General features: G+C 40.4%; 5 protein-coding genes and 2 long non-coding RNA genes across 11 annotated transcripts in view; 5 read left to right on the top strand and 2 right to left on the bottom strand.

Moving 5' to 3' along the window:
- The first annotated feature begins 31,384 nt into the window (after nt 1-31,384).
- On the top strand, nt 31,385-163,869 carry nos1apa (nitric oxide synthase 1 (neuronal) adaptor protein a). The gene is made up of 10 exons (XM_053683487.1): nt 31,385-32,047; nt 32,297-32,368; nt 83,688-83,780; nt 88,652-88,710; nt 121,707-121,815; nt 130,649-130,790; nt 135,897-136,054; nt 152,593-152,754; nt 160,943-161,108; nt 163,317-163,869. Exons 1-10 carry the CDS (start codon nt 31,943-31,945, stop codon nt 163,763-163,765), a joined length of 1,515 nt encoding a protein of 504 aa, XP_053539462.1. The 5' UTR covers nt 31,385-31,942; the 3' UTR covers nt 163,766-163,869.
- Nucleotides 163,870-174,755: 10,886 nt separating this feature from the next.
- LOC128634004 (uncharacterized protein C1orf226 homolog) lies at nt 174,756-185,198 on the top strand. The gene is made up of 2 exons (XM_053683488.1): nt 174,756-178,800; nt 181,172-185,198. The coding sequence occupies exons 1-2, from the start codon at nt 178,373-178,375 to the stop codon at nt 181,749-181,751; spliced, it is 1,008 nt and encodes a 335-aa protein (XP_053539463.1). The 5' UTR covers nt 174,756-178,372; the 3' UTR covers nt 181,752-185,198.
- Nucleotides 185,199-205,676: 20,478 nt separating this feature from the next.
- uhmk1 (U2AF homology motif (UHM) kinase 1) lies at nt 205,677-223,053 on the bottom strand. The gene is made up of 8 exons (XM_017479790.3): nt 222,342-223,053; nt 221,323-221,615; nt 219,318-219,509; nt 218,782-218,876; nt 218,614-218,690; nt 217,371-217,469; nt 216,426-216,514; nt 205,677-216,332 (listed from the first exon to the last, which is right to left on the bottom strand). The coding sequence occupies exons 1-8, from the start codon at nt 222,622-222,624 to the stop codon at nt 216,186-216,188; spliced, it is 1,275 nt and encodes a 424-aa protein (XP_017335279.1). The 5' UTR covers nt 222,625-223,053; the 3' UTR covers nt 205,677-216,185.
- LOC124628637 (uncharacterized) lies at nt 210,429-222,530 on the top strand. The gene is made up of 2 exons (XR_006983230.2): nt 210,429-210,563; nt 221,971-222,530. It is a non-coding gene; the product is annotated as an uncharacterized LOC124628637 (long non-coding RNA).
- A 2,291-nt stretch (nt 223,054-225,344) lies between the features above and the next one.
- Nucleotides 225,345-248,218, top strand: uap1 (UDP-N-acetylglucosamine pyrophosphorylase 1). Of its 2 annotated transcripts, XM_017479788.3 has the most exons (11): nt 225,346-225,509; nt 228,516-228,808; nt 229,840-230,044; nt 232,654-232,829; nt 234,814-234,986; nt 242,579-242,772; nt 243,195-243,335; nt 243,675-243,863; nt 245,455-245,496; nt 246,662-246,728; nt 247,447-248,218. In XM_017479788.3, the coding sequence occupies exons 2-11, from the start codon at nt 228,532-228,534 to the stop codon at nt 247,537-247,539; spliced, it is 1,557 nt and encodes a 518-aa protein (XP_017335277.1). In that variant the 5' UTR covers nt 225,346-225,509; nt 228,516-228,531; the 3' UTR covers nt 247,540-248,218. The 2 variants fall into 2 exon arrangements, with proteins under 2 accessions (XP_017335278.1, XP_017335277.1); XM_017479789.3 differs by lacking the exon at nt 245,455-245,496 and having other exon boundaries at nt 225,345-225,509.
- Nucleotides 245,033-245,184, bottom strand: LOC128634003 (uncharacterized). The gene is made up of 2 exons (XR_008397170.1): nt 245,125-245,184; nt 245,033-245,063 (listed from the first exon to the last, which is right to left on the bottom strand). It is a non-coding gene; the product is annotated as an uncharacterized LOC128634003 (long non-coding RNA).
- Nucleotides 248,219-252,598: 4,380 nt separating the features above from the next.
- Nucleotides 252,599-265,411, top strand: part of ddr2a (discoidin domain receptor tyrosine kinase 2a) — a 46,219-nt gene continuing 33,406 nt past the window's right edge. Inside the window, exons 1-2 of one of the 4 annotated variants that reach the window (XM_017480474.3) lie at nt 252,599-252,942; nt 262,858-262,973. The gene's annotated coding sequence lies outside the window, so the exon portion shown is untranslated. Of the gene's footprint in view, nt 252,943-257,381; nt 257,483-262,857; nt 262,974-265,411 lie in introns of all 4 variants that reach the window. The other 3 variants (XM_047158418.2, XM_017480475.3, XM_017480473.3) reach the window with 3 other exon arrangements.

Raw genomic sequence — 265,411 nt, 5'->3', positions numbered from 1 at the left:
TCCTTAATAACCTTTCAAAGCTGGCTTAGTCATTAGGGCAGAATCTGACTCCAGTGATTCTCAGAGAAAAACGGTGATGGCCACAATATTGTTCCTTGTATGTGGCCTCAGGGAGGGTTAACCTAAGAGCCATTATTTTAGCTCTATGGCACCAGGGTATTGTGTCATTATTAGAGAACCAACATTACCTCAGGGCAGTGTCCACTGACAATAAATAGGCCGAGTTTTGCTATGAATCAACCTACAGTACGTGGTGACTCACACGTTACCCTTCCACCCTTTCTCTTCTCTCCTGCTCAATGAGAAAGGGTGCTGTTGAATGCTAAAACAAATGGGCGGAGATTCAGAAAAGCCCTCATTCCTAATGTGACCTGGACACGGACTTCTAGAGCTTACAATTTTATTTGAGAACACGGTGTCTTTATTGCTACTTTCTCCGACCAGTGTTGATTCTGAGCAAATGAATAGTTGAGACGGTAGGATCACAAAAAATCATGTTTAATCACTGACGTGCGTTGTCATTTCCTTATGTCTTTCACAGCACACATGCAATAAGCAATTTACTATTTTTATATTGTATAAGCGGGTCCAAACAGTTACTTGCATAATTTTATTATTAAATATCCAAGATCCATGATAAAATCATGACCTGTATTTTTAGAGTTTATCTATCACTCGTTTTTTATCCCAGAGAGAACATTATAATACTAAGGTCACAAAATGATGTATGTCAGATTTAAATCATGATCATTTATAACGGGCTAATTTGGTTCTTTCGGCCACATCTGGAAACTGGATCAGCAGCAGGATGGACTTGTTTGAGATAACTGCACACTGTTATTTGGACTGGAAAGGGCAAATCTATCGAGACTCGAAACATTTATCAGTGAGATGGCTAATGCAAATGGTATGAAAGCCTGAAGACACTATTACACGCTTTCTTTCTTTTTCTTCCACACGAGGTAGTAAGGTACACACAGTTCTAGTTAATGTGGCTCCAGGATACTGAATCAGAGTCAAGATATCACCAAAGATTGCACAATTATTTTAAATAGCACATTTGGTTTATTTTTGCTCAGAAATTGTGTGAAAGACCTATTTTAGTATGCAGAGTCCAGTATTCACTTTCAATAGACCTAGGAAAAACATATTTTGCAGTTGTCCTCCTGAAATAATGCTATAGATGGAAATTGCAATGTATGTCACAGCCCCAAGCATTTGACATTGACACCATAATGGATACTTACTAAACAAATTATGCTGCTTGTTTAAATCGCTTTTTCCACACAAGAGCACAAATTTAATTAATTTCGGAACTCAAAATAGCAATTCCATGACGATCTTATTAATCTTATTTATCACACAATATACACACCAGCAACTTTAATAGGAACTCCTGTACACCTGCTGATTCATGCAATTATTTAATCAGCCAATCATGTGGCAGCAGGGCAATGCATACAATCATTCAGATGCTTGTCAAAAGTTGTGTTGAATGTCCACATTAAACATCAGAAAGGTGGGGAAAATGTGATCTTTGTAATTTTCACAAACAACAGTCATTCAGAATACTGGTGAATGTTGGTGGAAAAAACATCCACCAAGCAGCTGTTCGGCGAGCAAAAATAAATACTTTGCTGATGAGAGATGTCAAAGGAAAATGGCCAGACTGGTTCGAGCTGTCAGGAAGGTTTCACTAAAACAAATAACCACTCCATTCAAACGTGTTGAGCAGAAAAGCATCTCAGAACACATAACACTTTGAAACTTTAATCACACCACATGAAAATGAGGCTAATGTAGGCACAGGCTCATGCAAACTAAGCAGATGACATGATGAGGTGTTCCTAATAAAGTGGGCAGCGAGAATATATTTATAGAAATGTGTGATTTAGTGGATATACAGTGCTTCTAATTGTGCAATCTCAATCATGTTTATGTTGATAGCTGCTCCTGAGCAGGTTTGAGTTTACAGACTTGTTGTCTTGGTAACAAGTGCGACAACAGCTTTGAACAACGGACAAATCCAGGATCAGACGGAGAACTAACACATATATGGGATGAGAGAGAAAAAACATTCATGTTATTTTTACAATCGCTATGAATATTCTTTAATTATCAGCTGGTTTCACCTCATACAGCTTTAGAAGCTTTACTCGCACAGCTGAGCTAAATATAAGCTTCTACCAAATCAGCTTTAACACATTTCACCTGTCGTGCATCTGTCACCAGAGTTCAGCTTTTCTGCACTCATAATTAAACAGTGTGGGAGCAGAGAGTGGGAGGAGGTGGCAATGAAACTCCTGTGTCACATGTCACATGTAGACACGGTCGGAGTTCATCCACTCATCACCTTATCATCAATCAAATGATCAGGGAAGAAACACAGCATGTAGTCCCTGATCTGTAACTGATAAGACATTCAGGCATGGTTTGCTTTGCACTTAGGATTCATTTTAAAGCATCAACACTTAGCATCGATAACGCCAGGTTTTATACGCTGAGCAGGGATGCAGCCCTTTTCCATTACACAGGAAAAATGGTCAATGCCTAAAATAGTATTTTGACCAATTCCTGTTCAGTAGGGGTATAAAGCAACGTCACCAACTGTAAATGTTTAGGGCTCCAAATATCTGGATCTTAATCTGAATGTGGATTTAAACCTGGAGTGGCCGTGGCCAAGGTGTGTGAATTCTGTATGTCACAGTTCCTCAACTTCAGTTACATCACTGCAGCTCATAATTGGGCTCAGTCAGAGATGTGTGCAGAACTGTTTTATTAATCCCACTCGCAGAGTTAGTATTTTTGTTTGTGCAAGCCTTTAATATTTTTGAACAGATTTAGTTGGTGCTACTGCCCAAATTATGAACAAACTAGTAGTCTAATTTAAACCACCATGGCCCTAACCATGCAGGTATTATGGATCAATAATTGAACACTGCAAAAGCATCATAAATGAATCCTTTCACATCAATCAACTTGGTCTTTGTACAGCAAGCTTCATTATCTGACAGTATGAAAGTAAAAACCTCCTCTGAGAGCAACCAGATGCAATGAGAACCTTTCTACAACAATAAAGCGAGCAAAAAACCAATTCTGCACCACATATTCATATCTGTATTTGTATCTGTTTAGAACACATTTGTTCATTTGTAATAATGTATTCATGGTCGGTAACATCCCAACTGCTCAGTTTTGAACTGTATGTCTTTTTACAGTTTCTAAAAAAAAAAGTGCACTAAAGAGCACTTTTCCTTGTTACTGGGGTGGTATCCTCAGTCGTGCATCATTTGTACCTTTTTGCGTGGATCTTTTACCTGGAATAAAGTATCACCTCAAAACCTAGTTATAACTAGAAATAACAATTATGTAATGAATTCCTTGATGAGGTATCCTGCATTCACATTACCATGTAATAGATACATGCTAAAGAGTTCCTTGAGGGTACCACCCTAGCAATACTGAAAGGAACCGTTTTTTTCTAAATGTGTACACTCCCGGCCAAAAATAAATAAATGGCAAAATACTGAGCTTTTAATGGTCTCAACAATAAATCATTGGTCATGAAATTAGCGAGAATTAAACAAAGGTCTCAAGAGTGCATTCGGTTAATTCTTGCTAATTTTCTGATCAATGATTTGTTGTTGAGACCAATTGTGCCTTCGTCAGTGGATGTTCGTCGACGTCCATTTCAGTGTTCCGCAACACTTCCAGACTTTTTTAATTTGTTAATACGTTTGGCAACAGTGTCGCGTGTGATGTTCTTGCCATGTTTCCCGTTAAAGTCCATCGCAACCTTGCGACAGCTTCCCGATCCAGGCATGAGAATGATTTCAATACGTTCTTCATTCCTCTAAGGCGTCCTATCTATCTTAATGGATATAGTGTGAATACTTTTGGGAAACCCTATAGATAGTCAGCTAATGTGATAGGATATATTCAGCTAATAATAGACAACAACCTAATGTTTCAAAGTTCTAATAGCAGAATTAGAAATTAATTTGAAATGAAAGCAGACATATTAAAATTTTAACCAAATGGAAATATTTCTGTAATGCCAAATGGAAAGATTGCATAATAGTGTTCTAATGTGTTTACAGATATTAACACTGAACTCCATAAATCATTCTGCCATTACTTTGTTTGAGCCATTAATATCCCATCATGAACCAATGAACTTTAGCTTTCAAGCTTTTAACATTTCCGTTCAGCCGCCAGGCCATAAAATCAGCCTGTCTTGCTTTGATCTGAGGTAAATGCTAATACTTCGAATACCTTTTTCCTCATACACATGGAGATGTTTAAATGCTGGAACTGAGCCTGGTACAAAATGGCAGGCAAAATGACGTAAACCCGTAGAATGGAGCCATTTTGGAAGATTGCACTCTTATGCAACGGACTGGATCAGAGAGAAAGAGAATGAGGTATTGCTGCTACAATGATTTCTCTGATGTCCTACGTTGGCTCCTTGGTTACATTTTGGTTAAATTTTGTTGTGCAATAATCCAAACCAAAAATAGAGTAACCTCTTCAAGCACGAGGTCTTCAAACACAGCTCACTGTGCGTAGTGAATTTAAATTGGATTAATGCAAGTAACATATAGCTGTACATATTGCCAGTGCCTTATTTCACATACTATGCAAAATGAAATTAATTGAAGTATAACCTGCTGTTTCATCCATCCATCCATTATCTATACCACTTATCCTTCTTCAGGGTCAGGGGGAACCCGGAGCCTATCCCAGGAAGCATCGGGCACAATGCAGGGTACACCCTGGACAGGGTGCCAATCCATCGCAGGGCACAATCACATACACATTCATATTCTACGGATACTTTGGACATGCCAATCAGCCTACAATGCATGTCTTTGGACTGGGGAAGGAAACCGGAGTACCCGGAGGAAACCCCCGCAGCACAAAATGCAAATGCACACACAGGGCCACAGGACTTGAACCCCCGACCCTGGAGGTGTGAGGCAAACATGCTAACCACTAAGCCACCATGTGCCCCTGCTGGTTCATGTGTACAATAAAAAGATTAAACCTCTGAATTCTGGGAGCATCCTGAGGACTTTACTGATGTGATGCAATCCTGAGGATCATCATCACTCACAGCTTAGCCAGTGGAAGAGATTTTTCTTACATCATCGCTAAACTTTGAAATAGTGTTCAAAAGAACATTAGGGAGCCTCTATAGTAAAAATGCATTTTAAAATTCAAAGAACAAAACATACCCTATTCTTTAACATGCCCTACTGTATTTCATGTCCAATTCTTAAATCTTGTTTCTTTAATGTGTCTTCTCATAAAAAGCTTGGTTTGACATTCTAATCTCATGAGATGAATTCAAAAAGTAGGAGATTTTCTTAACTCCAAATGATAAATGCCAGATAAATAAAAAGCAGTAAAATCTAAAACATGTGGTAACTGATTTGGTTCTGTTGGTCAAAAATTCAAGATCTAGTGATTCCAACAATTAAATGTGACAGTACATATTTATCTAATACATGAATACTTGGTTTATGTTCATAAAATAAATCTGTGTTATGATCATAGGGGGCTTGGTGGTTTGAGAACCCATGATTTAACATGATCTCCAGTGTCATCATGTCATATGGTTTAAAACAAAAGACTCCCTTTTATAGTAGATTATATCGTGTCATAGCAAATTAGCCATTGATATAAGATGTGCAGGGAAGTTTGTGTCACAGCGCCCATTATTTATGTTCATACTGTAATTACAGCTGTTTGTATTAAAGTTGTATAAGAGTCACTGCTGTGGTGACTAGCGTCACGCTTGGAGGGTCACATGAGAACTGCTGCAGGGAATAAACATAATGCGTGGTTTGAAAAAAAATTGGTATTAAATACACTTTTGTTCATCATAGGATGACTAAAAACAAACACAGTACATAAATTATGTATCTAATAGGAAATTACAATATTTCATGGACTATTTATCTGCACAATAAGTGGAAAAAAAAAGTTTCATCTAACATCTTAAATGTTATTCATTTTATCCATTTCTGAAAAGGTACTATGTGGAACTATATAGAACTCTATAACACAAGAGTTCCCAATCAGAAAAGGTTTAAGAAGAACCTCTTTAGAAAGCTACAATGATTAGCTCACACCTCCAGGGTCAGGGGTTCAGTTCCCGCAGTGCTGTTGTGTATGCGGAGTTTGCATGTTCTCCCCATGCTGCAGGAATTTCCTCCGGGTATTCCTGTTTCCTTCCCCAGTCCAAAGACATGCATGCTAGGCTGATTGGCATGTCCAAAGTGTCCGTAGTGTATGAATGGGTGTGTGAGTGTGTATGTGATTGTGCCCTGAGATGGATTGGCATCCTGTCCAGGGTGTACCCCGCCTTGTGCCCGATGCTCCCTGGGATAGGCTCCAGGTTCCCCGCGTCCTTGAAGTATAAGCTGTATAGAGCATGGATGGATGGATGGATGGAACTCTTATTGTCTAAGAGTGTCTAAAGTGTCTGAACAATTTCTATGCATTTAATACATTGTATGCAAATTTAAAATCACGTGCAAAAGTTTTAGGCACATGCAAAGAAATGCTGTAGAGCAAAGATGTCTTCAAAAATAATTAAATTAAATGTTTCTACATTTTAAAAAATACAGTAAAGAACAGTAGTAAATGAAACAAAGCCAATATTTGGTGTGATAAAAAAAATAATAAATTTAAGTAGTCTCCGGTAGAATTAGTGCAGTTTTATAAGGAAATGAGCTGTAAGTTTTATTGACCATCTTGCAGAACCAATCACGGTTCTTCTGGAGACTGTCGCACTCGCTTCTTATTTTTGCAGCAAAATCCAGCTGCCCTCATTGTGGTTTTTTTTTTATCTGAAAAGTGTCTCTTACGTAATATGCTGCTTTCTTTACCAACAAACAAACGTTTTTCTGTAACGTTTAATTTTGTACTGGAAAACTAATGTTTGGGAATCTAAAATGTTTTTGTACTGACTCGATAATGTAGTAGTCATAACATAAAAAAAAAATCTATAACAAAGCTTGTACTAAAAAAAGGGTGCCTAAAACTTTTGCACAGTATTATATGTGTTGGTTCAATCAGAATATTTAAAGGTTAGGTTTCTCAACAGTCCTAGGGAAGGAGCCACTGATATCTATTAGAGATTCACAAGCAAGCTTCTGAAAATGTGGTGACACACATTATCACATGTGCAATATTTGTACGTGTGTGTGTGTGTGTGTGTGTGTGTGTGTCTGTCTGTCTGTCTGTCTGTCTGTCTTTCGTCAAATCTCCCTCCTACTGTTTATCCCAGAAGATAACAGAATTTGACGCAGGGATTTTCCATTTGGTCATTGTGTTAGAATGACATAAATGGAAGATTATTGGCGACAGTGGCAGCATATTTATGGCATTACATCAATCTCCAGATAATATAGCCAACACCCCTTTGTAAATTCCAGCATTATACTAGTTTAGACTGTCAACCTGTGAACTTTGTATATTCTACCTTTATTGATTCTTACGCTCTATGCTGTCCTTTAAAATGTATATTCCTGCTTTATGCTAGTTTAGTTCTTAGTCGAGTCATTGCTTTATTCTAACTTTTAAACTGTTTATTCCAGCTTTAGATTAACAATAAAAAATAATAAAATGAAAAATAATAGGGAAAGAACAGCAGCAGCAGGCCTACATTACTATTCATTTTCACACTATCCAGAATTTACAGCAGATCATAGTGTAGCAACCACCATTGTACAGCGTGCAAACATCTCATGTTGCAGTGCTGTGAAAAAGTGATTGCCCCCATCCTGACTTCTTCTGTTTTTGTGTATATCTCATACTAAACTTTAGATCTTCAAACAAAATACAACATAAAACAAAGGCAACCTGTGTAAACGCACAATACGGTTTTTATTTATTTATTTAATTGAAGAAAAGAAAAAAAAAGTTCTACAACACATATCACCAATGTGAAAAACTAATTGCCCCCTTAAACTTCTGGTTGTGCCACCTTTAGCAGCAATAACTGCAACCAAGTGCTTCCGAAAACTGGAGATCAGTCTTTCACTTACTTTTAAGACTAGGACTTACTTCTATGCTTTGGATCATTGTCTTGCTGCATTATACCTATAAAATCCCTTTATGACTGTTCCACTAAAAAAGATTCAAATAACATTTTTACACAATATATTATAAATCTTGATCTACTTTCCTTTTACTGTAAACTCCACCAGGCTACTTCACCATAAAATAAACGATATATAAACTATGTATATAAGCTTCATGTTCATCTGTCCTTCATATACGTTAACATTTTCAGCTTTGTTGTATATACAGCTATAGATGTCCGATATCAGAAAGTTCTCTGTAAATACCAGATAATTGTTCCCTTTAGCTGCCTGTACAGAATAGGGGTGCCATTTTCTTTGGAAGCATGCCTTTTCTCCTTTTTTTTGGTCATGAAAGGAGAAAGGGAAGATATTGTACTTTTCAGTTATATGATTATAAAGGATAATCATTAAGTCTTAATTAGTAATCTGTGTTACTTTGTATTGTAAATTTAATTGTGTCAGCACATACAGTATATTTCAGAATATTATGTATGTGTTTATAATGTGTGGCGGTCTGGGAAAATGCTTCACAAGGTGAAATATCATTTTTACAGATGATATCTAATAACAAACTGAATTGATTAGGCTTGTGTCTGTTACTCTACAGCACGTAGCTATCCAACAACCTGATCACAGCATGATGTCTGAGGTAATCACACTTAGCTAGCAAGGTTATAGACATCTCTGTTTTTAGCATTGTGTTTGTTAAACTGGCTTCTTACACAACATGACCTTTGAACGGTGACAGCTAAGACCAGGTTAAAAAGCTTTCAACAGAATTTTGGTGAAATACATTTATGTTTCTTAATGGTGAGCTGTCAAAATTACAGTCCCCTCTGAAAGTATTGGAACAGCAAGGTTAATTATTTTGTTTTTGCTATACACTGAAGATATGTGGGTTTAAGACCAAAAGATGAATATGAGCCAATAGATCATAATTTCAACTTTCATTTCATGATATTTACATTGAGATCTGTTTTAAAAAACCCAACCATTTTCAATTGATTGGTATATGTGACTGAGAGGTGTTTCTTGTAACCCAGGCGTGCTCTGTTATATTGATTATTTAAACAATTAATACTGCTGAATGTCCACGCTTGGTTTGAGTCCTGAGTTTTGCCCATGAAGACTGCAGTTGCTGTTAAACAGGATAAACCAACATATAGACCCGAGAGCTGTCTATGGGAGAAAAGCAAGCCGTTCTGAAGCTGATAAAAGAGGAAAAATCTCTCAGAGCCATTGCACAAACATTGAGCATAGCCAATACAACAATTTTGAATGTCCTGAAGAAGAAAGAAACCACTGGTGTACTAACAACCAGACATGGAACAGGTCAGCCAAGGAAAACAACAACGGTTGATGACAGAAGCATTGTGAGAGCTGTGAAGAAAAACCCCAAAACAACAGTCACATGTGGCATCACCAACAACCTTCACATGGCAGGGGTGAAGGTACAGAATCACAATCTACCATACACCAGTCCAGAAGACAGAAATACAGAGGCCATACCCCAAGATGCAAACCACTCATCAGCAGTAAGATTCAAAGGCCCAGATGTAATTCGCAAAGAAATACAGAGACGAGTCCAAAAAGTTCTGGAAGCAAGATTAACTTCTATCAAAGTGATGGAAAGGCCAAAGTGTGGAGACAGAAAGGATCTGATCATGATCCAAAACATACAAGCTCATCAGGTGGAGGCTTGGACCTGCATGGCTGCTTCTGGACCAGGCTCGCTAACCGTTACTCATGGCAGTAGCAGCAGAATGAATTCAGAAGTCTACAGAAACATTCTGTCTGCAAATTTACAGAGAAATGCATCCAATCTAATTGGGAGGAACTTTCATCATACAGAAAGCCAATGACTTAAAACACATTGCCAACTCAACAAAGGACTTCATCGGGAGGGAAAAGTGGAAAGTTTAAGACTGGTCAAGTCAATCAGCAGACCTTCACCCAGTTGAGCAGCATTTCACCTCCTGAAGAGGAGACTGAAGAGAGAACCTTTCAGTTATTGAAAGCAAGGGATATGCAACCAAATATTAAGTGCTAAAGTAAACTTAAATTTACTTTAAGACTATCTATAGTTTTGCTCGCCTACAAATTGGATGGTCTGCCACCAAAAGTGTCATGTTCTAAGTTGTTTAACACATCTAGATGTAAATATCAGGAAATGAAAGCTGAAATTCTGATCTTTTATCACATATTGTTTTTGTTTTTGTTTTTTTAATCTCAAACCCTAAAGTCTTAAGTGTATAGCAAAAAAACAAAAGAACTGGCCTTGCTGTTCCAATACTTATAGAAAGGACTGTATGTTATTGCCAGAAAATTCCAATGATGGCCAATATTTGCCAACACCTGATTTTTTTATTTATTTTTTTTAGTCAGATTTGGCAAGAATTCAGCCATCAAATGGATTTTCCCAGATGTTCACACGTGTGTCTAAACTTATATTTAGAACCTGATCTTCAGAGTGCTAACTCTAACATTAAAGTCTGTAATGCTTCAAACTAATTGAGCCATGTGTGAGACCATGTGGGAAAATTAACAGTTATACGTAATAAGGCTCTGCCAAAACAAACTTTGGTTACTCCTGATAGACTGCAATATAGCAGCAGCTATTAAATGTGATGATGAGCGATACGTGAGCTGTGTGGAACGGGGTAAGTTGTACATAAAAGAGGAAGTCATAAAAGCCAAGTCGGTGAAGAGATGCTGTATGAAAATAGCTGAGTTGAAGTAGTACTTAGATAATCAATATAATTAAGTTGGTGCAGTACTTACAGTCAGAAAGAATAGTGCTTAACATTTTGCTATCAACAGTTGGGAACAGGAGATACTTTGTACACACTGAGTAGCAGGTGTTACTCAGGGGCTTGGGCTTATCAGCAGACAGTCTTTCTGTCTCAGTCTGAAAAAACACACCGGAGAGAGAGAGCTCGATTAATCAAGGGTTGTCAGGGCCATAATGTTCAGTGATTGCCTTCCGCCTGTCTAGCGACAACAAGTCTTTTAGTCTCCTGTGTGTTTATTGTGTTTATTGTGTGTGTGTGTGTGTGTGTGTGTGTGTGTGTGTGTGTGTGTGTGTGTGTGTGTGTGTGTGTGTGTGTGTGTGTGTGTGTGCGCGTGCCATCTTTAAAATTTAACTTAATAACCAAAATGTCACTGAGTTCAAACGCCAAGTAATGCAGGACCATCCGTCAGTGTCAGACCTAAATTACATTTTTTTTTATTCTAATATCATTTTAATGACTGCAGGTACACACACATAGTAGTTCATATTTCTGAGCTCCATGACATTTTGACTGAAAGCGAAAGCACACGTTTCAAGCGCACGCATTTCCAAAACGTAGTATAATAGTGGTTCTATTTTGGACGCTACAAATTTCCTCATGAGGGCAAAACATTAGACTCCGTTGCTTGTGTGCAAACATATCCCAGTATATGCACAGCACCTCCCAGAAATTCTACAGTCATATTTACAATTGTATGCTATTACAGCACACTAACATCATGCTAAGAGCTGATAAAGAAAATCCTCTTAGGATGCCATTACTATTCAAGTTCAAAGGTCGTGACTCAGCGTAATATCTGTGCTATAAAGTCAGCAGGTGCCAAGCGCTGCTTTCTCTGTCTGACATAGATCTTGACTTATTGCTTTATTGCCTAATTTGTTCGTTTAAGCCAAGGACAAATTTGTAATAACTTCGTGGCTGAACATTGTTTTCCTTTTGTAGAGACAGTACATTGAAGCCAGTTGCATTACACTGCTTATACTGATCAGCACATCTTGTGTAACTGCACTTTTTATAAAGCCGAAATTCTCTGGAGAGGTTTCAATGAAGCAAAGACCAACACAAGCTGTCGAAAACAATAGTGTGTGTGTGTGTGTGTGTGTGTGTGTGTGTGTGTGTGTGTGTGTGTGTGTGTGTGTGTGTGTGTGTGAGTCTGGAGCTACGTGCTTTCATGTGCTGAAGAGAGATTCATATCTGGCCAGGCGGTGCTTTAAGACTCATTGCCTCCTTTCATGTTATATCTGGTGTGTGTGTGTGTGTGTGTGTGTGTGTCTGTGTAGGTGGGTGTGTTTGTGGGTGTGTGGGCGCATGTGTCTGCAAGTTATCTAAGCTCTACACTTGTCAATAAAAATATGAGATGAACAAACCCAGAGCTGGTGGGTTAGTGCTTTCTGTCTCTGGTCATTATATTCCAGCATGTGGATTAACTTTGTTTTCACCTACCAAACATTTCTAAATAATCTTTATACCATAGCGCTGTTGAATTCCTGATTGTGATTGGTCAGAAGATGTTGATTCATTTTCTCTAGCAGCGCAGGGACTTGCATGGCAGGCGCTCAACATAATATAAGACTATTTAAAGATAAATAAAAAGATGTGCTATCATTGATATGGTGAAGTTTTACTATACTGTTTACATTTTGGAAGGAGTCTCCAGTCTCAGTGGCTTGTACGCGCTGTTTCTTTAGGTTTGTCACCATGGAAAGGTCTAGACTCTAGAGGACTTTTTTAGGTTTCTCTGCAACATAACATGTTGTGGTTTCTTTTTGTCTCTTTAACTTGAAAATAGACAAAAATAAGAGGCTGATAAGGGAATGACTGTGTGTAGCTGCTATGACATGTGATTAAAAGAACTAACCTGTTTCATGAACATTAAATGTACAGTGCAGTCCACTAATATTGGCACCCTTGGTAAATATGAGCAAAGACAGTTGTGAAAAATTGTCTTTATTGTTTAACCTTTTTATCTTTGGTAAAAAAAAAAATTTAAAAAATCACAAAAATACTCTGCTCTCGTAGATAACAAACAATTGCAAACACAGAACAGGTTTATCAAACCTTAAAATAGATTCTTAATAGAATGTAGGAAAGTCCATTGAATGACAGACAGAAAACAGTCAACAGATTACGAATTGTTGTGACAACTAAGTGAGGTTGTAACCAGTCACTTTCTTTCCATCACTGCTCAGTATAGAGGATAGTATACATTGAACGCCCTAAGAAGTTTACCGTACTCAATTGATTGTGTAAACTCTCGACTCTACTGAGTAATGGGGACTCCTAAAACTTGTATATTTAAGTTCACTTAACTCGGTGCTCATGTAGACTGCACTTAAATCGTTAACTTCACGTTCATATAGTGTACTTTATAGTTTAACGAATGGGAATCGAGCTCGGGTCACAGTTGTAAGAGCACCGCATGCTAGCCACTAGTCCACCAGGGAACCAATAATTAAGTTCACTTTACTTGGTGTTCATTTCAAGTGTACTTAAATACCGGGTGTCCCAAACATCTCTAAACATAGGGGAAATGAACACTTTTTAGCAAAAAGTAACTTTACTTACAAAACATCCTCTACATGATTGACATTTCTTTGTAAACACACACAAAGTTGTGTCTCCTACTCATTATGAACTCTTGAATTTCAATACACTGGTAATTGGTGGTAATTTGCAATTATCTACCAATCAGTGCATTAGTTCACTTGCTGCCAGGCCGAACTCCTTGCATGGCCAATCACATCACAGAAAGACTGAGAGTGAGCTATTTTAATAAATCATGATTTTGAGTTCATAACACTTGAAATCTTAAGTTTCTATATGTTGTATGTAAATAATTTTTTTATTAATGGGTCCAAAACTCAACATTTTAAGTTTAGTTATGATTACTTGATTGTTTAAGTAAAGACAGGGTTTATAGTATAGTTTAGTATAGTTTAGTATAGTATAGCATTGTATAGTATAGTGTTGTATAGTGTTATATAGTATAGTATAGTGTTGCATAGTATAGTGTTGTGTAGTTTAGTGTTATATAGTATAGTATAGTATAGTATAGTGTTGTATAGTATTGTATAGTGTTGTACAGTATAGTACAGAATAGTATAGTATAGTACAGTACAGTATAGTATAGTGTTGCATAGTTCAGTGTGGTATAGTATAGTATAGAATAGTGCTGTACAGTAAAGTATAGTATAGTTTAGTATAGTGTTGTATAGTGTTATATAGTATTGTGTTGTATAGTATAGTACAGTATAGTACAGTGTTGTGTAGTTTAGTGCTGTATAGTATAGTATAGTGTTGTACAGTATAGTTTAGTGTTGTATAGTATAGTATAGTATTGAGGTCTGATACTACAATAACTTTAGCACTGAAGTTAGACACTAGATATGAAATGCACTGATAATTTGAAGGGAAAATTGACATTTCATCTATGCTATCCACCACATTGCTTATGATCATATTTTAATACCGAATCAAGAAGGAAAGCCAAATTCTTATATTAACCTATTAAAGTGTTAGTCTGTTTTCAAAAGTATTTTTAATTCTTCATCTTTCTGTTGATTCCTGCCTTTATTTCATACTAATGTGCCCATTAAACAGCTACTTCACATAAAGTAATTGGCATGTAATAAAGAAACACATTTCCAGCAAGACAAATTGGGCCCTCCATTTATTCAGGCTCCATTTATGTGTTTATTTTTTATTTCACTAAATGGCTAGTACACAGTGCAGTCCATTCTGATGATGAACCCTAGTTCAGCTGTAAGGTAAAACACACTCACACAAACTGATAAAAAAAAAAAACATGTGCAATGCTTGATATGGTGAAGGAGATAATTACTTAGCATTTTTGGATGGAGTCTCCAGTGTCGGAGCTTTGTAACAGTCAGAGGTAAAGCTGCACCTTTACGATTTCTGACATAAGGAAGTCTTCAGGATGGAAAACTTTGCACTTTGTCACTTTTCGTTTGTCTTAATGATTTCTTGCAAATTATTAAATGTCTTAATTTATTTGTAAATGGTTACAGGAAATAATTTGTATTGTAGAAGCAAAATATGGCTTATTGTTATTTAATAAAGAAAACAAATGTTAGCATTGGCAAATTGCTATGGTATAAAAAGAATAAAACACTTCTGTATGTGCTGTTTTTTGGAAAATAATAATAGTAGCACTGCTTTGCACTAAGATGTTTATAGTTGTAAAGAATCACTTGCCTGCTTGTAAAATGTCATAAAATTGTCCTATATCAAGGAGGGAACTCTGGACTTCATTTCCCAGCAGCCACTGCATCATACTACATCATTGTCACATGATTACCTGCACCTGTATCACGTTTTTTGTTTAACGAGCACTCCTATATATAGCCACTGTTTGTACTGCTTCCTCGACTTGCGTATTGTCTAACGATGGTCTTTCTATGCTTTTGTCCACGCTTCCGTGTTTAGTTTTTGCCACAGTATTTTGCCTTGTGTTATTGTGTCTTTGTTTTGTTGTTTGTTCGTTTATTAAATGTTTGAAGATCTGCGCTTGCTTCCGTATCCACCTTTGTCACGTGACAAAAATCATGAAGGTAAATAAGTCATAAAATGAAAGTCAACCGGTTTCATGTCCTTTCCTTTTCTACAGATTTATTGTAAATATTAAACATATAGATAGAATGCAGGAAAGCCAGTCAAACAAGTTACAGACACAAAACAGTTAACACATTACAAATTGTTGTGACAACTAAGCAAGGTTGTAATCGGTCACGTTCCAATGTTTCTTCCCGTCACTTTCTTTCCATCATTCTCAGTATAGAGGACTATGTCAAAGGGTAAATTCCCATGTCATGTAATGTCAAATATTTTCTTACCAGATGTTCCTGTCAAATTTGTCAAATATAGTTAATTCTTATATAAACCTAATTCTAAATGGTTTTACATCAGTCAATCATGATGAACCATGGCAGAATAAAGTGAGCCTGATATCATAAACAGAAAAGTTGTAACCCTTTTGTTTAAAAAAAACAAAACAACATTAAAATTATACTTTTGTTTTCTGTCATTTTGTGTAATTTGCACTTGGAACTTGTATTTGTTATTGGATTTAAGTGTGTGCTTATCTGTCTGCTTTTAGTTTCTCCTTCAAATGCATTTTGGGAACCATGATAGAATAAAAAAAAAAAAATGTAATCCACCCCTTTCATGTTCATTACACCCACGATTGTATTTGTTCTCAGTTACTGCAGATGACAAGTTAGGGATGTGTCAGTGAAGCAAGCTGAACATTACCACTCCAAATGGAGATCAAATCTATGTCACAATTTTTAGGGCACATTTAAACAATATAAATAATAGAACAGTCAGAAGTTGGGCTTTTTAATGGCCTAATTAATTCATCAAATTTCCCAGTAATGGCACTAAGGTGCCCATTAAAGAGCTGCTTCACTTCAATTACATGACCCCAAATAAAGAAAAACATTAACATCCACGTTACATTTAGATGTTCATATTTCACAAAATGACTAGTGCACAATGCAGTTCATTCTGACGTGATGAACCATAAACAGCAAGAAGGAACACTCATGGCAGCCATTTGTAGTGTCATTCCATACAAAGTGATAAAGCCTATTGTATTTACTCCACAATCTCCACAAAAGTTCTTTTTGTTCCCGTCATTTAATTCAAAAAGTGGAACTTTCATATATTCTAGATTCATTACGCATGAAGTGAAATATTTCAAGCCTTTTTAATCTTGATGATTATGGCTTACAGCTCATGGAAATCAAAAATACAGTATCTCAAAATTTTAGAATAAAGAAGTTATAATACAGAAATGTCAACCTTCTGAAAAGTATGTTCATTTATGCACTTGGTTGGGGCTTTAATCCTTTTGTATGAATTACTGCATTGATGCGGCGTGGCATGGAGACAATCAGCCTGTGGAACTGTTGTTCTGGAAGCCCAGGTTGCTTTGATAGCAGCCTTCAGCTCGTCTGTATTCTTGGGTCTGGTGTCATAGATTCTCTATGGGGTTCGGGTCAGGCGAGTCGGCTGGCCAATCAAGCACAGTAATACCATGGTCAGCAAACCAGTTACTAGTAGTTTTGGCACTCTGCGCTAGTGCAGAGTCCTGCTGGAAAAGGAAATCAGCATCTCCATAAAGATCGTCAGCAGATGGAAGCATGAAGTGATCTAAAATCTCCTGGTAGACGCTGCATCGACTCTTGAGAAAACACAGTGGACCAACACCAGTAGATGACATGGCTCTCAAATCATCACTGACTGTGGAAACTTCACACTGGACTTGGATTCTATTCCTCTCCACTCTTCCTCCAGACTCTGGGACCTTGATTTCCAAATGAAATGCAAAATTGACATTCATCTTCCCCATGATTGTGGTTGTGTACTGAACCAGACTGAGAGATTAAAGCCTCAGGAAACCTTTGCCGGTGTTTTGAGTTAATTTGCTGATTAGAGCTCCTCTCAGATCAAAACTTCTGTATTATAAATTCTTATATTTTGAGATACTGGATTTTTGATTTCCATGAGCTGTAAGCCGTAATCATCAAGATTAAAACAAAAAAAAGCTTGAAATATTTCACTTTATGTGTACTGAATCTAGAATATAACATTTAGATGCACCTGTGTGTGTGTGTGTGTGTGTGTGTGTGTGTGTGTGTGTGTGTGTGTGTGTGTGTGTATATATATATATATATATATATATATATATATATATATATATATATATATATATATAAAGTGAGTACACCCCTCACATTTTTGTAAATATTTGATTATATCTTTTCATGTGACAACACTGGAGAAATGACACTTTGCTACAATGTAAAGTAGTGAGTGTACAGCTTGTGTAACAGTGTAAATTTGCTGTCCCCTCAAAATAACTCAACACACAGCCATTAATGTCTAAAACGCTGGCAACAAAAGTGAAAAAGTGACACCCCTAAATGAAAATGTCCAAATTGGGCCCAATTAGCCATTTTCCCTACCCAGTGTAATGTGACTTGTTAGTCTTTAGCAGTGTTAGCAACTTTGGACATGCCAATCAGCCTACCATGTATGTCTTTGGACTGGGGGAGGAAACCAGAGTACCCGGAGAAAACCCCCACAGCATGGGGAGAACCTGCAAACCCTGCACACACACAGGGCCACAGTAGGAATCGAACCCCCAACCCTGGAGGTGTGAGGCAAACGTGCTAAGGATAAGCTAGTATAATCCACTAGTTCATTAATACCACTGAAAGACAAAACACAAAATGGCACAGTTAGTTAAAAAATATATTGTACAAACAACTTAATCTTTTAGTTAGCTGTCTATTCCTTCCCTCATTGATTCATTCATTTTACTTCCATTTTTCCTACAGGGGGTCACCATAGAAACAAGATGAGAAGGTTAGACTAGACTTAACTATATCTTTGTCTGAGGTCTCTCCTGCAATTATGCATCATGTGAAATGTTACGTAACCTGAGATTCAGCAAAGTGCACAGTCTATTCACCACAACAAGATCACACTCCATCATGAAGCACGTCATGGACATCCAATGTTAGTGTGGTTGACATGAAGGCAAGCTCTAATTCTAACCTTCATAAGTTTTCACAAGTATGTGTTTTTTCTGTTGTTGTTGTTGTTTTTTTTTTTTTAATCCAAACTTACTTGCGAGTGGGTCAGAATTCAATCAAAGCTGTTCAAGGACTCAACAGACAACGCTAACAGACACCCACGCACTGACCAGAAGCAAGTGAAAACCTTATAATATGTGCAGAATGAAAGAGAGAGCAATACCTAAACATAGTGCCTACATTACAGTAAGTGCTAACACATAACAGCTTCAGGTGTCTCACTTCATCATGCACTACATAGCCAAAAGTGCATGGATGCCTGATTAGTGTTAAAATTTAATCATATGGTGAAAAAAAAGAAAAGAAAAAGAAAGCCTAGATAGACACACACGGGTTATTCTACAATTGGTGGTGGCAATTCTTAACTGTCCCCTTGTTATAATTTTCCTTTGAAATCAAAGTAAACATGAATCTAAACTTTATAAAAAATGTGTCCACCCATTTCAGGAAAAAAATAAAATCATTTCAACAAGGTTTCTTTTTAGTCGGTCCTGTTAATGGCCACATTTTCCTCTTAAATGAGTAGCCAGGATGACCGTTATTTAGCATTCAATTAGCAAATGCAATGAAGCATGGTTAAAACACCCATGCTAATAGTTTGTTGACAATAAGTACATTTTAATGGTTTATGTGAAATTGATTTATTTATATATATATATATATATATATATATATATATATATATATATATATATATATATATATATATATATATATATATATATATATAATTTGTCTATAATTTGGGTGAAAGGGTTGTACATTCAAAGTGACCAACCAGAAAAACTTGTTTAAAAGAGAATTAGCTAAGATTTGTCAATCAGTCAAGATTAGATTTCAGTTAAGTAGGTTGGTTCCAAAAAAAAATTGAATCATTTTTTCACTCCTTGAGCCTGTGCCACTTTCCTTTCTATGCACACAGAGAACCTGGCTCGAAGAGTTCAGCTAGAGTTAGCATGCTAAAGAGTCAGCATTAGCAAGGATGGCCATGATATCACTTTCGAGCTCAAGTTTTCATCCGCGTTCAAAACCAAAATATAATGCTGTCAACAAATTAAGTTTGGCTGATGCTGATTTCTGAGAATGGTCATGAGTGCCTTCGCCGTCCTGTTTTGCTTTGTAAGAATAAAAATGAAGTATCTACTTGATTTATGTAAAGTCAAACAATTCAAAGTTTCATATGGATTGTGTTTACAGACCTGTCTAGTAGCAACGTAGCTAATTCTGTGTCCAGCTGCAAAAGTGCTGCAAATGCTTAGTCAGATCTTAGACCATGTTTCTCATCATTAAGTTCTTTCAAAGCACAGCATGGTCTTTTTGCTCATGGGAAAATTATCTGGCTACACTGGGCGCTTGCCAATTTCAGGGCATCATTTTTTTTTTTCTTTTTGAACAGACTGAAATGAGGGTGGCGTGAATGGACATGTGGTGGAGTGTCTATTAAATGACTGACAAGATGCCCATCCAAACCCAAACACGCTCTCTGGACCATAAAGCAGTTTTCCAAATGGGTTTTCTTCCTGAGCAATACTTAAGAAATTATTTTCCAGGTTATTTTTAAAGTAAGACAAAAAATTTCTAGAAGTAACAAAATCTAACTATTTGACCGTAAATGTAACACTGTGGAGTGTGCACTGAGGAGAAGGTCTGGCTTTCAGTAGGACCTACTTTTACTAGGGATGTTCATTTGAATGGGTGCTAGGCAATATTTCCAGAATCAGGAATAAGAAAGGATGTGGAAACAGTGACTAAACCTAAGCAAAGTACAGTGCAGTGCGTCCAAAAAAAAAAAACACTATAGCTTTAATGCTAGCACAACAGTCAGTTTAAACGCTTCACTGAAGACACTAGCCAGACTAAAATGACATTCTTTATGTGCTGAGAGAACGCCACAGCGTAATGTCGCCAAGAGTTTATCGTTTTGTCGATGATGTAAAGACTATTTGCTTCAAAAGCAGAGAAATTTTCAGGAGAGGATACAGACTATGGTCATAAAGACTATGGCTTCTGTGCAATTAAATAGTAGGACTGAGCAGCACATTGGAGCTTTGAGCTGCCTTGATGGGCTTGCGATTGACTTTATGCTTTGTCTCTGAATTACAAGTAGAGCTTGTCAATACGTATAGGACAGTCTACATGAGTGTAATAGTTTTTGTGTCATGGAGAAGAACAGTTTACATGAAGCCTTGAGTCTTTGACTTTTATTAGATGGGTGCAACAGTCCACCAATCTTTCTCTAGCCCTGAGGAACGAGGGAAGAATACACAGGCTGACATCAATAGAGCCATATATGAGGCCAAATCCCTGAAGGTCAAGAGTAATTAACCTGAGACCATGGGTCACTGTTGAGTACAAATGACTGATGATACACGTAGACACAGAGAGGTGACGAATCAGGATTACATCATCACCCGATAGCGGTCTTGTTTAGTGTCTAGTTTAGGTGGCGTATCATTTCTGATAATCTAGGAGTTGATGTAACTAATAAAAGTGACAAGTCATTGTGTCTTTAATCATCATTCTAATCATTATCCATGCATTTATTCCTGGCAATTCATACAATATTTTATCCGATGAGACACTGTGGGGAAGTACTTAGTGGTTTATTGGACTATGCTTTTGAATATTTGCTATATGCTTAGGTCATCTGAACATTATTTGGACTTGAGTGACACCCTGTGGTGAAGCAGAGAAATGCAACCTTTTTCTATGCATATGCTCAAAATGCATGCTAATATACAACTACTTATATACTATGTATACCGCTCATGCTAAACACGGTGTGCTTCTCATTTCTTATTTGTGCATCCATATTTCCTTTCCTTGCATCTTAGCTCCACCCCCTTAGGATGCGAGAGAAGGATGCAAGGATGAGTTGTGAGGAGAAAGGCGCTCTGTCAAGCGTCACTTCAAAGCGACGTCAATTAATGACGACTGAGCTCAGTTGGATTACCTGACTGCACTTCAGGGATCTGCCATTATGCTTATTTTTTATGTGCTGTTATGTTGTTGGAGCTTAGTTAATAACATTCTTAATAAAGAAAAATGCACTGACACTATGTGAAATGTCTGGGTTACTCATCAATGAGTTAATAAACAATACATAAATTATTTTTGTGGAGCTTTGCATATCCAAACATGTAAGGCTCAATTAATTCCAATAGTCATTGTAAGCATATTATTATGTAATTATATTTCACACAAAACTCTGTCGCATCTTCAAAGGATTTTTGTTTAAGAATGCGGCCGGTGTAAAAGGAGGAGGGGAATTTATATGTGTGTCAGGTTTTTCGACAAGAAACACTTCCTCACAGGATACACCTGTGTGTCCTCGCTCCTCGCCTCCTCATGGCTCAATTAGAGAATTGATATGTCTTTCAAGATGGTTGACGTCGATCGAATTCCTGGTCACGGGCTGGAAGATGGAGGAGCAAGGAAACGAGGAATTTGAGTATTGAGAAACACCCCATGTCTGAATGTGTAAACAGTATTCGAATGTAAAACTTGGGCTGTAATTTCCAAATACGCATTCAGAGTTGTCTTTGTGGTGTAGTGCGTACCACAATGCAACACTCCCGTGACATTTTTATTATAAAAGCTCTGAACTTGAGGTGTACCAAGCAAGAGCAGCGGAACCTACAGGCATTTCATCTAAACGCTGCAGCGAACCTTAGCTAATATACCTGTAGCTAAATGTCTGATTCTTCTGCTACATTTTTGTTGGTCAATAACAAATTAGAGTCTTTAATGATAATACGTTACCTCCGAATGTCTCTTTAATTCTTAACCAACTGTGATGAAACAAAATGAACCATTTTTGTTAGATGTACCACTATATTTGCTTTGAAGTACTGTTCCAAAAATAATGCTTAAGCATTTTTTCAGTTGTCCTTGTAGTCTTTCTCCACAACCTCAATAAATAGTTTTTGGCATGAAAAGTCGAAAAAATGCGAACACATTTTGGATTTCAGTTTTCAGGATTTCTGCAACGCTGTGCTTTTTTTTTTTTTAAATGAAGCATTCTGGGGTAATTCTGCATACACACGTGCGTTTGAGTGACAGTTTGGTGGGAACTTGACACGGCTTATCACACTGAACACCATCACAGTGAAGCATGGTGGTCTTAGTATCAAGTTCTGGGAATGCTTTTCATCAGCAGGGACTGGGAAATTGGTCAGGAATGAGTGCGAGACGGTTTGAACCGAACGCTGGGCATTTCTGGAAGAAAACTGTTGTAGTCTGCAAGAGCCTTGAGACTGGTCAGAGGTTCACTTTCCAAGAAGACAACGACCCTAAGCATGCAACCAAAATGCAATGTGGTTGAGAATGGGTAAGGAGAATGGGCAAAAATATCAGGATCCAGATGTGCAACATATCCCAGAAGACTTGCAGCTGTAATTCCAGTCTGAGGTTGTTCTAGCAAGTTTTGACCAAGGGAAGTGAATACTTGTGTAACCAACAAATGTCCATCCATCCATCCATCTTCTATACCGCTTATCCTTTTCAGGGTAACGGGGAACCTGGAGCCAATCCCAGGAAGCATCGGGCACAAGGCGGGGTACACCCTGGACAGGGTGCCAATCCATCGCTGGATACACAATCACATACATATTCCTACACTGTGGACATGCCAATCAGCCTATGTCTTTGGACTGGGGGAGGAAACCGGAGTACCCGGAGGAAACCCCCGCAGCACGGGGAGAACATGCTAACACCGCACACACAGGGCCACGATGGGAATCGAACCCCCGACCCTCGAGGTGTAAGGCAAACGTGCTAACCACTACGCCGCTAATATTATTATTATTTTTTTTAATTCACAGTTTCAAATGTTAGACATATTTTGTAAAGCAAGCAATAAAAAAAACCTCACTTCCAGGTTGTAACACAACATATTGTTGAAAATTTCACTGAGGCACTGCAAGTGTAAAGGTTTGTATACCCTTGAGATGAAATAAAGGTAAATTAACTATATAATAAAAAATAATATTTGATACTTTAAGTATGCCAGTCTCAAAACAGCCCAAGTGTTGTTTGATGTTAATTTGCATGACCTCAAATGCAAGCCATTATCCATTAACCACTGAAGTGATTTGGAACATGGCCCACACATGCACTTTATTAAGGTCAAGGTTAAAGTGTATTGTTGCATGCTGTTCTGTTGAATGAAACAGATGTACGTGCTGTTTGTTTGTTTTTGTTTTTTTCATGATATGAAGATGTGTTTAACTACCAGGTGATTTCGAGGTGAATGAATTGGCTGAGCAGTTCTGTGGATCATCTGAGAGATGACAGGGTTCTGGCTGCTTGGGAAGATGTTTGTCATTTGTGTGTGTTTGTATTTTGGAAATGTTGTTTTAAGTGTGTTTAAAGTGTTCTTCCTTTTACTTCCTTCTATCTGGGTTAAAGAAAAGGAAGTACATTGGAGATGTGAGACAAAATGATACAGTTATTAAGACCATTTGAATGTTAAATGTTTCTTCTGCTTTATTACTGCTCTGTTTTCCCCCCAAAATATCTTCCTCATTGTCACGTTATACAGAAAAACAGATCTGTGGTTTGTTACATAAATAGCAATCCACACAATGTGGTTGTCTGTTTTTGAGCTTCTGTTGGCCCTTGAATCTATGCCACGTTTATTACTGGGCATTTTAGACCCCTTGTACATCACTGCCCCTTTGTGGCTATCGTTTGCATTGCATCATCCCTTGTACTGAGTTTGTTGAGAGACAAGTAATTAGGTCAATATCATTAAGTCAATACATTTTGCAGGATTTTCCTGGTCTGGTGTTTATTTTGTAGCTTAAGCTGTAACTCCATGATCGTACTATGATGAGGTTCTATCTGGGTGAATTGCTGGTATGAGGCATTTTGACATTCCAGCTATTAAAACTGTAAAGTACTGTTATCTACGTAAATCTACACATTAATGGTACTTAAGGTTACATTATTGAAATGGGCACAATTAGATAAACAAGGAAGACATTTCGAATCAAGACCACATCATTATATATGCTTTTTAATAACATTTCATTCTCAGTGGTTAAAGACTCTGGGTTGCTGCTTAGAAGGTCAGGGGTGCAAGCCCCAACACCACCAAGCTGCCACTGTTGGACCCTTGAACAAAGCCCTTAACACTCTCTGCTTTATCATGGCTGACCCTGTGATCTGACCCCAACTTCCTAACAAGTTGGGATATGTGAAGAGGAGAATTTTCACTGTACTGTAATGTATATGTGGCAATTAATGCTTCTTCTTCATTAGAATATACAATACATGTTTCTGTGCAACCATACAAACATGACTAGCTGACTTTCAGTCTATGATTACACTGGAAAGTTCAGTTTATTAATCATATCTCATGTAGCTTTAGTGCAGTGATATCTGATGTTAGCTACAATACACATTTTCTGTTGCACTAAGGTCTGTATATACATATATATACATACACACACACACACACACACACACACACACACACACACACACATATATATATATATATATATATATATATATATATATATATATATATATGTATATATGTGTGTGTGTGTGTGTGTGTGTAAAACATATATTATATGTGTTATAATATATGTGAATATAGTGTCCTCCAGTGACAGATATGGATAACTCATTTTTGACTAAAATGCCCAATAAAACCTTATCATTCTGCAATTACAATGTATCGGGCAATATAATAAAAAATAATTACTGAAAAGCTATTAGGACCAAAAGCTACCAGTGATAAAAAAAATACACAACATAAGCCACACCCATTCTAATGTAACGATCCATAGTGCCCCACATTCCAGTATAAACTTCATGATTAATTCAGTTTAAATAGTGTATCAGCTGGACTGGAGCTTACAAGCAGGATTTTAAGATTGCCCAAAACTCCCAAGTGAATTCTAGTATGTTTTCCTGACCTACTGCCCTGCATTCGACTCACAACACAAGCTAGTGAAAAGCCGCTGTTTTTTTTTTTCATGTAATAATTGTTAAGCATGGAAGCATAATAATTCATGTGTCTCATTTTCAGAGGGGCCTTGCATGTTAACACATACAAATCAAATCAAATGAAAATAAATATTAACTTATATAAAATAAGATAATTGTACTAGCAGTCAGCAGGTGCAGAATTGTATCTCTCACTCTCTAAACTATACACCTTTTTTTTTTTTAAATTTGCAACAAATGTTCATTTGCTACTATTAGGGTTGAGAATAAATATTTTCTTTAAAAGAAACAATTACAAATACAAAGAATAAGAACAAAAAGATGAGTAACAGGAAGAACATTGATAACAGGAACAATAATAACTAGAATAAAATACCAACAGCAAGAACAATGATACCAACAATAAAAACAATAATACCAATGACAAGAACAATACCAATGACTAACACAATAACAATGATTAGAACAATAACAATAATTAGAACACCAACAAGAACAATGATACCAACAATAAAAACAATAATACCAATGACAAGAACAATACCAATGACTAACACAATAACAATGATTAGAACAATAACAATAATTAGAACACCAACAAGAACAATGATACCAACAATAAAAACAATAATACCAATGACAAGAACAATACCAATGACTAACACAATAACAATGATTAGAACAATAACAATAATTAGAACACCAACAAGAACAATGATACCAACAATAAAAACAATAATAGCAAAACAAGACCAAGAATAACACCAAAAACAAGAACAATACAGACAAGAACAATAATACCAACAAGAACAATACCAACAATAATACCAACAACTAGAACAATACCATCAATAGTACCAACAAAAACAATAATACCACCAACATGAACAATAATACCAACAATAATATCAACAATAATACCAACAAGAACAATAATACCAACAATAATACCAACAAGAACAATAATACCAACAATAATACCAACAAAAACAATAATACCACCAACATGAACAATAATACCAACAATAATACCAACAAGAACAATAATACCAACAATAATACCAACAAAAACAATAATACCACCAACAAGAACAATAATACCAACAATAATACCAAAAAAATGAATAACACCAAAAACAAGAACAATAATAGCGACAAGGGTAGCAATAATAATAATTGTTATTATAATTATTTTTGTTATTATTAGTATTGTTGTTATTATTATTATAATTATTATTATTGTTGTTGTTGTTGTTGTTACTATTATTATTATTATTATTATTATTATTATTATCATCATTATTATTATTATTATTATTATTACTATTATTATTATTATTATTATTATTATTACAACCAATAAGAATGAGAAGAAAAATGCTTGGACAAATCAATTAAGAATACCATAATGACCATTATTAAAATTAATAAAAGAATGTAGTTTGTCACCACTTGGCGATTTGCAGTCACTTGTAACATATTTTGGCATGATTGCTTTTACTTATTTTAATAGTGTATAAATGTTGGAATTAGATTACTTATTACCTCAGAACATTTACATATACAGAATGAAACTACGAGAATCTTTCATTTCTTACACTCTTCGTTTGTGTTGTCAGTGGAAATAGAATTACGGCTGTAGGTGTTAACATGGTACATTTGTTTGTACAGGAGCTCGTGACTTCACCATGGTGACCCTTCCGCTTGACCTGGCGGCTCCAAAGTGCTCAGTCAGTGATGTGTTAAAGATAAGCATTTGATCTCCTCCTCTTCCCTGCTCTGGAGAAGCAGCTTAGCTATTACAGTATTTCCATTGCATTTTTTCCCCATGTGTGGTTTGTCAGCATGTTTGAGGTGAGTGTACACTTGACAGGTTTGCAGTTTGTGTAACTGGTAGATTTACAATTCACACACACTGACTACATGACCTGTGCTTTAAACATTCACATATCAAAGTCCTCTTTTATAGCTGACATACCGCAAATTGGCTTTCAACTTAATATGACTTACCTCTATGACCACTATAACTGTAATGGAGTCTATTTAGCATTGTATTTCTCTTCATTTTCTCTACTTTGTTCCATCTTTATGATGTGTACTACTGTATATATACCGCATATTTCAATCACTGTTCATTTCGGATCATACTTTGTACAATGTTAAAAATTTGTCTCTAGCCTTAATGAGTCCCGATATTAAGTTGTAACAAAATAGTATATGGAAAGTTTTCTTGAAAAATTAACCCCTTAAACTCCCAGTGCTTATCAGCAAGTCCATTCCTCATGCTTGTTATTACGAGCCTTTCCCATTAGTTTTACTGTACTGACTGACTAATTCATATTTATTGAATAAATATCTCCTTCAGGTATATTATATATATACTGAATATGTAATATTCAATCCATTTCTCAAATCTTGTCAAAATTGACAAATATATGTCGAACGATTGGTAAATCATTTAAATGTGTTCAAATATGGTCAACATTTTGACTCCTAACAGTTAAATTGACAGAAATCCATAATAGTCATAGCACTCATTTTGTCCAGCTATTTGATGTAGGCTGCTCAGTCAACACTATGAGATCGTATGTCAACACGAAGAAATAAGGAATCAAAATAACAAGATATTAACTAGGAATTATGACATAAAGTCAAAATACTGTTATACAAAGTAGAAATAAGAACATAATACATTGTAATAATGAGATTACTCAAAATAATGACATAATTTTGAAATAACGAGATAAGTCAAAATAACAGGATATTAAGTTAATATAATGGCATATTATCTTGAAATTATAAGATAGTACATTGAATGAATGGAATAATATCTTGAAAATGAAAAAAAAACAAAACAGTAAGTCAGAAAACAAGATTTTGAGTTAAAATAAGGACATATCTTGAAATAAGTTATTAATTCATTGATATTGAAATAGGGCCCTGTGTGTGCGGAGTTTGCATGTTCTCCCCGTGCTGCGGGGGTTTCCTCCGGGTACTCCGGTTTCCTCCCCCAGTCCAAAGACATGCATGGTAGGCTGATTGGCGTGTCTAAAGTGTCCGTAGTGTGTGAATGGGTGTGTGAATGTATTTGTGATTGTGCCCTGCGATGGACTGGCACCCTGTCCAGGGTGTACCCCGCCTTGTGCCCCATGCTCCCTGGGATAGGCTCAAGGTTCCCCGTGACCCTGAAGAAGGAGTAAGCGGTAGAAGATGGATGGATGGATGGATGGATGGATGGATGGATGGATGGATGGATGATATTGAAATATTAAGTTAAAAAAACAACATATCTTGAAATAACAAGCAAAGTCATGGTAATTAGATATTAAGTGGAAAATAACATATAACTCAAAATAATGATATATCTTGAAATAAGAACATAAATCAAGCCATCAACAAGGCGTTAATTTAAAGTAATTGTATATATTGTATCTATCTATCTATCTATATATATATATATATATATATATATATATATATATATATATATATATATATATATATATATATTGAATCATTGCTGTAAAATATTGAAACAATCAGTTAAGTCAAAATAACCAGATCTTAATATTTTAATAATAATAATAATAATAATAATAATAATAATAATAATAATCTTGAAATCACATGTCTAGTTGAAACAATGAAATATTAAGTGTAAATTGACATGTCATGAAGTAAGGAGATAACACAAAGTAATGAGATAATATCCTGAAATAAGTTCATAAATCACAAGATATTAAATTAGAATAACAATTTCAATATCTTGAAATAACGGGTTATTTTTAAATAATAAGATGAAGTCAAAATATATCTTGTAGTAATGCGGTAATAAAGCAGAGTAATGACATACTATCTTGAGAATACGAGTTTATAAATCAGAATAATAAGACACAATCATATATTAAGATACTGTATATTAAGATATTCAGTTAAAATATTGTCATTGCATCATGAAATAAGGAGATATTAAATCAAACTAACAATACAACTTGAAATAAGGCATTAGGTCAAAATGAGATATTAGATAGAAATTCAGTCTTGCACTAACAAGATGACTGGAAGTATCTTGAAATAACGAGATATAAAATTTAAATGGTGACATCATATTTTGAAATAAAGAGTCAAAATTATTAGATATGAATACAAAATAAGAACATAGTGCTTCAGCTTTTTCCAGCATCTTGTGATTCAGGGCTTCTGTACACAATAATTACTGTGTAAACAATTCTTAAGTATCCCTGAGTTTTCGTGTGCTACCAACACGTTCCCTTCACTGTTTTCCTCAATGCATAATAAACTGTTTAAACAAAAGCAGGGAGATTTTTTTTCTTCCTTCGGCTCCACTGAGATGGGCTGAAGCTGTGTTCCAATGGCAGCAGGTGGGATTCCCCAAACCTAAATGATGCTGAGAGAGAGAGAGAGAGTATGTGTGAGAGAGAAACACACCGATACCAAGAAAGAGATGCACATAGTGTGTGAGCAAGAGATACACACAGAGAGGGAGTGTGTGAGAGAGAGATTGTGCGTGTGAGAGGGAGAGAGGGGAAGAGAGAGAAACCGATACAGAGAAAGAGATGCACATAGTGCATGAGAGAGAGAAGGAGAGAGAGATACAGAGAAGGAGTGTGTGTGTGTGTGTGTGTGTGTGTGTGTGTGTGTGTGTGTGTGTGTGTGGAGAGCAAGAGAGATAGAGGAAGATACAGTGTATTTGTGAGCGCAAGGGAAATAGAGAGAGATAAACAGAGTGAGAGCCTGTGTGAGAGAGAAATAGAGAAACAGAGTGAGAGAGAGAAATAGAGATAAACAGAGTGAGAGAGAGAAATAGAGGGATACACGAGGGAGTGTGTGTGTGTGAGTGAGAGAGAAATAGAGGGATACATGAGGGAGAGTGTGTGTGTGTGAGAGAGAGAGAGAAATAGAGGGATACACAAGGGAGTGTGTGTGTGTGTGAGAGAGAGAGAGAGAAATAGAGGGATACACGAGGGAGAGAGTGTGTGTGTGTGTGTGAGAGAGAGAGAGAGAAATAGAGGGATAAACAGAGTGAGTGTGTGTGTGAGAGAGAAATAGAGGGATACATGGAGGGAGTGTGTGTGTGAGAGAGAGAGAAATAGAGAAACAGAGTGAGAGAGAAATAGAGGGATACACGGAGGGAGTGTGTGTGTGTGAGAGAGAAATAGAGAAACAGAGTGAGAGAGAGAAATAGAGGGATACACGAGGGAGTGTGTGTGTGAGAGAGAGAAATAGAGAAACAGAGTGAGAGAGAGAAATAGAGGGATACACGAGGGAGTGTGTGTGTGTGAGTGAGAGAGAAATAGAGGGATACACGGAGGGAGTGTGTGTGTGAGAGAGAGAAATAGAGAAACAGAGTGAGAGAGAGAAATAGAGGGATACACGAGGGAGTGTGTGTGTTTGAGTGAGAGAGAAATAGAGGGATACATGAGGGAGAGTGTGTGTGTGTGTGTGAGAGAGAAATAGAGAAACAGAGTGAGAGAGAGAAATAGGGAGATAAACAGAGTGAGTGTGTGTGAGAGAGAAATAGAGGGATATGCAGAGGGAGAGTGTGTGTGTGTGAGAGAGAGAGAAATGGAGAAACAGAGTGAGAGAGAGAAATAGAGAGATAAACAGAGTGTGTGTGTGTGTGTGTGAGAGAGAGAGAGGGAAAAATAGAGGGATACATGGAGAGAGAGAAATAGAGAAACAGAGTGAGAGTGCGTGCGAGAGAGAGATGCACCGAGTGTGTATAGTGAGTGAGAGAGGGAGAGAGAGGGAGGGAGTGTGTGTAAGAGAAAGTGTGTGTGTGTGTGTGTGTGTGAGAGAGAGAGAGAGAGAGAGAGAGAGAGAGAGAGAGAGAGAGGGAGTGTGCGTGCGAGAGAGTGAGAGAGAGAGAGAGAGTGCGAGAGAGAGAGAGGGAGGGAGTGTGTGTGCGAGAGAGAAAGAGAGAAAAAGAGAGAGAGAGGGGGGGGGAGAGAGTGTACGTGTGAGAGAGAAATACACAGTGTGTGCGTGTAAGAGAGAGATACATAGTGTGAGTGGTGAGAGAGAGAGAGAGAGAGAGCGAGAGCTTGCACTACTATGGCGCTCGCGCAGATTTGGCGGTGGGAAAGCGCGAGCACAATATTGGCACCGCTCTCGCGCCAGGTTTGTCAGGAACACGACAGCGGAAAGTCTTCTCTGTTTTTACTTTAAACCGGAAATAAGCGACAGCCGGTGAGACGTTGCAAGGCAAGAAGGGAAGGAAGGAAGCCGCTGAGTTCGGAGAAGGAACAGGAGAAAGAGGGATCGGTTACAAAGTTGCACTGACTGACGGTATAAAAAAAAAAAAAAAAAAAAAAAAAAAGCGTTGACACGATAATGGCAGAAAGAAACGCTACGGAGCGCGCGAGCTGAACCGTGCGCCTTTTCACGCGACCGCCTCGCGCTTTCGCTCGGTTTATTTCTTTACCGGTTCGGGTTTGTTCAACGCGCGACCATGCCTGCGAAGACCAAGTACAATTTAGTGGACGACGGACACGACTTGCGGATTCCTCTACACAACGAGGAGGCATTCCAGCACGGGATTCATTTCGAGGCGAAGGTGAGACTCGATGTTTGTTTGGAGCTTTAACAAACTTACCTTCTGTTTATTAACTTTATCAACTTGACACAAACAGGACCCGTTCTGTTCACGAGAAAACGGCACGAGAAGTTTTTCCAAGCCACTTGTTTTGTCTCCAACTAACGTCTCAATAAACAGAAATGTTTGTTTGTTTGTTTGTTTGTTTGTTTTTAATACGTTACATTGAATCATAAAGGTAAGTGTTTGTGTTTTGTTTTGTTTTGGCAGTACATTGGGAGCCTGGATGTCGCGCGACCCAACAGCCGTGTGGAAATAGTAGCTGCCATGAGACGGATCCGGGTAAGTTTCCAGCCTGGTGGAGGCATTTCCTGTTAATGGAGCCTCATCTCTGGAATATTACAGTGTCGAATGATTTATCAGACAAATCAGACAAATCCTAGACACCTTTCTCTCAAAACAAAACAAATCAGCTGGACAACTGAAAGCAACACAAGGTGCAGTGAGACCTGGCATGCTTGCTAGAGCTCAGTGTATGAAGACTGATTCATTGTTTATTAACTCCTCCTGCATGCATTCATTCATTCATTCATTCATTTGCCAAAACAGCTTCTCAATCAGTCCAAGCAAAGAGCTGTAACAGGATCGGACGATCGTTGTCCTGTACTCATCCCGGGACTCTTGCGCATACTGAACATCCTCTCAACGCACTTAGTACTAATCCCTCTCTCCAGAGCTTTCTGCACTCACGGCTCATTTTCCGCTCTTGTGGACGGTCCCATGGACCAAAAAAAAACAACAACCCCAACACAGTTCTCACTAATGCTTCAGTTAATAATCTGCAAATTTCTACCAAAAGAACTGCTGCTGTCATCGTCCAACTCATCCCAGGACTCTTATTCGCAATCTGCCAACATACTTAGTACTGTTTCCTTTTACTCTTCTACAGTAATGATTTATAATCAGCTGATTTAGAAGAGTGGGCACACGGTGGCTTAGTGGTTAGCACGTTCGCCTCACGGTCAGGGTTCGATTCCCACCGTGGCCCTGTGTGTGCAGAGTTTGCATGTTCTCCCCGTGCTGCAGGGGTTTCCTCTGGGTACTCCGGTTTCCTCCCCTAGTCCCCCATGATAGGCTGATTGGCGTGTCTAAAGTGTCCGTAGTGTATGGGTATGTGATTGTGCCCTGCGATGGATTGGCACCCCGTCCAGGGTGTACCCCGCCTTGTGCCCCATGCTCCCTGGGATAGGCTCCAGGTTTCCCCGTTACCCTGAGAAGGATAAGCGGTATAGAAAATGGATGGATGATTTAGAAGAGCGTTTCCCTTTTTGAGTCTGGTTCGTCTTTCTTCCTGATGTTTTCTCAGGGCGTTTTTTCCTGGATCAACGGGGGGATTTCAATGTTCAGAAAGTTTCCTGTGAAGCTGCTTTATGATGATGTCTGTTGTATTGTGTCAGAAACGTTGCCCTAATCCTAACGCCGCTTTCACATTAAAGGCACAAATACACTTCACGTTCACTACACGGACGTGTATACAAGAGCTGCTGCAAGAGTGGCACTGTTCACGTACGTACTAGCTTGCGTATTTTATGTGCATCTGGAGGATCGAAAGCGGGGGCCACTAGATGGCAGCGTCAAAGCTAAAACATCTGTCCGGTTTCCAAGTCAACCTGTTTAATTTGCACTTTAGAATTGAGTGCACTGCTATGGTAAACAGACTGAAACGCTCAGTTTCTCTTTAAAATCGTTTGCAGTCGGCGTGATTGTTGTCACGATCCCAAGTCAGAAACCCTCGACGTACATTCAGAAATATTTGCTGAGCTATCAGTAGGTTTTTAAACGTTAAAAAAAAAAAAAAAAAATGAGACGTGACGTTTGTGTTTAGTCAGTTGAAAATGCTTCGTATGGTGCTATATTGCTTCCACTATTTGTGTCGGTGTTGCAGCACATGTGCGTGTCGCGCTAATTTCTGTAGCACACCAATTGAGCACAGGATACGAAAGGCGGCCATCTTGCGTAGACTTTGGTTAACAGCAATTATAAATCAGCCTTTAGTTGCTGTGGTTGTGCACTGTCCAGCATTTAGTTCCGATGAGACATAGTTGTATAGCTTTGTAGGTGACCGCCCACTGTACTAGCTATCTGTACTAGTTATGTACACCAGAGGCAGCAGTGATCTTTGCTACTGCCTTCTCAAAGTCTTTGTAGATGTTTAATGTGAAATTCCATCCATCCATTTTCCATACTGCTTATCCTACACAGGGTCGTGGGGAGCAGGGGGACACCCTGGACTCTGGTGCCAACCCATCTCAGGGCACAATCGCACACACTATGGACAATTTGGACACGCCAATCAGCCTTCAGCGCATGTCTTTGGACTGGAGGAGGAAACTGGAGTACCCAGAGGAAACCCCCGAAGCACAGGGAGAACATGCAAACTCTAGTCAGACAAGGCAGATATCCTGAACACTAAGCCACTCCCTTCTCCACATGAAAAATTCGATGCCTTGTTTAAACAGTAAATGGGAACTAATTTGCAGAGAGGAACTAAAGTAGTGAGTGCGGAACTGAAGAGTCGACCACAAGCAGCATGTCTTGAGAACTTTCCACGAGGCAATTGTTTGGTTTTCCCACATCGTACCTAATTTGCATTGAATTGAGGAAATCTCAAAACAGCTGTCACTTGTCACGCTGTAGCGTTGTCATTCGCTGCTGAGACTGTAATCATGCATTATGGGACGTCGGGAGCACATTTAATCTTCTCTTCCATCATCTCGGACATGTCCACAACATGACCGAGCTCCCTAATTAGTACATTATATACCGAATAAGCCGTCGTATCAGACACGATTTCACCAATTCACCACAGCCGAGCGTGTGATATTTGAAAGGAAAACAGAAAGAGCCGTGACTAAGCCCAGTGGGGGGAAACAAAAATTCCCAGCGCTTATAAACTTGAGCTTACTCATCAGCTGAGTAACCGGGTAAAGTGTGTAGTGCCAGATGCTGGACGGAGAGTCGATGGTGTAGAGAATAACCTGTTGGACTGGTGCTGTCATTTTGAAATCCTTTCCTGCAGTGCAGTGCATGCTGTTTCTGCCAGTCTGTATCCTCATCCAAGCTGCTGCTATGAATTATTCATACAAATCTGAACGAGTGGACGTTTCATTTGAGCGACATTGTAAGTAAAGGTATGAATGATCACCAAGCTGCTAATATTAACCTCTAAACCGTTGAAGCGGGTTTATATCGACGACCTGATGAAGCGAGTTGCCTGATTAAGCTTTTGATTCCTCTTTGAGTGGATCAGTTTGTTGTAATTGATTCACTACGTGTGTATTCTCAATATATCACTACACTTTATACATCGTTCTCCTCTGTTGTGGCTGTTGTGCTGTAGCACATCCGTTTTCCAAGTCCACATTACTCTCAAAAACAATGACCCACGATGTAGATGTAGTTAATCTTTTGCTAAGTGTTTCAGTTGTGAGCAATGGAAGTGTTCTTTGTTTTTGCACCCCCATATGAGTCTCTCTCTCTCTCTCTCTCTCTCTCTCTCTCTCTCTCTCTCTTCCCAGAGTCACCATTCTAACTTTAAAAGCAACATCTTTACAGTAAAGCATTGTTCGACGGGGAGGTGTCAGGAATTCTGTGGCTGTAAAAGCTTTGTTTTTGCAGTGGCGTGGTTTCCATCACACCAGCACACATCGGGTGCAAATGATCCTATTAACCTTTTCAGCGTGTTGGACCCCCTGCCATGCAGTGGCAGCTGCTGGAGAAGGGCCAGGCGTATGTAGCACGCATTTAAAGAGGGCGAGTGTTTTTCCTCCGTGTTCCGCCGAGAGAAAGTTGTAAAAGCTCCAAATTAGGACACCTCTTAGACAGATGGTAATTGGTCAGCTCAAATGGCTTGGTAATACTGTGGGGGAGACGGGTTCTATGTAGAACCGAGGATATTGAGGATATTGAAAGATATAACAGGTTTTTTTTTTTTTTTTTTTTGCAACCTTAAGGAATTTTTGGGTTGTGTGGTGGTCTGGGAAAACCCTTCACACGGTGACCTTCTCTACGCGTATACTTCTGAAGATGTCGTGTTTTGTCCGGTTTTCGGGACGAAAATGTTTCTAGCAACACGATCAAAGTGTGACGTTCACCGAGTGAGTTAATCAGATGTATCTAGCAAGCTTTTAGGCCCTGTTCACATAACGTGCATCCCGGGTGAGACGTATATCCGTTCACACCTGGCATTACGAATGCATCTGCAGTGACCACTTGTGATTAGGGTTCATGCATCATTTCCGCTAGAGAAAGGCTGTCACACACAGTTATTATATCCCTTTTCCGCTGCATTTATTTTCAGGCAGAAATGTCCTGCGAATCCTATCTCATGTACCTGTATGGACTATTTCAAACATTTGAATCACGTGATCTGCTAATAAAACTTACAAATGAATGAGAGATGAGACAACATATGAAGCAATGAAAAGCAGATAAAGCTGCTTTAGTATCTCCGACTTTAGTGGTTAGCACGTTCGCCTCACACCTCCAGGGTCAGGGGTTCGATTCCCACCGTGGCCCTGTGTGTGCGGAGTTTGCGTGTTCTCCCCGTGTCGCGGGGGTCCAAAGACATGCATTGTAGGCTGATTGGCGTGTCCAAAGTGTCCGTAGTGAATGAACGTGTGTGTCAGTGTGTACGCGGCACCCCGTCCAGTGTGTGCCTTGTGCCCGATGCTCCCTGGGATCGGCTCCAGGTTCCCCGTGACCCTGAAAAGGATAAGCGGTATAGAAGATGGATGGATGGACTTTTCTGTCCAGGACACATTGAACCGCATTTACATTCATACTACCTCCAAATATGGTCATTCACATTACATTTCTATCATTTGGCAGATGCCCAGAGCGACTTACATTTATCTCATTTGTACAACTCGGCAGTAGAGGGTTAACCATAGCTATCTTAGCCATCTTTAGGCATGTCTGTTTTTATCACCACTTGCTAGATGTTAAAATGGCTTCTTACCCAGTTTGATCTTTGCTGAACTCATAGCCACGATTAAAAAGTAAATAAAACCTTTCCAGATTAATTTAGTTGGATACCTTTATGTTTTTCTAAAGCTTGAGGGAGTCAGCGTTCTAAGCTGTAAACCAAAATTGAGGCGGAAGTCAGTTTTTCATTTTGGCTTTCCGGAGCACTATCTGATGCGTTTTCCCAGACCACTACACACATCTCAAAATAATTATATAGATTCCTAAAGGGACTGGTTTACTGTTTACGATTTATGGAGCCCATGACTTGACTTCTTAAGTACACGTCTATTAAAATATATTGTGTAATGTCTAGTAGGCTTTGACTGATGCTCTTTGTAGAACATTTTGTGGCATCGATATAAAAAAAAATAAAAAATTCTAAAGAGGTTCTGCGTGAAGCTTTCTTCTAGAAAATGTAAGATTCTTCTGGAAAATCTGTGTTGCAAAGTACATGTAATATTTCATATAGTTGCTTATAGTACTATAGTACAAGAAGCTTTGGGCCAAGGGTTTTTCAGCTGGCACACCGAAGTCCGGATGCAGACTCAACAAAATATTACTGAGGATGAAACAGGGTGCTGAAAATATACTGTAGAAGAAGCGATCAATGAGTAGAAAAAAAAACTGGCTGTAGTTCAGTGCCGTAGTGACATGAATCTTTACAGCTTCTGTAGCACATCTTCAGTTGTGGTCAATCATATGCATTTATCTAAATGATTTAGCTGAAGGCAGCTTGTTGACAGAGGAAAGAGGTTTCACAGATGTGTGACCTGGTGTAATTAGTGAACTAATGAACGGGTTGTTCAAAAAAAGAGAGGAAGATATGTTCAAGTTCAGAATCTGGATGTAGTCAAAAGTGATGGTGTGAAGCACCAGTTCGAAGACGAAGCACACGTGCTTCAAACTGATGCTTCGTACGATAACAATCACCGATGGTTGTTTTATCTTAGCTCTTTATCCAGAGCTTTGTAACCAAGGAATTTGATTTAATACAGGTAGACCTTTACAGATTTAAGAGAAATAGGTGAAACTTGGCTGTACTTGCTGAATAGTATTTGTCGTCTCAAAACTGGACTATCGCAATGTACTTCTCCTGGGCCTCCCAGCCAGCTCCATCAAACCCCTTCAGATGATTCAGAATGAAGCAGCATGCCTCGTCTTCACCCAGCCCAGAAGAACCCATGTCACACCCCTTTTCATCTCCCTCCACTGGTTTCAAGGCCTTCATGCTCACGTACAAGACCTCGTCTGGAACAGCACCTCCCTACTTCAACACTCTCCTTGAGGGTTATGTTCCCTCACGAAACCTGCGATTAGTTAACAATCAACGCCTGGTAGTGCCTACTCAGCGAGGCACAAAGTCCCTTTCCAGAAGCTTCAAATTCAGCATCCTTCAATGGTGGAATGAACTTCCAACCTCAATCCGGACAGCAGAGTCTGTCACTATCTTCAAAGAACGGCTGAAGACCCACCTCTTCCATGAACACTTAACTAAACCCTAACTTGCCCCCCCCCCCCCCCATTACTTGCCTGTTCACACCTGGACGTTTTTTTCATTTAATGGTCCCTTTAACGCCTCATGTCTAAATCAACAGACTTGATTCAATCAATAGCCTTGCTGTTTTTACAGTGTAGTGTGCCCATCACTTTACTGCAGACCCACGTGTACCACAGGTTGAGCGCCCTCTGCTGGCCTCACTAATACCACTTTCAGCAGCAACCTTACTTTTCCTCAGACGGTCTCCGATCCAGGTGCTGGCCAGACTCAACCCTGCTTAGCTTCAGTGTAAAACCAAGCCAGAACTGCAGGGTGATATGGCTTTGGCGAAAAAATGACGTAAAAACCACGACTTGTTGGCGCTCGAGCACAAAACTCTTGCCAAGCACACATCGATACCTGAAGAAGACGACAATACTATACAAAATAGCATTTTGTTGCTTTGACCCTTCCCTGCAAATGTTTCACATCTCTGCTCAACGATAATCCGCTGATTGATAGTCCGTTGTATTTATTGTATACCTTGCATATATATCATATTCAACACTTCATCAATTTGCAGGAACATTAACATTTTTGGGCACAACAAGAGTTGCCTTATATCCAGAACCGGAAAGTTGTGCAGCGCCACCTTGTGTACACTTTTCAAAACGCGCCATCTACTGTCAGGGCGCTGCTCTTTGCATAGGAAGGATTCTTTCTTTTATTCAATTTTATATAATATCTTGGACTTGTAGTGTTAAACTGAAGCAGCTGGTGTAGCCTCAGAATGAACTTTCCATCTAGACGGGCCTTGTGTGTTGAGACTGTACGTGGAGAATTTCATTTAAAAAACTGCCGGCAGAGCAGACTATAAAAATCAACATGATTACAGAAGCAAAGCAAAAAAAACCCCAAAAAACCATGCATTTGTCTTGTTCTCTGGTTCATTTCTCTTTGCAGAAGCTCAATGAGCTGAGATCCTTTATGGCTTAAAGGATTCATTTCTTGCTAATCTAACATTGCTTTGTTAATTGCCACCAATTTTCTGAAACCGTTGAAGAGATAACGGGGAAGAATACACTAATTGGGTAAATTTCAATGAGCTCTCTGATCAGAAATCTTTTCCCCCATAATAATGTCAGCAGGCAGTAGAATGAGAGGAACACAGATACCCATCATGCATAATTAAATATTGGATCTGAAAGCCTAAATGCCCTGCAGATATCTCTGTATAGGAAACGTGTATAAGTCTGTTGGGAAATTAGAGCCTTGAAGAGAAACAATGACTGGCTGTTTTCATTACACCGCCTTGCTGGTTACATCACGCCATCTTACCGGATTGCCTACATGGGCAGCTACTATCATACTAAACAAGTAAAGTTTTTGTTTTTCTCAGTGTATTGATTAGAACCCAACCTGGTAGATGAAATGGATGTGTAAGGAATCAAACCCTACAGGTTGTGCTGGATTAGGGAAATAACCAGTGACGGGGTGGTGTGACGCATCACTGGCCGCCCAGTGAGATCCGCGCCGAAGTTACATAAAACCACGTCGTGGTGGCGCCGAAGCACAAAACGTACGTCTTGCCACCCACACGTCGATACCCGAAGAAGAAGATGCAAGCAAGAAGAAAGAGGAATGTTGAGCTGCTGGTGTCTTTGGTGTCTGAACACCAATAACTTTATGATAAACGCCACAGCGGCTTCAAAAATATCGCTAAGCGGGAGTTGTTGTGGCAAGGAGTTGCCGATCAAATAGGATTCGATGGTGAGTTTCATTTGAATTTTTAAAAAGAAAAAAATTTCTGTAGATAGGCTTGTAGCTTTTTTTTTCGCAAACTTTTAACCGTCTCAAAAAAAAAAGCGCGTCGAAAAACGGAGCGTTTAACACGCTGAAAAAAAACGTCCCGGTGTGAACAGGCCTTTAGGTTGTCTAACTCCTTCACTACTTTGTTACTTAGGCTTATCTTTTACACTTTTATACCTATGTTATACCTCCCTCCTGTACTTTTTCTTTCCTTGGATCTTTTTTTCTGAGAGCTGAGCATTAAGCATAGCACCGAAACTGCATGGTTTTGACATGCACCATTGTTCTTGGATCCTTTGGAATTCCTGTGTCTGGGATTGTTCATTTTTTGATGGTAAAGAAAACATTCACCCTCCGCCGAGGATTATTAACATCATGTTTATTTACTTGTCTGCTTTGAATAGAGTTGTTTTTTTTATTTTATTTGCAATGATTGCTTTTTCTCACTTTCTTTATCTACTACCGTGGGTGATCGAATATCATAAATATGTCCACAGAGCCAATATTTTTATCATCGTCACTTCAAGTACAAGTTGAAGTGTACTGAAAACCTGTTGGCTGTGGAATCCTTTGTTATAACCACATTCTACTGTTAACGCTAATATGTTTGTAACTTTATCATACACAATGGCTGTCTAGTGCACGCTAGATCATGGCATTGATGACCAGATGGTAAGCAAACAACTATGTTTTTTTGGTTAAGTAGCAATACGTACCGCCATGCTAATTATTTTTTATTTATGTATTTATTCATTCAATTTGGAACTCTCTCTTTCCCCAGATTTGTCCCCAGGGATCAATAAAGTCAGTCTATCCATCCAGTAAATGGCGTACTTATATAGCGCTTTACACCGTGTCTCATTCGGCCATTCACACACACACTCACACACCAGCGGTAGCAGAGCTGCCATGCAAAGCGCTAACTTGCCATCGGGAGCAACTTGGGGTTCAGTGTCTTTCCCAAGGACGCTTCGGAATGTGGAGTCACGTGGGCCGGAAATCGAACCGCCAACCCTACGATTAGTGGACAACCCGCTCTACCACCTGAGTCACAGCCGCCCATAACAACAACACGATCAATACTGACAATCAGTGCGTTTACATGGACAACAATAATCTGATATTAACCCGATTAAGACGATACTCTGATTTAGAAACTAGCATGTAAACAGCGAATATTGATGACCTTTATCCGACTAAAGTCATACTCGAAGTAAACACAAATCGAATTAAGACTTGTGGAGTATTCCTGTTTTACTCGCATTATATACCTTAATCACATTATTAACGTCGTGTGGGAGTTTTCACCGCGTTTTGCGACAGGACACGTACACACACGGCAGCGCTCAACCGTGTCACAGCAAACAAGAGACCACGGCTGCGTCCGAAACCGCGTACTTACCTAATATATAGTAGGTGAGATGCATGTATTTTGGCTACTATATAGTAGGTACGCGGTTTGGGACGCAGCCCACGGCTTCAAGCGGTCGTCTATTTGCAGGTATAGCATGACAAATAATTAACCGCACTTGAAGCGTTTGTAAAAATTAAAAATAAAAACACCCAAAACTGTACACGGTATCATAACGAAGACGAACTGTTTGTCGATACGTGAAATTCTGGAGGGACGTCGGACGGCGTGGCGCGGTGACGTAATGACGTGTGCTGTTAATCGATCTATGTTCTGTAACACGTAAAACAGGAACATGAAAGGAGTATTCTGAAAATAACTCACGTAAACACCTTAATCAGAATATTGTCTTATTCAGAATAAGGTCAATAATAAGATTACTGCTGTTCATGTAAACGTAGTCAGTGAGATTTGTGGAAAAATCATTCCCAAAAAGAACAATTCAATGTTTTTTTGCTTGTGTTTTGTTTGTTTCCGTTTGATCGATACCACACTAGTGTCAAACTGATATTTTTAGACTAGGTTATCATACCGTGAACATTTCAAACTAGTCCTGCCATCTCTATTGACTGTACTTCATCAACGGAAGCTCGGAAGAATGTGCATTCAATGACCAGCGTCTCAAATTACCGTTCATTGTTCTCTTTCTATCCGAGTCAGTTTCAGACCCTAAATCTTAGCACCACTGTTAGCCATGACTGACTCACCTCATGAGATGAGATCAGCAGTGTGAAAAGACCTCGCAAGGGGATGAGTCAGAACTGCCACAAAAGTCTGAAACACTTTTTTTTTTCTTTCTTTCTTCCTTTCTTTCTTTCTTTTTTTTTTTTTTTAAATATAAACTAGCTGTGCTATTTTAACTGCATGTCTACAAGTGATTCCTGTGGCAAGACTCGGTCCATATGTGGTGAACCGGAGAACGTGTTCACATCCAGAAACGTGGAATTAAACATTTCAGCAGAAATTGACCTCAATTTCACTCCCAGCATGGGGTCATCTGTTTTAGTTCTGGGAATTGCAAGGCATCTGATGAACCAATTGAATTTCACTTTAAAGTGCCACAGTGTGATTGTGAAGCAGTTATTTTTGCGTCTTGATTTAATTTCAACAGTATAATTTTCCTCCAGTGTGATTCATATAAAATATCATGTAGAATTCTTGTTTTTTTCCCCCCACAGAAATCTGTTATGTTAAATGTTTTTTTTAAGTTCAAATGAACCTATCCATATACCTGTGCATCATATATGTGGACCATGATATAGATCAGACTTCACTAAGCAAAGTAAATGAAGATGCTAGTAGGCTACATCGAGTGGACACTTAGATAAGTCAGATATGTGTGGTATAAATATTATAACCACCCTATTTTTACCTAAAGTCTGTTTCTAAAATATATTCTATTTCACTCTTTATTCCATTTCATCCTGTTCCCATGGACTCTGTTCCATTGTATCCCAATGTATTCAATTCCTGTTAAAAAGCATATGGACTCTTCTAAGCCCCCCTCTCTTGAGGAGAGTTTGGTATGTTCTGAAACTTTCTGTGAAACTGGGATTACATTACATTACATTACATTTATGGCATTTGGTAGACGCCCTTATCCAGAGCGACTTATCTCATTTATACAACTGAGCAGCTGAGGGTTAAAGGCCTTGCTCAAGGGCCCAACAGTGGCAGCTTGGCAGTGCTGGGATTTGAATTCCTGATCTTCTGATCAGTAACCCAGAGCCTTTAACCACTAGACCACCACTACCCAGGTAACTGTGTAAATAACTGTTTCAGAGGAGGAAACTGCTGGAATTGGTGTGTCTGTGTTGGAGATGTGTCTATCTGTAGATTAGTTTAGTTTAGTAACTTCCAGTTTCGTTTCGTCCGTCGTACACACACACACGCACGCACACACTTATACCTCTTTGCACAATAAAGAACCTTAAATGGAACTATCAGAGTGTGACGTCACTGCTCTGACCGGACAAGACCGTAGCCTTTCAACAAATCCGAAACAGCGGTATATTTGAGACAAGTTCCATCCTATTTCATTCCGTTCTATTCCATACTATTTCACTCTGGAGCAGTGTAGTGAATCTGGAATGGAGTGAAATGGAATCCGGGTGAATATATTAATATATACTAGAATGGGAGTTTTGCCTCGGATACTAACGAGCTCTGTTGGATTCCTCATCCGCTCGTCGTGTGTGGAGTGAAAGCGTTTTTTTTTTGGTTTTTTTTTTTTTCTTTTTCCTCTGAGCTCTCAGGTTAATGTGTAGCTCCGTTCCCGGATTTAACTCCCGAGAGAAAACGCTGAAGCTTTGTCCATGAATTAGGAGAAGTGTCACTGAATGCAGTGAAGACTGTGGAAATGAGGAATGTCATGCTCATGTGTAATGAGTGTATTTCTCCATATCTGACCTGGTATTTACCTTTACTTCTCGCCTCAGAGAGGATTTTTAGGATTTGGGAGGCTGGAATTTTCTCTTTCTTTCTTTGCTTTAGCGGCTCCATTGGTTTACATATTCTGTCTTTTTTTTTCCCCGTTGCTCTGTCTGTCTTTTTTTCCCTTCCTCTGTCTGTTTCTTTCCTGTTTCCCTCTTTCACCCTGCTCCTTCACTCTCTTCTCTGCACATGTACACGTGTACGTATACACACACAAGCGCGCACACACACACACACACACGCACATGCACACACATCTTCTCATTTATTCTTACTGTGAACTGAATAACAAAGCCAAGGGATAGTCCAGCCACTTCCCCGCTTAGCCATAGTAACTGAGATCTCCCAGCTCCTAAATGTGATTAGCCTAAGTTCTCAGTTTTCTCACGTCGGTCAGCTGTTGAAAAGTCTCACTCAGTGCATGGGCTCTGTTTCCAGCTTATCCCTCCATGAAGACTAGGTTTTAATCTGATTCTCCATTTTAATTAATGTCTGCAGTCCTTAGAATTAAAGCTCACTCCCTGTGATCTTGTTTCTCCCGTGGGATCATTAAATAACCCAGAGATAAATATCCAGGAAGCAGACCCTGCGGCCCACACACATTTTCTCCTTAACGTTAATAATCAATCAGCCCTGACCAATTGGAAAGAAAAAAAAAAACAAAACCTAACGTTACTTTCCAGTCTGGTGAAACTGGGTGTCTGCTTCGATACCACAGCGCTTTTGAATTCTCAATTCTGATTGGTCAGAAGAAGGCGGTGATTCATTTTCTGTAACAGTAGTTCCAGCCGTCTTTCAAACGATGGGTTATATTAGTCTTCTTGTTCCTATAGTAACACCTCATTCACTGGCACTTCTATGGTGAATACTACGCATAATCGAAGCGTATTAATAAATGTGTCGTTACTTAACAAAGGAAATCCCGTGCTCTTTCATATGGTGCAGGTTTCTTTTAGGAGATATTGATTTATCACGGGAGGAAGGAGTCACAAGTGTCAGTGCTTTGTAATGGTCAGTATGTTGTAGGTTTTTTTGCCACAGGAACGTTTTTATGCTTTTCACTTTCTGTTTTTGTTAGCACGTTCGCCTCACACCTCCAGGGTCGGGGGTTCGATTCCCACCGTAGCCCTGTGTGTGCGGAGTTCTCCCCGTGTTGCGGGGGTTTCCTCCGGGTACTCCGGTTTCCTCCCCCAGTCCAAAGACATGCATGGTAGGCTGATTGGCGTGTCTAAAGTGTCCATAATGTATGAATGTGTATGTGATTGTGTGTCCTGCGATGGATTGGCACCCTGTCCAGGGTTTACCCCACCTTGTGCCCGATGCTCCCTGGGATAGGCTCCAGGTTTCCCAGTGACCCTGAAAAGGATAAAGCGGTATAGAAGATGGATGGATGGATGGATGGATGGACTTTCTCTTTTTACCATGACAAATTGCTTTATTATTATTATTATTATTATTATTATTATTATTATTAACTTTATGAAAGAGAAAAAAAAAGAGGCTGGTGAGGGAATGACTGTGTATATTTGCTATAATTTAAGTGATAACAGAACTGACTTGTCTCATGGACAGTCCACAACATTGTAGGTAGCTACAGACTGATTTTAAAAAAAGCATGAGATGTCATTCGTTATGTGCAGGAAAATAATCCACTTCATATGACTGCTTTGCATCAACCTGCATTTCATGACCACGTTGATGATTTTTCTATTACAGCACGCCCCAAGTGTTTTATTCCTCACGTATCACGCCTGGGATTTCTTCATCTGCTTCCTCCTGCAGTCTGTCCGATTCCGTTTCTGTCTGTTTAAACGAACATGAGCTGATTTGTCTTTCTGCTCTTTATTAATGTTTCAAGCTGTTTGAAGGCCATGGGCCTCAATGTCAATTTCCTCTTCTTCTCATAAGACCTTTATCTGACTTTCTCATTTTCTGTCCACGCTTGAAACTAAACTAGCGTCTGATTAGTTTCGGGATGACATTTTCATACCACATCATTACTATGATTTAAACCTGCTGTCTAATTTTCTCTTCCTTCTTTTTTTTCCAGTGCACTCTTATTATAAGTGAGGCATTTATTCTATATTTCTCATCACCTATTAATCTACGAATGAATAAATGCATAAATCAGTGTCAGAAGGTCCAGCTATCGAGATACATTTTTAATCTTGCCGTTGGGTTTGATGCAGGTGGGAAAAACCGAGGCAGCAAAAGCTAGTCACGTGCACCAATGGCGGTGCTTGTTGTGTAACGTCAATCGGTTGTACACCTGAATGAATGAAATTGATGCCATGTTTGATTACTTTCCTATAACAGCATGCTCCGTTGTTTTATTACTTATATGAATAAGTATTTTCTGTGCACGTTTGTACTGTGAGAAATTCAGCTGCTAGTATTAATTAATTAATTTGATTATTTTGTTCCAGTGCTTGCTGTTTATTTTTTATTTTATTTTTTTCTTTTTTATAAAAAGTTTTGGAGAGCAAGATTCATCATCCTGTAGTGGCCAGAAAGAGCTGTCGTGTGATTCAGAGTTACAGTGATGTTCCCAGAGCTGTGATTTATATCTGCAGCAAGGTCTTCTTTTCTCCCGCTCACGGCCAGACTCGGGCTCTGTTTGCTACATGGAACGAGCCGTTAGGACTCTGCACTGTTATTTTGCCAACGCTATAAAGCCATCAGCTGTCTAGAACTGTAGTTAGCATCACTATGTTCATCCCGGCGTTCCTGTAGAATGCGCTCTGCAGCGTTTTTATCGTACCATAGCTCCGTCGACTCCTCACGTCTGATCAGCCGCTTCACTTTCGACGACAGCAGCTCTGAACGCTGCAGATGTGAATGGAGTCTGAATGAAAAGCCGAATCAAATGTGCTGCTATTTAACAAAGAAAAAACTTTCCGTAGATACGTTCCGTGTTTATGGAAGGAGTCTCCAGTTGCAGCACTTTAACTGTCAGTACGGTTTCTGAAACTCTGAGGTGGTGTGCACTTTTCGTTGTCCTGGTAACGTGAAAAGCCGCTGTGTTTCTCTGCTACAGCGCGGAACGAATGATTGCTAGAAAATGGCCTTCCAGCTGAAGGCTTGTAACGATTTAAACACACTAAAGTGGATGTCAACCAGTCAGTGTGATGTTTTATAACTAGTTCAGCATGCAGACGTGGTATTTCAGGCGCAATTTATAACAATATTTGACCCATCAGTGCTTCGCTTTGAAATGCACGTTTGCTGTTGAGTTCTAGCAGAGCTTTACCTGACTAGATGCAATTAATTTTCATTTCTGTATTTATTTATTTATTTTTCCCAAATAATTGCTATGCTGGACTTCTGTGTTTTGCCGTTTTCTTATGTGTTTTTATATATCAGACCGAGCCTGTTCATAAATACACAGTTTTTTTTTTAAATCTAGATTTAAAGGTACTGGTCATTTTGGTTCTAAAATTGACGAACACTTAGCACGGCAAATTCGGTTGTTAATAAATAATATTCAAAAGCCAACCGTGGGTTTTGTTGTTGTTGTTTTCGTATTTGCTGAAGTGTGACATCAGACATTTTTCACGTAATTTCGGTTAGTTTCCCAGTGCAGTGATTTTGCAGAGTTGCTTCTTCGGTTAGGAATTTGATGCACACCGGTCTGCTTTGATGCACGCTTCTTATTGCTTCTCATTAAGCTTGTCGATTGTACAGTGCATGTTTATTAGACAGCGGCTAGAATGCTATAATAGTGTACCGATTTCTGATCATTTCTGATGTTTCTCCATGCGATCATTCTCTGCTGCTGGCAACCACAGTGCGTTCAAATGTTATCAGAGCAGAAAAGTCCTATTTCGAAAATGAAAAGAACTTGATCTCGGTGTTAGAAGCGCTCAGATCATTCCATGTCATTTCGGTTCGGGCAGTTCACACCACTAGTGATCTGAATTGGGATGTTTTTTTGTCCGGTCAAATGGACCCAACTAAAGAAAGTGTTTTCCAAGTCCGCTGTAAGCAGGGTAGATTTGTAAGAGTGTGTAAACTACCTTTCACAGCTTCCCAGAGCGTTTTCTTTTTTTCTTTTTTTACATCTCTGCGCTTCCCATTAAACATTTAATATCACGTTGTTTTCTAAACTTTAATTGATATCGAGAGACGTGCTTCTGTAGATACACAACGAGAGAAGCTAAGTCATACATCTTATGTCGGAGGAATATCCGGCGTAAAGGATTTTCTCTGCATCTGAATGATTCAGTCTTGTCTTGACCGAGTGCTTTATTTATTTATTTAATCCTTTGAATGCCTGAAGCAAATTTTGCTCTACAACGATGCCCGAAGAGAATTGGCTCGTTTTTGAAAAGCAAGAGCCCTGTTCCGAAGTTTCGCCTCCGAAGTTTCGCCGTGCCACTGCTGGCGGTGTAAAAACTGAGCCGGCGAAGCCACGCACTTCAAATCAAGCAGCCATGTCAAGTGCGAGTCCCCAAGAGAGTTCAAGCATAGCTATTACTCAGGAAAGAGCTGTAATACAGCCATTACGTCTGTCTTTGAGCTGCCCTGGGGTCTGCAGGAAATAACACGAGAGTTAGGGTTTGGGTACAAATTGATTTTTTTCGTTTCATGGTGCTGCACATGAGAAGTACCGACACACGCGCTTAAGCCACCAGCTTGTTTTAGGGAAGGGCGTGAGTGTGACTGAGCCGTGTGCGAGTCTGTCAGGGCTCCCGCAGACTTGAATAATGTTTAAGGATGACTGTTATCATCATGTCAATGTTGTTTTGCAAAGAACAGGAAGATTGGTTTTCTCTGATTCATACCATGTATGTTTTTGTGGTTTAAATGAAATGTAAGATAATATTGTGGTCGTTATGCATGAGAGAGAGAGGTTTCGGTATCAGTTAGTGATGCTGAAGGAGAATGAAAGTTGCCAGATGAAACCGAAATTTAGGACTGATCTAAAAAAAAAAAAAACGGAAAAAAACCCAAGTGGGGGTTAATGACTCGGTGGTTAAGGCTTTGAGCTATTGATCAAAAGGCTGTTCGCGCAAATCTCAGCACCTTGACACAGTTGAGTCCTTGAGCAAGAAGACTTAACTCACGACTGCTCACTTGTATCCCGTATCAGTTGTCACAATTAGAATTGATAGCAGATGTCACTTTGGATAAAAGTGCCAGTCTAATAAATGCAGGATCTCCTTGCATAAATTTTTAAATAATTTTGCTTTAAAAATAGCTGAGAACGGATTCTTAAAAAACAAATTAATTCATGCTTCATTTGAAAGCGAATGTTTTTTTTCTGCCAAATTTCTAGGCATTTTTACTTTCTCAGACTGAAATTGTTGGTGGCAGGAATTTTAGTGCATCTCTAAGTTTCAGTATATTTCTCTCCATAGTCTACCAAATCACATACGTTGACAAGAAAATGGAGGAAAACGAGAGATCTGTTATATTATCCGACGCTAAATGAAACGGATCTGTTTATACAAATGGCAAGCACCATTAACGTGACATTTTGGTCAAAACTTGGAAGGAAGCTGGTATTGAAACCACTGAAACAGCTCAGGATTAACCCGATAAGCTTAACGCTTATTACTTGGGATTATAATTCAGTAATAACAAGGAATTATTCCGTGACGGCAGAGATTCTAACAGGACGGCGCATGTATTTATGTATGAGCGTGAGGAACCACCACTTCACATATCATCTGTATCGTATATCATACAATAAAGTGTCTAGAGTCCCTAATCAACAGCAGTAGAACTGTTTTAGCAGCACCTTCAGTGCAATCCCATCATTCACAAACCTACCGCTGCTGCTTTAACCTGCCTGAGCCATGTTTCGGGTGCGCAAGGAACAATAGATCCAAGTTTAAACAGAAATTTGTAAGTCTGCGAGATATCGCTGTAGGTTGAAATTTGGATTGACAGGCCTAGCTGACAGCATGTGGCTCTTGGCCCGTGTGCCAGCTTTGCTTTGGGAATATGTTACCATGACCCTCTGTGAGCGCTCACGTTCTTCAGGAGGACTGCTAGGCATTGATTAAAAAGCTGCGTCGGCTCGTAGGAGCTGACAGCAGTGATCTGTGTCTACACCGCAATATCCCAGACTGTCAATCCATACGCCATGCTGACCAGCTCTCAAACACAGTGGAAGCTTCAATAATAAACTAATCCTGAATATCCTTTGTGGATTCTTTTTAAAAATTTGACATTAAAGTTTTCGAAGTACTATAAGATGAGAGAAACTTGATTGATCCCGAAGGAGATTCGGAAATACTCAAACCGGTCTTGCTGATGGTCTTGTTCCTGCTTTATATCACGTTCATCATCTTGGTCTTTTCTCCCTGCATCCCATGATAGTTGTTTTCCTTACAGAATATCATCTTCATTCATCCTCGTTGGATTCTTCCTTCTTTTCTAGTGCCGCTTGACCTCGCTGGCTCGCTCATACCCTTGAGACTCGGAGACAGGAACTGCTCTACAGATCTACATGCACATACAGCAGATAGTAAAAGAACATCTCATGAATCTTTCGCCTTCAAGTGAACAGCATGTTCATCTGTTTTTCTTTTACCACAAGCAGCAAGAGTTAAAAAAACAACCCAGCAACATTTCCACAGCTGCATTAGAGGTATGCATGAGACTATGTGCAATCAATTATGATGGTACACCTGTAAAAATATTGCACTGACTCGTATATTAACCTGGAGTTGAGGATAACGTGGGAAGTCGTCGGAAACAGCGTTGTGCATTCAGCCACTGTACAATATCGCTTGATGAAAAAGCACACTAGCTTTATATTAAAGCCCTCAAGCAAGCACTCATATGGTTAGAAGCATGTTTTGAATTAATAATCTCCAGACATGGGCTCGGTACTGCTCTAGATATACAGACGTATATTTTTTGAAACACAAAAAGCGTGAACTGCGCCGCAGTAATTGCCGTTATTAATATATTTTAGACCCGTTTTATACTGAAAGGAGTTTTATTTGACTTTGACGCTGAAAGCCCGTTCCCGTGGTAACGTTAGAGCAGACTACGAGATGACTTGTGTTTTGTGATCAGGTTCGTTGCAGATCAGTGCGTGGGGTTGAATCATTTCGGAACTCTGACGGCATCGTACCCTCGCGCTAAACACAACGAGCCGTTGACTTTATGTGAGTCTGGCATATTTAACTTCAGTTTGTGTTTACCACAGATTGGTTTAAGTATATGCTTAGCATATTATATTAGATTATATTATTATATATAATATATTATTATAATTATATTAGAAATATAATTATTTCATGTTTCTTGAGAGGTAATAACTTTGTTTCAGTTTCCCGTATGGCTTGTGTAATAGTAGCTCTTAGCTGACATCTTTAAGAGACTTGTCAGTCACTGTGTTCTCCGTCCTTTGGAAGAAAATTACACTAGATTGTAGATTATATAGCTTTCAGCTCTTTCGGTTAAAACCCATGTTTCGTTGTTCTAACCTTGACGGACAGGCTCGTTCTGCCGTCATAATAACATTCCGGTAGGCGGTACCGTCTGATGGTTAATTGTGTACTTCAGCTGGAAATCTAGCAAATCCCAATTAGGTGGGCGTAGACATCTGATTGCTGTTTAGTCATATCATGATTGTTGTAATTTATTTGAAGTGGAGCAAGAAGCAGGGAGCTCTTTATGATCTGGATTACCGTCCGTATGGAGTTTTGCACGTTTCCCCTGTTTTCGGATGGGTTTCCTGCTCAAAAATATGGCAAAAGAGTACTCGAATTCTCCCCAGTAAAACGAACTAATAGATGTGTAAATCTGGAGCGATCTACTCTTGTGTTTTGATATTAACTGAAAGCGCCGGCGCCTTCCCATTATCTCGCATACACGAGTTCCTTTGCTTCCCGTCAAAATAAATCGAAAATGTTTTGAGTCTATTAGCATGAATTCTAACACTGTGCGTTTGACATCATTCATTCATTCGTTTTCTGTACAGCTTAAGGTACACAGGGTCGTGGGGGAGCCTGGATCCTATTCCAGGGGACTCGGGGCACTGGGGAGGGGACACTCTGGACTAGGGATGTCACGAGAACCGATACTTCGGTACCAAGTCGGTACCAGCATTCTTAAAACGTGACGGTACTTGTTTTACTGCACTATCGTTGGAAGTACCGAGTTTACAATTCTTCCGGACCTGATGGGGGAAGCAAATACGCGCAAGTGTTTTAGTCGGTCCACAAGTGGTGAAGAAGGAGAAGAACGCCTACAAGCACACGGAAAAACTACAGAGGTTTAGCTTAGCTTAACAAGTTTAGCCAGAGAAGGATGTCCTCCAGGAGAGTTTTTAATTAAATTTTTATTGTATTTTATTTTTATACCACACCGTGGTATCGACTTTGGTATCGAGTATCGTATACTTTTGGTGGTATCGGTTCCGACTACTAGATTTTTGGTATCGTGACATCCCAACTCTGGCCAGGGTGAGTGTCCATTGCATGGAGCAGTCACACACACACTCACACACTACAGACAATTTGGAAATGCCAGTCTCACTACAACTTGTGTCTTTGGATTAGGGGAGGAAACCAGAGTACCCGGAGGAAACCCCCGAAGCCTGGGGAGAACGTGCAAACTCCGCACACACAGGGATGAAAAAAGTGATGTTTGGCATCAGTTAACTATTAATAATAGGGATGCAACTGTAACATTTCCAGCCGAAAATGGTCAAAAAATGGTGGAGATGCTCACTTTCATGTCAGGTTCTGGATGGTTAAATCATTAAGCGTGAGATTTTAAAATGGTAAATAGCAGGAGGGAGAAACTTACTCACACACGTCTACTGACCAGAATAAAGCAGTTGCTAAAGATGAATAAGTGAATAAATGAATGACTGGCATTAATCTGGCATTAATCATATTCCTGCCTTTCATAATTTGATTAGAGCAGTTCACTGGAAATGATCGGCAGTATAGAGGCATTGTTTTGAGGCAGAATTCATCTGAATGGGTGAATGATTGGAGTCTAATGGAAACTAACCATCCATGGTCAATTCTTAATAGAAAACTTGACAGGCCTTGCAAAAATGTTTCATCTCTCTTCCTTCTTTTAATTGCTTCTGAGTTTTATTATTGGCTCAAATGTTAATAAGTGTCTCAGTATTTGCCAGGCACTCAAACAGACAGCAGGAATACCTACTTCACGTCACCCCACCCACACAGATTTGTAGCACTGTCCACGGTTAGCTAACTGTACCAGAAAAACACGTTGAGCGCTCTTTAGGGGCTTATCCGTGCTCACATGGAAGTGCCATTAGATCATTTGGGCGCTATAGTGCAACAGAAAGGCTGTGCTGTAGCTAAACCCCCCCAAACCATCTGCTCTTTAGGTGCACTTCTCTTTAGTGGTTAAAGAACAGGGTCAGGGGTGGGAACACTGAATCAGGACAGGAAATGGAAGGACAATGAGCCAAGCTGAAGTGTGCTGAGGGAAACTGTTTGCATGATTTTACAGTACAGGAGGATGCTTATCAGAGCAGTGAGTTAAACATCAGGCCAGGAAGGAAGGAAAGAAGGAAGGAAGGTACAGTCTAAAGAGCTCGGGGACTTCAGCTCAGTTGTCTTAACCCACATAGTAATTGTGAAAAACAATGGATTCACCTCCACTCCATGATGTAATGACCAGAGGTTGCATGCGAATACAAATTCCACAGGGACGTTTTCATTTTCAGTTGAAACACTGGTTTGTAAATGTTATTCATACTTTTCTGGTTAAGGTTAGAAATTTCGCATGCTGGAAGTCTAGTGTGGCCGCCGCTTGGCCTTGACCAGGATCAAATGCTTATATAAATAATGAAAGCAGTATCTGAAAAACAATTCTCAGACATTTGATCCCGGTATACTTCATCATTCTGTTTGATTGTGACTATCTAGCAAAAGATATGCTAAGCCCCTAAGCACCCTGCCCCCACACATGGTGATTTTGAATTGCTCTACAAAGTATTAGGCTTGAATAATGACTTCCTGCCTTCCTATCTCATCTTAGATAGGATTTTTTTTCTTACTGGCCATTCGTCCAGTTTACTAAAAATAAATTCTGACGTTTCTTTCAGGATATTTTATATATAATCGAAGTAAAGCTATTAGGTGTGACACAGCACATTTTTTTTGCTGCTGAACTACTGTTTTTGTTTCTAATTTCTAATATATTTACACATTCAAAAGCAAGCAAGCAAGCAAGGTCACTCTGAAGTCATTTGACTGCTGAGTCCCTGTCAGTTTTGTAGAACAATGTTTGCAGTCCCAGAGGCTTTAACTGGATAACGCCTTTGCAAAACACAATCCCATTACTCCTGAGAGTAATACAACATAAACCAATTAGCCACACTGTCAGCAAAATGGTTGGAACTGAAAGCAGATAATAACCACTACAAGTACCAGAAGACCGACAGAACCTCCTATGTAGAAACTGTCCCTTTTATGTGAATAGCTGAAATAGACAAAAAAAAAAAAAGGGAAAGTGTACGTTTGCATTGAAACGTGTAGAAATATTGCAGATTTCTAACAAATGAAAAGCAAACTTTTCAGTGGTCAGTGGTTAGTGCGTTCTCCTCACACCTCCAGGGTCGGGGGTTCGATTCCCGCCACTTCCCTGTGTGTGCGGAGTTTGCATGTTCTCCCCGTGCTGCTGGGGTTTCCTCCGGGTACTCCGGTTTCCTCCCCCAGTCCAAAGACACGCATGGTAGACTGATTAGCTTGTCCAAAGTGTCCGTAGTGTATGAATGGGTGTGTGAGTGTGTATGTGATTGTGCTCTGTGGTGGATTGGAACACTGTCCAGGGTGTACCCTGCCTCGTACCCGATGCTCCCTGGGTTAGGCTCCAGATTCCCTGTGACCCTGAAAAGGATAAGCGGTATAGAAGATGGATGGATGGATGGATTGTTATTGTAGATAAATTTTCTATATCACTAAGACACAATATCACAATATCATAGGAAAATATTCAACAATGTTGGTATGTTTCTGAGAAACCACTATCCTGTATAACCCTATAAGTTATAGCTTTAGACTGGAAACTCCTTCCAGAAATGTGGAACGCCCACTATACAAGTCCCTGTGGAAGCTGTTACTATAGAAACGATATGCCTTAATACAAACCTAGTCACCGCAACTACTGTCAGCGCTCCTGTTATAGAAAAACGAATCAACCAGAATGAGTAGAATAATAGAAGTGAATATAATGTAACAGTCTGGTGCAACATTTTCATATATGAATTGTTGTTTTTTTCCTATTGGCCAAACAGGCCATCTCTAAATATCTGCTTTACAATGTGGAAGATATTAACAGCGAGCATGGTCATAGTGCCCTTTGTACAAATATGCCTTTCACATGTCATTTGCTTTGGATAAAAGCATCCATCAAATGGATACCTTTAACCGTAAAAAGCATTTCTCAGCAATCTCCTAGTTATCTAGTCATTGTTCGGAAAAGCTTTCATTGCTGGGATTTCCACACTGTGTGTCTGTGTGTCTGATCAGCAGGTTTCAAGCAAGTTTAAAAGAAATTTAATTTAAAAAAATCCCGCACGTAATTTCTCTTTCCTTTCTTTGGCAGAGAACTGCTTGGGAATAAGTCGGCAACAACACCGAGTAAAAGTGTTAAAGCTTAGCTCTTCTGTCTGTATATTCAGCAGTTTTTGTAAAAAAAAAAAAAAAAGAAGCAATTATTCCGATCGAACTAAACAGAATATTTGCTGTAGTTGTAGAATTTTATTGGCAGGAGAATATTTCCTTTAGTTCATTACCTCCTTATTGGTGGACGTGGAGTCCACCATGTCCATTTCTGATATGTATATATATATATATATATATATATATATATATATATATATATATATATATATATATATATATATATATATAATATGTAAAGGAGTATACTCCAGTGGTAGGAATACAAGTCCAGTGTTACGTTGGTGTGAAATGAGGAGAACTTTGCAGACTGGCAGAGCTGTTGTTGGGATGCACTCTCAGAAATAAAGGTCACTGGGGTGTACCATCGCAGAACCTCTTTTTCTACCTTTAGTGTGTGTGTATTTTTCTTCCGACGAACTGCATGTGGTGTACATCAATGGTTCTTAAAGTCCCATTATGTACCTTTTTTTTGAATTATTTTTCAAAGGTACACCATCTTCAGGATTTTCAGGTAAATGTTCCATACTAAAGGGACAAAAGATGTTCCCTTGGTGGCACACCCCAGCAACACTTTGGTACTGAAGTTCTGACAGTGTGCTTGGAGGTTGGACTCCCTGCCGTAGAGGTACAGAGTCCACCTCCTGCACCTAGCTTTCACTTTCAGCGCTCACAGCCCACACATCAGTAGTTAGCAACATGAATTATGAATCAGGTGCAGTGCTAAGCTGATTAGCTCATGTATGACTGTATTTAACCTCTCACCTTCACTCTACAAACTGGATCAGCGAAACTGAAGCTAGCTCACGGTGGAATTTGAACAGTTACTGGGATTCAGGTCGTATGCTCAAGGCGTGACAGGATTTACGAAATGTTGAACCTGTGATTGCTAATTATCCTCCGCAAGCTTAGAACTGTTCTGCAATCTGTTGGCAATTATGATATAGAGCCACATCTGATAAACAAGTAGCAGAGTTTCCGTGGTGTGGTGGAAAATAAAATGGTCCCATTTTTAATTCTGTTATGGAGGAAAAACGCCAAGTATCAGATTTGTTTGAGTAAAGAATAAAACACTTGGGCGTGTGCTGTTATGGGGAAATGATCAATAACATGGTGGTGTGATGCGACCAAATGAAGTGTTCGTTTTTTTAAAATACTTTTTATACTACAGTTAATTTGCCAAAGATTACATTTTTTATTAAATGGTAAATGGTCTGAACTTATATAGCGCAGTTATCCAAAGCGCTTCACACTGTGTCTCTTTCACCCATTCACACACACACACTCACACACCAATGGAAGCAGAGCTGCCACGCAAGGCGCTAACTTGCCATCGAGAGCAACTTGGGGTTCAGTGTCATGCCCAAGGACACTTAGGCATGTGGAGTCATGTGGGCCGGGAATCGAACCGCCAACCCTACGATTAGTGGACAACCCGTATTGTCACTTAGGGGTGTACTTACTTTTGTTGCCAGCGGTTTAGACATTAATGTCTGTGTGTTGAGTTATTTTGAGGGGACGGCAAATTTACACTGTTACACACGCTGTACACTCACTACTTTACATTGTAGCAAAGAGTCATTTCTTCAGTGCTGTCACATGATAAGATATAATCAAATATTTACAAAAATGTGAGGGGTGCACTCACTTTTGTGAGATACTGTACGTTGTTACTTTGTTACTAAATGATAATCGACACTATATGGACAAAAGTTTGTGTGCACCTGACCATCACGCCCATATGTGGTTCTTCCCCAAACTGTTGCCACAACGTTGGATGAACACAGTTGTATAGAATGTCGTTGTACTCTATGTAGCTTTACAATTTGCCTTCACTGGAACTAAGAGGCCCAAACCTGTTCCAACATCAATGTCCCTGTCTACAAAGCGAGCTCCATGAAGACTTGGTGCGGAAGAACTCGAGTGTCCTGCACAGAGCCCTGACCTCAACCCCACTGAACACCTCCGAGATGAACTGGAACACCTACTGCACCCCAGACCTCCTCACCCAATAACATCAGTCCCTGACCTCGCTAACGCTCTTGTAGCTGAATGAACAGAAATCCCCACCAGCCACGCTCCAAAATCTAGTGAAAAGCCTTCCTGGAAGAGCAGAGCTTATTATAGCAGCTAAATCTTTTATCAAAAAGATGTTTTATCAAAAAAATGTCCTTGATTTGTCTTACAGTGTGCACTTCAGGAGTTATAGAAAATTACTTAACATCCAAACACATAAAAAACTTCACTTTCACTATTCTATTTCTTACATTTTGTTAATGTGTGTGTGTGTGTGTGTGTGGCTCATTCATAAATTGTGCTGCTGCCGTCCTGGTTTTCCATCTCTCGCGACGTTAGTCATGTAGAACATGGTGTGAAAGGGTTTATTAAACAACTCACTGTACTACTTTTCCACGCTCCACAACCATGTGTTTACGCTGTGAACTTTGGGACTACTGCTCATCTTGTTCAAGAATCTGTAACGTGAAATTGTCCCTCTGTTAAAACGATGCTTTTTTTAAAAATAATAATAATAATAATAATAATAATAAAAAGTTTAAGGGACGTCCTTGTACATCGCATCATCCATTTAACAAACAAACCGCTGTGAGTACGGTGTGGAAATCGAGCAGATTTAGTCAGTCAGGTTGTGGTAGTTAAACCACCTGTGAGGCATGAAGATTATTTGGAAATCATTTACAGCAAGTAGCTGGATTTTGTGTCCATTTCTGCGATCACGTCTAACGTAAACACTCTGGAGGTGGCAGAAGTGCCGGAATTCCTGAGTGGGGCCTAAAAGTCTCCTCATTCCTCTTGTACACCGATCTGCAAATATAGCTTCATGGGAAATGGAAAAAAAAAAAAACACCCCAGTGATTAGAATGGGCGTTTGCATGGTAACCATGGTAACTCCAAATGAATGAGCAGTAACAGTAGGAGTGAAGGAGATCTCAGCCTCTTGTGATTAGCTGTGTGTGTGTCGAGCGCGGGAGAGAGCACGCGTGCAGAGGAGCGCAGGGGATGTTTTGTTCCTGACGGTCCCTTCTGAACTTAACATCACGTCGTCCCTTGTGTGGTTTGTCCTCCAAAGCCTCCGGAGGGTTTGCTTAACGATTCGTTCGGTGTTAATTAAAAAAAAAAAAGCCCAAAGTCCCGAAGACTTTCCCACGGTGGACAGTGTTGTACAGCGGCGCATTCGGAGCCTCTTGTGTGAGCCTGGGTGCATGTTTGCATATTCTCGTCTCCTTTCTTGGCTTTTAGACACCATATCAAGTTTCTGCACACTTCAGGAGTCCTACATGCTGACTGTTTTGCTACATCACACACACACACACACACACACACACAAACACAGGATCAGTGAAAAGTGCTCCAGTTTTCTTTTGTCTGGTTGCCTGTCTGGCTTCTCCGCTGAACAGAGGAACGTCGTGTGCTTTGTTCGGGGACTGAGAACAGATGAATGGCAGTTCGAGCACATTTGGAGATGCTTCTGTCAGCCTTTTAGAAGAATTCACAGCTTATTACACTTAACATGTCATGTACCTATCCCTTATCCCTCTAATAAGTACGCTGACATGAAGCAGACGTGCGGTTAATGGTATAAAATCTGCTCGGGGCTGCAAAGAGCAGTCATTAGGGCAGGGATCTGATTGCAGTGTAGACTCTGACATGTACGCTGCTTGCTTGTTCCTTCTTGAGATGTGGGTTTGTAACAGGCGTAATTATTGTCTTTTTTTTCCTTTGGGATTTTGATTGAATATGCCAGTGACATTTTTTTAATGAGTTTGACCTTCAGATCGAATGTTTTTACTTTAGCTGTAAGTGGAATTTCCTGAAATGAATGTAAGAATCGTTAATACGAATCACCTCGGCTATTACATTTCTTTTAAAAATAGGTTACCGTCGCGGTCGTAGGTTTACATACGTTAGGTTACGTCTTCTGCATATCTGAACCCTTTCCAGCGGCGGCTATGTGATATTGAGATCCATCTCGGACAACTGGGGGACTCGTACACGTTTATTATAAAAGGTGCAAACATTCACCGGTTCTCAAGAAGGCAACACGATACATTAAGAGACGGGGGGGGTGGAAGGTTTTGATCAGGACGATCGGTGCACTGTAAAACCGGATGAGTTCATTTAACTCAGAAAATTTGAGGAAACTAATAGCTGAGTTGACATCGACAACAATAATCCACTCTTAACCCGATTAAGACGATACTCTGATTAAGAAACTAGCATGTAAACAGCGATTTTTACTGACCTTAATCTGATTAAGGTCATACTCGAATTAAGTTCTAATGGAATTAAGACGTGGAGTATTCCTGTTTTAGTCGCATTATGGACGTGTATTACAGACACGTACACACCTTAATCACATTATGAACGTCGTGTGAGTTTTCACCGCATTTTGCGACAGGACACGATCACACACGGCAGTTTTATGTTTTACGGCAAACAAGAGAGTTCGGCTGCGTCCCAAACCGCATACTTGCCTACTATAGGCCTGTATTAGGAGAAATACATGCATCTCGGCTACTATATAGACGGTAAGTACGCGGTTTGGGACGCACCCACCGCTTCAAGCAGTCGTCTATTTGCACGTACAGCATGACGAATAATTAACTGCACTTAAAGCGTTCGTAAAAAATAAAAATTAAACACCCAAAACTGTATACGGTCCCATAACGAAGACCAACTGTATGTCGATACGTGAAATTCTGGAGGGACGTCGGACGGCGTGGCGCGGTGACGTAATGACGCGGGCCGTTAATCTAATTATGTTCTAAAACACGTAACACAGGAACATGACGGGAGTATTCTAAAAGCGACTCATGTAAACACCTTAATCACATTATTATCTTACTAGGAGTAAGGTCAATAATTGGATCACTGCTGTCCATGTAAACGTAGTCAGTGTCTTTAAGCTGAATACACTTCAGTATAACAACAATTAATTTTAAATGACAAAGTTTGAGTTAAATTGTTATATCGAAGTGTATTCGGCTTAAAGAAATTGATTTATCAACTTAAAAAATTTTGAGGTAATTAGTTTCCTCAAATTTTTTGCGTTAAATGAACTTATCCGGTTTTACAGTGTGTAAATTATTATTTTGTTTAAAGATAGCCCCCCGATTTAGTACTGCCTTTCAGAAGCTACATAAGATATTTCCATGTTTCCCAGAAGACGAAATAACAATTTCCACCTGTTTTACCCGCCACCACCCCCGGGCTCTTCATGTATCGTGCTGCTTTCTCGAGACTCAGTGGAACGTTTGCACCTTATGTAATAGTGGTGTTCGAGTCCCTCCGAGTGAAAAGACGGATCTCAACATCATATAGTCTCCGTTGGAAAGGGCTCAAATATGCAGAAGACACCGGAAACGCAAAGAATGTGCAGGACCCGGAGGATTTTTCTGAAGAACAGTCGGGAGTTTCACTTCATCCAGACGAAAAGGATTTGCAAATGCTCACGTGAGCACGCCGCCCAGTTCATGGAGATAGTGCAGTATGAACGTTCACGTTAAAAATGAATCAAGAATAAACGTTCGAAAGAACGTCAAGAGCACGAGTTTTAAACAGCAGAGAAAAACACCAGCACAAAAGACTCGTGTGCGTGTGTGCGTGTGTGTGTGTGTGTGTGTGGACTGACAACAAGGTAGAACCACTGTGTAACGTTACACCTGAACAACAAAATCTCTGTTGGCCGTGTGGTTGATGCCTCCACATAGGTGCTGTACTGCAGAGCAATACAGCACCGATCATATTCCAGCACCGCAGCACAATGGCGTAATAAAGAAAAACAAAGCAAGATCAAATTGCAAAACATGTTAATCCGAACACATTTCTAACACACAGTCGGCCGGCACAGTTTAACACTGGCGCGAGGGTTTTCAGTAACGTCCGGTCCGTACAAAAACAGCGAAACGTGCTTCATCATCCCTCAACCTCGGAGGGTTGTTGTGAAGCAAAAATATCCGCCCAGTGATTCGCTAATTCCAAATTCTGATGTGGAGGCCATGATGTTGAATTAGACTTGTGCAATACTGATTTATTTATTTTTTTTGTCCGCCAAAGCTCATGAGTTTCCATTTAGAAATATCATGGCGAACGATTGAAATCTCCAGAACTGTTTTTGTTTGCGCGTGTAAATCTAGCTCCTGTCCCGGTGTCTCCACGTCATGTATCTGCTGTCCTGACGCAGGAATGTTGATCTTCCCACTCTTCCCGCCGAGAAGGACCGAGCAGACGAGTGCGAGAGAGCCGAGGGGCGTTTCTGCCACACGCTGTTTTTTTCTGCAATCATAACATGCCACTTACAGCTGTGAAAATAAAACGCCGGATCATCCGAACGCCGTTTAGATTTTAGCCGAGAAACATCGGACACGAAAACAAAGCGGCGTTCGCTCCGAAGGCTTAAACGCCGCTAACGCTTAGCGAGATTGTGATCGGTCTCGGATGAAACGGGCCGAGAATGGAAGAGGACAGAGGAAGCCATGTTTAGACTCCATCAGAAGCTTCCCTAAACCCTCCAAGATACATTTTTTTAATTATTTGTTTTTAGGACAGTATTAGGTATTTGGCTGTCTGCAGTAAATAGTGATGGGTGGAATTCCATGTTTTGTTGTCTATTAAAAGTAGTTTAATTAAAAAAAAAAAAAGTACAGTAACTGTCACAAAGCAGCTTTACAGAAATCCAGATGGAGATTTAGGTCCACAAAGAGAGAGCCAGATTTAGAGAGATAGAGAGAGAGATAGAGAGAGAGTGGGGTAGATAAATAGAGAGAGAGGTAGACAGATAGAGAGAGAGAGGGCTAGATAGATAGAGAGAGAGAGAGGGGTAGATGGATGGAGAGAGAGAGGTAGAGAGAGAGGGCTAGATAGAGAAAGAGGGGTGGATAGATAGAGTGCTAGATAGAGAGAGATATAGAGAGAGACGGGTAGATGGATGGAGAGAGAGGTAGAGAGAGGGGGTAGATAGATAGATAGAGAGAGAGAGGGCTAGATAGAGAGAGAGAGGTAGAGAGAGAGAGAGAGGGGTAGAGAGAGGTAGAGAGAGGGGGTAGATAGATAGATAGAGAGAGAGAGGGCTAGATAGAGAGAGAGAGGTAGAGAGAGATATGGAGAGAGAGGGGTAGAGAGAGATATGGAGAGAGGGGTAGATAGATAGATAGAGAGAGAGAGGGCTAGATAGAGAGAGAGAGGTAGAGAGAGATATGGAGAGAGAGAGGGGTAGAGAGAGAGAGGGGTAGAGAGAGATATGGAGAGAGAGAGGTAGAGAGAGAGAGAGAGAGAGAGGGGTAGATAGAGAGAGAGGGCTAGATAGAGAGAGAGGGGTAGAGAGAGATATAAAGAGAGAGGGGTAGATGGATGGAGAGAGAGAGAGGTAGATAGAGAGAGAGAGGGGTAGATAGAGAGAGAGAGGGGTAAATAGATAGAGAGAGAGGGGTAGATAGATGGAGAGAGAGACAGAGAGATAGGTAGAGAGAGAGAGGGGTAGAGAGAGATATGGAGAGAGAGGGGTAAATAGATATAGAGAGAGGGGTAGATAGAGAGAGAGGGGTAGATAGATGGAAAGAGAGACAGAGATAGGTAGAGAGAGAGGGGTAAATAGATAGAGAGGGGTAGATAGAGAGAGAGACAGAGATAGAGAGAGAGGGGTAGATAGACAGAGAGAGACAGAGAGATAGATAGAGAGAGAGGGGTAAATAGATGGAGAAAGAGGGATAGATAGACAGAGAGAGATAGAGATTGATAGAGAGAGAGGGGTAGATAGAGAGAGAGACAGAGATAGAGAGAGAGGGGTAGATAGACAGAGAGAGACAGAGAGATAGAGAGAGAGAGAGGGGTAAATAGATAGAGAAAGAGGGATAGATAGACAGAGAGATAGAGATAGATAGAGAGAGAGAGGTAGATAGATAGAGAGAGAGAGATAGAGATAGATAGAGAGAGAGGTAGATAGATAGAGAGAGAGAGAGATAGAGATTGATAGAGAGAGAGAGGTAGAGAGAGAGAGGGGGGGGGGTAGATACATAGAGAGGAAGAGTGAGAGGAAAAACTCCCTGAGATGAGCCAGACTCAAAAGGGAACCCGTCCTCTTCGGAGTGAGATTGGACAGTTTGCTGTTTTCATGTGACCTCTGATCTGATCTGAGGAAGATGTCTCTGTGTTCTTGGACAAGTTTGTCACTCATGTCTAGGGATGAACGATCCCTCAACACGGCTCCGTTACAGTCACATCCACTGTGCTGAAAGAGAAAATAACCTCCAAGCCGCTGACAGTAAATGCGTAGCGTGATGGATTAAACTTAAATCTACATAAACGCGTCTAGTCGAGGCAGCAGAAAACAAAACCGTGAGGCAGATGTTCAAGTGTTTTTTTATTTAATTATTATTATTATTTTTTTTACAAATAATTTTGTTGGTCTGAAAACATTTCAGTCTCGCTGAAGCCAATTCTACAGTCAGCTACACAAGACCATGCCGGGAAAAGTCTTTTATTTTATCTTATTTATTTGATTTATATTCATGGCCCATTAACACTACAAACATGCACATTTTTCTTAAATCCCACTCCCGCCTGCTGCCAGAGGAATTCCTCCCACATTTATTTTTGTTCTTCTTTAAAGCAAAATAATATTGAAATAATCCTTGAAAATATCTATAATAATAGATTACATTTTTGAAATCCTTGCACTTTGGTGCGTTGTTTTCCATCCCGACCAGCTCCGTGTGAAAGAGCTGCGGGTTGCACATCACCGTCCGATCACGCTCCGCTAGCTTAGAGTCGGATCGGCCGCGCATGCCAGCTCAAACCGGACAGTCCAGACTTGTTTTGTTATGCTATTGAGGCTGGAGTCAGACGTGGCAGAAAAACCTCCCGGGCAACGCTATGGACCTCGTACCCACCGTCTGCCGTGACTCTGTGGCTTAGTGGTTATCACGTTCGCGTCACACCTCCAGGGTCGGGGGTTTGATTCCCGCCATGTGTGTGCATGTTCTCCCCGTGCTGCGGGGGTTTCCTCCGGGTACTCCGGTTTCCTCCCCCAGTCCAAAGACACGCACGGTAGGCTGATTGGCGTGTCCAAAGTGTCCGTAGTGTACGAATGGGTGTGTGAATGTGTATGTGAGTGTGTCCTGCGATGGACTGGCACCCTGTCCAGGGTGTACCCCGCCTTGTGCCCGATGCTCCCTGCGATAGGCTCCAGATTCCCCTGTGACCCTGAAAAGGATAAGTAGTATAGAAGATGGATGGATGGATGATACACATTTATTGCACTGATTTATTTACGTTCGTCGTGAACAGTGTAGATGAGAAAGGTTCAAAGCTAGAAACGTCGTTAGTAGCCTGTGTATGGCTGTAACTGAAGCGAACTTTGACCCGTTCTTAGCCGCACAATTAAAACAGTCTAAATGTAGCGATGTCCTAAAACAGTTTTTTGCTTCAACAATGGAGAAATGATTAGTCTACTACTTTTTTTTATTTATTTATTTATTTTTACTTCTTGTTCGACTAGTAAAAACATAGCGGTCATGTGTCATGTCACAGCAAGCCAGTGACTACATTTCCCATACTGCACTGTGGTATACAGACATGCCCGCCATGGACTGCAGTTCCCAGAATACTCATTCATTCTACTCACACACACCTGCATCCAATCTCACACACAACCACAACCACAGTTTAAAAGGACGTTCAAGTATTGCGTGTTATCACCGTACCGAGCGTTTGTCCACGGTTCCTCATTTTGATTCGTGCTCTTGGATCTTGTTTCGGGTTTCTCGTTCTCGATTCTTGCCTCGCCTCGTGTATGCCTGATCGCCTGACCCATTGCCTGTTTTTAAACCACGTAATTGTCTGATGATTTGGATTTGTCTGCCTGTCTCTCTTTATTAGACGCTCTTATCTGCACTTGCGCCCGTCCTAACCTCCGTTACGTTAATAACGTGACATCGTGCATACCCCTACTATAGTCTAGATTTCGGTGGGGGGGGGGGGGGGGGCATCGTAGACCGCTACGTTATTGATATAATAGTTAGTCCTTAGAATCTGCGTGTTTTAGAAGGGAATGATCATCTCATATAGTTTCACTATGTTTCACCAAACTAGAGCGCAACACTTTAAATGTCAAGTTTCTCACCACAGCAGCAGAGCGAGCGCTCCAGCCAGTTCCCATCCCTTCATCTTTACTGACCCATCACTACAGAGATCCTGTGTCCGTTCTGTTTCAGAGAGTGACCTCCCTCCCTGAACCTGATCCTTCACCTCTACATATCTGACATGCTTTTCCAGCCTTCTCAAAGGGAGTTTGACTGCGAGCGAGAGGGAGAAAGGGAGACACTGCTCATTCCTCATTCTGATCGGCATTCTCCTCTGATTTACACCCTGATCCCTGTTACCATCTCAAGGACTGTCTAGTATTGCCTTCCTATAGATCTTTCTAGACATACTGTATATACATAACACAGCCGGAAAGCTTAACTGAAATGAAAGCAGCCTTTTAAAATCCTATTAAAAGCCTGAAACTTCGAAGCCAACCGCATTAAAAAAAAAAAAAAAAAACGACTTTATATGACAAAGTGAGCATTAGCGAGTTAATAAACGTCTTAGCCGTGAGGAAAATGTCAGCAATTCTGCAGCTTCTTGTACACATTAGATTGTAAAGGCTAACATGGGGCCGGTCCAGCTTATAAACAAAGTCTGGAAACTTCACCGATAATCCTCTACAAATATGATTGCCAAGCCTTTGTAATACAGCACGTAATGCTCTTTAAGTTCAAGAGTGAAGTAGCAACGGTATCATGCAGTCCGTGCAGGATTCCGCACCGTTATCGCGTGATTGTTGCGGCCAAAATGCTCGATTTTGCTGCAGTTTTTTTTTTCTTCTTCAAAATTCGCGATGCGACTTGCGGGGTTTTTTTTGTGCTTTTCTCGCGGAAAACGAATAGAATCGGCGAAATCGCAATCACACGAAATAGTTCTGCACGGTCTTTCGCAGTGATGTTCGTTGGTCAATTCGAACTTTTAGCCGTACTCGTGTTCGACGCACGCGGATCGGAGAGTGCTTTGGATGAACGCGCGTCGTGACGACGTCACATGACGCGTCTCGGCCCGGATCCGCGGAAAATAATTTTTCTTCTGAACTCTGTTGTGAACGAGTAACGTACTAGTCGTACGTAATGTACGATTTTTCAGATCCAGCACGAATACATGACTATATGAGCAGGCTGCACATGTGTTCCTAGATTGGATCCATATCCATAATGAGAATGGTCAAATCAGAACTCGGATGAAGGACTAGCTGGGAAGAACAGCGAGAGATATGCATTTGATCTTTTCCTTCCATCTTATCCGGCTCATAAACAGGAGAGGGTAGCTGAGCTTCAAGGCTTGTTTTTTTTTTTTTACAGTTTGTTTATTTGATCTCCACTACAATTATGGAATGTCTTAAAAATGTGTTTTTGTTCTTGGGCACGAATCAGGCATGTTAGTCACTTCGAAAACGCGCACTTTCCTAGCGGAGGTCAGTTCACACCGACAGGCACGGCTCGCTTACGAACACAAATATCGACTGTAAAGACAGAAAGATCAAACGTGAGTTGAGCATTAAGGCTTGTAATGTCGGCGTAGGCAAGTCAGTGTAGTTGTTTTCCTGTTTATTCCTACGCAGAATATTATCAAGCGTTAAAACCACCTCCTTTGCCTTTGTATGGGTGTAACGATACAACGATATCGTATCATACCGCACTAGACGAAGCTCTCGATTACTTACACCTGTGTATCAAACAAACTACATCATGAGATTAAACAAACTGCACAGGGCAGGGCGATTAATCAGTATAATATCGATATCATGATAAATGATTACGCCATACACTTTTCTGAGATATCGCTGGTATGGCGATGTATTTATTTATCTATTTATTTTTTACATTTCGAACGATTACAAATTAAATGGTACTGAATGGATGCCGTCGATTTGACGTAATCGTTTTTAACGTAATCTTCTTTGCAGGCGTTCAAGAAACGTATCGTCAAACAAAAGTTTAACGGTCTTTTGTTTGTTTTATTACCGTTTTTCAGACAGTTTGTTAGCTGAAGTCTAAATGGTGATACGCGTCGTGTAGCGTAGAAACGTATTGTAAGCATCGTGATATATTTTTGTCATATCGCCCAGCTCTAAAACTGCATCGTAAAGTATTCGTAATAAAATACCACTTATTGTACGTGAGATGTGAAACACTTAATCTTACTCAAGCCCAAAGGTAACGTCCTGTTTATCTCAAATATCGACGCCTAGCGGGGTTTAAAACCACAGTTGTCATAAGCGTACTTTTTTTTTAAACTAAAAATGTTATAATGAGCTAATAATGTAAACACGAAGAAAAAAAAATATATGCCAACTGATTCAGTCCATGCTACAGAAATCCCAGAGGTGATTGGGAAGTTCATAGCTACGGATATGAGACTTAGAAAAATATCTAGGGCTACAGAGAGCGACGTGAGTCTGACAGCGCAGCTAGCGAGCAGCAGAATGTGAAATGAAAAGCCTCTGTGCTTCAGACACGGCACCTTAGAGTCACCGCAGTTCAGTTTTGTTCCATTCTAGCGTCAGTGTTTGGTTATTAGCTACTAGGAGTCTGAATGGACTACTAAGACTCTGTGTCGTTTAATAACTTTCAGTTATTGCACTTTTAAAATGCCAGCTCTTTTAATCAGTTGAAAGTATCACAACTCGTTTGACCCCCTGATACGATGATATTTTCCAGAAGTAGAGGATTTGAGAGAGCTTCTTCTACACACACAAAAGGAAGGTTTCCCCATTGGAAACTCGGTCATTTCCATTGAGGGACAGTAATGCTGTGAGCGGCAAAAAAAAAAATTGGCAAAGGATAAGGAAACATCCACCCACATACACACAAGAAGTAAATAAACAAGCACTACGACTCAGACACCGCTGAAGGAAACTGGACTGAAGAAAGGCAGGAAGAAGGGGGGAAAATGTCAGTTCTTTCTAGTTCCCTAATGGTTTATTTTCACTAAGATTCTACAATGCTAATCATAATTGTCATCCGTCTATTTTTCCTACCGCTTGTCCTGCACAGGTGGAGATTAACTGCCTGGCCCAGGGAACCCGGGGCATAAGGCAGGGGACACCCTGGACAGTGGACAATTTGGAAATGTCAATCAGCCTACAACGCATGTCTTTGGATTGGGGGAGGAAACCGGAGTACACGGAGGAAACCCCCGAGGGCGGAGGTGGGAAGGCAAACCTCCAGCCCCGGAGGCACGAGGCGAACGTGCTAACCGCTAAGCCAATGTGCTCCCCCATAATAGTCATTGAAATTAAACAATAGTTAGTTGTACTTTAAAAACCTGTTGTAACAAAGTGCTGATGAGGAGTCTAGGTGTCTAAGCGTCATATATAGATGAAGGTTATAGAACGTTGTTATCTAAGGAACCCCATCCGTTAAGGTGGTTAAAGACCAATACGACTTTGTCCTGGATTGTAAAATGAATAAGGAGTCAGGGAAGTGAAGATAAATAATCTGGGGAAGTATGATCTCTGCACGTTATAGCACCGAATAGACTGAACAGGTGATGCCAAAGGCTCAATTCATTTCCCTTCTGTCTCACTTGGATTAAAGTTTATTAGCCAGACCACCGAGTAAGTAGAATGTCCAGTGTGGAAATGGAAAAGGCTAGTTAAGTGCATAAATACAGACTAATAATAATTACATGATAAGCTCATTTAGCTTCTTCTAATGACGTTTCTAATGTAGAACATCATGGCAAAGGGCTTTGGCCAAGACGTGGTGCTCTGTCTTCGCATCATATGTAAATATTACTCGAGGCCACCTAGCATCTATATTCTCTCTCTCTCGATATGATTAGGATTAACTGCCAGGTTGCTGTTATTTATAGCAGGAGAGTTATTTGACATGCGGCACAGTTTGATCCTGAGCTCTGGTTACTGCCTAATTGAAGTTTCGCATGTGTCCATGTGGGGTTTCCTCCGGGTTGTCCGGTTTCCTCCCGCCTCCCAAAAATATGCCAGTAGGTGGACTGAGTACTCAATCACCCCTGCGTGTGCTCATGGTGCGTTTAGTCGGGGCACGGTGGCTTAGAAGTTAGCATGTTTGCTTCGCACCTCCAGGGTAGGGGCTTTGATTCCCACCACCACCCTGTGTGCGTGGAGTTTCCTCAGGGTACTCTGGTGTCCTCCCCCAGTCCTAAGACATGTTCCTGTAATGGACTGGCCTCCCGTCCAGGGTGTCCCCCTGCCTCTTACCCCGAGTTCCCTGGGATAGTCTCCAGGCTCCCAACGACCCTGCGTAGGATAAGCGGTACGGAAAATGGATGGATGGATTTACATTTAATCATTTGGCAGATGCAGTTATCCAGAGTGACTCAGAAAATTGTGCAATCATAGTACAATTAAAGTAGTTTGTACAGTTTGTAAGGATTTCTGGCTTGAAAGTATAAAGTGGAAAGCTGCTTTATGTGGGTGTCACTTGTTCAGACAGTCTAGTCGATCAAATAAAAGAACAATTTCAAAGAACAATTAAGTGAAAAAAGCAAGTACAGCAAAAAAAAAAAAAAAAAAAAAATCGAGCAGCTATGTCTTTATAGCTTTTGAAGAAGAAATGGAGACACAGGGCTATTCTGTCTGAAACTCATTTCACCGCTGAAGCACCAGGACACTAAAGCAAAAAGATCTCACCTAACCAGATTGTTCAGATTTCAAAAAAAGGACTCTCCGGGGGCGCAGAGGTCGGTGTGTGGGTGTGCAATTGTGAACCAGATAAAGTGGTTCAGATTCCTCTGAGACCTGGAATGTGAAGGCAAGAGTTTAGAAAGTCTTGTATGGGAGTCGCATGAGAGAGCTTGTGGAGGTTAGGAAGCAGGGGAGCAGCACTCTGAATGTAGAAGACGTGTCCCAATGGGGGTGAGACAAATTGCTAGAGCTTGTACAAGAAGTTTTTTTTTTCTTTTTTTTTTTTCTTCAGTCAGAAAAGGTTGTATTCTTGTAAAGTGTCGAAATCTAGATGGACTAGTTTGGGTCCACCAAATGATCTATATGAAGTGAAAAGAAGTAATCACAACCTCTGCAGCAAACAATTTTTTATTTATTTATTTATTTTAAAAATAAAACAACCCTTTTTTTCATTAAAAGAAAGATTGTATGGGCTGTTTCAAAAGCTTCAGCTTGCATTGCTTAAAGTATCTTAAAGTATCTTGTGCCACCTGTGCTGTCACACAGCCCCAAACAGAGCACAATCGATCTACCCCCGTGCTCAACAGGTATTCTTTTCATCAAAAGATTTTCCTTTGGTGATTGAGTTTTTTTTTATTGATCACATATACAAATGCACAGTGAAATTATTTTCTTCGCATGCCCCAGCATGTTAGGAAGTTGGGGTCCGAGCACAGGGTCAGCCATGATACAGCGCCCCCTGGAGCAGACAGGGTTAAGGGCCTTGCGCAAGGGCCCAACACTGGCAGCTCAGCAGTGCTGGGGCTTGAACCCCCAACCTTCCGATCAGTAACCCAGAGCCCTAACCACCTAGCCACCACTGCCAGGTCCATTTACTTTTACCAGTCTACAGCTGGTCTGATGATTTCAGACATCGATCCTTGTGATGAGGTTGCAGGTAATCTTTGGCGCTGATGACTCTACCATGCAGATCATGTTTCTGCAAGTGCAAGCAACACACAGTAGAACACAGTAGAGCGGTGCATCACCACGCCTGTGCCAGCTAAACCTTCCTGCCGGTCCCTGCTTTCTTTTGGGGCTTTTGCTTTTCCTTTTCTGTGCCTTTCTATCAGAGAATTTTTTTTGGTCGTCCAGATCTTGCCTTGACTTTCTTAGAACCCATGTCATTTTAGACAGTGGAAATTGTGAGCTGGAAGTGCTTTGATATCCCAGCCTCTACAATCTCCCACTGGTATAAGTGAAATGAGAAAAATCAAATGAGAATCAAACAAAGTATGACATCTGCTTTCAGACTTACAGAACATCATAGAAAAGCCCTGTGGTTATTTTATCTGCAATCCAATTATATTTTATAAAAGTGTTCTCTCTTTTTTTTAATGTAGAACAAAGTCCATTTTATTCCTGACTTCATTAAGGTGAAGTAAAATAGATCGTTTTGACGAGGCGCAAAAAATCGATCCGCAAGACACGTTTTATTCAGACCCAACTTTAAAAAGTGTGATCGTTCCACTCGAGTGATATGAAGTTGTTTGCCTCTCCCGTTAGGGATTGATTGCATCAGTTGTGCTCCCTGATCGGTGTCCTGCGAATCAAAGAGATGTAGTGTATGGAGGATTTCATTGAATCAGATGAAGTCAGTTTAAGGCAAATTGCTCTTCTCTCCTTTTGTTCTGGTAGACGTCTCGGGCAGCACTCAACACGTCGCTATGGAAACACGATCCACCATTACGTCCTTAGTAGCCATGGACACAGAACAAATCTCCTGTTTCTTCTAACCAAATCCCATAACATGTGCATCACTGTAAGCCCGTCTTAAAACGAAGCGGCATATCGGATCGTTTACACTTAAGAACGGTCCAGCTTGGAGAGCTGGATGAGCGGGGGGGGGGGGGGGGGGGGGGGGATCTTGGAAGTGCTCCGTAAGTCAGAAAACTTGGACTGAAGCGGAGATTGCGCTCCGCTGTTTATTTCTCGTACGTGATCTGGGAGTCTGCCAAGCAAAACCCCGCTGCCCGTTAAAGCCCAGATGTCGTCACTGTGAGCCACGATGTCTGATGATGTGCTGACACAACGTGTGTCTGCATACCAGCCACAGAGCGTAAGCCTAGACAGCTGTACCATTAAAGTCTCGTGACTCAGACGCTGTCTGGTTTAGCCGAGTCCGTCAACACAAGTGTGTGAAACGAAAACACAACATGGAATGTTACCGTAAAATAACCAGAAAGCGTTATGTTTATGTTTACTGTCTGATATGTGGGGGAAAAAAAGCAATGTTGCCTGCATGAGACATGAGAGTGTCAGCAGTCTAGAAAACAATGCGGGGGTGGACGAAGTAGCCTGGGCACCCGGGACGAGCGGATATTGCGTTTGTGCTGTTAGTTGTTTATTTTTAATAACCCAGTCGTGATAGGTTAGTAACCCAATCTAAAAAACACCACTACTCTTTATTGACTTGACGATGCACAATGCTGTAACTATTGCGAGTGCTATACACACAGCAGTGTGATCTGACCTGGCTAACAGTTTCAGGTTTCAGAAACGGGTTCAACAATGAGAAAAAGAAAAAGAAATGGACTTTCACAGAAGTGTTCATTTAGCATCTAGATATGTTTACATGTATTGATGTCCATCAATGCTGTAACTCTGCTATGTTAGCTAGCACGTTTTAGCCAAGATAATTGTGTCCATGCGGCAAAACATGAGACATGGTAGCACATTGGTGCTTTTATTTACCCAGTAGGCTAGCTAATGAATTTATGATTTGTCCTCACCTGCAGCGCCATAAATAACCCGAGGGCGCGTTTTCAGTTTGACTCGTAGCCTTTCCTCGGTCCTCACATCTCCATGTGTGTCTCAAGAGCGGTCTGGAGTTTGTGAACACTGCCCTTAAGCTTTGGTCTTTGTTTAATCGCCACATCACAGCGAAACCTCTGAAGCTCCAGTCCCCGAATATGGAAATGTCACTACACTCAGGAATGCCATTTCTCATTTCTAACTACACTATTGTTGTATGGAGTCCATTGAAATGAGCATAATGAACCTGACATTTTCATTTTGAGACTGAATGAGATAGATATTTCAGGCTGTTCTGGATACGACAGCCTAGCCACCGGTACCAAATCTATACACACACACTAATCAGGAAATGTTGTTAGCGAATAACTTTTCAGCACCTTCTGTCTGGTTCGGTTGATATCATTTACACATCAGCACCTTGCCTGCGTAGTTAAATGGTAAATGGTCCACACTTAGATAGCGTCTTTTAACCTGAGCGGTTCTATACAGCGCTTTACACTGTTTCTCATTCAGCCATTCTCACACACTCGCACACCAACTCGGGGTTCAGTGTCTTGCCCAAGGACACTTCGGGACGTGGAGGCACGTGATTTAGTGGACAACCAGCTCTACCACCTGAGCCACAGTCGCCTTGAGATGAGTTGTATTAAATAAGATGAATAGTATGCCATGCTGAATTAACAGCGTAATTATATGTCCTGTTTAAGACAAAAATGCATTACGTTACATCGCAGCATTTAGCAGACGCCCTTATCCAGAGTGACTTACAATTATCTCATTTCTACAGTTGAGGGGTAAGGGCCTTGCTCAAGGACCCAGCAGTAGCATCTTGGCAATGCTAGGATTTGAACTCACAACCTTCTGATCAGGCGTCCAACATCTTAACCGCTGAGCTCCCACTTCCCTGCAACTCCCCGTAATGATAAATATATCATATTTTTTCAGTATTAAATGAATCACTGGCTCACTGGACTTGCCATGCAGTAACAGAGACCACATTTCCCCCGGCTGTGTAGTTTGTGCTTTTTCGTCCTGAAACGTCCTCCTGGTCTGATGCGGCTTAGCGCTTCTGTTAGCAGTCGGGTTGAGGTGACCTTGCAGATTAAGCTTTGAGTAGAATCCGAGTCACGTTCAATGCACTTCATTGTTCGGCTCGGGGAAACTCGAGCTAGGCTTTTTCTCCCAGCTGTCAGCAAATCTTTATTATTATACTTTTACAGATAATTAAAAGCCATTTGTTAATGCACAAACATTTCTCAGAGCACAGTGCGGATAAACACATGTGCCCGTTTCATTCCGCAGGGGCGTACAAATCATACATTTATTAGCTAGACAAATGAGCTAGAGAAAGCACCAGCGTGCCGCCCGGTGTCATGTTCTGGTTACCTGGAAACGCAGTGTTTCAATCCATTTATACACACATACACAAGTGGTGCTTGCAAGTTTGGGAACCCTTTAAAATTGTCTATTTTTCTGCATAAATGTGACCTAAAACATCATCAGATTTTCACACAAGTCCTAGAAGTAGATCACGAGAACCCAATTAAACAAAGGAGACAAAAATATTATATTCGGTCATCTATGTATTGCGGATAATGATCCGATATTACATATCTGTGAGTGGCAAAAGTATGCGGACCTCAAGCACCACTGTATATCTTACTGCATATCTACTTATAAATATGATTTTTTTTTTTTTTTTTTAAAGTGTTCTTACGCATAAACAAAGATATAGTTAAAATGAAATTGATGGGGGGGAGGGGGTGTTTAGACATTACAGATTAACAACATTATCACTTCATTGCAAAGCTGTTCGCGGTTACAGCGTCGAGGCGTCTATGATGAGACGTAATTCGCTTCTTCAGCATTGTGGTTTTGCAGCATTTTGGCCCAAACCTCTTTGAAAAATTCCCCAAAGTTACGTGTGTCCCACTGATAGACTCACATTTTCCAAATCCTCTATAAATAAAGTCAGGTCATGCAAGCACCTTCATGTTTGTTTGTTTGTTTGTTTGTTTTTTTGAGTTATTTTGGCTGTTTGTTTGGGGTCGTTGTCTTTATGAAACTTCCATCTTCTTCTCAGATTTAGGTTCTTCTCCACTGATATTCAATTCACCTCTAATATGTCGCTCCATGCTCTGATATATCTAATATGTCGCTCTATTCACGTTTCCTTAGATGACGCGTAATGGCCCGGTACTTTTTTTTTTTTTTTATAGAAAAACAGCCCCATAGAATGATGCTCAAATTCTATGTACTTCACGTTCTCCAAACTTGACAAACCGAATTATAGCCAAAGACTATTTTTTGCATCTTATTTTCTAATTCGTCTAAATGCATGTTTGTAAAATTAAGACCTCCATCTTTGTGATTTCCTCACAGGAGTCGTCGTTTCTGCTGCTTTCAGATCGTGCTGTATCTCGTTTCTAGTGACTCGTTTCTCGTTTCTAGCTGCTTTCTCTCTTTCCTTCCTTATCGTCAGTCTGAGAGTGTGTTGTGAAATCTTGCATGGTGCACCCGACCGGAGACGATTAGTTGTGGGTGCACGAACTTTCCACTTGCGTATTTATTTAACCGTTTGCAATGACGGGGATGTCATTGAAAAAAGCACAAAAATCTCTGATGGTTGCGTCGCAAATTTTGGAGAGGAAAAAAAACGCAGCAGAATCAAGCATCTTTGTCCGAAACATCCATCCATCCATCTTCTATACCGCTTAATCCTTTTCAGGGTCACGGGGAAACCTGGAGCCTGTCCCAGGGAGCATCGGGCACAAGGCGGGGCACAATTTGGCCGAAACAATCGCTATCAATATTGTTGTCCATGTAAACGCACTGATTATGTGATACACGGTGCAAGTTTGTTTGTTGTTTGTTTGATTCGCAGCATTTATATCTAGATTTAGATTTATATCTAATTTGATTTTTTATTGTTATGTAGACTTTAGTGTCCGAATGCTTTTTTTCAACCCCTATTAATTGTTTTTTTGTTTTTTTTAGCACATATTTGTGTGTCCTTTGTTTATGCTTATGAATCCATGTGTAAATTTGAACTGGATCTATGCTTTGGGAGTATATGAAGTAACCAAAACAAAACTCTAAAGTTTCACTAGCCGTATACTACTACGACTTAGCAGAATTCTGCTTTCTCCGTTGCCAGTCCCATTGAAAGTCCCATTATATATTTGATATTTAAAAGGTTTTATGGAAATTTAGTGGACCAAAATGAATGAAGGCACCTCATCCATGTCCCTGGGCCGTTCATTTGTGGCAGACTTTGGTATTTAACACTAATCAGCCTTTATTTCTGAATCTCGCCAATCAACTCCAATCTGACGTTTGATCTTGCTCTTGCTTCACTGTGCTAATGTATTAAATGAGCCGCCTCGAAGGGTGTCAACATGCTTCAGAATAAAATAATCAAGATGTCAATCAAGACTCTTCCCTGGTAATGTGTCCACACAGATCCTTTCCATTCACTTCTCCAGGAATTGCATTGGACTTGGTCCAGCTTAATTACTCTGTCAATTTTCCTCTCTTGTATTCACACAATTTAATAGTTATGGAGAAGTGCATGTGGGAAAGAGGCAAGCAAGCTGGTCTGAATTGGTGACCAGTTTTGAAGATAATTATATTGTGAAGATTATGCGATGATAATAAATCTCCGTCCCGTCAGTGTTTAGTGCTCATGTTTAAGGCATTAGTTTACTGATTGCAGATGATAATCTGGCATTTACCTGAGCGAGAGCCAAACATAGCAGTGGCATTTACTCTTTTTTTCTTTTTCTTTTTTTCTCTCCTTTGTGTTCTGTGTTCTGTATTCAGCTCCTGCCCCATGGAGTACTGTGCATCGTTACAGATATTTGGGAGGATAGGGACAGTCCCGAATCTCAAGATAATGCTAGCTCAGCTAACAGCAAGTACGATATGTTTTTAACCTGGGAGCTTTTTAGTCCTGTTGTTGCACTAGTACACTACATCATAAGGGACATTTTTATAACCCTGTTCACTTGCAGAGTGAAATATTAAATCTGAAACTCTCTCTCTCACACACACACACACACGTGTTGAATGAACATTTGTGATAGACAGCTTGTATTTTATTTCTCTGTCATTTCTTTGACATTTCCGCACATGCGTCTCTGAAGCGTTTATGCACTTTATTGTATGTAATTCCAGTCTCGCGTCGTCTGTGATGTGTTTGATGCTGAATTATAATCAGAGAACAAATAGTCAAGGTGGTGAAGTTTCAGATGATCTGATATTATAGGTATTTACGCCACAGCGCTGTCGAATTCTCAGTTCTGATTGGTTAAAAGGTGGTGTAGAATATTCTTGACAGTAATTCCAGTTTCAAGGACAATCACAGGTTTTTATTAGCGCACTCATGCTAACACGTAGTGCTGCGACTAACGATTATTTTCGTAATCGATTAATCGGCCGATTATTATTATTACTTTGTTGTTGTTTTTTTCTTTGATTAATCGGACACACACACACACACACGCAGTACTGTGCAAAAGTCTTAGGCACATGGAAAGAAATGCTGTCGAGAAAACATGGCTTCAAATTATGAAATTAAATGCTTCTTCTTTAAAAAAAAAAAAAAATACTATAAAGAGCAGCAAACAGTAATAAATGAAACGACGGCAATTTGTTGTGTCGACTCTTTGCTTGTTTTTTGTCTGAAGAGTGTATCTTACATAATATGCTATATGGTTTCTTTAATGACAAACATTTTTCATTTTGTGCTGGAAAACTCTCGTGTGTGTGTGTATATGTGTATGTGTATATATATATATATATATATATATATATATATATATATATATATATTATTTATGCATTATATTGTATGGATGCACAAAAAAGCACTGATAATTAAACTACAGTCCTGAATTAATAATAATTTCCCTTTCACTGCACCTTACGGTTCGTGTTACTCACTGCCGTTAGGCATATTGTTTTACTTGTGTTAACGTTGATAGTGTTTTAATGAGACATTACAGATCTTACTTGCACGACACTGTTGATCACCGCGTCTACACCGCAAGCGAGGAGCAACGCGGCCTCGTTACTAACAGATCATTTCCATTATAAAAAAGGCAAACGTCATATAGTGACAATACACTTCAGTGACACTAAACCTTTTAAGCAACTCGCACCAGTTTCCCCGGCCCCTTGCATACAGTGGAGCATTTTGGAAATAAACATACGTTTGTGCTCGTGCATCACTGTCGTGCTTCCGTGCTGCACACGCTCGGTTTTGTAAAGTTTCCAGGTTACTATCTTCTACACTACATTTATTATAAAATGCTCCCATACCTTAGAGCAGTGGTTTTCAAAGTGGGGGCCACCAGGGGGCGCCGGGGGGGCCTCAACAATTTGGTGTGAAAAATAAATACATGATTCTCACTCGCAGACAACCACACACACACACACACACACACACACACACGGTCAATTCCTAATGTAATGTTAAGATGAAAGAGGTAATTATTAATTTAAAAAAAGGGATATATATTCAGAAGTCTGTATTTTTAATGTGTTTTAAAGACGTCTTGCAAAAGGGGGCGCATCGGTCAAATGTTAATGCCATGTGGGGGGCCTTGCCCTGAAAAAGTTTGGGAACCTCTGCCTTAGAGGACTCGGGTCGTACCGTTTGTTCACGTGACGATTTCGCCTCCGTCTGAGGGAGAAAAGCTGACGCTGACAAACAGTAAACTGAAGAAATGAATTGTTGTTGACTCTGGGTATTCTGCTAATATTATTCTAATGCAGCATCACATTACACGCTTATACTTCCACTTAGTAATAAAAACGCTAGCGTTCCATTTGAGACGATACTACCCTTCTAAAATTCATACACTTGACGTTAGAGTATATAGTGCATAGTACAAGTGTAGGTGTATAGTACATCATTTGGGACACAGCTTTCGGTCTGTACTCTCCGATGCGTGTTTTCGGAACAGAAATAATGCAATGAGTAAACACACCAACGAATCGATAATGAGATTCGTTGACAAGTCTTTACATAATCGATTTTCTATCGATTGTATCAATTCGTTGTTGCATCTCTACTCAGAGATGAAAACGTTAGACGTTTTCTGTAGTGAGATGCTTTTTTGGATAACATTTTTGGAAGGAGTCTCTAGTTTCAGCACTTTAACAGCAGTTTAAATTAGAAGTAAAGTTAGAGGTAACATTGGAAAGTCTTCAGGACAGATGGTTTTAAGTTTTCTGGTTTTTCAAGAACATGACGAGCTTTTTTTTAATATATAATTTTTTTATTTTTGTCTTATAAACTTCAAGACCGGGAAAAAAAGGCTGGAGAGAGAGAGGAGTGTTCATAGCTCCTATAAACGAAACTTTTTGTTCCACTGATGTTCCAAAACATTAACTGCGACTATAAATGGATAAAAAGTAAGACGTACTGTCATTTCATAGTGTTGGTAAATAGCTGTGGTGTAAAAGGAATAAATCTTCTGCATGGTAACATTGATACGACCCACATCACACCATCATGTCACTGATCGTCTCTTTGCTTTATGCATTGAATAAATGATCGGGTATTAGAAATAAGCAAAGAAAAATGTGTCCCCATGTGGCACAATAGGAAAGCGATTGCCCAGTCATCCGGAGATTGCGAGTTTGAATCGCGACGATGCCGCAGTCATCCGTGGCCCAGGAGTCTGGGAGAGCAGACACGCGTACAGATGGCGTACACTCTCTCCCTTATAAATCACAGCCACACTAGCCAATCATGGGTGTCTGTGAGCTCGTGCATGATGAACTGGGTGGATAGAGCTTTCCTCCGAGTCACGCAGCACGAGCAGCAGTTTGAAATGGTTTGAAAAGCCTTATTTGGACTTGGAGGAAGCACTTCTCACTCCCTAGCGTATGACCGAGGAGAGCTGGCTGATAGGTGGGAATTGGCCAGGACTAAATCTTCAGTCTGGGGTGGCTGTGGCTCAGGTGGTAGAGCAGGTTATCCACCAATCGTAGGGTTGGTAGATCGATTCCCGGACCCTCTACATGCCAAAGAGTCCTTAGGAACCTTGACACTGAACCCCAAGTTGCAGGCTAGCACTGAATGTATTTGCTTTCAAACCATAATACTCAAAATGATCAAATGGAACATGTTCAAACTATTGTAATACAGTATCAGGATAAAGTGTTTTTGAAATTTATTTATTTATTTATTTATTTATTTATTTAAAGCACGTATGATGACCTTGCATGCCGTCCCCAGTCTGTCTGATATGTAGAGCTGAAATGGCTTGGGGCTCAAACACATGATCCATCATACAGCAGGCAAAAAAATTATAATAAAATTACCATCTAATATATTAATAATAGTGTTTTTATTTATAAGCACCTTTCAGGGTACCCAAGGACACTGTACAGACAGATCTCAGCACATACAATGCATAACAATAATAATAGTAGAACGATTTAAACACATGATACGATTAAAGGGATGATACGATGAACAACAACAAGAAGAACGCATGTTCTTATGACTGAGATAATAAACAGGTAAGAAAACCAAAAAGTAGAAGGCACAATAATAAAAAAATAAATATATATATATATATATATATATATATATATATATATATATATATATATATACACACACACACACATATATATATATATATATATATATATATATATATATATATATATATATTGTGTGTATGGATATACCTGTATTGGATTGTATGATATATTACCAATACATTTTACAATATGCAGATTATTGCTGGGAGATTATACAGGATTTCACATGGCAATTCAAATACATATTCAATACTTGTCTCATGCGTTTTCGTTCCTTGTTGGCTGTAGCTTCTCGTCACTAGTTATTAGATTGATTACCCGTTAACAAGTTCAGCAATGTTTGGGGGAAAACTCAGGACCGTAAATAAAATGATGTCATTAGCTGTAGCTAAACTCATACAGTTGAAATCAAATTCTGTAAATTATGCATGCATGAGCATTTTTATATCCAAGTCATCCTGATAAACAATACAGTTCTTCATTTAAATCCCTGTCTATGTTTTGCAAGCTAATCTGTTCACTGTGTTATCTGTTTGGCAGCACGGACAAGGGAAGTAGCGCTGCATTAGAGAAACATGTCTTTCAGAGAGCAGGTTATTACGGTTCGTATAGCATACAAATTGGGCTCAAAGGAAACATGTATTATGAAATACAAGACACTTTATTTTTGTCAATCGTAAAGCTACAGACTCCACGTTTTCTGACACGTTTAAATCCTCCAACATGATGGCCATCACGATAGTTGGGATCTATCTGCAGTTCCTGATACCACTGTTAATCATCCCATGCTTACGTGAAACAGGGATTTAACTTGACGGTATTTCCTGACCTGGTGAATTAGCATGTATATATGTGTTTGTTTCAGTCTCTCTGGATAAGGAGATCTTACAGAATGCTGAATTGTAATTTATTTATTTTTTATTGTTGTTCAATGAGGGAAGTTCGCGATAACCTATCAAACGGTATCCAACCTAGTTGAGCCTGCGGCTCCAAGGATGAAGTAAATGAATCAAAGTCCCCGTCACTTTAAAGCTGACAGGAATGTATGCATTAATTTAGGGCTGCACGGTTCATCGAAAAGTAATCCAAACCGAAATTCAGAACGTCTAACCGGCGTAGTTTCCCCTTGTCGGTTATTTCCTTTATTAAATCGTGTCACTATTTTCCCCTTAAAAAAAAAATACTACCGCGTGTGTAGTCACGTGACTCAACTCCATCCAGTCAACGGCATGGAAGCAACACGGAGGCGAACTCTAACACCGAGTCAACTGAGCAACAGGAGCAGCTTGTACCAAAGAAAAATGCCAATTTGTTACTACACGCCGAATGATATGGCTCCCATAGCTACAGTGGAGCGCAGTGGGTTTAAACGCCTCGTTAAAACCCTCGACAGGACATACACTGTGCCGTTGCAACCATATTTTCTCCAAACTGCGCTGGCCAACATGTACAAAACATGTCGTATAAAGATAGCTGCTGAACTGAAGTCTGCACTCTGCAGCCACATCTGATCTCCGCCCAAGCACGACGATAGTTTATATAGTTCAATAGTTTGTGTTTCCTTCAGTTATTTTAAAATCACAAAGATAAGAAATGCACGCTTTCATTAGAAACAAATATCCCACCTTTAATAGTTGAGCATTATTTACAGTAAAAACCGTTTCAGTAAACTATGAGGGCAAAATAAATAAATAAATAAATACACAGTAAAATAATCGCCCATTAATGTGTTCATTTAATCGAGATTGTGATTTTAGGTCATATCGTCCAGCCCTACGTTAATTACGCAATACTGCACGAGCAAGACTGCGGGTGTACCGAATATCGTCATGGCTGTGATATTCAGTATAACTAGACAATCGCGAGTGCGATATCGCTTTACTGTTAACAAGAATTTAATATCGAGTAAGTGACATTTCAGACAGGGTACGACCGAACTTTCTGTTTGTTTTAGCTCCGCCAGTGGAAATGGATCCGCCCTCACTTTACAACACGTTGGCTAGCTCACATCGAACTTCCTGTTAAAGGCACCTCTGGTGAAATTGGCGTCCCTTCTTCCTTTTCGTCTTCATCTGACGGGTCTTTCATATTCTAAGTCAAACGTGATATTCATGAACATGTTTTTTGCCGTCTGCTGATGTTGCTAACACTACCGTAGTAACCGTTTCAAACCAGGAAGTGGAATCTTATGTGGTGAGCACAGACGAGCGGAGCGATACACACAGTGAAAGTCAGTTTGTCAACCAATCAAATTGTGGACCGGGAATTAGTGGAACGGTTGTATAAGTATACATACAGAGTAGATATATTTCTTTGTATTTTTTTTTACTTTATTGTTGCAAACCACGTTGTTCTTCAGAGGTTCCTCAGACGCCAATGTGAAACCTCATAGAGCTCCAGATACAAAGAGGGATTTATACTGACTTTATACTAAACACATCGCTAGACACTTTTTAATGAAGGCTAGAGGCACCTTCCTTTGCATTTTAATTACCCAAATATTCAAATGTTCTCCTCACCATGGCACGTTTTTTTTTTTTTTTTTTTTTTTTTTTTTTTGCGCAACGGAGCTCATTTCATTAATATCAAATACGGAAGATTAAATGAAACGGAGGTAAAGCAGTTTCTGTTTCACTAAAGTCTAATCCGGATAATGAATATGTGTTCGTTCATGTTCTGTGAGCCAGATGGAAAGTAATTGCTTTTGTTTGGGTTTTTTTTTTTTTTTTTTTTTTTAATTTATAGACGTTTTGTCGCTCACTCCTTGTTTGTCCTCTTCTCTGTCCTGTATACAGTATGAATTTAAAGTGAAGAACATCAAGAAGAAGAAAGTCAACATTATGGTCTCTGTGGATGGAGTGAAAATCGTGCTGCGTAAAAAGAAAAAGGTGAGGCTGTTTATGTTCCAGGTCATAGAAATGTCTTTAACTATTTTGAATGTGTGATGTTTTTGGGGTTTTTTTTTTTTTTTTTTTTTTTTCGGTCATATCGTCCACATTTGTGTACGTTGTAGGAAAAGCCGAAGGAAAAGAAGAATAATTTCAGCACAGGCTGGTCAGGAGAGGACACAATCAGATGGAGTTCTCTGAATGGGTGGAGATTGGGCTAGGTTTGTGTGTGTGTGTGTGTGTGTGAGAGAGAGAGAGAGAGAGAGAGAGAGAGAGAGAGAGAGATCACCATCTGTACCATCCTCTTGTAAACAAATGCTGTTCGAGAGAACTCATTTTCCATTTAAAGGATCAACTAACAAAGCATCATTACAAAACAGCACTTTCAACAGTCGCTGGTACAGTGGTGCTTGAAAGTTTGTGAACCCTTTCGAATTGTCTATATTTCTGCATAAATATGACACCGACCATCAGTTTTTCACACAAGTCCTAAAAGTAGATAAAGATAACCCAATTAAACAAATGAGACAAAAATATTATACTAGGTCATTTATTTATTGAGGAAAAGGATGTATGTGAACCTCTAGGATTAGCAGTTTCATTTGAAGGTGAAATTAGTCAGGTGATTTCAATCATTGGGATGATAATCAGGTGTGAGTGAGCACCCTGTTTTATTTAAAGAACAGGGATCTACCAGAGTCTGATCTTCACAACACATGTTTTGGAAGTGTATCATGGCACAAACAAAGGAGATTTCTGAGGACCTCAGAAAAAGAGTTGTTGACACTCATCAGGCTGGAAAAGGTTACAAAACCATCTGTAAAGAGTTTGGACTCCACCAATCCACAGTCAGACAGATTATGTACAAATGGAGGAAAATCAAGACCATTGTTACCCTTCCCAGGAGTGGAGACCAGCAAAGATCACTCCAAGAGCAAGACGTGTAATAGTCCATGAGATCAAAAAGGAACCCGGAGTAACTTCTAAACAACCAAAGGCATCTCTCACATTGGCTAATGTTAATGTTCATGAGTCCACCATCAGGAGAACACTGAATAACAATGGTGTTCATAGCAGGGTTGCAAGGAGAAAGCCACTGCTCTCCAAAAAGAACATTGCTGCATGTCTGCAGTTTTCTAAAGATCACGTGGACAAGCCAGAAGGATATTGGAAAATGTTTTGTGGGCAGCTGAGACCAAACGGTTTTTTTTTTGTTTTTGGTTCAAATAAGAAGTGTTATGTTTGGAGAAAGGAAATCACTGCATTCCAGCATAAGAATCTTATCCCATCTGTGAAACATGCTGGTGGTAGTATCATGGTTTGGGCCTGTTTTGCTGCATCTGGACCAGGATGACTTGCCATTACTGCTGGAATAATTAATTCTGAATTATACCAGTTAATTCTGAAGGAAAATGTCAGGAAATCTGTCCATGAATTGAATCTCAAGAGAAAGTGGGTCATGCAGCAAGAAAATGATCCTAAGCACACAAGTCATTCTACCAAAGAACGGTTAAAGAAGGATAAAGTTAATGTTTTGAAATGACCAAGTCAAAGTCCTGACCTTAATCCAATAGGAATGTTATAAAAGGACCTGAAGCGAGCAGTTCATGTGAGAAAACCCAACAAAATCCCAGAGTTGAAGCTGTTCTGTACTGAGGAACAGGCTGAAATTCCTCCAAGCCGATGTGCAGGACTGATCAACAGTTACAGTAAACGTTTAGGTGCAGTTATTCCTACACAAGGCGGTTACACCAGATACTGAATGCAAAGGTTCACATACTTTTGCAACTCACAGATATGTAATATTGGATCTTTTTCCTCAATAAATTGTCCAAGTATAACATTTTTGTCACATTTGTTTAATTGGGCTCTTGTTGTCTACTTTTAGGACTTGTGTGGAAATCTGATCATGTTTTAGGTCATATTTATACAGAAATGTAGAGAATTCGAAAGGGTTCACAAACTTTCAAGCACCACTGACGATGTGTATGGATGCATAAACAGAGTAAATATGAGATCTTCTTTCTTTCTTTTTACCCCAGATTACATCTGTAGCTGCCTACTTTTTTGACAGAGCAAAGCAAGATGAGAAGTTCAGCTTTTCAGAATAATGTCGAGTGAAATCAACTGCTTTGTTTATGTGCTGTGCATATTTTATTCATGTCCAGAATGGAAAAAAAATTGCTGGGGGCTTCCGAGTGATGCAACAAAATAAGCATTCACCTTAGCCTTGGAAGATTGCGAGTTTTAATCCTGACGATGCCACAGCCATCCGTGGCCGGGAGTTTAAGAGCGCAAAACCGGCTGGACTCTGAGTGCAAGGGATAGCATACTTCCTGTCAGTCACACTAGTAGCAATCCTAGTCAGTCATGGGTGTCCGTGAGCTCATGTATGTGGAACAGGGCAGATAGCTGATCCGCCTGAGTGTGTTATGCTGCCATGTGACACAGCAGACATTGTTGTTGGCTGGCTTCCCGTGTCTCGAAGGAAGCATGTGTTTGCCTTCACACTCCCCACTTGGTAGCTGCTGTATGATCGAGGAAAAGCAGGCTAGTGGTGAGTGGGAAATGGCAAGTGTGCATATTTGGGAGAAGGGGAGGGGGGATTGCTCAGAGATTAGTGTAGTTAGCAGGTGGATGTATACACACACATATATATATATATATATATATATACACAGTTCTGCTTTTTATTATATTTTTATTCTTTATGCTGCTGTGACGTAACAATTTTCCTCACAGGATCAATAAAATCTACCCACCTACCTACCCACCCAAACTGTTGCCACCAACTTGGAAGCACACAGTTGTCTAGAACAATGGTCACCAACCCTGTTCCTGGTGATCTACTTTCCTGAAGACTTAAACTCCACCCATAATTCTCTAATCATTGCCTTATGAAGTTCTTGATCAACTAAAACAGGTGTGCTTAGATGTTGGTTGGAGATGAAACCTGCAGGAAGGTAGAGCTCAAGAAAGAGGGTTGGAGACCACTGCTCTAGAATGCCTTTGTATGCTGTAATATTACAATTTCCCTTCACTGGAACTAAGAAGCCCAAACCTGTTCCACCATGACAGTGTCCCCATGCACAAAGCGAGCTCCGTGAAAACATGTTCTGCCAAGGTTGGAGTGGAAGATCCTGCAGAGATCCCTGAACTCAATCCTTCTGAACACCTTTGGGATGAACGGGAATTTTGACTGCTCACCTGACATCAATGCATTGGCTCACTAATGCTCTTGTGACTGAATGAACACAAATCCCCACTGCCACACGTCAAAATCTAGTGGAAAGTGTTCCTACAAGACTGGAGCTTATTATAACAGCAAAGGAGGACCAACTCCATGACATGGGCACATATGGGTGTGCTGGTCGGGTGTCCACATACTTTTGATCATGTCATGTATATATGTAGTGGGCTGGGGGGGGCTTAACCATTTTGGTTTTCCAAATACCAACAGTGTGTAGGCACTTAGGAAGAGCTTGATTTTCTGAAGATTTTCACAAGTGCACTCTTCTGTACTGTATTAAAGTTCTTGTCTGTAGTAATTGGTCACATACTGCAGATGCACTGGATATAGTTCAGGTCGGACGGTACAAACGATTTCTTTTAACATTGAAGGAATTGCATTTACCATCCGTTTGGATGAAGAGAAGCCGTAGAGGCAGGATAATGTCAGAGACAGTTTTAGTTTTAGTCTCGCGACATCATGGCTCTATGCTGTGCATAATTACAAGTTGTGCCATGTAGAGCTTCTGTAGTATATTAGACTGTACTGAGGTCACCATGGAGGGAAGACATTAAATCAGAACAAATTAGGGTAAGAGTTTATTAGATGGCTTCATGTGGGTGCATGCCAGAGCCATATCTCCCTGCAGTTCTGGCCTGGTTTCCCACTGAAGTTAAGTGGGGTTGAGCCTGGTGAGTACCTGGATGGGAGACCTCCTGTGGAAAACTAAGGTTGCTGCTGGTAGTGGTATTAGTGAGCCCAGCAGGGGGCGTTTACCCTGCGGTCTGTCTGGATCCTAATACCCCAGTATAGTGATGGGGACACTATACTGTAAAAACACCACTGTTTTTCGGATGAGACGTTAAACCGAGGTCCTGCTCTCTGTGGTCGTTAAAAATCTCAGGACACTTATCCTAGAAAAGAGTAGGTGTATAACCCGTCTGTCCTGGCAAAATTCCCCCATTGGCCCTTCTCTATCATGGCCCACTAATAATACATCACTCTCCTCTCCTCTCCACTAATAGCTGGCGTGTGGTGGGCGCTCTGGTGCACTATGGCTGCCGTCGCATCATCCAAGTGGATGCCTAGAAAATGCTATATAAATCTTAGGAATTATTATTATTATTGAGCTAATGTGAGTGTTCTTGGATTATTTTAATAACCAGCTCTGGCTGGTGAAAAATATATGTTGGTGATAAGTTATATTAGCGTGTAGTTGAGTCAGTTAGATTGACCTATCTAATAAAATGATGTATTGCTTAATTCTCGTTTATTTCAAGTAATAATCACCATTAATATTCATGAGTATCACAGTATTGTTCAGAACGATGCATTTTCCGAGACAAAGCATCTTCTGAGCTTCTTATATCTGAAAATGGGGAGAAAAAAAAAATCAGTAGGTAGTTTTTTAGTTTCTAATTTGAATATAGTTTAACAGTGTCATCAGATTGAAGAGTGTCCTCCAAGTGATTGTGATCTGATGTGAAACCACTCAGTGGGAACAGCATTTTTATTCCTAAATGATCTGGAACTTGTGCCTCTGCCATCATTAATCATCTCTCTGAAGCAGTGGAGTTATTAGGCGCATTGGTGGCTGTATTAGTCATTCTCTAAAACTCATTCTTTCCTTCTTACCCTATAGAAAAAAGAATGGATGTGGGACGAGAGCAAGATGATGGTGATGCAGGACCCCATTTACAGGCAAGTTCCCAATCACTCATAAATATGCACGCAATTCACGGTTCCCGTCACAGCTGGATTTCTGCCTCTGTACAACAGCAAGGAGCAATTTCTGGTTTTTCTAGTGCTTTACCACTTACAGTTTTAGTGAAGGCTTGGAATCGACTTCAGTGCAAGGTCTTTGTTTATGCTCGACACATAACGAAAAGGATATTTTGGTTCGGGTGTGGCAGACTAAACAACTGTAACAAATAACTCACTATATATTTAGCTAGTGATCTTTACTTAATGCCTTGAAAGGGTGTAAATCGCAAGCATCATGACGAGACGATCTACCATCGATTCTTTTAGCCAGCGATTCCGTATTTGCCGATACCTCAACGAGATGCGGTTTCGATTCAATCAATTCAGGCGCCTGCAATCGACGTTAAACGACGTGTCTATCTCATACAATCAGTAACATTTCTATTAATTCACAGATGCAAACGAAATAAACAATAAGACCTTGGTGGATGTAAGCGTGAACTTCAGTAACAAATCCAAATCAGCAAGCAATCTCTTAAACATGAAACGAGCAGAGGTCAATGAGTCAGATTTCCAGAACATAGGACACACGACCTCAAAGTAAAGACAAAACGAAATGTCAAGAAAGCAGAACAAGCAAACGGAGCAAATAACACTCGGAGATGTACAAACGGAAAGGGCAAGAAACTTGCAAAGATTCGCGGTGATAAAGCAGTTTAAATACACTGATGGGGTGAAACAGGAAACAGGCTGATGGGGTGAAAGATGGGGTGAAACAGGAAACAGGCTGATGGGGTGAAACAGGAAGCTGGTGGTATAAGATGAGTTAGAGCTATAGAGTGTCGTTGATTTGGATGCGGAGTTGAATTGTAATGGATATAGACATGACACTGCATGTGACCAATAAAAAAATCTCAAGGACTTCAAAGAGATGATGCACTCAACTAATTAACTGTATTTTTTATATATAATAATAATTAGTCTAAAATAAAAGTCGATTGATTCTTTGAGTGAATTTACAACCAGAAATACATTCCAGTGTGACGATGAGTGCGTTTACATGAACAGCAATAATCTAATTATTGACCTTATTCTGAATAAGACAATATTCTGATTAAGGTGTTTACATGAGTTGCTTTTAGAATACTCCTTTCATGTTCCTGTTTTACGTGTTATAGAACGTAGTTGGATTAACGGCACACGTCATTACGTCACCGCGCCACGCCGTCCGACGTCCCTCCAGAATTTCACGTATCGACATACAGTTCATCTTCATTATGGGACCGTATACAGTTTTGGGTGTTTCAGCTCTAATTTTACAAAAACTTCAAGTGCGGTTAAATATTTGTCATGCTGTACGTGCAAATAAACGACTGCTTGAAGTCGTGGGCTGCGTCCCAAACCGCGTACTTGCCTACTATTTAGTAGCTGTAATACGTGTATCTTGCCTACAGTATAGTAGGTAATTACGTGGTTTGCTGTGAAACGGTTGAGCGCTGCCGCGTGTGTACGTGTCCTGTGGCAAAACGCGGTGAAAACTCCCACACGGCGTTAATAGTGTGATTAAGGTGTGTACATGTCTGTAATGCGACTAAAACAGGAATACTCCACGCGTCTTAATTCGATTTGTGTTTACTTCAAGTATGACTTTAGTCGGATTAAGGTCATCAATAATTGCTGTTTACATGCTAGTTTCTTAATCAGAGTATCGTCTTAATCGGGTTCATATCGGATTATTGTTGTCCATGTAAACGTGCTGTTATTGAGGTTGCATCAGATTCTCAGACAGTGGCTCTCTTTAGACTTAATGCTGCTTCTATGCTATAGGAAAAATCGAATTTAATCCAAGGTCAGAATTTCGCTTCATCCATAGTTATGTCTGAGATCTGAATGCAGATGTGCACAAATTCAGAGTTAACTCTTCACTACGTGCACGTAACTCGACTTTAAATAGGACCCATTGAGCGAGTCCAGCTGAGGGCGGAGCTTATTTCTGGGATGAATAATCTCATCCCAGCCACGACTCAGTTTCCCAGGAGGCACCTCTAACTACAAACATGGCCGCCGAGGACTACACTTCCCACACACTCTCCTTCCCCGGAGTTCTAATCACACATACCTGCATCCCATTACAAACACACTCGCACCACAGCATAAGAGAGACTTTGGAAGCGAGGAGACTTTGCGAAGTAATGTTCAGTTGACTCGTGTCTCTGCCATTCTGTAAGCCTTTTTCTCGTGCGTTTACAAAGTTACTTTTGACCAGTGTTTTTCCGTCCCCGACCTCGATTTCTGCCTAGCCTCGTTTTGTTTGTTTGCCTGATCACCTGACCCTCGCCTGTTTATCGACCAGGAACTTTGTCTTTCACCTTTGGATTATTCCGCCTGGATTCCGTCACCCGCGACTGCTTCCGTCTCCACCCACAGTACGTGACACATTGAAGCGAAAATGAAAACGGCTTGTCCCTGAACATGTCACTGATACGTCATCTGTTTCCACTAGAAGCTTCATGCATGCTTAAATTAAAGCTTGCTCATTTCCCATGCACTTGAGCGTATAATCCGTTCTGTAGATAAACCACCCTAGGTAAACACCCGACTCTCACTGGTCATAGGTGAGGATGGGATGATGATTACCACGTAGAACGGTTTTAAAATGAACACACGTTAAATCGTGATGTTTCTTAGCAATGTTAATTAAAAGTAGAGGATGATGAAACCCTCTTCATTTTGCGAGTCGAGATAACCTTGTGAGTCAAAAGCACTTTGCACAATAGGGGTGTCACTTTATCTTGTTTCTTGTGCGATATGGCCGTAACATAATGCCCTTCTCTTTAGTGTATTCGGGTTCAATTTACTCCACATCCATCACGCAGCATTCTGAATTTTTACTCCATTATGCTGCTCGGCTCATTTTCCGGTAACTGGACGAACCACTACAAATGCTACATATACAGTATAGACTTTTTTTTTTTTTAAATGCATAGGATAGGCATGGGATTACCTCATTTGATTAAAAAGCTTGGTAAATGAGCAGAGTTGCCCTCCAGTGCCACATTTTACCCTCATTTGCCAGGTGGATAGGTGTTCATGTCAAGCCCTTACAGGGATGTTTATAGTATTTCTCAAGGTGAACTGAAGCCTGTTCTGAGCTGTTAGGTATGTAGCCGAGTCAGCGCAGTGGGTGGTGTTTACACACCATGTCTGACCACGAGCTCGGATAATGAGGGATTGTGGTTGGGCTTCCGATTTTCGGATTAGCCAGAAGGAGACACGAAACTTCAGGGTGACTATGAAGGAGCAGTTTGCACACAGAGACAGATCCTTTTTTTTCCCCTGTTTCCTGGACAGATTTAGAGACTATCCCGTATTTATTAAAGCGAGAGCTATGTGGAAAGCCATCAGTATTAATCATGGTTCTCATCATGGTTTGATGGACTGTTGTAATTATAGCTAACGCAATTTTAACTGTTCTGATACCACTTTTATTGACATGGTTGTACATTTGGGCATTAGCTTTCTTGATTAAAGTGAAGCATGGTTGTGATGCAACACTTGCACATCATCTCCAGCGAGAATTCAGGGCAAGGAAACGTGAGTAATTGCAGTGTGCCACATGTGCTGTGTTACCTCTAGATTCTGCTCTCTCTCTCTCTCTCTTTCACACTCTCTCTCTCTCTCTCTCTCTCTCTCTCTCTCTCTCTCTCTCTCTCCTTGTCTCCTGACACTATGCTTTGTTCATGTCACTTCCAAATTGGAGATGTGCTATGTTATTTTCTAGGAATAGATTGAAAATAAAATGTGGCAGTTTTATTTAATGGGCAAGATATATTTGTGCAGTCATCAGTATACAGTACCTGGGCTAGTATGGCCAAAAATGGAAATCACGGTATAGTTTGTATACGTCTCAGTATGGTAGGATTGCTTCAGTTTCACAAGGACCATATTCAGTGTTCGGTTTAAGCTGTGAGTGTGTGCGCACTTCTGATGATGCTCCCATGCAGAAAATATTCAAACCTGTGCAGAACGGCAGCTAAAAACAAGGTGTATAAAGAAGTTCGTCGTTGGACCCTTTTCACACTCTTGTGTTAAAGGAGTCATATCATGATTTAAAAAATTTTTTTTAAATGTTAATTATTTTGTCTATTGGGAGTAATAGAATAGTTTAACATGCTTTAATGTTCAAACAGCGCATTATTTGTCAAATACTGCACATTATTGCAGTGCCTCTTTTCCCAGGCTGCCAGAAACGCTCCAAAGCCCCTCCTTCCAAAAAGCCCAGAGCGCTCCGATTGGCCAGCTGACCCGATGCGGTGTGATTGGCTGAAAGCCTCACGAGCAAGTCGGAAAAGTAACGCCCCTTAGCTTTAGCTTTCTCCTTAGCTTTAGCCTTAGCCTCCAAGGCTTCTAAAGCAATTCTAAGCAACATGTCGTCGGTTTTACTGTATCAGTCCAAGCCTGAGTCTGATTGAGAAGCTGTGCATGATCTAGCGGAAGCAAGTTTGCGAACACGACTTGAGCAGAACATTTGACAGTGGTAACTTTTTATTTCGTAACTCTCTCACCTTCAGATACGATGTAAATTCCGACCACTCCGGCGGGCCATCTATTCTATGTACACAGCTGCTGTGTGTGTACAGTTACTCATGCATATCTTTGGAAAGCTAGGATTCTTATGCTTCAATTGACTTCAAGATACAATCACAACAGCAGCTACAATGAATGTCTGTCGGACCACCAACGTATAAACAAACACTAACCCCTGAGTCAACTTAGCAAACTTTAGCTAGCATGTTAGCAGAGGTCTACAATCGAGCCAAAAAACAAAACTCTGCATTTGAACAGTCAGTAGCAGATACTTCATAAAATAATCAAACACACTTACAGGTTCTGATTCAGAAGCACAAGATTGTCCGAGCAAAGTGGGAATCGCACCATTTTTCAGGAGTAGGCTTTGTGTGTAGCCTGCCTTGTATTCGCCCAGGTTCAGGAAGCTGTTCTCCATAAAATGTGCTGTGCACAAGCAAACGTTTGTGTTGTACTTCTCAGGAACAGTGTTATAAATAAACAGCAACCACTGATTTTGTCAGTTTTTGGAACTCTAAACAAAGAGGTTTTGCTTTCGTACCGAAACACACAGCATCTCCATGACATGGCGACTGAACTCACCGACGCCTCGCGTGAACTCACCGACGCCTCGCGTGAACTCACCGACGCCTCGCGTGAACTCACCGACGCCTCGCGTGAACTCACCGACGCCTCGCGTGAACTCACCGACGCCTCGCGTGAACTCACCGACGCCTCGCCAGAATTCACTGAATTCACTGACACCTCGCCAGAATTCACTGACGCCTCGCCAGAATTCACTGACGCCTCGCCAGAATTCACTGACTCCTCTGGGCGGGATTATGCTGATAGTGCATGCTGTGATGTAGAGAAATTGGAACGAGGCGTTTCACGCAGCCCTGGAGGAGCCTTCTCTGTTAGATAGCATAAATCCCTTTAGGAGAAAATATGAGTTTTGGGACTTTGCAGAGCTTATACACACACAAACAGATATCTTACCCTCCCAAACAGACAGAAAACATTAAAAATCATCTTATGACCCCTTTAAACATGCAGAAGTCTAAGTAGTAGCATGTCAGAGCTTCCAGTGCGAAGCAAATACAGCTTGTAATTATTGCAGAGTCCCTAAATGCACAAATATTTCAAGCGAACATCCATACTTGAGCGTTCACTCATTTCAGATGTGCTTGCGATTAAGAAATTAGCTTTGTGATTTTCGCAAGGGGCAGTACGTGTGCCTGTAGCCAGCATTTTAAAAAATTGGGCACCTCTGTCCGTTAAATCTTGACAGCAGAGCAGCCGCAACCTGCGCAGCTCATGGGGCAGTTCTGCTCAAGTAGCTGAAGGGGCTGCCCCCCAAAAAGGCTTCGCTCGGTAAGAAATCAAATTAGATGGAGCATCAGCCATATTTATTAATGGCAGTAAAAAAAAATTTAATGACGTAAACAACAAACCTTTTAACCTTAGACATTAAAAGTTAGACTGACTATAAAACGGAGCACTGCATTATCATTAGTGGCTATAAAAAATAAACATCGCCGCCACACATGCTGCGGTAGATCAAAGGTTTTTCAACATAACAACGCAGTTTATCCAAACTTGTGTTGTTTTGCTTTGTTTTAATTACAGAACACCAGCTCATGAGACAATTACAACACAATGGGAGGGTCTAATGCTGCTTCAGTTCTATTTCCGAATGACAAGGAGCATCCTTGCTAAGAAACGCATTCGCATTTGTTTCAGTGCCGCCGTAGATCACAGACTAGTCATCGGCTTTCCCCGTAAATACACCTCCAATCGAGTGAGATGTTGTTGAAATAGGTACAGCAAGTATGACTTTGAGCTGCGGATGAAATCTTTCTCTGTTTTCTTTCATGGTTCGTCACATCACGTTCTGTCTGTTATTGGTAATATACAGTGAGGGGAAATAAATTGATAGGGAAAAAAGTATTCAGACGTCATAGCGTGCTCTATATGTAAACGCTGCAACAGCAACAACAAAAGTTCTCGTGCTCCTGGTGTCATTATAAAAGACGTTGCCATCGTTTGGGAAGACTTTGTACAACAATCATGGTGAAGGAGCTTTCTAAACTAATCCGGGAGCACATTATTAAGCAACACTCGAATGCAAGAAGCACGCAAAGAGAGTCCTCGCAAAGACCTTAAACATCCCCGTCAATGCAAATATTTCCTTAATACGGTGGGAAGTTGGAAATATGGAACCACAGCTAATCGTCTCCGGTCAGGTGCACCATGCAAGATTTCACAACACACTCTCAGACTAATGATAAGAAAGGTAAGAGAGAAGGCAGCAGTCACTCGAAAAGAGTTGCTGGACGACCTGAAAGCAGCAGGAACAACAGATATACAGAGAACATCAAGCAACGAACTGCATCGCAATCCTCTCTGTTCCTACACCGCATGTTTATTCAGTTTGCCTGGTTGTATGCACTGGAAGTATATTCTTCAATTCATTTCAGTTCAGTTTGATTTGTATAGTGCTTCTAACAATGGACGTTGTCTCAAAGGAGCTTTACAGAAACATATAAACACAGGATACAGATTTTAAGTGTGTGAATTTATCTCTATTGAGTGAGCCATTGGCGACGGTGGTGAGGAAAAGATGTTAAGAGGAAGAAACCTCGAGAGGAACCAGACTCCGAAGGGAATCCCGTCCTCATCTGGGTAACAACGGATAGTGTGAAAGTAAAGGGAAGTTCATTATGGTTTTATATGAAGTCTGTTTTCTTGAACTAGTCCACTGTTCACTAAAAGGAGACCCGAGTGCAGGTGGTAATCGCAGTCCCAAGGCCATCGCAGCAACCACAGTGAGAATGTCCATGTGGAGCTGGAGTTGATGAGAGCTCCGATCCAGAGGTAGGACATCCGAACGGATCAGGCAGGTCCGGAGAGCAGAAAGGATCAGGATCACTAGACTCTCCATAAAATCATGTCTGGTTCGGCAGAAGGAGAGAGGGAGGGATTGTTAGGTAAGACTGTGCTTTGTGTAAAAGAAAGTCTCACCTTCACCTCACCGTATTTGTTTTTTCCTGTACGAGTGTGGAAAAAAAAAGAACGAATCCTTGTTTTCCAGAGAATCATTTTACGGTATACTGGATCAACTACCGTACCGCTTACTGTTGCGCCCAGTTCTCACTCGTGTGTAGGAAACACTGAAGCAATCAACACAGGAAACGACACTCGGAACATTTAGTGAATTAGTTGCCTGCTGTTAGTAGAATGTGTGCCAGGCTTGTGTGTGATCAGTTTTGACATTTGCGTGAATTAAATGATGTTATTCGTTTGCAGAAATGACTTAATTAAGTCCCGAATAGATTGGATTTAATTACCCAACACGACACAAATGTTCTCTGCAAGATGCATTTGCTAAAGAGTATTAAGTGTATGTTCTGTAAATTCTCCAGTGTTTCGAACCTCGTCTTTGATCTCCTGCGTGTGATGATAAAAAGGAAGAATTTTGACACTTTTTCTGGTACTGAGGAACGAACAGGAAAACTTTCATGAAGTTATAGGTATCCATGAGTCGTCGTCCACCCGTCCGTCCGGCCGTCCCCCGTAGGATCCATTTCGAATGATTAGGGATGAAACTGAATGAAATACATTCTTTGGAAACCTAATGTGTTCTAAATAGATTTGAAAAAAAAATCCAGATATGAACAGGAGGTGCGCTATTATTTATTTATTTCTGTAAAGCTTGACACGGGGCATCTGGTTCAGATTAGAGGTGCGCAAAGAGACTCGGATCCCGCAGGACGCAACACAAGATTTGTGCAAGCGGGAGGTTTTTTTTTAAATTATTATTATTATTATTATTCTCATGAGGACGTGATAGGCATGTGAGGAAAGAATTCGGTTCTACTGAATCTGTCAGGGAATCTGAATCCGACACCATCGTCAATCACCCCAAGCCTGCGGGACAAGCGAGCGAGATATGAAGCTCATGGGTCAGAGAAAGATTAAATGCAGCACTGTGCGACGCGTTTACAACCTTAGTACCTGCCTGGTCAGGGTCACGGTGCTTTAAATTATGCTACTAGTTTGTTTTTACTTTGGGAAGGAGACCCCGTTCGAAATGTTCCACCAATTATGGAGTTACTGGAGTGATGTAGGTGAGGTTGAAGAACTGTCAGAAGGCACAGACCATGCTGAAAGTGCTGGCATTTCTACATAAATATTCACCCAGAGTGTTTGGACAGCACAATCATTTCAGCATATTGCGAGTAAAATCAGTCTTTTGAACAGTCTGGTCATCACACAGCACGTCTTCTGTTCCTTCAGGTGGAAGAAGCGTGGGGTGTGTGCCAATTAGCATAGAAGAGCCATAACCTTTTGACTTTTCGCGGCTTGTTAGATTGTGTGTAACACAACATGCAGCAGCCCACTAATACCCACAGAGTTGTTTCTCCTGGCTGGCTTTCTCAACGCTCATTAGTAGAAGCGCTTTACTGAGCCACTGACTGTAGAATGAGGAATGAATTACAATGCACCAGCAGGGAAGCTCAAAATGATCAATTACAGGTTTGGGGGGGTGGATGTGGTGTTTTTCGCTCCTGGGTTGTGATCCATGAAGTTTTGAAGCTCTCGTGTGGCTGTGTGGATGCTGATGGATGCTTCTTGAGAGAATATCTTCTCCCATCATGGTGTGCTGTGGAGTGGAGTGGGTTATGTGTACTTGATTTAACCTTGAAATGGAGGTCTAGGAATCATCAGTCTGCAGAGAAGCTGTTCCAGGCTTTTTTTTTGTTCAGAGAGAATAGGCAAAAGGCGAAAGTCACCTAGCTCTATCTCTGTTACAAACACATAGATAGAAGCTGCAGAGACACCTGACAGCTTAACGGCATGCCTGAACAATTCGTCTTTACTCCGGGGAGTTGTACTGAATCAAAACAACATCGAGCCTGTCACAGTGTTGCTGAAACCGGGAGAATTCACAAGTCCTGGCAGGATTACTACGGCTTTAGTAACTAGAACATATGCATCACCCTTTTCCACTTCCACGCTGCCGGTCTTAGGGTATTCCATATGTGTTTGCATTTCCCAAAAGCACAGTCCACGTCTCCCCCGTGCATGAGGGGATAATCTTGCCTCTGTTTGATTTGTCCCATGCTCATCCCGGGACTCTTATTCACATCTGCTCCTACTGAACATCCTTTTCCACCGCACTGTACGGCTCGACTCGACTCGACTCTGCTCGCTTTTGGCGGGGTTTCCACCGTGGTTAGTATCTGGTACCTGGTACTTTTTGTTAGTACCACCTCGGTCGAGGTTCCGAGCGAGCCGAGCCGATACTACCTGTGAGCCACGCACTGAGGGAGTAGGGAATTCTCCCTAACGAGTGGTTCTGTATCGTGCCTGAATAAATGTGTGTCATTTAATACATAGTTTGTGTATCGTAATGTTCTATTAGTTGAAAATTATGTACCGTTTATCTCATTGCAGCTATTCGTTCTCTGCATGTACCATAGGGAAGTGGTAGCTCAGCAGTTAAGACGTTGGACGTCTGATCGGAAGGTCGTGAGTTTAAATCCCAGCACTGCCAAGCTGCCACTGTTGGGCTCTTGAGCAAGGCCCTTAACCCTCAACTGCTCAGTTATATAAATGAGATAATTGTAAGTCACTCTGGATAAGGGCGTCCGCCAAATGCTGCCGTAAATGTAACGTAAAATTACAAGAAAGATTTCTGTGTCGGATTTCTACATCTCGCTTGTTACCGATTTCCAAACAGGCGTTTATCGCAGTCACTCCTGTCTCAGCTGAATCTAACGTAGTGATGACGAGCACTACGTAGGTGCTAGAGCGCCGTAATTTTACATCTTTAACAGGGTCCGTGTTCAGTGAACAGGAAAGGCATTTGGAATACAGTCTGACCGTGTATTTGTACAGGGTTTTGATAATACAACATTATTCCTGCGTGAAGGCGAGTGGAAGATGGCACCCACGCTGAGGCGGTAGTGGAAAAGCAAGCTCAGAAAAGTGAAGCGAGCCGAGCCGAGCCGAGTCGAGCCGTACCGTGCAGTGGAAAAGTGGCATTAGTACCGTTTAACCTTATAACATACTGCTGTAGAAGAGTAAGGATTTTTAATCCCAGAAGAGGACAGGTTCCCTTTTAAGTCTGGTTCCTCTAAAGGTTGTTTCTTCATGTTGTCTAAAGGAGTTTAAAAATTTTACCATCCAAAGATAAATCTATACAAATCACAAAAACATTGTCCAAGCCAGCAAATGCACAATGAGAGATGACATATTTATTGGTTTTGGCTACTCATTCTGAGCATGTAGTTACTAGGTGTGTAAACCTCAGGCTTCCACATGATACATCCGGTTTTGATTCTGTTTGATATGTGAGCAACATTGTTCATTTATTTGCATTTTATAGCTTTTATCCAAAGCGACATACAGTTGAGACGTCAGTAGTGGCATCTTGGTGGTTCTTGGATTTGTATTTCTGACTAGTAGTCCAATGCCTTAATCAGTGAACCACCACTAACCCCAGAATCTCACGTGGACACATGGAGAACATGCGAAACTCCACACAGACACTAACCCAAGAAAGGTTTGCGCAAGAGATCCTAGCACTGTGAGCACGTCACGTCTCATGTATAGAAGTTCTTCCTTTTTTTTTATTTATTTTTTTTTTTTTTTATGAAGGGTGCCAATAATTTTGGAGGACCCTGTCAATTGAGCCCTAAATATCTTTTGGTTAATGTATTATACCAGTAGGTTGAGTCTTGCCAAGTTTCGAGAGCTGAGCACAACCCAACTTTGCAGAAAGAATCCTTAGGTCTGAATGCAAACGCCCGATCAGAGCGTTCCCACAGAGCCTGGCCTTTTGTAGGATTTATCAGCCGCTACGGCCTCAGAGTGAAGGCCATCCGTTTCTCTTACCGTACTGTTTGCTTAAATCGAACGGGAGAATTCAAAGCTTCCTTCTAAATGCCACCACACACACATCCTGGATGGAGAAATTTTGGCTTTTCTTTAGAACCAGTTTTACAATACCTTTTATATTATAATAAAATATGAAGTGCACCCCCCCCCCCCCCCCCCCATAGGGGTGGGTCATGTATAGAAACATTTTATGATACCAATTGCCCCTTGGGGACAAGTGAAATTTTTCTTTATGAAATTATGTTTAATTAAAAGATCGTTTTGTTTAAATTCAGAGACATTTTTAATAAAAAAAAAAAAACTCCCTAGTTTCATCTATGTTCACTATGTGCTCCTGTTCCATCAGTTTCATGGTACAGGAAAAAGAGATTTGAAACATTTTAGTCTAACTACATGACTTTATATATTAAAAGTAATAAAACACGGTGTCAGCCTTTTGCTTTACTTAACGTTGACCTTTTCTCCAGCTGCCGGCTCTCTCCCGCTTGCATGCACATTGTTCTGACAAGTTCAACGTCCCGAAGTTGCTACAATTCATCTAGAGTGCAACAAAACAGCAACGAGATCAATACTGTGCTCTTAATAGATTGAATAAGTTGTAAAGAGTCGATGCTGAACACATGGCCTGTTAAAAGACATAGGACAAGCAGTTATTAGAACTAGACCTCAGCGCTTATCTTGAAAGACGTTAGAAAAGCATTTTTCCCTGTACCTTGGTTCATTAACTCTGTTAGACCAGTGGCGGTGTCCGTATTATCCTGTTATGGGATTACCCAATCAACCAATCATGTGGCAGCAGCACAGTGCACATCGTCATGCAGATACAAGTCAAGAGCTTTAGTTAATGGTCAAATCAAGCGTTAGATCTCCGTGACTTTAACTGTGGCATGGTTGGTGGTGCCAGTTGTGCCTGGTTGAGTATTTCCAAAACTGCTGATTGTCTGGGATTGTCACGCACTATCATTCAGTGAGTGGTAGTTCAGTGGGCTTACATGCCTTGTTGATGGGAGAGGTCAGAATAGAATGTCCAGGCTGGTTTGAGCTCACAAGAAGGCTATAGTAGCTCAAATAATCACTCTTTACAAGTGTGGTGAGAAGAAAAGCTAGTCGGAATGCACAACATGTGGAGCTTTATGATTTACGGCTTGGTACAGGAATCTGAGGCTGCAGTGAGCACATGTTTACCCAAACCGGCTGAACTGTTTTCCCAATCTTCAGTGAACAGATTTCCCAGCTTTGTGTGTAGACGAAATCTGCACACACCGTTCACTCCCCCAGTCTTATCTCCTGTACGATGTCGTGTATCAGATGTACGAAATGCTTCGGTTCAGATATTTATGATGTGGCGCAGAGCCTGTCCCTGGAGGATTTGTACCCTGCCCAGCCCTTCATCACCAGCGCATGGATCGTGGGCTTGTGTTCATTAAGTGTTCATGAGGGGAAGGGTGTGAAACACTGAGCAGGCTAGAACATGGGCAGTGACCACTTTGATCTCTGTGTAAATGTAGTCATTTAGGAGAGATTCTTTTTTTATGGTTGAGTGTGGTTTAATTAGCTCAGGTCAAATCCCCTCCTCTGTAGTTAGTCATGGTGACTGCATTCCCAACAGCATTTCCTCAGTATGGCTTAACCTTACAGTTCTCTTTCATGTTCTCTCTCCCTCTCTCTCTCTCTCCATCTCACTGGTAACAAACACACACGCATGCACATGCTTTAGACCCTGTATGCGCCACTGGCATCTTATATCTTGGAACACACCCAGATAATAGATGCCAGAAATAGACTTGTCTGAGATTTTATCCCTTCCTACATCCTCTGTCAAAGAATGGTGAAGAGGGTTGAGTTGTAACCGTGTAGCTGGAAAACAAGTGAGTTGGACATGAATTGGCGTTATAATGAAAATATTGACAGGTTTCTACTTTCCGTCTATTCTCCCGAGGCAAACATCTGTCTTTTTACCAAGACAACTTTTTTCACTGACATTGCGAATGCCAACCACGTGTACTTGCTGCTAACTGTTTATACCACATCGCTGCTCAATCTTCCACTCTGATGGTTCAGAAGTTGCCGATTCATTTCCTATAACAGCATGTGTATATTAACGTGCTCAGTCTGATAGGTTACTGTGCAGCGTGTATGACGGATGCACCACTTAATCAAAGCCTAATAGTAAACAAATGATTGGGGACGTTATGTAAGGAGATGTTTACTTAACATAAGGCGTCTCCAGTGTCAGCACTTTATAACAGGAAGTGGTATTATCTGCAAGAGAGGGAATAAATGAGTGTTTATAGCTATTATAACATACAGTCTCATCCGAAAGTATTGGAATGGTTGGTTGTTGTTTTTTTGTTTGGGGGTTTTGGGGAGTTTTTCTTGGCTATGGGGATCGCCCTTTTGGGTTTTGGGACTCCCAATTGGGTTAAGGTCTGCTGCTGCTGATTGACTTGGCCAATCTAAAACCTTCCACTTTTTCCCCCCCGAGTCATTCTCTTGATGCATGATAAAGTTCCTCCCGATTCGATTGGATGCATTTCTCTGTAAATTAGCAGACAAAATGAATTCATTCTGCTGTTACTGTCATGAGTTACATCATCAGTAAAGACCAGTGAGTCTGTTCCAGAAGCAGCCATTTCCAGAAAAATGGATTGTAACATAATTTATAACAATATGGTTATTATATTGTAATAATGAACAGCCCCGTGTGATATTGTAATGAAGAAACAGATCTGAACATGACAGATTGAAGATTATTATTATTATTGTTGTTGTTGTTATTCCCTATAATTCTAACCTACATGCTGCAGTGTGTACTTGTTAAATAACCACTGGACCGTTAAGTCAACAATATTTTTAACACTACTATTCAGACAGCTTGACCTTTTTTTTTATTATTGGTGATAAAATGGATAAATATCGATTATATTAGTATGGTCAGTTTTGTCCATGGCTCACTGCGTAGTCATGCTGAACATTACTGAAGTGACGAAAAGAGCTGGCTGTTTACATTTAGGAGAGCATTTCCCTTTCTCTCTCTCTCTCTGTCTCCCTTTCTCTCTCTCTCTCTCTGTCCCTCTCTCTCCCTCTCTCTCCCCTCATCTCTCTCTCTGTCTCCCTTTCTCTCTCTCTCCCTCTCTCTCTCCCTCTCTCTCCCCTCATCTCTCTCTCTGTCTCCCTTTCTCTCTCTCTCCCCCTCTCTCCCTCTCTCCCTCTCTCTCTCCCTCTCTCTCCCCTCATCTCTCTCTCTGTCTCCCTTTCTCTATCTCTCCCCCTCTCTCTCTCCCTCTCTCCCTCTCTCTCCCCTCCTCTCTCTCTCTGTCTACCTTTCTCTCTCTCTCTCTCTCCCTCTCTCTCCCCCCCTCTCTCCCCCCTCTCTCTCTCCCTCTCTCTCCCCTCCCCTCTCTCTCTCTCGCTCTCTCTCTCTCTACCCCCTCCCCCCCACCCCCCGCCCCCCTCGTGTGAATGGATTGCATGCCCCAGCAGGGTTCCCCCCCCCCCCACGGTCTACTGGCACAACGGTCCATACCAATCTCATCTTATTATAGCGTTCAGTATGTATTCAAGTCACAAACCACAAATAGCTGACCAATTCCACTTCACCGTGTATTTTTATTACTTACTGTGTCCTCTGGACTTCATGAAATTTCATTCATTTCCCAAACAACCTTTTTTTTTTAATGGAATGAATGAATAAAAAGGGGTTATGAACAATAATGCCTTCTGATAAGGACAGAGCACTAATACCTAATACCACCACTGATGTACAAACAGCATTCATCTTTATTCTATGTATGTGAGAGCGAGAGAGGGAGAGAGAGAGAGAGAGAGAGAGAGAGAGAGAGAGCGAGCACATTGTTGGAACACCTTTGGCCCCTTTTTATAACAGAAATGACAATATGCAGGCATTTTCCACAGCATAATGGGCCTAACAGGAACAGCAAAAAAAAAAAAAAGTTTCATCTGACAGCAATATTATTCTTGATCTGAAAACCAAAAGGTGCTTGTCCAAGCCATTTATTATTATAATTATTATTATTATTATTAGATGCTACATGGTGATGAGATTCATGGTGATCTTGAGGTCTTAGGCAAACTCAGCAGTGTTCATAATGTCCATCCATCCATTTTCCATACCGTTTAGTCTACACGGGGTCATGGGGGGAGAGTGGAGCCTATCCCGGGGAACTCGAGGCACAAGGCAGGGAGCACCCTGGACGGGGTGCCTACCCATCACAGGGCACACTCGCACACACACACTCACACACAACCCGGGAGGTGCGAGGCAAACATGCTAACCACTAAGCTGTCACTAATGCTTTATGCTAATTAATTACATGCAGTCTCTATTTATTAAATACTTGTGGACTTCAATGAAGAGTAAACTCCATCAAAAAGTTTTTGAAATCTCACAATCGTTGGTAAAACTTTCTATATGTTGATAACTTTATTGTAAAATTATAAACCCCAAAGATGCTATGATTGTCTTCTTCTCCACTGTCTCCTGCCATGTTTTATTGAGCTGTCTTCGGCTGTCACCTCGTATCGACGCGGTTGTACAGCTGGGTGTTAGGCTGCCTGATAGAAATGAAGCATGGTGTTGAGACAGTAGCAGGTGTGGATTGAAAGGGGAGTCATGAAGTGTGCACATCCATGACACCTGTGTGATATATATGCTGTGAAAATGAGGGGAATATCTAGGGAACCATGCCTTTTGCCAACTGAAGGTACTGGCCTTATAACTTTCAACTGCCAGGGCTAGCCAGGTATACCCAGTGTTGTTGTTTTTTTTTGTTTTGTTTTTTAATGGAAAATAAGTTATTGCACACACAGAAAGTGGACAGAAGTGGTCAGATGATGATGTAGACTTATGTGCATGTTTTGTTTTGTTTTGTTTTTTGCAGGAATTTTCATGCTCATTTGCGTATCAAAAATCTGCTGCATGAAGAAGGACAAATAGAATAGAATGGAATAGAGTTGTATCAGAATATAAAAGATTATAAAATGTTAAAAAAAAAAAAAAAAAAAATCCATATCTTTACAAATGAGTTATTTACATATTCACAAAATGCTAGAATTTCTCTCAATATTGTAAATTGAAATAATGGTAGAGATTATTGGTGAAATAGACACAAAGTAAACCGTTATTAACAGAATAACTTAATTACTTAGAACTTATAAATATCACCAAGAAGGGAATTTAAAGCAAAGAGCAAAGTACATGGGTGGGACAAACAATAGTGGGCAGTAATTGGTCACTGAGGTAAAAAAATAGTGATCAGTGATTGGTCGTTGGGAAATAGTGGTGATCAGTGACTAAATTTGCATGCACATTAAATTAAGTTTAAGGTCTATATATATATATATATATATATATATATATATATATATATATATATATATATATATATATATATATACAATTATTGACACCTCTATGAATTCATATGAGAAAAATACATTTGAAGTATATTCCCATTGATATTTTACTTTTTTTTTTCTGTATTAGTACACCTGAGTGACTAGGAACAGGAAATTGTTCAACCATGACTTCCTGTTTCACACGGGTATGAATATGAGGCAACACATAGGCCAAATTAGTCATTCATAACAATAGGTAAAACCAAGGAATATAGTCAGTCATCCATCTATTCCTATAAGAAAATAGCACACGCATTGAAAATGCCCATTTCCACCATCAGGGCAATAATTAAGAAGTCCCAGTCAACTGGAAATGTTATGGATCAAATCTCCAAGGATCACAGCTGGAGAATTGCAGAAGTTAGTTGCGTCTTGGGGTCAGAAAGTCTCCAAAACTACAATCCGAAGTCACCTACATCACCACAAGTTGTTTGGAAGGATTTCAAGAAAAAAGCCTCTACTCTCATCCAAATACAAACTCGAGCGTCTTCAGTTTGCCAGACACTACTGGAACTTCAAATGGGATCGGGTTCTATGGTCAGAAGAAACCAAAATAGACCTTTTTGGTAATAAACACCAGAGGTGGTTTTGGAGCACACAGAGAGGGTAGCCATATGGAAAAGTACCTCATGGCCATGGTTAAATATGTTGGTGGCTCTTTAATGTTTTGGGGCTGTTTTTCTGCCAGAGGACCTGGACATTTTGTTAGGATACATGACATCATGGACTCAAATATCAGCAGATATTAAATAAAAACCTGACTGCCTCTGCCAGAAAGCTTCAAAAGGGCCGTGGTTGGATCTTCCAGCAGGATGATGATCCAAAACATACATCAAAATCAACACAAAAATGGTTTACTGACCACAAAATCAAGATCCTGCCATGACCATCCCAGTCCCCTGACCTGAAACCCATATAAATCCTGTGGGGTGAACTGAAGAGGAGAGTCCACCAGCGTGGACCTCGAAATGTGAAGGATCTGGAGAGGTTCTGTATGGAGGAACGGTCTCAGATCCCTTACCATGTATTCTCCAACCTCATCAGGCATTATAGGAGAAGACTCAGAGCTGTTATCTTGGCAAAGGGACGTAGCACAAAGTATTGACTAAAAGGGTGCCAACAATTTTTGGACAAAAGGTTAAATAATAAAGACAGTTTTTCACAGCCTTCTTTGGTCATATTTACTGAGGGTGCCAATATTAGTGGAGGGCACTTTATATACCGTTCAGTGCAAGGTTGTACATTCCTAAAGGTTTTTCAACGAGTTATTCAAATAGGAAAAAGTTGCAGTATGTATTATATATTATACAGTCTACCAGAGACAAAGTAAAATGGAAAATTACAAAAAAAAAAAAAAAAGTGTTTTTCATTGTCGAAATGTTTCTTTTGTGTAATACTCTTTGCCCCCATTTACTCTGAATTGCTCATCAAGCATATTTAAAATGCGGTGTTGTATCCACTAAAGGCATAAAAAAGCTTTCGTCTGGACTAGCAAATTAGCCACAGGAGAGTGTACACTGGGGCATGGTTAATGAATTGTACCGAGCTGGCTCTGTATTCTCTGGCTCGGAATCCTCCGAGGAGCCGATGATAAAGTAGAAGCCGAGGATAGACCTTTTCCCCAAGGAATGTAATGATTTTTTTTTGCTTCCGTGTGACTGAGAAACATAAGGACGCACATCTCCAGGAATTTCAGAGAAGAACAAGCACAGCATGTGGTTTTATGATTGGGGGTTCATGATGCATCCGAGTGAAATGTAGCATATTTGTCCTTCCACCACCTCGAGCAGAAGGTACACATCAACAAAAACAGCTTGCTTTAGACTAACATTTTTATTGCTTATTTCTCCATGTTTAAATTGCGAGCCAGGATTTTGTTTGCACCGCTGCGGTCTCGGGGCAGTCGCATTCCAGAGTGCAAACGTAACAGTGAAGCATTGTGCACGTTGGACTTGGACGTCACCTGTACGTTCATCGACATGGGAAGAATTATAAAACTTCACACAGACAGTAACCTGAGACGAAACTCATTCAAACCTGTGTTAACATCATGTAGGAGGTCCACTTCTATACTTCTAACAGTATATACTGTATTGCACGGTGTACCTGATCGCCGGATGATGGTGGTAATTTTACAGATTAGCATTATCATAGGTACGACCACAATGCTCTGATGTCCAATGTTTGTTTTTCCGTGTGGTATAGCGACTATTTTTGAAAATCTGGATGAACTGTTCGCATCCAATCACATCCTCATATCTCAGTGAGGTCATGCCTTTACAATGTGACATTGTTTCAGTGGTCAAACATCGGCCATGTAAGGCATGACCTCACCGAGATATGAGGATGTGATTTGAAAGCCATATATACTAAGGGTTTTTTGGATAGTTAAACATCTACTAATAGGGAAAAGCTCTGTTTGTAGCCTTCTACATAAACCTTTCCCCTGAAAGACCAATTGAACAATCTTTCAGCATTTGGGATTTAAACTTTTATATATATATATATATATATATATTGGTTGGTTGGTTGTTTTAAGAAATGTGCTTTCAGAATTGATTTTCTGGAAAAACGTCCTCAATACCAAATCAAATACAAAAGCTTCCAGAAATTGGGGCTGCTGAAATTCACACTGTGCATGACTCACAGGAGAAAATGTGATGCTTTATTTTCAGGGCCTGTGGCTGCAGTGAATCCGGTTTACACACATGGCTGGTATATAGAGCTACGCTTATTAATACATAGGAGCTTAATGGAAGTGGCACTTGTACTGCTGGTACGAGTCACTTTTAAATAAACATCGACAAAGATGTTGTGATTGTGCAACCCGTAGTCACCCAGCAAACAGGGGACGTCCCCCGGACGTTGCGAACGCCCACTTAGGTCCGCATTTGTTCCGAGGACGTCAGAGGATATCGAGTCATAACATCACCGAATGTGTTAATTTCAGCGAAAGTCCCCGAAGAGTCCCGAATGGCCGCTGGACGTCCTGTGAACGTCCCTTCGAACATCCGTAGGACGTCAAGAGGACCCTACACATGGACGTTCGTAGAGGCCATTTAGGGGACGTCCTGGGGACCTTTTGTTTGTCAGCTGGGTATTCACTTATTCTGCAGTGCCTCTGTCGCATGGCATGTTTTATTCAGCTGTGTTGTACAGGTACAGTTAGCCCGATTTCACCTGTCAACGTTTCACCCACACGGATGTACGTTTTGTCGCTCGCTTTGTCAGTAAAAATGAAGCGCGCTGTTGTGTTGGAAGCAGATGCAGAACGCATCCGGTGTCGATTCATGCCAAGTCTTATATATATAAAGAAATAGGCTTTTTACCAACTTTTTGCTGCTTTTGATTAAAACGTTCTCATTTCACCTCAACTCGGAATTTCACTCATAAACTCAGGCTAGTTGCTGCGTTGTATTTTAAGTGGGTAATTTGCATGTTTTAATGATGTAATTTCCCTGGACAACATGGCCGCCTCCTCCTTAAGCCCGGCCTTTACCCTCTCAACTGTTCAGTTGTATAAATGAGATAACTGTAAGCCGGTCTGGATAAGAGCGTCTGCCAAATGCCGTAAATATAAATGAGTGGCTACTGGTTCTGTTCTATTAGTGTGAACTTCAAACATTCACGCAACATTGCGGACTAAACTCGCAGCCCAGCAACAACAGTCTGAGGGAGAAACTGCATTTTGTTCCAATATATACACAATATATATAGGAAGGACAATAAAAAATCCCACTTGACTTGAACAGCGGACAATAATGAGCAGCTTAGCGACAAGCTAGAGAGCGGACAATAGCGTGTAGCGTTAGCGACAAGCTAGCAGCTAACGTTGGTGATTACCTTCTCAAAACAGAAGAGCCAAACTGCTATAAACTAATTTAACAGAGGAGAAGGGGTACTGTTTACGGTGCGAGCGGCCATGTTGGTTTGACATCACTGCATACCCCAGTCCCACCTAATGAGTTACCCCACTCGTGATTACCTCACGCTTACCAGCAGCTGGTTACCAAGAGGTAATCGCAAGAGGGCATGAGCACAGGCGTACACGCTGTTGGGAGTTCTCAGACTCATCTTCCCAAAACAAAATGCTCAAAATATATTGGATGATATTTTCCTGCAGAAACCAGCAAAATATTACAGAAACTGTAAGTGAAGTTCACAGGAATATAACGTCTGGACCTGAGCTTCTTTAAGAGTGTTAAAGAAGTTCTTCACAGAAGTAGATACTGACAGCTGTTTGGTGGTGTGTGTGTGTGTGTGTTAGAGGTAGAGGAGCGTGGACATGTGAGAGGGCTTGTTAGCCATGTCAGCGGGAGAGCAGAGGCGTGAGTGTGAAGCTCTTAATTACTGATCATTTGGGCAGCTTGTGAGTATAAGTGCGAGACCCCAAGCCAGGTTTTTCTTCCTTTTTCACACTGGACACAAAGAATTAGTGACAATCACATGAGAGACAAAAGCAGTGATTACACTTCAGATTGCTTCCTGATACCAAGAGTGATGCGCTAATGTTCCGGCAGAGATCTGTGTGTGTGTGTGTGTGTGTGTGTGTGTTCAGTTTAGTTTTCTTATTGTCTCTATGGGAAATTTGGCTCGCATCATGGCTCGACTGAAAATGGACGTTTGAGACAAACAAGAAAATCAACGTTAATAACAATACAGAGGAAGTAAAAGTATCTCAATAAATCATTATCAATAAATAATGATAAATGGGACTCCAGATTATGCAAATTAAGTTAAGAGTAAAGCTCTTATGGGCATGCTGCTATAGGAATATTATCAGAGACATCATGGTTGCCTGCTTTATGTACATTGTACTTTTTATCCCTTTATAGTTACTTTTAATGTTGTGGAATGCTCATGAAATGAGCTATTTCCTGTTTTCTTTCCTCGTTAACAGTCGTTTCCTGTCCTCGTTTCTCTCTCTCTCTCTCTCTCTCTCTCTCTCTCTCTCTCTCTCTCTCCTGAAGTTAATAAGACAAAAAAAACCACACACACCAAGAAACACGAAATCGTAACCGCTTCTGTCCTGATAACCTAATGACTCTCTTACAAAGTGCCGACACTGGAGACTCCTTCCATAAACATTTCTTTTCTTTACAGAACATTTCATCAGATCAGCAATTACTATACAAACTGCTTTGTTAAAATGACATCGTCTGCTTACTGTTCATATAAACCTGAATAAAATCAAGTTTATTGCACAGTTATCGCTACATGGAGCTGTTTGTTTCTGATCTCAGCAGCTCAGATTCTTCAGGTAATGGACAAGTGGAAATGTGAAGTCGAACCGTGCGCTTTCGGAAACCGTGTGCTTTCTAATTAAAGGCATTTCAAATGAGGCTTCTGTTGTTCTGAAGACAGACTACATATGAACCCGTACTCTCCGTGGCGCGCGTGGAATCAGGTTTAAAAAGAGACGATAGCCTGCTCTACTGGTAATGGAGAAAAATCTTTTTTGTGATGTATGTTTAGAGAAAGTATTGCTCTGTGCTGTCGGTGATGTGGAAAAGTGTGAAGGGCAGGTGGAAAAGGGGCTAGTCATGAGCAGCACGGTAAGCATACAGTGCACATGGCGGGCTTTCACTGGATACATTCTTGTGGCTTTGTTGCTGTTCAGAGGCCTCTGTTGTTGTGCCAGATTCCTGGAGGTTTAAAAGGCCAGCCAGCTGCGTTCATGATTTGTGGCACTTTGTGCTGTGCTAATGAAAAGCATAAATGTTTAGGGGTTGCGTTGCTTCTGTCACTCCCCTACTGATAACCTCCCAGCAGCCCCCCCACCGAAGAATGTCCGAGTCAGAGGAGCCTGGCTTTCATTAAGTCCACTCACACAGCAAATCAAACAGCAGCAGAAGATCAAGTGGAGCCCGGAATCAAACATCTCTTTTATTAGGTTTTCGTCTGCTGGGTAAAAGTCACGACGGCCGTGCTTTTATTTGAAAAAGACACTGTGTGTGACTGGGGGGGAAATTCTCCTTCATTATCTACATTAAGTTAGCACACGTTCCACAAAGCTTTTGAAGAAGAACCAATATTCAACATGTTTTCTTTCTTTCTTTTAGGGATGCACCGAAATGAAAATTCTTGGCCGAAGCCAAAACCGAATGGCTTCGAAGCCGAAGGCCGAATACGGAACACGTTTCTTTGCGGTTTTTTGCCTTTATTTTGCCGTTTTTTTTTCACCACTGCATAAATTAAAAAGTCAAAATGTGCTTTTTACTATTTTGTCTTGGGGAAAAAAAACAATTACAAAAACTACAATTTCAAAATATTTATTTAACACTGAACATTTTTTTTTCATTCCAGCAGGCATCGGCTACCAACAAGGCACAATATAACTTTAAATAAATAAATGAGTAAAATAAAAATATTTTGATGCGGTCATCTTCGAGCCCCCCTTGAATAGCCGATGTTAGGACTGTAACTGACTGCTGAAAGAATGGAACACTCTACGACTAAAAAGTGCATTGACGAGTGCAGGAAATGGTTCTGTTGGGTTCTATAGGGCTGATTATATTGGGATATATACCGCTCGCGTCCCTGAACACCTCGCCGAGTATTAGAGTAGATATAGTATAGTTAGATACGTTGTTAATGTTATGTTCCTGGATGGATTTAGTTAGTTTAAACTATAGATTAGTTCATTTAGTCCCCGCTGGTGTTTTTCCGCTCCCAGTCCATAGCACTCGTTCATGTTTCTTGTTTTGTGTTGTGACCCTGTTTTCTGTGACCGCGCCTTTGATTCCCTTTACCTGTCTTGACTCCGTTTTTTGGATTACGATTTGGATTTGTCTGCCTGCCCTTAAATAAATGCGTCTTCACCTGCTTCCGTACCCCACTCCCTTACGTGTCGCGACGTGACCGAATACTCCGGAACAGAAACAAAACAAACGCACGTGTCCACAGTAAACATCCGAAGAGCACGTAGATCGTGCATGCGCGCGCCCCCTCATCGAGGTCGTGACATTCACGCGTCTCACTCTGGTTGCAACGGCGTTGTTCGGTCAAATTTATCCGGCCTTTTCACTTATTCGGCCGAACACCGAAAATGCTTTAGAATTTCGGTTGCCAAACATTCGGTGCATCCCTACTTTCTTTCTTTCTTTCTTTCATCAAATCATCCATTCCTTCCTTTTTGCCTTTCTTTCCTCTTTTCATCTTCCTTCCATCCTTCTTTCCTTCCCTCCTCCACCCTTTCCTGATGCCTTTCTTCTTTTGTGTCTTCCCTCCTTCTTTACCTTCCTTCCTTTCTCCCTCCCTTCCAGCCTTCCTTCCCTCCTCTATTCTTTACTGCTTCCTGCCCTCCCTCCCTCTTTATTTTCCTTTAATTTCTTCCATCCTTCCTTCCTTTTCTTTTCCCTACTTCCTTACTTTCTTCCCTTTTTCCCTCCCTCATTACTTCCCTCCGTTCTACCTTCTTACTTTTCCAGCCTTCCTTCCTTCCTTCCTTCCTTCCTTCCTTCCTTCCTCGCTCACTCACGCACTCTCTGAACTGCTGCTGTAATCATAAAGCCTGTCCTGAGCTCATCCTAGCAGTCAAATTCACCCTCTATTCATACTGAACATCCCTTAAACACACTCAGTACTGCTTATCTTTACTCTCCTACACCTGTATACTGTAATGATTTATAATCCGTCTAACTGTCCGGTGTCAGCCAGAAAAGCACGTGCCAAACGTCCACGTACATGCAGAATAGCATGTCAGTATATTAATGATGTCATTGCTATGTAAGTATCTGGTATAACGTGGGTTGTAAAGTCTACACCTCCATCCAGTTACATTAACATATATACACACAGAGCATATACAATAAATATGAAGTCTTTTTGAATTTGGCCTCACTGTGTGCTGGAGGAGCCTTTTATGTGGATCATGAAATGCGCATTTATGAATTTGTGTGTTTATGAGCTTGACGTAATGACTGCCAGCGGAATTTCTCCACGTTTTATTACATGCATTTACACAGCAGAAAGAAATTCTCTCTGATTTACCTTCGACCAAAAGAAAGAACGAGTCCGCAGTCATGGAGCGTGTGCCGATTGGAACGTATTTAGCACATTCATTCTGAAAGGAGCTTCTAGTGGTTAGACTGTTCTGATAGTTGTTTTTTTTAGTTTCTTTTTACCAGCTACAGGCATGCAGTCTTCATAAGCACCGTGGCCTCCCTCAGACGCCTCCCTGCCAGCCCAATCAACACGCATTAATCATCCTGGCGGGGTTTCAGCGCTCCAACTTGACAAACTGTCCGTCCGATATTCTGACATGGGCTGAGGTGGCTGAAACGTCAGAACTGGGTTTATTTTTATCCGGGTGGAGGGAGGACCGTCCCGGGTTCATCTCTACACACTTGCTTATAATGAGAGATTCTGATTTTTATCCCACACTGATGTTGACTTCAAAGGGGTTGATTAAGTTTCGGTAACAGCAGCTTTGACACTACTGACAGCACTTTATATTAATGCACTTCTACTACTCCAGCATGTCATCGTTTCTATGGTAACGACTTACAGGGACTTGTCTAGGGGACGCTCCATATAACGGATTTTAAGAGCACGAGGGCTTGTTGATACGGTGGAGTTTCCTCCGAGGAGACATTCGTTTAGCGTTATTGGAAAGAGTCTCCCGTGTCCGAGTCTGGTTAACATTTCTACTCTTGCCTCTACTCTTGCCTCTAGTAACATTTCTGCTCTTGCCTCTACTCTTGCCTCTAGTAACATTTCTACTCTTGCCTCTAGTAACATTTCTACTCTTGCCTCTAGTAACATTTCTACTCTTGCCTCTAGTAACATTTCTATTCTTGCCTCTAGTAACATTTCTACTCTTGCCTCTACTCTTGCCTCTAGTATCATTTCTACTCTTGCCTCTACTCTTGCCTCTAGTAACATTTCTGCTCTTGCCTCTACTCTTGCCTCTAGTAACATTTCTACTCTTGCCTCTAGTAACATTTCTACTCTTGCCTCTAGTAACATTTCTACTCTTGCCTCTAGTAACATTTCTATTCTTGCCTCTAGTAACATTTCTACTCTTGCCTCTACTCTTGCCTCTAGTATCATTTCTACTCTTGCCTCTAGTAGTAACATTTCTACTCTTGCCTCTACTCTTGCCTCTAGTAGTAACATTTCTACTCTTGCCTCTACTCTTGCCTCTAGTAACATTTCTACTCTTGCCTCTACTCTTGCCTCTAGTAACATTTCTACTCTTGCCTCTACTCTTGCCTCTAGTAACATTTCTACTCTTGCCTCTAGTAACATTTCTACTCTTGCCTCTAGTAACATTTCTACTCTTGCCTCTACTCTTGCCTCTAGTAACATTTCTACTCTTGCCTCTAGTAACATTTCTACTCTTGCCTCTAGTAACATTTCTATTCTTGCCTCTACTCTTGCCTCTAGTAACATTTCTACTCTTGCCTCTACTCTTGCCTCTAGTAACATTTCTACTCTTGCCTCTACTCTTGCCTCTAGTAACATTTCTACTCTTGCCTCTAGTAACATTTCTACTCTTGCCTCTACTCTTGCCTCTAGTAGTAACATTTCAACTCTAGATACTGGAAAACTCTAGTATTTTTAATAATTAAATACTTGAAGTATACAGAATGGCATGTTTAAAAATACATTTTATATTGATATTTAACTCTGTCAATAAAATAGTGTGTTGTTTAATTGGCATGTTTTCGTGTTTTGCTTTGTTACCAAAATTGGTCCCGAGTACCGTGGAATTTGACTGGTATTGGTACCGACTACTGAAATGTCGGTACCGTGACAACCCTATAACAAACAAACAAATACTTTTTGTTTAATAAGCTGTTTGGGGATTAACAGTCGTGGTTGTAATACAGATTCGTTTCATGGTCATTTAAAATCCATTGTGCTGTGAAATGCATCCAGTCTGATGACATATTTTCCCTGAGCACATCTTCACTAATCCATTACAGTATTCCAGTCATTTACACTTGACTTTGCTATTTCTCATTATTCCCGAAGATAATGTGATCATCATGAGGAATGTTAATGTTAGGAACGTAAGTGAGCGTGTAAAATAAATCGCAGGGGATCGGCCGAGGTGCGAGAGCTGAACGAGGAGTGTATGGTGGCATTTAGACAGCCTCTCTCTCTCTCTCTCTCTCTCTCTCTCTCTCTCTCTCCAACGATGGCATTTCTTTTTCCCTTGTCACTGAGCTGAAACTAAGCGCTAGCGTCAGGAGTCGCTGCTGCCTTTTATGAGCAAAAGTAAAACCAAACGTTAGAAATTCAGCTCGGCGATTTGTTGTGATGCGCATAAAATGTCTGCTTTGTGATCCTAAGCCCTTTGACGGTGGTTACACCAGTACTCTGAAAGATTCATGAGGCGCTGTGTGTTGTGTAACGCTTTAGGACTAGAGGAGGATTACTGCGTGTCAGATCACCTACAGAAACGCAGCAGCAGCCCACACAGATCTCTCAGCACAGCTACTAATACACAGCAAGATTTCAGCGGCTCTGTTGAAAAGGGGGGGGAAACTAAAGCAGCCCATGTTGGCAGTTTTAGTCCCTTTTATTTATTATGAATTAATAATACGTGGTTGTGATTTGCTGTGAATTTAAGTCACGCAGATCTGAAACATGTATGCTTCAGCTAAAGAACAATTTCACTTTCTCTCTGGCTCAAATCTTCATGCTCTCAAATATTTGTATTGACCTGGCAGTTCATCTTGTAGTGAAAAGTCCCAGGTTTGCCGTAATACAGTATGGAGGCTTAACTGCTTAAAATCTTTTTAAAAAATCATGTTAATTGCAATATATTAGGGCTGTTAAATTAACAACAAAATGCATTTAAAGTGTAATTAACTATATAGGAATATATTTTAGCATTTAAACGCATTAAAATATTCGCGTTTATAGTTTTCTATCACCAAAGATAGAACAAATATTAGCATTAATTTAATAAATAAACAAACAAACAAACAAACAGGCAGAAACTGTAATATTTCAGACTTTATTTACATAAAGCATTATCTTTCTTCTTCTTCCCATTATTGCCATTGTTGCCGTTCTGTGTGTGTGTGTGTGTGTGTGTGTGTGTGTGTGTGTGTTTTTTGTTTGTTTGTTTGTTTTGTTTTTTTTGTTTGTTTTTTTAAATTGATTTCCGCCCCAGTGCAGTCTAGCCGGAATCCCAGCTGTTTATGTTTACTACACGGAGTAACACACAGTTAACCTTCTAAACCCTACAGAGTGCTCTAGAGGCCCGATCGGACCCCGTTTGAGATTCAGCCACAGAAATAATATAAGCTCTTATAAGAGCCTTTTAGAAATAAAGTACTTTTAGCATACTTGCTATGGTTTTTCTTTTATTGTTGTTGTTTTATTGTTGTTGTTGTTGTTGTTGTTGTTGTTGTTTCTTTTATTGTTGTTGTTATATGTACTAAGAAAATTGGCATATAGTTAAACTATATATAAATCAATGCAGAGCAGGTTTCTTACATAAGGCAAGAAGAGCCACTGAAATAAGAAAACAAGATATTTCATGTGTGTTTTTGAATATATTATATATATGTAAATATAAATAAATATTTTATATATATGCGTATATATATATATATATATATATATATATATATATATATATATATATATATATATATATATATAAAATTATGTATATATATATATATATATATATATAATTATAAAAAAAAATTATATATATATATATATATATATTTATTTTATTTATTTTTTTTGCCTTAAAATAAGTCAAATAAAAACATTGAACTTTTAGCGAAGTGGTAAAATATTACTCTGAATATAATCAGAGAATTCTTTTTTAATACTGTGTAGTTATTTATATCACAGCGCCGTTGAAATCTCAGAGCTGATTGGTCAGAATAAATCTACAACAGCTCTGACAACATTCCTTCTGCAAGGCAAAACAGTTTAATATTCATGCACTCGTTCTAATACGTTATCGTTTCTATAGTAACAACTTACCCAGGGGACGATTACAGCAGAAGCTCTAATTAAATTGATTATTTATTTATTTATTTTTTTAATCACTCATAAGCTCACAGTATTTCTGGATGGAGTCTCCAGCTGTCCAACGAAGGTTTTCTGACATGAGGACGTCTTCAAGATGGAGAACGTTGCGCTTTACGGTTTGTCAGTAGAACGGCAATTTTTCGTATTTTTGTCTTTTTAAGTTGAGAAAGAACGAGACCAGTGAGAGAATGACTGTTTATAGCTGCTGTAAAGTAAGTGAGCACAGGAACTAACTTGTTTTGCAGATGGTCCACAACATGAAATGTAACTCTAAATGGGAAAAGTATGATGTCATTCTTTAGTAAATAAACAACAATGTATTATTTGTCAAATAACTGTGTGGTGTAAACAGAATGAAACGATGAAAATAAGCAGCTTTCAAACCACTGACTCCATCGTCGGTGTTTAAATAGGAAACCTTTTTATCCGTACCAGTACTTTAAAAGCCCAGCGCAGTTCTACAATTCCAGATTTAAATGCTTTAAAGATAATAAGAGCATATACTATAGTTTATATAATACGCATTTTCTTTCATGCAGAACAATTGCCGAAATGAATGCCACTGAGCTCAGCAGAAATCCGCTCTCAGTCCTGATAAAAGGGAGAGGAAGAAATCGTTGTTGTACAGCTGGTGTTCGTTTGATCACTGATGCACCACATCACTCCAGTGGTGCTGACGACGGAACGGAGAACACACGCCACTTCTGTTCTCTCACCAGAGCACATTTAAAATGCACATCCAGACAAAGATTTCTGAGCACAGCGCAAAGATAATTGCATGATCGTCTCTGAGTAAATTAGAGGTGAAGTGGGTCAGAGGTTAATCCTGTTTATGTTTAAGCGGGAGAGAAAACGCAAACCCAGAGATAGAAATCTCCTGAGCCGAGATCGGACTGGGAAAGGTCAGACAGGTCTAAGTCTGCAGTGACGCCATGAATAATGAGCCGTGACTCGGCGGAGTGAAAATCTGATAGTTACTTTGAGACACCCACGCAGCGTTGTATTGGAGTTTATACCTCAGTGCTCCTGGATTGGTGATACTGATATGGCAGAAGGTGTTTCTGTTACAGCAGCTCTGAACGTTGTTCCAGATCTAATACATGATCATCCGTAGTAATTCTTATTAAGGGATATTTAAGTGAGAACAAGATCTCGATAAGATAAGATATAACTTATAGCAGCACGAACGAATATAAAAGAACAGAACAGTTTCATGCATGTTCCACAACATTGTCTGTAAGTGTAAATGGGGACAGAAGTATGACTGCTGTGATAAAATACTGCTGTGGTAGGGGCGCATGGTGGCTTAGTGGTTAGCACGTTCGCCTCACACCTCCAGGGTCCCTTATTTGAGTCCCGTGCTGCGGGGGGGAACTCCGGTTTCCTCCCCCACTCCAAAGACATGGCGTGTCTAAATTGTCCGTAGTGTATGAATGTGTGTGTGAGTGTGTGTGTGATTGTGCCCTGCGATGGATTGGCACCGTCCAGGGTGTACCCCGCCTTGTGCCCCATGCTCCCTGGGATAGTCTCCAGGTTCCCCGTGACCCTGAAAAGGAGTAAGTGGTAGAAGATGGATGGACTGCTGTGGTATAAGAGGAATAAAACACTTCAAGAAGGGCTGTTATTGGAAAATCATCAGCGTCAGGGTTGTAACAGTAACGCTGTTAGCATCAGGCCACAGCACAGCACCCTGTCATTGATGATTTTCCTGTAACAGCACACCGTATCATGTTTAATTCTTTACAAAGTAGATGCCAGAGATGATGCATTATGAATTGTGAATCCATTGATGAATGTAAACCTGTTGGAAATCAGAGGTTGTGTAAAGCTGAGGTTTAAACACGACTCCTTTTTCCTCCTCCGCACTTTCATCATTTCTTATCCGCTGACACGAAGCTGTTCAACTATTCCTCCAGGCTTCACTGAAATACAAGCCTGCACATCATCAAGCACTTTTCAGCTGTCTGGCTTTATAACCGAAGAACTCGCAGCACTTTTCACATTGACTACATGCTATTCATGTGAAATGTTAGCTTGTCTTTGTAGTAGTGTAAGGCTGGAAGTTACAGTACTGCTGATGTGCAGTGTGTTGTTGTGGATTTGTATAGTGTATATCCAGGGTTATTAGTGTGGGGTCTGAAGACACCCAGGGGTCAGTGAAGTATAGCCAGAGGGTCTGTGATTTTGTTACAGTGCTGGAAACCACAACCGACCATGCAGCAATTTTTTCCCCTTTTAATTCGAGTGATATGAAGCTTGTAGGACAAACCAGTACCGTGTTTATGAACATATACAGGATCCTTTAATAACTGCCTGGTCAGGGTCCTGGTGCTTTAAATTAGGCTACTAATTTACTAATTGGGGCGGCTGTGGATCAGGTGGTAGAGCGGGTTGTCCACTAATCGTAGGGTTGGCGGTTCGATTCCTGGCCCGCGTGACTCCACATACCGAAGTGTCCTTGGGCAAGACACTGAACCCCAAGTTGCTCCCGATGGCAAGTTAGCGCCTTGCATGGCAGCTCTGCTAGCATTTGTATGTGTGAATGGGTGAATGATAACCAGTGTAAAGCGTTTTGGATAAAAGCGCTATATAAGTGCAGATCATACATTTTGCTAAATAAAACCAACTACTGTATATTAGGAAGAAAACATTGTGGGCAAGTATAAACACAAATAATATCCGTGCAAGCGGGATTTAAAAAAAAAAAATCTCCAGTTCAACCTTTAGAGAGATGTAGCTGAGGTTGAACCTGTTTTCCTGTTTTGGCCACACCCACTTCAGGTTTAAATCCGAATTGAGATACAGATGTTCAGAGCACTAAACAGATCCAGACCGTGGCACTGCATTACACCCTTAATGTCTATAAATAACGCCAACTGGATTGCATTCATTACAGTTTTAATACAAATGGGTTTTTGTTGGTGGAAAGAAATAAAAAAAAAAATAAACTCTCTGGCTCCAGAAATATTATTAAACACGTTTTTATAATGTTCCCAATGTTTAAATAGTGGGGATTAGTGTTTAGCACATTTACCTCGAACATCCAGGGTCGGGGGTTCGAATCCCACCTCCGCCCTGTGTGTGTGGAGAGTGCACGTTCTCCCCGCGCTTCGGGGGTGTCCTCCGGGTACTCCGGTTTCCTCCCGAAGTCCAGAGACAAGCGTTATAGGCTGATTGGCAAGTCCAAATTGTCTGTAGTGTGTAAGTGTGTGCGCGGTGCGATTGTTCCCTGTGATGTTTGGCACCCCGTCCTGGGTGTCCCCCACCTTGTGCCCTGAATCCCCTGAGATAGGCGCCAGACTCCCCCATGACCCTGTGTAGGATAAACGGTATGGAAGATGGATGGATGTTTTAATAGTTTGTTTATTTAAAAAAATTAATAAATAAATCTGTACTGGGGGCGTGGGAGGGGGGGGGGGGGGGGGTACTTTCCTTTTTTCATTTTTTTTTTTTTTTTAAACAGTCACTGCCTATAAAACATAGTGATCCCTGCTGTAGATATTTAGGGGTTCTGCTCTCTACTGTGAAAGGGTTGTACTGCCTGTTGTATGGTTCTATATATAGCCGGTTTCAGCCAGAGCTGTAAACTGAAGTAGACTTTTGTGCAGTTTTAATGATTGCCATTTATTCCAGTGACATTTGGAGGGAAAATAACAACTCACTCTTGTACTGCATTGAAAAAGTGCATTATAAACCAGGTGATTGATGGGCATCAGGGTGATTGTGATAAATAAAGCTTTACAGGTCTACTGAAGTGCAGAGGAGTGGCTATCATTATTCCACACACACCTTTGTGTGACTTTTGTAACGGTACACTGCAACCACCAGCCACAATAACGTGATAATGTCACTGCAAACGTCTTCGCTGATTTGTCTTTTCTTTTAGGAGGGTAACTGAAAGATTTTGTGTTAGTATACAGGTTTAAACACACCCACTCTTCTACCGCGATCGAAAGTTTACGTTCTACACTTCTGCCCGAATTTCGAGCGATCAGTATAAAAGTGGTGCGTGTTTTATCAGCACAAATTCCCCTGACTTTATAGCATTCGCAGCACGAATGCCATTCTGAATCACTTTCTTATTTTCACAGGATCTTCTACGTGTCACACGATTCGCAAGATCTGAAGATCTTCAGTTATATCGCTCGAGATGGACAGAGCAACGTGTTCAGATGCAACGTCTTCAAATCCAAGAAGAAGGTAAGTCACGTTTCAGTGCCGCTATTACACTGCGCTGCACGGTCGCAGAAACGAAGCAGTATAGTTTTTCAGTTCAGACAATAACAGAACTGTAGATTACAGTATACACATTTCAGCAAGGGTATTTTGCACAAATCTAAGAGAGGTCTGTTTTAATTCTGAGATTTTTATACATGGGTGCATCTCAGAAAAATTTGAATATTGTGGAAAAGTTCCTTTTTTCCAGAATTTAATTCAAAACGTGGAACTTTTATATAATCTCGATTGATTGCACATGAAGTGAAATATTTCGAGCCCTTTTTTGTTTTAATCTTGATGAGCACGGCTTACAGCTCACGGAAATCAAAAACCCAGCATCTCAGAATATTCGAATAAAGAATTCAGCATACAGAAATTTTGACCTGTGAAGAGGTCTAATCAGCTAATTAACTAAAAAATACCTGTAAAAGGTTTCCTGAGGCTTTAATCTCTAAGTCTGGTTCAGTACACACAACCACAATCATGGGGGAGATGACAGTAAACGTTGCATTTCATTTGGAAATCGAGGTCCCAGAGTCTGGAGGAAGAGTGGAGAGGATCAGAATCCAAGTTGCTTGAAGTCCAATGTGAAGTTTCCACAGTCAGTGATGATTTGGGAGCCATGTCATCTGCTGGTGTTTTATATATACATATATATCTACAGTGCATCCGGAAAGTATTCGCAGCGCTTCACTTTTCCCACATTTTGTCATGTTACAGCCTTATTCCCAAATGGATTAAATTCATTATTTTCCTCAAAATTCTACAAACAATACCCCATAATGACAACGTGAAAGAAGTTTGTTTGAAATCTTTGCAAATTTATTAAAAATAAAAAAACGAAAAAAGCACACGTACATAAGTATTCACAGCCTTTGCCATGACACTCAAAATTGAGCTCAGGTGCATCCTGTTTCCCCTGATCATCCTTGAGATGTTTCTACAACTCGATTGGTGGTAAATTCAGTAGATTGGACATGATTTGGAAAGGCACACACCTGTCTATATAAGGTCCCACAGTTAACAATGCGTGTCAGAGCACAAACCAAGCCATGAAGTCCAAGGAACTGTCTGTAGACCTCCGAGGCAGGATAGTATCGAGGCACAGATCCGGGGAAGGGTACAGAAACATTTCTGCAGCATTGAAGGTCCCAATGAGCACAGTGGCCTCCGTCATCCGAAAATGTAAGAAGTTTGGAAACAGCAGGACTCTCCCTAGAGCTGGCCGCCCGGCCAAACTGAGCGATCGGGGGAGAAGGGCCTTAGTCAGGGAGGTGACCAAAAACCCGATGGGTACTCTGACAAAGCTCCAGCATGTCTCTGTGGAGAGAGGAGAACCTTCCAGAAGAACAACCATCTCTGCATCACTGCACCAATCAGGGCTGTATGGTAGAATGACCATACGGAAGCCACTCCTCAGTAAAAGGCACATGACAGCCCACCTGGAGTTTGCCAAAAGGCACCTGAAGGACTCTCAGACCAACTCCAAGACAAAGATTGAACTCCTTGGCCTGAATGGCAAGCGTCATGTCTGAAGGAAACCAGGCACCAGTCATCACCTAGCCAATACCATCCCTACAGTGAAGCATGGTGGTGGCAGCATCATGCTGTGGGGATGTGTTTCAGCGGCAGGAGCTGGGACACTAGTCAGGATCAAGGAAAAGATGAATGCAGCAATGTACAGAGACATCTTTGATGAAAACCTGCTCCAGAGCACTCAGGACCTCAGACTGGGGCGAAGGTTCATCTTCCAACAGGACAACGACCCTAAGCACACAGCCAAGATAACAAAGGAGTGGCTACAGGACGACTCTGTGAATGTCCTTGAGTGTCCCAGCCAGAGCCCAGACTTGAACCCGATTGAACATCTCTGGAGAGATCTGAAAATGGCTGTGCCCCGACGCTCCCCATCCAACCTGATCTAGCTAGAGAGGTCCTGCAAAGAAGAATGGGAGAAACTGCCCCAAAAATATGTGTGCCAAGCTTGTAGCATCACACTCAAAAAGACTTGAGGCTGTAACTGGTGCCAAAGTGCTTCAACAAAGTATTGCGCAAAGGCTGTGAATACTTATGTGCTTTTTTTTGTTTGTTTTTTTTAAACAAACTTCTTTCACGTTGTCATTATGGGGTGGTGTTTGTAGAATTTTGAGGAAAATAATGAATTGAATCCATTTGGGAATAAGGCTGTATCATGACAAAATGTGGGAAAAGTGAAGCGCTGTGAATACTTTCCAGATGCACTGTAGATATATACACAATGAAGAAGTAAACTTTACTTACCAAGTCAAATTTCTTGTGTGTGTGTGTGTGTGTGTGTGTGTGTGTGTGTGTGTGTGTGTGTGTGTGTGTGTGTGTGTATGTGAGCACTCTTGGCAATAAAGCTCTTTCTGATTCTGATCAGAGTTACTGCTGCCAAAATGGTGGTTCTACAGCCTGCTGAATAATTGGTCTATTTCGCCCTTATGGCATGTGCACCTTGGCTGACTTTCCAACAAGAAAATTCCAGGGAGTAAGTTATTATTACTTGAGAAATAAATGTGCGCTAGTAGAAGGCAGTGCAAAAAAAAAAAAAAAAAAAAAAATCTTCGAGGCACGTTTAGGAAATCGGCTCTCGTTGTATTTTTGCTCATCTGCAATAGAAACAGTATTTGAAAATCCCTCTGAAATGCGAAAGTCCTCACATATCGTGAAAATACCATCCCTAGTTCATCATACACGTCTACACGAGAGAGGCTGTACTAAATCGGACTTCCTGTAAAAGTCACGGATTAGGTTGGGGCTGGCGTGTGTAGATCAGGAGACGTGTCTGCCTATTACCCGCCTCTCCCCAGAGAGCTGAGCTCCAGGAACACACTGGTTTATAGTCCACCATTAATTGGCGTGTCGTTATGAGGAGCTGTTAAAGAAGGTGACACCCTGGGGGATCAATTAAAGAGCAGAAGGCACAGAGCAGACCGTATGGATTTGAATAGACTGCAGACGGTGAGAGGAGGAAAAGATTTCTGTAGCTGATCTTTCACTGGGCCCGACCGTGTTTTTACTGGTTATCTGCATGAACAGCCGCTGTGCGCTTCAGTCACCAGGCCTGTTTGAAATGAGCTAGGTTAATTAGATGTAGATTAAGATCCCATTCTTGTTTTAAAATTTTGATTTCCGCTTCGATTTGAAGTTGAGAGCTTGTTTAAAAGCTGTTTTTAAAAAGCTTTGACCAGGTGCAGAGAAAATTAATTGCTTTTTTTTCCCCCCTCGGCATCCATTTTGTACTTGGCTCATTTTACTTTTTAGTAATTAATCTGCACTGTAGTGAACTGGAGCGGGAGCGGGTGCAGCAGGTAGCGTTGCCGCATCACAGCTCCAGAGTCCACAGTTTGATGCGGCGCTCGAGCTACTTTCCAAACGTTCTCTCCATGTTAACAGGTTCTCTGGTTTCATCTCACCTCCCAATAACATACCAGTAGTGGATTAGCAATACCAGACTGCCCCTTGGTGTGAAATAGTATGTGAACGGTTGTGTATGGTGCTCTGCGGTGGACTGGTGTCCCATCTAGAGTGTATTCCCACCTCACTCCCAGTTAAAGGGAGTGAAGATGTATGAATGTTGTGCTGATTTAACTCACTGTAACTCCTTTTTAATACAAAAGTGATATGGATACACACAGTCATAGAGCGAATATTTAAAACTACGCTGTAATGACCTTTATTTTATTTTTTTGTGCTGCTATATTCGTCAAATTACTTTTCATACAAAAGTAAAAGAAACGATAATAATTACAAAAGAATCGCCAGCATTGATTTTTAATTAGAGACGCGCCGATGTATCGGCCGATAGTTTAAAAACGTCCGATGACCAGGGCCGATTATATCCCGTCAATCAAAAGAGGGCGGGAAAACGCGTGGATTTCGTGCCGTGTGTAAAGATGTCTCTTGTGTGGAATGACGACAAAACTGCAGTTTGTAATTTCTGTGATCAAATTTTACACCGGAAGTGAGCAGCAGTGAAGCGGGAGTTTCGGCGTCGAGTTAAAAATAATTTTTTGCCACACTGCTCGAGCTGAATTAAAGCACAAGCACACCGTTGAAAGATTTAAGTAGATTGCACAGAAAAATATATTGGTAGAGTAGTGTATTTCATATCCAGTTAATGTTAATATATAAAAGGTTGATATTATATATTAGCAGTTTGATGTTCAGTGATGAAGTAGAAATGCTTTTGTTTGTGGAGAGTGAATGTGAGACTAACAGGAGGATATTTTTTTTTTTACAATTCAGTCAATGTTAATATGAATTAATAAAATTCAATAAATTAAGAAGTCTTACGTTAATCTTCAGAATTGAGTTCATGTGTTAATGTTAATGTGAGTAAAGTGTGTTCTGTTCATGAGACCAGTTACTGTGGAACAACTTGTTGAAATGGAGAGAATAAAGTTTATATTTGCATTTCTTTCAGAATTGTTGAATTAATTGGTATTTATTTAAAAGAAGGTATAAAAGGCAGAACTATCGGTATCGGCCGATATCACGCTGAAGAATCGGTTATCGGTATCGGCTGAGAAATTTAATATCGGTGCATCTCTATTAATTTTGCACTGATTTTCTTATTCAAATTGCCAAATCCAGAACATCTGCCTGATGAAACATTCATTAATAATACAAGACAAAAAAAAAATGAAGCGACAGGGAAATCACTTGCTTCCGCTGGTTTGTTTACAATCGGATTTAGAATTTCTGTAGGAAATGTAGATCTTATGTTCTGCCTGGACAGCCTTGGGGGCTGGTGGGGGATTTTCTAACATGGCTCAGGCATCATCAGCAAGCGACATAATCCAGGATTCTCTACAACTGAGTAAGGCCACAAATTGTCAGCTATAAATACACCTATGACTTGAGTTATTAGTTTGGCGCTGAGAGGCCATGGGGAAAAGCTTGTGTTTTCTCTTCGCTTTGGTGATGAGCATGCTCGAGACAGCACACCACACATGGTAACTATTCGAAAGAACACTGTTTTATTTTCCTTGTCACTGTTGTAGTTGAATAGGAAAATGTCCCAGAACAGGACACGTACGTTATCAGCTGAGACTTGAATTCTCCTATCGCTATTTCCAGAGAACATATTCAAATAGCTAACCCAAATAACATAATAACTTATTTGTTTCCCCATTTCTGCTGATTTGGCATACGCTGAATAGGTTTGCTTAGGGATGAATTCTTTTTCACATTATCCGAAGACTGGAACAGGAAAAACGAGGGTTGTGCCATCTGCCTAATTTAAATATCAGAATACCCGAAAGATTCGCACTCCGTTGTAACTCGGAAAACATTTCCTCAACCGGGAATTCTTACTCGTAAAGCTCGGGACTCGTCTCCTCGAGCCCGAGTTTAGCAAGTGAGGTCAAATCACCACGGCTGCTCAGAGCACCAACAGTAAATAAAGTAGTGTAGAGCTTCTTTCCTTTAAATCAGTTCTACTGTTTAAACAAGTATTCGCTTGTGAAATCTATAACACTGACTAAACAATCCACTGGTCTAAGGAGATAAATATACGTCACTCATCAAAGGTTGTTTTTTTGTTGTTGTTGTTTTTTTTTCACTTTATAGCCCAAATGCACGGTTGAAAATGATGTAATTCTGAGTTCTGACTTCTGAGGAAGTCGAATGCAGTATTAATGAAGGGATATTCAGTTACTCGAAAGGAAATGGTGTGGGGGAGGCCATCTTTAATGTGGTGTAATCAGATATAATTTTCCCACTGCAACTATACGGTCATGTGTCTAGATATTAAACAGCAAAAGCTTTCCTGAGATTCAGTTCAGTATTTCAGCCTGTAGCGTACTCTGACATCAGCTAACATTCAAACGTCATGAGTTCTGACTAGTCAGAGTCTAGGAGCGAAAATCGTATCGGATTAGCGGACTTCATGTGACCATGGAGGCAGTGCACTTACGCATGAGCTGATGGTGAGGCGTGTCTTACGGAGGTGCGGTACGATTCACATGTTAACGATCTACACTGAGACATTTTAATACGCACGTGATGAGACCGGAATGCAAACAGTGTCATGAAATGAAAGCTAGTTTCAGGTGTTGAGCTGAACGCTGAATAACTGAAGAAGGGAAGATTGGGGGGGTGGGGGGCATCGCTGAGCTTTGTACTGGTCTCTTCCATTTTCAAGATTTGCTGTACACAGCAGTTTAGTCCTCAGGGTTTCGACAAAGAGACTTTCTTATTAGCTGGTAATTTTCAGAGAGAGCAAGCTCACTCTCTTGGCATCGTCTCACCTCTAAATACAAAGAAATGAATTTAAAAGATAGATGAAGTCATTCTGGCATCCTGACGCATGCAGGTATACTCATTCTTCTCGTCCAGCCAAGTGAGACATTTCGGCAGCGTCTGTGGGTTCTTAAGGTGAAAACGTAGACATTTTGGAACATTCCGACTCAGAAATGGTCCATTATTTTACACGGGGCTCTGTGGAACGTGATTGTTCGTCAGAGATTGCTCTCTGGTTCGTTTCTTTCACCTGCGTCGACGTTCATCACAGTAACGCCTTTTCAGTGGCGTTCGGTGGAGTCATTACCCGTCACCAGTTGTACCTGGGCTGCAATAAGCTGCCTGGAGCTCTTCAGGGAGAGAAGTGTTCACACGGCAGTGATAACATTGGCCGTAGCGTTGGAGTCATTATGTCAAGCCATTTCTTTTGAGTTATTTCGGAAAATGAGCTTCGTTAAAGGTTGTTTTTGTGCTGCCTTTCTTGTAGGAGCGAGAGCAGCACAAAGCACGCAATGTCGGGGAAAAATGTGAAGCTTTTTAAGTTTGTTCCTACCATTCAGATGTGTGGCACAGAGAGAAAGCATTGTTGCATCACCGCTACAGGGTAAAGTTTACAGAGGCGTCGTATGTAGCGGTAAAGTTTACAGAGGCTTCATATGTAGCGGTAAAGTTGACAGAGGCGTCGTATGTAGCGGTAAAGTTTACAGAGGCGTCGTATGCAGCGGTAAAGTTTACAGAGGCGTCGTATGCAGCGGTAAAGTTTACAGAGGCGTCGTATGTAGCGGTAAAGTTGACAGAGGCGTCGTATGCAGCGGTAAAGTTTACAGAGGCGTCGTATGTAGCGGTAAAGTTTACAGAGGCGTCATAACTTGATTAAAAACATCAAAAAAGCAAAACACACCCAATGCGCTTTCTTTGTTCTTCGTTTGCGTCGACCAAATGCACCTGACATTGTAATCACGACTTCCCAACTCATTAATACGAACTTCCCAGCAGGACTTTAACGCACAACAAGAATGGATCAAATGTACAGCTTAACAGACATCGTTAGCCTCGGCAAAGTGCTGTGCTATAAGAGGAATAAAACACTCTGGGATGTGCTGTTCTTGCTAAAGAACTCGTGTAATGGAAACGTTTGTTATTTCTGTATAACGGCGCGCCTCATCGTGTTTTATTACTTCTGCGATTTTCTAACACTGGATAAAGGAATGCAGAAAAACGTAATCGCTGGTTATTTCTGCTTTTCTGAGGATTTTGTGGGATCCATGTAAGATCAAGTGAAAATTAGGTTCTTGCCTGTTTGTGTCCATTGTGTCCTTCTGATAAAAGTGGCCCAGTTTCTGAAGGGACAGACTGTACAGATGTGAAGCATAAACAATAAGTGTACTACAAATATATGCGTTTTGTGTAAACGTTCATTAGCAGAATTACGAACATGTGACTTGTATAAATCTTTGAGTGTGCAGGTTTTCAAGTGGGTTTTTTTTTTTTTTTTCTTTCCCCCCAGTTCAGGGAAACACATTAATTGTTTTCTGTGGTAATGAGACATAATTAACAGATGTGGTAGACGGAGTGTAGGAAGTAAGAAGCAGGAGCATTTCTTTGAGCTGCCGTACGTAACTGCACTCATTTGAACTACCGAAAGCTCAGCATGGCGTCTCGGTGACGAGTAGCTGCTGGATTCTTTTAGACCTTTGTGCCGAAGTGTACAGGGTTCACAAAGCATCCATTGTTCTTTGAGACGCTCGCTGTCTCGCACACCTGAGCTGCTCGGCTAAACGGAAAAGGAAAGAACATTATCGGAGCTCTGCAGAGATGTCGCTGCGCTGAGCTCTCACAGGAGGAGAAAATAGCACAGCGCGTATACTTATTTCCCAGCATACCGAACGTTTGTCTTTCCCCTTCTCCCTCTTTATTGTAATGATTTACAATCTCACTATCCAGTGTCACTCAGAAGAGGATGGGTTTCCTCTCAAGTTCTCACCCTCGTGTCCTCTCAGGGAGGTTTTTCCCTCGCCACCGTCTCCTCTGAATCGTTCAATAGGGATCGAAATCTACATCTGGATTTCTATAAAGCTGCTTCGTGACAACGCGTCTCGTTAAAAGCGCCGTAGAAATGAGATTCTATCGAAATGAGTGTTGACGTTGAGAATGTATCGGTGAGGAAACGGCAGGAAAGTGAATATAAAGTTTTTAAAGCGGTACCCTGACACACACACACACACACACACACACACACACGAACACACACTCTGCACCTGCACATAGATCTCGACTCCATCTTTCGTAGAAGAGACAGGCCCAAGATTTTACTCCCTCACTCAACCTTACATCTAAAACTAATCTCTCGCTTTGACAGCCCTGGCATCATCATTTTCCTGCTTTTCCACTTGTTAGCGAGCCAGCCAGTTTGTCAAGCACACACACACACACACATTCACACACACACTCCTCAGCTCTAACATTAAACCACTCGATCGTTGTACATTTCCAAAATGACTCACTCTTTTTTTTTTTTTTTTTTTTTTTTTCTCGTCGCTGTTTGCAGAGCCAGGCCATGCGGATCGTGCGGACGGTGGGTCAAGCGTTCGAGGTGTGTCACAAACTCAGCCTGCAGCACACACAGCAGAACGCAGACGGCCAGGAGGACGCTGACAGCCCCAAGACCTGCGCAGACTCTGGCCTACATGGTGAAACATACACTCTGTCGCTTTGCTGTTGCCTCAGCAATACACATCCAATCTGAATATGAGCAGCATAAACAGCACACACACACACACACACATAACACGTTCACATGACTGGAGATCTGTGCAGACGGGAGTGTAAATATGAGATGGATGGAACGGGATACAGTGTAGCAGCACATACGTCTCATCTCATTACCCGTAAGTCAAAAGTATATAAATATCACAGACTCAAAAAATGACCTTCATTGGAGAAACTCTAATAAGAGAAACGCAAACTGAAGAAAAGTCTTCAATCATCAGGAGGTCACGAGTCCGAATTGTGACTATGGCCGTGCTCTCTAGGTGGGAGGGATGATGTTACTCTCTCTCACCTGTCAATCACAGTGACACTAGCCAATCATGGGCATCTCTGAGCTCATGTATGTGGAAGAGGCTGGATAGTGCTTTGCTTGGAATGTGTTACTACGCTTTGTGACACTGCAGTTTGTAAGGACAGGGCAGGCTTCACGTGACGAGAAAACAGTACGGAATTCACTTTGTGCCACAGTATCGAACTTTTAAGAAACGAACAACAATATACAATGAGAGAAGAAAAACAGTGAATTCAGTGGCAAAAATTGAACACGGTCTTTAAATAAATGGTGCAAACGTCTCGTGTGGGCGGGGTTTAACAGCAGTGTCCTCTCATTGGCTAGTGAGATTTGGATCGACAGCTCCCCGAACCTGGAAGTATACAGATCCAGTTCTCTGTATAGTTCTAGTGTTTGAACGTTGTAGTGGAAATGACTTATTTACTTAGTGTATTAGTTCGCAATTAACGTTTGAGGTGTGGGTAGCCTCAGAGACGAGCTCTCAGGGGAGCAGCGCAGCGTTGTCATCATCATGATCGTCGTCATCCTCCTCCTCAGCTGGATACTGGAGCTGTCGATCGAAAGCTCTCACTAGCCAATGAGAGTATGTGACTGTTAAGCCCCGCCCACACAAGAGGTTTGTGCCAGAATGGTCGAGCGTAAACGTAAGCTTTGGCAGCGCATTCATAAACCACGCTTCGAGAAAACAAAGCTTAGAAAACTGTAAATAAACAACGCTGTTCCATTTCTTTCTCATTGTATATTTTTGCTCGTTACGTTCAATACTTTTGGCACAAATTTAACCGGGGGATGAATAAGTTTTTTAATCAAACAGGAAATGAGAAATCATGACATTACCAGCACATGAAGTTTAATGTGTGGTTCTGCTTTTAGTAAAATATCAAGTGGGTCATTTTGAACAGAAAATAAGGAGTAAATTAAGTATTCATGAAATTGCTTGAATAAAGTGAAAATACACGGTATATTACAGCTATAATGTTAGATAGAACAGGTTTATTTTGAGGTTTTAAAAAAATATCTAGCATTTTTCTTCTCTTTTTTGTTACTCGTGGGTCAAAATGAGCTAAACGTAATGTGTAACTTTTATTTTTATCAGGCATGACTGAACTAGCCACATGCCTTGTTTCACTCATATTAAAAATATCAAATGGGTCCTTTTCAACTGAGAAGAAAAAGGGAAAAAAAAAAAAGCGCCTAAGGAACGAGAGCTGAAATGAGAGTTGAAATTGCTTCAGTGAGTATAATTAAACCGCCCCTTCATATTCATCCCATGGGATCATAGCGAGTAAGTCTATTTCTCTTAGTTTTATGCCCAGCACGGTCAGGCTTAACAACAGGGAATTAGTCAAACAGTGCTTGTGATGATCAGTGGCTCTTTCTCTTCCACTCCTAGAGCCATGAGTTCAGGCGTATTATATTATCCTGCTCTGAGCTCTTCACTCCCTCTGGAGCTTCTTCCTTTTGAAATGCATATGAGTTCCCCATCACCCACGCACCAGCACTCAGCCACACGAGAGTCGCCCAGCCCCAGCGCCAGCGTAGACATCACTGTCACAGGGATACGACACACTCCCGTTAGCATGAGCTCCAACAGAGTGTGAGACTCACTGCTTCAGGGACAATGTTAGAAGCATCACCAGTGAGCCAGTAGTGAACATGGGAAATGCATACACCGTGTCGTTATTCCGGCGAACACGAATCAGCCTCAGTTTCAATCACGCATCAGCCGTAAACCTTCCTGACGTCTTTCACGTGTAGATTCATTTACCGCAGCGTTACACAGGTTTCTTACACAAACTGCACATTATATATAGATATTTTCACATATCTACGCACGTGTGCTGTATATTCAGTATGATTCATTTTAGTTTGATTCTTTTACCGTGTTGTGATTTATAGTGAACCTTAATGGACTAATGTGGTGTGTTTTCAGTCTTGTACCTCTACCTCTACCTCTATCTGTAGTGCGTGTTATTGCCCGAGACACAAATTTCAACATTTTCCCGTTTCTAAGAAAACTGAAATGAAATAAATATTAAGGCATTTGTTGACCTGCATATGAGTATGGATTTCAAGTATGCAACTTCAGTCACGTTACATTCATTACCGAGAAGCAGCAAGCTAGACATCTTTTATTTATTTATTTATTTATTTGTTTGTTTGTTTATTTAAAGTCCTTGGGGAAAAAAAAGGAGACATTATTGGCATATTTTTAGTCAGTTCTGTCTGATTTCGCTTCTGTTTCACGGTCTTAAAAAGGTCTATTTCACGTTGGTATCGTCTCCTCTGTGAGCACAACGTCTTAATAAAAGCTCGTATCACAGTCTTATACTACAGCACTGCCGAATTCTTGACTCGGTTTCGTCAGAAGCTGCTGAATAATTTTCTATAACAGCGGCTCTCAGAGTAGTCCCAGTTTCTAGACGTTATATTAATGCGCTCATTCGTAATACGTTATCGTTTCCATGGTAACGGCTCATTCACAGGCATTTGTATAAAGCATGCGCCACATAAGCATTTCAACAATTACGCAGATTTTTTTAAATCTGGTTCCGTTTTCTACGAGGAGACGTTTATTTAGGATTTCCGGAAGGAGTCTCCAGTGTCAGTGGATGCACAGGAAAGTCTTCAGGACAGAGGAGTTTGTGCTTTCTCAGTTTCACGAGAGCAAAAGTGAGACTGGTGAGAGAACGGCTGCTTATAGCTGCTGTAAGATAAGCGATAACGGGAGCTAGCTTGTTACATGGGCTTTAATGCAACTCTAAATGGATTAAATAAGTAAGAGATGTAACAGTAAGCTTCACGTCAGGCTGGATCACACCACCCTACTGTTGATGATTTTCTTATAAACTCGTGCCCCGTTGTGTTCTATTTTGTTCTATTTATTTATCCAGCTTGACATCACGAGCAATAGAGTCAACAGTATTTCCCTTTACTTACATTTTTGTGGTATTGACGTGTGATCACATCCACAAAACTACACTGTGTAACACTTAACCACAAATTTAACACCTGTACATACAGTCATGTGAAAAAATAAGTAATGGAGAAAGAAATTGTTGGCGTTTTTGACAGATCTGGACAAGCAAACACTTGATCCTCTTTGAAACAGTGCCTAGTAATAAAGTTGTTATACTCGAACAAAACCACAAGGAAAAAGAGCTTTTTCAATCATTTATTCACCAGAAATATCAATACATGTGATATTCTTCTGTGGAAAAAGTAAGTACACCCTTGGCCTCCGAAGCTAGTATTGCCCCCTTTAGCAGAAATAACGTCTTGTAGGCGTTTTGCATCATTGTCCACGAGGCTTGCTGGAATTTTTGACCACTCTTCTATGTAATATTCTTTCAGTTGCGAGATGTTTGAGGGTTTTCTTGCATGTCCTGCCTGTTTCAAATCCCCCCATAACATTTCAATGGGATTCAAATCCGGGCTTTGACTAGGTCATTCCATAACCCTCCATTTCTTCTTTTTGAGCCATTCCTTGGTGGATTTGCGAGTGTGCTTGGGATCATTATCCTGTTGAAAAGTCCACTTTCTGTTCAACTTCAACTTTCAGACAGATGGCCTGACATTATCTTCAAGCAGACTTTGATTTGATGCAAAATTCATAGTTGAATCAGTGAATGCAAGCTGTCCAGTCCCTGAGGAACTGAAGCAACCCCAAACCATAACATTTCCACCACCGTGCTTCACAGTTGGTATGAGGTGCTTCTCCTGAAAAGCCGAACATGTCTGCTGTTACTGTAGCCAAACAACTCTATCTTTGATTCATCTGTCCAGAGCACTTTATTCCAAAAGGCCTGCTCTTTGTCTATGTGCTCATTTTCAAACTGTAGTCCTGATTTTTCCTGGCACGCCTCCCATGTAGGTCAAATCTCTTTCTGATTGTAGAAGCATGCACTTTGACACCAACTGTTGCAAGACCTACTAGCAGATCCTGTGATGAAATTTTGTGGTTCTTAGAGAATTCTTTTTGCATCAGACAGTCTGCTCTTGGGGTGAATTTGCTGGGACGGCCAGTCCTGGACTAATTGTCAGTCGTTTGAAATCTGCGCCATCTGTAGATGATTTTCCTTACAGTGGAATGATGTATTTCAAATACTTTGGAGATCTTTTTAAATCCCTTGCCAGACTCCTAGTCATGTGAAAAAATAAGTACACCCCATGAAAGTTGTTTGGGTATTTCTTATTTATTTATTTATTTTATCCTCTTTGAAACAGTGCCTATTAATGAAGTTGATATACTCTATCAAATGACACATACAATTTACGTCTTGTAGTAATTTTTCACAATTTTAAATGAACAAAAAACAGATCGGTCACATGGAAGAAGTAAGTACACCCCTACATTTGTCACACCTTCAAATCCATAAAATTAGAATCAGGTGTTGAAGATCGGGTGCCCGTGATTAGGACCTGCTTAGGCAGTGCAGGTGGAACCTGTCTTATTTATACCCCTCTCATATCTAGTGTCTGGGGTTCCCTTTGTTATTGAAGTGTGTGGTGTTATCATGCCAAGATCTAAAGAGTTCTGTAAGGCCTTCAGAAAAAAAAAGCTTTTTTCTCTTTTCTCAATACAAGAAAACGTGTCAATTTCATTGTGTGTAATAATTTTAAAAAGGATACAGTTGCGGTGGATAGAGTTTAGGGTTTTTTTCTGGAATATTCCTTTCTAGTTAGCGAATCATTCTGATCCGGATCAATAACACGGATGATAAATTGCCCACAGATCGGGAGTTAACTGGAGCTGAGAAGACGCTGGCAGAAGAGACGGACATCGACGCAGAGGAGTTGCCACTCCCTGACAGCACAGTGGACGAGTTCAGCCGAGGAGTCACTGACCTGGATGCTGCTAAGAATGACGATGAGGATCTGACAGACCAAAAGGTAAACAGCTGCACCCCTCTCTGGCCCTGATTTCCTCATCCCAGGTATGATGATGCTAATAAGTGTGTGCAGTCTGAGACTGTGTGTGTGTAGTTAGTGAGCGTTGTCAAAGAATAGTTTCTCAATTGATGGCACGTGCTAATTATTTGTGATAGCTGAGGAAAGTTGAGGTAAGCCCTCTGAAACAGGTCTCTTGGAAATGAAGCTGTATCGGAAGCTTGCCAGGCTGTTGCATAATTGCATGTCGAGTATAATGCTGATTAAAGGCAGTGAAGCATGGGTAAAGTGTTCATAATAGAGTATGAATGTGCAGAATGCTGTAGGGGTGTAGGCATGTGTGTGCGTGCTTTGTTTACGGGGTATGCTAAGGAGAACTTATGCTATATGAATATGATATTTAGGTTTGCTAACGATCTACCAACAAAACAACAGTTTTATAAAGAAAAAGTCTTTATAGTATTTAAAAAAAAATACTGACTTGATTTTATGTACTTATTTATTCACATTAATGTCTAAAAAAAAAAAAGAGAGAGAGGGAGAGCAAGAGAATGAATAATTATTTAAAATAATTTTAATGTTTTCAAATTCTTACATTACATTTATTTTTTGGATTTTCCCCTAATTTTCTGCCTAATTTAGTCAGCTCTCCCCTATCATAAAACAGCTACCAGGCGGGGAGGATGAAGGCTAACACGTGCTTCCTCCGAGACATGTGAAGACACCCTTGACCAATTTTACTCCCTTGGACTCAGGGGTTGTCAGGAATGGAACTTGTGATCTCTGAACCATAGAGCGAATACTTTCCTGGTGCTCCACTGGGGAGCCTATACATTACACAGTCTTAACATCTAATCTGATTGTAATTGTTCCAAAAATAAAAATAAAAAAATAGTGATAATACCAGCAGTATCCATGAAAAATGTATTGTGACATAATTGATCACGATATTGATATTATATCATCATATTGCCCAGCTGTAGCCGACATCAGAGGTCTGAATGTGTGACAGATATCTGAAAATAAGAAACTGACTTAACCACAGTAATATTAAGTCAGTCATGTTAGTGTTTTAACACAAATAAGCGGGGAAATCTGGCTCAATATGTCTTTATGTCGATAAATGTTAGTTACTTGTCTAAACTGTGTAAAAAAAACTGCAATAATTGTAGAGACAAGCTCTCGGGAGTGTTGTAGACCAGCTCAGACATGCGTGTTTGCTTTATGATATTGCCCTCATTATTATTATTATTATTATTATTATTATTATTATTATTATGATCCACCCTGCTGAACATTTCCACATATCATATAACTGCCTTTAGGTGTGTGTGCGTGTGTGCGTGTATCAGCGTAGCTTGTGTTTTTCTTTACACAGGTCTCTTTTTGGTGTTGGGATGTGATTTCGAGTGATTTCTGGGGCGATGAGACGGGGATCATGTTGTCAGCTGATAAGATGCGATTTTGCTATTCAGCAAATTGGAAAGCCATATTTTATGCGGTGAATTGTCGCTTGTAGTATATTTATTCTGTGAGATGTCAGCGTACGAGGGAGAATCCCAATAAAAACATGTTCTATTACCCAGGATAGCGTTTGAGTAGAAAAATGAAAGCGCTCATGTCCATGACCTGTCGCGACTCCTCTAGCCGTCGGAATAGTACAGCCCGACTCGGATTATTTCTTATCAAGAATCTGGATCATGTTGAGCCCATCATTTAGTCGTTTTCTGTTTATACTTATCGGAAATGTTGAAGATGTGTGTGTATCTCAATGCTTACAGCATGGATTCGCATGCAGTGCAGGATACACATCCTAGGTTTCCAGCAGTGTCAGGTTATAGAGGACCAGCTGTGCGAGTGTCCAGTCTTGCCTTATTAATCGTCCTTATTCATTCAGACACCTATCGATGATTGCTTGCTTGGTCAAGATGTTGTTGTTTTTTAGTAGTGCCGTTACTGATAAACAGCTTTGGCTACATCTGAAGGAGAACTTTTCAAGTATAGTTAGCGGTTGTCCTCAGAGCTGATGTCACAGTGCAGTTTAATACGAGGAAACTGTTTCTCCTATTTCAGCTTTCAGTGCACGCTCTTAAAAAGAAATGAACAAGAGCTTCTGGTTTTTTTTTTCCCCTACTCACCCTTTTCCAGCAACTTTAAGTGTCATGTGAATAAGAAATCTTAACGAGTCGTCAGCGAATGCTGAACGGCGGAAGGCGGACGTGAAGCCGAGGAGGAGCTTATCGCTAAACGAAGAGCAAGCGCTACAATCTTAAGCCGGTTCGGTTTCACTTTTAGATCATTGTTTGTGTTTCTGAGGCTCTCAAGATCACAGCCATCACTTGTAGCCAAAAACAGTGGTGAATGGTACTATATTTATATCGTCACTGATATCGTCATCGCAGTAAATCCCAGAAAATATCGCGATGTAGTTTTAAGTCCGTATCGCTCATCCCTAGTGAGCAGAGAGTACAGATGAGGAGGTAAGAGAGCTGGATAGACTAAAGGGTTAAAGCGCTGCTGCAGCGTTCTCTTTACGTAGAGGTGAAGCGAGGGCTAAATCCCACTGACACCACTGTTAGCAGTAAGGCATTCTGGGAAATACAGAATGATCCTTCATTCAAGGCTTATAGGGACAGAGTTGCTATCAGATGCATATCATAAAAAAAAAAATAAAAAAAAATACAACAACAACAAAAAGTCGTATCTTACACATTCCACACAGTGACTATGACATTCTCGGCCCGGTGAATAGCCAACACACTAACAAAGATATCTGACCTTTTGTTCCTAGGTTCCTTTGTTTTCACACTTCAGGCAAGGATAGATATGAGCTGCATATCAAAGGACAGGGAAATTATTCAAAGCCGATACTGACCTAACTCCATCGTAATGGATCAGAGTGGCATTTCACTTTAATGGGACTTCAGGGACACTCTGTGCCTTTTCAACAGCTTTTTAAATCTTTGAGTGCTATGTAAATGACCGATACGGTTAGTGATTTTAAGATGTTTGCTGGTTATTTTAATCAAATACTGCCCCTTCCTTCAGTGTCCCGGTTAAAGCCACACCCTTAAAACGTACTGGATGTTAGAGTTAGAGGTGGAGCTCTCTGAATCCCAACTGGTTGGATGTTGATAGACCATGTTGTTGCCCCCCCCCCAAGCCCCCCGACCTGAAGAGACAGGAGTTTCTCTTCTGAGCTGGAATGTCAAGAGCTTTCCAAGTATTATAATCGCTGACCGCAACTTTAATATCAGATGCACCTGGTGTTACTCTGTTTTATCCCCCAAGCAGTAAATGGTTTTTGATTTCACAGATGTTCATCACCATCATTACAATGTCCTTTTTTTTCTGCTGCTGTGGAAGCAGAACTGAAATGTAAACCCAGCGCTTTTAGCCAGTTTTGAGGGAACCCGCACCGATTAGCGGTGATATTGTGGTATTAGAGAGAAAAGTACTGTGTTGGGAAGCCATCTGGGGACATGGTGAAGACAAAAAGAATAACTAAACAGATTACAGGAGGAGTGGCTGAGAAATGGCAGAGAAATTCTTTACATGCTACAGTAACAGCAGCAATGCGATCTGTATTAGATATGCGGTCGATATTAGTTTCCATTCACATTTACCGTTAAAAAAAAAAAGAGAGAGAAAGAAAAGAGAGGAAGAAAATCCTATTGCTTTTATGCAAAAAAAAAAAGAAGACGAAGAAAGAAAAACCTAAGGATGATGTAATATGATACACCGTCAGGTCCATAAATATTTGGACACTGACGAAGTTGTTATTTTATATTATTTTGTCTATAACAGTATATTGGAGTTTGAAATAAATCATAAATATTGTATATTAAATTGCAGACTTTCAGCTTTAATTTGAGGATATTTAAGGAACCAAAGTACTTGAGTGTTTTGTATACTCTGCATTAATCATGTATGTATATTAGCACATGCACTAGGGGCCATGCACATCTTTATCCCGTTCTGTGTGTGTGTATATGTATATGTGTATATATATATATATATATATATATATATATATATATATATATATATATATATATATATATATATATATATATATATAATCATGAATGAGTATATTTTATTAGATATCCTTTATTTATGGTAATATATGTGATAATACAAGAGAAATCTATGACTTTGTCAAAAGACCTGTTCTGTGAAGCTCAATTTTTTTAAAACAGATCATCAGTGGTTCTTGGGATAGTTTGAGGTTCTGTCCTTTCTAAATGGGGTTAGCCAAACAGGTTTCTGTATTATATAAGATATACTCTATGGGCGGTGTATAGTGTCTGTGATTTAAGTCGACTAAGTTTATGCACATGCATGTTGATTTCTGAGGTGTGCCGTTCAGGTGATTCAAACGACCTGCCGGAGGTGTCGTTCACACCTCCGAGGTTCCGAGTACAGGCATCTGCCCTTAAACACAAATACTTTAAGCCTGATTTAAAAAAAAAAAAAAATGAAGGATAGAAAATGCAGACTGAAGAAGGAAGGAAAGGGGAAATGTAAGACAACACCACATCAACATGCAAAGGTCAATTCAAAAATGAAAATGATAAAAGACAAATGCAATGATGTACGAATGAACAGATGGCAAGCATTGAAATAAGCATCTAACCGGAGTCTAGTATATATACCAATGTATTGCAGTCCTAGTTGTATTATCGCATTAATCACTAAAAATGCAGCTTAATTTAACAATAAGGCTTCCAACTAGAATATTCGCCAGCTTATAGAATACCACTTGATCCTATTTTGCATTTTATTTGCACACAGCTCCACCACGCAGGTGCAACTCTCGGGCAAGTACAAAAGCAATGTTGCTCTTAGGAAAATCTTGAACCAAAAAGATTGTATTTGAAATTTAGGAAAAAATTTCAATCTTTATTACAAATAATTTCAGTGTTTGATTGAGTGACACAATCATAATAAACCATTGTATGTAAATATTTCCTGAGATATCGGTTCATTTTATAACTCGTACGTACACTTCCACAGCTGTATAACTGGATTAGCTGGCCAGATGTAGTTTGTAATGCCAGGGCAGCTCACGGTATCCTGAGTGAGGGTTCCTGTGGAACAGAAAGCATCATGCTATTTTGGTTATCGTCAGCAGTGCAGGGAGTCTCGGTCACCTAAAAACCACCCCACCTTCAGCACATCAGTTCCTCTCGGCCTCGCCATTGTTTTCACTTCAGCACAAAGCCGAAATGGAAAAGCTTCCCGTGCCCTCGTGTTTCCGTCCTGCTCTGGTGAAGCCTGGCAGCTGCTGATCAGGCACACAGAGGGCGGTGTAATCACACAGTGACAGAGCCATCTTGTTCTCGGCCCCCACCCAGTTACGCATCAGTGTCACCATATGGACATCTGTACAGAAAGACTGATGGTTAGAGTAACTCTGCCAAGGACACATAAAAACTAATCTGTACTAAATATACAGTTTTGGTTGAGGCAGTCACGTGTTTAGACATTAAAGCCACAGCAGAGGGGCAGTGCATCAGGGAGGGAGGCTTTTAGTGAGCTGTGAAAGTCGTCAGTGATGTCTTTCGGGGTTTTTTTCTTGCTACAGTACACACAGCCGTTTAGACCAGGAGAAAGGACACATGCTGTGTTCATTCAGTGGAAAGCTGCTCTTATGTTGGCTTTTCAAGGCGAAAGCATGTGCTTTCTTCTTGGACCTGTTTTATTGGCGCTTTATACCACAGCGCTGTTGAATTCTCCGTTCTGATTGTTCAGAAGGTGTTGATGAGTTTTCTATAACGGCAGCAGTTCAATGCACAGGTCTGTAGTAACAGACTAGTTCTAATACATTATTGTTTCTATAGTAACAACTAATTCACAGAGACATGTACGGTGGGCGTTATACACAATCTAAGGCTAATTAAATATATATATATTTGTATATGTGTATATATGTATATATATATATATATATATATATATCATTTTTTAATAGTGCTGTTTAACAACAATATCTCTATAATCTCTAATATTTAAGTATTTATGTCTAATTTATTTATTCATTTACGTATGATTCATTGACGTGATTCATATTCAAGTTATACATTTTCATGTGATTCATTTACGTATGATTCATTTACATGTGATTCATTTACTAATTTGCTTCTCTTTAAATCCAGTTTTCGACTGTGATATTACAAAGGTCTTTCCAGATTATTACTTGCTACACTGTATGAGATAACCCCAGTAAAATTGCCTGAATTCTAGAAAATAATTTGTTCAGCATGTTAGGTTTAAATCCTCTAAAAACAGATTTAAGTATTTAAGAAAAATATATATAGGCACTGATATGGGGAAATTTTCCGTAAGATTTATTTATCGTGTATTTATCATTTATGGACGGTGTCTCCAGTGGCAGAATTTTTTAACCGTAAGCGGGGGTTTACGCCATGGGGAAGTCTTCAGGACAGTTTGCTCTTTCCAGATTCTCAGTAATGACACGACATGAAAGCTGCATTTTTTTTTTATGCTTATTAAAAAGCGAGGCCAGTGAGTCAACACCTGTTTATCAATAGCTGTTAAGTGATGTACAGAAACGAACTTGTCTTGCAAACCTTCCACATCATGCAGTAAGTATAAATGGATAAAAAAGTACAATATGTACACTATGGTCAGTGTTGGAACACCGCTGTAATAAGAGAGAAATAAAGCACTCCTGGACATTCTGTTATTGGAAAAGAATGAACTTTATGGTAATAACAGTAACTTCAATCCAATTGTATTTGTATAGCGCTTTTGACAATGGACACTGTTTCAAAGCAGCTTTACAGAAGTATATAAACACAGGATAGAGATTTTAAGCGTGTGGATTTATCCCTATTGAGCGAGCCGGTGGAGACGGTGGTGAGGAAAAACTCCCTAAGATGTTAAGAGGAAGAAACCTTGAGAGGAACCAGACTCAGAAGGGAACCCGTCCTCATCTGGGTAACAATAGTGTGAACGTAAAGGGAAGTTCATTATGGTTTAATATGAAGTCTGTTTGCTGAACTAGTCCACTTCACATCAGGCTGTATCACACCACCCAGTCATTGATAATTTACCTAGAACAGCACTCCCTAACACTAATGTTTTATTCTTTACATAACATTATAGTAAATTACACTGTGAGGTCATCAACCCATCTGAATGGAGCAATAATGTAATGGAACTGAGGTTTTAGATCATTTGCACCTCTACAGCCACAGATACAATACACACATGCATCTTACATCTTAGTTCAATTAACATCACAGTCTCTTTTGTTTAAGGATTTATTTCACCTGGCTTTTTTTTTTCGTGCCACCTGACAGAGTTCAGGGTGAAGGACGGAGTTCATTACACACTCGTTTGTGTGAAGTTCGCCAAATCTGCTTATTTCACAGGCCGCGAGCAGCACCGATGAAGCTGCACCGAATCGATGGTGGCCGTAACGATAGCTGACAGGCAGAGGCCGAGCTCGGTCTCTTAGCAGATAGAGAGAACATAAGCCCAGATAAATCTAAGCAGGCGAGAGGACACAATGGAAGCGGTTGTAACAGAAGTAAGACATAAAAGCTGGACATGCTTAAAGGACTTTGTTATGGCACGTGCCTCACAATCCCTCAATATTTACTCCCCTTTTTATGTACTGTCGTTTTTTTGATGTATTGTAGGGTAGTAACTACGCTCCATCAAAACGCTAACTCGCTCACATAAAACTCCGAAGTATTACTGTACCATTTAGTTCATGGTTGTTTCTTACTTCATTTTTTTTTAATCATCTGTTTCTTTAGTTCAGCTAAAAATCTCTTTCTGTAATATTTATCTCTTTCTCCAAAGTAAAAATATCCTGCAGACATTTCGGGCTTCATTAAACCCTTAAGCCCGGGGGAAACGAGACGGCGAAAGTGAAGCCTAGAGCCAAAGCCTCTGTTTAATGCATGAATTAGTGAGTAATTTAGATTCTGAACTAGCGGCATGGAGTCTGAGCGGCCTGATGGACCTCGACATATTGTATCTCATTAGCCTCTGTCCACGAACGATCATGCCATCATTTATACCAGCCACAGGTACCTGTTACTAATCCATAAATACGCCTCACATCAGCTTAGCATCCTGTCAAGACACCTAGGGACTACTACACACACACACACAGTTTTAATCACTTTAAATATTCTCTGTGGATGTCAAAGGGATTCGGATATTAATCAGCCTATAAAATTTTGTTGTTTCTTTTTTTTCTCTTTAATTACCCACACTAATGTTTTGTATATTTATTTATATTTCATAACATTTATAATGTACAGCATTTGGTATATATTTTTCCTTTTTAATGAATGTCTAACGCCGTTGTAAAAACAATAAGCATCCTATTTTTTAGAGGGAAAACCAGGGGCGCTGATACGGCGTAGGGTGTATTTATTTTTTATTAATCGCATGTTACGGCCTTCACAAACCCCCGATGTCGAACAACTGAACATCTATGACAGATTATAGAATAATATTTTAGACATGAAAAATCAGATTTTCCTTCATCTAATACAGTTCTGGAGACTTCCAGAATCTCCACCAAGAAGCACTGAAGTAGCTCTAATAATAGTAATAATAATAATAATAATAATAAAAAACTTTATTTTATAAAGCGTCTTTAAAAGCGGCTTCTCAAAGCGCTGTACACAAACTAAGCAGTACACAGAAAAATAAACCATATAAAAGTTAATAAGAACAACAACAACGTTAATAATAATAATTAGAAAATAATAATAAAAATGATATCAGCAGTCAAATGCAAGTTTAAAAAAGTGTGTCTTGAGTAGAGCTTTAAAAACGCCAAAAGTCTGAGCTTCCCTGAGTTCAGGAGGAAGAGAGTTCCAAAGTGAAGGAGCGTAGACAGAGAAAGCCCTGTCACCCGTAGATTTTAGGCGGGTTTGTGGAACAGTTAACAAATCGCACCGTGAGGAGCGCAGTCTGCGATTTGGGGTGTAAGGGATTAATAAACCAGATATGTAATGCGGAGCCAAGCCATGTAGTGCCTTGTATGTCAACATCATGATCTTAAAATGGGCACGGAGCCTGACCGGGAGCCAGTGTAAGGACTCCGAAACAGGAGTAATATGTTCACATGTCCTGGTTCCCGTCAGGATCCTGGCGGCAGAGTTTTGAACGTATTGCAATTTGTTAATTGTGGATTGAGAAACTCCGGCTAAATCGGCGCTACGGTAATCCAGCCGAGTGACAACATATTAATTAATCAGCGTTTCAGCCACAGAGAAGTTTAGCATTGGGCGCAGTCTAGCTATATTTCTGAGGTGAAAAACGGATACCTTCACAGTGCTCTGAACAAAAAAAATCAAATGTGAGGCTGGGGTCAAAAATGACTCCAAAGGTTCCTCATGTTAGTCTCTAGAACAGAGCCATGAACAAACAGAGACAGTGGAGCAGCTTTGCGAATTTGATGACGGGAGCCTATAAGCATAACTTCGGTTTTCCCGCTGTTCGGGCACAGAAAGTTATTGTTCATCCATGTTTTTATCTCAGAAATACAATCAGAACGTAAACAAACAGCAAGGTTTTCACCAGATTTTGAGTGAATGTAGATTTGGGTATCGTCAGCATAAAAGTGATGATGGAGGCCGATCGCGATCGCAGCAGATGCCCAAGTGGAGATAGATAAATATTGACGAGTAGAGGGCCTAAATCTGAACCCTGAGGAACACCAGTGAGCACAGAGCTAGTGTCAGACCTGTAGCCACCCATAGAAATAAACTAAGAACGGTCAGTAAAATAGGATTTAAACCAGTTTAAAACTGTCCCAGACACACCAAAACACTTTCAAGGCAGGAAACTAAAAGATAAGGATGCAGCGAAATGAAAATTCTTGGCCGAAGGAGAAACCGAATATAATGAAACACTTGTCCGAAGGCCGAATACCGAACACGTTTTTTCCATTTATTTTACCATTTTTTTCACCACTGCATAAATTAAATAGTCAGAATGGGCTTTTTACTAACTTGTCTTGCTTTTCAAAGGAAAAAAATCAATTACAAAAACTACAATTTCAAAATATTTATTTAACACTGAACATTTTTTTTCATTCCAACAGGCATCGGCTACCAACAAGGCACAATATAACTTTAAATAAATAAATGAGTAAAATTAAAATATTTTGATGCGGTCATCTTCGAGCCCCCCTCGAATAGCCGATGTTAGGACTGTAACTGACTGCTGAAAGAATGGAACACTCTGTAGGCTACGACTAAAAAGTGCATTGACGAGCGCAGGAAATGGTTCTGTTGGGTTCTATAGGGCTGATTATATTGGGGATATGTACCGCTCGCGTCCCTGTACACCTCGCCGAGTATTAGAGTAGATATAGTATAGTTAGATACGTTGTTAATGTTAAGTTCCCTTAAATAAATACGTCTTTACCTGCTACCGTACTCTACTCCCTTACGTCTCGCGACGTGACAGAATACTCCAGAACAGAAACAAAACAAATGCACGTGTCCACAGTAAACAATGTCACGGTTGTCAACATCCGAAGAGCATGCGCTCGGTGGCCACACGTGCACGTAGCTCGTGCATGCGCGCGCCCGGTGCATCCCTAGTAAAAGACCATGATCAACAGTATCGAAAGCAGCTCTAAGATCAAGAAGAATAAGAATGGATGTAGCGCCAGAATCAGACGCCATCAACAAGTCATTGGTAACTTTGACCAACGCCGTTTCAGTACTGTGAAATTTTACGAAAACCTGACTGAAGTATTTTTGCCAAGAACGGAAGATCACGGTGTGATGTGCGCTGTAAAAACAGTGTGATATCACCGTTCTGTAGTCCTGCAGTAGAGCTCTACACCACGTTCCTCCAGTCTGTCAGTGAACACGTGTATCTCAGTGGTCAGTGCCATCCATCTTGGTTTAGTCATATGTCTCATTCTGCAGTGTCTCTGAATGACTGAGGACAGGACAGGCTAAGGACAAGCTTCTCGGCTTAATGACGGTGCTCCAACAAAGCGGTTATCTCTCTCCCTGCTCCCCATTTCTATCTGCTCATCTGTCTTCTCTGTCTCGTAGCCTGTGTTTTGCTGGAGGCCAGTCAGCAGCTACGGATTCTTATACTTTCCTCCCATGAGTACAAGATGACAAAAAAAATCAGTGTAAAGCCACACCCGCTGACCTACACACTCCATCCCCTCTCCTGGCCCATTACGCAGCAGAGCTTAAATCTTCTTCTATGTGCCGTTTCATGGCTCATGTGGGATCAGGAATCGTTTCAAAATGTTCAATTTACCGTATAGACCTTCTTCTTTTTTTCCCCACACACACAGCTGGGAAAATCTGATTGATGTATTTTAGTGTCCACACTGCAAATTATAAGTTAAATACATTTGTAAAAAGGTAAAAAAAAATTAGCTACTTAGCCAGCACTCAACACGAGGGTTTGGTGTTAGATGAGGTTTAACGTGAGGGTTTGGTGTTAGATGATGTTTAACGCGAGGGTTTGGTGTTGGATGATGTCTAACATGAGGGTTTGGTGTTGGATGATGTCTAACATGAGGGTTTGCTGTTTAGATGATGTTTAACGCGAGGGTTTGGTGTTAGATGATGTCTAACGTGAGGGTTTGGTGTTAGATGAGGTTTAACGTGAGGGTTTGGTGTTAGATGATGTTTAACGTGAGGGTTTGGTGTTGGATGATGTCTAACGTGAGGGTTTGGTGTTGGATGATGTCTAATGTGAGGGTTTGGTGTTAGATGAGGTTTAACGCGAGGGTTTGGTGTTAGATGATGTCTAATGTGAGGGTTTGGTGTTGGATGATGTCTAACGTGAGGGTTTGGTGTTGGATGATGTTTAACACGAGGGTTTGGTGTTAGATGATGTTTAACGCGAGGGTTTGGTGTTGGATGAGGTTTAACGTGAGGGTTTGGTGTTGGATGAGGTTTAATGTGAGGGTTTGGTGTTAGATGATGTTTAACACGAGGGTTTGGTGTTAGATGATGTTTAACACGAGGATTTGGTGTTAGATGATGTTTAACACGAGGGTTTGGTGTTAGATGATGTTTAACACGAGGATTTGGTGTTAGATGATGTTTAACACGAGGATTTGGTGTTAGATGAGGTTTAGTACGAGGATTTGGTGTTAGATGAGGTTTAACACGAGGATTTGGTCCAGTCATGGCTCTGAATGTGTTTGGCGTCGACAGCAGTGACAAAAACTAAAACGCTTTTACACAGACAGAAAACACATCAGCTTGTCATTTGCTTCAGGCTCAGGTATTTATGCACCTTCCCTGTGGTTTTTATCCGTGGTACGTTTGACATTAAGAAACGTCGTGTACCAAAGATGAAATGTGCGTGTGACAAACTTTAAAGTCGGGCGAGGAGGAGGCGGAGGAAACCGGCTGTACGTAAGCAGACGTTTAATAATGAACAAACCGTAAACATAACACATACTTAAAACGCACGTGCATGTCTCTCTCTCTCTCTCTCTCTCTCTCTCTCTCTCTCTCTCTCTCTCTCTCTCTCTCTCTCTCTCTGGTGCTTCCAGCCTCTCTCTCTCTCTCGCTCTCTCTCTCTCTCTCTCTCTCTCTCTCTCTCTCTCTCTCTCTGGTGCTTACAGCCTCTCCCTTCTCTCTCTCTCTCTCTCTCTCTCTCTCTCTCTCTCTCTCGCTCTCTCTCTCTCTCTCTCTCTCTCTCTCTCTCTCTCTCTCTCTCTCTCTCTCTCTCTCTCTGGTGCTTACAGCCTCTCCCTTCTCTCTCTCTCTCTCTCTCTCTCTCTCTCTCTCTCTCTCTCTCTCTCTCTCTCCCAGTGATTAGCCAAATCAGTGCCAGTTGTGCGTCCCTACAACCTGGCTTCTCCCTCCTCCTTGTCACAGCATGTAACCATGAAATATGGACTGTAATGGAATATGTAATCAAATCCGGCAGGCCAAACCCAATTGCCAAATTGAAATAAGAAATAAGAAGATTGGATTCCTGATTGAAGCGCAGCGTCTTCTCCAGCAATCAATGTCTTAGGCCTGAATGCTCAAGTCTGTACTCAGGATCAATTCTGGGCTCAGTTAGTTGAGGAACTCATCATGTGTCTCGTCTCCGTGGCGCAAGTCAAAAGTGCTAATGCGAGAAGCGTCACTATGAAACAAAACATAATCCCGACAAACCGTCTTGTATATATCTGTGAACTAATGATTAATGGTTAAGCATTAAAAGGTAACAGTTGTTATAATTCAGTCGTTAGTTACTTACCTGGCCATTGTTTTTATTTTTGCTTTTTTTTTTTTTTTTTATAGTCGTACCCGATGATTTCAATTTGTAGTGGTATAAAAGTCGTATAATGTATTCAATCTGTCTGTCTTTCTGCTTTTGCGTGACGGTGATCAGTGGTTCCGATGAAGCCTTTCGTTCACTTGTAGCCTGTATATGAATCATTTCTTCTGTTACCTGGAAGGCAACTCTAGGAGAACAAGTGATACACATTCTCGGAGTTGAGAAGCAAAGAACATGACTGCTTGAACGTGTGAGGTGATGAGCTTGCCTTTCCTCACCTTCCTCGCCTCACAAGTTCAATCAGTCATGTTCTTTGCTTCTCAACTCCGAGGATGTGTATCACTCGTGCTCCTGATTTCACACAACATGAAGCACAGAGGCCACGAACGCAGGTAGCACAGAGAGTGTGTAAAAGTGGTAACGGATCTAAATCAATGAGTAATGTTTAAATCAAGGTGATTCAGTACATCCCTTCAAGGTGATTCGCAGCTGTCCACACAGCGTTTTCCTTTCAGACGGGCTAATTTTCTCCGTGAGCAGTTCTTGGCCGCGCTCTGGCCGTGGCTCTGAAAGTCACAGACTCGAGAAGTCGACTGTAGGAGCAGGTGGTGTTTACAATGCGCCGTTCTCCAGGGCTGCCCGAATAAAACAGCTGTTGTGTTGTGTGTCATCACGAAAAGGAAGAAAAATAGGCTGGCCTCATCAGCATGCTTCTCCAGCCCCTGGCTTGGCCTGTGTTTTCCTCACCTGCATTAGTCCTATGAGGAGTATGAGGAATGACACTGAGTCTGCAGAATCGTAGCTTTTAGCAACATGTTCCAGCAGGAGGAAAAGATGAACGTGTGTGTGTGTGTGTGTTTATATGAGAGAGTTACACCTTGAAATGAAGAGTCATCCATCATGTTTGCAGACGCATGTGACGTTTCTCTAATAGAAAGCTCTGCATAAGTAGCCTGGCTGTCATTTTGAGATGCTACTTTGTTGTTGTTGTTGTTGTTGTTGTTGTTCTGAGGCCAGGTATTTAGTCTGTAAGATTTATAAGGCTGGAGATGTGTGGGTGGTGTTTATAAGATTTCTAGAAAACAGAATCCAGCGTACTTAACATCGCTTAGCCATTAGCGTTTGAAAGTATGATGCGCTATTGTACCAGTCATCAATCTCTGACGGTTAGTTTTCCCGCTTTTATAAGCGATGCATTACGTTGCCGTCCTTGCTCGTGTCGGGATTTTCTGCTCATCGGAGTCTTTTTTTGTTCATCGTGTGGCACAGACAGCCCAGCACGTAAAAGTACACATCCGACTCCTGCCATTACTTTAGGCTCTGCTCAGCACCAGAAACCTAAAAGCACTCCTTTAATAGCCGTCGCCGTGTGTCCTGTTGCACACCTGCGGCGTTTCATGCTACAACATTCCTAGCTGTAATAAGGCTGACGCGACCGAGGCGCTTTGCGGAAGCCATTTTGAAACGGAGATTTTTGAGACAGTAACAGAGAGCTTCCAGTGTAGTGTTTTAATGACTGAATGCACGTCTATACACTCTGTCCAGCATGCTGTCAGTGCTGTTTATCTCCACACTGCTTTAATCACTCAGCCACCGCAGCTGCATGGGTTCTGAACAATCTTCTTTTTCAAGAGTCACATGTTATTACATTGTGTGCTATTTTTGTTGCTTGATATGATCCATTGCAAAAACATGTGATTAATATCTGATTGATATCTGTTAGTATGGCTAGGAGATATTACGATATAATGATCAATATCGTGGTATGTTACATCACAGAGCGTTTTTCAGAGGTAACGTGGGTAGTGTTAGGACTTTTCTAACACTTTTATATCATCGGTACTTTTATAACGCGCACTGACGCCGCTGTCATTGCCAGGTTGACTTTCCCTCCATTTCGTGTAACGTGGTTAATATTAGTTGGGCACGGGGGCACGTTTGCCTCGCACTTCTGGGGTTGGGGGTTTAAAACCCGCCTCCACCCTGTGTACGCAGAATTTGCATGGTCTCCCTGTGCTTCGGGGGTTTCCTCCAGGTACTCCGGTTTCCTCCCCAGTCCAAAAATATGCGTTGTAGGCTGATTGGCTTGTCCGTAGTGTGTGAATGTGTGTGCGATAGTGCCTTGCGATGGGTTGGCTCCCATACAGAAAATGGATGGATGGGAAATATTAACTATATAACTGCATTAACTATGACAGGCTTTTTAAATGCACTACTGTTTTCCTGGCACTTTTGATAGAGGGCCTAAATATCAAGATACATATTGTGTACCAAGATATTATATTTTGCCATATTGCATATCTATCTGACGATCTGTCAGGCTGTCTGTCTGACGAACAAAACAGTATGTCGTTCTGCATGTGTACATCTGTCCTGTCTATCAGTCGGTCTGTCTGTCTGCCTATTGAGATATATTTGTCTGTCTGCCTACTGTCTGTTGATTGATCTGTCTGTCTCTCTGTCTGTCGATCAATTGATCTGTCTGTCTATCTGTCTGTCTATTGATTGGACTGTCTGTCTGTCTGTCCGTCGATTGCTCTGTCTGTGTGTCTATCGATTGATCTGTCTGTCTATCTGTCTGTCTATCAATTGATCTGTCTGTCTGTCTATGGATTGATTTGTCTGTCTGCCTATCAATTTCTCTGTCTGTCTATCGATTGATCTGTCTGTCTGTCTATCAATTTCTGTCTTTCTATCGATTGATCTGTCTGTCTGCCTATCAATTTCTCTGTCTGTCTGTCGATTGATCTGTCTGTCTATCTGTCCACCTGTCTGTCTGCCTTATATACAGCTATGGTACCATGCAGGTTCTGTAGCTAAAGAAATGACATGATTTCGCAAGTACCATGTCATCCACGACTGATGTGAATGATGGACAAGATTCCAAGCTCAAAGCAGTTGACACTCCTTTGTGAGAGAACTCTTACATGACACTCCAGAAGTAGAGAGTGTCTCTGTTTTAAATTGGGGAAAATGTGTGTGTTAAGAATTTTGACCAGTCACCCAAGAGGAGTTCTATTGAAGAATGGCATCTTTGAGCTGTAAGGGTGCTTTAAATGCAGCATCTTTAGCATGACTCAGATGTCACAGTGTGAGGTAGCTCAACAGGTTTAAGAGGAGGTTAAGAGGTGCGCAGGGTGACTGCTATGTCCATGGATCTGTAAATGATATGAAATTCAGTGTATATTTGCTGGAAGTGGCTCACATCCGGTCCTGACCAGCATCTCTCTCTCTCTCTCTCTCTCTCTCTCTCTCGTGCTCGCTTTCCTGTATTGCAGCTTTGTGAAGATGCCTCCATCCTGCTGGCTTCTCCAAAGATGCTGCTTCCATCGTGCAGCGAGTTGGCAGCCAACACGCCGCTCTCCATGCACCACCAGCTCCAACTCCTCCAGCAGCAGCTCAGCCAGCAGCAGCAGCAGACCCAAGTGGCTGTAGCTCAGGTACGAGACGTCCCTACAAACAGGCCGATATTCTGCACGACGAGTGGTATGATTGTAGTTATTAAATGAACCGATAGTGGTTTTTACTGGGTTGTATGTGTGTAATCGTTTGGAAAATGACATCTACTTTACTTGAAAACATCTGACATGCAGGCTTTTGAGATTTGGAATTCTGGTAGAGATGGCTACATCCATCTGCCCAGGAACATCAGCAGTTAGTAATGTAGAATATTAGCTTTGACGTGAGCTATCAAAGAGTGTCATTTGCAGCTCTTCATTTGTTCGTGTGTGTATTTATCCTTTGGGAAAATCCAAGATGAAAAGATGATGGGACTTTTTCTAGGTTCAGAGTTGCTCTTTGTGCATGTATGAGCATAAAAGAAAAAACTTTAGAAGAATCTGTTCATAATTCTCTTGAATGGAAACTACAGGAGCACGTAGTCCTGGTTAACCCACGCTTATTATACATGTCTTATACTTTTCCTCAGTGTCGCTGACTTCAGTAGTGACACCGGAGCGATCTGATTGAGGATGCTGTTCAGCGTATCGTATTCCTGCTCACATCTCGTATGTTGACTTTGTTATGCAGCAAGGTGACATTTCATAAGCAGCTCGTAATGAGACTTTCTAAAACAATCTGCTAACAGAATAACCTTCGTTACACGAGAGAACTAATTATTTGTTCTTTAACACTCAATCAAAAACATTCACCTTTGTCCACATGAAATTACTCACGCCGTTACACCAGAGAGGGCTTTTCTTTTTCAATTAGACTTCATCGAGATAGAAAAACGGTCTTTTAGCCTGTGTGTTCGATCATTTAACCTGCACTAGATTAGTAGACAGCTGCAGCATTCCTTCTAGACATGGCCAGACTACCAGATCAGAAGATCAGCTCTGTGTAAATCACACTGCTGAGAACAAAGGACACAACATGCACTAAAATAGTGGAGGCGTTCTGAGCTCTGGATTAATATGTCGAGTAGAATGAAAACACTTTGATAAACACCATTCATAGCGCTGTGCTATTGTTTATACACTATATAGCATCGTTTAAGAAGGATTCTCGAATCTGTCGTAGGTGTTAATACATTTTTCATAACAGCAGCTCTGACAAAACTGCCAGCTGCGAGGTTTATATTAATGTGCTCAATCTAAAACATTGTTTCTACACTTGCACAGGGATCGTATGGCAAACGCTCCAATATAAATACATTTACAGAACATGTGTAATCCTTGATATGGTGAGAAGATTTTTCTAAGGAGGCATTTGTTTAACAGTTATATAAGGAGTCTCCAGTCTTAATTTCTTATATCTGTTAGAACGTAAGTAGATACGTTTCCATCCAAGGATTTATTTGCGGACAAAGGATTAGCGCATTGAAACGTTTACAGATACAGCTAATATGTCACGATCTCCCCTGCAGATGTCGCTGCGGCGCGCAACGTCCACAGAGAGCCGGAGGGCTCGCACATGCACAAACCAGAGCAAGCACATGCTCGTGGATTACGTAGGGACTATGGGGACGTTGTTTACAATGGACACGTGCAGTTGTTTTGGTTTCTGTTCTGTCTCCTGCTTGTTTAGTCATTGGTTAGTTTTCGAGGGTGTGTATTAATTGGTTCAGCTGTTTACTTTCAGGTTTGATTGTGTGTTACTTAAGCGCCTCGTGTTGCTGCGCACTTCGTGCAGTTTTGAATGATAGACGGCAAGTGTACGTGAGCTACCTGGATGCTAGCGGTCGTGTTTTCGTGCCATGTGTTTGTTCCATGCTTTGAACCTAGTGTCATGGTTAGTACCTCGATTATAGCTTTTCCAGTTTAGACCGCGAGCCCTGTTTGTTAAGTTCTGGTTGTAAATATAGACATTCATCTGCAATTGCTTCCGCGTCAAGTCTCGATTCGTAACATAATGAAATTTTTATTTTTTATGAAGATGTGTCTATGTAATCTTTTTTTTCATTTAACTTTAACTTTGGAAACAGTTTTTGTCAGGAAAAATGGCAATTACGCAAAAAAAAAAAAAAAGAATTGATCCATTCGTCTGGGAAGAATAGGGATGTGCCTGCTATCCAGCACATCATAAACCTGTGGGCAATTTCATTGGCCTCTGCTACATTACGCAGCCTGATATAACGCCGCATTCGTTTGTCTTTAATAGCTGTGCACACAGTATATACACATCGATGGATGGTCGTTTTACTAACCCCAAACGTTCCCTCCAGTACTCTGCGCAGGTTGCCAGCTTGAACAGGCAAATGATAATCCACTTTCGGGTCAGAACCGGTGGTCGGTGACAACCTGCGATGGGTGCAACATCAGGACCAATTAATTGGCACAACTTCTCAGATGTGGGCTGTGACATACTAAAATGTTGCAGCCAGAGACTTTCTGTGAAGTGTCTCTCCACCACTATCTCCCAGAAAACCCTATCGTGTAGTCTCTCTCAGACCCATGGGTTTATTCACACAAGGGCAGTTACTTGGATGTCGGATCAGATCAGAATATCTTCTGATAATCTGTACAATTGCAATTATTTGTGAAAATAAGCTGACCAATTTCAATTAATCGTCTCAATTTAAATGTCTTAATTGTCTCCATTTGACAAAGATTTGTGGACACGCAGTACACAGTTAGCGATATACACAACATTATGTATGGAAATGGCTCAAGGACAGATTTCTTTTGCGATACACCGAAACTTATGCAACAATTTGTTGTTTTTTTTTTAAGGATGATGATGTCACACATGCCATTTTATCAGAAAGATGCTAATTGGATGGAAACAGGCGGTAGACAGCAAATTTCGCAAACCTTTTTTTTTTTAACGCACGGTTAGCGATAATGTCACGTGGAGGCTGAGACGGAAGCAAGTGCAGGTATGGCAGTATAATCAAACAACACATCCAAAGGATAACGCAGAAGACAATAATCATGGGCAGGCAGAGGTCAGGCGATCAGGCAAACAGCACAAACAGGACTAGGCAAAGAGATGAAGTCATAAACATAAGCAAAGTCAAATCTCCAGAATAAACAGACACAGAATCGAGGCTTGGTAAACAACAGAGGTACACGGCAACTGAGTATATACTGTACAAAGAGTGAATGCATTGAAAGTCTTTTTAAACTGTGGTTGTGATTGTGCTGTGAATCGGATGCAGGAGTGCGTGCGTAATTAGTATGAAGGTGAGTGTTCTGGGAATTGCCGTCCATGACGGCCATGTTTGTAGGCCGCGGTGCAGGATGAGAAATGTAGTCACTGGGTTGATGTGATATGACGGATAACATGAACTAACGGACGTTTCACAGCATTAAATGCAACTATAAAAGGATTTTTTTTAAAGTACAGGGTCATGTTCCTTAATAAATAACAAATATGTGCCAGCATCGTAAAAAAGAAAGAAAACACTTCGGAATATGCCGGTATTAGAAAATAATGCACTTCTGGGTGGTACAGTAACTCCACTTCACGTCAGTTCACATCACACTGCACCCCGGTTGATTGTTTTCCTAAAACAGCACACCCCTAAGTGTTTCACTCTTTACATAATTTTGAGGAAAAATGGTCAGTTTTAATGTTATATTTTTAAAAATGTAATGCGTCTCATAGTTTGATCGGAATAAGAGACACGCTTTGAATACTCTGGTATATAAATGAATGTATGAATTCGAATATATCCTCTGAAGAATGTCCTCATTTGTCGTTGTGCAGTGCCGAGCGTTCATAGCGCAGAACCAGAACTAAACCATTTGCATCGTGGTCATCTTTTTTTCTGTTTTTACTCATCAGCTTTATCTTGTTGTTCTTAAACTGACGTGATGCCGTGTATACTCGCACTCTGTGCTGTATCATCAATCTCTCTGGATCCCCCCGCTTTAGGATTAAGCCTTCTATATTCCATTAAGAACAGACAGACTCTCTGATAGTACTCGCCATTGGTCATGACAGCAGATAGATTAACCTCCTATCAGTGCATCTTATCGTTAGGACGCCAGAAGGACACCACTGCATAATCAGCCAGTATGGCTAGAGAGGTGTTTCCTATTACAGATGCTTACTACAGAAACCTTTTTAAATAATGGCTCTTGGCAGTGTGCTAGAGATTTGCCTTCACAGGTTAGAAGTTTAAGGTCAATAAATTTGAATCGTATGCCATACAGGAGCGATGAGTGCATGGATGGACATAACGACAGCGTGAAATTTGTGGGTCCTGAAATTTTTGAGCATGAAATGAACAAATAGCTGTTCATGGATCAGTAAAACCTGGCCACGTGTCGGTCGCATTGCCTTGCGCTTATGGATGTGGCCTTGTTCAAAATCAGCACCTAAAAAACGTAGCACTGTTTGCGTTTACTCTTCTCCACCTGTACACTGTAATGATTTATAATCCCATTATCCGGTGTCCCCCGGAAGAGGACGGGATTTCTTTTGAGTGTGGTTCCTCTGAAGGTTCCGACACCCCCCCACAACCCCACCCCACGTCGTCTCAGGACGTGAGAAGTCTTTTTCCTTGCCTCTGTCACCTCTGGCTTGCTCATTAAGGATCTAAATTTACATCCAGTTAGTAAAACTAACAGTATGTATATTTACATACGGTTCGCCTCACACCTCCAGGGTCGGGGGTTCGATTCCCACCGTGGCCCTGTGTGTGCGGAGTGCTGTGGGGGTTTCCTCTGGGTACTCCGGTTTCCTCCCCCAGTCCAAATACATGCATGGTAGGCTGATTGGCGTGCCCAACGTGTCCGTAGTGTATGAATGGGTGTGTGAATGTATATGTGATTGTGCCCTGCGATGGATTGGCACCCTGTCCAGGGTGTACCCCGCCTTGTGCCCCATGCTCCCTGGGATAGGCTCCAGGTTCCCTTTGGTCCTGCAAAGGATAAGCGGTATAGAAGATGGATGGATGGATGGATGGATGGATGGATGGATGGATGGATATTTACATACTGTACCTCTTTCAAGTCATAAAATACGAGTTCTTGTCAATGTCATATTCCACCTCTCAGTTGAACATAACAGCTTAGTTTTTTTTTTTTCCTCAGCTTTGGATCTCAAGTATATCAAGCATTATGTTTATAATAAGACTTTTTTTTGAAAAGCCATAGGAGAGAACTTACTGATTTGCCACTTAAGACCATGCACTCAATTATGACTCAATAAATTCAAGTGGGCTATTCATTAAACCTGCCTCAGAAATGATCAAACGGCACTGCAGACAATGCCTCGGAGAGTGATTCTGTCAGGTCTACAGCAAACTAAGGGGCCGTTTCCACGCCTGGAAACGCAAACTTTTGAAAACGAGTTTCAGAGTGCAAGTTTTTGAAAACGTTGCCGTTATCGTCTCCGTGTAAACGTACAAAAACGAGAATCTGTGAAAACGATGACGTCATGCGCACGCGTATGGCACGTTCGATCTATAGGCATACGTGCGAGTACTTCAAAACTACAGGACTGCGTTTGTGCCGCTCAAGATTTTGAGTCTATTGACGCTTCTCCAGCAACGAGTGGATTTACTGCATCACTGCTACGACCAGCGGAGACGCATTTGTTACATACGCCACATTATTAACCCACATCTACGCCAACGTAGGGTACTCAAAGGCTTATTATTATCTTTGTAATTGTCTGTTTTGGAGTATATCTGTGCCATTTTATTGCTAATAAAATCTAGGAAGCAGACTGTCCGGCAGCGTCTCACTATTTGCACTATTTTTCAGTATTTAAAAATGAGCAAGGTTTGTTAACAGAATCCTGACCTGGAACACAAGAAAAGACAGGAAAAACCCATTTCCACAATGAAAAAACCTTTATGCACATTTCATATTACGTTCGGGACGTCTCAGCATTTATTACCCAAGAAAAATAAGCCAAATCTACACTTGACAAGCACGAGTTTTCACAATTCTTTAGGACAATGAATGAAGTCTAACTATCGAGATTGTAAGTAACTGGAGACAGAACGTTTGTTTGTACTCCACGTAGATCATAAACCATTGAAATGGTTTGAGAAATGTAAACATTATTGTGCTTTTTACCCAGAAAAACCACAGCGCCCATGTTCAATCAATATGGCGGACACGATGATGTGAATGTTTATGTGCACAGGCACGTAGTGTTTCTTTACAAAGTGACATCGCCAACTACTGGCCTGGCATGCATAATACAGCGGTCTTCAGTCGCTGTTCTCGCGGATCTGTGTGAACGGGGATCGTTTTGACCACGTTGCCATCTGTACGCGAAACTTTTCAAACCCGCAAAGGAAACATTTTCCGTTTTTAGTACATCGTTGTCGTCTAAACGTACCCTAAAAGTTTAGGGCAGGGGTGGGCAATCTTATCCGGAAAGGGCCGGAGTGGGTGCAGGTTTTCATTCCAACCAAGCAGATTCCACACCTGAGTCTATTGAAGGCCAAGATCAACTGATTAAACAGGTGGAATCAGGTGTGGCTCCTGATTGGTTGGAATGAAAACCTGCACCCACACCGGCCCTTTGCGGATTAGATTGGACACCCCTGGTTTAGGGTCAATCTGTTCAAAAGAATGAAATTCTTTGAAATCCACTGATTTATAGCTCTTTTATCCTGTCACACCATTTGCTCTTCAAGCATTAGGCGCACCTTATTATTCAGCTTTTTATTATTTGTTTTACCAAAGTCACTGCTGACGTCATCTATAAAATTAAACAAAGGATTAGCAGGTGTGGGTGTGAATACAAGTTGTGATTTTCAGTTCAAGGCAAAGTCTTTTACAAGCGTTTAACGTGCTGTTAGACCCGGTCGAGTGGTTTTTTTTTTTTTATCTAACTCAACTTTTCTTATACAGTTTCTCCCACAGGTGGGGAAAAACAGGGCCTGTCCTTCTGAATTTGATCATGCAGGTTGGAGTCTGAAATGTCTATTGAAAGCTGTCTGCAGTCTGCCCCCGCCACGGTTAAATGATTTATTGTCTCCTGGCTCCATGGGTTATCCTTAATGGAAAGTCAGACGCGCCTTTCTTCTACTCCTGGAAATTTATTGCGTTACATTTCCATAAAGAAGTGGGAGTTTTATCGGCGCTGTCATGCAGATGATGTAATGCATGTTGATAGAACACGCTTGGCATATAAGCATAAGATGAGACCTTTATATCCCTTCTTTATCCATTAACCTTTGAAAGCATCATTTGGATTTACTTTTAATAATACGTCATGGATCACTAAGTGTTAGAGGCGCGCTGTCTGCAGTTAGGATGAAACATGACTCATTCAGGAGCAATATCTACTTAAATTATTAATATTTCATTGGTGGGTTTTTTTTTTTTTTTGGAATTTTTTTTTTATATATAAATCCTGGAAATCCTAAAAGCTTTTTTAGTTGAATTACAGAAGAGACGTATACCGTATAATCAGTGCATTTGGTTACCCTGAGCGCTGCGACCTGTCTCAGAGAGGAGAAGGCAAATATGCCACCATTTTTGCTTCAAATCAGCACCAATAATAATCGACATGCGTCTTCACACCAGCCATCTTGATCTCTTGTTTTTCCTGCCTCTTTGCATTTGTCCAGACTTCAGACGGACTGTTACGTCTCTAATCAGTGCTTCCTCTGATCGAGGTTGCTGCTGAATGGCTGTGCCACTGTGACTGGTGAAAAGATACATATTGATTATTCATTCAGTTCAATTCACTTTTATTTGTGTAGCACTATGGCGAGAACAGGATAAAAACTCTCAAGGGAACCCAGCTGCTTCTGGGTGACATCAGATAGTGGGATTATAAATCATTACGGTGGACAGATGTAGAAGAGTAAAGATAGAGAGTGTTTAAAGGATGTTCAGTGTGATTCTATTGCGAATAAGAGTCCTGGGAGCACACGTCAGTCTGTACGATTACAGCAGCAGTTCTTGGGTACAAAGCTACAGGATCCAGATTATCCATGAAGACAAGGACATAAACAGTTATTGGGAAGTGCTCATGTTTAGGACGGTCATGTGGGATCATCCATAGCACAGGAAGTAAAGGTAAAGTCTGTTTTCTGCATCCTGTGTAAACCCCTGCCACCAGACTGCGTTGTGGAATCAGACTCCTGATGGCTCTGTTCACTATAATTTGGATCTTCTTTCCATCAGAGTGCAGATTCTGTGATGTATAGAGTTACCATCCGATATTAGGAGAATAAGATGTAGAATGTTGTGCTGTGTGTTGTCTCAGGTTCACCTGCTGAAGGACCAGCTCTCTGCAGAAGCAGCAGCCAGGATAGAAGCTCAGGCTCGAGTGCACCAGCTGCTGCTGCAGAATAAAGACCTTCTGCAACACATCTCACTGCTGGTCAAACAGATCCAGGAGCTAGAGCTCAAACTGACCGGCAACGGCTCCAGTGAGTGCTCTCTCGCGCTCTCGCGCTCTCTCTCTTTCTCTCTTTCTCTTTCTCTCGCTCTCTCTTGTTCTCTCTCTCTTGTTCTCTCTCTCTCGCTCGCTCTCACTCTCTCACACACACTCTCTTGCTCTCTTTCTCGCGCTCTCACTCTGTCTCTCTCACACACTCTCTGGCGCTCTCTCTCTCTCTCTCTCTCTCTCTCTCACACACTCCCTCTCTCTCTCTCGCGCTCTCTCTCTTTCTCTCTCTCACTCTCTTTCTCTCTCTCTCTCACACACTCCCTCTCTCTTGCTCTCTTTCTCGCGCTCTTTCTCTCTCACACACTCTTTGGCGCTCTCTCTCTCTCTCTCTCTCTCTCACACACACACACTCCCTCTCTCACTCTCGCGCTCTCTCTCTTTCTCTCTCTCACTCTCGCGCTCTCTCTCTCTCACACACTCCCTCTCTCTTGCTCTCTTTCTCGCGCTCTCTCTCTCTCACACACTCTCTGGCGCTCTCTCTCTCTCTCACACACACACACACTCCCTCTCTCTTGCTCTCTTTCTCGCGCTCGCTCTCTCTCACACATGCTCTCGCTCACTCTCTCGCTTTTTCTCTCACTCTCTCTCTCTCTCTCTCTCGCTCACTCTTACTCTCCATTTCTGTCTCTCTTAATGTCTGTCTGTCTAGTTGTCTGTCTGTCTCTCTGTCTGTTTCTCTCTCTCTCTCACTCTCTCACTCTATCTATCAATCAATCTATCTCAAACTCCTTCGATCTTTCTCACTTGCTCTCTCTTGCGTTCTCTCGTGCTTACTTTATCTATCTGTCTCTCACCTTTCCAGTCTCTCAAACGCTGTCTTTTTTTCCCCTCTCTGTGCTATTCTCATTCTGTCACTCCCTCTGACAGTGATTCTCCTGTTTTCTCATTTGTCTCATCAATCTCTATGTTAACCCACGCAGTGTTCCCAGCTCACCTGCATACCCTGTCCTGCTGTTTGTGCTCTGTTCTGTTTCGTTTTCTTTTTAAAAAAGACACTCGCAGTATTGTCATTCAGACCAATACCTTATAGTGAGTCTTATATTTAGTGTTCGCCAATAGAAGTAAGAGATTAAGATGTCAGTGCGGTAAAACACAGAGATAAATCATGCTCATGCTTGTGGAGGAACACATGATAAATACCTCATGTCTTTCTCCAAGTCGTATCTCTTTTCTGTCGCTTCTTGTTCAATATTTTTTTTACACTGGTCCTCCTCTACTCCCTATCCTCATCTGTTTTTCCCCCACAAAAGTGCTTTTCCATGTCTCTGATTGCCCCCCCCTCACCCCCACCCCTTTTCCTGATTTGTGTTCCATCAGACCCCATCAGGCACCATTTTACCTCATGTAAGAGCTAAAACTCTCCCAGGTGAGCCAGCACATCCTGCATATTAGTCAGGAAATGATAAAGTGCATTCACCCAGTGGCTGCACGCTTTCCAATTTAGAGACGCATTATCCTCTTCAAGTGTGAACTTTAGGGACGCACGTAACGCTTCTCTACAAAGGACAAAACATACCGTTATGCATTTGTTATAAAACGTAGCAACGTGTCAGCCTGAGGTCATTCCACACCTACAGCGCTTCATTCATATTCATGTCCAGGCTTTAATCGATGCATTTTGGAATTGAAACTGCACTGGACCTCGCTCTGATCTTTCAGCCTAATTTTGTAATCCATATGTTATTTCCAGTTGATCTTTAGCAAATTATTAGGGGGAAATGGTGTTCAATTTGAACAATGTGTTATGCCTAGCTATTCCCATTTTCAACATATTTTGTATCATTTAATGGAAAAGAATTGTATAGCATTTTTATAACTAATACTCAGTAGGGGAAGACAGTCCTCCTCTGGCAGACACTGTGAATCAGGAGTCATTATCATCATTAGATTATTATTATTATTATTATTATTATTATTATTATTATTATCAGGGTAGTGGCATCTTCAGTGGTGAAAGAAGATGGCGCAAAAGCTGAGTATCGCCAAGAGTTTGTCATTTGTCATCCTCTGTAAGGCAGGAGTAAGATCTTGTAGGGCGTAGGGTAGGCTCCAGGCTGATGGAGAAAGTGTCTGAATGGAGGCAGGATTCCACAGGCCTTTAAAAGAATCTATCTGTAATACAATAATAGTATGTGCTTTTCAAATGACTTCAGCTAAATTATCCTCCTCCCTTTCTGTGTATGTACAGTGGGATCTCAGGACAGTCTACTGGAGATCACTTTCCGAGCCAACGTGCCCCCGATCATCTGTGACGTTATGACGCCACGCCCCGAAGACATGGTCCTGCCACCGCTGAACGATGGCACGCAGCTCGCTCTGCCCCTGAGCAGTCCTTTAGGTAGGGACCAAAGTCTGGCTAAGTTTGAGTGTTTCCGTTTTCTCCCTGGACCGCCTCAACAGGAGCAGAGCCCCGCCCCCTCCCAGGAGGTATCGCCCTCATCCCGGGATGAGCTGCTGGGGAGCCTGGAGCTGCTCAAGTTCCGTGAGTCGGGCATCGCCTCGGAGTACGAGTCCAACACGGACGAGAGCGATGAGCGGGATAGCTGGGGGCCGCAGGACGACAGCAGTCTGCGTCTGCTCAATGTGCTCAACCAACACGGTCCCTCTGACTGCCTGGACGATGAAATCGCTGTTTAGGCTCGGGACGTGCTAATGGCTAAAGCTAAGTGTGCTAACTGCTCATATGTGTCATAAACCGCTATTCTCACTGCTGATTCTCCGAGACTAAAGCAGGTGGCAGGTTTTGCGTCATGTTGTGTGTCGCAGGGACTTTTCCATTGCACATAAAAAGGGTACCAGTCGGACAGTTTTGGTATCTCGTCAACAGGAACCAATAGTACTTGGGCGCACAGTTCATGGCTAGTTGGTTACACATAATGTGACAGCATATTATACACAAAATACACATCATAAAATATTGAGGAAGCAAAAATATTCTTGTTTGTTAGCACCAACAAAAACAACATTGTGCTGTTTTGTTTCTTGGCCATCGTTTATGTTCAATTTCTCGAAAATTGTACTAGCACAAACTATTACAGCACAAATGCAGCATAGTGTTTTGTTTTGTCACATTTCCATCAGCGGTGTACTGAAATGTCATCACAGATCTGTTTATTTGTCAACTTAATGTTGAAGAAATTCAGAAAATCCCTTCCTCAGCGAGGGCATTTTGTAGTAATTTCACAGCAGGCAGTAGGAGCTGGTTCACCAAACTGCTAATCAGAAGGAAATACCACCAATCCAACACTTCTTGTTGCTGCATGTCACTATATATAGTGTCGTTACTAGGGCCATTCTAGTCATCTCTCAAACTGACACTGAACTAGAACCCCAAGTTCCTTTGGTTCCCTGTAGTTTTGGATCGTGCTGTGGAAAAACACCAGTAGGTTCAAAACCACTTTCCCAACAATGCTAACTCGCCACATCACACCCTAAATGAGTGGTGAGAGTATGAGTGAAATGTATTATAAATGCATTATTTTAGCATCCGTGTCACCATGTTATCTCTCTCAGTTGGGTTTTTTTTTTATTATTATTATTCTGTTTTATTGCAGTGAAGCATATTCGGTATATGTGCTGGTCCAAGAAAAGCATATGTGCTTGTGGAAGCTGTATCACGTTAGTTTTCCTCCTGTGGTTTTATTACTGCACAGATTAATGCATGTGTACACTGCTATGCACTCCACTCCCATCAGTGTTACCACTTTAACATCTGTCATATAATAACATGGAGAACTGAAAATGAGAGAATGATGCTAAAGATAGCAAAGATCCATTAACTGTGCATTGAGGTTTATTCGATGCAGTTCATAGAGGTTTCGGTTTGAATGAAAGGAACGGTACTTTAATTATAGCGCCAGAAGCATGTTCAGCTAATTAAGGCCTGAAGTAAACGAGTCAAGGGAATCTAATTAGCTATCCAGGAGGACTGTTGGCTCTTGTATCGTTAGCAAGTATAAATTCCTAAGGCACAATGTAAATGTATGGGTGATTCCATGGCTACGGCGCCATTTAATCTTTATAACACTCTTTTTCAAAATCGAATCGAAGAAACCATGTGTTCATCCGTTTTAAATGTGCGATAACAAAACTCCGACAACATTTTTTACAAGAGTTCTTCGTTGTTAATTGCTGCATTTTGCTCTTAAATGAGGGACGGGGTTTCAACAGGTACTTTCAAAATGATGTCATCGGTCAGTCGGTATCACTGGTATAAGAAAAAAAAAAAAGAACGAGAAAACTGGATTTTCATCTTGCGATCATCTTCAGGACATTTGGATGATATAAATTCCTGTTGATCATGTGACTTGTGTAATATATACAAATCCAATACAGATATCTCCTAGGTGTGAGTGTGTTCAGGTTACAAGGTCGAGTAAATTGTATGACACGAATAAAGTGTACATTTTTCATAACCTGTAATGGATGGCTCATGGAAAAGGACATTTTAAGCATGAGATGTTAAATGGATTCATGCATTAATATGCAAGAATTCAGAAAGTACTCAGACTCCTTCTTCTTTTTTTTCCCTTTTTTTTTTTTGACGTTTTATGTTGCAGCCTTATGGCCCTTCCATGTAATTCAAGTAAAACACAAACTGTTTAGAAGTATAGAAACTAACTTTTCTTATTTTATGTGTATTCGACCCAGAAAGGGAGGCAGTCATTTTTTTGTGTTTTTTGAACAGCACCATCAAGCTGTTTTAGTATGAATGAAATAATGTGAAATATAACGCAATAGCACAGTAGTGGGACAAAACGCGAGTTTAATGCCCAGGACCAGCCCAGTTTTTTGGGGGGTTTTTTCGTGGTGGAAGAACTTTGATAAATGAAGTGATAGTTCAGTTCTTACTATTTCCATATATTTATTACTGACATTTTTTCAACAAGAATATAAAGATAAATAACAAAGACATACCGAATATTGTTTTCTGCTACAAAAAGTCCAACTGTAACATTATGAAAAAAAAAAAACTTGTTTGCATTCAAACAAATATGAAGTATTTCAATAAGAAATATTCTTTTTTGGCAGCTACCTCGCACCACGGCATGTGACGATGGTTTATTTGTATCTCCATGGTACACGCACTTGTGTGTGTGTGTGTGTGTGTGTGTGTGTTCACTTTGTCGATAACAGAAATGTGCAAAAAGTGGTTGGAAACCTGTCATATGATAACAAGAACTCGATATCCATTCCCTTCTCTCTTCTTCGGTGTTTACACTGGTTTTCAAAACACTTCTCTATAGCGCCACCAGTCTCCGATTTCCAGGAAAAAAAATCGACACACCGGTCGGGGCAAAAAAGTGTCGCTTTGTCATGCCACAAGTGATCACGCCCGGTGTGAACAGCTCCATACGGATCTATTGTTTCCATTCACGAGCATCATCGAGTCAAACATTCACGTCGCTTAATCGCGCTCGGCGTGAAAGGGCCTTTATACTAAAATTAGCAAATTATGCTAAAAAGTTATCGCAAATCTGGTTTTTGCTTTGTCATTATGAGGAATGGAGTGCAGATTGATGTGGGGGAAAAAAATAACAATTTAAACAATTTAGCATGAGGTTGCAACATAACAAAATGTGAAAAAAATTAAGAGGTCTGAATACTTTCTGAATGCACCGTAACACGGTTTATGATTATATTTAAGTTAAAGTGTAGTTATACGAGGCTAGGTCGAGCAAAAATGCTGTTTTATAAGTGCTGTTCATTTTTTTTTAATTATCTTAATTATCTGAAACATAGCTTGTTGTTGTTGTTGTTGTTTACCTGTATTTAAAATGTCTTTTATCTTTACTTACCAATTGGTAAATGTAATATCAGTGTTACACAAATGGCACCTCAGTCACGGAATCACACATCTAGTTTTGAGTGCTCTACTGATAAAGAGGCAATAAAACCACACATCAGACATTACCTCCTTGCTCTTAATTGGTGAAGGAGGAAAAAATGGCAACTTAATTTCTTTCACAGTTCAGTACAGAAGGCATAATTGTTACATCCCCAGAGACATTGCTGCGTTATCCACCCTATTGCCCCGAGTCACTGTAAATTGCTGTAGTTAATAACTGTTCATTTAGATGCTTATGGGGAATGGATAATTAACATCCGCAGTGTTATGTCACCCGTCCGCGTGGCTGGATGGTGGTGTGTGAGAGCGGTGAGACTGCGAGCACTCGGAAATCCCAGGAGACAGCAGGGCTGTGCGGGAGGAAACTCCCAGAGAGTCGTGAGATACTTTGAATTAACTCTCTGACACTGAAGAAGCGCGTTTAATGCAACCTTCTTTTTTTTTTTTTTTTCCACCCACATAAACTGGAGTCATTCGATTTGCAGTAGTGGCATTTAAGTTTCAGTTATTTAACGACATCTTTTGATAAAAAATAAGTGAAAGTCGCATTAAGGCGATTATATAATAACTGCCTTTGATAAAAATAAAGTAAGTTGAATAAAGTGCATCAAAGTTTTGTAGACATTAGCCAGGTTTCAGTGGCTGATTCTTTGCCGCTGACATTTCTGTTGGAGCTTGATATGTTCAGTGAAGTAGAAATATATCAAGTTTAATAAGTGATGATCTCAACGTTTGAGCTGCGTTAACGTCTAGCTTGGTTGGCCCAGATATTTCTGGTGAGAGAGATGTTTGAACAGAGCTTGTCTTTTCTGCTTACTTTAATGAGTGTGTATAAAGCTGTCAGCAGTCAAGATGAGCGCAGCTCTGTGGCTGAGGCTGACAGCTGTACATCTTCATTGGCCTTCAGGAAAAGTGTGATGGATTGTTACTTTCTGATCCATAGCTGTATTTCGCGGTGTCATGCCATGGCTTTCTCACATGTGACATATTTGCTGTTGGTTTAATGTAGGTTTTCGTTTTGAGGGTAGAATTGTACTGTCACTGATTATTCATTGAAATTTAAAGTGTTTCATTTCTTAAAGCCACAAAAACTGATGCAGTTGGTCAGAATATGCTCAGATCTTTAAGCACTTCTTCTGTGAAACCATCTGGTCAAATTACAGGTGCATGTCAAAAAAAATTTCAATATGGTGGAAAATTTCATTTTTTTTTTTTTGCATAACTTAATTCAAAAAGTGGAACTTTCATATATTCTAGATTCAGTACACATAGATATTCCAAGCCTTTTTTTGTTGTTTTAATCTCGATGATTACGACTTACAGCTCATGGAAATCAAAAATGCGGTATCGAAATATTCGAATAAAGAATTTATAATACAGAAATTTTGATCTGAGAAGAGCTCTGATCAGCGAAATAACTCAAAACACATGCAAAGGTTTCCTGAGCCTTTAATTTCTGAGTCCGCCTCAGTACACACAACCACAATCACGGGCAAAGTAAATTGTGCATTTCAATTGGAAATCGAGGTCCCAGAGTCTGGAGGACGAGTGGAGAGGCACAGAATCCAAGTTGCTTGAAGTCCAGTGTGAAGTTTCCACAGTCAGTGATGATTTGGGAGCCATGTCATCTGCTGGTTTTCTCAAGTCGAGAGTCGAAGCAGCGTCTACCAGGAGATTTTAGAGAACTGCTGACGAGCTTTATGGAGACGCTGATTTCCTTTTCCAGCAGGACTCTGCACCTGCCCACAGTGCCAAAACTACTAGTAACTGCTTTGCTGACCGTGGTGTTACTGTGCTCGATTGGCCAGCCGACTCGCCTGACCCGAACCCCATAGAGAATCTATGAGAGACACCAGACCCGACAATACAGACGAGCTGAAGGCCGCTATCAAAGCAACCTGGGCTTCCAGAACACCTCAGCAGTTCCCCAGGCTGATCGCCTCCATGCCACGCCGCACTGATGCAGTAATTCATGCAAAAGGAGCCCTGACCGAGTGCATAAATGAACATACTTTTCAGAAGGTCGACATTTCTGTATGATATATTCTTTATTCTAATATTTTGATATACTGGATTTTTCATTTCCATGAGCCGTAAGCCGTAATCATCGAGATTAAAACAAAAAAAAGCTTGAAATATTTCACTTTATGCGTAATGAATCTACAATATATGAAAGTTCCACTTTTTGAATTAAATAGCTTTTTTCACAATATTCATATTATTTTGAGATGCACCTGTATACAGTGATTGTTCCTGGGATTTATTAGGGTGCTTTCATACTTGGCATTTTCTCAACAGATACAGGTTCTTACCTGTCCAAGCTTGTATCAGCTAACTAACTAACCTACTGTCGCTTGCCCTCTAGATTAGATCTCCTTCTGTTCATGTACTAAAAAGACATTTTACAGACACTTTGTCCTCCATGTTTGTTTGTTGTTGTTGTTTTTTTGTTTACATTCAGTAGATCTGATCGGCCAGGAGATAAAAATGCACTCAAAAATGTCACTTTTCTTCGCTGTCCCAGTAGAAGTGCTCGTTGGTGATGCAGTGGGTGTACAAACTATTGAATTGCTTAGATGCGTTATCCAAAACGAATGTCAAATAATATGAGTGTGTAGCCATTGTTAGCAGGCGGTTTTGATGTACTGTGTTGATTTGAAGAGAAAATGGAAGCGTTGTTTGTGTTGTTCAGTAACAAGCTTTTCTGTCTGAAAGATAATCAAAGAAGGGAAGTAGGGCAGATGAGAGAACTTCAGCTTGAGTAGGAAATGAAAAAGAATTTTTGATTTCCTGTAACTTTGAAAGCATAATAAGCCCTTTGATAATTTCAGTGGTATCAGATGCCATTTGCATATGCTTGTCCTTCTGAGTGCTGATTTTGGCCCAGTTGCATTTGAAAGATCCACTCTCTATGGTGGAAATTATTCAAGTAAATGCAGATGTTTTATGAACTTTCTTTTGTTAGGTTCCACCTTAGCCCTGCTGCACTTCAGAGAATACAACAGAGAAAATTTTTACACACGAAGGGTTTTTTTTTTTTTTGGCTGTCAACACAAATGTTCCAGAAAAAGCAAGAATAACTGCCAGCACATCATATCCAAACACCCAGAGGCCTTTCCTGTTTGGTTTCAAGGAGGTGCTGCAGATTCTCTGCTTTATCCAGACTCATTTCACAGAGACGAGCTGCTGGTGGCTTCGGATTGTACATGAAAAACGATCAGAATGGAACGTCTTGTTTTAGCACAGCTGCCTCTTTAGGAGGCTGTCGCATTTGCATTTATATTTATGGCTTTTAGCAGACACCCTTAGATTTATCGGAGCAGTTGAGAGTTAAGGGCCTTAACCCAACAGTGGTAGCTTGGCAGTGCTGGGGCTTGACCTCCTGACCTTCTGATCAGTAACCCAGAGCCTTTAACCACTGAGCCACCTCTGCCTCGACCCACCACTGCAACAGAGTAGAAGCGGGGAGTCAGGACTGTGTCCTAATCCTAAAGACAAAACCTCTTCAAACACACTTCTGGGGGCTCCTGAGTGGCACAACAGAACTACATTCGCCCCTTTTATCCAGATATCAGCAGTTCAGATCTTGATAATGCCACACAATCCGTAGCCAAGAGCCAACAGAGCAAAATTGGCCTTTCTGTCTAGGCAGGAGGAATGGCATAGTCTGTTTTCCCCTCTCAGTCACAGCAACACTAGCCAATCGTGGCTGCCTGTGAGCTCATGTATGCGGAAGAGGGTAGATATCAATATTCCTCACAGTGTGTTATGATGCTTCGTGACACAGCATGAGTAGCAGTTGTGCAAAATGTGGAGGTGTGCGAAACATGTCTCAGAGGAAGCACGTTAGCCTTGTATTCATTCCAATGAGATGCCGATGTGGCAACAAAACTCTAGTTAAAAAGGGTCTTTGCAGTGGTGCAGCCAAGTCTTTATACGCAGTATGTTCCAAAGAGGATTCTACTTGGAATTGTTTGTGAAAGGTTTTATGTAGAAATGTTAAATGAGCTGCATCAGACAAACTAAATAAGACTTTAAGAATGTTATATGGAAGCAAGGGTGCTTACACACTTGCCAATTTTGTTCTCCCCTCAACTGCAAGTTTTATGTGTAATGTTATGGGAAGTGGCTGGAGTGCATCGCTTTTAAAAACTTTGTTGCTTTAGTCTCAGTTCAGCTTTTTTCTTACATTTAAGGCATTTGGCAGACGCCCTTATCCAGAGCGACTTACAAGTGAGCAGTTGAGGATTAAGGACCTTGCTCAAGGGCCCAGCAATGGCAGCTTGGTAGAGCTGGGATTTGAACTCACGACCTTCTGATCAGAAGTCCAACATCTTGGTATCCTAACATTTTAACCACTGGGCTACCATTTCCCATTTTACTTATTGACCAGTCAGAGGGAAAGTGAGGAAAATAGGTATGGAGGACAAAGTGCTGGTGATTTGCAACATGCTGGATTGCAGATATCTTTGCAACATTCAAATAGTATCAAATAGATATCTTTGTACATGATGTGTTGTCCCAAGCAGCTCAAACTGTTACACCAATCTTTATTTGATCTTTGTTATGGAAAATAATAAACCTTATCTAGAAGGCAATATCCCATTGTTACATTACAATAAAACAAATCTAAGATTATTCCACTTATTTCAAGTCTAATACACTAAACCAAACCAAACCATCATGCCCATATGTGATTGTTGAACATCCAAAGTTCACTCCAAAGTTGGTCCTCCTTTGCTATTATAATAACCTCCACTCTTCTGAGAAGAGTTTCCACTAGATTTTAGAGAGTGGCTGTACTGATTTGAGCATTAGTGAAGTCAGCCATGGTTGAGTGAGGAGTCGGCGTTCTAGTTCATCCCAAAGGTGTTCAGTGGGGTTGAGGTCAGGGCTCTGTGCAGGTTCTTCTACGAAAAATTTGGCGAACCATGTACACAGGCACAGGAACATTGTCATGCTGGAACATGTTTGGGCTCCTTAGTTCCAGTGAAGGGAAATTGTAATGCTACAGCATATAAAGACATTCAAAACAATTGTGTTCATCCAACTTTGTGGCAACAGTTTGGGGAAGAACCACATATGGGTGTAATGGTTAGGTGGTGTAGGTCAGTTGTGGTTCAGGTGGGCGCGCAGGTTGTCCACTAATCATAGGGTCGGCAGTTCGATTCCCGGCCCACGTGACTCCACATACAGAAGTGTTCTTGGGCAAGACACTGAACCCCAAGTTGCTCTCGATGGCAAGTTAGCGTCTTGCATGGCAGCTCTGCTACAGTTGGTGTGTGTGTGTGAACAGGTGAATGAGACACAGTGAAAAGTGCTCTATAAGTGCAGACCATTTACCATTTTTAAAAAAATTTATTTGAAATGACCTAGCTTTATTGTCAGATAATTTTGGAAATAAATACTTAAAATAAGAAAAATGATCTGCTAGTAGAACAAGGCAATTTCAAGCTTGAAAAATTCTATAAATAGAATTGATATTCTATTTGTTTTGTCTGTATTCAAGATATTTTCCACTTAGTCAGATGTTATTTTTGCAGTGTAGTGTTGTCTCTGTGGCTTAACCCCCGTGGGTTCTTTGATTTCTCCTACTGGGGGGAGCCTTAAAGGTTTTAGCTAGAACTCGTTCAGACCCATTCCCAGCCGAACCCTTTTAGAACTCTAATACCATTAAGCAAACAGAAAACACATTTTGTTCCAGGAGTGTACTGTGTGATTTTGCACAATTGCTGGAATTATCAATAAACAGTCTGGCAGTGTGAAGTAAACAGCACTTACTGCCTCTAACTGCATGATGAGCTTTGACTCACTGACATGGCAAGGGCAGATCATTTAATGAAATATTGACTTGAAGTAGGACAAAAATGGAGGTGTATAGACTTGTCTGGCAAGCTGCAGTCTCCTGTGGGTTTGGCTAACGTAGCACTGTTTCTCAGCAAGGACCAACTCAACCAAGCTATGCCTCTACCGTTCCACTGACTAGCACAAGATCTGTTTCATACGACTTATATTTTAGCTCTTTGGCCAGTGACCCTGTGTGTGGCACTCCTTTATGGTGGATTGCTCTCTGAAAAATATCATTTGAGCCCCACTCTGACCTTTCAACTTGTGACCCAGAGTCTGCTGTGTTTCATCTAATACCATAGAGCAATTTCATCTCCCATCCCCCTGCACAAAAGACATACAAGTTAAAGATTTATATCCAGGCAGAGGGTCATGATTAAATATTCATGGCTGACACATCAGTGCACAGCTTGGTCATTCATATGTTAGGCCAGATATGACACAGAATGGGCTAAACTAATTTAGTTTCCTTGTTTTGTTAGGCAGATTATTGCGTTGTCATATGGCTTTTGAACTTTGTAGCCATATTAATACAAGCTCATTTCTCAAAAAATAAAACCCACAAAAAAACTGTGGGGAAGGTGAAGAGGGTAAATGTCAAGACCGATATCACTTCAATCTGTTTTATTAATACGATCCCCATTAGATTATAAATTGATCATTCTAAGAAACTATTTTTTCACATCTACACCTTATCATAAGCACAGATTTGCCAACACCTTCAGTCTAGCCGTAGCATTTCTGATTTTTAACTTGATGCGATACAGGAGCCACCAGAAAACTATGCTTTCTGGCTTTTTTTCAGCTAAAACAACAATCAGATCGATCACAGATATAATTCAGCTGAGAGAAAAATCGAATCACTGAAGCGGGAAATGAAACGACTTTATCTGGGTTTATTAGATAAAGGTGCCAAGCTTGCTAACAAGAAAGTCCTAGCAAGCATGGAGAAAACACTAGTAGGTCAACTTTGATCTGTGAAATCACAAGCCTCTGTTCTGTGAGCCAAAAAACAAGACGGCAGAACTGTCATGTCTTTGGTTGGTGGGGGAAAAAAGTTAGCCATTCATTTTTAACTAGACTTTTGCATTTTCTTACTCTTGATTGTCTGACATCTAGGGTACAAAATTCCATGTCATCCATAGATATACTCTGGGGGTTTTGTGGTAAAATTCTGGTTTTCTTCTCTCTCTCTCTCTCTCTCTCTCTCTCTCTCTCTCTCTCTCTCTCTCTCTCTCTCTCTCTCTCTCTCTCTCTCTCTCTCGTAAGATTTTCATGTTAGCAGTATTGGCACCTCTGCCTGGAACTGGCTTTATGAAGATATTAATGTGTGTAAATTGGTTTCTTTGCAGGACAAACTGTATTGCTAGTTTAAGGTTGATTTAAAATGAGTTGGGTTTGAGCTTTAAGACATGAATTTGATCAAAGTTAAAACGCTCAAAGGAAAAATGGGTGATTATATAAATCAGAGAGCGCTACAGTAAATGGAGCACTCAAGGCTCATGTCCCTTTTGTGTAATTGAGTTCACAGAGTGGTCAGTGGAGCGTGTCGGAGTGTTCTCATGAGCTCAGCAGGAACGGCCCATCCTGTGGCGGATGGCGCGATGAACTCTTTACTTTTCATTCTTCCCCTCTACTGCTCCTTGTGGCCCCTCCATGTCACATCATGGATTCGGTCTATGTGAAATATCTTTCCAGACTTCGCTACACAGAAAAATAGCGTATCTGTGGGAGTGGAAATGCACTTACTGTGTAATTTGTCATTGACCCTTGCTTTCACTTCACTAATAAAGCTTTATTTCTTCTTTCCGTTCCTTCTTTCCTCTTTTGTGCCTTGAAGGTTGAAATTTGACATTGTGGCAGGAATCAAGGCCCTGGGGGAGTTTGGAGCCAACTGTGTGGTCATCAGGGTTGGCCGCCGCAAGCAAAATTACTGTTCAAACTTTCTGTGGCAAACTTTGCACTTCATTTCAGTTTCTCCATCTTGGTTGGATGTTGCATTATTTATTTATTTGTTTATTTTTCTAACCAGTCTGCATATAACTAACTGTATTGCCCTCAGGTGAATTATAGGGTTCGGAATAATACTTGAAAATGTACTATTTTATATGTAAGACTTATCGACTCACCCTGAAGTCCATGCATCTTCGATCGACCCATCTGGTCCTGGTATGGGTTAAAAGTTGTTTTCTCATTATTCTGGTCAGGTATCTGCAGCTTCTGTTGTTCCCCATATGTTTCTCATACACACACAAAGATCAGATGTAGCAAGAAGCCTGTAGAAGAGAAGAACAGATTTTGCCACACGTTACTGACCCTGACTATTGTGTTGGAATCCTCAGTAGATATTCTGATCTTCAGTCCAGAGATGCATGCGTATTGTGCCAGTTGAACCCTGTAGAGAAACATAAGCATAGGTGACGTTGTTTTAACAAACACTTGGTGGCAGGATACATTCCTTGTTGGTTTCTCTCTTTCTCTACCTCACGGTCTTAAATTGTATCCCCTTTCTTAAGTATGCTTTTCCCGCAACACTGTATCTGTGTGCATTCCGTGTGCTTCGTTGCGTTGTTCCTGGGAAGGAATATTACATTTGTAAACTTGGCTGACTCCCACAGATGCAGTAGATATAAAAGTGGTAGGCTTTATGTAAACACAAGCGGTAGATTAATTGCTTTGTTTAAGAATATAACCCAGAAGACCTAGAAACATGCCTCCAGAGGTCCATACCAACATCTGGATAAAGAACAAACATGCACACACACACACTTTGTAACAAATAAAGTATCTTTAAATGTAGCCATAAACGTGGACCATGGGGTCCAAGCACTGATCATAAATAGACGTGTGTTTGACCGATCACAGGATCTCATTCATTTAGTATAAACAGGTGACTCCCTAAATGATTGTTAGGTTATCCAATCAGAGTTCCTGAACTAATTTGTGTCATGATGTCACTTAGCAATTTTTTGTACAATTCACTTTACAAATCACTGAGAATCCTTTTCAAATAAAATAGTGTTAAATATTGTGCAAAAATAAAAACCAGTAGTACCAGTAGAGTCTGAGGAATGCAAAGAGATTGCGGAGGCCCAAGACGAATATCTTCTTGTAGATAGCGTAGCTGGATTAGTGCGTGGGATTATGGGGTAAAATACTTTTTAAAATAAAAAATTATAGATAGATAGATTTACAATCATGTGGAAAGAAAAGAAGTACTCCCAGTGTAAATTGTTGGGTTTTTTGACCCGTCTCATATCTAGGGTCTGGAGTTCCCTTTGTTATTGAGGTGTGTGGTGTCATCATGCCAAGATCTAAAGAGTTCTGTAAGGGCTTCAGAAAAAAGTGGATGCCTATGAGTCTGGCAAGGGATTTACAAAGATCTCCAAATTATTGGAAATGCATCATTCCACTGCAAGGAAAATAATCTACAAATGGCACAGATTTCAAACCCAAGCCCAAGACCAGACCGTCTGATGCAAAAAGAAGTCTAAAAGAACCCCAACATTTCATCACAGGATCTGATAGAAAGTCTGGCAACTGTTGGTGTCAACGTGCATGCTTCTACAATCAGAATGAGATCGCACAAATTTGATTTGTATCAAATTTGCATGGGAGGCGTGCCAGGAAAAAGCCTTTGCAGGACTACAGTACAGTTTGAAAGTGAGCATATAGGCAAAGACCAGGCCTTTTGGAATAATGTGCTCTGGACAGACGAATCAAAGATAGAGTTGTTTGGCCGTAGAAACAGCAGACGTGTTTGGCACAGACCAAAGACAGCTTTTCATGAGAAGCAGGAGAAGATGGAAATGTTATGGTTTGGGGTTGCTTCACTGTCTCAGGGACTGGACAGCTTGCATTCACTGATTCAACTATGAATTCTGCATCATATCAAAGAGTGCTTGAAGATAATGTCAGGCCGTCTGTCCGAAAGTTGAAGTTGAACTGAAAGTGGACTTTTCAACAGGACAATGATCCTAAGCACACTCGCAAATCCACCAAGGAATGGCTCAAAAAGAAGAGATGGAGGGTTATGGAATGGCCTAGTCAAAGCCCGGATTTGAATCCCATTGAAATGTTATGGGGGAATTTGAAACAGGCAGGACATGCAAGAAAACCCTCAAACATCTCGCAACTGAAAGAATACTACATAGAAGAGTGGTCAAAAATTCCAGCAAGCCTCGTGGACAATGATGCAAAACGCCTACAAGACGTTATTTCTGCTAAAGTGGGCAATACTAGCTTCTGAGGCCAAGGGTGTACTTACTTTTTCCACAGAAGAATATCACATCTATTTATATTTCTGGTGAATAAATGATTGAAAAAGCTCATTTTCCTTACTCTTCAAATATATCGACTTTATTAATAGGCACCGTTCCAAAGAGGATCAGATGTTTGCTTCTCCAGATCTGTCAAAAAAAGCCAACAATTTCCGTAATTGGGGCGTAATTTTTTATTTTTTATTTATTTATTTATTTATTTATTTTTTTACATGACTGTACATACCACACCACCTCATTGTGCATCATTTTCCTATAACAGCATGGCCCGCTGTTTGTTCCTTATATTATATTACATGAGTATAACGCATATAAAATATTTCGATAGCTACACAACACTGTTTGCTTTATGTGAAGCTAATGTTTAATTCATCATCCACTTCCTATTTCCTTCAACCATGTACACAAAGCTTTATGATCTTTTCCATCATTTGGATGTGTCTCTTAAGCTGCACCAAAAAAAGGAATTTGTATGTAAGAGTTGTTTACTGTTCATGAATCCTACAGTCTGAAGCTTTTTATTATGCAAATATTTTTCTAGCACATCTCGCTGGTTTGCCCATCCAAATATTTTCCCTGCATGTCAATGACTCCTCTGTCAAACATTTGCATAGAGTGATTGTACAAGCGGCTCCTCCGGTGTACAGTGCTGATACCAACGTGGCATGAGAAATCTTTGAAAGTGCTTGTTATCAGTGGAAAAACTGGGTTAGGCTAATGAGGTTTCTCTAGCTCAGGCTCTCATCCTTCAGCCAATTCTCCAATAGTTGCTCGGGGTAACAGGCTAAAAATCACCGTGGCTGCAAATGTACGTTAAAGGCACATTAATATCCTGCTTGGCTTTCTAAAGGCAGGAAATTGTCAAAATAGGATGCTACATTTGTGGGTTATTCAGACACTTGCTTGGTATTATTATGGCATGTTTGTATTTTGTTTTCCGCCTCCCATGTGGCTGTGTGAGAGGAGCCAGTGGCAGCTGTGTAAAGGTAACAGATTTACACTGGGAAATAAGTATCTGCATGGGGAAATATTTTGATAAGTCTATTTAACTTATATACTGTATGTATGTGCTGTTATTAAAACACCTTCTGTGTCTCCCTCAAATGCTTTCAAAGAAATATCAGGAGGTAAGATTGCATCTGAAATATTGTGAGATGTTGTCATTTATGCTGTACTGCAGCGGCTGAGATTTGTGTTAAACTGTGTGGTGCATGTGTTGCTGCTTTTGTTTCAGTTTCAGAGTGTTGATTTTTGCTTCTGTTTTTAAAAATGTCACACGATGAACGAACATCACTGGCGGAATCTGCTTTTCCCTACAAAAGCATTATTATTTGTTCACCGTTCTTCCCAAGCTTCTGTATTTTTATAATAGCACCACAACAAAACAAAACACAAAAAGTCGACCTGTTTTTCTGCCTTCTCTCTGCAGTTGACCAAAGCATGTTTGAGAACTCAAGTGCAGGTGAGCAGCTGAAGCAGGGGACGAAGCCGAGCTCCGTCGCCGGCCGCCGTGACGTCTCCTCTCCAGGGGGCCAAAAAGGCAGCACACACCTGAAGAACCTGGGTAAAGCCATGGGGGCCAAAGTCAATGACCTGCTGCGGCGTAAAGAGCCCGGCAGCCTGGGGGACATCGGAGTCACGGAAGTCAACAAGAACGTAGGAGCAGTGTGGTCCAGCCACAAAGTGACTGTGAACAGGTAAATAATAATAACACATGCACACAAAAGAAAATCATATATTTGATGACTTTTTCCCCCATGAGTCCCAGCTCTTTGAGAAGTCATCTTTACATTTCCGGCATTTGGCAGACACCCTTATCCAGAGCGACTTACATTTATCGCACTTATACAACTGAGCAATTGAGGGTTAAGGGCCTTGCTCAAGGGCCCAGCAGTGGTAGTTTGGCAGTGCTGGGGCTTGACCTCCTGACCTTCTGATCAGTAACCCAGAGCCTTTAAGCACAGACCCACCCCTGCCCCAGTTCGTTAATCATTTTGCGTTTGTGATTTTAATGTGATTTAATAAGAATTTACTTTGAATTCAATTCGATTTACCATAACGTTATGGACTTTTCTGTGCAGTAATTGTTATATAGGCTCAGCCCGAACGTTTTCTGAGGGGCAACTATATTACTTTTAATTCTTTTAACCTCTTCATATTTGTGTTAATAAAGCTCTTTTTATGCAATGAGGTTTTTTTTTTTATGAAATAAGTCTTAACACTTATAGTTAGACTGATTTTATTTTTTTTCCCCAGTAGGATGTGTTTAATGAAGCTGAAAGACTCATCTGCACTTCCTATAGCCCCTCGCAAACGGGCTACCATGAACCATAACGCACACATGCACAAATGTTCGTTTTTTTAAATATATATATATATATATATATCTTATTATTACTCTTTCAGATGAAAACTGAAAGTGCGGTTTTGACTATTTTTCACAATAGTTTATGTAATAGTTTAATATAGTTATACGTTTATATGTTGTTACATGCTTTTTTTAGTGGGAATTATAAGACACGTTCATATATTCTAGGTCACATTCACAATGAACTCAACATTGAAACATTTCATTGAACGCAATGGAAGAAAAAAAAAACCCTCCATTTATCGTGACAGAAAGCGAGAACGCTGTATCAGGGCATATTTCAAGCCAAGCGCTCTAAACACCTGCACAACTGTCAATCATTCTGGATTTGGGCACATCTCCCGTTTTGATTAGGGGGGAAAAACAAGACTGCTCTTCTGGCATATTTTTCTGCTCCACTGTTGACTCCTACACAAAATGTGTAAAGTCTGAAATGTTGCTGGTTCTCCCTGTTCTGTATAAGGGACGGAATAGTTTCCACCCAGAGAGCAGGGCTAATTTTGCTCTCTTGGCTGTAGCATTGTTGCGATTCAAAACTCTCCATAATCAATGCTTAGACCGTTGCACCACTCTGGAGACCGTTATGGGTTTTCTTACACTTCAGTGTTTATGTTCAACTGCAGAACACTGCCTTTTCATTAGAGAAGCAAGTGAGGCTAGTACATTCATTAGTTTTCTTATTGATGTACTGTGGAGATTCATCTACTTTCCTCTGAAGCACAGTAGCACGAAAGTGGAGATGAGACTCCTAATGCCGAGATCACAGAGAACCATTCATTTTTTCCTTTACAAGGACTTTGTGCATCACATCTGTTCCTTGAGTGTGAGCGTGGAATGGGTGAGCAAGTCTTGAATCACTGTGGCCTTGATTGGCATCTCTGAGTGGAAGAAAAAAAGCCTCAAGGGGTGTATGTGGGTGTCTCGAGGATGTTTTTCACTTGCAAATTTGCAAACTTTGATGATTCTGACTTAATTGGAAGACAAACAACCATAAAGCATGTTTCCTCATATTTATGTGCCTGTAGACCCGTTTAATGCAGACTGATTTTTATTTTAATTACTCTTAGAAACCCTTTGAACAACTGATGAGATCTTGTAAGCCCATAGATTTACAGGTTTCGGCACTTAGGGTCTCTTTCCATGCTCATTACATTCAGTCAATCGACTAGCAGTAGGCTGTTCGTAAAATTTATTTAGGCGTTAGCCCGGGACTATTACGCCTAATGTCATAAATTCTGTAATGATGTACAGGATGGACAATATGTCTTCACAACCTCTAATAATGACTGATCAGATCACTATAGTAGTCATTATTTAAAAGGAGATTAAAATTCAATTTAAAATTGCATCCATTACGAATGAAGCTTTGGCCAACAGTGTGATCTGAGCCACTGCTTGTAATTTCAGCTTCTTATCCTCGATTATGAAACAAGACAGGCTCTTAAGCACTCGTTTATGTGAGTCAGCGTATGAGGTGTACCAGAGCTGTCTGTCTCACTGCTCCCACACCAACCACTTACTCAAATGGGGAAGGGGGGGATGTACGCTATTACACTTCAATTATCTTAAGTCAATTATTTTAGGTCGACAAATGACAGACTTTCTTCAAGATTTTCATCACTGGTATGATTTGAATACACAGTCGTATAGTGTGTGATGATGCATCAGCCACAGTGTACCTTCTGTTCTTTCTTTAACAGCCACATTTCACTGGACGCTTTCCCTCGCCTGGATCCTCCACCTCCCACCAATAAGAAGCGTCTCCCTCGCGCTTTGAAGACCACTCAGGAAATGATGATCTCCTCTGACCCTGTGGTGGCCTCTCCAGAGCTCTCAGACTCCTCCTTCTTGTCCTCCCCAGAGAAGATCCACCAAACCAAAGCCCCTGCGCAACCTGAAGAGCCTGAAGATCAAGTGCAACCCTCAGGAACTGATAGTGCTCCGGAGGCCCTGACAAAAGAAGAGAACAGATCAGGCCAGTTTTCTGATATGGATGGCATCCAAACAGCAGACGAAGAGAAGGAACGAGGCACTGTGGATGAAGACCAGTCGCACGTGCTGCTCTCGGTTCCAGATCTCATCCACAAGGACGGCCTGGAGCTCAAGCAGAAATTGAGCAGCTCTGAGAGTAGAATGGCGTCCACACCGCGTCCAGGCAAAGGAGACCGTCGAATCAGCATGAGCGAGGGAGAACTTCTTCAGAACGGCTCAGTGGGACACATGAGGACCTCCAGCACGGAGAACGAGGAACCACACCCAGACCTGCTTTCATTTGAATAAAATCTTCAGCACATTTGAGATCAATGTCACGATGATCTTCCCGATCAACCCGGTCTTCGTCGGTCTTCTTGAGAGAATCTTTCTCTGCGAGACGTTGGTTTAACTGAAAAGGCAGTCACCGATGCTCGTACAGGAGAACCCGCGGGCCTTAGGGGAACCAAGCGAAGTGGATTTATCATCGTGACATTTCTGTGAACCACTGTATTTTCTGTGTGTGCACTATAATGTGTTTATTATGCCTCACTTTATTATGTATTACCACAGAACTATTCTGAATATTTTAGCCTAATTATTTTAATAACTCAAATCACTATTTTAGATTTTTGAAGCTTTTCCTGCACCTGTCAGTACTTCTAGCCATTTCAGAGATTATTCTTGTTGTGCATTTTATACTAAAGGATTGAAACAGCTGGTCAGTAATAGCCAAAGCGAGGACATTTGATCTGCTGTAATACTTCTAAAGCTGTGCATGTACTCCGTATCCCTGTTCACGCCGCTAAGCGATGCAGAGCCTCAATACGGCCACAGCGCCAAGCGATGTGCGTTTAATTCAGATTTACAAAGTGCACCCAGAACAACATCCCCGCTCAGATTAGTGCTTTAGTACCGCTCTTAATTAAACGTTAGCTACGTTTCCATCCAAGTGATTTTGTTTCAGTTTTGCGACGTTTAAATGTAATATTTTACACATCGTGCAAAACTTTATTCTTTTTAAACTTTTGTCGATGCGTTTGCAAAAAAAAAAAAAAAAAAAAAAAAATGGTTTCAATACATTTTTATTTTATCGCTTGTAATATGCGTAATATTGCGTAGTGTCTATGAAAACTAAGCTACTGGGGTTGACATAGAGAATGATCTGTGCACTACCAAAGCTATGCATAGTATTATGTGATGGCACAAAGGCTGAGAATTTTTTTTTTTTTTTTTTTTTTTTTTTTTTTTTTTTTTTTTTTAACGGAGATCCGATGGTGACATGCATGGTCATGGCACAGTAAAGCATTAGTTTCATGTCCCCACTGGGGCTCTGTACTACTCCAGTGCAAAATTTTGTAATGATTTTGAGATCACACTCCTTTTTCGTTTTGCTTTTTTTTTTTTTTTTTTTTTAATATATATATATATATATATATATATATAAAGGTAAATAAACTGCTGTTCAGATTTCCAGCGTCCATACACCAGATCCTTAGTGACCAGTTTTATGGGTGGTTCACTTCAGGGCACTTTAAATAACATCTTTTCTTGGGCATTATGACAATATTCAGACTAACTTTACATTAGTCTGTATGCATTTCCCAGTTTTTATTGGAACTGGGAGTGAAATCTCAGACTTGCTGGCTAGTTTTTGAACACAGAGTCAGTCTCGCGTATCAATCTGAATAATCTCACTCCGAGATCTGTGTATCAGCGGTCAGGCGGAAGATGCTGGAAAGGTGAGAAGCATGGATAAGAAATGTAGGGGCTGAATGAGCAGAAAAATAGAAAAGATGTTAAGGTCTTCACTCTTTTGACCTGATTAGCATGCTAATGATTATGCTAGGTGGTAGATATTTGGTAGAACTACAGCTGTGTGTTAAGGCCGAAGGAAGTAGAAAGTAAGACATGGGTGTATGTATAATCAAAGCAAGGTCCAGGTAGCAAGCCTGTCAGAAAGCCTGGCCATCCAGGAGGGAAGATAAAGCAGGACAGAATGAGGCCCAGGAATCTGAGTGCAGGATTCTGAGAGAGAGGTTCTCAAGCACAGAGCGTACAGAGTGCTGCTGACGGACAGTCAGAGTGACGGCCTGCTCGGGGAATGGCACTAATGAGGCTCAGGCAGTGCAAAGCCGTGAGAATGGGCCTGGAGATGATAAGGAATGTCGTAACTCGATTTACACCGTAGCGCTGTTGAATTCTCAGTTCTGATTGGACAGGAGGTGTTGATTCATATTCTGCTTTAACAGCCGCAGTGGAAGCAGTCAGTAGTGTTCTCTGCAAGGCAAATCGCAGCTTTCTATTAATGCGCTTGTTCTCATACATTATCCTTTCCATAGCAGCGACTTGCGCAAGGACAAAAACGTGTAATCGTTTGAAGATTTCTGGAAGGAGATTTTTATTTCTCACTCTGAAAGGCGTCTCCGCTGTCAGTACTTTGCAGCGATCAGACGTAAAGCTGTGCCTTAACATGTTCCGACACTGGAAAGTCTTCAGGATGAAGGACTTTGCGTTTTCTCAGTACCATATGTTTTGGGGTTTTGTTTGTTTGTTTGTTTGTTTGTTTGTTTGTTTGTTCAGTTCATTTTAAGAGAGGGGAAAAAAAGGACAGAGGAACTGTTTATAGCTGCTATAACATAAGAAAATAACACAGGGAACTAACTTATTTTCCAGATGTTCCAGAATATGACATGCATAAATGGACAAAATGTACACGTTGTTCTTTAGTTAAAAAAAAAACTGTTTGTAAACATTTGCTTTTGCAGAACTTTGCTTTTGCTTTGCGCCCTACAGCCCACTACCCTGTCACTGATTATTTTCCGATAACGGCATGCGTCCAGATGTTTTACCCCTAACATAAAGCTCAGCCTGACATCAGTCTGGCTCGCACGATCCTCTGGAAGCACAGTCTTTCACATCGAACAAATCCTCCTCTTCAAGACCTTTTGACCACGTCAGAAGGTCTCCACTCGACTTTCTCCCACTCCCAGTGCATCGACGTTATAGAATACTTTTCCGCCGTTCTATCAGGGACATCATGCAATATTTAGTCGTTTCAATACGGTTAGAATGAATACCGAGATGATTCATGGATGAGGCGATGAGCAATTGCAGAAAGAAAAGGTTTAGAAAAGAATTGTCGGTCAGAATGATGAAAAGCATTACGTGGGTGTCCTGTTTGAGTGATGGACTCATTCTTCTGTTCAAACTGTCCTTCACGATAATGGACCGCTCTTATAAATGGAACCTCGATACGCGAGGACACGTTTCATTTCACCTGTGAGTCAGCCTTTTGCTGTACTAATGCTGTGTGCCTTCGCTGTACGTGCCACTGGGTCATAAAGTGTAAAGTAACATTATTGTATGAATATTTTATGATACTCAAATGTATATGTGCTTGGAGGGGAGGGGAGGGGAGGGGGTGGAGGGGGGGGGGTCGAATCAACTAAAAGCTAAAAAATAATATTTCTGCTTTAGTCCGATTTGAAGATGATTTTTTTTTTTTTTTTTTTTGCGATCAGAATGTATTAAAAAGAAAAGAATAATTATTGTCGTTTCTTTGTGTTTTAAACTGTCACATATCTTACTTTATAATGCTCACTTTATCATGATAAACGATTGAAGGAAACTGTTGAAGGAACATTGTGTTTATGAAGGTTTTATGAGCGCACTAAAAGCAAAAAAAAAATAATAATAAAAATAAGTATAAGACCTCAAATATTACAGATTTTGTATTAAAGCCATTTTTCAGAATGAAGCCTCGGTGTGTTTCTTCTCGATGCAGTAAATGCTTCCGTCTGTTTGGATGACACAATCTGACAGCTACATCAAACATGTTGTGTTTTTTAAAGATTGCGACATGTTCAATTGATCAGGGTGAAACCAGGCTTGTGTTATAATATCGTTTAATACGTTTAATCCCACTCTCGCCATCTGTGTTCTCGTTACAGATGTGAAGCTGGTTTTAAATAGCTTTCGGCAGATGTTACGTTTATCTTGTTTGTCTCTGGAGCCAGGACGTTTATTTTAGAAAGTTGTATGAATAATTGTCCTCCGTTCACTGACTGTGATATTTCTGTCTTTGGATGGTGATGGATTCCGTTTGAAAACGCGTACGAGTCGGCCGTGAGACGCACGGAAGATCCGTATGAGGAAAAGCCGAGTGGGAAATTCAGAGAGGATTGTAGCTCTGTTTTAGTTACTGCACATTTTTCACAGTCCCACAGGCTGCTGAAATTAAATATGAAATATTAAGTAAGAATTAATATGAAGGCTCATATCCAAACCCAATCTCAATGGAATTCTGAGTCTGTAATCAAATGAGTGTGTGTGTTTGTTTTTTTTATTATAATTACTGTAGTGTAAGAGTCTCTACTAACATTTTCAAAAATTACCTCAGAACAAGATCATAAATAGAAGCTCATAACTGGAAGGCGACGAATGACTACAAGACCGTGGGTGTGTAATCTAAAATGCATTTGGATCACCGAGGAATGCTGAACTTTTTTGTTCTATTTCGGTCACATCCTGTGCTTTGTCGTCTTTCCCTCGCACAGGACTATGGCACTGCATCCTTTTAATCACTGCCAGCTAGACATCCTGTGTAGACAGAAAAGATTCATGAAGAAGTGTCTCCCCCCCGAGGAGATGTGCAGTTTCAATACAACACACTACCTCGGCGTGGAGGAATCACATTTAAGCACGACAAACGAGAACAATATTTTTTCTGATGGAGAGAGATCCATCCATCTTCTATACCACTTATCCTTCCTTCAGGGTCACGGGGAAACCTGGAGCCTATCACAGGGAGCATCAGGCACAAAGCAGGGTACATCCTGGACAGGGTGCCAATCCATCACAAGGCACACGATCACACCCATTCATACACTACAGACATTTCAGTTAACCTACCATGCATGTGTTTGGACTGGGGGAGGAAACCGGAGTACCCGGAGGAAACACGCGAACTCCGCACACACAGGGCCACGGTGGGAATCGAACCCCCGACCCTGGAAGCGTGAGGCGAACGTGCTGACCACTAAGCCACCGTGTGGAGAGAGATATTACAGGTAATAAAACAGCCGTGAAGCGCGAGTGCAGGAGAATCCTGTATCTGTTTAAATCAGGGGGGAAATAATTGCATTGTGTGAGTGCAGACCACAACTCCTGCTGTGTGTTAGCAAGGATATGGGCTGGAATCGGGGTACCTTCTGCTTTATTCCAGCAGAGACATAAAACTTCATTATGGGAAATGTACGCCGAGTGCGCAGGGTTCTCAATCAGCTCCGTTTTAGTGTTCTGTGGTGCTTGAAAGTTTGTGAAGCCTTTAGAATAGTCTATATTTCTGCATAGTTATGACTTAAAACGTCATCATATTTTCACACAGGTCCTAAAAGTAGATAAAGAGAACCTAATTAAACAAATGAGACAAAAATATTATACTTGGTCATTTATGTATTGTTACCCTCCCCGGGAGTGGAGACCAACAAAGATCCAAGAGCAAGACGTGTAATAGTCCATGAGATCACAAAGGAGCCCGGAGTAACTTCTAAACAACTAAAAGGTCTCTCTCACATTGGCTAATGTTAATGTTCATGAGTCCACCATCAGGAGAACACTGAATAACAATGGTGTTCATAGCAGGGTTGCAAGGAGAAAGCCACTGTTCTCCAAAAAGAACATTGCTGCATGTCTGCAGTTTTCTAAAGATCACGTGGACGAGCCAGAAGGCTATTGGGAAAATGTTGTGTGGATGGATGAGGCCAAAATAGAACTTTTTGGTTTAAATAAGAAGCGTTATGTTTGGAGAAAGGAAAACACTGCACTTCAGCATAAGAACCTTATCCCATCTGTGAAACATGCTGGTGGTAGTATCATGGTTTGGGCCTGTTTTGGTTTGGGCCTGGACCAGGACGACTTGCCATCATTCATAGAACAATGAATTCTGAATTATACCAGTTAATTCTAAAGGAAAACTGAATCTCAAGAGAAAGTGGGTCATGCAGCAAGACAATGATCCTAAGCACACACAAGTCGTTCTACCAAAGAACGGTTAAAGAAGAATAAATTTATTGTTTTAGAATGGCCAAGTCAAAGTCCTGATCTTAATCCAATAGAAATGTTGTGGAAGAACCTGAAGCGAGCAGTTCATGTGAGGAAACCCACCAATATCCCAGAGTTGAAGCTGATCTGTACTGAGGAACAGATTAAATTTCCTCCAAGCTGATGTGCAGGACTGATCAACAGTTACCATGACTGAAATAAGATGAAATTCTGAGCAGCAGAAAAAAAATGGAGGGAAATGTTCTTTAATCTGTATTTTGAAGAAAAAAAAAATCAACAATAAGGTAACAGGGTGTATCCTGTGAACACTGGCAACAAGACATTACACACACACACACACACACACACACACACACACACACACACACACACACACACTTTAATCTCAGTACTCCTCCAAGCAGCATGTTTTTCAAAGGTGGGAGCAAACCAGAAAACCAAATCAGTCATTCAACTTCAGTTATATTGTATTTGTATAGTGCTTTTACCAGCGAACATTGTCACAAAGCAGCTTTTCAGAAATATCTATATATATTCCAGATATAAATTTTAAATTTATCACTACTGAGCAAGCCAGAGGCAAGGAAAACTCCCTGAGACGATATGAAGGGAACAGAGCAAAACTCAGTGAGGAACTTCATAAATACAATCAACACATTAGGAGCCCAACAAGAGGGGGGAAACCACTCTGGACCACGTCTACATGGTCTTAAAGGTCTTAATCACTCTGTTCACCGTGCAGCACTCGGCTACTCTGATTACTGTCTGCTTCCCCGAATACCTACACAAACAAAAACTAAAATCTGACAAACCTACAGTGAAGAAATGGCCAATCAAGGCCAAGTTAGAACTGCAGTGCTTTGATTGCATAAGCTGCCCAAGTTGCTGCTGTGCCAGTTGTACAGGTCTACCACTGAGTCCATACTGTTCTCATCAGCTAACATCTGGTTCAGCTCTGCCACCCAACTGGAAAAACTTCAAAAGGGTTGTAAGGCCAGCAGCGTGCCCTCACTCCAGTACCTGTACACATCCCGGGTCAGGAAATGGGTCGGGAGAACCATAAGGACTCCTCACACCCCACACATAGCCTGTCCAGACTCCAACGCTCTGGCAGGCGCTACAGACTAATCAGGACGAGAACTTCCAGACACTAGAATAGTTTCTTCCTGGCAGAAATAAGAATGGGGCCAATGGGGGAATTTCGGCAGGACACTGGGGTTACACCCCTACTCTTTTACAATAAGTGTCCTGGGATTTTTAATGACCACAGAGAGCAGGACCTCGGTTTAACATCTCACCCGAAAGACGGTGCTGTTTTTACAGTATTGTGTCCCCGTCACTATACTGGGGCAGTATAGTGACATTAGGACCCACACAGACCCCAGGGTGAGCGCCCCCTGCTGGCCTCACTAATACCACTTCCAGCAACAACCTTAGTTTTCCCCAGGTGGTCTCCCATCCAGGTACTGACCAATACTCATAAGCTCAACCCCACTTAACTTCAGTGGGAAACCAGGTGAGAACTGCAGGGAGATATGGCTCTGGCCACAGTACTGTCCAAAAGTTTTAAACACATGCAAAGAAATTCTGTAATGTGATGCGAAGATGCCATTAAAATTATTAATTAAATGTTTCTGAATTTAAAAAAAAAAAAAAAAATTCTGTAAAGAGCCGTAAACAGTAGTAAATGAAACAAAGTTAATATTTGTTGTGACAAAAAAAAAGAATTATAGTAGTCTCCGGTAGAGTTAGTGCAGGTTTATAATGAAATGAGCTGTAAGTGTTGTTGAGCATCTTGCAGAACCAGCCACGGGTCTTCTGGAGACTTTGACTGTCGCACTCGCTTCTTATTTTTGCAGCAAAATCCAGCAGCCTTCATTATGTTTGTTTTTTTTTTTTGTCTGAAAAGTGTCTCTTACGCAATACTCCGCTTTCTTTACCGACATGCAAACATTTTTCTGTAACATTTCATTTTGTGCTGGAAAACTAATGTTCGGGAATCTAAAATATTTATGTCCTGACTCGATAATGTAGAAGTCATGAAATAAAAAATCTATAACAAAGTTTGTACTAAAAAAAATAGGGTGCCTAAAACTTCTGCACAGTACTGCATATCCTGTCCAAACTGACACGCTGGTAAAGATTCAGTCGTATCCTGGCAGCAGCGAGGTTTTGCAGTTTTTCTTCTTTCTATCGTCTCCCACTGAAACCAAAACAAAACCAAGTATTCTCTAAAGTTAAACCACAGAATATAAAAATAAAGATAATGACATTTTTAAAATGACTTGTCAGAGAAGTGACAGCTGCAGGGAGTTTAAGAAAGAAATTAAGTTCCTTGCAAAGGTCATGTGACCTACTAATGATCAAGCACTACAACAATCAGTTAAAGATATGAGGTATATGTAATACACAAACTTTTACGGGGACACTCATGTGTCAATTGTGAAGACGTGCATATCTCTACAGAGATCACTTTTTCTGAGTGAACTGATCATAATTAATCCAGACATATGTTTGTTAAGTAATTAGTTAATAACATTTCAAATATATATATACACACTAGTCGAACAGACTGATGTATATTGCACTTTTAACAAGACATTGCCACAACGCAGCTTAATAGAAATCCAGATGTATTTTCAGATGTCTCAAATTTTGTCATGGCACTTCAGACATTACGTCTCACAATGGTGGAGAAAGGCATGCTGTGGTCTGCAAAACAGAGTGAGTGACTTCTTTATACATGGAGAGAAAAAGCATCGAAATGCATATGACTACACTCAGAAACTCCCAATTAGTTTCGGATATTCGCATACGCTTTCACATAAACGCTTCACCCAAACCTCTGACCATTAATCTTCAGCAAAAGCAAAGAAAAACAAATAAACTTAAATACTTTTTTTTTTTTTTTTTTAAAAAAGGAGGAACTGATCTCTGTGAAAGTAAACCTGCAGTAATAACATCTTCCCCAAATATTAAGGCCAAATGTGAAAGTGCTCTAATTCACCTGATACAAGTATAAGAAAGTTGCAGGAAGAACACACAAAGCCACAATTAATCCCGACAGCCAGAGTAAGTGGTAAAGCAATGGACACAAAGGAAATGCATTAAAACTAACCTGCAACATTGTGGCAATAAGACTCCTCAATCACTTCAACCTACAGCAGAGGCTCAGCCGTCTGTACCCTTGTTGTCTCATGGTAAATGGTCTGCACTTATATAGCGCTTTTTTTTTTTTTTTACCTTAGCATTTCTACAAAGCACTTTACACTGTGTCTCATTCACCCATTCACACACACACACACTAATGGTAGCAGAGCTGCCATGCAAGGTACTAGCTTGGGAGAGCAACTTGGGGTTCAGTGTCTTGCCCAAGGACACTTTGTCATGTGGAGTCATGTGGAGTCATGTGGGCCAGGAATCAAACCGTAAACCCTACAATCAGTGGACAACCCGCTCTACCACAAGAGCCACATCCACTCAGATATACACTCAACACAATTAGTGCTAAAAATGAAATTCTAATGCTAATGCTACAGGTCACTTTTGCACAACAATGAGCATTCCTCTTTCCCATCAGCCCCGCTGTGGGATGTCACCTGTCAGTGGAAGCGGTGGACATTTAAAGCTGGCTGAGAGGTGGACTCCAATGAAACATATACATCTATGCAGAGGATTAAAAGAGACAGCCACTAGATTGCACGACAGAGCCGAAACGCCCCGGTCCAGCAGGTTTCCATTCAAACCATGTTTACTGATTTCACAGCAGCTATTCTGGGACATGTATACAGTATCAAGGTACAGGATATACGCGTCAGCCATCTTGTGTGCACATGCACACACACTGCATCCCAATTGGCATAGTCACACTTAATATTTGTACTAAAAGTATGTACACGTCATGTAAAGGAAGAGAACATTTTTGCCCGGAACTCTGTCCCCGTAAAAAAAAAAAAAAAAACATTATTCCTCGTATAATTATTCCTCATATCATTTAATATATGATGTAATTGAATTTTCCATTCCCTTGATTTATTTTTCCACATTTCATTTACACCTCTCTAAAATGTGTCCTTGAATTCGGCAAAGCGAATCGGCACAAAACTCCTCCTCCTCCTCCCTCGCGCAAGGAGTCGTGAGCAATATTAGCTGGAAGAAGTGTGCACGTATCCACACTTTTGAAAATCTACAGGAAATGGTAGACCATCCAGGTATCTTTGGGATACTCATTTCAACATACTACGATTTGGAACACACTAATTCTAATCTCGGACACTATTTAGGACGGATAGTAGGCCAATTGGGATGCAGGGACAGTTAAAAGCAAGGACACACTTGGCCTTACCCCAACAGGCCCCGCCCACTCTGTTGAACCAACGTATGAATTGTAAATGGCCTTTTTAGGAAAAGCAGAGCAGCTAGTTTTACTGTTAGAACAACATCAATACCGCGGCCAAAAATCCAGAGTAACTGCATTTCAATATTGTGAATCACTGTTTATCTATAGGAGGGAAATACTGTGAATATTACATGTCTGAAAAAACCACTCCAAAATACAAACATGAAAAATGATGAGGAGTCACATGAAAACCTTTAAAAAATGCGTTGCATAAAATTGGACTTTTTTCCTCAAAAAATTAGGAGGGTTTTCACACTAGCGGAAGAATTTGAAACAGCACGGCTTACATGAAAAACTGCTAACGTGAAAGCTGTTGTGAGGTCCGGGAAGCGCACGGCGGTACCGAACCCGAGACTACCTGTAACACGTGGTCTGAGTTCGGTTGCACTGGAACTGTGGTACGATTCCCGTGACTGTAAAATCAACTCGTACTCAACTCCACACCTGCTCAGGAAGTAAAGTAAACCGTGTGTGTGTTTTAGCCAATGATGACAATATCATTAGTTTCCACAGCGCACGTGTATCATGAGTGGCAGGGGAACGTTGTGGAACACAGAAGTTTGTGATGACGTAAGATGAACGCAAATGCAACAGAGGGTTTGATCGAATCAAGCGAGTCTGAAACTAAACCACCTCTACGGAGGGCACCAGGAGCGAACGTACCCGGTGTGAAAGCCACCTATTTCTCTAACAGTTAAATGGGCTCCACATTTGAATGATTCTTGCCTATGAAGCTCTGTACGGTGGCCTGTAGCGCAGTAGAGCACATCCAAACCCAAACCAGTCAGTTTTCCAAACAGGATTTCTCAGCGACTTAATACGCTTTTGCACCTTTAATGTGTCTGTTGTATCTTGCAGATTATTTATACAGGTAAAGAATTAAAAAAAAAAAAAAAAAAAAAAAAAAAAAAAAACCCTGCACCTTTAAAAGCGGAACATAAATCAGAATCGAATTGTTTTAGAAAGGAATCCGGATACTTGTTAAGCGCTGAAACACAACAAAATATAGACTATGTAGAAAAATTATACACTTTTGAAACACCTATTTGCAACAAACAATGGAAAATGTAATAATAATAATAATAATAATAATGTTTTCATTTGACTCATCCTTGTAATCAGGCCAAACCCAGTACACCGAACCCAATAATATGTATGTAAAAGTGGCAGAACTTTGTTCCACCTGACTCATGTGCAATTATAAATTTTGCTCACACCCTTAATATTTAGTTAACTGTTTGATTTCAAATGAATGAATGAGTTATGGTCAGTAGTGCTGTCTAAACCTGCTTTACAGTAAACACCTTCAACACCTAGCAGAAAACAAACATGGCCACCAAACAAGTCATTCACACACTTTCTTTTTTTTTTAAGTGCAAAGCTTTACAAATCACAACACTATGGCCTATATGCAAATGCTGGCACAGCGCCTATGACTAACTAATATGATGGATTTTTCTTTCAACAAACAGTGCCATTTCCCTATACTGTAAAAAAAAAAAAAACCCACCACAACAACAAAAACAAAGACAACAATACATCATAAATTTCAGCATTTAGCTAATTAATTAGCAGGTGCATTTAAAGTACCAAACCATTAGCCTGTGCTCATTTTGTTATGAAATTTCACCAATTACCAGCTCACTCTCGAGGAAGGAGACGAGGTACCAAAAGGACCAAGTGTACAAATGAAACTAAATATTGGCCCTTTGCCCTTTTTTAAACTCTTTTTTTTTCTTTTCTTTTATTTTATTTTTTTTACAAAAAGCATTAACAAAACAAAAACTGTGTTACATACGAGTAAGCAAAAAAACAAAACAAAACACTGACGTAACTGGACCAATTACTAGCGACTTGTAAATCACCTGATTAAATTAGGATGTGTCCTATTAGATATAATGGCCTTCAGTTATCTTTTATTTTTTTCATTAAAGTTGTATATAAATGTTTTTGTCTACATCCCAGGTCTGTATCCCAGCCAGGTTTTACAGATCTCTGCTTTTCTTCATGCTGGAGTGTATGTGCTGATAAATGCCAATCAGCCACTAATTGCCACAGCTGATTTACATTTAGAAACGCCTACAAAGCTCCATAAAAGGCAAAAACCTCACCCAGAGCTGAAAAGGACAAACGAGCATCTAAACTGGGAAAGAGAGCCTCCTAATAAAGTCGGAATGCACTAAATCTTCCAGTAATGCAGCTCAGCCATTGTATAGCATCTGTAGCAGGGGTGTCCAATCTTATCCAGAATGGGCCGGTGTGGGGGCAGGTTTTCATTCCAACCAAGCAGGAGCCACACTCGAGTCTACTGAAAGCCAAGATCAACTGATTAAACAGGTGGAATCAGGTCTGCTTCATTGGAATGAAAACCTGCACCTACACCGGCTCTTTGTGGATGAGATTGGACAACCCTGGTCTATAGGCACATTCATTCATCCATCTTCAGTCCATCGAAGTCCACCATGTGCACACATACACACTTCAGGATAATTTAGCTTGGCCAATCCACATAGCAGCATATGTTTTATAGATGGTGCTATTACTTTTTAATTGACTGGCTAGTCTTATTTGTCTTCATCATTTATTAATTGGTTTTGGATTGCTTTCTTTCATGTTATTAAAATGAAACAACCAGGTTTCACTATATATATATATATATATATATATATATATATATATATATATATATATATATATATATATATATATATATATACACACATACATATTTTTTTTTTATTTAATTTGTGAATGCAATGGAAAAGAAATAAGCGTTCTAAATGCAATGCATCTCTAAAACTGCGAAAGCTCCAATCAGTGAGGGTTCATGTTAGTGAGTCTTGTGTGTAAATGTATAAAAAAAAAAACTCAGGAGTTCTCTTAGGATATAAACATTAGATTTGTGAAGATCACACGTCTTGTGCAAATGATCCTGAAAACGATTTTTACAAATAAATTCTTATTCAATAAATAAATTCTTTTGTATCCAGCGTGATATATGAGGCCCATTGTATCTCTAAAATCAGGAAAACCGTGAATTACCTTTCAAATTCCACAATATTAGCACAAACTAATGTAATCGATCATGAGGAAAAGGCCTCGGGTTAATGCGTAATGAATAAAACATAACTGGGAACGCTTTTATAGGAAAATAATCATCACAGGTTGGTGTAACACAAAGCACAGTTACTGTTACTACTCCATTTTTTTTTTTTACATTATTTTACATTTACATTTTACATTTATTTGTTTAGCAGATGCTTTTATCCAACGTGACTTACAGATGAGGAAATACAAGCAAAGCGATATATCAAGCAGAGAACAATACGAGTAGTGCTACCGTGCAAGGTTTTTAATTTTCCACTAACAGCATGTCCCAACATGTCTGATTCCGCTTTCCTGCCTCTTTTTTAAAGTTAATAGAATGAAATAGATGCAGCCCGTCGTGTTACCAAGAAACCAGAAAGTGCAAAAGTCTGCACGTTCCTGTGTCAGAAAACTTGAATAACATCTATTTTAATCTGTTCATTTTAAATCTCAGGTTACCTGTGAATGAGTAGTTACTATAGAAACGATATTAGCATATATATTATGTGTTAAAATGCGTACATTAACATCAACCTGTGATTTGAATCGCAGCTGCACTACCGTCAGAGTCGCTATTATAGAACATTACTCCACATCTTCTGACTAATCAAAGAATTCAGGAATTAATCATGTGTTAGGTATAGCTTAACAGAAAAGCAAACTGTAAGCATGCAGTAGATTTATTTCACTTTCTGCTTCTTCAAAAAAATATATATATAAATAAATAAAATCCAGAAGGAATGAGCTTAAATGGAATCATTTAACTTTTGGATAGTGTCATTATCCACGCTTCTACAGTTCAGAGTAAACAATTAGCCACTCGAGCCCACCTGAGTCACGGCCCAGGTGCTAGTGCACTAGCTGGCATTTAGTGTAACTCATTGTTATGGCTGAGGATAAAATACACCCCAGTATAGAGGAAGACATTTCAGCACACAAACACCTCAAGGAAGTCTTTGAATTACATTTTTTTTTTTTTAAAAAAAGAAAAAGTGTGCTCTCAAAATGTGTGAGTATCATCAGAAAACATTTCATATTTTTATATTGGGGCAGAGCAGAAACTGAATCGATATTCATTTCACTCGGAATTCCGTTCATTATTTACTGTAGGCAACAAGGTATGAACATGCTGCATTCCAAAATTCCAGAAAATGTGCGATGGATGAAAGACACCTGCGCTCCACGACACAGGCGCTCAAAGAAATCGAATGCCTTTACCGATCAGTCGCTCTTTAATGACCTTTTCTGTGAAAAACAGTGAGATAATGAAAGCTCCGATAGGTTGATTGTTTGCCTTGTTTATTAAAAATGGACGTATTCTTAAGTGCGATTAGAACAGGAACTTGGGAAAAAATTCCTTTTCTGGGAAAGTTTTGTTCCTGATAATAAATCTGAGGATTGCAAACTCCAGGGTGGCCATTTGAGATTTGGGCAGTGGTGGCTTGGTGGTTAAGGCTCTGGTTTACTGATCAGAAGGGTGGGGGTTCAAGCCCCAGCAGTGCCAAGCTGCCACTGTTGAGCCCTTGAGCAAGGCCCTTAATCCTCTCTGCTCTGTGTCATGGCTGACCCTGTACTCTGACCCCAGCTTCCTAACATGCTGGGGTATGCAAAAAAAAAAGAATTCCACTGCCCTGTGTGTGATCAATAAAGACTCATTAATGTAGAGGAAATTACATCAACTTATTCAAACCATTTCTCATTAAAGCCTTGCTACCTGTGAATTTCTGAAGAAATCACAAGAAGCATCACGGTTTGGCCGGTGTGTTTATGGACACATTCAGTTTGTCTTTCTGCAGATATTTCTAAAGCATGGGCTTGCCTTTTAGTTCTTAAATTATGATTAGAGGTTAGCACTTTTGCCTCGCACCTCCGGGGTTGGGGATCCGAATCCCACCTCCGCCCTGTGTGTGTAGAGAGTGCATGTTCTCCCCGTGCTTCGGGGGTTTCCTCGGGGTACTCGGGTTTCCTCCCCGAGGCCAAAGACATGCGTTGTAGGCTGGCTGGAATGTCCAAATTGTCTGTAGTGTGTGAATGTGTGTGCGATTGTCCCCTGCGATGGGTTGGCACCTCGTCCAGGGTGTCCCCCGCCTTGTGCCGCGCGTTCCCCGGGCTCACCTCGACCCTGTGTAGGATAAGCGGTACGGAAAATGGATGGATGGTTCTTTGCTATTTGGTTTTGTTTCACTGAACATAATTTTTTTTAAAAAATGAAATAAAGAAAATCTGAAAAATCTCAAACATGGAGAACACTGAGCTTGCAATAAAAACACAGCAAAAAACAACAATATCTTGTTTACAGTGAAATTATCTTGAATATTTTCACAGCTACCTAATATTTCCTATTATAAGATTACAGCAAACCAAATATACGCCTATTTCTAGACATTTCTGCTCAATTCAAGCTTGAAACAGTCTCATCCTTGTGTCAGATCATTGTTAAAAATGTTTTTTTCTATTTATTTCTATTTAAAGTTCGAAATGAATAAAAGAATCTAAAAACAGGTAGAATAATATTACACTTGATTTATAATTATCTCATAATAAGAAATATGAAACAAATCTGCTCTCACTGAAGATATATTCACTTGCTGTCACTTTTTGCAGCGTGAATGACCAAATAATTCTAGAAAGAACTACTTCGAAACATTTTGCGTATTATTTCCAGCTTTTATTCTCAGTTTGCGTCTCGGGAGTCAGTTCAACAGCTCTAGCGGGGGTGGGGATGCTACAAAAAGGAATTTCATGGGTTTAACCCAAACCACATCACCTCAAAAATAAGTAGGCTATAAATAATGTCACCTATTTAATGTGTTCTGTCGGTGGAAAGTTCAGGAATAAAATGCCACTCCTGTCTGCTCCCGAAGGATTTATGACCAATCTGGCAGAAATTTTGAGCAATCCAGGTCATTTCTTTGATCGCACCTGTACATGATAAATTCTAATCAACTAAGTTGGTTCTATTTCCCTATATATATATATATATATATATATATATATATATATATATATATATATATATATATATATATATATATATATATATATATAACTAGTGATTTAAACCACTGCATTAGCTTAAGCAGGATACAGCAGTTACTGAAGATGAATTCAATTCAATTCAGTTTTATTTGTATAGCGCTTTTTACAATAGACATTGTCTCAAAGCAGCTTTACAGAAATATCAACACGGTATACAGATATTAAAGGTGCGAATTTATCCCAACTGAGCAAGCCACTGAGTGGCGACGGTGGCGAGGAAAAACTCCCTAAGATGTTTTAAGAGGAAGAAACCTTGAGAGGAACCCGACTCAGAAGGGAACCCGTCCTCATCTGGGTAACAACAGATAGTGTGAAAATGTTCATTATGGATTTATATGAAGTCTGTATGGTGTTAGGAGCAGCCGTAGTCCCAGCAGTCTGGAATTAGAGAAGATTTGAGCTCCATCCAGAGACAGAAAGGATCTGGATATCTAGTATCTCCATAAATTCGTGTGGGGCTCGGCGAAAGGAGAGAGGGAGAAAAAAGATAATTATGACTGCGAAGTAGTAGAACAGAATCTAGTCAGGGTAGGCTTGAGTAAACAAATACGTTTTAAGCCTAGACTTAAACACTGAGACTGTGTCCGAGTCCCGAACACTAATTGGAAGCCTGTTCCATAAATGAATGACTGCTGTAAATGCGTTATGCATCCAGTCCACTCCCATGTTAATGAACGTTGTCTTTCTTTGTCCTGCGAGCTTCGTATTTGACCGCGCGCTCACAAGGCTTCCTTGTCCGTCTGATGCAAACCTGAGGTTTCCTGTAGGCCTGTGTGCAGCGCAGAGAATCCGACACTGATAAAAAGGTAGATAGTATGCCAGGGATGGACCCCAGATCTGATAACTCCTAACTTAATAAAAGATTGAAGCCCTGCAGATATGAGCATGCACACCTCAGCCCTTCAGCCTGTAATAATCAGTGATGCTCTGACCTCTCGAGCTCCATGGTGTGAGTCAGATTTATTGATCATTATGTGCAATCTGTTGAAGGTTCCTAACATTTTCAAGTGCTTTTAATAAAGCATCTATCTGTAGAGTGTGACTGGACTATAATGTACTGTATCTCTCCGAGTCTGGCTGATGTAATGTGTATGAGTGTGTATGAGAGACTCGGGAAGCTATTTTATCTTCTGTTTTATCACCATCATGATGAACAGTGAGGGGTTTGGGAGGGAGATTTCTCCACACATTCCTGTGTGGTCACATGACAAACACATTCCCACATACACTAAATGGCCAAAAGTTTGTGGACACCTGTGCTCGCTGAACGTCCCGTTCCAGATTTATTCCGTCTTCGCTGTTATAATAAGCTCCAGTCTTCTGGAAAGGCTTTCTACTAGATTTTGGGGCGTGGCTGTGGGGATTTGTGTTCATTCAGCTACAAGAACATTAATGAGATCGGGGACTGATGTTGGGTGAAGAGGCCTGGGAAGCAATTGACGTTCCAGTTCGTCCCAAAGGTGTCCAGTGGGGTTGAGGTAAGGGCTCTCTGAGTTCTTCCAGTTCAACCTTCTCAAATCATGTCTTCATGGAGTTTGCGTAATGCACAGGGGCAAGGTCATGCTGGAACAGGGTTGGGCCTCTCAGTTCCAGAGAAGGGAAATTGTAACGCTACAGCATACAGTACAGAGGCATTCTATACAACTGTGTGCTTCCAACTTTATGGCAGCAGTTTGGGGAAGATCCACATAGGTGTGTTCGTCGGGTGTCCACATACTTTTGGCCATGAAGTCTATCTGGTAGATTCCCTCTGACATCGTCCTTACAGCTAGATTATATACGTTATGTTTAGCCAATGAGGTAAAAATAATAATAATAATAATAAAAATCCAATATAGCAGAATCCAATATAGCTTATTTGATAGTGATAGTTGCTAACTACTTTGATCAATATTTAGCTGTTTATGTTTACACAATCTAGCTACTTACGATTATTAAATACCTATTAGGTAGAAAGCTATTTGTTGTTGTTGTTTTCCAGAAAATCACTGGTTCCAAAAGTAATATTTAATATTACAATACTACTATTTAATATAATACTCACACTTAATATTTGGTAAAGCCTGGAGAGAAATATGACTTTTCAAAGAAGGCACATGAAGAGTGGAGTGATTTTGAAGAACATCCTCCTCCTTTATATTTGCAGGTAATACAGTATGTGCATGCAGACTGAACAATTCAAACCTGTAGACAGACTGGGACGGCTGTTGAGAAACATGTTTGAGTATGTTTGCACTGATTATCTTGTTGAAAGAACCATTTACAGCTTAATCTACTAAGCGGTATAGAAGATGGATGGATGATATAGGATATGTTCTCAAGGTGCACGGTGGCTTAGTGGTTAGCATGTTCTCCTCACACCTCCAGGGTCGGGGGTTCGATTCCCGCCACTGCCCAGTGTGCGGAGTGTGCATGTTCTCCCCATGCTGCGGGAGTTTCCTCCGGGTACTCCGGTTTCCTCCCCCAGTCCAAAGACATGCATGGTAGTCTAATTGGCATGTCCAAAGTGTCCATCGTGTATGAATGGGTGTGCCCCATGCTCCCTGGGATAGACTCCAGGTTCCATGCGAGCCAGTAGGATAAGTGGTATAGAAAATGGATGGATGTGTTCTCAGAGATAATTATTCATTTAGTTGGTTAAAAAAAGAGGTAAAGTATCCAAAACTGTAACTAGACAAATTATTGTGTGTAATATTTCTTTTAAACAATCAGGATATGACCTGTTCTTTTGAAAGCTGCCAATAATTCTGGAGTTGACCGTGCATAATAAACTCATATACTGTATTACCTGCAATAATGAAGTGGGAGCTCAGCAGTTAAGATGTTGGACGTCTGATCAGAAGGTCGTGAGTTCAAATCCCAGCACTGCCAAGCTGCCACCCTTGAGCAAGGCCCTTAACCCTCAACTGCTCAGTTGTATAAATTAGATAATTGTATGTCGCTCTGGATAAGGGCGTCTGCCGAATGCTGTAATGTAATATATGAATGTGCCAGAGACTTCTATCACAAGTAGCTTTAGCTGTATAATGTATAGGATCCGAATACAGATCAAGAATTCACAGCTATTCAAGTCAAATATTGTCATTTTTGCAATGTGAATATTATTTTCAATGATATCTGGTAACTCCTAGAAGCTTAAATCATTCATGACACTTTAAAAATCCTGGGGGGGGGGATACCAATGGTTAAATTGTGTTTTGCACAAAGTCGATTCTTTTCTGCTGCATGGCCACGAATCAATGTTTGTGCATCACGTCACAGTAAGCGGTGCCTGGGCTTTCATTCAGCTCAGCATCAGCTCCTTCACCCTGACACTCTTCTTTAGTTAATCGATAACACTTTAAAAGGAATACAAGTAGAAGGCCGTAGTAGGTGGTTAGCTTGTGTGAGAATGTGTGTGTGTGTGTGAGTGATTAAAGAATGCAGTCAGTGGCCTGATGTGTAGTCACATGTGTTTCCGCTGCGTTAAAGTGAACACTATTAGACAAACACTGCGTTTGTCTGAGTACATGGACAGAAGTGTATGTTCTTACCTTCTTCCCTCTGATGATTCTGCTTGTGCACACACATGCATGCAGATACATCTATGCAGTGCTGCAGGAGTACAGGGTGAGATTACAGGTACAACCATCGCACTGTTTTATCAACGTGTGTGTATTTCTGGTCATCGCAGTCTTTCGTTGGTTATTCAGTAACAGGCAGTCTATAAACTGAACTACACACATACTGCAGTGAATACAAACAATATTCTCCGACATAAAGTCTGCCATCTCACTCGTATATCATTTAATGACAAAAGCACAACACAGGACTAACCAAAGATGTGACAACAATGGTCTCATCTGCATCATTATACAAGCAAGTGGGCCATTAGTGTGGAAAAAGAAAACATCTCTGAAAATACATTATAAAAATGTCATTAAACAAAATTATATTCTACTGTGTGACTGTCTCTCTCTCTCTCCCTATCTATCTATCTATACACACATACATATTCATATACATGTACACACACACACTCATACATGTTACATTGTGTATTATGACTAAAACTGCCATTATTCGTCTTTTGAATGTTAGTGCTGCCCCCAAGTGGCCGTTAGAACACAGTGCAGTTTGTTGAGTAATCATGAACAAATAAAGTAATAAATAAGAAAATAAAAGGTGCTAGAGTATACACTTCAATTTTACGTATGAAAGTACAAGACAACTTTACAAAATTCAAACGTCTGCCTCGAACCACACACTGATTTTAGTTACTGATGGCAAATTTGACCGTGTTAATCATGGTGAGGTTGTCTAATGCTTGAAGCTGTCTGATGCTAAAAAGTCACTTTATGACTACATGACAAAAGGTTATGATTATCGAGAAATGGAGCCATCTTGTGTTTTTGAAATGGAGAAAGTAAACGTTTAAGATGTACAGATTTTAAATCAGACTGTATGTAATTGAACTTCGTTACTTTCCACATCCGCTCAGAAGTTGCCTATTTATTAAAATGTATAAATCTGTTAATAAGACTGTTCTTCAATATTAATCGAGGATCAATCTTTCAAGCACTAAAAAAAGGCATTGATGTGGTCTTCGGTTGTTGTAGCTGCCTCAAGGTTAGACATCTTGTGTTCTGAGATGTGTTTCTGCTCACCGCAGTTAGCCTTCCTGTCAGCTTGAACCGGTCTGACCTCTCTCATCAACACGGCCACAGAACTGACACTCGCTGAACCATTATTGGTCTATTCTCTGTTTTGAGTCTGTTGTCTGTAATCCCAGGACATCGAGGAAAGAGCAGTTTCTGAAATATTCTAATCATCTCGTCGAGCAAGAACATGGTCAAAGCCACCGAAATAACATTTTCCCCATTCTGATGTTTGACAAGAAACTATTAGAAGTATCAGAACGAGAGCATTAATACAAAGCTGTGATTTGCCTTGCAAGAGCTGCTATTACTCAACATTAAAATGAAACAAAATAAAATAAAATAAAATGACCAACTCCTTCTGGTCAATCAGATTGATGTATTAAACAGCACTGAGGTATAAAGTGGTTACCCTGGGTTTCCTTGTGACCTTGCAGACTGTTACACGTCTTGCTCTTGGAGTGATCTTTGCTGGTCTCCACTCCTGGGGAGGGTAACAATGGTCTTGATTTTCCTCCATTTGTACATAATCTATCTAACTGTGGATTGATGGAGTCCAAACTCTTTACAGATGGTTTTGTAACCTTTTCCAGCCTGATGAGCATCAACAACTCTTTTTCTGAGGTCCTCAGAAATCTCCTTTGTTCGTGCCATGATACACTTCCACAAACGTGTTGTGAAGATCAGACTCTGGTAGACCCCTGTTCTTTAAATTAAACAAGGACGCTCACTCACACCTGATTATCATCGCCGGACTCTAATTTCACCTTCAAATTAACTGCTAATCCTAGACGTTCACATACTTTTGCCACACAGATACGTAATATTGAATCGTTTTCTTCGATAAATAAATGACTAAGTATAATATTTCTGCCTCATTTGTTTAACTGGGTTCTCTTTATCTACTTTTAGGACTTCTGATGAAAAAAATCTCCTGATGTTTTAAGTAATATTTATGCAGAAATAGAGAACATTCTAAACTTTCAAGCACCGCAAGATCATACTTGAAGGCAAAGGGAAACTCTCCATGGCTCCAGGTGAAGTTTCAGAATAGTCACAGTATGTCTGACATTTAAGGATGATAAATATTTTTATTGTTTCACAAAGGTTAATTAGACAAAAAAAAAAAAAAAAACCCCAGACATTTGGTGTTTGCATAAGTATTCACTCTGTGGGTCATAATACTTCAGTCATTGTACTTTATTTCTGTACTTAAGTACTGTTTGGTAGCTGTGTACTTTACTCGAGTGTTATTGAAACTGAACGCTTGTACTCTTACCCTACTTCCACCAGTAAAAACTGAAGCGCTGATGTCAGCACAGGCTCGAGTTATTATCAACTGATTACGCTTAATTTATTGAGGAAATGAAGATCAAGTATGATAAGCAGTGCTGCTCTCAAACGAAATAAGGTTTTACTTTAGGGAAACGCTCACAGAATGAAAATCATTCTGTTGCATACAGGGCTTCATAAATGCAAATTTATGACTGTTAAAATAAAAACAAAAGAGGAGTGATTTGTGAATGTACTTTGACTTGTATTTACACACAAAAAAAACCAAAACATATAAAGGCAAGGTGTTTGATGTTTTACCTAATCAACGGCATAGTTTTTTTTTGAAGGTAAACGTTTATTTTGACACTGATGCATGCAGTACGTTCCAAAAAAGTTGGGACAGGGGCGATTTAGGACTAATGGCGATGTTGAAAGTTGAAATAAGAAGGTGGGGTAATCGTCTAATCATGGTTTATAAGGAGCCTCCAATAAAAGGCCTAGTCCTTCAAGAGCAATGACGGGTCGAGGCTCGGCAATCTGCCAACAAATGCATCAGCGAATAATCTAACAGTTTGAGAACAACATTCCCCTTTCTACAGTGCATTTCACCTTCTACAGTGCACAATGTAGTTAAAAGATTCAAGGAATCCGGTCAAATCTCGGTGCGTAAAGGGCGAGTCCGTAAACCACTTCTGAATGCGCGTGAGCTCCGATCCCTCAGACGTCACGGTCTTAAAAACCGTCATGAGTCTGTAATGGAGATCCTGACATGGGCTCGGGAATACTTTGGTAAACCTTTATCAGCCGACACCATTCGCCGCTGCATCCACAGATGCAAGTTAAGGCTTTACTATGCAAAGCAGAAGCTGTACATCAACACTGTCCAGAAGTGCTGCAGACTTCTCTGGACTCTGTCTTATCTGAGATGGACAGTAGCACAGTGGAATCGTGTTTTGTGGTGTTTTGTGAGTCGACATTTCAGTTAGTTTGTGGATAAAAAAGTCGTTGTGTTCTCTGGGACATAGAGGAAAAGGACTATCCAAGCTGTTATCAGCGTCAGGTCCAAAAGCCAGCGTCTGTCATGGTATGGGGGTGTGTCAGTGCCCATGGCATGGGTAACTTGCACATCTGTGAGGGCAGCATTAATGCAGAAAGATATGTACACATTTTGGAGCAACATATGCTGCCATCCAGAGCAGGACAACGCCAAACCCCATTCTGCCCGGATTACAAGCGCATGGTTGCGTAAGCAGAGAGTACGGGTGCTAGCATGGCCTGCCTGCAGTCCTGACCTGTCTCTGATTGAGAATGTGTGGTGCATTATGAAGCGCAAAATAAGACAACAAAGTTGCACAGCTGAAGAAATGCATAATGGATAAATGGTGGAAAATTCCGCTTGCTAAACTTAACCAACTGGTGTCTTCACTCAGCGTCCAAACACTTAATAATAGGTGATGTTACACAGGGGTAAACAATCGACTGTCCCAACTTTTTTGGAGTATGTTGCAGGCCTCAGATTTGAAATGACTGTATATTTTCAGAAATAAATTTAACTCACAAAGTAAAACATCAAATAATGTGTTTCCAACATAATACAGGGTGAATTTTCAAATGACTCTTTTCAAATGATTTATTTATTAATTCATTTGACATTTTCCTGTCCCACCTTTTTCAGAATTGGAGTAAATGATTCGCTGGTTATAAACTCCAGTAAAAACAACAACGAGGGGATAGTTTGTGGCATTTTATTGTGACAAACATGAAATAAACAGCAAAGGGAATATCACATAAAAGCTTTCTCGAATATGAATCTTAAGCTACAGTGCTTTCAGGAAACCAAGCCCAGGGCATGTAAAGTCCAAACAACATACCTTCACATTCATAATCAACTCATCTCACAGTAACAGCTCCAGACTCCAAGTCCTCACCCCACACAGCAGTGCATGCAGTAAGGAGGTCTACAGAGCAGCGTGAAATCATGATTGTCAAAACACACAGAAGCTTTATGGCTCACCAAAGGACTGTGATTTGCATGATTTTAACAATAATGAATGTACGGTTAAAAACCTTTGTTTTTGTCAGTGTGCCTGTCACTTGAGTACGTCGGAAATTACAATCGCATTTCATTTCAGTAATTGCACTCTTAAAGAAATACTTATCCAGGGTATCTGTAGTTAGTGTGTGTGTGTGTGTGTGAGAGAGAGAGAGAGATTACCCCAGATAAGAATGCACACACGTTTTCCTGAAAAAAGACCAGAAAATCTCACTTATTCTAGAAGTCCAAGGACAGTTGACGGTGCGTCAATAAACATTTACGCGAAACATAACATATATCTGTAGAACATGTATCACTTAGGAAGCTCTAAATCTGTATAATCTGCCCTTTAAGAGACGCCACTAAGTTTTTCAGAGAGAAGAAGTTGTGGTTATGCGTTCCCAGTGTCGTTTTATTTACCTAATCAAGCAGGGACACTACGAAATGTTCAGAATACATGAATCGAATTTTTTCATTATTTATTTTTACTGTATCGCTCCATAGCAACCTGGATAAAACTCCAGAGGGACAGCTTGGTTAAGACTTTCTCCCGTGTCTCTCTCGTACTTAGATTTAGATGGGTTAACGTTAGAATCGTTCACACTGTTAGATTTAGAATGGTTAGAATCATTCGAGTTCAAATCTGTAGGTAAGAATTTTTACACACGGATTCGACTGATGTAGAATTCTTAGTGAGAATCATTACGACGGTCAGATTTAGAATCATTCGCGTTCTAAACGTTATATTTAGAATCCTTTTATTTAAAATCCTTAAAGGTGGAATCTTTAGTTGGAATCTTCAGGATTATTAGATTAAGAGTCGTTATATATAGAATCGTTAGGAGGTCAAACACAGAAGGTCCTGGAACCCTATTGTTAGGATTTTTATTATCCTTATTATTATTCTTATTATCTGCTGTAACGATATGGAGAGCAAAGACCATATGTCATAAAAACACCAAATTTAGAGGGAAGGTGTGGAATGCCCCCCACTACTCTGACACTCAAAGGGACACACATAGGCCTGATGTTGGTGCAATAGCAGAAGGTTTTATGTTTTGGTAAACGTTCACACTTTATGAACCCTAAGTCCTACAAAGAAACTCTTTTTTTTTTTTTTTTTTCCACTGATTCCTTCGGATCTCAAAATATATTTGTGGGGGGGTGTTCACAAAATTGGAGTCAAACTACTCACGATAGTGGAAACCTCAACCACTACCAAAAACATGTCGACACTTGTAAACAATATGGCTGTCACATGCCAATCACCATTTATGAAGCAGAGCTTAAACATTTACTCAATGTGTAATGACAAAATTCTGAGGTCATATGCAAAGTTTCGGGAGTGGCCGTACATAGGGGGTGGGGCTAAATTCAACTAACTGTTTCTTAGGAACCATACATCGTATTGAGCTGAAATTTGGTACAAGTGCATTTCTGTAAGTGTACCTTTGATGATGACCTGATTACTTTAAAACATTTAACAGCGTTACCCTTGACCTACTGTCATGAAACTTGAATGCTAGGTTCCTGTAGGGACGCACTAGTCAAGTCATGAAAATTACCCACTGGGGGCAGTATTCCTGTTCGTTTACAGTGCTTGGCCCCGATGATCGCTGCTTATGGCTATACTTAATAGTTATAATCGTTAGAAGCACGTTAGAGTTAGAATATATATATTCAAGATCATTGGTTATAATAATTGGAATTAGAACATCTAGAATTATCTGTAGATTTAGAATTATTATAGTCATTTTGAATCATTATAGTGATATAATAATTTTTAGTTCGAATTTTATAGAATCGGTGGATTTAAGAACTGTTGGAATGTAACGGACGTGGTTGTGAATTTGGGATAACTCGGTCACGATGAGTATTTGGAGAAACGTGCGTAAATGAGAGTCTTTGGCAATCACACACACACACACACACACACACACACACACACACACACACACACACACACACACACGCGCAGCATCAGATCAGGTTAAAACTACAGGAGTATTTCATTTCATTTTATATTATATTTCATTTTCATCTGTGTGAAAGTTTGCATCAGTCAGTATTTTCACTACTCCTTTGTAATGTCATAGCTCTGTATAAATCATTACCTTCCGGTAATTAACGTATCCTTGGAGCACATCTTTATATGAGGAAAACTATACACTGCAACTATTATAAAAAATAAAACATTAAAATGATACGTTTTTGTGAAAACTGTGCAATAAAATGAACAGACCATTTACACAATTTTTTTTTTAGCCATTTGCACTGAGTGACAGCTGGTACAATCGCGATAATCAGCTCGCTCGTTAAGAAGGAAAAAACTCAAATTCACAGCAAGAGTCTCTGTGTGTGTGATGTCTGATCAAACATTAACAAAAGTTCAGACTCCTACGGCTTTACCGGCCTCATTTGCTAACACTCTCCGCACAGCGGGGTCCAAACGTCTGAGACCAATAGCACAGACGTTTCCATTATTTATTTATTTATTTAATTGAACGCAACTTTTTCATTACAAGTAATATCATCCGCAACAACTTGAGTGAATTTCGTAGTGTTTTTGCTTTAACAACAGTATGCACTCAAGCTGGCCTGGACTCCACGAGTTTGTGTAAAACTTGTGACGATCCACGTTAGAACAAATCCATCGGAGTGACGCCTGAACGCGCGTTTCAAACGAAGGGATAAGACGCAAGGAAAATTTGACCTTTTGTACAAAGAAGTGCTCGTGGTCAATATCACCAACGTGCTCACATTTGAATAGTGGCATAGACAGAATCCTAAGAAGATATTTTCTAGATTTTTCTAAAACAAGTTCGAAAGCTTTATTTTTTTTTATTTATATATATCCAGTCTTAAATGGGAAAATAAAATAAATAAATAAATAAATCGCAGCCAATGGTCTCAGACATCGGACCCGAGTGAATATATGGCGTAGCAGCAGTGTACATAAGTAATTATTTAGATGTAGCAAGAGCTCATCGAAATGAGGTTTCTAGAGCAACAGGGTATTATGGATAAAAAATAAAATAAAATCATCAGCTGTGTAAGTGCTCCTAAAGCTGCAGGAGAAACCAGTTGAAACCAGTTACATCCTAGAAAATTCGCATACGTCATGAATCATTTACGACATCCACATCAATTCACGCGTATATTTCAACCTTATCTAAATTTCCCATGTTTAAATATTCCCTGCTATCTATAAAAATCTATAAAAACAGGAATCTGTTCGTTCTAAACAATCCGACTGCAAACTGTGCCACTGCGTTCAATTCAAGAGTGTCAGTGTTCAGTGGAAGAAAAGTTTTAATCCTCACATCGATCGAACACCTCTAGCCTTCTCATTTGGATTAAATCCATGACTCGAGGATCTGACAGTCTGTGGTAATGTAAAACCCACTAATCATCACATTAAACAGATCATTTATAATCGATTACGACGGCCAATGTGTAACAGTGCCTCGGTGTCCATTCTGTACAATTCAAGCATATAGACGCAAGCTCGTTTAGCTAAACCCAGAAAGAAGACGGTCGCTGTCAAGCCCAAACTGCATTTGATGCGACGAGGACTGGGAGCTCTGTGAGGAGAAGACATTTCTACTCCTCCGCCTGGGTGGATGTCCTCACCCTCACCCTGTGCCGCTTCTTTCCCACAAAGTCGAATCGGCCTTTGTGTTCGTTCGTGAGAAAGTAGTAAGTTTGTGTTAGAAACATGCACTCTTTCTCAGCTGTGTTTGTATTACTAAGCCCTGTGAGATAACTCATATGTACATACACACACAGTGCAAATTCACAGCAACCTTGGGTCGTTTTGTTACTTTTTTTTTTTTTACTCTGAACATCAGTTCGGGTCGGATTTTTGGCACTTTTGTCACGGCTGAGAGCGCAATTTTTACACAGTGTGGAATTTCTCCAAGAAGGCAGCGATGCGTATATTTGTGCTTTTTGATCCTGAAAGACTTGGGCTGCAGTGGGAGCTTCGATAAAAGCAAAAAAAAAAAAATATATATATATATATATATATATATATTTAAAATAAATAAATAAATTTTGCGCTGCCATGACTAATTAGCTCTGCATATTTTATTTAGCATCAAGACTTGTTGTAAATGTAGAATACAGAATCCCAATCACAGTACTGGGCTACAACAACATGAAAGTCAGGATTTTCGACTTCCTGCTTGGGGGCGAATAGTTCTGCTGAACAAACGAGCGTGTAATGAGAAAGCCGCTTTCTGGATTTCACACCCACGCTCTCACGCTGCTTCTATTTCTCACACACGCACAGATTGGCTGGTAGTCGACTCGACGCTATGACACGCAATTATAACATTATCTCTAGCGACAGTCCAGGCAGCTGGTTAATGAGGTGCTGGTGTGTGATGACTGAGAACTTAAGGCTGGTCCAGAGAACTGGCGAGCTCATTTCCTCCTTCACGTACTTGAAAAGAGAAGGGTGAACGTGAGGAATGCCTCGAGGAAGCACAAGGACGGTGCAACAAGTAAACACATTGGGGCGTGGTGTTCTAGGAAAACAGTCAATAATCTGCCATGGTGTGATGCAGCCCGACAGAAAAGTATGTACTACTTCAGTCTTCATGTACTCAAGTACTTTGTACCTCTTGTACCAGAGCAATATGCCGATTTGGAATCATTAAACAACAACACGGCATACTTTTTAATCTGGCCATCATCACATTGAATACCGTGGAATGTCTTCGAAACAAGTTCCTGTTACTCTTTCTCTCAAAGTTAATAAGACCAAACCGTGCAGCTTCTTAGTATGTTACTGAAAAATCTGACAACATATCGTTGTCCGTACTGAAGGACTTTCCCACGGCGGAAAACGTAAAGTCACAGCTTTTACTTCTGACTGTTACAAAGCGCTGACACTGGAGACTCCTTCCATAAATGTTACATGAACATCAACGATTACGTTACGTACATCATCCGCCGTACACGTCACCGTGTGCGTTGATATCATCATCACAGAGGTGTATTAGGACGAGTGCATTAATAGAACCCTTGCAATGGGAACTGCTGCTGTTCTACAAAATGAATCAACACCTTCCGACCAATCGGAACTGATCGGCGCTGTGGTATGAGGCAAAAACATCATGTGTTTACTACGCAGGGTATGAATCACGATATTTTGTTTAATTAAAGTGCCAATAAATGACAAATCGATTTTTGTACCACTTTGTATGCAATAATAGAGTTTAAAATTTTTATTTTATTATATATATTTTTTTTAAAAACACAGCAATCTTATGATATTCAAAAAAAATAATATTGTCGTATCACCCAGCACTGTGAGGGACCTAGCACCTGCCTGTCTGCTAATGTAATGCCTTTAACCAATGGTGAGCTCACCTGACTCATCAAACAGCGAACGTTCATTAATGCAATCCACTAAAACTTTCAGATCTCTTCAACAGCTTAAAAACCTAGCGTAGGTGGCATTAGGCATGCTTTGACTGATATGCTCCAGTGAGTGCACCACATCCTGCTCACTCTTTCCAACTAAGCCCCAAAACTACACTGACTCATTCATACCTGCTTTATAATAAATAAAAATCAGAGACATTCCAGAGCTGTGCAAGATGACGCTCAGTAACACGACACACTCGGCACACCTTTCGGTATCTCCTATAATCGGCATGATTTATTTTTGGAAAGCTTTTGTCATAACAATTGGTGTGACAATATCACGCAGACCAAAACCAAGGCGCAGCTTCTTTCCTTTGTTCGTGTCTTAGAATTAAATGATAAATCAGATCACCGCTCAGTAACCCGGTCTGACCACCTGTCCCACCTTGCATAGCAGAAATAGCCAGGCTAATCAGATCAGATTCACATGCAGGTGTTCACATGAAGCTCCGGTTGACAAAGCTTTATAAATCCCTTTCTGAATTTAAACCACGATTAACGGATCGCACGCTAAAGATCTCGCCGGTATCGGCACGTCCGACCGTGATGTATTGCTGTCTGATACTTACTCATCATGTGCTTGTTTAAATCATTAAAACATTCAGCAGGGCGTGTAGAGCGGAAACGATTATACTAGAGTCACAGTGCTTTCCGTTTATTCTTCTTCAGTTAGCTCAGGGTTTTATTTGGTACATTAATAGTCATACTATTATCCTATTATTAATAGTCATACTAAGTCCCTCCAGGATCTTGCGATTGAAAAAAATCTCTCGAAATTACTGTAGATTTGGGGCGAAACACGCCACGTGACGTCATCACCAGAGCCCTCTTCGATTCACGCGAGTCGAACATGAGTACAGCTGAAAGGTCTCATGCAGAACTATTTTGCACGATTGCAATTTTGCCAATTCAAATAGTTGTTAGCCAAAAAAAAAAAAAAACCCACAGATAATGCAGCAATATCGAGTAAAACCTCAGCCAAATCCTGTACGGACTAGTCATAGGAAAAGGGTGGACAAACAGGTTTTTTTTTTTTTATTACTATTATTATTTCTAGCTTCTTACTGGAAAACAACCTGAAAGACTTTCGCACTAAACTTGTCTAAACTTGCACTTCACTGTAGCGCAGTAGTGGTGTGCAGCAGTGAATTAGTGAGCTGAGCATGGGTTTTGACAGGGTTTTTTTTTGTAGATGTAGGTAAACCTGTTACTCTTGTAATTAAATTTAAAAAAAAAATAAATAAATAAAAAACATTTTTCTTGAATTCCCATCGTTAATTAGTTTAAATATACCGAAATAATTAGCGCGCTCCGATGATCAAAACCAAGCCTGTAACTGTACCCAGCCACTTAGTGCTGAAAAGAAATCGAGTCGGTGTCATTGTCTTTTGTGTGTAATGCGAGGAGTTAATGTCATAAAATGTTGGCCCGTGACTTGCTGAAAATGATCATGATGATTATTCTTCTTCTTATTATTATTATTATCTTAAACATGGTGTGCTACAGGACGGCTCAGCAATTAAAGCTTCAATCTCAGCAGCCTTGGATGGGTCCTTGAGCACGACCCTTAACTCTTGTGCTGCCACTATCGTAAATAAGAGCGTCGGCCGATTGAGCAAAATTGTAATTGCAAAATGATCACATGCTGTATTAATGTCTGTATTAATGCACTTAACCAGTCAACTAGCACTCCAAACACTACTACATCGCGTTAGCTACCAGTTTAGCCAGCTCAAATTATTACACTTGTTAGCTCTGAGAATAAATCATCTAGCTCATGTAATGCAGAACTCCACAAACTCGCAAAAAAAAAAAAAAAGAGAAAAGACAGAAAACAAAAAGCTTCCAATACCCCGTCCATCCCGCAAATCAGCACAGTATCACACTTCGATCAGTAGTAATGTGCAACCTTAATGCCTCAACACTCTTTAACCCCCCCCCCCCTCCCCCTCCCCCCCCACACACACACACACACCGTCTTCCTTGATTATAAACTCTGAAAACCAACGCCTGGAAGACTAAACAACTTTATCTCGATCCGAAAGCAACTGCAAACACTCAGGGTCAAAGTCAACTGTAGGAGCGTACGGAGTAGAGCTTTGAATAGCTTCAATAAAGCCTCGCAAACTTTTAAAGCTACTATAGAGGGAAGGAAATCTCACAATCTGGAATTTGCAATGTTGTTTTCTTTTCCCATCATAAAACATTTTCTTAACATGCCAGACCAAAAGAGTCCCTGCTTTATCTCCAGCACGAACATAAACGAACGACCGGTGTACATTGTTTGAAAAAGTGTCAAACTAGGATAAGAGTAAATTGTCATTATTTTGTTTAAATATATGGTTTCTTTTATTTTATTTCCCATTTAGTACTGCCCTTCATTTGCTACATATGATATTTACATGTTTCCTCGGAAGACAAAATAATAACAATTATTACACCGATCATACACCGATCATCCTGTTCAAAAATCTACACCCCCCTGGCTCTTAATGTATCCTGTTGCCTTCTCGAGGATCAGTGAATGTTTTCACCTTTTGGAATAGTTGTGCACGAGTCTCTCGGTTATAAACGTATAAAGATGCCGTATGTATAGCCGCTGTTGGAAAGCGGTCAAGAATGTGCAGGACCTGGAGGATTTTTCTGAACAACAGTGGGTAGTTTAACTGCTCAGGACAAACAAGAGACTCATGAACAACTCTCACAAAACAATCGTTGGTCCTCCAGGTAACGAGACACAGTATTAAGAATCGAGCGTGTATAAACTTTTGAACTGGTTCATTTGTGTAAATTCAGTTATTATTGCGTCTTGTGGACTAGATGCAAACGTCCGTTATGTGAAATAGCTTCTTCAGGGCAGAACTAATTAAAAAACTAAACGCAATTTTTATGATCCCTCTTTTTTTTTGCAGATTCTGCAAGGCGTATGTAAACTTATGACTGCAATTGTACTTGAAAAGGAAAAACAATGGACATGAAAGACTTCTGATTTTAGTTCAGTGCCAGAGCTACTCATCTGCTATTCTGAAAATCCCTGATTGTGCTTTTTGTTAACGCTTTTGTTAAGTACCACTAAGAGTACAAGTGTGAGGGGGAAAACCCCCCAAATTCTAATAAACAAAAAGGCTCAAAACCAGGCATACAATGTTTTGTTTTGTTTTTTTTAAAAGAAAAAAACAAACAAACAAAAAATGCGACTGCAGTGAAGCGTCATTGTGAATACAGCAGCATGTATGAGAATATCAAAGCACCATAGTGAAGAGCTGCTAGAAAAAGAGCAGGATAAATCCACACGAGGCTGAGAAGCTTTCGCAGGTTCAGTGCGACACTCATGGCGACTCGCTAAAGTAAACGTGTGGCGGCCTGGGAAAACCCTTCACGCGGAGAAATTTGAGCATTTTCTACTGAACGCTGTGGAATTTCCTGAATTGAAATATGTATCGCAATCATAAGAGAAAATTGCATTTAAAGGCACATATTTGACAGCAAGGTATCTTGATTACAGAAATGAATTAGGCTTGTATTCATTTCTCGACCGCACGTAGCCATCCTACAACTTGATCAAAGTGTGACATTTCCTGTGTGAGGAACTCGCACTTAACTAGACATCGTTACGCAGAATGACTGTTTTTACCGAAAGAAAAAAAAACCAAATAAATTGGCGTAAATCTGTTTTGTTTCCCCATCCTCTTCCCCCGGCTCTTCGGCAGAATTCAGGCACAGAACCATTCCCAGTGCGGTTTTCCCAGATCGCCTCACGTATTTTCGTTTTACGAAACAAGCCTGAAAAGATTTTACACCGAGCCCTCAAACTCATAAGCAAACTCCTGCGTGAGTTCTACACCAAAAAGTACTTGGCGCTGAAAGTGTTTCACGACAAACGAGCATTTAAACGATATAAAATTCAAGTTCTACGGTAAATATACTTCTTCAAAATCCTAGTAGGAGGAGATAACTTCATCAACTACGTTATCCCCTTGTTTGTGCTCTCTACTGAAGTGACATTTCCGTCTCTGTTCACTTTAGAGTAGACTGGAAATGTTCAGACTTCTACACTGTGCAAGCAGTCGTATGCAAATTTTTTTTTTTTTTTTGGGCCAATAATTCATAAATATGTGCAGCCTTACCGAACACTTATAGATTTTAGGTAATCACGGAAAAAAAAAGAAAAAAGAGGAAGGAGTTTCATGCGTATCAGGATTAGATCTGGATAGAGATGATGAGTATGAAAATGAAAGCGGAAACGCAGATTCGCTCTCCAAACCATAATCAACCCGCCCAAGAGGTGACGCACGTGCTCCGTGAACGCCGACGTTGACGTGTAGTGGAGTTAAAAACCACGAGGAAAAACGACGGTGTTCGGATGTAATGAGCTGATTTGCGTATTAAACGTGCAGTACAATGAGCAGATTTCAGTGAGGCCATTCCGAGGCGAGTTTAAAGCGTCAACGAATACGGGCGAAATCTTACCGGGACACGATCCAGATCCAAAACGCGAGAAATATCTCACATCGCCAACATGTGTCGGGAGTCAGAAGTGCTCTTTCTCTAAAGCATCACAGCTCCTTATTGCACTATATAAGCAAGCCATGGAAGAAGACACATTTGTGCACCAATATGTATCCACACTATAAGTGTATGCAGCTCACATAAATGTTTTGTATAGTAAAGATTAGCCGAGATACTTGTGAGAACGTGATGGGCTTCACAACTAAGCACTCTTCATGCTGGAACAGATTGTGCAGGCGTGGTATTGTACGTGTAGACCCTTACTGCACGGTCTGATACAGATAACCTCTCTTATAGGCACTCAGCGGGTAGAAAGTGGCCACCACGAATTTGCCATCAAAAGTGCGGCCTGTCAGGAGCCTCTGGGCTTCTTTGGAGTCTCCAGCGTTCGCGTACTCGACGAAGACCTGCGAGTAAGAAGCGACAGTCTTATCTCAGAGCTTAAGTATACTCAATGCACATCCTTTAACCCATTTTTAAACGAATCTCACACTCCTCACCTGGCCTTTACCAGGATTTTCTTTCGGAATCAACAGCGATAAGACTGATCCATATTTCTGACATTCTTCTCTCATGTCCTCGATAATATCTAGGGAGGACAAAAAGAATAAAATAGGCACGTTAATTAAGATGACGGACTTATCTTAAAGATATCGAGGAAAGTTAAAAAGGGACAACTGGATTCCTATCAGAGGTGACCATGACTACGGTTTAGCGGTAGTGTTTGGGATTTTTGATCCCTTGCTACAGTGATACTGGAGACCTGGAGACCCCTGAGAAGTTTACATCCACACTTACGTTCTTCAAATTCGAGGACAAGTATTACCCACGGCAGTTAATAAGAAAATGTGCATGTGAACATTTCTACTGTCTACAAAGGAGTCTTTTTCCACTCAAGCTCATGGTGGTTACTGTAAAACCCTGCATATACACCACCGGTCAAAAGTTTACACACTCATTCTTTATTTATTTTACCCCCCACATTTTAGAATAATAATAAACTCAACACAAATGGAACTATGGGAATTCTGTTTGGATTATTTTGTGAGATATATATATATATATATATATATATATATATATATATATATATATATATATATATATAGAGAGAGAGAGAGAGAGAGAGAGAGAGAGAGAGAGAGAGATAGAGAGAGAGAGAGCAAATTTTGACTTTTGCCTTGCTGTTTTCTTAATATTGCTTGGTGCACACTTGAACAGAAAGAAAAACCTTCCCCTTGTCCATCATCATTTGCATCTAGGTTTTGTTTGTTTTGTATTTTTTTCTCTCCGCCTGCTGGTATTTCTCCTCTTAGCAATGTTGGTGTCTTTGGTATAATTTAGTAATCCCTGCACGCATGCCCTATAAAGCTTGCGTAAAACCATTACAGGCTTCACTAGTCTGATTCCCACAACTTGGCAGAAGATCTAAGAGAAACGCTCACCTTCATATTCGTCATCGTTGTGTAAATGACTGTCATCGATCACGTTGAGCAGTCTGAGGACGGGCGTAGGCAGCAGAACCAAGTCGTCGATGTGAGGAGCTGAGAACGAAGCGGTGGTATTATTCACATTAGTACAAGTCTGGGTTTCTGGGTCAAGCCAGGTACGCAGTGTACAACAGATCGTGCTGAAATGGTTGGAGATCTAGACGGATTTATATGAGCTCACCATGATGAGCTTACGCATGTGAAACACGTCTACTATGTAATGAATATTTCCAATAGTTAAAAAGACAGTAGTTCTTACTGCAAAGTTTATATTAATACAGTAACCTTTCTGTAGGGACTTGTATGATGGACGTGGCACATAGACGATTTTTATCGTTTATGTGCCACGGTTTAACAATATTTAACCTGGTTAAATATCGATATTTAACGATATTTAACCTGGTTAAATATCGATATTTAACGATATTTACCCTGTGTGTAAAAGTTGACCATATGAACTTTTCTCTAAAGAGATGACTGTTTAACATTTTTGGAAGGAGTCTCCAGTAGCAGCGGTTTGTAATAATCAGAGATAAAGCTCTAACTATGTTTCCCGACATGGGGAAGTCTTCTCGATGAAGAAATATGTAGTTTCTCAGTCTCATGTGAAGAGAGAAAAAGGAAGCTGGTGAGGGAATGGCTGTTTATAGCTGCTATAACGTAAGTGATATCAGGAACGAACTTGTTTTGCAGGCATTAAATGTGACTACGAATGGAGAAATGGTATACAGTATGACGTGACACTTCAGGGCGTAACGAAAAGTATCACTTAACTATGCCTGTAAGTCTTGTAAGTGTTTTAATACTTACTCCTGCCAATAGTTTTTCATTCCTGCTAGTCACAGCAGCCTGACAAATAAACATCCCATAGGCGCGTATGTTGTTGCTATAGCGACCAGCCTGGCATACAATACAATCTCTTTGCAACAATTTGTTAACATTGCACTAGATATCAGAAAATCAGTTTCTGATTGACGGAAGGGGCGACTCTTCATAAAACGGTCATGTTGGAAGCGTATCTGTTTAATTCGAGAAGGTTTAAGACCGGGAATTGGGCATCTCTACTCCCCTCACACTGAGATCTGAAGTGTAATTCTCAACACTGATGAGTAACAGACAAATCAAGGTCCATCACCAGACTGTGTACGCCTTCTACGATGCATCACTGCTTTATAAGGCTTACATTAAACTTTCATACCGAAAGGAATACTGAAGAAGGGGCTGATCAGTGCAGCTTCGGCTGTGCTTCTGCGGTTTGGGTTGTGGTGAAGCATGCTGATGAGAGCAAAGGAGAGAAGACACAGACGTCACATCGCACAGCTACAGGCGGTTTATAGATATGGAGTTTTTTTGAGGCGTCGCCTACCTTTTGATGAGATCTCTCAGATGGTAGACGGGGATAGCAGGGTACACCACAGAATTGCTCGAAAAGATATGATCCACTACTGCAGCACTGTTGTCCTGTAGAAGAACAGGGGGTTCTTGTGTGAAAATAGCACCTACACTAATCTGTACTCATTATTTATAAAAAATAACAATAATAATTCAATCATTATTTACGTGTAGCCGAACCACTGAGCATGGTCTATAGAAGTTATTTCCTTCCCACCAAATAATTCCGCCTGTAATTAGCTCATAATCTGCATCTTAAGGAAAAGAGGCAGAGCTGAAAGATTCGGACTGGGGGCGGAGTTTATTTCAGAGTCCGGAAAAATACAAACACGAGCCTTAAAAGCAATTTCATGGCAAGATCGCAAATCACACATTGTTTTTACACACTTTTTGTTGACGTTATCTAACGACTTCCGGTCAACAAACATTACAGACTGCACCTTTAAAAATCGCGACTTGATTTTTCAAAATGTTTCAGAAAGGCACAGCAGCATACTGACCACGACTCACCTTCCATTCCTGAGACTTGACAGTGTCTTTAAGTTTGATTCCTGAGAACATTTCCAGAAGAATGATGCCCAGACTCCACAGATCCACAGCAGTGGTACAGCCCGAGCCTCCCTCCAGTCCTGCCTGAGCCAGCGAGTTCTGCAGCTCAGCCTCAGGGGCTCGGTACCCATCTGTCTGGATGTACTTCACATCCTGCATGAAAGAATTTATATATATATATATATTATATATATATATATATATATATATATATATATATATATATATATATATATATATATATTTATTTATTTATTTTTAATACAGTCGGAAAGCAGCTCACAGCAAGTTGTGCTTCTTGTCGGTAGTGAAAAATGACACTAAACCTAAAACCCATCCCCTACACATCTATTTTATTCTGGAAGATTCTGGTCCTGACTTTCGGTCTTTTCTTTGATTTGAATGTTTGCACAATTAACAATGAGCGTAACTTATATGTCTATAATGATTATATTTAGAATCCGCATTTATTTATATTTTTAAAGTCGTTTACGTCAAACAGTGAAGATTCCACATCTACATCCAGATTTCTGTAAAACTGGGGGGGGGGGGGGGGGGGGGGTGACTTAAAAAAAATATATATCTAATTGGAAATTAATATGTTTTGGGTTTCATCGCAAGCAAGCATAACTAATGATATTCAAATGATGGTTTCTGAAACCAGGTAAAAAAAAAAAAAAAAAAAAGAAAAGAAAAAGGGGGCCTGGTTTTAACAAATCTTTTTAAACTTTATTTTTTCTATTTTTGATTACTGCGTCATAAATGTTGTATTTTTGTTTTGTTTTGGCCGGTCCTGATCGTTTAAGAATAATAAACCCTATAGTGATTCAAATAAGACAAAGAAATGATTACATCGTTCGAATCAAAACCAGAAATCCATCAACAGAAGGAGAAATCTCTAAAGTTCAAAATAAAATGAGATTAAAGTGCTCGCGGAATAAAACGATAACAACTCCGGATAACACTGATGAAATCGAATGAATGACACGTAAAAACCCGAAGCATAAACAAGCCCTGTATTAAAACATCAGCAGAGTGAGGTGACAGTAGTCGGGTGCTTTGATACACAACCCGAGGTGTCAGGTGTGGTTATGATGAATTAAGAGATCAGATTATACTTAGATATGGTATGAAAAAAAGGAAGCTACACTACATAAAGTGTATGTATATACAATCTTTGCCAAACCCGATTCAGTCTTCAAGATGACCATGTTTCACAGCAACAGCACGACTAAACACACTGTAGTTGCTGTTACCGGAGTTTAAATCACTTAAATACACGAAGCTCTGAAAGTAGCATTCACAACATGTTTTGCAGTTGGAGATCTTTAATCCTACTGGTCATCAGCGGATTATGTGCTCAATTAGTGCTGCACTGTCCCCATTCTCCCAATTATCTGCTTTCACACCCTCTAACTGGAGTTCTTCTAGTCCCTGTACAGTGTCACATGGTACAGTAAGTGCTGAATAGGTACTACAGGCTGTAAATGTCAAAAGGAAGACTACTGCGTCCGCGACATGTCGTAATTACGTGATTCCGACGTGCAAAAAGCGTTCACGTCCTCGTAGAACTCGAAATTACAAACCGAGAGCTCTGACTGCTGCAGCGTCGTGCGGAAACACTCAAAATGGCGGCGGCTTCAGCGGTTAAATAGTCATCTCGTAATATCTCTGCGTAACGATTTTGAGAATTGACGATTGTTCACGTCTTAATAATGCGAGATTCATCTCAGAATAAACGAAAAGACATACAGTACAGTTTAACGTAATGCATTTTGCAGATGTCAACATCGTCACCTCACACGGATTCATTTCGCTGTATAGAAAGGCGGAATTCCGAGTCCGAGGACACGGACGGCTCCGGGACAGAACGTCCGAGACGTAATCTAGTGATTATGGTAATTCCGACATGGCGTGATGCGACCAAACAGCTGGAGGCGAGCTCGGCTTACATCCGCCGCCTTACCTGGTGCCCCTCTTTAAAGCTGAGCCCGAAGTCGATGAGCTTGAAGCACTCGTCATCGGGGCTCCAGAGAACGTTGCGAGGCTTGAGGTCGGCGTGCACGTATCCCTCTCGGTGCAGGAAACACAGCGCCTCCAGGACATCACGAGCGCAGTGCTGGATCAGCCACATGGAGTGGCCCTGACTGCTGCCTCTCACCAGCAACTCCGACACACTCACATCCAGAAGCTCCAGCAACAAGCAGCGGGTCGCTACGCCGAGCAGGTTGTGATTGGTGAACACGCCATACAGCGTCACTGCGGACAAAAGCAGAGAATATGAACATGAATGAATTCCTGCCTGTGCATTGCATAAGTATTCGCGCCCCCCCCCTTCTTTTAATCATCTGTTAAAGTACAACCAAACCAATACTTACGTATTTTATAACGACGTGCCTGTTTACTGCGTTACACACCATTTTTTCTCTATTCTGGTCATACTGACACGTCTATAATAAATTCACTCAATTATGACACTTTTAACAACGGACACTGTCAGAGAGCAGCTTTACAAAAATCCGGATATAGATTTAACCATATCCCTAACAATCTGTGTTCTCTCTCTCTCTCTCTCTCTCTCTACACACGTCACTCCTGCTGCCTGATGAGATAGCAATGATCCTGATTGCTTCTGCCTTCCGGACCGGCCTGCTCCACCCTGATACTCTACTTCTCCTCAGCACGTCCTTCACCTGAAAATTTGTACATAAGGTATATTTACCTCCGCTTTATTCTTACAATAGTGCCGCAGTAACACGTTCGTTTCTCCACGATAGATTAATGCACGTTTATCTTATCTTATCTTCTCTAAAAGAGAGGCAGTGTGTCTGTATCACATATAGAGTATCTGACACACTTCCTGATCCAATCTACAGGCTGTATCCCACGATCATATCCTGTGAACACAATACAGACAGTGTACAAAAGCAAGTGCTGGTGTTTCACCCAATCAAGCACATGAAACTTGATTTAAAAATGCCTTACCGATATTCTTGTGGCCCTGGATGTCTTCTAGCACGGATCTTTCTTTGAGATAGCCGTAATCTCCACCCTGTGCGTCCAGAAGAAACTCTTTCACAGCAGCAGAGCTGGACCTGGCAGAACTCACACGGTACACAGAGGCAGAACCTCCCTGTCCTAACCGAGCCTGCACCTTCCACATCTCCCCAAAGATTTCAAACAGAACCGGCTGCATGACCTGATCCACCTTCTCTCCGCTCCCAGCTGCTACTGTGAGTCCCACTGGGTTCGGGTTTGGACTGGACATGTTTTCACGCTCACTGATCTGCACTCGGCTAGCATTTAGTGCTGCTCAGAAGACAGGATAGCTAGCAGACTGTGGTATGAGAAGTGGCTGCTCGGTTCGTTACTTCTAAAGCACTAGGATCTGATTAAAACGGTCTCGTGCTTGGCATTATGTGCAGCCGGTTCCGGTCCAGATAGCATCTGCTGTGGCTAAGCTACTAGTAGAATTAGCAAACTAAGTTAGCGGTGTCTCGTTTTATAAATAAATTCCACGCCGTAACCGATGTTAATTATTCACGGCATACTTCCAAAAACACCTGACAGACTAAATAAACAGCCGAACTTTATATTTTGGGAGCAGAGTTAAATTAGGTTCGTGGATTGTAAACACTCTTGCCATTGTTTTGGCGGCCATTGTTCCGGAAATCCTCTTCTTCTTCTTCTTCTTTTTGTTTTCAATGGCGGGTGGTTAACCACTAAAGGTGCATTACCGCCATCTACTGGACTGGAGTGTGGGCAGTAGCTTAATTGTTCCGGAAATGAGGTCAGCTGTTGTAATTAAACTACTTCCGTAGCACCCTGCACAGCAGTTTCTAGGAATATTTCAAGAATGAACTCGTCCTTTGAAGTGGAACATAACAATTAATATAATGAAAGGTTTTAACTGTTAAACGTTGTTACCTTTACACACTCGATGCTTAAGCATGAATAACAGGCTCTGGAACTCAGGTGTGGCATGTACAAGAAGATTTTAATAAAACTCTAGTAAAAAAAAAAAAAAAGGATTTATACCAATGTGTTTCATATTCTAATCTAAACCCGAGTAATATTAATATAAATAATATCAACTTAAATCTAAATACTGTTTTACAGTTTTAATAAAACCAGGTAATGTGAAGTCAATACTAAATGTTTGGATTATGAGCCCTCATCACATCCATGTGTTTATCTAACTAACTAACTAACTAACTAACCAATCAACTAACTAATTAGCTAACCATCAAACTAACTAAACTAAATAAATAAACATTGAACAACAATAACAACAGCAATAATAAAAATAATAATAATAATACATCGATTTTTTGCATTTTTAAACAAGAGCATAATATGCCTTACAATTAATTTTCTTTCATGTCTTTTCATCTCTATGAGAATACTGAACAGCAACAAACATATATGTATGCTGGTAAATAATAATACTAGTAGCAAAATCCATCCATCCATTTGCTGTACCGCTTATCCTACACAGGGTCAAAGGGGAGCCTGGAGTCTATCCCAGGTAACTTGGGGTACAAGGCAGGGGACACCCTGGAACAGGTGCCAACCCATCGCAGGGCACAATTGCATACATGTATTCACACACTACTGACAATTTAGAGATGCCAAACAGCCTACAACGCTGTGTGGCGGAGAAAAATGGAGTACCTAGAGGAAACCCCCAAAGCGCGGGAGGACATGCAAACTCCGCGCACGCAGGGCGGAGGCAGGAATTGAAACCCCAACCCTGGAGGTGCAAGGAAAATGAGTGATTAAGAGAACAAAAGACCTAAATTGATAAACAAATTTGATCTAAAACAATGAATAGATCAAATTTTAGGGTTAGTAATATTATTAACAGAAATTACAATTCAGACGTAGAAAAAGAAGACATACTATAAAAATAATTCAATTCAGACCCTCCATACATTTTCTCTACCGCTCATCCTACAGGGTCACGGGGGAACCTGGAGCCTATCCCAGGGAGCATCAGGCATAAGGCGGGGTACACCCTGGACGGGGTGCCAATCCATCGCAGGACACACTCACATACACATTCAACCACCCATTCATACACGGCGGACACTTTGGACATGCCAATTAGCCTACCATGCGTGTCTTTGGACGGGGGAGGAAACCGGAGTACCCGGAGGAAACCCCCGCAACACGGGGAGAACATGCAAACTCCACACACACAGGGCCACGGCAGGAATCGAACCCCTGACCCTGGAGGTCTCCTCTGATTATAGATATAAATTTAGCTTAATCCCTTATGAGAAATCCAGAGGCGACAGCGTCACTGAAAAACTCCCTAAGACGACATGAAGAAGATACCTTAAGAGGAACCAGATCTTCTTGTGCACTTACAAATCCTTAATCTTTTAGAGACGCATACTAGAGAGTCAAGCTGTATACCATACTCAACAGTTTTGCATTAATAGGTCAGGTATTGCACACTTCAAGCTCAACCAGTACTGAAGGTCTTCCCAGAATATTTTGGATTACATGCATGAAGAATGTCTGTTTCACAGAAAGTGCAAGTATTAGACTCTATATTAAATCTACATAAGTCTTAAATTCCAATGCATGGATAAATGTAATTTATTTATCATTTTGAAATGTACTTCCTTCCTGCACTGCCTTGGGTAAAATACTAAACAAAAGATATCTCGTTATATGAACTTGACTACGTCATTCTTTCTAAAAATTCAAAGCTAAGGTTTTCATTCTCATTCGGTGGATAGATTTTATATCTCTGTTATGACAAAGTTGTAAGTTATTATTAAAGATATAAGCAGAAATTGCGCTATTTTCGATTTTATATATTACGTCAGTTTCCTGCTGCAGTGTTATTGGCTGGTAGTGTCCCTCTCTCCATGCTGTGATTGGCTAATATTTCACACTCGATTTTATCAGCCAATCACAGAACAGGAGGCGGGATTTGTTGGCATTACGGGCGGCGGCGCTGAAAGTTTGCTGGGTGCTTCTTCGGTGCCACGTCAAGTGACGGAAACGGGAGGCGGATTGGGCTCGGGCTCGGGGGCGGAGGCGGAGGAGCTGTAGTAGAGACGTATCCGGGAGTCTGTCGTTAGAAAGAGAAACGCGTTGAGAGCGAGAGACCGAGCGACCTCTGCAACTGTACACGAGGTAAGAATATTATTCATCAGTCCTTGTGTGATTTAGCTTGGAAAATCATTTCTTTGCTTCGAGAGCACATGGCTCTTCCTGCAACACACACACACACACACACACACACACACACACACACACACACACACACACAGAGTATTGTTTACTTGGAGCATAACATGAAAACTGAAATATAACCTATCAAATAATCTTTGATTTGGATGAACTTGTGTGTTCTCTCTCTCCCTCTCCCTACCTACATCTCTCTCTCTCTCTCTCTCCCTCTCTCTCTCTCTCCCTCCCTCTCTCTCTCTCACTACCTACCTCTCTTTACATCTCTCTCTTTCTCTCTCTCTCTCTCTCTCTCACTACCTACCTCTCTCTACATCTCTCCCTCTCTCTCTCTCTCTCGCTCTCTCTCTCCCTCCCTCCCTATTTCTCTCTACACCTCTCTCCCTCTCCCTACCTACCTCTCTCTACACCTCTCTCCCTACCTATCTCTCTCTCTCCCTCTCCCTACCTACCTCTCTCTACACCTCTCTCCCTACCTATCTCTCTCTCTCTCTCTCTCTCTCTCTCTCCCTCTCCCTACCTATCTCTCTCTACCTCTCTCTCTCTCTCCCTCTCCCTCTCCCTACCTACCTCTCTACATCTCTCTCTCTCTCTTTCCCTCTCCCTACCTATCTCTCTCTCTCTCTCTACATCTCTCTCCCTCTCCCTAACTACATATCTCTCCCTCTCCCCCTCTCCCTACCTACCTCTCTACATCTCTCTCTCTCCCTCTCCCTACCTATCTCTCTCTACATCTCTCTCTATCTATCTACCTCTGTCTCTCTCTATGTATCTATCTACCCCTCTCTCTATCTATCTACCTTTCTTTCTGTCTTTCTCTCTCTGCCTACCCACCTACACATCTCTCTCTATCTATCTATCTATCTACCTCCTATCTACCTACCTCTCTACCTTTTTCTCCCTCTCTATCTCCCTCTCTTTCTCTCTGTCTATCTCTCTCTGTCTGTCTCTCTCTCTCTCTCTCTCTCTATCTACATCTTTCTCTCCATCTATCTACTGCTCTCTCTCTATCTATCTATCTATCTACCTACCTCTCTCTCTTTCTACATCTTTCTCTATCTATCTATCTACCTCCCACTCTCTCTACATCTCTCTCTATCTACATCTATCTATCTATCTATCTATCTATCTATCTATCTGCCTCTCTCTCTTTCTACATCTTTCTCTATCTATCTATCTACCTCCCTCTCTCTACATCTCTCTCTAGCTACCTCTTTCTCTATCTATCTATCTATCTATCTATCTATCTATCTTTTATTAGTAAAGATGTAAACACTGCTTGTTCAGTGTTAATGCCACCACACCTGTTTGTTTATCTAATGCATTCCTTGATCTATGGTCACCTAGTCAACAGGCCACGCCCCTGACAGCAGTGTTATTAGAATGCCTAAGTTTGATCATGCCCCTCGATACCAGCGGAATTTACTTAGCTCATGCCCTTGACAGCAGTGTTAACTGAAACCATTGAGTGCCAGTTTTAGTTACGTTTCATTCATTGTCGTAATAAAATATAGGCTTCATATTAGATTTAGACACACTGTGTCTTTGTACCTGTTTAATTCTCAAATCTGATTGGTCAAGAGTATAGCTCAGACAGTACATATACATTTATTCATTTAGCAGACACTTTTATCCAAAGTGACTTACGAATGAGGAAATACAAGTGATACAGTAGTAGCTGGAATTCTTATCACATGTTGATATTTATGCGCTGGTTCTAATATGTAACCGCTCATTCACAAGGACTTGTGTGGTGGACGCTCTACATAATCTAAGTCTCAGCCATCCATTTTCTATTCCGCTTATCCTACAGGGTCGCGGGGAATCTGGAGCCTATCTCCTGGAGCATGGGGCACAAGGCGCGGTATACCCTGGAAGGGGTGCCAATCCATCGCAGGGCACCCTAAGTCTCATATTATAGAGTTAAAAAAAGAAAAGCATATAAGTGTTTATATGATGAAACATTCTGTAAATTTCTGTAAGTCTCTAGTGTTTTATTTATTAGTGCTTTGTAACAGTCTCAGGCGCTCTCTCGCTCTCTCTCTCAGGCGCTCTCTCTCTCTCTCTCTCTCTCTCTCTCTCTCTCTCTCTCTCTCTCTCTCTCTCAGGCGCCATCTCTCTGGTGCTCTCGCTCTCTTAGCTCACCTGTGGCTCAGGTGGTGGAGCAGGTTGTCCACTATTCGTAGGGTTGGTGGTTCGACTTTGTAGAACCACTAAGGTTAAAAAGCGCTTTATAAGTTCCGACACCATTTACCAACGTGTTCAGGACTGAGGACTTTCCAGCTTCTCTGTAACAAGTTGTGTTTTTTTTTTTTGTCTTACTAAATTGAAAGAAGAGGAAAAAGAAACGAGGCTAGGGAATGAACGACTGTTTTATAGCGACTGTATTGTAAGTGATAATAGGAACTAGCTTGTTGCTTTAAATATGGCTATAAAATGGTAAAAACGTGGCATTTTGTTAATTAAGAAATGTAAAAAAAAAAAAAAGTAATTGATGGCAAACTGCTGTCATATAAGAGGAGTAAAACACTTCGGAACCTGCTGTTATAGGAAAATAATCAACTTTGGGGTGGGAACAGTAACTATTTATTATTATTATTATTATTATTATTATTATTATTAATGTTTTAACAATTTATTATGAGTTCTGGTCAAAATGATTGCCTCAGAATTTCCTTATGGACCTGCATGATAACTGTATACATGTGAAAATCTTGCTATAACTGGTTGTCTCATTGAAGGTCAAAATAATCTTCTGCCTCGCTAGTAGTTTCCTTAAACAGCACATAAACACAGTACTTGGTTCTCATAAAAACCAGAGTAATAAAGGCGTGTGCTTGTCAGGAACTCAACATCATTGTTTAACCTTATCAGTACTCGTGCCTTCATATCCTGTATAAAGATATTCGTATCTGTAGTTATATCTTCATGTGTCCTATTTTATTCTTGCAGATTTCACCCTGCGAACATGGAGACTGGTAAACTGGTTCAGAGGCTAGCTGAGGCTGGCCAGTCTCATCTGCTGCAGTTCTGGGACCAGCTGAGTCCGGACCAACAAGCAGAGCTGGGTCCAGAGCTTGAGGCTATGAACTTCCAGGAGATCAACACCTTCTTTAAGAAAGCCATGGAGACCTCTGATCAGACCACGCAAGAGAAGGTGGACAGCAGGATGGAGGCAGTGCCGCGTGATGTTCTTGGCAGCGTGACACGTGATCACGAGTCTATCGAAGCGTGGAGAGACGAAGGTTAGTTTGCGATTCCTTGACCCAGGTTTCAGATCAGCAGCATCTTTTAGTAATGAAGGATTTAGGACCAGCATTATGTTTTTGTTTTTTCTTTTAATATAAATCTAGCGGGCTGGTCATGTTACTGATGAGTCTTTTGCTGATGGGTGGAAAAACACTGATTTACCAGGATTACTTCTGATCCATCTTTCAGTTTGGACAGCACGTTCAGGGCGAGAAACATCTGGTCCTAGTTAGAACTGACGTAACTGGTGTCCTCTTGTTTTTATGAGGTCATTCGGCATTGTCAGGACTTAATCACCCCATATTTTTACTAAAGTTCAGACAGTTTCCATTTCCCACCCAACATGATTACCCAACTTGTGTGTGTGTGTGTGTGTGTGTGTGTGTGTGTGTGTGTGTGTGTGTGTGTGTGTGTGTGTGTGTGTGTGTGTGTGTGGACAACAAGGGAGGATAAACTCGGAGCTCGAATGTATGCTAGAGGTTGAATATTACTAGGTTATGATGAACCTAACTGCAGTGTATATAAGATAAGTGCATGCCACATTATCAAGGCGTGTCTTCCTACAATTCATGACAGTTTATAGTATAGCGTTTATAGTAGTGATAAGCTGATTTATGAATCCAGTGAATGCAAGGTCCTTATTTGCATGTACAGTTGTTTTTTTTCTGGATTAATTAATTCCTGAACTGTATGATGTGTTTAAATGACACCATAATTAGACCCTAAAGATAAGATTATGGCTTCTTCAGAATTGTACTAAAGACAAGCTCTACAAAACGCCATCCTTGTAAAGTTATAATTTAGCGAATGTAATACCGTCCCCTCCTTTCAAACCCATACGTCTTCAGTTTACTGCAAAAACAAATCAATTGGCCTTGCCGTTCCAATAGTTCCGGATGGGACTGTGTTTATTATCTCGTGCCTGTTGGTGAACGAACGCATCTTTGCGGTGTTTATAATTATCTAATGATACTTGGGAGCAGAAATGGTAAAAAAAAGTAACCTGAGCTCTCACTCATGTCTGCAGGTCTGCGATGTATATCTCAGAATAAAGTGGCAGTTTTGCTCCTGGCTGGAGGTCAGGGAACCAGACTTGGGGTCATGTACCCTAAAGGCATGTATGACGTCGGCCTGCCCTCGCACAAAACCCTGTTTCAGATCCAGGCCGAGCGTATCATCAGACTGGAGCAGCTCGCAAAGCAGGAGCATGGCACCGAGTGCTGCATCCCATGGTGAGGACAATATACAACATCTCAGTGTAGTTAGTTTAGAAAAGTTGATATTTTCAGTTTAAAATGGAGTAACGGTGGTCAAGTCCTGTACCAATTAGTATCCAAGTTGATTTTGGTTTTTAATAACCACAGCCTTTTTTTTTTTTTTTTTTTCTTTGCTCCAAACTTTTTTCACCAAACTCCCACAGAGCCATACTGTATCACTAGGAAGTGATAACATTTTGAATCACCCTGTAGAATGTGGGCTCAGTGAATTAAAACAATTTAGTTTTAGTCTTTTGTCAAAAGACTAATATAGTTTAGAATATTAGCTGACAGTGCTTTGCAAAAGTATTCACCCCCTTGGCATTTTTCCTGTTTTGTTGCCTTACAACCTGGAATTTAATGGATTTTGGTGGGGGGGGGGTGTATCATTTGATGTACACAACATGCCTACCACTTTGAAGATGCAAAAAAAAATTTATTGTGAAACAAACAAGAAATAAGACAGAAAACTTGAGGTAAGTCCCCCCCCCCCAGTTCAATACTTTGTAGAGCCACCTTCTACAATTGCAATTACAGCTGCAAGTCTCTTGGAGTACGTCTCTATAAGCTTGGCACATCTAGCCACTGGGATTTTTGCCCATTCTTCAAGGCAAAACTACTCCAGCTCCTTCAAGTTGGATGGGATCTGCTGGTGTATAGCAATCTTTGTCATACCACAGGTTCTTAGTTGGATTGAGGTCTGGGCTTTGACTAGACCATTCCACTACTTTTAAATGTTTCTTCTTAAAACACGCGAGTGTTGCTTTAGCAGTATGGTTAGGGTCATTGTCCTGCTGGAAAGTAAACCTCTGTCCCAGTCTCAAATCTCTGGATGACTGAAACAGGTTTCCCTCAAGTATTTACCTTTATTTAGTCCCATCCATCTTTCCATCAATTCTGACCAGATTCCCAGTCCCTTCCAATGGTAAAACATCCCCACAACGTGATGCTGCCACCACCATGATTCACTGTGGGGATGGTGTTCTTGAATGGGTTTTCACCAGACATAGCGTTTTCCTTGATGGCCAAAAAGCTCAATTTTAGTCTCCTCTGACCAGCATACCTTCTTCCATATGTTTGGGGAGTCTTCTACATGCATTTTGGCGAGCAGCAAACTTGTTTGTTTTCTTTTTTCTGGCCACTCTCCCGTAAAGCCCAGCTCTGTGGAGTGTATGGCTTAAAGTGGTCCTATGGACAGATACTCCAGTCTTCTCTGTGGAGCTTTGCAGCTCTTCCAGCGTCTCTTTGTTGCCTCCCTGATTAATGCCATCCTTACCTGGCCCGTGAGTTTTGGTGGGCGGCCCTCTCTTGGTAGGTTTGTTGTGATGCCATATTCTTTCCATTTTTTAATCATTGATTTAATGGTGCTCCGAGGGATGTTCAAAGTTTCAAATATTTTTTTTAGAACCCAACCCTGATCTGTACTTCTCCATAACTTTGTCCCTGACCTGTTTGGAGAGCTCCTTGGTCTTCATGGTGCCCCCTGCTCAGTGGCAGTCTCTGGGGCCTATCAGATCAAGTGTATATACACTGAGATCATGTGACTCTTAGATTGCACACCAGTGGACTTTATTGAACAAATTATGTGACCTATGAAGGTAATTACACCAGATCTTATTTGGGAGCTTCGTAGCAAAGGAGTTGAATACATACATATGGGGGAAAAAAATGTATTAAAAACGTAAGTTATTTTTTTAATTTCACTTCACCAGTTTAGACTATTTTGTGTGTCCATTACATGAAATCCAAATGAAAATTCCATTAAAATTACAGCTTGTAATGCAACAAAATAGGAAAAATGCCGTGGGGTGAATACTTTTGCAAGGCACTGTATATAGGATGTTCTATCTCACTGCATAAATATGACTTTAAAACGTCATCCGATTTCATCAAAATTCTAAAGGGTTCACAAACTTTCAAGCACCACTGTAAATCACTGCTGTCAGAGCTGCTGTTATGGAAAATGAATCGACGCTTTCTGACCAATCGAAATGTAGCGTTCCACAGAGACAGTAAACGAAATTACAAAATAAATCTCTACTGTAGTCATAACGGTTTGTAGCTGGCTGGAGAAAGTTTTAAGGAAAAAAACCCGTAAATCGCATGCTTCATTGATTGCACCAGCTATTATTCTCTTCTTTTTTTTTTCTTCTTCTTCTTAAAAACTCCCCAGCAGGGAGGCTGTGAGAGATGTAGTAGAGGTAGAAATGAAGCTAACGTGCTAGCAGCATGCTGTCCTGAAGGAAGTAGGCCGGACCTGATTTATGTGTGTCTTTCCCCTGATGATTTCTGAACAGCCCCAGTTAAAACCTAATCACGTGTACATGATAATGTATCACACAAAATGACCCTCTATCACACAAAAAAACCATTCAGTCGTGTGTTAGAAATAATTAAGCCGTCCAGGTATGCTTTGAACGAAGAAATATATGTTTAGTAGCATGTAGGCTAATGATTTGTTATCACTATCTGTCACGTACTTAATGTAGAGGTTTGAAATGCCTTTCCTCTGTGATTGTTGCGCACACACACACACCCTAAAGTGTGTAGGAAATGACCGTTTCTGGCTTGATTTTTCATGTTAGGTACATTATGACGAGCGGCAGAACAATAGAGGCCACTGAAAATTTCTTTTCCAAGCACAAGTACTTTGGCCTGAAGAAAGAGAACATCATATTCTTCCAGCAAGGCATGCTTCCTGCCATGGACTTCAACGGCAAGATCATACTCGAAGGCAAAGGCAAACTCTCCATGGCTCCAGGTGAAGTTTCAGAATAGTCCGACTGTTCCTCTGAGCTAAACTCTACTTTTTACACTGCCTTACATAAGTTTACACACACACACACACACACACACACACACACCCACCTGCACACCCTGAACTTTTCAACACCGTGTTGTGTTTCAACCTGGAATTGAAGCATAGAGTATTTTACCATTTGTTGTACACAATATGTCTGACATTTAAGGATACTAAATTTTTTTTTTATTGTGGCACAAAGGTTAATTATACCAACCCCCCCCCCCCCCCCCCCCCCCGGACATTTGGTGTTTGCACAAGTATTCACTCCGTGAGTCATAATACTTCAGTCATTGGTCTTTGCTTCTGTACTTAAGTACTGTTTGGTAGCTGTGTACTTTACTCGAGTGTTACTGAAATCGAACACTTGTACTCTTACCGCAGTAAGTAGTCTACTGTTTGTTTTACTTTTAAGGTAGGTCTTAAAAGGTCTAAAGGTCTTGTCCGGTATGCAAATTCTTTCAGGACTGTGCTACCTAGAAACCTACAGTATATACAGAACTTGCTTGGTCGCTACATGCTAAACTGAGGTTTATAGTAAGATTATAGTGGTATATTTTTGTGTTTTGGCAACTGCATTCTCAGTAATTAATTATATTACAAACTGTGACTCAGACACTGAGATATGACACTATGATGAATGCAAGCCGGTTTAATAGCAGCTAAGTAGCCAGTTAGTTAATTAGGATGGTAAGAGGCCAAATTTTCAGTCAACTGAGATGAAAGCTTGCACTCGATTCGGATTAGTGGCCTGTGTAACTAGGATTTTTGATTGCGTCGTTTTTAGAAAGATGATGTATTTTGGGGGACAGTACCGCTGATCCATCATGCCGATAAGTTCCAGTTTTGATTCATCGCTCCACCGAACAGAATCCTAAAACCCTGTGACTTATTATGATTTTGAGCGACTTTTCTCGTGCTTTTGGGTCAGTACTGGTGTACGTCTTGGAGTTCTGGCATGGAAACCTTCTGCGTTTAGTACGCCCCATACTGTGCTCACTGAAACCACAGTGCCTGTTGCCACCAAGTCTTGCTGCAGGTCTGTTGCAGTCACTCAAGGGTTCTTCACGACCTGCCTTCTCAGTAGTCTGGTTACAGCCTTTGCTGGCTTCCTTTTTTTGCCCCGTCTAGGTATTTAATATATTTTCTTTCCCAGCCAGTTCAGGTATTTTATACGTTTTCTGCCTCTAGCCAGCTCAGTTATTTCATGTGTTCCAGCTCAAGCACACCTGGTGCAAATAATGAAGCCCTTGATTCGTTGTATCAGGTGTGCTTGAGACAGCACCTGTTTTGCATATTTGTGCTGTTGCGAGGGATTCTGTTCAGAGGGATGAATCATTTTGAAGTCATTATAAGTTGCATATTCAGTTGAATTTGGGGAAACCACTTCGTTGTGTTGAACTATTTCAATCACTTTTGTTTGATTTGTTCATTCCAAACAGCTGAAAGTCTGTACATGTTGACGATAAACCTGATTTGCAATGGGGGTTGAATCATTTTGATTGCAACTGTGTAGGTTTTTGTGTGTGTGCTGTTTACTCATTTATTTATCTATGAACTATTTGTTCAACGGTAAAGACGTTGTAATACTGATCGGAAGGTTGTGAAATCCCAGCACTGCCAAGCTGGTACTGCTGGGCCCTTGAACAAAGCCCTTAACCCTCAACTGCTCAGTTGTATAAACAAGCTAAATATTAGTTGCTCTGAATAATGGCATCTGCCAAATGCTTGAATGTAAATGATGGCTAAGGTGAGTTCAGTGAAAGGAGCCAAGTGACTTTTCATCTTATTGCCAAGTTCTTACAAGTTGAACTGGATGTCTTCGAGCACAATAGACATTAATCTCTGGTTCCGTCACCCTCCCAGATTTAGCATGACTTCCAAATTAGTCTCTAATGTAATTGTATAAAAATATTCACTTTATGAACCATTCTCGTTGATTCAGATGGCAATGGAGGACTTTACAGAGCGCTGGGGGTGTATAAGATCGTGGAGGACATGGAGAGAAGAGGAATCGGCTACATCCACATCTACTGCGTGGACAACATCCTGGTGAAGGTGGCCGATCCTGCGTTCATTGGGTTTTGTGTGCATAAGGGAGCGGACTGCGGTGCCAAGGTGAGCGACGATCAGCCGTCACACAGGCCATGCAAGTTCTCCAGGTCTACTTGATTATAACCTTATTATTTAATTATTAAATTATTAAAATTAAATTATTTAATTATTAAATAATTATCGACAGTATGAGTACATGCTTTCTGTTCTTGTACAGTCACAATCTCTGACCTTCCCATGCTGTGCAGTTCACAGTTTACTATTTAAATCTTTGTTTATTTCACTCTTTTTTTTTTTTTCTTTTTTCTTTTTTCAGTCTTTACTGTTTGCATTTGGGTGGGTTAACGATCTAGGATAGTGGAAGATTCTTCAGATTTTACAAAAGCGTCCTCAACATGACCAAGCTGTACACATGACGAGATGAATCAAACGATCGTTTTAAAATGAAAATCGTGTTAAAATTGAACCAACCTCTCAAAGGAGATTTGGCAGTTTGGGCTCTGGAACTGGCACTGTGAGTGAGTTTGAGAGGAGTGTTTGACAATTTAGTGTATGAACGCACAACACGTAAAACCTTGACTAGGATGGTCTACAACAGCAGAAGACCACGTGCACTTCTGTCAGCCAAGGCCAGGTATTTCAGGCTACAGTGGGCACAGGCTCACCTAAGCTAGACAGATGAAGATTAGAAAAAGACCAGATTACGGTTTTCCACCAGCAGCTGTCCAGTTTCGCCGAACCTACGTCGACTGTAGACACAGATTCCTGTTCTCGGCTGAGAGGAGTGGAAATCGATGTTGTCTTCTGCAGTTGTAACCCATCTGCCTCAAGCTTCGGCATGTTGTGCGTTCTGAGATGCTTTTCTGCTGATTACGGTTGTAAAGAGTGCTTATTTAACTCACCAAAGACTTCCTGTTAGCTCAAAGCATTCTGGTCATTCTCCTCTGACCTCTCTCATCAACAAAGCGCTTCCACCCGGAGAACTACCACACACGATGTTTTTTTGCACCATTTTGTTGTGTGTGTGTGTGAAAATCCCAGGAGATCAGTAGTTTCTGAAATACTCAAACCAAGCCCATCTGACACCAACACCCATGTCATACTCTCGGTTCCTAGTTGTTTCTCAGCGCCGTATTTTCATTATTCCTGTGAGATGTTAGCCGTTGTCTGCTGTGCCGATGTCACAGGAGGACATTGATAGTGCGGTTCCAATGGTGTTTAATATGAGAGAAATTTCAGCTACCTCAAACATGAGTTCTCACGGTCAGCCTTTACTGTAAAACCAAAGAGCAGGAGCTTTTGAAGCTCTGGAGCTTGTTTTCTGGAGCACCGTTTTCCAGCGACGTTCAACGTCGTATTAATGATGATTTAAGCGTAGAAGTAGTTGAGACGTTGGTGACTCAAAGATTCAAAATGCAACGCAGCAATACAACGGCGTTGCACTGGCAGAGACTCGGCTCGGCTAGTTAGTGATCTGCGAGATGATTAGCGCGATGGTGTTGGCCGCAGTATTAGCGTGGACGTTAAAGCCTCGGAAGCTGATCTGTTGGAGCAGGGTGTATAGGTGAGGAGCTGAAACAAGTGCCAAGTCCCACAGGTATCACTATCGGAAAGTAGTTGAATAGCATTGTGGGTTAATGTAGGAAACCACACAACATCTTGGACGCCACTGGAGATGTTCATTATAAAGCTGTTCAGGGTAGACCAGCTAGTTAGTTACCAGTTAATAACCAGTTTTTCCAGGTATCTAGCTAGCCTGGTAATGTAACCGAATTAATGCAACACCGTGACGTTCACATATCTTTTGTAGTCACATAGTAAATGCACTGCACTAGTGATTAAAACCCTGCTTTTCTACTAGACACTGTTGTGGCTCACAAAAACTGATCATTTTAATTAGGATGTTCAATGGACTGGAGTACATCCCATATAGGGTGTATTCAGTTCATTTTCGTTCGTATAGCACGTTTAACAATGGACGTGGTCACAGCAGCTTTACAGAAATCCGGATACGAAAAACGTTCTATTGAATTAAAAATGCCCAGTGTTTCCAGGATTTGCTCCAGATCCACCGCTTCTCTGACCTAGTGGTTCATGAAGATGAATGAGCGAGCGAAAGAATTCATTCGTCTTAGTTATTTGTATGCTCACTCCAATCTGGCAACCCTGATTTTTATAGAACCACCTCTATTTACTCAAAGTAAAATATTGCTGAACTTTATTACAAAAATAAACAGTACTGACTGTACCATGAAAATGTTTTTTTTTTTTTAATGGAATAAATATTAATGTACATCATCTATTAATAAATATTAAAGTAAATAAAAGATACGCATGCAAACAACCAAAAATAGCAACAAAAATAGAGAAATCCAAAATGAATCAAAAAACACTTCAAATAACACGACAAAATTTGCCAGTGATAGTTTTTATTCCCGCTTCTTGAGGCCGTTCTCGTGCTGCGTAATGACGGCGGATCCTTCTCAGACGCTCCCGCAGCGGACGCTTTCGGGAAAAACTGTGTAGCTTTTCGCACATAACCGATAGTTCCAGCAATCTGTTATCGGTGCCGATTAATCTACCTCTACGCTCCTCCCCCGCAAAAAAAAAAAAAAATGCATCTGTCTTAATTAAAAGCAAGTTTTGTGCTTTAACTAATGATCCACCAGTTGTATGAAGTCCTGTTTCCATTTTCCAAGCTTGCTAGTGAACCTGAAGCCTGGTCTGGTCTAAAAAGAAAGACACAAAGAACCCTGCATCCTTTCTGAGGCTCACTAGATGGGGCAATTTCTTACTAAAATGAGTTTTTGTGAAGACCAAGATGTTTTTGTAATTGCTAGGGTTCCTCTGTATTTTTTTTTTAACTGTTAGTCTCAACTACTAGCTCTGCAAGGTCACGTCGCGCTTCTCCTCAGTCGGATTAAGTTTAGTAGGCAACGTGTATGAGAAATAGTTTCTAGAAAGATGGTACATTTATCCTGTATACTTGTAATTTTTGACACCTTAGAAAGAAGTACTAGGCAACCTATAACAGGTTCAGAAGATAAAGATATTTACTGAAAAGAACACCGCAATAGTCCTACAGGAAAGGATTTCAGCACAACAATCAAGATTAGCCCATGATATTATCTTTCTTTTCATTTCTCGAGGCAGTTAATCAGTGCTTCCGCTGCTTGGATGTGGACCCAAAATGTCTGAAATGTAACAAATTCTCACCAAGTGGTGAACATCTGCTAGCCAAAGCATCGAGTTATTGACAAAACATCTGGAAAGAAATGAACATCATGGTCCTTGCTTCCATTTTGAATGGCGTAGATCTTTGGCGAGGTTAATACCTTGTCTATAGGAACAGGAAATTGTTCTCTTTGTGATTCTGAAGGAAGGAAAATGTTTCCAGATGACTTCTCTGACCACAACTCTGATTAGATTACTCGAATTAAGCCTTCATTAGTTTCTACACCCCAGTCATTTTCACATTCCCTTTCACCACATCTCTCCTCATTTGTCCTTTAGCCGTGTCTTGCGAAAGCATTCGCCACGTCATCGAAGAACGTCGTAAAACACTTGGCCAGATTTTGGCTCCGCGAAAGACAAATCTGTTTTCTTTCTCTGTGGTTGGCGCAGATGCTTCTAGGTCGTTCTTGTATATCGCAGTGAAGCAGGCAGGAAAATTGTCCTGACTTGTGAAATATGAAAATGTCACAAGTGAAAAGCACAGTTTGTTTTTGTTTTTCTTCTTCTGTGGCCTTAATGGATTTTGTTTAAAAAAAAAAAAAAAAAAAAAAAGTTCACAAAAATACTCTGCTCTCATGGACCTCAGACAATTGCAAACAAAACACAGGTTTGTCAAATAATTAAATATAGGTGTAGAACAATTATTGGCACCACTATGAATTCATATATGAGAAAAATATCTTAAAAAAAAAAAAAAAGAGAGAGAGAAAGTATATTCCCATTTATGTTTTACATTTTTTTTAGTACACCTGCATGACTCGGAACAGGAAACTGTTCAACCATAACTTCCTGTTTCACAGGGGTATAAATATGAGGTAATACGTGGGTCAAATTCCTTTAGTCATTCATAACAGTGGGTAAGACCAAGGAATATAGCTGTGATGTGCAGCAAAAGGTTGTTGAGCTTCACACAATGGGAAGTGGCTATAAGAAAATAGCACAAGCATTGAAAATGCCCATTTCCACCATCAGGGCAATAATTAAGAAGTTCCAGTCAACTGGAAATGTTATGAATCAACCTGGAATTGGACGTGTGTCTATACCGTCTCAACGCACTGAAGAGGATGGTTTGAGTGGACAAAAAATCTCCAAGGATCACCGCTGGAGAATTGCAGAATTAAGTTGTGTCTTGGGGTCAGAAAGTCCCCAAAACTACAATCTGAAGTCACCGACATCACCACAAGTTGTTTGGAAGGGTTTCAAGAAAAAAGCCTCTACTCTCATCCAAAAACAAACTCGAGTGTGTTCAGTGTGCCGACACTACTGGAACTTCAAATGGGATCAGGTTCTATGGTCTACCAAAATAGAGCTTTTTGGTAATAAATAGCCATATGGAAAAGTACCTCATGGCCACGGTTAAATATGGAGGTGGCTCTTTAATGTTTTGGGGCTGTTTTTCTGCCAGAGGACCTGGACATTTTGTTAGGATACATGGCATCATGGACTCAAATATCAACAGATATTAAATAAAAACCTGACTGCCTCTGCCAGAAAACTTAAAATGGGTCATTGTTGGATCTTCCAGCAGGATGATGATCCAAAACATCATCAAAATCAACACAAAAATAATTTACTGACCACAAAATCAAGGTCCTGCCATGACCATCCCAATCCCCTGACCTGAAACACATATAAATCCTGTGTGGTGAACTGAAGAGGAGAGTCCACCAGCATGGACCTCGAAATGTGAAGGATCTGGAGAGGTTCTGTATGGAGGAACGCTCTCAGATCCCTTACCATGTATTCTCCAACCTCATCAGGCGTTATAGGAGAAGACTCAGAGCTGTTATCTTGGCAAAGAGAGGTAGCACAAAGTATTGACTAGGATGGCAATAATTGTTGCACGCCTATGTTTAACAAAGATTGTTTATTTTGATAAACCTGTGTCTCTATGATTTTTTTTTTTTTTAAAGAAAAGATCAAAAGGTTAAACAGTAAAGACCATTTTTCACAGCCTTCTTTGCTCATATTTACTGAGAGTGCCAATACAGCATTAGTGGAGGGCACTGCATTAAATAAATAAATAAATAAATGTCTAAATCAATTTGTTTTTGGATATTAGCTGATTTTTCTGCACAAATGCAGACTATTTCTTTGTAAACCAAATCAGATTTCTTTTCCATTTTAGTAATACAGTGAACAACCTTCAAATATACAAAACCTATAAAGTCTGAAAAGCTTTTTAAAGTGCTTTGAAAATCTGGGAAAAGTCTTTAAAAAAAAGTCTGTCGGGTTTTTATGAGGAAAGAGCACAAACCCTGGTGGCCATTATTGTTGAGCATTCTGTTCTGATTTCTGGTGAATAAAAACATGAATGGCTGTGAAAGTATGCACAGGAAAGTTTAGAGTTTAAAATGTTTATGACTCCTGGGTTCAGACTTGCACTAGTAATTAAACAGGCACTTTATGACTCGAACCCACCCACCCTTTGTAATTTGTAAACCATGCAGTTCGCATGGCTTTAACTCAATGTCTCCTCTTCCGATGCTAACCCATCATCAACCGAGAACTTGTAATTTGTTACTCCCAGAAGGATTGTGTTGGTTTTTTCCCCCCATCTATCCTTGTTTTAATTTAATGCAGATTCCAGGCATGGAGAGAAGTAGATGGAATTTCTAGTCAAAGACATATTTTGGCCTCAATAAAAGTGGCCTCAGTATGGCTGTAGAGGAAGAATACCTTTTTGTGTGTGTGTGTGTGTGTGTGTGTGTGTGTGTGTGTGTTTCCCAACAATGGTTGGAATATAGTATATTAGCTGAGACCTAATTACAATTCTACTTCCTCATGTTTAAGGCTACTTTCATGTATTTTTAGTCATAATTTAGTCCATTTGAATGGTGGGATTTCTTCTTCGGTGCCAAAAAGAACTCTAAACACACTCCGGTGTCGACCAAAGCAACTGGTCCCAGTGAGCTGGTCTGGGTCCGCTTCCAAGAGAAAGCTATATATATATTTAGTGAGAAAACGATTCAACTTTGAATCAACTCGACTGCAGGAAGTGAACAAAATGTACCATGTGTTCTGGTTTGCCGCAATTTTTATTTATTTATTTATTTATTTATTTATTTATTAAGACCTATAGAAATGCGTGTATTGGGATTATTTGGACCGACAAACCAAAAGAGAATAAACACAATAGCTGCGTTTACATGGACAACAATAATCCACTCTTAATCGGATTAAGACCATACTGTAATTAAGAAACTAGCATGTAAACAGCAATTTTTACTGACCTTAATCTAATTAAGGTCATAATCGAAGTAAGCAATAATCTAATTAAGACAGGTGGAGTACTCCTGTTTTAGTCGCATTATGGACGTGTATTACAGACATGTACACACCTTAATCACATTATGAACGTTGTGTGAGTTTTCACCGCATTTTGCGACAGGACACGATCACACACGGCAGTTTTACGTTTTACGGCGAACAAGAGAGTTCGGCTGCGTCCCAAATCGCATACTTTCCTACTATAGGCCTGTGGTGGGGAAAAATACATGTGTCTCGGCTACTATATAGACGGTAAGTACGCGATTTGGGACACACCCACCGCTTCAAGCAGTTGTCTATTTGCACGTACAGCATGACGAATAATTAACTGCACTTAAAGCGTTCGTAAAAATTTTTTTTTAAAAACACACAAAACTGTATACGGTCCCATAACGAAGACCACGTATGTTGATACGTGAAATTCTGGAGGGATGTCGGACGGCGTGGCGCGGTGACGTAATGACGCGAGCTGTTGATCTAGTTATGTTCTAGAACATGAGAGGAATATTCTAAAAGCGACTCATGTAAACACCTTAATCACATTATTATCTTACTCAGAGTAAGGTCAATAATTAGATTACTGCTGTCCATGTAAACGTAGTCAATGTTTTAAACTAGTCGGTAATGTAATTAGCGAATCATTTATTTAACACAGACTCGATGTTTCCCATTCTCAGGTGATTTTTGTGATTACTATGGCAAAGTTGTTGTTTTTTTTATCTCCTTTTCATTGTGTTATTTCTTTATTTCTGAAATATACAAATAGACAATATACAAATTTTTGCTTTTATGTTCATTTAAGTATGTGAAACATAACCAAAGCAACCAGCTAACGAAACAAAAGCATCAGTTTTGTCTTTAATTTATTTATTCATTTTCATATGGTTCTTTTACATGTGATTCTTTTACATGTGATTCTTTTACATGTGATTCTTTTACATGAGATTCATATTCATGAGATTCATATTCAAATGATACATTTTCATGTGATTCATTTACAAAAGCATCAGTTTTGCTGTTGGGAAACGAATAAGATCAGTTTAATTTTTCGAGAGAGAGAGTGTTCAGTGTGATGCTCGCTCTACTATTTAATCCACTTTGTGCTGTGATGCTTTTTCAAAACTCATCCGTGGATGTTTCTTCATTGGCAGGTGGTGGAGAAAACCAATCCGACCGAGGCAGTGGGTGTGGTCTGTAAGGTCGATGGGCGGTACCAAGTAGTAGAGTACAGCGAGATCACAATGGCGACAGCCGAGAAGCGCAGCGCCGACGGTCGACTCATGTTTAACGCCGGCAACGTGGCCAATCATTTCTTCACCCTTTCGTTCCTCAGAGACATTGTCAAGTGAGTGAATTGTCCGTTGTTTCTGCACAGTATGTTGCCTGGTTTGTTTGTTTTTTTTTCCTTTTTTTTTTTTTTTCCTTTTATTAATGTCACTTTGAATTCACTGAATGAGTATGAAATTCAGAATGTACGTTGTTGCTAGGCAACATATCTCTTTACCATGTTCAAACCGGAGTTTTATGAGCTGTTTCCAGTCAGTTTGCCATCTTGTAAATATTAAGCAGGACTGAATGGACTGAAACTATGAGGTAAAGGCGAGAAAGGAACATCTGCACTTTTAGTCTGGTATTTTAAACCCACAATGATTTTGCCAGACCTGCTCTCCCACTGTAATGTTTGTATGATCTTCTAATATGAAGAACATGTTTCTCTCTTCCCATATTTGTCTTTCTCTCTTGCCTTTTCGTCACTCTGTCTTTCAGTACCCATGAGCCTCAGCTACAGCACCATGTGGCTCGGAAGAAAATCCCCTACGTGGACACACGAGGCGAGCGGGTCAACCCCGACAAACCCAACGGAATCAAGATGGAAAAATTTGTGTTTGACATCTTCCAGTTTGCCAAGTTAGTGCCTGGGTTTTTTTTATTATTTATTTAATTTTTTTTTGTTCCATCAGTTTTTTTCCTTTCTGCTGTACCCGGTCTGAGTGGAATAAAAAGCTGTGGGTTGAAATACTGTAGGAAAATATAACATGCATGTCCTTCACTGTCGTTCATGCACTGATTTTAGTAATGCCTTACCTTTACACATAGAAGCATTAAGAAATACTTTCTGGCGCTGGAAGTGAGAGCAGTCGCAATATTGCGTCCATACCACTCACGACCATCTTTCACATTCTTCTGAAAATGACTTTTTGTGTATTTTGAAGTGTATTTCCTGACCTGTGTGTGTGTGTGTGTTAGGAGGTTTGTGGTGTACGAGGTGCTGAGAGAGGATGAGTTTTCTCCGCTGAAGAATGCGGACAGTCAGGATGGGAAAGACAATCCCACAACTGCACGCTATGCCCTCATGTCCCTGCACCACCGCTGGATCCTCAAAGCAGGCGGTCATTTCATAGATGAGAACGGAACCCCCGTGCCTGCTATACCCAGGTGAGCAGCGTGTTTTATTTATATAAATAAAATCTACATTTACCCCCTGTTTCTCTCTCTTACACACATTTATTTTGTTTATCTTTTCTATTATAATGTAGCATTATACACTGATATAAATGTCCTACCTAGTCATAGTCATACCGTTAATGTGATCTCATACTTGACCGTTTCTCTCCCAGGAGAACTGGTAAGTATACAGGATTGGATATTGATAGGACAGATAGATGGTAGTTACGATTATGATTATGTTCCCAGTTGTGGTATTTTAAGGTGTCGCGTATACCATTTAAAATGTACTGCTAAATATTTTTAAAAGGATTGTGTGTTTTAAACAACAAACAAGGAATGTGGGTAGTTTTACCTTGTTTCGATCAACTGATTAATCATGTTTGTCCTTGTGCGTGTGTATCGTGCGTCATTCTGTCCGCATCGGAGTGCTTGCGTGGATCTGAGGTTTGCGTTAGGGTTAAATACAGCTCTCGTTTGGGGGTCTGATTTAAAATCACTGTAGCGATGTCCTTAAACCAAATCATTTAATATGGTTACATAATGCATAATATCAATATTAATCCCATCATCCACTGAGATTTTAGCAACACCATAATAATAATAATAATAATAATAATAATAATAATAATAATAATAATTTTATAGCACCTTTCTCAAACTCCAGGTTGCTTTACAGTCCAAGCGCAAGCAAGTAACAAATCATCAAATACAAAACATGCAAACATCTGGTACAGCAAATATACACCTTATCATCACTTACAAACATTTTGTACAACAGGGAAACAACTAATTACCACATACAACCATCTTGCTGCTGGTCTGTGTGTGTCTGTGTGTGTCTGCCGCTAAGGTTAATAAAAGCGCTATATAAATGCAGACCATCTTATGCAACAAATGCAAGCATCTTATAAAACAAATAAACAAATACAAGCATCTTGTACAACAAATACAAATCTATTGTACAACAAATAAACAAATACAAACCCTATTGTACAACAAATAAACAAATACAAACCTATTGTACAACAAATAAACAAATACAAACCCTATTGTACAACAAATAAACAAATACAAGCATCTTGTACAACAAATAAACAAATACAAACCTATTGTACAACAAATAAAGAAATACAAGCATCTTGTACAACAAATACAAACCTATTGTACAACAAATAAACAAATACAAACCTATTGTACAACAAATAAACAAATACAAACCCTATTGTACAACAAATAAGCAAATACAAACCTACTGTACAACAAATAAACAAATACAAGCATCTTGTACAACAAATAAACAAATACAAACAGCTTGGACAGAAGATAAACAAAGACAGACGTGTTGTACAACAGATAAGCCTCACAGTTCCACAGGGTCATGTGTTGTACTCCAAGGTCATGACAGATTTGAATGCCACATTTCTCTTTACTCTGTCTTCACTGTATGTCCAGTGTTTTTTACAGGTTTTTTTTGTTTGTTTGTTTGTTGGTTTGTTGGTTGTTGTTTTTTTTTTGTTTGTTTTTGTTGTTGTTTTTTTTACCCTTATTCACATTTTTATTTCCTGTGTAACATTTCTAGACCTGGACCAGCAGGGGCACTCACACCTGATGGCAGCCAGAAGTAACTATTTCTGTGGTTCTATGGTAGTGCATGGTGATGGGGCTTTTCGCTTCTCTCCCTTTCTAGTTTAACAGCCAGTAGGTGATAGAGAATCCAGCTCAGGAGGTGGGGAGAGTTCGGCTCTCCTGATGTGCGGTAAAGGTTGGTATTCTCAACCTACTGCCCGTGACTTGTTCTCGTGCAGACAGTAGATGCTAACGGGCAGAATGGCGCATGCTGGGAAGAGGGCGCCAGGCATGTTTTGCAGTCGGTGTTGGCACGGCTCATTCGCTCGATCGCTACCATAACCGAACGGTGCTATCTTGCTAGCTCTTAATCAAGGTCTCTTTCCTGATCTCTTAACAGCTTAGTGATGGCAAGTGAAAGAACATTTCTTTTTAATCACCGGTAGAGTGGATGTCTGGAAATCATGTGAAATCATTGTTTATCTCTCTGAATATTCACGGGTGGACAAATCACTAGCCTGCGCTGGGACAAGCAGGTTCAATAGGCTGCGTTTTATAGCCATCACCAGAGAAAGAAAAATCTACTCCTTAATGACCTTCACAAAGCATGACTCCTTTTGATATGCATGTTTATATGTAACACACTCCAGTTGGGTCATGAAGTTCTCAGTGGAGCAAATGCTGTGGAATCGACTACGTCCCTGTAAACGTTAACACTATACACACTGACCAAGGAGCCAGTCTAGTTGGTCGGAACCGTTATTACTTGACACGTTGATTTGCACACGTATTCATAGACGGAATCCTTTCAGAATGAGGAATACGAAGAGATGTAGAAACGAATGCAGGACAAAAACCCTTCTACAACTCAAATGCCAGAACAACATGCATTTAAACACTTAAAAAAGTGGAGTACAAAAATAACGATTGGACATCACCTAGGACAGAGCGGCAAATTGGTGCTTCCGCGTGCCAAATGGGCTAGGTAATGAATGAACGATTTGTCCACCCTTGATACTGATACACGACCATTCGCTCAGTCATGAGTGCAGAGGTCTTTCCAATAACCAATGAATCCTTTTCTACACAGCGTGCTCAGATCTTTGTGATTGCTCCTCCTATTGACTGACTGACCTCTTTTTTTTTTTTTTTTTTTTCTTTTCTTTTCTTTCTTCATTTTCTTTAAAGTTGAAATGATTTGAACCCTCTGTATTTTACAGTCTGAAGGATGGAACTGACCTTCCAATCAAATGTGAGATCTCGCCGCTCGTGTCCTATGGAGGAGAGGTAAGAAAATTCCTCCGACTTCATTCATAAAAAAAAGTGCCGCATGGGGCTGTTCTACAGGAAATTCACACCTGATGTTGCAACTTGTAAGCAACATTTAGTGTTTGGTGGGGCACACGGTAGCTTAGTGGTTAGCACGTTCGACTCACACCTCCAGGGTCGGGGGTTCGATTCCCGTCTGAGTTTGCATGTTCTCCCCGTGCTGCGGGGGGTTTCCTCCGGGTTCTCCGGTTTCCTCCCCCAGTCCAAAGACATGCATGGTAGGCTGATTGGCATGTCCAAAGTGTCCGTAGTGTATGAATGTGTATGTGAATGTGCCCTACGATGGATTGGTACAGTCCAGTATGTACCCCACCTTGTCCCCCATGCTCCCTGGGATAGGCTCCAGGTTCTCTGCGACTCAGTAGGATAAGCGGTATAGAAGATGGATGGATGGATTTAGTGTTTGAAAGCGATGCTGCTTCTGAGGCATCTGTTTGGTGTGAATTGGACTTTTCTTAACATCTTTGAGTCCAGGCATATTATTTACTTAATTAGTTCAAATACTAATTAAATAATATTTAGTTAACTTAAAGCACATCATTCAGTACCTACAGTGATACTGGTGTATGGTGTGTAGTGACAGATGAGAAATGTACGCATATCTGGCTGTATCGTGAGAGTTTAAGGGTTTCAAGTCTTTGCAAGTAACTAACGGGACATTTTTGTCGATGCACAGGGACTGGAGAAACTGGTGAGGGGTAAAGAATTCCACCCAGCGCTGATCATCGACGAGAATGGAATCCACGAGCATGTGAAAAACGGACTGTGAGCCGCAAACTCGACATCCGAAGACCACACGGAAGCCGTTTCCCCTCCTTCCTCCCTCTTCCTATCAGGCTGGGAGTAAATGTGACATTCTAGTGCAATAAGATGAAGGAAAAAGGCCTTCAGGGGCCTCATGTAATCCAAATCAATCTATTTATTTTTCAAAACGTATTTTTATATAAATGCTTGTTTTTGTCTTCGAATAGGAACATGCATGGTAATTAATTTATATGAATGTGTTTACTAGAAGAATGAATGTAATGTTATATAATGTCATTAGAATGGTACATTGGTTAATCTGTATGATGATCAGGACCAGGGCTTTTTTTTTTTTTTTTTTTTTTTTTTATAAAATCCAGCCTTTGTTCATACCACAAAACACGTAGACATTCCTCAGGACCCTGAGAAACTGAAATTCAATAGCGGATGCTTTCTATACCACATTCTACACCTTCACAGCACCACACACATTACGCAGTGTACGTACTTTGCGTTATACAATGAAGAGCGGATAGTAATGAATAGCAGTAAAACACTTTATGAAGACTTTACTTGATGAACATGTTCATGAACAAATCGAACAGAACGGAGACGAATCAATTTCTAAGATACTGTAACTAATGTCAATATTTTCAACAAAAAAAAAAAAGTAAAATAAATACTTTCTAAATTGTTTATGAAAAGAGTTGACTTCCTGTCTTCCCTGGTTGGGGTGGGGGGGTGTTTTTATATCCTGGTGGGGATCACCGTTCCAACAAGGATGGGAATATCTGGCGGTTTTGAACTTGTGACGATGTTTGTCTGGTCCCTACGAGGAATACTGCTTCTTTTTTTTTTTTTTTTTTTTTTTTTTTTCTTTTTTTTCGGTTACTGAGGTTAAAGTAAGGCTTAGATTCAGGTGTAAACATAACATTAATTAGCTGTATCAATAATAATGTCATAGAAAGACTTCACAAGGATTCTAAGACAAGCGTGCGTGTGCGTGTGTGTGTGTGCGCGCACGAAGGTGTTTGACCACGGATCAATGGAATAAATTTTCCAGCTTGGGTTTATGAGGGAGGTTATGATTGGCCGGTGACTGTGTAACCACCACCACACTACCGCCATTTCGGAAATGTGCACCCATAGACAGTCTCTCTCTCTCTCTCTCTCTCTCTCTCTCTCTCTCTCTCTCTCTCTCTCTCTCTCTCTCTCTCTCTACCCCCTCTCTCTACCTCTCTCTCTCTCTCTCTCTCTCTCTCTCTCTCTCTCTCTCTCTCTCTCTCTCTCTCTCTCTCTCTCTCTACCCCTCTCTCTCTCTCTCTCTCTTTCTCTCTCTACCCCTCTCTCTACCCCTCTCTCTACCTCTCCCTCTATGTACCCCTCTCTCTCTCTCTCTCTCTCTTTCTCTCTCTACCCCTCTCTCTACCTCTCCCTCTATGTACCTCTCTCTCTTTCTCTCTCTACCCCTCTCTCTACCTCTCCCTCTATGTACCCCTCTCTCTCTCTCTCTCTCTCTCTCTCTCTCTCTCTCTCTCTCTCTCTCTCTCTCTCTCTCTCTCTCTCTCTCTCTCTCTCTCTCTCTACCCCTCTCTCTACCTCTCCCTCTATGTACCCCTCTCTCTCTCTCTCTCTCTCTCTCTCTCTCTCTCTCTCTCTCTCTACCCCTATCTCTCTTTCTCTCTACCTAGAAATCTGAAAATAATTAACAATAAAAATAATAATAATCTTTTATAGAATTTCCATATCCTGAGTAATTTGTAGCTATACTGTACAGATTGATTGAGGTTGAATAGTTCAATCAAAACTCTGTTGAATTCTTGATTCTGATTGGTCAAAAGGTGTGGATTAATTTCCTATAACAGCATCCCTGACAGTAGTTTTGGCTGTAATGCAAATCACAGGTTTATATCACTGTGCTAGTTCTAATACGTTATTGTTTCTACAGTTCCAGCATAGGCTCCAGTGTCAATGCTTTGTAACAGTCAGAGGTAAAGCCGTAACGTTACGTTTTCCGACACAACAAGGTCTCCAGGATGGAGGACTTTGTAGTTTCTCAGTAACCTGACAAACGAGAGACTGTTACATTATACCTCCTGTAAGTGATAACAGGAGCAATTGTTTCCAAATGGTCCACAACATTAAATGTATTTATAAATATTAACTGGAGAAAATGTATAATATGTCATTGTTTAATGACTAAATATTGTAAATATAAAATAAATATAAAAGGAATAAAACACCTCAGGATATGCAGTTATTGGAAAGACTTCAGGGTGTTAACAGGAACTCCGCTTCACCCTGCATCGCCCCACCACATCGTTCATTATTTTCCAAAGTCTTTTATTCCTTACTTTATTCCTTACATTTTCTATACCCAAGTTTTACAGTGTGAATCTATTTTTGGGGGAAATGACTCATCAGTCCAAAAACAAAAATATTTTCCATGTAAGTAGACAGCTGAACTCCTTCTGGAAGCTACAAACCCTTAACTCTGCAAAGGCACAAATTGAGTGAGCTCATATTCAAATAAGAGCTGGCATGTAAGCCCTGACAATTTACAAGTAAAATCACTTCCTGTTTGTTGCAGCGTTGATTAAAAAAGACTCTACAGTGACTTTACATTGCCCATCTTAATATTTTGAAATGCATAAAAACAGCCATGATGGCTCAGTGGTTTATACCAAAGCACTGCCAAGCTTCCACTGCTGGGCCAATGTAAATGTAAAATATGGATGTTTTTTTTATTTTATAAGGCTAATACGTGTGTCCTCGAAGACACGTGAAGCCAACCAACAGCATCTTTTTGAATTTCTACTCATACTGTTTCACAGGCCAGAATAACACACTCTGATTAAAGTGCTATCTGCTCTCTTCTGCATACATGAATTTACAGATGCCCATGATTGGTTAGTGTCACTGTGATTGACAGAGGAGAGAGAAAAACAGGTTAGTTCATGTTTTCAGTCCTCTGTTCTGGAGACTTTCCCATGGTGGAAAACCTACAGTCTTTTACAAAGCACTGACACTGGAGACTCCTTCCATAGATATCTATAACAGACTTTAAAGTCGGGCAAGGAGGAGGCGGGAACCGACTGAACACAAAGTTTAATAATAAACCAAACTCGAACATAAAATAAAACACCCAAACCTAACTCTCTCTCTCTCTCTCTCTCTCTCTGGCGCTTTCAGACGCTCCTTTATCTCGCTCTCTCCCACTGATTAGCTAAATCAGTGCCAGCTGTGCATCATCACAACCTGGCTTCTCCCTCTTCCTCGTCACACTCCTGCGCCACCAGATTCAGGTCACCCGGCCTGACGCACACCCTCTCCCACCCTTTCGAGAGTGTGGTGCTGCCCTCTCGTCTACGTCTTTCGGTCAGCTGGCCCCGCATCCTGGGAGAGAAAGGAGAGACGAGGGGAGGAAGAGGGGAGAGAGAAGGAGCAAGCAAGAGAGACAGCAAGAGGGAGAGAGAGAGAAAAAAACACTCCAGACCCCATACACGCTGTCATCCCCCACGACTCAGGGCAATGGCAATGGACTTCCGAGCGGACGGCTGCGGCTCCTCCCCTCACAGAAAACCTCATCATATCAACAATGATACTTTTGTCATTTCATCAACACTATACTTTTCATTTATTATTAACCTTAGATTGTTGTCAAATTGCTATATTATAAGAGTAATACAATGCTGCTATTGTTAAATAATCAACTTCCTTGTAGTAACAGTAATACCGCTTTGTGTCAGGCTGCATCACACCAGCCACATCAGCTGTGGATTATTTTGCTATAACAGCGTGCCCGCAAGTGTTTATTCCTAATTTTTAGTGTGGGATTTTCACACACAACAGTTTGTAGAGTTTACATCGAGTGGTGCGAGAAACAAAAAACATCCAGTGATGTTTGGGTGAGATGGTAGGGTCAGACTCTGCTGTTAACAGCATGAATGAATCTATGGACCCAATCTGCATCATGTCAACAGTTCTGGCTGCTGGTGGTGGTGTAATGATGTGGGGAATGTTTTCTTGGGTCCTTTAGGTCAGCGGAGTATGGCCAGACTGTTTTAAGCTGATTGGAAGGCTACAGTAACTTAAATAAATACTCTTTACAACCGTGGTGAGAAGAAAAACATTTCAGAAAGGACAACACATTAAACCTTGAGGCTAATGGGCTAAATCAGCAGAAGAGCACATCGGGTTTCACTCCTGTCAGCCAAAAACAGGACTCTGAGGCTACAGTGGGCACAGGATCACTGAAACTGGACAGCTGAAGACTGAAAAAAAAAGTCATCTGGTCTGATACATCTCGATTTGTGCTGCAACATGCAGATGGCAGGGTCCGAATTTGGCATCAACTGCATGAATCCATCATGTCTTGTGTAAACAATTCAGGCTGGTGGTGGTGGCGGTGTAATGTTGTGGGATGTGGGGAAGGTTTTCGTGTCTCACATTGGGTCCCTTCCTCATTTGCATGCCACAGCTTATCCGAGTATTGTCCGCAGGTCTGCAGCAATTACTGTATATGATACGATCACACCAATATGGACCAGGATATCAAAGGAATGTTTCCAACACCATGTCTCATCCATGCCATGAAGAATTTGAGGCTGTTCTGAGAGCAAAAAGAAGTCCTACCCAGTATTACTATGGTGTCCCTGACTGGTAAAATGGCTGGTGAGTGTGCACCTGATTGAACTTTTCAAATCCGTTCACTTTTTATCTGCAAAGTGCTTTTTTTGTTTTTGTTTTCAATCGACGTTGTCACAAAGCAAATGGTCAGAAATGTGGATTTAGATCCCATTTTATGACGCTGAATAATTGTGGCCCAAGTATTCGATTGTAATTTATGAATTCAAAGCAGATATGAAACGTTTTGTTTGTTTGTTTAATTTTTTTTTTCGCACTGAATCCATCTCCTGTTTACGTAGAAGCACTGCTAAGCTTCCACAGAATAGCGGCGACTACTGAGAGTTAGATGAAACTGGGGGGTGGGGTGGATCACAGCCCTTCTCACAGCTCTCTATAAATACTTTGTGCATTGAGAGTTATGATCTTTTCAGTATTTGCTTAAAGCATAAAAAAAAAAAAGTTCTCTGATTGGCCACTGGACTCTGACTTAATTGAAACCTTCTGTATGGCATATGGAATTCTGGGACTTTGGCGTGTACCCAAGAATCCTCAGAATGTTAGTTTCTCTCTCTCTCTCTCTCTCTCTCTCTCTCTCTCTCTCTCTCTCTCTCTCTCTCTCTCTCTTTCTCTCTTTCTCTCTCTCCAGAGCTGTCTTACATCAGCCCAGTGTGCCTGGATATGAGGTCTAAGTGAGTATAGAGAGAAAGGAACAGCCTGGATTTTACTTTGGTTTTCTTTCTCACTGGTTGGAATTAACATCTCACTGGACAAATGGTTTAAGAGAAGCAGGATTCAAACAGTAAGTTTGCGTTAAGTCTTGCAAAAACTACGAGATGTTTATTTTTCTTGCTCGAAATCGGGCTTTTGCCTGCATGTGATTTAGGGCAACAAAGAAGGAATTTTAGGTTGCCTCCACCCCTATGTATATCCATGTCCACTGAGATTCTTTTTTGCTTTGATTTTCTTTGTGCGTTTCTTTTATGCTGAGCCGTTTCTCTGGAAGAAGTGCTGATTGCATGGCAGGCTAAAATAGTGGATAACAGAGTAATCTCATACTCGATCCACACTGCATCCTTCGCAAATATGGAGACCATCTATGGGAACGTTTGATCTTTTCAACCCGTTAGGAATGAAGTGCTTCATTTTGCTTTTGGTTGCTTTTCTTTATAGACTGTTGTGCAATTTTAGTCAGTCATGATGTATGATGTCATGCACAGTGGAAATGCGGGAATAGTGGGAATTTTTTTCTACACTATTCTCAAAGCATTTTTCAGTGTATTCTTCACGGCAATAATTATACAGAGAGCTTTAAGAGATGTCTTGGTGAAACTAGGAACGATAGATTTAGAGGAGCGTCACTTTGTACTTTTTTGTATCACAAAGATATCACGTTCATTTAAATCACAATCCTTTTTTTATTATTATTATTCATGGAAAGTATCAGGTACTCAGGTGTAAATATTTGTCATGCTCAATAATGTTCAACAAAGACAGTAAATAAAACTTTCTTAAGATAATAATCAGCAATTCCTTATTTACCTTATGTTTGATTAATTCATTTAAAACATTCCGGTCTTAAATGTGGTCCTAAAACATACTTCGTGGTGTGTTTATGCTTATTTTTAGAAACTATTTCGATTTAATCCCAGATTCTTCAGAAAAGGTACACAATTCACAGGTCAAATCTAGAACGCTTAAGGATTTTTCAGTTGTCCTTCTGACAGAACCCTTAAAAGTATCTATCAGAAAAGGTTCCAAACTGCAATACTTGTAGGACAATAAGTACCCTTAACTATACAAAAGATCCTTTGAAGAACCCTATTTTAAACGTTTATGTCCCATATTACAAACTGCATGCTGTATAGGAAGAGTGAAAACATCAAATACATCTAAATCTAAAATAAATAACTAGAACTTTGTTTAGTTTTGGAAAACGGAATCAGTTTCCAGATGAAACTGCTTTCGTGACAGAGATTTTCATGAGCGGTTTTCATTTATTCTTTAATTATAGCGCCACCTAGTTTTCAAAGACACAGCATCTATATTTGACCTTCAGGGCGTGGTCTTAAACCTACAGTACCTACCAACGCAAAACATCACTGAAATACCGGCTCACGTCGTTCTCGCTGTCTTTGCCATCGTCAATTTTCTTAACTTGTTATTGACAAATTCTTATACATATATATATATATTTTTTTAATTGGGACAGTGTCAAATCCATATTCCAAATTGTATTAAAAACGTGAGTGAATGGTTCTATGGGCTGCCATAGATGTCCATTAAGCAAGTGTTATAATAAGAATAAGAATAAAAAACACTACAGGGCTACTGTATTTTCAGTGCTTGGACCCCTTGGTTCTTGTATCTGTATTACAACACGCTTTCTTTTTTACAGAGCGCCGATAAACACATTTTTTCCAGCTGTGTTTAAGTAAATGGCTCGATCTATGCGACTTATTACATAAAACCAGAACAGTCCAGGACTGTCCCATAGTATTTCGAGTACTCTTATTTCTATTAGACATGGTTCATGGGCTGACTACTGGCATCAGATTAGATTAGATGGCACTTTCTAAAACCTTCACATATGATTTAAGTTATTATGGAAAATTGGGCTATCCCCTAAATTTTAAAACACTACACACACTACAACACAGGCACTTTCAGCTACAGTATTTCCCATTTTATAGCTGTGCATCTAAAGTCAGGGTAGCGAGCGGTATACATTTTTCCAGTACTTTTCCACTGTTTTGCATCGTTGCGTTTACTGCTCCAGATTCTTCAAGCTGCAGAAGATACTTTACTCTTTGAACGATGGTAACGTACAGTATTATCATTTGGGATCGTGGACATGTCAGTTTCGATTAGAAATGCAGGCCTCTTGGGTGAGAGCTCAGTCAGGAATGACTGGAAATCAGAGATGTCTGGTATAATCTGTAATTTGGATTTGAGATTCAAAACAGCTGAGGCCCTCATGTTTCATTTCCTTCTCCCATTGCTCTCCATCTGACAAATCCATTTGGTATTCATTTAGCCGAATTCAGAGAACAGAGACACAGTCCCTGTCTTAACAACAAGTTGTTTGGTGTGTATAAATAGCAGCATGTTGAATGCATGGCTGAAGAAAATATCAGGTTTGAGTTATCCTCCACCCAGTTTTAACAAGCTTAGCTTCAATACTCTAGCAGACGGTGTGTATGTTTCTGGTCCTGGAATGGGTTTTCATTGTAAATGTGGCCCACTTGCTTGACAATATTTGAGCATTACCAGTTGCTGCTTCTGCCGTTTAGCAGATTTAGGAGGAAATGTAAAATAGGGATGTGGGGCCTACACTAGCTGCTGAACTCTTATCCCAGATGTTGGGCTTTATCAAATCACATCGTTATTCAGACTTGAGACATATCTACAGACTTATATGTTACAACTGAATGAAAGCTGCGCTAGCAGGGCGTCATTTGCCTAAAACAGAGATAAGTCTTAGTGACGCTTGTGAAGATTCTGATCTTGCATCACTTGTCACTCCGAAGTTCATGTTTTAGGCTCTGAATACACTCAAAAAAAACAATGGAATGTCATTTGAGGACAAAATTAAGTACACTAGAATGACACTATTACTTATTTAATTCTATTGACTCTTCAAAGTCTTTAGAAAAGTGCTTGTATTTAAAGGCAGTGGTTTAGACACTATTGAAAAACCCCATTTCAGACATGATAAATCTGGCAACCACCAAGGTATGAACCACACACAGGTAAATGTCTGAATGATCTGAAAGGAAAGCCCAGAAATTCAACCTGCGTAAGTTGAGTCTGAATAGAGAACTTTCCCAGCTTAAATACTGGTGTAACATTTAAACTTACGTCCCTGACCCGTACCTATTACTGTGATATAACTCTAGTAACTCCAGTAACCAATACATCTTTATTACAATGTACAGGGTAATTGGGTGCGGTGGCTTAGCGGTCAGCACGTTCTCCTCACACCTCCAGGGTGGGGGGTTCGATTCCCACCACTTCCCTGTGTGTGCGGAGTTTGCATGTTCTCCTCGTGCTGCGGGGGTTTCCTCCAGGTACTCCGGTTTCCTCCCCCAGTCCAAATACATCCATGGTAAGCCGATTGGCATGTCCAAAGTGTCCGTAGTGTATGAATGGGTGTGTGAGGGTGTATGCGATTGTGCCCTGTGATGGATTGGCACCCCGTCCAGAGTGTACCCCGCCTTGTGTCCCATGCTCCACTGGATAGGCTCCAGGTTCCCCGTGACCCTGTAGGAAAAGTGATATAGAAAATGGATGGATGGATACAGAGATGTTTCCTTTCACATGTCCTTTCCGTGTCAATTTGACAGAAAATTATAATATCAGCATTACAGCATTAACAATCCAGTATATAGCAAGACAGAAATAATGTCTGTGGAATAGTTTAATAATATTGCATTTATATTATATATAGTATACAGTATAAATTACATGTTTATTATGGTCTATTAATTATAAAGTACTGACAGCTCTAAGTCCCGGTCACACAGTATTCACACAGAACTCTGTGAAGTTAGTCCTTTTTTTTTTTCTTTTTCTTTTTTTTTCTTTTTTTTTGTAGGAAATGGGCCATTGTCCTCCTCATGGTGAGGTCATTGGGTTTAATATTGCACTGGGGATTACACAAGGAAACACTGGTATTGTTGTTAGATCTGTTTTGTAAAGGTGTAAAGGCATATGCAACAGTATTTTCTTAGAGGACTATATAATTTTAGCCATACCTATCGTAAACATGTGTTTTTTAACTGGATTATAGATTGGACTGAAATTAAATGAATAGCTGCAAACTTTTTCGAAAGCATCGGACCTGATTAACGTGAACATTTCTCATGTAATCACATGCTCCAGCAATTTCCTGTGCAATATGACATATAGTAACTCCGATCAAGTCAACACATACTTGCCATCACCTGGATTCACTTTAGCTGGAAGGGCTATTTGATTAGACTTTCATGTATTCTCATAAAAGTAAAATATCTGCAATGATATGTTAGTTGTCTTGAAATGAAAAATCACATGCTCCTTTCTTGGTATGGTGGCTTAGTGGTTAGCACTTTTTTAGCACCTTGTGCCTCTGCAGTTGGGGGCTCAGCCCCGTGTGCATGGAGTTTGCATGTTCTCCCCAAGCTTCCAGGGTTTCCTCCGGGTACTCTGGTTTCCTCCCCCAGTCCAAAGACATGTGTTGTATGTTGAATGTGTGTGCAGCTGTGCCCTGCGATGGATTGTAACCCCATCCAAGGTGTCCCCCTCCTCGTGCCCCGAGTTTCCTGGGATAGACTCTCCTGTGATCCTGTATTGGATTAGCGGTAAGAAAAATGGACAGATGGATGGATGTTTCCTTCTTGTTTATGGGTAGATATAAACGTGTGAACATGAGCTCACATAAGATGTAGAACGGGCATACAGTATCAATAAAAATTAATAATAAAATAAATCTTTTTTTTTTTTTTTTAAACATTAATCCCACCATCAACTCATGAATTAGTTAAATATAAATGAACGAGAATTACCACAAATCGTGAAATGTATTTATATTAACATGAACTTTCCAAGAAGTATGCATAGAGCTTGTGCTCGTAATGTTCCTAATAAAATGCCTGTTTGTTTGTTTTTACCTTCTCAGGTGCTTTTTAATAAGCTATAATCGTAATTAAGGGTATTCATGTGTTCACTGAGATGTTTCGAGGCACCTCTGCTGTTTTAAGAGCTTTAAACCATCAAATAGTTGAGGCCCTCTACTCATGTAACAATATCTACTGTATAATACAATAATGCTATTATATTGCTAAATTATGTGATTGCAAGACGCCTTGTGATATATTAAAACACGTTAGGTGAACCTGTCATGTGACATGGTTTAAGGTGACATGCCTGCATTATTTTGACCAAAGTGTTTATAGAAAGTTTGCTGTGGATGTTTTCACATAGACACCCGACATATTACACTTTATGTCCAAAACTCACCCTTGTGTCTCTGGATAATCTCACTTGGACGCCTTTGATCCACTGCTGTAATCATAAAGACTATGATACCCATACTGTACATCCTTAACACTATTAGTACTGTTTGACGTTGTAGAATATAACCGTGGACATATAACCTCACTATCTGGGTCACCCTGGTTCTTCTGAAGATTCAGGAAGTCTCTTTTCTTGCCATTGTGACCACTGGTTTGCTCTTTAGGGATCTAAATCTACATCCAGATTTTATGGACAGCATTTTATATCGTTAAAACCATTACACGAATGAAATCGAATTTACACTTGTTAGATCCGATGAACCTGCGACCCCATATAAACATCACACCGCGCACAGCAAAATGATTTGATATAGCGTTCATTTTTCATGTTGCATCCTTACTGCGAAAGCCAAAACTGCTAGAACAATTTACGAGTGGAATTTTGTGCATCTTAAGTGACTTGAGAAGAGCGAAAATCCGGTTTGTTTGTGTGCTACTTCACATCATCTCTACAGTAGGTTTTCCTGAAACTACAGGCTTCTACTTCCATCATGGTAATTATACTACTGGTACAGATATGACAAGAGTTCATACATGGTTTGAAATGAGCTAAAATTAGGCCGTGTTTGTATCTGTTGCAAATGAAAAGGCTACGTTTCAAGGGCCCTTCACTGTCATTTTCAGGTCAATTAGTAGAATTACAGTGCAATGACGGCCCTCGCTCTGCAGCACTCCCAACTGCCTGCGCTCTAATTGCAAACAGATTTTGTAAACCGTGGACCATGCTGTGAGTCAATAGATTACGGCTGCCTTAAAACCCGCCTGCGTTTCTCAAAAGCGTTTTTTATACACCGACACCACACCTTTAGTTATTCATGCATGACTACTGTTATTTAAGGTGTATTCTGTGATTTTGGAAAATGTTTGAAATTTAAAATACAGCCCTTGGAAGCTAGGCTAGGCATTTTACAGGCCACCTACAGGACCAAGAAGTTCTGCTCTAAACAGATATTTCAATGACTTTCCCAAATATCACAAAAAAGTGACCTGGAATGTTTTTATTTTTTTAAATCGTTGACTCTGCGTTTAATGCATGATTGGAAGATGGGACTGTTTATCATCCAGCTGCTTTCGATGCACCACCATGCTGGTTTACATGAATTAAATGACAAACTCAAAAACCTTTATATATATTTTAAGGACCATTAAGGGCATTTAGTCTGTATTCAACCTGTTTATCACTACATAACAAACATTACCATGAGCTCACTGGTTTGAAAATGGTTGACACATAGAAATCTACCCAGTTGGAGATATAATGCTTCATAATATTTAAATAAACATGAGTGGTTAATTGGATAAATTCTTGAATTTTGATTACATATAAATGTTTGCTTCAAATTTAAGGATCAAAAGCGTATTCATGCTTTTGAGTTCCAGTTCAATGCTACATTCCAGTTTAACTCTGAAGCAGCCTTTTGATTTGAAAAAACAAACAAAAAATACCAACCAAATATCTATTCTTGTAAAGATGCACCGACAACTTCCTGAGGAAATCAAATCTCCATCGCTGAGTCAGCTAAAGAGGATAGTGCAGATATGTGTGAACATTTACCTAACAAAACAGAATGACTAAATTATTGCATTTGTGCTGCTGAGGTATTAATTATTCTAAACTAGTGACAACGGGATTAATTGGTGATGCAGTAAAAAGTGCCTCGACACTTCCTGACAAAACTGGTTTAAAATATCGGTGTTAAATTACGTAATGCAAGCAGTTATGACATTTCTGGCAACTCCCTAAAACGATATTTGGTCAAAGTTCAGCGAGTACATTATACAGTACATATGTAAGAATGAAGACATAAAAACAGCCAAGGACTGTGACAAAGCAGTGCAAATACTCCAAATCCAATCATGGATTTCAGGACATTAAGACATTAGTGAAACCCACGAAGGACAGAGAGAAAAAAACTGAGAAGCAAGGACACTAATGTGCTGTTGTCCATCTAAATATGTAACATCAACTAAAAATGTATTTAACTACTTAGTTGTAGGAACAAGTCATTGTTATGCAATTAGTAATAAGTCACTAATCTTGACACTGAAATCTGAATTTTTTTAGTGGATAGCACGTTCGCCTCACACCTCCAGCTTCGGGGGTTCGATTCCCACCGTGGCCCTGTGTGTGTGGAGTTTGCATGTTCTCCCCGTGCTGTGGGGGTTTCCTCTGAGTACTCCAGTTTCCTCCCCCAGTCCAAAGACATGCATGGTAGGCTGATTGGCGTGTCCAAAGTGTCCGTAGTGTATGAATGGGTGTGTGAGTGTGTATGTGATTGTACCCTGCGATGGATTGGCACCCTGTCCAGGGTGTACCCCGCCTTGTGCCCCATGCTCCCTGGGATAGGCTCAAGGTTCCCCACGACCCCATGTTTTGTATACTGTTGTTTTTTGGGTTTTTTTATATCAGTGCAGTCTTTTTGTTTCAAGTCCACCTCACTGCTATTAAAGTTAACACCGAGTTGCCAGGCTTTCTATATTTTGTTTAGTCAAGTCATGAGTAGGGGTGTAACAAATATCCATATCAGTACCTGTATTCAGATTTAACCCCAAACTGTATATGGCCTAACTGGAAGGGGTTTTCTTCTTCTTCTTCTTCTTCTTCTTCTTCTTCTTCTTCTTCTTCTTCTTTTTAATTAAATACAGAAACACTGGAGAAAACACTTCTGGGTTTTCTCCAGTGTTTCTGTATTTAATTAAAAAGAAGAAGAAGAAGAAGAAGAAGAAGAAGAAGAAGAAAACCCCTTCCAGGGGTTTTTGCCCCTTCCAGGGGTTTTTGCACTCCATAGCATCCCAGTCCTGATCCACACCTCTATATCTATACTTTCAACCAGAACCTGATGGCAAGCTTAATTAAAAACAAACAAACAAACAAACAACATAAATATATACAGTGTGAAAGTGTGTTTCTAGCTGTACAGAACTCATTATCTGTTCATTATCAGTCCATTCTTCTTTAACTTTGTTCTCTGGTCATCTGAAAGAACTTTTTATAAGGACAGTACTCCTTATAAATTTGCTTTCCATTTATCGCTCGTTCATTTCTTTTATATATCTTTGTATATTGTTCTATTTTGTTCAAATTTGGCTGACATGTGGTGTAACATATTATCATTGGTGTAGTTATGTGATCTACCGTACATGAACTCTCTCAGCTTTCTTGGATGTGTGTAGCAATAGCGTGAGAAGCATGTTGACTGTAGCACTCATGCAGATGGAGTGAATTGTGTCCTTGTTCTCTTCTGTCTACACCACTCAGTGGGCAGTATTACATTTTCGGATCAAGTAAATCCTACTTTATTGACTTTGCAGGGGTTCTAAGAGGGGTAGGCCATGTAGTGCATCACTGGTCCTCTGTTGAAGACTGATATAGGCTTTTCGTTGGTTTGTTGATTGTTTCTGCTCGGCTCTTTTGCTGTTTGCTTGACGACAGTTCTTCAGCCATTACATTCTAGGCCTTATTACAGAAAGCGCTCATTCATATGTACATTTACATTTACAGAATTTGACAGATGTCATTCAGACCGACTTACAGAAGTCAATACAAAAATATATACTCTACTTTTTCTAGTCCAAATAGGTCAGCACATAATAAGCATACTATCGAGCTGAAACCCTGGTAGGCAGCAGTTAGTACAACGTAGCAGAGCTATGATATAGCTTTGTAAAAGCAAGCTATGCTGTGAAGATGTCTAATGGTGTACATTTTAAAATTGTCCCGCATAAATAGTTGTACACTTGTTCCAGCATGATTGTTTTGTTATACATTTTAAGGTGTAGTCAGTGATTTTGGCAAAGGTTTGGCCAAGGCTTAGCCCTTAACATTTAGTGTTCTAAATCAGGAGCCTAGGCTAGGAGGCCTGAATGCTATTGCAATAGTTGGAGCTTGATAAATTGACAGGAAACATGATTGACAGGCATATAGAGATGTCTCCATGTCCTGATTTGTTGGATATTGGTAGTTAGAACAAAGGTATAGCCAGGAATTAATTACAGGTGGTGAGGAGAGGAAATATACTCAATACAATCCCTGTGATCTGTATGGTTATATCTAAAATATTAGACTGGATGTCAGACAGTTGTAGAAGCTGAATTTGTTATATAATCATTTAAGGAACAATCTAGCATCAGCCAATCTATCAAGGTTGATAACCATTAAATAACTTGTTGAAAGTTCCACTGAAAGTTATTGTGATAGTACTAGGGAAAAGTACATCTTTATCTTATAAAACCATTTCTACGCTTCTTCTGTTTCTCCTCCTGCAGTAAATCTCCTGTACTTCCTCAGCTGTTATCGCAATTTCTCTGAGCTGAGAGTGTAGCTAACGGTTTGGTAGCTTTCAGACTGAAACAGGGAACAGGAATGATTCTGTCTGGTTAATTCTGTCATAGCAAATCATAGCTAATACAATGTGATGGAACAAGCTATGTGAAGGAACGTGTTCATTTGATGTTTGTGAGGTTAAATATGAAATGGTAACGACTTTGTTGAACGAACATCATTACAGATCAATTACCGCACGTGTTATTTGTATATACATGCACTGTATATAATCAGCTGCGCTGTATGCATGTTATGTTAACCATACACGAATAAACATACAGAAAAAAATGAAATCCCCCATAGCTGGTCTACATGTTGTTTTTCCTCTCATTTACAGAGCCTAAAGTCTCTGCTTTGAGCAGATATTTCATTGAAGCAGTTAATATTTGAGGAGAACCTATAAAATCACCAGCCACCTCCATCAAGAAGTATGAAAATCTGTCTAAACTACAGGTATAGAAGAAAGTCCATATTTTTGAGGTAGAAATATTCTGGCAAACAGGCAAAAATGCGCAAACCTGTCACAGCTGCCTTAATATATACGTCGACTTTCCAATGACGTCCAGAACTGCAATTATGTCTAACATTTTGTATGATGAGAAAAACACGCATTCGAAATCCTAAAGTAAGGGTTTAATAGCTTTTCATCTTGTGCTTGCTGGTTTATTCATGACAGCTTCATACTGAACTAACCACAGACATGCACGCTCTCACCATGGCTTTTCAGACCGAGTCTCTTATTACTGTTCCTGGTGTGCTCTGGATTCTGTGTCGTCCATAATCACTCCCATCTGCCATTTTGTAAAAAAAAATATCTCTCCATGAACCATGACGATAGGCATGATCTCGGTGAACTGGCACAAATTACAATGCCACATTTTTGAAACGAATCATTTTTCATAGTTCTGTATACATGATTGCAACAAGCACAGGAGTGAACTGGTTGACCTTTGTCCATGACTTCTGTCTGGAATTGGTTTTTAGTGTTAAAATAGATAGCTGTCTTTTACATAGAAATACTGTCAGTGGTTTGGAAGTGTATAGCAGCTGTTGAGATGCAGGATGACTTATGAACAATCAGCTAGGGAGCGAGAGGAAGGGGTTATACTGGATGGTATATACTGAGATATTGGGAATAGTGCTTATTTACTAGTCTGTTCAAGCATTCTTGAAATTTTCACATTTCTTTAAAGCTGATTTCGGTACTCTTTTGAAGATTATTCCTCGTTGTACTGTATGAGATGATCTCTATAAAATCTTTGCCCGATTCTATAACATGTAGTTCCACCATGTCAGATTTACAATGAAGATCCTCTAACGATAGACTTAAGAAGTAAAGTTATGTTCTGTTTACGTCATTAATCAGCATGATTTGGGGTTGTGCAGAAAAAGGGTGATTTTTTTTTCTGGTTGAAAATGATGTAAAAAGGTGAAGAACCAGTTCTGTCTGCATGATGCATTCTTAACTGGGACTGTCAAAGCGGGAAACAGTCTGATTTCGGCATGTTCAGTATATAGGCTACTCCTACGCAGCACTGAGAGCACAGTTGTGTTTGGCTGCTGATGAATACTGTGGGAGGAAGAAAAACTCTCCTTAGTTATCCAGCAGAGACCCACATTCCTGCTGTTTTTCAGACACTCAACCTTTACACTAGACTTCTACAATGCTCATAAACACTGCTGGGCTTGTGTAAACATTCTGCCGTAGGAAACCCTAATAAATCATCTAGTAATGCATTACAGAGCATGGCCAATCAGATTATAAGGATTTTTAGATTGAATCTATAAAAGACAGTTCAATTAGACTCATAAAAAAGAAAAGAATATAAAAAGGTTTCTAGCATCCTAATGGAAATTTGGTTGATTTCTCTGGGGAACGCTTAAAGTTTCTGTGTAGAACCCTGCAACTTTCTCTTTCTCAGAAGGTTCTAGGTAGAACCTCAGGGATTGAGCGTTACAGACAACTAACATTACGGTACACTTTGTCCTACAGAGTGACATATACCATGAATAGATTTTGCCTATACAATAGTCATTAGTAAAGAATAACATATTACTTTTAACAATAAGAGCCTGAAGAGGTTAAAATCAAAATCTGTTTAATAAATAAATAAATAAATAAATAAATAAATAAATAAATAAATAAATAAATGCTTTATCAGATCATTGAAATTTATTTGTAGGGTTCATGTGGAACCTTAAAACTTTCACAAAGTATCCAAGAAAAATCTCTTGCTAGACGAGATTTCTAGAAAACTAGAAACCTTACCCAATAACATGTACTTTTCTCTAAAAGTCAGACTGAGTGCTTCAAGATTTAATTTGGCCTTTGAAAAATACATACAGTCACCACTGACATGACATGGCAGCGTTTTATTTAAAAAAAAAAAAAAAAAAAGAATATATATATATTTTTTAAAAAAACATCACAATTAGCTGCCCAGTTCTAGTCTGTAATTTTCCTATTTACTGTGCCTTGTAGTTTTACAAAACCCTCTATGAGCAGCATCTGTCCAATGATATTGTAAAAGTGTAGCAAACAACACCAAAGTGGTTTAGAATCCAGTGTCTGTTTCCATTACACTGAAGTGAGTTTTAGGAAGCCAAATCTCTACAAGTCTCTGGAAATAGCAAATTACGTTAGGTGATTTGGTCATACATGATTTAAATATTCTGTAATTTAGGTTAAAGATGTACAGGATGTATTGGATATATTTTACTGGAGATTTCTGCACTTTTTATAGTTCCCAACAGTTTATGACCAACTCTTGCTTCAGTGGATAATCTCACCAGAATACTGTAGATTTGTATCCAAGAACTGCTGCTGTAATCACAAAGACTGTCCTGGGCTCATCCCAGAACTCCTCATGGAGGAGAAGTTTAAGGGAGTT

This window comes from Ictalurus punctatus, chromosome 11, assembly GCF_001660625.3.
Source record: "Ictalurus punctatus breed USDA103 chromosome 11, Coco_2.0, whole genome shotgun sequence".
In the NCBI taxonomy this organism is placed as follows: Eukaryota; Metazoa; Chordata; class Actinopteri; order Siluriformes; family Ictaluridae; genus Ictalurus; species Ictalurus punctatus.
Note: the sequence above shows the minus strand (reverse complement) of the source record. Positions and strands in the feature narration are given on the sequence as shown.

What these genes read in the sequence shown, in the direction of transcription:
- uhmk1 (XM_017479790.3), bottom strand. Translation starts at nt 222,624, where the DNA reads ATGTCCAGTCCAAACCCGAACCCAGTGGGACTCACAGTAGCAGCTGGG. An exon ending in TCAAGTCTCAGGAATGGAAG is followed by an intron (nt 218,877 to 219,317) that starts GTGAGTCGTGGT and finishes GTTCTTCTACAG; the next exon opens with GACAACAGTGCTGCAGTAGT. An exon ending in CAACGATGACGAATATGAAG is followed by an intron (nt 216,515 to 217,370) that starts GTGAGCGTTTCT and finishes TGTCCTCCCTAG; the next exon opens with ATATTATCGAGGACATGAGA.
- nos1apa (XM_053683487.1), top strand. Translation starts at nt 31,943, where the DNA reads ATGCCTGCGAAGACCAAGTACAATTTAGTGGACGACGGACACGACTTG. An exon ending in CTGCCATGAGACGGATCCGG is followed by an intron (nt 32,369 to 83,687) that starts GTAAGTTTCCAG and finishes TCCTGTATACAG; the next exon opens with TATGAATTTAAAGTGAAGAA. An exon ending in TGCTGCGTAAAAAGAAAAAG is followed by an intron (nt 83,781 to 88,651) that starts GTGAGGCTGTTT and finishes CTTACCCTATAG; the next exon opens with AAAAAAGAATGGATGTGGGA.
- LOC128634004 (XM_053683488.1), top strand. Translation starts at nt 178,373, where the DNA reads ATGTCACACGATGAACGAACATCACTGGCGGAATCTGCTTTTCCCTAC. An exon ending in CACAAAGTGACTGTGAACAG is followed by an intron (nt 178,801 to 181,171) that starts GTAAATAATAAT and finishes TTTCTTTAACAG; the next exon opens with CCACATTTCACTGGACGCTT.
- uap1 (XM_017479788.3), top strand. Translation starts at nt 228,532, where the DNA reads ATGGAGACTGGTAAACTGGTTCAGAGGCTAGCTGAGGCTGGCCAGTCT. An exon ending in GAGCGGACTGCGGTGCCAAG is followed by an intron (nt 234,987 to 242,578) that starts GTGAGCGACGAT and finishes CTTCATTGGCAG; the next exon opens with GTGGTGGAGAAAACCAATCC. An exon ending in CCCGTGCCTGCTATACCCAG is followed by an intron (nt 243,864 to 245,454) that starts GTGAGCAGCGTG and finishes TAACATTTCTAG; the next exon opens with ACCTGGACCAGCAGGGGCAC.